We start from the raw sequence: 258,941 nt of genomic DNA on the forward strand, positions 1-258,941 counted from the left end.
AGTCTTCAGTTGAAACTTCCCCTTTTAATTATTACATTTCCTAAGTGTTGAACACAGTAGATGCTCAACTCATATTACTGAGTGATGTCACTGTTATTTGGAAAGCTCTTTCCAATTGATGGCCTTAATCACAGTAGAAGTCAGGAATATATCAAGCAAAGATCAGTCCAAAATCCACTTGTGCTGCTGAACAATGATATGCTTAGAATCAGTGGTCTCATTTACCAACTTTATTATATTGTACTTCCCAAGCATTTAATACAGTGCTCTGCACAAACGTTAAGTACCCAAAAAATGCCAGTGATTGGTAATGTGAACCTAAATGAGCCTCTGAAGGGTGACAATCTCATCTCCATTTTCCTTTTGTAAATTACACATTCAAGCGAAGCAGGGCAGGAGGGCTGTGGCCTGGAATCTCTACCAGAATGGTCAGGAAAGGTGATCCCTGGACATACCACGCCATAAAGGGCAAACCAGATCATTGCAGAGGCATAGTAAGAGAAATATTAGTTCCATGAAAAAAAAGTCTGCAGTGCCTTTCATTGTTGCCCCTTGGCCCTTCGTGTTTCCCTCCCGGCAGTGGTTCGCTTCTTCCTCTCTTGAGGGGTGGAATGGGGCCCCCTTCGCTGTGAGCTGAGTTCTGAGTCTTTGCATAGAACTGCCAACACCTGGCATGCATTCCAAGGAGCAGCGAGTGGCCGGCCCCTCCTGGCCTGCACCCGCTCAGAGCTGAACCTCATTTTAGGGATCCCCTAGGCCCTTTCAATCAATAATCCCCGGGTTTTTTTACGAGCACTGGATTATGAGGATTTGGAAAGGGAGCGATTAAGCAGGGCTTCAAAGAGGAGTTACAACCAGCACCTGCAACATTTATGGAGATCTATTAATAGCAAGAACACAATTTAGCAGTAATCCCTAATTCATAGAAAAATCAAGGATTTATGCTTCTTCCTCCAAAAGGACCAGGGTACTTTTCCTCAAGAGCTGCCTGGAAGGAGGGGGTGGCGTCCCCACAGAATGCTGAGTGATGACAGCTCACCACTCGGAAGTTGCAAGGGGACCCCAAATAATTGGCCAGTAAGTGCAGAGCAATTACATGGTTCTCTGCAACGTGCCTTGCCGTCTTGGATAAATGCTTGGCGCCAAGACACTTTAAGTGAGTGGGGGAGAGCGCCCAGCCAGACTGGGGTGGGGGGCAGTGTGAGGGAGTTTGAGGCATGGCTCTGCCACCAATTTGGCTTGGGCTCCTCAGAAAAATCGCTTTCCCTCTCTTGAAAGCCAACTTAGCCTCCTATAAAATTCAAGGCCTAGGATGTAAAAATGAAATTGAAGTGAATGAACTGTGGCATTTATTAAGCACTAACTAGGTGTTCAGTGCTGGGGTAGATGAAAAGTTATGAGATTGGATAGATCCCTACCCCACAGGTGTTTGAAAAAAAAATCCCCAGTTTACAGATGAGGAAACTGAGGCACAGAGAAGCCAAGTGACTTGCCCAAGGTCACATAGCAGGCAAGTGCTCTGCACACAATAAGCGCTCAAAAAATACCACTGACTGATGGAAGCCAAGGATGAGGCTGCATTGAACCAGAAGTAGATGGGAACTTACTTTGTAGGGTCACTGCCACCTGCTGTCACTCCCTGCCAGCAGCAACATCCCCTGCTGTGTTCACACTTAAAGAGGAAAGAAGAACAGGTATTTAATCTTCATTTTACAGATGATGAAACTGAAGCTCAGAGAGGTGAAGTGACTTGCTCAAGGTCACAGAGTAGGCAAGAGGCAGAGCTAGGATTAGACTCCAGGTCCTGTGCTCTTCCCACTACATCACGTTTAATGCCCATGCCAAGCATGTGGCCTGGGGTTCCATAAATATAGAGGCTCAGGGGGGCTTAGTTACCTCACAGAAGAGAAGCCCCTCCTACTGCAAAAGTGCTGCCTGTACAGAAATCCCTGAGCCACATCTGGAATGGTGAGAAGGTTGGGACGATTTAGGGAGGGGCAACCCTGTCTGGAACAGTAGGGGGCTGAGGAGAGGAGGATTAACTACTTTGAGGAGTGGGGAGACTGGTTACAGAATGACATTTTAGAAAAATGACCTAGGAACCAGAGTGAAGCATGGACTGAAGAGTCAAGAGGCTGGAGGCAGGGAAATAGTAATCTAGGATAGGACAAATTGGAGAGAAAGGTATATAATCTGGAAGACTGTAGAAGAAGAGCTGATGGAACTGTGAAAGACTGAATATGGGCACTGAAAGATACAGGGAGGAATCAATCAACTGAGCTCTGTGTGCCAAGTTCTGCACAAAGCAGATTCAAGCCCGAAATCTCACCATTCTACCAATACTAATCAGGCTAGTTCTTCCTGGAAAAGCCACCCATAGCACACTGATGATCTCATTTAGGGATTCTAGACGGCATTAAGCAGAAAGCACTTTTTAAATGGAGCAGCTTGAAAAATGTAGGGGAATCTTAGGTGAAGTTTTTTTGAGAAGGCCCAAGCTTGGCGACAGGATGTGGAGGACGTTTCCTAAGGGGATTATGTTGAAGCCAGGGAGCAGTGTTTTGTGCATTGATCTATAGAATTTCTCCTGTACCAGATCTGCAGGCTACTCCTAATGGCTTACCCAGTTCCCCTCCTGGGTTTGGAGGAGCCACGATAACTCAATTTCAGGCTGTTGGTTCCATAATTTATTGGCAGGATGTAGCCTCCAAAGAAGCAGTTGTGTGCCATTTGTTTGTTCAAACTCTAATGTATGAGATGTGTCCTGCGTCATTTGAACTCCGGTTTAATGGCAAAAGCAAGCTCATTTTAAGTTGCAGACCCATCTTCAAGCCATTAGCTGGTTTAAAACTCAACCCTGGGATCTACAGAACCCGTTTTTTATTTTTTCCCCAGAATTTGGCACATCTGGGGAGTTGCTAGGTGAGCCTTGCTTAGGCCAACGACCAGACTTACTCTGACACCAACAGGCACTTACGTAGTCCTGTTGGCCAATAAACCAGCAGCAAAGCAAAAAACCTGGAGGAAAAAGTGAAATCTTGTCTGACCTCTAGACTGCCACCAAATAAAAAGGGATCCATTGGAATCTCTTACACTTATGAACTTTACCCCCTTTTAGCACTCATGTATGTCTTTTCAATTATTTATTTTGACCACTGATTGTAAATACTTTCTCTTCTATAAATACCTCCCCCGCCAACCATTGGGGTGTAAACTCCTTTGGTGGCAGGGAATGTATCACTTATTCTGTATGTTCCAAATCCCAACTACTGTATACTGCGCTAAGTAGATTTTGAATAAATGTTGCTGCTCTTACTACTATGTTTCTTGAAGGTGATGACCTTGTCTTTCTTCTACAGGCAGTCCTCAAACTTAAGACTTTTTAGTAAGGATGAGTAGCACTTTCAAAGTTTCAGAATTTACACTGTTTCAACTATACAACACATTGGTTTTGACTTTCAATACTAGCCTCCTTTATGTCACTAGTTCTGGGGGGCACAGAGCATTGACTGGAAAATGGAGAAACAGGTTTTTTTAATAAAGTAATGATGGAAGAAAAGAAATAAGTTTAAAGTAGGGGAAACCGGAGTGGAGAAACCAAAAGGCTGTGGGGAAAAGAGGCTATTTGGTCACTCGGTGGAATCACCCATCAATGGTATTATACTAAGGATTCACTGTGTGCACAGCACGATTCTAAGCGCTTGGAGGAATATAATCGAATAGAGCTTATAGGTATGAACTCTGACCATAAGGAGCTTGCAGACTAGAGGGGAAAAGACATTGAAATAAATACAGATAGGTGAAAGGGCAGGGAAGGTCAATAAGTCTATTCTTCTTCTGAATAAAAGGCAGCTCCACTACCACAGAACCTTGCTGATTCACTACAAATATACTACTGATTTAAAATTGATTAGTGCATAATTCTGGGTAATTTGGTAAAACAGGATATCCAGCCTTAGTTTAGGGATCAGTTCTCCATTTATTCCACTTTTCCTATGGAAAAATTAGTTCTGACATGGGGTGCAGTTTTCAAAAACCCACTGTTTTGTAAATCTGGGTTTTGCCTGCACTTACTCTTTATGGCACTTGCTAACAATCTCACCACACACAGTAAACACTCAAGTATTTACAGATGTAATCAGCGAGGAAAAAAAAATCTGGCAAAATATTTTATTAGTACAAATTTGCATTCCTAATTGAGCATAACTACATTGTGTTTTTCAATCACCCTTTCAATATGTTGACAGTATATTGTTTCAGGCCACCTTTTTTTAAATCTTGAAAAAGTACAACTGCACCATTATTTCCTATACTTTGTTTAGGGTTCAGTTTGCTCTGTTCATGGAACCAGTGGACCAGGTAGTCTTAAGAACCAACAGAAAGTGCCTACAACTGTATATTTCAAACACTGTCCTGAGTTTATCGTGACATTGGATCATTTGGGACAGGGGAGTCAACCTCACTGACCGATACAACTTGCTAGACATCAACATAAAACATAGTTACCGGTAGTGGGTTGGGGGCCCTGAGAGAAGCAAAACAGGAGGGAGAACAATTGAATTTTCATACCCACCATATTGAGTCATCTAGCCTCTAAACTGGAAGCAGGCAGGGAATGTGTCTACCAACTCTGTTATATTATCCTCTCCCAAATACACTGCTCCGCACACAGTAAGCACTCAATACATTTGATTCAATAAAGCTATGGTGCTCAAGAGAGAGGACGTCCAAAAGTTGGTGGTTCTGGATTACACTTTCACATTCATTCAGTCTTTCCTTTCTTCAAGTGCCTCCATTACTGAAGCATTCAGCTTTCCTGATAATTGAAGCTCCTTGAGGGTAGAGATCAGATCTTACTGCTACTGCATGGGTGTAAGCGTTTAGTACAACACATAATAGTAGTAAAATTTCTTTAGCACCCACCACATGTGGTACATTGTACTGAGTACTTGGGAAGTATAAACTACTTGAATGTTTCTGGCCCACAAAGGGCTTACCGCTCTAAATCAGTGATATAATGGCCTTGAAAATTAGCTGGTCCACAGGCTTGGGGATCCCTTGCTGGGGCCTAGAGGCAACTTTTCTCTGGGAAAGAAAGATATATAATTAATATTGTGATCAACAAGTTGAGATCCATTCTTCAAATAACAATCAATGGCTGCCTGAAGCTGTTTAGAAATAGTGGAAGGGGCAACAGAAACATTGCAGGTGTCTAGGCCCACAAATGTTTTGAACCAATCTGCGAATGGCTACCATTGGAAGTCAGATGCTGAAAGTCTGGAGGCTGAGCCTAAGCAGTATGGAAATCCTCACTGCAGCCTTCTCTGGATGGAAACCCTTGCGGTTCCCCCTCCCCTAATTGCTCTGTGGGAAGAAGCATGAAGAGCAGCAAAACATTAAGTCCTTCCAATGGACTTTCAGGCTGTAGTCCCTAGCTAATTGCTGCTGGGTGACTGTGTGCTGTTTGCTATCCCTGGGAATTCAAAAGGAGAGCCCGGCTGACCCATGTAGTGTTAAGTTGTTATGTGCAGCAAGCTGGAGAAAGCTGTCAGCGGTGGGGAACCAGCCTGGGCCTAGCCAGTCGGCTGGGAAAACGTGTTGCCCCATCTGCAGCTGTTGGGAGATCGGATTTCAGAATCACCTGCTCTGACCCAGACTCCAGGAACTGGCCTGTCAGACAAAACCTGGTAATTACCCTGGGCTCATCTACACCTTCTCTGTCTATAGCCTAATTGAGGTTTAACTGCCTTTGTCATAGGGGGGTTCTGGCCTTTCTAGAATAGGATTCTTTCATCTGAGCATAAAGTTAATTAGTTTAGCATCTGGGCTAACTGACAGTAGTGGAGGACCAATGGAGCCGAATTCCCAGCCTGGGAAGGGTCTCCTTTAGTTTGGGGGGCTGTTCGAGCATTAGCTGGAGTTTAGCCTTGCATTTAGTAATGAGCATACACAAGAGGAAGGGTGTTATTCTTCCTGCAAGAGAGTCAAGTTGGGCATGGGGAAGAACCTCAAAAGAAAGTCAGATACTATGGGGGAAAATCGACCCTCCTTAGACTCTGCTTCTAGCCCCCTTTATGATGCATGCAGACCGAAACTCATGTTAAAGAGAATTTCCCTCTTAGGGAATGACCATAACTTATTCACTTTGCGGTATCAGGAAGCCAGAATGCAGTTTTCAGAGTCCAGATAGGTTAACTCCCAGGGAGAAAAATCACTGTGTTTACCAACTCGGTTGTATTCTACTCTCCCAATTGCTTAGTACAGTGCTCTGCACATAGTAAGCACTCAAATATTATTGATGAGAAAATGCTCAAAAAAAATCCCATCAGAACACAATCCCTTCCGAAGAGATAAACTGTGCATCTCTAACTTAATGTAGTACCCTGTAAGAGTTTAGAGGGGGGGATCCAGAAGGAGAACTTGAAAAATGGCACCACATTTCCTAAAAACTAGAAAGTAGGGTTAGGACTTTGGGGACAGGGGTGGGAGGGAACTGATGCCTTTGATGAGTGCCCTAGTTTACTTAGCTTTTTTAAAAAAAGAGTTCAGTCATTAAGAAAAGCCTTGTTAAATGTGTGTTGGATTTGACACTTCAGAAACTTAAATGATGGATCTGGCAGTTAAACTAACAGACAGTAATCACACCTAAGAGACACTCCCTTTATCTTTGGCCAACAATTGGTCAGCGTTTTGGCTTTCATTGGCTCTTGAGTTTCACCTCAGAGGAAGCTGCATTTCTGTGGTGCTTGGCAAAGAGCAGTTCTGAAAGGTCTAGGTAGGTAAATGTTAGATAGGACAGATTCTGTTTTGAGCTTTGCACATATAAACATACAGACTAGTGTTTTTAAAGAAAAACATAACACCCTCCCACACACACCTCCCCCTCCGGTAAAAGATTATCATTCTTTACATTCTTGTGTGGATTCCTAACTGTCCTTGGTGATCCTCAAACCACAAAACAACAACAAAAAAATCATAACCTCCAGAAACAGATTTGGCTGAGGGGATGCTAATTATGGAATTGTTTGCTTAAGTGCCTAAGTACTGAGTGTAGCGGTGTGAAAGGAGAGGAACTTAAGAAGGCTTTGAACAAGTGTTTAACATGCTGGTTCATAGTTTACATTTCACATCCACCTGCCTATTAATGTGAAGCAGCATGGCCTAGTGGATAGAGCACAGGCCTGGGAGTCAGAAGAACCTAAGTTCTAGTCCCGGCTCTGCCACTTGTCTGCTGTGTGACCTTGGGCAAGTCACTTAACTTCTCTTTGCCTCAGTTCCCTCATCTGTAAAGAATGGAGATTAAAACTGTGAGCCCCATAGGGTACATGGATTGTGTCCAACCTGATTACCTGGTATCTACCCCAGTGCTTAGAGCAGTACCTGGCACATAGTAAGCACTTAAATATAATAAGAAAATGCAACTCCTCCTAGAGAACACTGAGCTCTGGGGAGAAGGAAAACGAGTTACATACTTTGCAGACTTAAGTACACAAACCCAGACTAGGACAAGACTGCCTAGATTATTTGTTAATCCTTGAAGAACATTGCCTTAGGAATGTAAATTCGTTAAATATTGAAAGAGGCTGATTAGTGGATTGGAGACACTAATATTAGTGTTTGTCAACCTAATGTGGCCACCGGCAACACTCTCAAATACCAGAGAGGCAGTGTGACATTACACATGTAACACTGCCACACAAAAGGATGTGACACCACTGTACGTGTTATTTGGCAGTAATACATTTCTCCAAGGGGAAGTCCTGAATTCCTTATTTGCTCCAGAACACTGGTATTCCCCTCCCGGGTCCACACTAATGCTGGGACTATGGAACTCAACAGGGGGAGTCTTGGAACTGTATATTTTTTAAGTTGGACAAAAAATTGCACCTGATTCCATACTGATGCTGGTCAGGTGAGCTGAAAATTGGACTACATCGCTCAGTATAAAACCAGTCAGGTGACCACACTATCTACTGGTTCCCAGGACGCATACTGGGATAACAATGATAATTGTATTTTTAAGCACTTCCAACTTGAAACCTAGAGTCATTTCAGCCTGTAAGAAAAGGGACTGTTTATTCCATTTTTCAATAGGCTCAGTTCTTCCCCTGTAGTGCTCCCTCCTATACTTGAGGAAGACAAACTAGCTATTGAGGGTTGGATAGTATTTCTTCAAGGGACAGTTCTGGGAAGCAAAGTGCTAGGTGAACCAGGATAAATCTCCTAGAGAGAGGAGATTCTTGGAAGATCATTAATCCAGTCACTAGATTACTTAATCAAGTGAATGGCTTAATTAGGAGTGAAATGTACACCTTGTTCCAAGAACAATTCTTGGAATTCTAATTCCACTAATTCTGTTGTACTATATGTGCTTAGTACAGTCCTCTGCACACAGTACACATTCAAGAAATATTGACTGATTTAGCTTTGGATCAATTTAAAGCACCCAAGGTTTTTAAAATGAGCTGCTGCACATGACTAGAACATTTTATGCAGCTTGACATTCCTGTGAGCAAGTAGACATTTGATCATATTTTTTAAGCACTTATTTGCAGAGCACTCTTTAAACACATTTCATGCGCTTAAATTTATATTGAATTTATATTCTAGACTAATTCCTAAAGATGATATTCAGCAGGCTGTGATGCTTCTTAAGAGTACAATAACCTAGACAGCTAGCTCATTTTGGGCAGGGAATGTATCTACTTATTGTGGTACTATACTCTCCCAAGTGCTTAGTACGGTGCTTTGCAATCAGTAAGTGCTCAATAAATATGATTGAATGAATAATTTAGTGACCTAAATTTCAGGACTTCTGTTTTCCAAATTAAGAGATTAATTAGCACCTCCTGGACACTACTGTGTGTGGAGCACTCTACTAGGTCTTTGGGAGCATACAAGAAGAATAAAATAATGATATTCATTAAGTTTTCCACATGCTAAGTGTTAAGGTAGGCATGTAATACTCAGATCAGACACAGTCCCTGTAACACACAGGGCTCAGTCTCTAAGGAGAAAGAACAGGAATTGTCTTCCCATCACATAGATGAAAAAGCTGAGACACAGAGAGGTTGAGGGACTTGCCCACTGTCACAGAGCAGGCAGAGGTACAACTAGAACTCTGGTTTCCTTGGTCAGTCTCATCATCTTTCCACTAGTCCAACAACAACAACAAAAATAATAGAGGTGCATAACCCAAAAATGTTTGCATTCTAATGGAGGGGGGTGATAGAAAGATTCATGTTTCTTGTAAAATAACAGGTGGATGATTAATCTTTGACAATTTAATAGTACTAAAGAATGTCAAATCTGCAATTTAAGAACTCAAACCATAATTTAAGAACTAAGGTTTTTTTTCATGAGTGGTTAATATAAATATGGACAATTCTGAAAAAAATTACTCCAAGAGCATAAACCTATATTCAAACAATTTTACTGGGTCAAACACCTCAAGCTGACTACTAAACACAAATCAGGAAAAGAACAAAAAGGTTATGATAACCTGAATTTGATCTTAGAGTACCAAATAAAAAAGCACAACAATTCAAAGAGAATGGAAGTGACATGACATTACAAAAACTATAGTAGGAATCAACTATAATACCCTGCATTTGGAAAATGATGTTCTTGCTGCAGTGGGTGTAATCATTTAGCAAAAGTGATTTAGCAATCTCAAAGAATTATCATGAACAATCAATTCAAAATGACTGCATCTTGCACTAGCAACCTGCAGAAGAGAAGCAAGATGACAAATCAGGATGGACAGAGGGGGAAACTGTTAGAAAAAACTGGAAGCCAGCAAGACTAGAGTATATGCAACATGGCCTAGTGGATAGAACACTAACCTGGGAGTCAGAAAAATCTGGGTTATCATCCTGGCTCTGCCACTTGTCTGCTGGGGACCTTGAGTAAGTTGCTTTACTTCTCTGTGCCTCAGATACCTCATCTATAAAATGGGGATTAAGACTGTGAGCCCCATATGGGACAGGAACTGTGTACAACCCAATTTGCTTATATCCATTTAGTACAATGCCTGGCACAATGATTAACAAATACCACAGTAATTATTACTATTATCAAACTTACAGTCTATGGAAATGGAACAGTTATTGTTAGACAGGATGTCCAAGTAACTATTAAACTTCAACAGACATGCTTAGATTAAAAGAGAGTGTCACAGGAAGAGAGAGTGTATGCCTTTAAGACAGGCATCAAAGGAGAAGACAATCTGGGGCAAAATACTCAAACTACAGCGAGAAGGCAAGAGGCAATAAAAATGGAAAAATGTTTAAAGTTGTTAAACTACCTTACTTTTAGAATACATAATTTTTTAATACTTCTTTTATGAGGAAAGACATCCAGAAAGCAGACCTCCTGGAGGTTAAATTCCAGAAAGGAAAAGGAAGTGCTGGGGTAAGCCTACAGAAAACAGGAGAAAGACTAAGCTTTGTACATAGTGTCCAAAGTGAACATACTTGTGTTTAATAAACTTTGCACTGGTAGACTTTTTAAATGAACATACATAACATCCCTCCCACATCATCTCTCCTTCCTCCCAAGCCATTTCCAAATCAGATATTTCCTTAGTAATTATCTAGGTAGTTGCTGCAACCGGTTTTCAACATTCACAGCTTTAGGGAAAACGAAGAAGTTTCTTTACCTTAAACTAAATGCTGTTAATTCCCCTCCACCAGCGAACTGAAGAGATTCCTGCCGTTCCAGCCAATGTTACCTGTAAAAATCAACGAGTCCTTTCTCAGTTTCACGTGGTCTCAGCCCCAGGCCACACCCTTTTCTGGTGATGAGCAGCATGAGAAACACCTGGACCTATTCCTGCCACTCAGTGGCAGTAAATCAGTGCCTCCCACCTGATCTTGATTTAGAGTTCTTGGTTGTCCGAAAAATCCTGTCTGTAATTTATTTTACTTCAGAACTTGTCCCCCAGGCTAGATTGCATACTCCTCCAGGACAGGAATCATGTCAACTAATTCTATTAAACTCACCAAACTGCTTAAAATAGTGCTGTGAATGCAGTAGGGGTTCATTAAATACTAGGGGTTGATTGATTGACGGAGTCAACAATAATTTATTGAGGTTCCACTGTATGGAAAGCCCTGCACTGAGAAACCAAAATATGGGAATAAAATGCCACAATTTTTGAGTCTCCTAAATTATCTGGGCTAAAATATATTGAAAGTTATACCAATTTGAGGTCCGGTTTTTCATATTACCCTGTTAATTGATGACTCAACCAGGAAGGCACGTGGAGTGTTCAAATCTAAGTAGGAGAGTCTTCCTGATCATCTCCCTAAATTCACATGTACTGTGACCCCAATATATGAGGAAACCCTTCCTACGAGTTTATCGGAATCCACATCCCATGAAATGCATTCTTGTGTCTTTATGATGACAGACATATCTTGGCGAGTTAATTTTAACTGGCCATAAGCATAGTTCTACTTTACTAATGAGACATATGATATTCTGCTTAGTTCTTAATATTTTAGTAGACTGTAACTTGTTCTATTGCTATCTATGGACATAATTTGGAGTCCCCTAGGCAAATGGAAAGAATAACCCTATTGTTTAACAGATATTTCTTCTGATTTAAAAATGAGCTAGATCCGTTGTGATGTTGACTCTAACTTTTAAGGAGAAAATGTTAAGTTTGAAAGACAGGTCTGTGTCCGTAAGGAGTTTGCAATTTAATGGGAAAGAATGAAAACAGTCAAATCTCATAGTCATTACAAAGCAGAAAGTTCATTTTTTCCAACCTCACTGTACAAAATAATTGGGTAAAATGCCCTTTTGGAACTCTAGCCACTTCTTTCACTAGAGATTAATAGTGATTGAAAGAGCAACGTGGTGGTATTGAAACTACTGCAAGTGGGTAGGCTTGGCTTCAAACAAAACATTGAAATGTGTCAAGAAGTTAAATTCATTCATTATTAATGCAAATGAGGAAAAGAGCAAGATAGCCAAGTGTGGGTGAGGGTCCCAGGAGGGGTAGCCACAAACTCCCTGGATACCATAAAGGTCCTCTCTCCTCATTTCATTCCTTCCCAAGTATAGCAATTGAAGTAGGCAAACACCTGGTCCTTCAATCGGGGAAGCAGTGGGACTTAGTGGAAAACACAGATTGAGAGTCAGGAAAGCTGGGTTCTAAATCCAGCTCTGCCATTTTCTTGTTCTAAGACCTTGGCCACGTTGCTTAATGTGTCTGTGCCTCAGTTTCCCCATCTGTAAAATGAGGATTAAATACCTGTTCACTCTCCCTCTTAAACTGTGGGCAGGCACTGTATCTTATCTGCTTATTTCATCTCTATTCCAGCATGTAACACAGTGCTTGCCACATAGTAAGTACTTAACAAATACTATTATTATTATTCAAATGCAGAGCCACTGGGGTGGCAGGAGAGCTCTATGTCTGCTGGGCTCCCTAAAAATGAGCATAAGAATTTAAGAAATTCCTCAGTGGGTGTGACAAATAAGCTTATTTCTCAAGTTGCTGGAGATCAGCATAATTCTGTAAAAACACTGCATTCAAGCCTGTCTGGGATACCTTTGAAGACATTGTTTTGGAATGTTTGGGAACATAAAATTAATGTTAATAACGATGGTATTTGTTAAATGCTTACTCTGTGCCAAACACTGTACCAAGTCCTGTGGTAGATACAAGATAATCAGGTCAGACAGTCACTATCCCTCATGGGGCTCACAATCTAACAGGGGGGGCAAATAGGTAATGGATCTCCATTTTACAGATGAGTAAACTGAGGCACAGAGAAGTAAAGTGACTTATCCAAGTTCACACGGCAGGCAAGTGACAGAACCAGAATTAGAACTCTGGGTCCTCTGACTCCCAAGCCCATACTCTTTCCATTAGGCCATGCAGCTCCTCAGAATTGACGTGGCTTCTTCCATCAGCCCTCATTTCAGTGAATGCCAGGATGTTTCTTGTTCTATCAACACCATTCATTATTCTTCTTCTCCAAAAGTATCCAAAGAGGCACAACTCTTCTGGACAAATCAGAGACAGACTTCCCCACATAAAATATCATCCTCCCTGAACAGGACATCATATCCATGGCCTCACACTTCTCATCACTTTCCACTGCAACAGTTTTTTCTACAAAGGTCAAATTGGTTACCATGAGCGCACATTTTTCTTTGCTTTATTTCAAATGCACTATGCTAGTTGTTTCCAACATGTCCTGACATCTTTAATCATGTTCTCCTTTGGTAGGGGTCCAGATGATAATATCATCCATGTAGGTGATCACCTCAGTAATGGGCTCAACGATGTGTAAGATCATGTGTACGACTTTATGATACACATCAGGAGCTGATGCAATGCTGGAAAGTAGTCTTGGAAGCCTCTTCCTCCCAAATGAGGTATTAAATGTCTATGGCTTTGCTGCCAAAATCCTCAAGAGGCATCTGATTTGCTGAAAATTTTTCTGTTTGCAAATTGGGTCACGATTTCTTTTCATGTGCAGCGGTTTCAAATGTCCCTATTGATTGCCTTATGAGATCTCGAAGATCCAGACACATATGAAACTGACATCTGATTTCTCCCCACTGAGGAGTTCGTTCATTCCATAAGTTCCTCAATTTTCTTCCTCGTGGTTCTTCTAGTCTCACTAGGTCCGGTGTAAGGTCACCCCAAATAGCAAAGGTTTCAGTGTGAATAGCAGGAGGGATTTCCTTGTTTATCAAGATTGAGTGTTCCACCAGAAAATACCCTAAGCCATGAATTAAGCTCCGATAATCCCCAGTGAGGGCCTCACATCATAGGCCAGTGGGCTCTTGAAGGACAACCACTTATCTGAACAAATGTAATTTCTCACCCACTGGTGGACACAAGATTGGAATTGCTTGATTTAGTGGAGTACAGTGAAATGTAATTTGAACTTAGTGTTTTTGTCCCTTTTGCTAGCTCACAAATCTTCCTTTTATTAGCATTTTTGCTTCTGAGGTGCGAGATAAGCACTTTTATGCTGGTTGGACTCAATTTAGTTTCCATTTTCAGAATCTTGTGGTATTGTGTAGTAATTGTGGAATTTGGTATTGGATGAACACTGTACTAAGCCTCTGGTATAGATACGGGATAATCAGGTATCACATGGGGCTCACAGTCCAAGTAGAAGGAAGGAGAGGTATTGAATCCCCATTTTGCAGATGAGGGAACTGAGGCACAGAGAAGTTAAGTGACTTGACCAAGGTAACACAGCAGGTATGTGACTCCCAGGCACGTGTTCTTTCCACTAGGCCATGCTGCTTCTGTTTTAATCATTTTCTGAGCTCCAGTGTTCAGTTTAAATCAAGCCCTGCCTCCGGACGTCCCCCCTGCAAATCTGATCTCTCTTATTAGTTCCTCTCGAGTTCTATGCTCACACAGTTTTCATATTCCCCTAAAATCTCCCCTCTTTTGTCATCTCCGTAGTCAAAATGAGAAGTTAGTGCCTCTGTTCTAAACAATTACAAACACTTGCCCCATTACATCACCTTCTATGTCTCAGGCTTCCAGATCACAACCCCACCTTGATGTCAGTCTTCCATTTCTGTTGGAAGAAAAGAGATTTTTCTTTCCCTATAGAATTCTGGCTTAAATCATGGAAGTGTTTCCTATCGAGTCCCTAAATTTCAGATCTGAGACTGCCCGGACATCCTTTAAACATGAGACCCCTCTGTTCCTTAAACCCCTACAAAAAACTCTAGCCAACCCTGGACCACAGAATCCTCTTACTTTTTTTCAAAATGGGGAGGTGTAGATGTGGTTAAGTTTATAAATCCATAGGGAATCTTAGAAATGGCAGAAAAAAAGATCTGGGAATCTGGCCATCTGAATCCTCTATTATTGACTGCCTGACAGTTCTTCAAAACGTAGTGTCACCACCTCTAGGCAAGACTAAGTCAAATGTAGCTCTTCCTCATTGGCAGGGGAGGTAGTAGTGTGCCAATAGGTAATGAGCTTAAAAATTAAATGCACTGGTGGCAGGGAACATGTCTGTCAACTCTCTCACACTGAATTCACCCAAGCCCTTAGTACAGTGTTCTATTTTAACCTCTACAATGGTACAATACAAAAAACAATAAATGTAAATTATGCCAGTTTACTCAATCTTTATTGTAAGGTGTTCTTGTCTAAACCTTGGAAACCTGAAGAACTCAGTCGCATTTGCTCCATTAAAAATAGTCCTGGTGGAAAGAAATGGACAGAGCCAAAATTCTTCAAATGTTCGGTTACATCTTCTCAGTTCTCTTCCAGTTCCAGGGGAACCAGAGAAAATGTTAGTGGATTGTGTATACTGGCTTTGAACACCTTCCAAAAAGATGGTATGGGGGAGAAATATGCTCATTTTTTAAAAATTAAAGATCAGGCACCCTGTTAGAAGCATCAAAACTCCCCACATTCATCTTGAGGAATATTTTACTTCCAGTTCAGATCTTTCCCTGAAAGAAGAGGAGGAGGGAAGCTGAGGAGTTGGTGGGGAGGGTCGGTAGGAGGGGGTTTGGGGGAAACAAAGCTATTGCATTTTCCACTAAGGGCAAGATCCTGGGGGAGACAGTAAATTGAAATTAAGGCTGTTTCGGGCAGGCTACAGGATATGCCTGCAAATGTAGACATAACGAAATGGTGAAAAAGTCTGTTTGTGCCCATTCATATAAAGTGAATGCCTTGTAATGTTCTCCAGCCCCTGGGAGCAGGGGCTAGTTTGAGGAAAGAAGGCAGGAAGAATGGGATGGATTTGACATAAGTATATTTAAGTGCACTGGAGGCTCTCACTCTTCCCTGTGGTTTAATGGTGTTGTCCACTGGGACCAACAAGGAAGAAGCCAAGTGAATCCCCACAGCTTTTAGTTTGCAGGATCACAAATCTTAAAACAGGTGTGAACCCAGAAAGATCCTTTTACTTGTTGTTTTTAAGTTCTTTGCCACCAGACAGATCTCCGTGTATTATATTATCATTCCACTCAAGGGGGAATTTGGATTAAGAGAAAGGGGGGATGTGGATAAGAGAGTAGGCTGAATAAAGAAAAGTGGTTTCAAATGAATAATATTAATTAAGCTGGTCATGCTCTGTGGGACTGATTAATCTGGGGTTAGAAAGTGAATATATTAATCAAAGTCTAATGGGCCCAAATATATGGGAGGGGAGAAATTCCACACTGACCTTGCGACTAGAGACTTATTCGAAGAGAGAATAATGTGCTGAACCATTTTTATTTACACTCTCAGAGCTTCATAAACAAATGGCAGTCTCTTGGGAAGGGGCTGTATTCTGACTGGCCCAAATACAAACTGCCCCCTCTCCCATTCCAGACCCTCCTTAGGCAGGGAGTATATTATTGAAAGTCTCCATGTTTCCATGCTGCCACCTGGTGGTCAAAACACCTTCGGGGCTGTTGAATACGTGTTTTCCCCTTCATCGTGAATCCTCAATGAGACTACAAACCCCAACTTTATAAAAGAAAATATAAGAAGAATCTACATGCCTTTTCCAATACGAGCACTTAAATTTCCAAAGAGGAGGTATCCGAAAATGGAAGATTTTGGTGGATACACTGCATAATACATTGGCTCAAAGATTCTTAGACCACATCCGTGATGCTGCCTTTCTAAGTAGGGTAAGTCCCAGTGGCCAGTTCCATCCTAGCAAGTGGACTGGATAATTTAGACCATAAAATATCCTTTAATCTTAATAAATGTCACTTAGAGTAAAGAGCAAGGATATGGCAATCAGGAAACCTGGGCTCTGCCACCAGGCTTCTGTGTGACTTTGGGCTGTGCCTCAGTTTCTTCATTCCTAAAATGGGGATAATAATACATGCCTTTCTTCTCTTCACAAAGATGTTGTGCAGGGAAATGAGATAATAGAATATGACTGGTAGACTTCTCTTGGGCCTGGAGCAGCTTCATCAAATTATCTGCCTCAGTCAACTCTGAGCCGTTGCAAGGATGACACCCACCCATAATCACACAGGATGCCAGTGGAAGTACTGGGAAAAGAGAAGTTCTATAGGGAGGTACTGGGGACAATCAGGTGACTTTATAAGCACAATTCACTTGCCACTTGTGTTTGTGTGGAACAATGGTTGTGTCGGCTCTCTATATATCTTGAATCTACCCCAGCACTTAGCAGAGTGCTTGGCACATAGTGAGCCCTTAATACTACTACTATTATCATTATTCCCATTGACTTCTGCTGCAGTTCCTAAAATACATTTACCTGGAGGTGGAGGAAGCCAGAGCAGAGGGAAGAGGAGAGCAGAGAGACCAGTAGTCTCTTCCTTAGAGACAGTCTCTGCCAATGCCCAAGGAACTCCCTGCTTCATAGCCACAAGCTCAGCCAGCCAGTTCTGAGAGGGAGCAAACCACTCTTCCACACAAAGAACTTTTACGGTGCCAAGCTTCCACTGAACTTGAATGTGCCTAAATGTTCCTGGGCTGTTTTTGTGTTTGCCTGCCCTTCTAACTTGGGGTCTTGGGCTTGGCCTGGCAGAGGAAGAGCTAACTTTGTCGTAGAGGAGCTACAACTGAGACTCAAACAGCAGAGTCAAAAGTGCACAGGGTCAAAATAAAACAGTCTGGCCATGTCCCAAGCACAATTCAGCAGGATCCCTACAACGGTAGATCAAATAACCAGAGGAGGTGCTTAGTAGAAGGTTTGTCAGAGGGAAGGAATGAGTGAGAGAAAGGCATAAAACTTGAAACACACATTGCCATGGACTTCTCTCATTCAATCTGGATGCCCCTGTGTATTTCAAGGGGAATTTAATCTGTGTGTTTCTGATTCATTTACACTTAACTCACCCTCATGTTTGGTATGTATGGGCCATTCGCCATCCAAGAAACTTGGAGCCTTCTACATAGAGGGTTTGGAGAAGTTCTTTTCTTTTCCTTTTTTTCTGAGAACTGTAGTTAGGTTTGCCTAAATGGAAACCCATGCCAACTCAGTACCGATGTGGCTGAAGCAAGTCTAGACCTAGAAAAATTACTTCTCCCATTCTGAACGTGAGTCTCAATTACTGCAGGTCTGGCAGCTCTAAGAGCAAAGACAATCTTCATCATTTACATCTATCATATTTATTGAGTGTGCAGAGCACTGTACTAAGTGCTTAGGCGAACACTGTAGAATCAATTGTATTAATTGGACACTTTGTGCAAAGCACTGTAACAAGCACATAGTAAGTGCTTAATAAATATCATTAAGAAAAGCATATTGGAATACAATAGGGCAAGTAGACATAATCTCTGCCCATAATGAGTTTACAACTTAATGGAGAGACAGTCACTAAAATAAATTATAGGGGGAAGCAACAGAGTTTGAAGAGAGGTAGGTAAGTGCTGTTTGAATAGAGACAGTGGGGTGCTCATTGGGTAGTGAGGACTCAAGTGAATAGGTGATAAGGAAGTCCTGATTAAACCAAAGGCAAGGAAGAATTTGGACAGTATAGGATTCCAAAAATCCTTTCCTGATAAAACTGGTTTGTTCTCCTTTGATTAAAGTAGGTTTGGGATCAGAGAAGGTGTCATCAATCAGTCAATCATACATATTAAGGTCTTTGGTCAGAGTCCTGTACTCAAAGCTCAGAAGAGTACAATATAACAGAGTTGGTAGACATGTTCCCTGCCCACTAGGAGCTTACAGTCTAGAGGGGAAGACAGATATACATATAAATAAATAAATTATGGATATGTACATAAGTGCTGTGGGGCTGAGGGGAGCTGAAGAAGGGTGAAAAAAGGGTACAAGGTGTAAAAATGCTTCCCACTGCCCCACAAACATGAAATTCTGTCCACAAAGTTGAAACCTTTCCGGTTCTTAAATGTCACAAGAGTTTAATCCCACTTTACAGTTCTAATAGCTCTTCCCTCACTTAATACTACAGCCTACTAAAAGTACTTTGGCCGACTGCTAAAAAACCAGAGCAGGGAGACCACCAGGCTCATTTCCTGAGCCAGAACTGAGTGCAACAGCAGGAAACCAGTTATAGAAACCAATTTGACATTTATCCGATGCTAAGGCTTGTTTATTTCAGCAATAACTCTTTTTATTGGTTGATCTTGATGTTGTTGTTTATCTGCCCAATTACAGAGCAGACAGATCATTTACAATGCCTGCCTGTCCTCCCAAGCTCAAACATTCATTAAATTCCAAAGACTCAGTCCTGGGAGATTTTTTTCTTAACGTCCCAGATTCAGCCCTAAATTTCCCTCTCTCCTCAGTCTTTCTCAGTAGTTATCTCCCTTCTTGGCTACCCACATCATTTTCAGCCTGGCATATAGGTAGTAGGTGGTACACATATCTATAATGCCCCAACACCTTCAAAATGTTATTTTAATGACACTTTTATTGGAGCCATAAAATTTTTGCAACTTCCCTGCAGCACACTGTAATTTCACCAAGAGTTGTAAATTATATTTGGGCAAAATTGAGATGAATGAGTTCAAGCATTAATGCATTTCTCATTGTGTAATGGGAATTTTTCCTCTTTGGTTGCCAAGTACAGAGAAAAAGTAACTCTGTTCAACTATTTGTCAACTCCCATTAGAAACATTTAATACTAATAAAATTTATGGATTTAGTTTCTAAAGGATACTGCCAGAGGAGTTCATGATTACTCTATTAGTGCTTAAATAAAGCCATTGTTCACCCTATAAAAATCTATACGCTGCTGTCATATATAAAATGTAACCATGCTGAGTCAGCATCCAAGATCCTTTTTTTCTTTTTGGTTGAAGGAAAGTTCATCAAATAAAGGCACACATGTTTTTGAATCATTGAGGAAGGCTGAATCTCAGAAAATTCCCCAGATAAATTTGATGTTTTATTGTTTGTCTGTTGCCACTAGAGAAACCTGAGTTAGTTCTACAGATCCACAGTTAGGTCTATCAGCTTCTTATTCACCCACATATCCTTTTCATTTTCTTCCTCTTCTTTTCTTTAACTTATCCTGTGCCTATCTCTCATGTTAAGACTGCATGCTCCTTAAGAGCTGTGATAATGTCTTCTCTTGCTATTATACTGCCCCAAACATTAAACAGAGTGCTCTGCACTCGGAAGGCACTAAATACTATTCGATAAATACTGTGGATGCAGCTGATGACCATTCCATAATTTTACAATTTAGATGCAATGTTGACAAGTATCAATCAGCCAGTGGCATTTATTGAGCACCTATGAGTATGATGTGCTGTACTAAGTGCTTGGGACAGAACAACAGAAGCGAAATAATGTTCCCTGCTGATAAAAAGCTAATAAACTAATGGTGGGGACAGATCTACCAAGTTTTTGACATTCAGTGATGTTTATTTAGTGCTCACTTTGTGCAGAGCACTAAGCTCGGGGAGAACAATATAATACAGTTGGTAAATACAATCCCTGCCCACAAGGAGTGTACAGTGTAAAGGTGGTTACAGACATTAAAATAAATTATGGACAGAGGAAAGAGCTGAGTGTAAGGATACATACAATAATTGCTGGGGACTAAGGGTGGGCTGAATATCAACTACTTAAGGGGTTCAGACCCAAATGCATAGGCAACGCAGAGGGAAGGGTTGGTGGTTGGAAATGAGGGCTTAGATAGGGAAGGCCTCTTGGAGGAGAGGTGATTTTAGGAAGGTTTTGAAGGTAGGGAAAGTTTTGGACTGTCTGATATTAAGGGAGTTCCAGGCCAGGAGGAGGACTTGGGCCAAGGGCCAGCATTAAGATAGACAATAGTGAGGTATAGTGAGTAGACTGGCCTTAGAAAAGTGAAGTGTGTGGGCTAGGTTGTAGTAGGAGATCAGAGAGGTTAGATAGGAAGGGGAGAGTTGATTAATGTCTTCATGCCTGAAAGCTGATAGTAAAGTGTTTTTATTTGATACAGAGCTGGTGGACAATCACTGGAAGTTTTTGAGGTGGAGGGAGTTATGGACTGAACTTTTTTTAGAAAAATGATATGGGTAGCAGAGTTAAATATGAACTGGAGAGGGGAGAGGCAAGAGGCAGAGAGGTCAGTGAGGAAGCTGATGCAGCAGTGGAGGGGGGAATATGATAACTGGATTAGCAAGGTAGCCGTTTCTGGAGCTGTTGTGAAGGTGGAATTGCCAGGATTTAGTGACAGATTGAATACATGGAGCAGGAAGAAGAAAGACAAAATAAGTAACAGAGTAAACATGTCAGGAAAAAAATAACAGAATAAATCAGAATAAATTAATATATGATTGAATATGCATGCATTCACGAGGGCCGGTTGGTTCTGGTGCGCTGATTTGATTTGGAGTGTTAGAATCTAATTGAGGAAGGCTTGTTGGAGGAGATGGGATTTTAGCCATGCTTCAAACATGGGGAGAGATGTAGTCTATTGGTTTTTGGTGGAGAGGGAGTGTCAGCCTGAGAAATAATGTGAGTGAGGGGACAGAGGGGGTAGAAGCAAGAGTGAGGTCCAGTTAAAAGGAACGAAGAGAAAAAGTTGGAGTGTAGCAGGAAAGAGAGTTGATGTGTAAGAAGGGGAGGGTTGGTGGAATGCGTACACCAGGAGGGGTTTTTGCTTGATGTGGTGGGAAATGAGAAGCCATTGGAGGGTTTTGATGAGGGGGTAGATGTGTGGTGAAGACTTTGGGACTGATGTGGAGGAGATGGGCAGCCATTGCACAGCCACAGTCAATTGAAAGGCTGATGGCTGATGCCTTCCTCAGGGAGGAAAGGGTGTCTCGAACATTTCCTGAGGTCTTTCACGGAGCACTCTCACAAATGAGTGAATGGCTGAGGAAGGCCTCGTGGTGACAAGTCTATTAACTAGCAATGCATCAGGGATCGCAACCAGTTTTCTGGATAAAATTGCAATCAATCAAGAAGTTCCCAAGGGCTAGTGTAAAAAGAAAACCAGAAGGGCTAGAGTCTAATTGCCCTTGGCGTAAAGGTGATGAGGAAGGTTAAAAAATTGGGCAGGGGATAAGTTCCAATTCTTGAGAAGTAGACTGGTCTCGTGGAAAAGAGCACAAAGCTGGAGTCAAGAGACCTTGGTTCTGGTCCCATCTCTGCTACTTGTCTGTTATGTGACCTTGGGTGAGTCACTGAATTTTCCTATGCCTCAGTTCCCTCATCTGTAAAAAGGAAATTAAATACCTGTTTACCCTCCTCTTCAGACTGTAAGCTCTATGTGAGTACAGGGACTGTGTCTGATCTGTTTGTATTGTATCTATCCCAGCACTCAGCATAGTGTAAGTGTCCAAATATCACAATTTAGCATTATTATTATCATTGCCCTTCACATTATTTGAAAAGCAGAGGAGGCTGAAAGGGAAAGAGGAGACTTTTTTGGATGAAACTTTATTGTGAATGGGCTTTTTGAACAGGGGGTGGTAATGAAAACAAGCCTGATGATTCTACTGACACTCCAAATCTTTGGAGTCTTGGGGTTCCCAGTGAGATCTCACTCTGAAAGCCCAAATCAGTCCCATTCAAAATGCAAGTACAACTCTAGAGACCTGAGACAGAGGGCCTGCTGGCCAAATGGGGCAAACCTCAGGATTTTCATGGCTTTTTTTAAAAAAAAACTTGAACTTTCTTAATCAATCAGCGGTATTTACTGAGCACTTACTGGTGCAGAGCCTTGTACTAAGCACCCTCCATTTCCTTTCCACTGCCTCTTCTCCCCAGATCTCCCTAAAACAAGGTCTGAGATCTGATTAAATCTTCCTCCGTCTGAACTCTGGCAATCCTTGGAACAGGAAATACAACAGAATAGGTTGTATTTTCCAAGGAAAGAAGGGGTAAGGCTTTCCAAGCAGCACCTTTGAATACATTTACTCAGCTGGATCAAATCTTTTTTTTTTTTCCAGAGAATGGGGGACTGGGGAGGCCAAGTGGGGAATGAGAGTATGAAGAGGATAATTTTAGGTATCTGGAGAGAGAATTTTTTATGTAACACATACAGGAAAAAACAATTGACTACCATAAATTCCACAAAGTTTATGTAGAGCTCGAAAGGGAGAAAAAAAAGAAAAACACTCATGCATAGGTGAAAACTACTGCTTCAGTGAAAGGCAAAGCAGGGGCCACAGGCTTAGTTGTGAATGTGTTTCCACTTGTGAGTGCCAATATATTACTGACTTACTGTGACTCATAAATATGACAGTTTTCCTCATTTCACGGCAAGGGCAGGCTCGGTCCAAATAAGCCACCATCATTCTCTCCTTAGCCGGTGTTCTCAAATATGAACCATCCCAAATCTCTGTAACTGTGCATGCCTGTGGAGCAGGGGAGAGTTTGGGGAGGTGACAGGAGGCAAGCTGTGAACACAAGTAGACTTTTAAGCTGAATTCTTTTACATGATATATAGAACAGAAGATCGTCCATCATCGTTATTGAAACGGTGACCAGCAAAGCCATAAACCTGACGAGAAAAAGCAGAAAATATGACTTGTTAGATTGAAAAAAGACCAAAGAGGGAATTATAAAAAGCAAATTTCATGAAGAATTAGTTTGTATTTTTTGTTTTCATTTCTGACACATGGAAGGAAATGCTATATGTTTTTTTTAGGAAGTGCAAATTTCTCCACTTCATCCATTTTAAATCCTCACCCTTAGGCCTTTTGTACTGAAGCATAAAGCTTGGCAACCTCAAATGGTCATAACATTTCCCTGTAGGATTTTGCCTCAGAAACCCACTAACAATCCAGTAGGGCTGAAAGGAAAACCATTTTACAGCAATTTGGCAATGTCCATTTATAGGGTTCACATGGAGCATCGATTCATTCTCATGGTCTCTTTACCATATTTAAGGAAATAGAAGAGGCAATTGGAACAAGCAACTAAAGAAAAAAGGCCATAAACTTGTAAATGGGGCTGTAAAAACCCACACAGTACTCTATGTCAAATAGGTTACAGACTTTAAAAAAAACACCTTGCCCTTGCTCATATAATACAAATGCAATAGGCTTGAAAGATTCAGATGTTGATGGATAGTCCAATATTTTCATATGTGATTCCCTTCTGTTCAGGAAGACACCTCTGGATTAGTGCGACTCCCTTGCACTGGAACACCATATGAAAATGAAGACCAACTTTCAAATCAATAAATTCTCCAATAATCATACATTTAATTTTCCCTTAGATTCCTATTCCTTCTCCTGCCTGTTGTCTTGGTTATTTACAACACACCAGAGAGGCAAGGTCTGGAATCTGGGATTGGGTTCTGTATACTCCAATTCCTTCATATCATGCCTGTCATTTCCTTTCACCTTCACATTTAGTCAGGTCCTGAATCCTGCTGCTTCTTCTTCCTCAGTATTTCTGAGATCTGTCTCTGCCCCGTATCCAAACCGTTACTGCTCTGTTCCACCTCTTGTCATATCACAGTTAGGCAAATATATCAGCCTCCTCACTGATCTCCCTGCTTCCTACCTCTCCTCTTTTATTCATTCATTCAGTCGTATTTATTGAGCACTTACTGTGTGCAAAGCACTGGGTTAAGCTCTTGGGAAAGTACACTACAACAAAAAGACACATTCCCTGCCCTCAACGAGCTCAGTCTAGAGACGAGCTCACAGTCTTCACTCTTTACTACACTTGGATCAGTATAGACTGGAGATGGTACCAGCACCTCAAGCTCAGTATGTTTCAAAGTGAACCCCTTCCAGATCCGCTCTTCCACCCATCAGATTTGACAATAATATCATTCTCCCTGACTCTCAAGCCCATAACCTTGGCATTATCCTTGTCTACTCCTCTTTCTACCCCCATATTCAGCCTATCACTAAATTCCATTGGTGGTTCTTCCACTATTTAACCAGGGATCACCCCTTTCTTCATATCCAGTCACCAAGTTGGTCCGAGCACTTGGCATATCCTGACATCACTACATCAGCCTTCTCACTGATCTTCCTACCTCCAGTCTCTCCCTTCTCCAGTTCATACTCCACTCTAACTTCCTCAGCTTCCTCTCCCCAACCCCTCCTACCCATTCTCTAAGTTAAAAGGTTCTGGCCACGCTGTAATGAAGAAAATGAATGGTGCTTTCCTCCTGCCAATCAACATATTTTATCAATCAATCAGCTGCATTTATTGAGGACTCACTCTTTGCAGAGCACTGAAGTAAGCAATGCATTTTGCATGTTGTTGCTCAAAAAATATTTAATGATGAAAATGAAAAATAGGAAATAATGAATGGCTAAATTCCTCTCAAATATACATTCGGTAAATTACCATTCTTTTCAGTAGAACTTGTAATATCCCTGGGATTGCATGTGGCAATGTTTTCAAAATCTTAGAAGTAAGATCAGAATATTCCTCCTGAACCTAAAATCTGTTGACTGCAGGAAGTTTAAATTACTCGAATTTGTGTCCTTTGAAATTCACCCAGCAGTAGTAGCAGCTTCCAACTGAGGAGTTGAGCGCCCCTTAACTCTGGAATGAGGTAGTGCCAGACCCCTACCCTCTGAGACTAACTCTGCTGCTGCCTCAGATTCAGTTCCAGGCTTTCCCAATGAGACCCAAAAGCTTTAATTAATCTCGTTGACTCAGCCACTCTTGTGATACTTCCCATTTCGACTATGAAGAGCAATAATCCCTTGAAGGTCATAGGGGCTGTCTTGGCTGGGAGATCCCTTGAGCAGGCATAGAGTTTACCTTAATAATATTACTTATTATTATGATATTTGGGTTTCTTATGGTATTTGTTAAGTGCTTTACAGTGTACCAGGCTTGGTTCTAAACGGTGGGGTAGATTCAAGCTGATCAAGTTGAACACAGTTCATGTCCCTCACAAGACTCACAGTCTTAACCCCTACTTTAAGGATGAGGTAACTGAGGCTCAGAGAAGTTAAGTGATTTCCCCAAGGTCACACAGTCGACAAGTGGTGGAGCCGGGATTACAACTCAGATCCTTCTGACTCCCAGGCCCATGCTCTATCCACTAGGCCAAGCTGCGTTCTAAGCGCTGGGTAGATACAAGTTGATCAGGTTGAACACAGTCCCTTTCCCACACGGGGTTTACAGTCTAAGTAGGAGAGAAATCAGGTATTGAATCCCCATTTTACAGTTGAGGAAACTGGGGCACAGAGACGGTAAGTGACTTGCCCAAAATCAGACAGCAGGCATGGCTGAGTCAGTATTAGAACCCAAGTTCTCTGACTCCCAGGCCCATGTGTTTTACATTAGGCCACTTTGGTTCCCATACTTTGACCGGGGCACCTCAAGACACTTGAATGTTGCCCAGGTTTAGGCCTTGGGGACAGCAGCCAGGTTAGAGGGATCCATGGACTGCTAAAAGGTCAGCAAGGGTGAATTGAAGGCAGAAAACTTCCTCCCATTGTGCTTTCTAGCCCTGTATCACAGCTCCCTCTCTAGCTCTCCTAGATAATCTCTTTCCAAGCATTTAGTACAGTGCTCTGCACACAGTAAGTGCTCAATAAATATGATTGAATTGAATGAATCAATCAATAATGGTATTTATTGAGCACCCACCCATGTTCAGAACACTATACTAAGGGCTTGGGAGAATTCAGCAGAACTAGTAGATATGATCCTTGCTCTCTAAAAGCTACTAATCTAGTAGGGTAGACAGACCCTGCAGTATGGAACAGATAAGATGACATGAGAGTGCTCTGGGGAAAGTGTGTAGCCTATAAGTGCTAGAGGCTTCTTGGAGGGAAAGGGACCACTGACTTTCACTTGTTGACACAGCTCAGAAAGAGCACCCCAGTCCCCCTTTGCCAGTTCTCCAGGCTGTAAGATCCTCATAGACGGGGATCATGTTTAATAATGTTGGTATTTGTTAAGCGCTTACTATGTGCAGAGCACTGTTCTAAGCGCTGGGGTAAATATAGGGTAATCAGGTTGCCCCATGTGAGGCTCACAGTGAATCCCCTAACTGAGGCACAGAGAAGTGAAGTGACTTGCCCATAGTCACACAGCTGCCAAGTGGCAGAGTGGGGATTCGAACCCATGACCTCTGACTCCCAAGCCCGGGCTCTTTCCACTGAGCCACGCTGTTAACCAACTTTACTGAGTGGTACCCTGCCAGGTACTCAGTTCAGTGTTCTGCAGCCAGTAAGCACTCAATAAATATGATTGAATGAATGCCCACAGTAAGACCTCAGTGAAAACTATTGATTGTTTGGTTGTTTGACTGGTTGATTGACACAAGAGCCCTGGCAAAACAGCCCTGAGGGTGTGTATGCCCCATCCTGCCCCAAATAAGGCTGTTTGGAGAGCGGCGGCAGGTTGAGACAGGGTGGGCGACTCTTTCCAGAATAAGCCCCTGGCCCCATCTTCCTGAGGTTGTTCTGCAGGTGGTGGGGAAGAGAGAAATGGGGAAGAGAGAAACTGGGGAGCAGCCTCAGCGTCCTCAGGCCAACCCCAGGCTGGCAGTGCCTCAGGACATCATGATCATTGCAGTCTCAACTCGTACCCCTGGGCTGATCCTTGGGTCCCCAACTCTTCCCCTTTTCCCCTAGTATGTATAGTATCACCAGAACCTCCTCAGGGGCCCCTTAAAGGCAGACTCCAAAAGTCTGGGGGGTCACAGCCTGGGGCCTGGCACCAGGCCTGAGTGACTCTGATGCTCATGGATTGCTGCTGGCTCAGACACCCACCCCAAGGCCCTTCCTAAGCCCTCAAGCTCCCTTAGCTTCTCAGTTCTGCAGCTGGCGAGGGTGGGGATTGGGGGCAAGGCAGAGGAGGGCACACAGTCTGGTCAGAGCAAGCACTCTCAGGAGTGGAAAGTGCAGAGTCTGTGGCCCAACGGAGACACACTTCTTCTAGGACCTCTTAGGCCGCCTTTCTCTGCAGCACTTTGAGCCATGTTGAGCCTAACCATCTCTCCCAGCCCCCACTACCCCCACCCTCTGCCACTGCTCTTCCCACAACCTCTCTTCCCGCCACAGCCACTGTGGGATAAATAAAATGAGGAGAAAGCTGGAATAGAAAGGAAAGGGACTCCGGCCATAGCCACGGAGCCAAGATGCCATCTCATTTATTTTGGTTTGCAAAGGCAGTGCAATGCTTATTTGTGTGGTTGTTAGTGTTCCCACATAAATTATTCAATCCGGTTTGCTTGGGAACAATAATGAAGAATAAATAACTGCCATGACTGCCCTTCTCCCATCCCCACCATAGCAGGCCTGAGGGCAAAGACAGGAGTAAAGAGGAGACTCACCCGTCAGAGGCTGATTCCGTTTTCGCGTGTCTAAGGGGCAAAAACTAAGAGAAATGATATTTTTGTAGAGAGTGAGGCAGAAAAAAAAAAAGCCATCATTCTTTGTAAAATAGAGAAAAACAAAAGTCCCCGACACAGAGATTGCAAAGATGTGATTCTGAAGACATAAATAAACTCCAAAGCCTGTGCCTCCTATTGACTCTACCTGGGGGCACTTAGAAACCCAGCCCTGTTAGCAAATAAACACGAGGCTCTGTTTGTTTACATCACTGCCAGCATGCACATTAACCTAAATATAGAGCATGTCCAATTGGCAGTGTTTAAGCAGGCATAGCAACCAGTTTGATTGACAGCATCCTTTCTCCCAGGCTGTGGGATGAGGGCAAGAATGAACCAGGATTTACTCAGTGGCTTCCTGTGCCACAGGGTTAATAGGGGCATTAGCTACTACTGAAAATGGAGATAGCATGAAAATGGGCACACTGACCCGGCAGGGTCCTTGGATACTTCCACCATCTTTGCTAAACCTGTCAAAATGAAGATTATCACTTTTTAAAGGGTCTCTCCCTTCTGGATGGTCCCAGATTTCCCCTCAAGCCCCAGCTCTAGACTCACAATGGAAGAAGAATGAGATAATGAAATCCCCTACAAGTCCAAGGGTATCCAAAACTTCCCAAGATGAGTGACACTTGGGTAGCTTGCCACAGCCTGTATGCCAGCAGCAGGATGCATAAATGAGAGCGTATTCCTAGCTTTCTCCAATATGGTGTTGCCATTCTTCAGTTCCCAGAATTCATTGCTCCAGGCTGAGCTGAGCCCGTGGACATCATCTCCAGCAATACGGTGCCAAGCACAGTAGGCTCTCGATAAATACCATTACAATCGTCTCCAAGGCCAGAGGGCAAAAAAGTCATTGTGATCTCTGTGAGGTCTTGTAGGCTGTAAGCTCCTTGGGGACACGGATCGCATCTACCAAACTCTACTGCAGTGTACTTTCCCAAGTGCTTAGTACAATGATCTGTACATGGTAAGCTCTCAATAAACACCGTTGATTGATTGACTGGGGTGCATTCAAGCGTTAAAGCACTACTAAAAAGAAGCAGCATGCCTAGTGCAAAGAACAGTCCATTTTTTCCAAGCGCACAGATGATGCAGAAGGGAATCCAATGACCCCAAAAGGAACAAAACCTCCTTCTTTAAAGGTACCTTCAGAACACCCATCCTGGGTCCACCGTGAAATACCCGAGAGGAGAACAGTGGAAAACAGGCTGCACATGGTGGAAAATCAACATGCAGCCAGTCAGATTAGGAAAGAAAATAAATCAAGATTGGAAAGGAAATCTTAACTCTCTAACCTTGGCAGGGGCCTCTTTTTATTTCCCTTTTTTTTCCTTCTCTACAACTCTCTCATAAATGACTTGGGCTTAGTTCCATTTTTCAGTCTGCTTTCTGGGAGGAGGAGGCAAAGGAGGAAGAGGAGAAGGAGGAGGAAAAGGTAGAAGGGGAAGTGGAGTCTATAAATATCCCCACCTAAGTGCCCTCAAAGTGGAACCACCTGCTGGACTCATGAGTGTGAGGGGCAGATGAGGGATGTTGACTTCAGAAAACTTCCAAGGGGTCATTCACCAGAGGGGTCCCTCCACTAACATGGCCAGGGAGATATAAATCAACAAAACCACCTAAGACTATGGCTGTACCTACACATGAAAAGTGCAGGGGAGAACTGTCACTTTTGAATGCATAATTCTCACAAAAATAACATGTACCTGAAATACCCTAACTTAGGCCAAAACACATGTAGGTTTGGAGAAACTGAGGCCCAGAAAGGTAAAGGCCTTGTCCAGCATTCTAGGGAATCAGTGGCAAAGCCAGGAGCAGAAAGAGACTTATACCGCCCACCCTGTCTTTATCCACAAAACCCCAGGTATACATGCATCTCTTATGAACCCAGGGTTCTAAGAACTGAACTATGAAACAAAACCCTTTGCACTGTCAGTTACTGGACAGGCCCATAACCAGAAATGGGGTCACCGTACAGCCCTGAGGTCACTTCCTGAGAAGACCCATGCTAGCATACTCTGTTGCACTGAACTTTGTGGAGTGCAGAATTTCTCAGTTCCTTCTCAAACAACCAACCACAAGGAATTTTTATTTTCTCCTATCCCGTTCCTGAAATGGAAGCAGCTGCCAAATGAGCCATCCGACAGGAACTCCTACACAACAAGCTGATGGAGCTGTACGCTGCACTCCAGGAGGGTTTTAATTGGGAATCCAGATGGTTTTACCCTTCGCTTTTCGTCAGTGACCTTTCACTTGGAAGTCAATTTGTCAGTCTGCTCTCCGGGTCTGAAGAAATCATCAAAGCATCCATACCAAGGAGTTCCTGAGAGTTTGTTCCTGACACAACTGCAATGTTCCTACACTTGTTTCCTGAGGGGAAGAGCCGGGATCCTCTGGTCCTACCATGAAGACAGGAATAAATTCCATTTTTCAATCAGGGATCACATCATGGAAGTTATCCGCTTACTAATAGGAGTAAGGGTTCAGGTGTCTTTGGGGAGGAAGAGAAGAGTATAGGGTGTGAATGGCCCCAGAATTCTTGCTTTCCCATCTCATTCTTCCATTCTTTCTCCACAGAGCATTCCAAGTCCACAGACACAAACAACTGTCAGGTCACTGTGGATAGAGAACATGCCTACTAACTACCGTGTGGTATTGTACTCTCCCAAGCGCTGATTACAGTGCTTTGTGCACAGTATGCACTCAATAAATACAACTGTTAGAACATGGGTGATGGGGAGGGAATTCAAAGAGCATTAGTCCTGGTTGAGAACCAAGGTTCTGAATTTCTGGGATTTACCGATCAACGCTTCTGATGCTGAGCACAGGGATTTGGCAAAAAATTAACATTTCAGTTGAGTGAAGGGTTATGTGCAGTCCCATTAGAGCTCTAGGACAGGACAAGTTCCTCTTATCCTTCAGTGGTACTAATATTCTCTATCCTCCATAAAGTCCACCCAGATTAACCCCACTTGATTTGGGCCCAATCATACCAACTAGCCCACCTAGCACTTACAAATATCCAGACCTCAAAGCAGATGTTTAGATGTTCTAATACAGGACTGGGGAGAGAATGATGCGGGGCGGTTGATGGAAAAGTATGGGAGCACTTTATTGCCAATTCTCACTTCCCAGGAAAGGGGAAATTCCTTTTCCTCCATCACTCTCCATTTCCATCATTCTCTTTCCCAGAAGAGGTTATCTTTTTTTCTCTTCCACTCCCTCTGGGTAGCCTGCAGGGTTCTACTGAGTCTATTGGCAAGGAACTGCTAGAGAGAAAATAATAATAATAATGTTGGTATTTCTTAAGCGCTTACTAGGTGCAGAGCCCTGTTCTAAGCACTGGGGTAGATATAGGGTAATCAGGTTGTCCCACGTGAGGCTCACAGTTAATCCCCATTTTACAGATGAGGGAACTGAGGCACAGAGAAGTTAAATGACTTGCCCACAGTCACACAGCTGACAAGGGGCAGAGCCGGGATTCGAACCCATGACCTCTGACTCCCAAGCCCCGGCTCTTTCCACCGAGCCACGCTGCTTCTCTGAAAAGCAAAATGAACCTCAAGGAAGAAGTTTTAACAAAAGAGGAGACAAAAAAAAGAGGAGAAAAAACAGAAAAAGCACTTTCACATTGTAAAAGCTTGGCAAGTAACATTATCATTAGAAAGAGAGAGACTTGGAGAGAGAACTAAGGAGTGAAAAGATTAGGAAATGGAACAGAGAGGAAGGGAGGGAAAGGGACAGATGGAGAGGGAGTGTCACAGTAAGTTGGGAGAGAATGCAAATCAACCAAGAGAACAGAGGAGGAGAAAGACACCAAGCAGGATTAAGGATGATAAGAACAAGGCAAGGAAAGACTAATGAACACAGAGTTATTAACGAAGAGAATGAGTGAAAGGCACTTGGAGGAGACAAATGAGAAACTGGAGAGAGAGACAAATAAGTAGAGAAGTAGGAAAATGGGGATAGGACATGAAAATAATTGTGCTATTTGTTGAGTGCTTAGTGTGTGCCAAGCACCGTGGCTCAGTGGAAAGAGCACGGACTTTGGAGTCAGGGCTCATGAGTTCGAATCCCAGCTCTGCCACTTGTCGGCTGTGTGACTGTGGGTGAGTCACTTAACTTCTCTGTGCCTCAGTTCCCTCATCTGTAAAATGGGGATTAAGACTGTGAGCCCCACGTGGGACAACCTGATTCCCCTATGTCTACCCCAGCGCTTAGAACAGTGCTCGGCACATAGTAAGCGCTTAACAAATACCAACATTATTATTACTATGCACTGAGGTAGATACCAGATAACCAGGTCCCAATAGGGCTCCCAGTTTAAATAGAAGAGAGAACAGGTAGTGAATCCCCACTTTCCCCCCCATCCCCAGATGAGGGTACTGAGTTACAGAGAAGTTACACAACTTGCCCAAAGTCCCAGAGCAGGCAAATAGAAGAACCAGGATTAAAACCCCAGTTCTCTGAAACTCAGGACTGTGCTTTTTCCACTGGACAACTCTGTATCTCTGAGCCTCTTAGCAAGAACAAAGAGCAGACTCCTCTTTTGATTATTGTCTCAGCAGCCTCCTTTTACCCTCTGATCATATCACTGCCAGGTGGGCACTTGATATTTACACCATGCTCAGCCCCACAACACTTATGTAAATATCTGTACTTTATATTAATGTCTGTATCCCCTTCTAAACTGTAAGCCTGTTGAGAGTAGGGAATGTGTCTACCAATTCCGTAGTACTCTCCCAAATGCTTAGTAAAGTGCTCTGCACACCGTAAGGGTTCAGTAACTACCATTGATTGATCATCTGAAAAAAATGTTGGGAAGAAGAGGGGTGCACTGTGGATAGGAAAGAGGGTCATAATGTTACTGGACTCCCTCCTTTCATGACACCTCCTTTTCATATCACTCCTGCCTGTTGGGCAGATCTTAGGCTTGGATTCCTACGGTTCCACAGGTATTTAACTAGCGATAAACATCCCATGGACCCTCAGGAAAAGTTGTCATGGAGGTAGGTGATGATGATTCCATTTGTGTTGTTATTATGACAGTATTTATTGAGTGTTTACTAAGTGCCAAGCACTGAACTAAGCTCTGGGGTAATTACAGGGAAATTAATTCACACACAGTCCCTGGACCACAAGGGGCTCACAGTCTCGGGGGCGGGGGGGGGGGGGTGGCGGGGGGGAGAACAGCGCCTAGGGCAACAAGGATATGTTTTTATGAGTAGTTAAACTTCATTCCAGCAGAGGAAATTGAAATCAGCTGGCACACAGTTTGTTTTCAACCAGCCTTGCAGATAGTTTCCATATAATCCAGCAGGTCATAAGCTACCAGCCTGCTCCAGGTTCACCCGCTTTCCCTCCAAGGACCACCCTCACCATAGCAATGGAAAGCCAAATAATGGAGAGAGTGCTGTTCCAGGCTGTAGGTCAAATTTTATTTTTATTAAAATGGCTAACCACCTGCTGCCTCATTTCTCTTCATCTCAGTCTGATTTTCTTCAAAAACTGGCTCTGGCTAATTTGCATATTAAGCATTCAACTTTTCCACTCCTCTTCTGGACTCAAGCAAGCAATTTGGGAGGTTCAATCCTCACATGTGCTGTCATCACCGCCCAGTGGTGCCAAAACAAACAGCAGAGGTTGCCACATCTCATCCTTCCTGTTTGGTGGGTAGACATCTGGAGCTCTCAAAGACAAATGAGCTATAGGAAAAAAGTAGAATTTATATAAAATCCTAGGAAAATCATAGTCCCGCTGACCACAGTCTCCTGAAGTCAGAAATAGAGAATTCAGAGATGCCTCCTCAAGTTGGCCTTTTGACCCTAATTAACTTGCTAACCTGCTCCCTCCTTCTCCCCACTTCAGTCTCATGATGGGCTTATAAAAAGACACGGCTTCTATTCTGTCAAATACTACACATTCCACAGTCCTAGCTCATGCCACTTCCTTCCCTATGGAGCTACTGCCTGACTTTCCCAAAGCCGATATTAATATCACAGACCATTATAATATAGTTATTTTCATGGAAGGCTGGGAGGAAGTCACGTGGCATTAATTGGTCCCTGGAGATCCGGAAAGTCTCCATTTAGCTTGTTGTTTTAACTCACATAAGCAGCAATGAAGTGGAAAAGCTGAGGAAGTAGCCGTGATTGTCTTAAATGAGTATTTTTTTTAGTACCTGTTTGGTTAATGAGTCATTATTCCTCTTTTAATAGTATGAACACTTACACAAACTGAGTCAAAGGCCCACGTGCATGAACACACACACACACACACACACACAAATACACAGACAAGCACTCAAAGGAGCACACAAACACAACCAGCAAGTACTCCATTTGTTCTGTTTTAGCATCTGCAGTGATGTCAGATGATTTGAAAGTCTGAACTATAAAGTGGCTAACTTTTTCCAGATATTTATGGGGGAGGAATTCAGTACAGAACCCCAATGGTCCCTATGATTTATTTCAACTTGTATATTTTATTAGGGGGATTATATGTTTATAGCTACACTTACAAAGAATGATTACAAGAGAGGTGATAGCAGTAGTAAAGGTATTTATTGAGCATCCATTAGATGCATTGCGCTGTAGTAAGTGCTTGGGAAACTATAATGGAAGCTCTTACAGAAGCAGCATGGCATAATGAGAAGCAGCATGGCAGAGTGGATAGAGCATGGGCCTGGCTGTCAGGAGGTCCTGGGTTCTCTTTCCAGCTCTGCCACATGTCTGCTCTGTGACCTTGGGCAAGTCACTTCACTTTTCTGTGCCTCAGTCATCGTATCTGTAAAATGGGGATTGAGACTATGAGCCCCACTTGAGACAGGGAACGCGTCCAACTTGATTTGCTTGTACCCACCTCAGTGTTCAGTACGGTGCTTGGCACATAGTAAGCACTTAACAAACATCATCATTTTTTTTTTACTCTGTACACAGTACTGTTCTAAACCCCTGGGAAAGTACAACAGAGTAAGTAGACAAAGAGCTTACTGTCTAGTGGGGGCTAAGAAAATAGGAGCAGGGAACAAGTTGCCCATCACTTGACCTGTTTTTTGGGTAGGATAAGCCAAGATCCCTACCTCCACTACTGGAGAGTTGGCAGATTCAACCTCCTTCTGTAAGGATCCCCCACTTCAGCCTCCATCCTCCATGAATCTGGTTTTCTGGGAGCCACCCTGGAGATTCTCAACCTCCTCTAGTTAGGGGGCGCCAAGGGATAAGGTTACTAATTATAATTATTATCGTTATTATTGTTATTAATAATATCTGTTAAGCCCTCTAGACTGTAAGCTCGCTGTGGGCTTGTACTCTCCAGTATTTAGCAAAGTGCTCTGCACACAGTAAGCATTTAATAAATGCCACTGATTACTACATGCCAAGCACTGTTCTCAGTAGTGGGATAGATACAATATAATCAGGTTGGACACAGTCCCTGTCCCATGCATGGCTCACAGTCTAAGTAGGAGGGAGAACAGGCATTTATTCTGCATTTTGCACATAGAGACTTGCCCTAGGTCACACAGCAGACAAGCGATGAAGCCAGGATTAGGAACCAGGATTAGAACCCAGATTCTCTGACTTCCAAGCCTGTGCTCTTTCCACTAGACAGCACTGCTTCTCATCTCCACAAATGAGACAAGAAGTCCCATCCATGGTTCCAAGCATCAGCTTCACCTTTCCATCACAGTCCCTCCACCCAATACCACCTCTGAGTGGGGTGGAAGTGTGTTTTAACCATAAATACAAAGCTCACTCTCAATTCTGACAGAGAAATCCCCCAAATGTCCAAAGACATCAGGTAATGAGACACGGATATTGTGCAATAAGAGCTATGGGGTGGAGAGGAAAGGAGCTGTAAGCCCTGAGGAAAGCAATGAAAGGACAAGGAATATTGTTTTCACATGATGCCTAAGATGCTTAAAGTCTCCAACTTGGACTGGTTGCACCCTGCCTACACTGAGGCATCATTGTTCAATTTCCTAGAGAAAAAATAATCTGGCATAATAGTCCCCAAGTGGTTCTTTCTATTTCGCCCAAACCATTCCGGTATAAAGCATTCATCAGTCTGAAACGTCAGCCATTTTCCTGAAATTGGGGGATTTGAATTGAGATCCAGTCTGAAAATACACACGTCACCTCACACTCTGTTTATGAGCAACTGCATTAAGAGAAGAAGAAATTCTCTAAATTGGAGGAAAGACCCAAGTTTATTTCTACTAAGATTGAATTCTTTCAAAAACCCAAAGGAAAACTTTTGATAAATGCATTCTCAATATACAAATAAGAACATGTCTACTTTAATTTTCCTTTAGCATAGTTCCTTTTTCTTTCCTCTAAAGTATAAGTGTTTGCAGGGAAACCGAGTCCAGAGGCATGGGAGGTTTATGAAGTTTGATGCTCTAGAGTTAACTGAGGCCTGACTGCTTCATACCCTAAGCACTATAAGGCGAAAAGCCTTCAGGAAATGAAAGCAAGCCATTTTAAATGAAATCCTTAAATTCTTTAATAGATGCATCCATTTGATTCATTTTATTCCTTCTAACCTTTGCTAGTAGATCTGGCTGCCTTTCACACATAATGGAAGGCATCTCGGGCACAGTGGCTTTATCTGCATATTTTTTGAGGTGACGTTTCCTGAAGGAAATTACTTTTTTGGCCCAAATCTGCACAGGGCAAAGCGAACATTAATAGGGTTTGCACAGTGCACTCAAGACTGACCTTTTTTGGAGTCACATGCTATTAACTCCAACCCCGAGTTATGTTCACATGTCTGCCTGATTGACAGATAACATTTGGGACTTTTCTTTCCCCATAACCTCCAATCCTCATAAACCATCCTTAGAGACCTCAGATCATTATCTGGAGTCTAGGGAGGTGGTGGTGCAGTTAGTCATTCAATACTATTTATTGAGCACTTACTGTATGCAGAGCACTGTACTAAACACTCAGGAGAGTACAATACAATAGAGGTGGTAGACACGATCTCCCCCAACAAGGAGCTTATAGTTTAAAAGGAAAGACAGACATTGAAATAAATTTCAAATGGGGAAATGGCAGGGTATAGGGATATGTACATAAGTGCTGTGGGGCCCAGGGTTGGGGGGAATATCAAGTGCTTAAAGGGCACCAGATTCAAGGACATAGGTGATACAGAAGGGAAAGTCAACAGGGGAAATGAGGATTTAGTCGGGGAAGGCCTCTTGGAGATGTGATTAGTAGGATGTTAGATTAAGCAGTCTGATGGTCACCCAAACCAATTAGAAAGCAGGCTTGAGAAGGAAATCTCCATTGAAGAAAAACTCGTCTCCTCAGTCTTATATTGGGAGCCCCTTGAGGGACAGGCACCATGTCTAATTCCCATCTGTGTATTCTTTCATAGAACTCAGTACAGTGCTCTGTACAGAGTAGGTGCTTAATATATACTATTACTATTGAACAGTCTCAGCCTAACCCTTTCGATCCATCCACACTTAATTTCAACAGTAGATACCATTACGGAATCTCCTAAGGACCCAAGTAAATTTGGTCAATATTTAAATTTGGTACGAGTAGGTTCGCCTAATAGAAAGAATACTGATGTGCTCTAGGACTGTCTCTAACCCCTGACCAACCCCTGCTTCCCCACACTACTTTACCTCAAGATGAGATCAAATTGTAATGTCCCTCTTTTCTCCTCCTTCATTCTGCTGGGGGCTCTGGGTGAAGAATCGGAGCTCTAAATGATGATATTTTTATTGTCTACCCATTCCTTGGTTCAAGGTCTCCATGCTCCTTGCCCATCTTTCAAAGGAAAAGTGCATGAAACACAATGGTCTCCTGAAAAACTGAGGCTTCAGGAAAATCAGGTAGCTTTTACAGCTCTGCAGAAAGGGAACAGCTGGATTGAATTTAGGATGATTTATATTCAGATACCCAGTAAAAGCCCATAATCGGAATTATCTGCCAAATTTTGGAAACAAAGTATGATTGATTCCCTCTTATCATCGCTATCAAATTAAGAGGCTAGAGAGAAATACTTTATTCCTTCTGATACATTGGTTATGCCACATTGGTTATGGTTATTTCAGTAATTCAACCAATGTAGCAAACTGACATGTGAACTGCCTATGAGGGCAATTCACTTTAAAAGCATCAAGTCCTCATCAAGGGGCAATTTGTCACTGAACGTGCATAGTGGAACTGTTACCAAATCCTAAAATAAAACTCTAGCATTTGTGTGTGAGAAAGACAGGGAGAGAGCAAGAGGAAAAAGCAAACACCATGCTGTTTCTGTAGAAGGAAAGGTACTTTTATATAATGTAGAACACCTACTGGCCAATCTCTAAGAAAATCAAGAAAACCCAGGTGCATCATCATCAAAGAAAACATATGGTTCCAGAAATTTGATTTATTCCCCAACCCCTTTCCACATGGTTAAGGCTCCTATCCTAGGTCAGGAAGGTAAACCAAGGGTAGAGAAACATGGCTACTTGGAAGTGACTGAGAAGCAGCATGGCACAGTGGATAGAGCTTGGGCCTGGGAGTCAGAGGTTCATGAATTCTAATCCCGGCTCTGCCACTTGTCCGCTGTGTGGACTTCAGCAAGTCACTTCTCTCAGTTACCTCATCTGTAAAATGGGGATGGAGACTGTGAGCCCCATATGGGACAGGGACTGTGTCCAACCCAATTTGCTTGTAACCACCCTTGTGCTTAGTACAGTGCCTAGTGCTTAACACATACTACAATTATTATTAGAACATGGCAGTTTTCTTATATGGGGACATGCCAGTGTACTCTTGAGGTTTGGTGGATAACTCATGCCTAGTTAATTAATGCTTCATCATCCCTCAGTTAGGAGCCCTATATTTCAGCAAGTTCTTACTGTGTATAGTTCAATTTTATTATAAGTGTTATTATTGCTGTTGCTAATTATAATAATAATTGCAGTATTTGTTCAGCACTAACTATATGCCAAGCCCAGTACTAGGCACTAGGGTGGAAACAAGGTAGGTCGGATACAGTCTCTATCCTACATGGGACTTGCAGTCTAAGGGAGAGGGAGAACAGATATTTCTTAGAGAAGCAGTGTGGCTCAGTGGAAAGAGCACGGGCTTTGGAGTCAGAGATCATGGGTTCGAATCCCGGCTCGGCCACTTGTCAGCTGTGTGACTTTGGGCAAGTCACTTAACTTCTCGGTGCCTCGGTTACCTCATCTGTAAAATGAGGATTAAGACTGTGAGCCCCATGTGGGACAACCTGATTCCCCTGTGTTTACCCCAGCGCTTAGAACAGTGCTCGGCACATAGTAAGCGCTTAACAAATACCAACATTATTATTATTATATTTAATCCTTTTTTTACAGATAAAGAAACTGAGGCACAGAGAAATTAAGTGATTTACACAAGCTCACACAGCAGAGGCACAGCAGAGGGGATTAGGACTCAAGTTTTAGGGTGTTTATGGACCTAGGTTATGAACTCCTGATGTTATAGAACTTGTACACCCAGTCAGAACTGAGAAGCTGAAATCTTCCAAAAGAATATTGGCTTCAGAGTTCTAACCTGAAAATCAGGTAATTATCCAAGTTGAATCTGAATGGTGAAGTCATCTCCTGAAGGCCCCTCCAGGTACTGATCACGTCTTTCCTCCCAGAGTGCCAGAGACCTTCAAAGAACTTTATACCATTTCTGGGGGAAACTGAATCCAGTGAACCTCCAGGGAATCCAGAATTGGTTCTGGCAAGGGGGTGGAGTTCTCCCTCCAACCCTACACTCTGCTCACTCCTAGGTGAGATGGCTGCTAGCTACTTCAGATCCCTAGCAATAAAATTGATGAGCCTTCCCTGGGCTAGAGCTGCAATTTCTGAAAATCTTTTGAGCTCTACCCGCCGGTTGGTAGGAATAAAGTTAAATTACACAGCTAGGAAAACTGCTGAAGAGATAGACTGTTTGGCTCCTTGCCCCAGATCCAGAATGAACTGTGTGTTCTTTGGATTAGAGACAAGTCTCTGGCCAGTTCCAGATAAGGTATCCAATAACTCCACTCAGTGTCCCCACTCCTCTTGCCCTCGTTTCAGAGAAATTGGACCGCTGCCTCCTAAATAATTTTATTGTGAGGAAAGTTATTACGAAAATGTACTGCTCTCTTTTTCACTGACCTCTCCAACGTACTCCCTAATTAAGTGCAAATGGGAAACTGACTTGGAGCAGGCCGACTCTAATGTTGGACAAGAGAGAATTATTAAAGTTTATGAACTCGATATGCGAGCTGCTTCTGCCAAATGTAGAATTTCTTATTTCATTCTCCTGCCGCAGCAAGGTTATATAACACTCCTTAGAAAATTTGGAAAGCTGAAAATTCTTAAACCATCTGTCTGGTTTGAAAGTCAAAAAACACTCGCGGTTGTCCCACACAACAGAACGGGTATTGACGCGGTGTTTGTCCAGCGATGTTTCATTCTAAAGAATCTTTTTATTAAGATTGAACATAATCATAAAAGGTTACAGGGCCAACGGGGTTATGATCATAATCATGCTCTCGCAGCCTTTTTAGGAAGATCCCTAGATGCCCAGGATCTCCAAATCTGATGGCTAAGAAGTGAGAGATGAGGAAATGAAAGAGAATCACCTCCTTCCTTCTCCCCAGTAGGAGGCAGCAAGAGCAGGTCCAGTGGACTCTGAATGGGAAATCTCTTATTCTCTCTTGCTCTTTCCTCTGCTGGAATGAAGGTCCCAAGACCAGGAGAAAGATGGTCCCGGCAGAAACTACCCACTCATCAGCAGCCAGAAACAGGGACCCTAGATGGGCCCTGGTGATCTGATGGTGGCTTATGAGGTCATGTGACCCCTGAATTACAAAGTGGCCAAATGGATTATCAGGCAAGTCTTTCTTTCTCTATTCTCAGTCTTCTTGCAATGCCTGATCGAAGCAGGTGGCAGAGTTCAACAGAGTTGGGGGCTGCCCTCAAGCCTCTTAAAATCTAGTGGTCCTCTGCATATATCCCAACATACACGCTTATTGAAATATGAGGCTCGGTCAGAAATGTTGTCTTTTCCTTCCATGACTTGTTTCCACCCTACCTCTGCCCTTTACACACCTCCAGCTGGATCCAGAGAAGTCCTGTGTGTGGAAAGATAAACTTCACAGATCTTGGTGTGATCTGATTCCAGAAGAAAGGGTTGGAAAACTGGGGAAATTAGGATTGATCCAGACAATTTGGAGTCAAAGTGTCTATCCTTTTTCTGGGCTAAGCCCTTCCGGAGAGAAGCATGAAAGATGCAGAGTTACTCCAGCTATACAGATGGTCACTGACAGTCAGACAGATCAGTACAATCCCCAACATTGTTAGCTCCCCAAGAACAAGGGTGGGTTCTATTCCACTCTCCCACGTGCTTAGTACAGTGGTCTGCAGAGAGTCAGGGCTCAATAAATACTATTTGATCAATGGATTGAGTGACTGATTATGGAGAAAGATTTTTTTGGTTGATTGCCAAGGACCCAGCATCTGTCATACTTAAAGTCATCCTCACCACCTTGGTTTTCCTCTAAATCGCATACCCACGAATTATTAATTCTTCAACTCGACCTACAAAATCCATGCCATGGTAGATCTTTTTATGCAACAAAAGAGGAACACAAGTTGATGTGATTATCAGAGGTATTGGGGATGTCTTCTCTTTATCTGGACTGGCTTAGTCTGAAGTCACGGGGTAATTACACAACCCTCTTCTCCCCTTTGGTTGTGAAGATACAATCTGCAATGCCCATTAGGGGCAATTTTCCACCATTAGTATACAACCTTATGTTGTTAGGGACCAAAATACATCAGTGTAAAGGTTTTCCCTCTGTAGGTCTGTTGAAAAGATTATTTATGGTTAATAAACACTTTTTTCTTTTTAAACCACTTAAACCTTTTTTTATCCTTTTATTTCCTCTGCTTTCTTACCAAGGTTAAAATCCACCACAGAACTCACCAAATGTGTTTCCATTCTACCCTCCAACCTTTCTCTTTAATAGTAACTAGCCCAGCTTTGCAAATAAATACAAACGAGTTGCCAACCCACACACAGATTTTACCAACTACCCCCCCACCCCTAACACACACACACACACATACACACACAACAAGGTACACAGCAAAGTAAATTAAATTAGTATCCTTGGACTGTAAGCTTCTCTAGATCTCAAAGTCCTTGTGGGCAGAGATGCTCAAATTCTCTCACCCTCCGGATAAATTCATTTTGGCATTTAGTATAGTATTATATGTCTGTAGCTGCTCAGTGAATTTCCATTGATAATGATGTCTTTTTAAACTTACATTCCTATTGAAAACTGACAAACTTTCTGAGTCTGCAACCCGCGAGCTGAGAGTTGGGTAGACTGAACCCAGCTAAGCACATGAAAGTTGGGTCTGTCTCAGTAGACACACTGACCCCATGCACCACAATAAAGGAAGAAAGAAGCTCATTTCAGGTATCATCTCCAAGGGGATCATGAGACAGAGGCTAAAGTAGTAACTACATCAGCCCAGAAGGACTATCTCTGAGGGACAACAGTGGGTTCAGGTCTGGCAGTTTGGCATTGACCTTTCAGCCACATCTGTGCCTCACTGATGTGGCCTCAGTGCTGTCATCTTAGCCCAAAACATCTGTGTCTAGAAACAGAGTGGCCTAGTGTCAGAACACAGGACTGGGAGTCAGGAGACCCCCCATTCTAGTCTGGGATTCACCCCTTGCTGACTGGGTGACCTTGGGTAAGTCACTTAACTTTGCTGTACCTCCATTTCCTCACTGATGAAATAGGGATAAAATACCTGTTCTCCAGCCCTCTTGTACTGGGAGCCCTGGGCGGAACTGTGTCTGTCCTGATTATCTTTATTATTCTGAACGCCTTCACACATAGCCATTCATAAATACCATCATTAGAAACAGGCCTTAAAACCATTTCTTTTTATCAGATGATCAATAATGGTAAAGATCAGCAGTTGTAAATGAGCACACATTCTGCCTGGTGCTTTTCAGAATACAGAATTAGGTGGTCTGTGCCCAGAGCTGACTACAATCATTTGACCACTTACCAAGTCACTTACTAAGTGACTTGCCCAAGGTCACCACTTAACAGCAGGCAAGTGGCAGAGCTGGGATTAGAACCAGGTTTCCTGAATCCCAATCCCAAACGCTTTCAATTAGGCCATATTCCTTCCTTTGAGGTGTGCACTAAATCAAACATTCTTCTATCCAAAGCTAGTTTGGTTGACCCTGAAGCCTAGATTTAGTACCTAGTGAAACTTAAGATGCCAACCTTAATTACTTTTAATAGTAGGTCATTATCTTTATTGGTGCAATTGCAGATGTCATTCTGATAGTCTTTGAACCCTTCAGCTACTTTTTATGCTGTGCTAGCAAGTGCTGCCAACCACAATAGCCGGGATTTAAATCAGCCATCTCCCAAGAACTAAGGTCTGGATGGCTTTTTAGTGGGAGAAGGAGTGGAAGAAGCCTCTTCTCAGGAGCAGAATGAGCATCAAGGAGTCACCCCACTCCCCACTTCCTCCAAAACACCTAGCTCCATGAGGGCTTCCCCCACTACACATGTCAAGAGTCCATTCCCAAACTACAAACTGTAAGCTCCTTGTCTGCCAACTCCATTGTGTTGTACTTTCCCAAGCACTGAGTTCAGTAATCTGCACACATTAAATGCTCAATAAATACCATTGTTTGATTGGCTGACAGTACTATACCACTGCTTCTGCTTTTCTTAAAATTGTACCTGCTGGTTGTTTTTATCCCTCTGGGAATCGCCTCCCCAACTTCTTAAATTGTGAGCCCCACGGGGATCACAGAAGAAGTCCAAATAAACTCCTCCAGGTTCTCTTCCCTCTGCTTAGTACAGTGTTTCAAACACTGAAGCCGCTCTGAGCCAGATCCTTCGCTCTTTCTATGGGGACACAATGCTTCTCCTGAAATTGACACATTGAAGTTGCTCAGTGAACGTTAGTACTGATTATTGATTGGTTGGAGGTTGGAGAAATGTACCCTTGGCTGGTATGAAGGAGGGGGAGCTCCTTTAATAATGATAATAATAATGGTACTTAAAAAAGCATTTACTGTGTGCCAAAACACTGTGTTAAGTCCTAGGTTAGACATAAGATAATCAGACACAGTCCTTATCCCATCTAGGACTCACACTCAAAGAGATAGGGAGAGCAGACACCTAATCTCATTCCACAGATAAGCAAATCAAAGCACAGAGAGGTTAAATGATAGGTCCATGCTCTTTCCACTAGGCTCCACTGCCTTCCAGTCTTTGAAAGTCCTCCCAGAAAGTGATTGTATGGGAATTAACTCCTGGGAAATCTCACCCTGACCCAACTCCTGGGAGGCAAACCTGCCCCCAGTCTGACCAGGAAAGTCTATTAGTCCCCATGAAGTCTAGTACAGAAGTCAGTTCAGAGTCAATCCCTAGGTCAGAGGAGCTCTTTTTTTTCCTTTTTCCTTTTTTTGGTGTTTGTCAAGTGGTTATTATGTTCCAGGCATTGTACTAAGCACTGTGGTAGATAGGAGTTAATCACGTTGGACACAGTCCATATCCCATGTGGGACTCACGGTCTTAATCCCCATGTCACAGATAAGGAAACTGAGATACAGGGAAGCACAGGGAAGGGCACAGAAGAGGGCACAGACCTTCCCTGTGCTGTGAAGGAGAGGGCAGTTCTGCCAGCCCAACAAGGCTCTATAGAAGAGGAGGAGTAGAGGTTGAGCCCCCACTGGGTGCAATACACTGTACTAAACCTTGAGGAAATTCAACAGAATCACAAGATGCCTTCCCTGCCCATAGGGAGCTTACATTTTAAGAGAGGAGAGACTACTCTGAAGTTAACCTCAACGCTTCTCTGGACCACCTGGGCCCAGCCCCAGATCACTAACCTCTGTGGTGAGGGGGACAGAGTGGCATTGGCATGGGCTCTATGCTGGCCTGTGCTTTTTGCTGCTCCTGGAGTGTCACTGGTGCCCTCGCTTCTCCGCCCGCATCTTCGTCTCTTGAAATCTACTCACGCCTTTGCATTTTGGGAAGAATATTTCAACTTCCTCGAAGGCACATACAATGATTCACTGTAACCCATATGAATCTTTACCTCTACTGTTTTCTGACTACAACTCGGTGGGAGTTCTGTCACCAAAATTCCCAGTAATCCTCTTTGATATAATGTCCAAACTTAGGCCAGCTTGCTTTTTTCTCCATTTAATATTGAAGGATCTATACAACGGATAGGGCAGACACCTGCCTCAATATGCCAGGGCTTTTTCATTCCCTGGGGCGCTGTTAAAAGGGCCTGGGGAAGGGTTGATTTCACAGGGATGGCTTAGAAATCCCTCAATTTCCACTGGAAGCCACTCCCTTCCAGTGGGCCAAGGCTGTCAGCTGTCTCCAGAGCCACCGTGAAAACTGTTACCTAATAAACAAAGGGGTTTGAGACAGTCTCCACCTTGGACGTGTCACCTCATAAATATGTTCCTGTGGTGCTGCAGTTCCTTTTCACCAAATTTTCCACCAGTTCTGACGGGGTGGAATGAGCCTGGATATCCTGGGCCTGACCCTTCCTGAAACTGGGGAGTGAAGCGCTCCCCTGGAAAAGATGGATGAAGGTCTTCGGGCCACGAGAGCACCATTTGGCATTCTAGATGAACTTTTTTTCTAATGCTCCCCACGTGGTCTGGAAGAATTAATCTCCCCCCTAAAGAGGGAGGGGTTGTGGGGCCTCTCACTCAATCAACTTATGAACCCCCACCCTCTGTCGGGGGCGGGAGGGGGGGGCAGACTGTGAGACCCTGGGGGAGCTGAATAAAGAAAAAAGAACAGTCACGGTCCCTTGCCCTCCAGGAACTCACCCTCTAATGGGGTAGGCAGACCTATTTATTACAACTGTGGACCTGTATATAAGAAAAAGAGTCACAGGTCTAAGTGGAGCTGATCCAGAAAGGGTGTAGAGGTGACCAGAGATCTTTTCCTCCCCAGAACAACACCTCTTACCAACCATGTTGCCTGGGAAGGAGGAAATGGCCAAAGGCAAGAGGAGAGAATGAGGGAGGGTGGGGAAATTAACATACCCCAGTACAAAACAATCTACTCGTCTTTGTTACCCCCATCTCCTTTTGCTATAGTGTAAATATGAGCATTTCAATGAATAAAGCAGTACAGAATTGCTCCTTCCAATCAGGCTCTGTATCCTCCCTAAATCATCATAACTAAGATGCCCGATTTTTACTTATATTTAGAAATCCTACTAGCCTCTTCCCCTTTCTTTAATGAGTTCAAAGTTCTTTGGAGGCGGAAGTTCAAATTTTCCCCTGCATCTTGTATGGCGGGGATATTTATCATAGGTCAACTGAGGCTTCCTTGGAAATGTAGCCAACCTTTGGTTTTTAGGTTAGACAATCCAGTTGTTAGCTTGGTCTGTCCCCTTTCCAGGGCAGATTCGGCACTGGATACACTTTTGGCTGGTATTTTTATTTTAAATGCTCAGCCTCTTTCACCTCAGCTCTTGCTACTGAGTTTCATGGCTTGAAAAAGGTGCCCATTTTTATAGGGAGCTGGGAAGAAAATACAATTTTCTCTAGAGTAAAAAGTGGGATGGGAATGTCCTGTGGAAAGTTCTAGTTTTTATTTTTGCTTTTTTTAATGGTAGTTGTTAAGCACTTACTCTGTGCCGGGCACTGTACTAAGCTCTGGGGTAGATACAAGCCAGTCAGATTGGACCCAGTCCATGTCCCACATGGGGCTCACAGTCCTAATCCCCATTTCACAGATAAGGTAATTGAGGCACAGAGAAATTAAGTGACTTGCCTTGGGTCACACAGCAGACAAAGGGCAGAGCTGGGATCCAGGTCCTCCTGACTCCCAGCCCCATGCTTTATCCACTATGCCTCACTGCTTCCCCAATAGTTTAAGAAAAGGAGATGCTGGAGACAGTGGGTTTCACTGAGCTCCCCATACTTCCGGGACCCCCTCTGCTTTCTCTAACCCCTGAGTTGGGGGTTTCACAAGCATGGGAGCCTGGCTTGAGGGTTCCATTAAAATAACTCTTTCAGTGGGCCTGTTTAGAGGTGTCTTGGTTTGGGAGCTTTATGGCAATAGCAGGCTTAGCTGATAGAGCACAGGCTTGGGAGTCAGAAGGTCATGGATTCTAATCCCAGCTCTGCCACTTGACTGCTGTGTGACCTTGGGTAAATCACTTAACTTCTCTGTGTCTCAGTTACCTCATCTATAAATGGGGATTAAGAGTGTGAGTGTGAGTCAGGGACTGTGTCCACTCTGATCAACTTGTATCTACCCCAGCACTTGGGACAATGCTTGGCATATAGTAAGCACATAACAAGTACCATAATAATAATAATTATTATTAGCTTGCATTTCCATGTCACTTTCCTCAAGGAAATCAATTCAATCTTTTCTGGAACTTCAGGTCGGAGTTGGCATTCAGATATAAAGTTTTTTTTTGAAGCTGGGTGTGGCCCCTGCCTTTGGATCATGGCTTGCAACCACGCAGAAGGTTGGAATAGCTCCAGAGACCTACAGTTCTTAAATTGGCCCGTCCATTTGACAATAACTCCAGTGACTCATATCATTGTTCTTGAATGTGACTAAGAATTCCACTGGGTGATTAACAGTTCCTTCCAGATGAAACACTTGGAATTGTCCTTTGGGTTGCAGGTGGAACTGCCCCGTCTTGCTTTTCTTCCTGTAACAAGGAGATTCTCAAATGATTTACTTGAGGTCACGTCACAAGGTCATCTGGAAAGCCATGACATTAGAAACTAGATGCTCAGATCCTTCAGACCCAGATTTCTGACCTTGGAACTTGATGCCCTGCAGCAAACGAATGCCAATCACAAATATGAACATTTGAACTTCCTGGGTATCCAGATCAATAATTCTGATGAGTTGACATTTCCATACCTCTTCCAGGAATCCAGGATCAACTAAGATCATATACAAAAATATTTTTCACTAAGATAGGTTTCTTTATATCAAGGTACATATTATGTAATCGTCATTTATTATTACTTAAAAGTAAATTATCTAATGAGGAATTTAGAAAATATGGCGATTTCCTCAGTAAATATGCTCTATGAATCTCTGTCTTCTCAGAACAAATAGGAATAGGAAAACTGCACTTAAGATTTGTCCAATATCTCAGACATTTTTGGTTTGGTAAAACCTCAAACATATCAGGCCCCTGAGCATTTCACTCCATTTGAACTCTCTCAGGAACTAGCATTTATGTCCTTTTGAATCATTCACACATAACTTTAAAATGCTTTTTCTTTAAGTCTTGATGGTCAAGAAGTTTTTGGTTTGAGTTTTTAAATTAAGATTTTGAAGCTGTTTTAAAAATAGCATGTGGAGGATGGGGAGAGGAGGCAGTTATTTACATTCTGTTTCAGATAAGAGATTCAGACATCAAAAAGTTTGAATTAGGTCTGAGAAACCTAGAAACTCTGAATTTTAAGTGATGTTCATTCAGGTGTCAGTGAAGTTTTGATTTAGGACTGAAATAATCCCAACCAGGATTCGTCCAAGTCATCCTGAAACTGAGGCTTTCTGGATATACTAGTTCAGTTCTGGAAAGATTGTAGAAGAAGGTAGAGATTTCTGGGTCACTTCTCCATGAATGGTACTAGGATAGCAAAAAGTCCCACATCTAGTCAGATCCCTGATCACACTCTGACTCTGGGCAGGGTAAGGAGGAGATGACCCAGAATCAAATGGTTTATCCAGTCCAGAACCCCAGAAATACTAATGGAGTCCCAGGCTAGTGTGGTCTATGCCAACCCTACACTCTCTCTCAGGGTGAGAACTGGTTAGGTAGTAGCTTACTTCCCAGCGATGCCGCTGATTTTAACTGGATTCTGAAGTTACCTCCACTGAGTTCCTTCTACCTTCTGCCTTCATGAACTTTAAATGAGCAAGAAAGAACAATAGCAAAGAGGTCTGAAGCTGTTTGGAATTGATGAGCTCAGGGCAAGCAATGGTCTTCAGTAGAACCCAAAAACAAGTCGATTCCTTTCCCAACTCTCCTAGTCCTTTTTCTGAATCAGGGAGGAGAGAGAGAAGGTAAAGAGGCTGCAACTCTCATGCTGCAGAATCAAAGTACTCACTGTGTGCTTATTGTATACAGAGCATTGTATTAAGTGTGAGGTAAGGCCTCAACAACTAATAATAATTATTATTATTATGGTATATGTTAGTTGCTTACTATATGCCAAGCACTGTACTAAGAGCTGGGGCAGATACGAGATAATCAGGTCCCTCGTGGGGCTCACAGTCTAAGTAGGAGGGAGAATAGGCACTGAATCCTCTTTCCGCAAATGTGGGACTTGAGGCAAAGAAAAGTCAAGTGACTTGCTCAAGGTCACACAGCAGACAAATGACAGAGCTGGGATTAGAACCCATGTTCTTTGACTCCCAGGCCCATGCTCTTTCCACTAGGCAACACTGCTTCTCTAACTACCACTAAGAAAGCCTCAACAGGAGACTAACATCCCTGCCTGACTGACTGACCTTTCCCCAGGATTCTTGCACTCCCAACTCCTGACCTACTTCTCCCAAACCACTAATCCCTGACTAGCTCAAAACATAATGGAATATAGAAAGGGTTTTCTCCTGAGCCCAATAATGAAACTGAAATCCATCCAGTGCTGCTTGCTTGCTAATCCTGAAATTTTATGTTGTTTTTTTTTTTCAGCTGATTTTAGCACTGCTCCTTCCTTTTCAGCTTTTGGGCTGATGGATCTTGCATTGCGGCTTGGTTTTCCTAATTGAACTTCACAAGATGAATATGGGCTACTGTTAGTTAAAGTATAGAGTTGGGTGAGTGTCCTAAGCACCTGATTTGGAACACTGAGACTCGGTGGAACCACACTTTAAGTTCAGGCAGAGAAGCCTCCATCCTACCGATGTAGATAAATTTCAACTCAGGCAGTTCCTGACCGTAGGTCTTTTGAATACAACCTTAAAAAACAAGATTCTTCAAGGAGAGGAAAGGCAGCTACTCCCAGACCACTCTGCTTCTGACAGACCCCTGCTTGGGATAGAAATTTTTAGAAGATTGTAGAACTTTCCTGATTTGGAGGTGTGCCACTCTGCCCTGGGGTAGTTGGCTACTAGCAGCTTTACCATTTGGTCTTACAAGAGAGTAATTCAGTGTCACTGGGACTCAGCAGGCAGCAACGCCAACATACAGCCATCAGGAGATGGGGTGGGGCAGCCCTGGGAAGGTGTGGAGACCAAGAGACAGATGTGACACAATAAGCGCTCAATAAATATGATTGAATGAATGAAAACAGCAATGGAAGCTGCATGTAGCAAATACATCTGTGTCTAAGAACAGTCTTAATTTGCACAGAACTGAATGGTGTGTCTATGTGTGTGTGTGTGTGTAAATTATTCCAGCTTCTCCTACATATATAAGAATCTATCCATATATCAATCAAGTCAACTATTAATACAAAGATGGATCTACATGCAAGGGCAGGTCATATATCTCTATATGAACTACTTTTAACAAGTAGTAGTTAGCTAGTAGAAAGCTAGTCATTTTAGCTTAGGTATGAGAGACCACTCACCTTTTCTGCTCAACAACAGTGGCCTAGTGGCCTGAGCCCAGGCCTGGGACTCAGGAGAACCGAGTTCTAATCCTGACTTCATCGGGTGCCTGCTCTAGAACAGTGCTGGGCACATAGTAAGTGCTTAACAAATACCATAATTATTATTATAATTAACTATCATTATTATTACACTATTATTATTAGCACCCAAGTCTACTTATTTTCTCAGGCAACCTTTAGGATGGACTCGTGGCTCAGTGGAAAGAGCCCGGGCTTGGGAGTCAGAGGTCTTGGGTTTGAATCCTGGCTCTGCCACTTGTCAGCTGTGTGACTGTGGGCAAGTCACCTCACTTCTCTGTGCCTCAGTTATCTCATCTGTAAAATGGGGATTAAGACTGTGAGACTCATGTGGGACAACCTGATTACCCTGTATCCACCCCAGCACTTAGAACACTGCTCTGCACATAGTAAGCACTTAACAAATACCAACATTATTATTATTATTACTTAGTAGAACCCTAATAGTCTGTGCATTATATTCCATGAAAAAAAAGTCCATTGTTCAGCTGCACATCGACTTAGAGGAGGGGAAATGGACAAGAAGTCTCCTCTATTCACAGGCATTTCTTCAGGCTCTCTACATCTCACAGGATCTCCTGACCATGTTTTGTCTGGACACATTCCAACTATTTCTAGGTGACACCCCAGATTTCAAAAGTCAGTGTCATTTCACTTGAGGATGTTGCCACAAAGATCTTTACGAGAGATTGTGAAATGTGCAGTAGCATGTAGAAAGCGATTTGGTCTCAGCATTATCAACAAATATTCATCATCACCATCAGCATGGTCATTATCATCACTGTAATCATCATCATTCACCACCAACAAGTGTTTATTGAGTGTTACAGGATGTATAGTATTACCCTGGGGGCTTGGGGCATATGTGTTGGGGGTTGGGGGGAAAACCTGGAGCAGACCCTAATAATGTCTATTGTGTGCTCTGCACACAGAAAGCACTCAATAAATGCCATTGATTGATTGATCCTAAGTTTTAAACCTTCCCCTTGTACCTTTTATGGAATTGCAAAAAATTATAAATCTTTTATTTGTGAGAGTTGACAAAGGCCTTTTTTGCACAGTCACAGTGGGATTTTTGCAAAAATTCTGATTGACTTTTTGCAGCAAATTCACTCCCTTAGCTCGTATTAAAAAAGTAATAGATCATTCTGCCTATCTGGGGCCCTTTCTTTTTCTATAGATTATTAGGCCAGCGCTTAGAACAGTGCTTGGCACATAGTAAGTGCTTAACAAATACCAACATTATTATTATTATTAGGGCATCTGTTTTTTTGAAATCTTTTTTTCTGAATTCTCCTGCTCTAAGTGTTTTTGTCTTTTTTGGTCTATACATATGCTAGCTAAAAGAAGTGAAGAACTGAGCAGTTAGCTACTGAATTTAATCACTATATACAACCCATCTTCCTAACACTGAATCATATTTTAAAAAAACCAAACAAACCTCCTTGGAGCATGTTTCGATTTGGTGTGGAGTTTTTCACTAAAGTTCATGCACAGTTGCCTTAAGTATCCACTTGAATTTCAGATGCAATTCTGATGCCTACCCTCTTGTTTCTCACTTCGGAGTTAATCAGAAAGAAAACGGCAATTGTGGAAAGCAGCAGTGGATGTCCCCGGTGCTGGGAGCCTGCCGAGAAAATCAGGTATCCCCTTGCAGTCAAAGAGATAGAGCCAAATGGAAGTTGTACTTGTCCAAATTGTCATCGCCCCACAGTGTATGCATGAGACCTGCCCAGGCTGACGAGTGCCACCTTTTCCCATTGGCTGCCATTCCCTCCTAATAATGACAAGAATGATGGAATTCTTTAAACTCTATGTGCCAAGCAGTGGAGTAGATATAAAATAGCCAGATCAAACACAGTCCCCATTGCACTGGGCTCACTGGAAGGGTGAATAGGCATTTTGCCCCCATTTTACAGATGAGGAAACTGAGGCATGGAGCAGCTCAGTGACTTGTCCAAGGTCACACAGCAGACAAGTGGTGGAACACAGACTAGAAACTGGGTCTTCCCACTAGAACACACTCCCTCTCTGCTTTGGCACCATCTGCCTGCAGCAATTTCCCCAATGATCCACCCTCCCACCACACAACCACCCACACATAAAGTTCGGAGGTTAGAACAAAGAAGCAAAACAAATTCAGTTTTCCCTTTCATTTTGTTCAAGTCTGATCTGAGCTTGGTCCTGGATGTACAGACACATTCTGATCACCGTAGATGCCTTCACGCATTTTGACAGCAAAAATTGGAGGCAAAAAATTAGAACAGCAGCAATAGAAAAGGTCATGTGGCCAGCCTAGAATTAACACAGTCATCTCTGAAACCTGGTCCTCTCCTGGGAAGCACCACATGGACTGAAGTCTGAGGCAGTTTCCTTGGGCAAAGTCAAACTCAGGTTCACCCAGAGCCCAGCAGGGCAGTAAATAAAACAAGAAGTTCATTTCTAAGGAAACTAATTACGCTTCTTCTAATAGGCTCATGGCAGTTCCACCTGGACCAGAGTCACAGATAAACTTTTCTTTTTGGGTCCTGACAGCCAAAATGCTCTGAGCACATTAAAATCTAACAGGTGCACAGCCTGGCTTGTTTTTCTTCCTTGGCTCTGAAGGAAACCATAAACCAAATATATTGCTGGAGGACGGTTTCTGGGGTGCCCGCCGAGCACACGGAGAGGAGAAGTGGATCAACAACTGGCCAGTGGGAACAGTAAATCAGCAGACTTACGGGGAGATCGGAGGTACTTGAGGAGGTCCTGGAGCAGTAACATCAGGCGGGGCCTAATGTCAAAGCCAGCTGGTGCTGGGAGCTTGCAAGCTCTGAGGGAATGACTGAGCTGGTCTATCAGTCACCAGGGATCCACTAGCAGCAAATCTGAGGCAGAGTAAAGGGTGTGTCAGATCATATCGTACTGTTGGTTCCTTTCTATTTCCTTCATTTCATTTTTCTGTCTTGTGTGGTGCTGTTCTCTGCTTCTCAGGAACCAGCAAAAAGAGGGCTAGCTCCCCCACCTCAGAGATTCAGCCGTCTAGGGAGACCCTGGTGTTCGGGGAAACCGTGTTTCCTTCCAACAACTGGGAACCAAGATCTGGCCATGGAAAGGCTGATGGAAAGACTGCAGGAGGCCAGAAAGAGATTCTTCCAACTATTTGGTGGGATCTTAGAGAAGCAGCGTGGCTCAGTGGAAAGAGCATGAGCTTTGGAGCCAGAGGCCATGGGTTCGAATCCTGCCTCTGCCACCCTGTCAGCTGTGTGACTGTGGGCAAGTTACTTTATTTCTCTATGCCTCAGTTCCCTCATCTGTAAAATGGGGATGAAGACTGTGAGCCTCATGTGGGACAACCTGATTACCCTGTACCTACCCCAGCGCTTAGAACAGTGCTCTGCACATAGTAAGCGCTTAACAAATACCAACATTATTATTATTATCTCCAGGTATTCCATTGTGGAGACACACATAGAGAAAGCCAAAGTTCTGATTCAAGGGTTAGATTGTGGCCTGAATTCCTGAGAGCCAGGGAAGTCCCTTCGTCCTCTGTAAGTGACCTCTCCCAATCAATCAAAGGCATTTATTGACGGCTTACTGTTACAGAGCACTGGACTATTAACTTGGGAGAATACGATATAACAGAATAGGCATGTTCCCTGCCTTCAAGAAGCTTACAGTCCAGTTTACATCGCTGCCCTGCAAACAACAAGCACTAAGAGCAGGCAGGCAAAGCTCAGGCTTTTACCAAGCTATCTCTTAAATTGCCATCCAATGTACCCACCTCCTACAGCTAGCTTGCACCCATTAACCCTAGAACATCCAGCATGACACTTTTCCACCCCACTCCTTTTTTTGGTGGTAGCACTTATTCTGTTCTGAACATTATACTATTAATAATTAATAATAACTGTGGTATTTATTAAGTGCTTACTATATGCCAGGCACTGTACTAAGTGCTCCGGGGGATACAAGCAAATCAGTTGGATCCAGTTCCTGGAGGCTCACAGTCTCAATCCTCATTTTACAGATGAGGTAACCAAGGCACAGAGAAATAAGGTGACTTGCCCTAGGTCGCACAGCCAACAAGCGGCAGAGCCAGAATTAGAACGCGTGACCTTCTGACTCCCAGGCCCGTGCTCTAACCACTATGTTGTGCTACTAAGAAACCATATATGCAGTGTGCTCTCTCAAGTTCTTTGTACAGTGCTCTGCACAGAGTAAGAGCTCAGTGAATATCATGGATTAATTAATATATGCAGCAGGGACAAAGACCCTGTCCCACATGGGGCTCACAGCCTAAGCAGGAGGGAGGACAGGTGTTTTATTCCCAACTTACAGATGAAGACACAGAAATGGATACCTTAAATGACTTGCCCAAGGTCACATGGCAGACAGGTGGAAGAGCTGAAATTAGAACCGAGGTCTCCCGATTCCCAGGTCCATGCTCTTTCCAGTAGACCATGTTGCTTCTCTACATGATGGCTTCATCTACATAATGGTTTAACCTAAATCTTAATATTTACATGGATTTGGTGTTTTCTGCTTCCCTTATTAAAGTGTAAGCTCTTTCATTAATTCATTTGTTTTTATTGAGCCCTTACTGTGTGTAAAGCGGTGTACTAAGTGCTTGGGAGAGTACACTATAACAATAAACAGACACATTCTCTGCCCACAACAAGCTCAAGTCTAGAGTGGGGGAAAGCATGGTATCTGTTGCATGGTATCTTGTTATTTGGTCTGGGAGGCTTATGGGTGTCCTGGCAGTGTGCCACCTGAAAAGTCATCATCCGCCTACCATCAGTAGGGCTGGGCATATGACTCCCTGCAGTTTCTGCTGAGTGACATTGGTTGTTACTTCACTTCTCTGTGCCTCAGTTACCTCATCTGTAAAATGGGGATTAAGACTATGAGCCTCACGGGGGACAGGGACTGTGTCCAATGCAGTTTGCTTATATCTACCCCAGCACTTAGCAGAGTGCTAGGCACATAGTAAGTGTTTAATAAATACCACTATTATTATTATCATTATTATTATTAATGAAGCAATTTTACTTTAATCCAGAAATAGCAGCCCATTGGCCCCCAGGCAATGAATTGTCTCAGCCTCGCATCAGTCGTCTAAACTCTCATAGAGTGTACCTGATAGGGTAGGTCATATGTCTTGGGAACTTGTGTCCGACTGACCACTGTGAAAGGCAAGCAAGTTGTTTCTCAAAGGCGGAAGGCATAAGTGAGTTTGGAGAAGTCAATTCGGCTCTCTGTGCCTTAGTTTCTCTTTCTGTAAAAAAAAAAAAAAAAGGAAAACAATCTTGCCTCCTCCCTCCTCAGGGTTTAGCAGGTTAATAAGTCGATGCTTTTCAGGCAAGGAGCTCACTGTTTGCTTTCAGTTGTTGTGAAAAAATTCAAAGTAGAAGGCCAATGAAGCTAATTGGTTGAACACTTTTAAAAACTCAAGAGACAACAAAACTCAGTTTGGCTACCAGAAGTTTTTTGACAATTTAGTTCAGTTATTGGAACTTTTATTATTATTATTATTATCTGAACTGGCCGTGGATAGGAGGAAAAAATGGTTTGGCTACACAACTCTCTGCTATATTTTCAGCATGTCTAGTTTCAAGACCCTTTCTATTTTTATGTAATATAAAACAATTTTCACATGTAAAAACAAATAAACAGAGGACCAATGAAAACAGGAAGAGCCTTTTTTGGACATTTTCACTGAGGTTAATTTATTAGTGCAGATAGTGACAGGAGATTGAAAATTTCTCAGTTTGGAGAGGGATATAAAGAACAGTATTTGCTAATTTGGCAGAGTTTATGGTACCCTTTCTTTATATCCAAATCCTTGGAGGACTATGGAGTTTTCTTGACATTTGTGAAGTTCAACTGACAGCAAATTCTGCAGTGGGGAGGGAGTAGGACTGAGGTACCAGGGGATCTGGCTAAACCCCACCTCCCTTAGTCACTATTTTTGGCTTAACTCCACTTTGGAGAGCTGTTTTGGGGAGGTGTTTTCTAAGAACTGACGAAAATTTTTCATAAGCCTGAAGGGACTAGCCTCACCTGGGCCTCACTCCCTGTCATCCTTCGGGTGGAAGGGCTGAGGGAACATGATCACCAAGTGTGTGTCAACATGAAACCTAAAATTAAGAAAAAACAGGAAGTTCTGGTTTATGATCCAAGAAGTCAAATCTCATTTCAGTTGTATAAAGGGTACGTGCATGGGTTGAAACAGTTTCAAATAGATGTGCATGAAACAATGGAGAGAGCAAATTTTAAAGCAAGGGGATGGACTCCTATACTCTCCCAAGTGCTTAGTATAGTGTACTGCACTCAGTAAGTGCTCAATAAATATAATTGATTGATTGAGAGAAGAGTAAGAGGTGAGGAGACAGAACTCTGCTGCCTTCATCCCTCTCAAAGTGGGCCGCAAACAGAGAGAGACAGTGACTTGTGTTCTCTAGACTCACATGGGTGGTTACTGGGATGTAGAGGAATGGAGTCATTAGCCATGCTTGAGTCTGAAGAGCTGCTCTCTTTTAGACTGTGAGCCCGTTGTTGGGCAGGGATTGTCTCTCTCTGTTGCCGAATTGTACATTCCAAGTGTTTAGTACAGTGCTCTGCACACAGTAAGCACTCAATAAATAAGACTGAATGAATGAACAAACAGACCTCTGTTGCATTCGCTTTGTGTTCACTTGGAAAGTAGTCTCTAAACATTTTTGGTTTTAAGTTGCACGAGTTGGAGAAGTAAGTAAAGGGAGATACCATCTGTGTGTATGATGTGTGCAGCCCATGTGATAGGCAAATAGTGGGGACAACAGCAGGGAGGAGTAGGAGGAAACTGGATCCCAGGAGGCCGAGGAGCAAGGAGGAGCCGTTCACAAGCACTATTTAACCCTTGATCCAGTGGCATCAGTCAGGAACTTGCAAACAAGTCTCACAGCAGACAAGCGGCAAAGCAGGGATTAGAACCTAGGTCCTCTGACTCCCAGGCCCGTGCACTTTCCACTAGAGCATGTTGCTTTTTCACCTCCCACAATGCTTAATTTGGCTTAGGGATTTCAGGAGCTATCTCTAACACTTCTGGAACTGGAAGTTCATAACGATCGAAAATATAAAATTGCATAATCACAAGAGCCTCAACATTTCTTTCATGACAAAAATAAGCATTGATATGAACCCCTTAGAAAACAACCTGTTTCAAAATGACCCTGGTCAGTTGAGGGTGAAAAATTTACTAAAGGCTTTTCCCCACCAGCAGTGTGGCCTAGTGGAAAGAGCATGGGCCTGAGAGTCAAGGGACCTGCATTCTAAATCCAGCTCCACCGCTTATTGCTGTGTGACCTTAGGACAATTACTTAACTTCTCTGAGCTTCAGTTCCCTCATCTGCAACATAGGGATTCAATAGCTGTCCTCCCTCCTTAGTTACACTTTGAGCCCCATTTGGAACCTGATTGTCTCGAATATATCCCAGCGCTTAGTACCCTCCTTGGAATGTAGTGAGCAATTAATAAAAAGCATTGTCATTATTATTATTACTACTGTTATTCCCAGAACTATGGGAGAAAGAATCCTGTGGTGGTGGTGGTGGAATGACCTAATAGTTTGTTTTTTTTCCAATTCTTTCTGTAACTCTCTGTCAGCAATGAAGAAAATGCCCCAAAGAGTGAAAATAAATTTGCATAAATATACCAAAGACTGCACTTTCTTCCAGTCCTTCTAATGGATGGCTTCATTTCAAGTTCTTATTCTATAGGGCCATCACAGAGAAGGCCTGAACTTTCCTCAGATTTTTCCCAATTCTTCCTGAAGGGCAGTGGAATTCAGAGAGGTGGGGTGGATGGAAATGCTTCTTGGAGGCTTTCAGGGCAGTTCATCCTGAGTGACATGTTGGCAGTTATGGAGCCATTCTCTGGGCCCGTATAAGTCATGCTGATAGAGTAAAATATTTGTAAAATTTCATAACCCTGTATTTTGGTCAGCGGCAAGTCAAGTGCTTTGAGCCAAGCTTCTAATGAGACCAGTTCCAGCTTCATATTCACCATGACTAATGAAAATGCTCCTCCTGGGAAACAAAGCTATTTTGATTTCATTATTCTTGGTATTGGGCTGCATTCTTGGATGAGTGCAGCCTCATTTTAAGATGTTTTGTGTTTCTTCTTTAAGATTCAATTTTTGCAGATGCTTTTTATATAATAGTGCCACTTGGATTCAACTCAGGATCTTCCCCATACCCAGGTGGATGGGCACAAAGGGAAGGAAGGGAGAAACAGATCCTTGACTGCTCTAGAGAGAAGATAATCCAGAACTCCTCCATGTGGGCAAAGAGCAGGTCAAGTGGTCAGGGCAAAATTGAGGGCCTGGTAATGATAAAAAGGAATATGGACTGATTCCAGACTCTGAGCAACTCTCCCCTCCAGCTAGGCTTATTCCTCCTGCTATGAGGGGGGAATAGGGACCAGAGAATTCTAGTCACACTTCTCATAGCAGTATCCATTCAGGAATAATCTATCCTGGGCAAGGATGAGCTGCATACAAGTGCTGCTCATAGGATGGGCATATGAAGCAGCATGACCTAGTGGCACGAGCATGGGCTTGGGAGTCAGAGGACCTGGGTTCTAATCCTGGCTCTGTCACTTGTCTGCTGTGTGACCTTGGTCAAGTCATTTAACTTCTCTTTGCCTCAGTTCCCTCATCTGTAAAATGGGAATTAAAAATGTGAGCCCTACTAGGACTATGTCCAACCCAATTACCTTGTATCTACTCCAGCACTTAGAACAGTGCCTGGCACATAGTAAGTGCTTAACAAATACCACAATTATTATTATCATGTTCCCTAATTTCAGGCTTCCTTAAATGGATGTGAATGGGCTCACTGTACACACACTGTGCCCAAAAGGATGCAAGAGACTCCCTATCTTGCAACACAGAGCTCCCTGGTGCAGGCATACATATACATACACACACACATACATCCTTAGGTGAAGGACATAGTTGTGGAAGGACTGTCCTAGCTGGTCTTCAGAGACTATCAGCTGCTCATTTTCAAGTTGACTCGGCTCAGATTTTGAAAACCCAGGTGCTGATTAATTCTGAAATTACATGTTCATGGTCTCCATCTAAACAATGTTTCTCCATCAACACAAACCCATCCCACTGTTATGTTGTGGCTCCAAGCACATGTCACAAAAAGTGAGGTTGGTCCTGGATTTGGAGCAACTTCTCTATTTTTTATTGTCTCTTTGGGCTAAGAGCTTGTCTATTTCTGCAATTTCCAGTGCCTCTGGCCTTTTGCCCTGCTGCCTCAATTCCCTACATTCTCTTCTTTGAAGGTCCCACCATGGAAGTGGGGAGGGGGCTCACCTACACGGTGTTGAAATAGAAGAAGAGGATTCTGGGCCTTTTAAGCAACCTCCAAACCCCTTGACCAAAATTGGGATTTCAGAGTGATTAGCCAAGCTTTGAGAAACTTCTCAGAATGACTAAAGTGTGGAACCAAATAAAAAACCACAGAGATATTTGTATCTTAAATGTTCTTTAAGTAACTGCATTATTACCACAGCACCTCCAAGGCTTCCCTTTTTTGAAGATTGCACATTGTCACCACTTCCTAAATAGTTGTCCTTATTAAAACACTAGGGTTTTTATTTAACACCTCACATTCAGGGTACTGAGAGCATCTGGGTCTCTTCCTGCAAAATACCCCCTTTGATTACTCAAGAAAGGGAAAGAAAAGTTTAACAGCATCTTGGAATTTCTTTGAATGCTTTCTGAAAAGCTGCTTCAAGCGAACATTTTCTCCTAACATTACCATGTGTCAAAGAGTCCTACAAAGAGCTCAGAGTTCTAGACAAAGATCAAACTAGTTGCCTTGTCAGTAAATGGCTGTTCTCATTTTTGCTTAATGAACAATTACAGAAGGAGAAACTGAGGCCCAGAAATGTAAAATGACTTCTCCAAATCTAAATGTCTCTCCAATAGTTGAAGTAAAGGCACCCAGGCACAGGATTTGTGTCTGAGTGACTCAAGTTGGCATCAGCTGCCTAACTTTGAAATGATTTTACTCCAAATGATGTGATTTTACTCCAAATCAGAGTAATTAAAGCTGTTTTGAATGTTGGTCTTGCACTAGCAAGAGAGAATGTCCAAATGGACCAGTTGATGTTCAGTTTCCTGATAATCAATCAATTGTATTGAGTACTGACCATGTTCAGAGCACTTGGGAGAGCACAATAAAACGGAATAAGCGGATACATTCCCTGCCCATAACAAGCTTACAGTCTAGAGGCAGAGACAGATATTAATAGGAATAAGTAATTTACAATGGATAATTTAAAGATATGTACATAAGTGCTGTGGGGTTGGGGGTGAGGAGAATATCAAATGTCCAAAGATCACAGACTGAAGTGCATAAATGACGCAGAAGGGAGAGCAAGCTGGGGAAAAGAGGGCTTAATCAGGGAAGGCCTCAGGGAGAGGTTGCGACCTTAGTAATGTTTTGAAGGTGGAGAGAGTGGTGGTCTGGCATATATGGAAGGGGAGAGAGTTAGAACTAACTCTAACTCTAGGCTAGGGAGATGATGTAGAAAAGGGGTTGACAGCAAGATAGACAAGATCGAGGTCCAGATTAAGCTGGTGCTAGAGGATCGGAGTGTTTGGGTTGGGCTGTAGTAGGGTGAGGAATGGTGGGGTGAGCTGATCGAGTTTTTTTAAAGACAATGGAAAGTAGTTTCTCTTCGATGTGGAGGTGGATGGGCAGTCATTGGAGGTTCTTGAGGGCTGCGGAGACATGAACTTAATGCTTTTGGTGTTAAATGATTCGGGCAGCAGAGTGAAGTATGGATTGGAGTGGGGAGAGACAGGAGGCCAGGAAGTCAGAGAGGAGGCAGATTCAGTAGCTAGGGCTGGGTAGGATAAGTGCTTGGATCAGCGTGGTAGCCATCTGTATCAGCAGACAAGTAGGGATTGCTAAGATAGGGACAAACAAATGCTGAATTTAAGGCAAGTCACTTTCCACACTATTCATTAACAACCTTGGCGGCACCATTTTCAGATGGCTGCAGCAGAAAATGCAGCAGATTAGATGTTTATGACTCAATTCCTTTCTGTCTTTTGCAAAAAGGTAAATCCTCTATTCAGGGCCCCAGACCAAGACTCCAGGTCTAAAATGAGGCCCTGATTCCACACCCTGTGAATGAAAATTCTTATCATCGCTTGGTGGCCATTGTTCCCCAGGAATTCTGGAGCAGTTGCAAATCCTTCATTTCCTGCAATCCATCAAAGCTGTTTTCCAAATGGTTTTGACTTTCTTCAGAAATACCATCATACATCACAGCCAGGCATATCCCCTGCTCCCCTTTCCCTGCTCAACCAGTGTGACAATCCTGGGGCATTTATGTTCACTGGAGGGGTCGAAGCAAAAGTAACCTCCAGTGACAGACGACCGAGCTATGAGTATCATTGTGCAAAGCATAATTACAGTTCAGTCTGGTCATTAATGGGCTCATCTCTCTAAGAAACTAAGACATGTTGTAGGTGATTGGACTTGGCTCTGCCACCTATCCAATAGGAAAGTCAAGACAGCCACTGGCATTATCAACACAATCTATGCATACATGGCAAGTGAGGGAAAGAAATGTATTTTGTTTGTAAACTGGAGAAAAACAGAAGTAGAATGGGGAGGGTTTTGTGCAAGTTTATTTTTTGAAAATGTCTCTTCATTATTTCATTACAAACATTATACACTGAACAAAGTAAGACATTCAGACTAGAAAGAAAACTTAGAGAATTATTTATGTATGATGAAGGGGACTCCTGACAAAAACAAGAGAGGAGCCTCGGTCTTGACACTTAATAATGATGATATTCTTCATGTTTTTACTATCCAGCAGCACGGTCTAATGGAAAGAGCACAGGTCTGGGAATCAGAGGACCTGGGTTTTAGCCCTAGCTCTGCCACTTGTCTGCAGTATGACCTTGGACAATTTATTTAACGTCTCTGTATCTCAGTTGACTCATTTATAAAATGGGGGTTAAGACTGGAAGCCCTGTGTGAGACAGGGACTGTGTCCAACCCTTTCATCTTAAATATACCCCAGGGCCTAGTCCTGTGCCTGGCACAGAATAAGCACTTAAATACCAAAAGAAAAATAAATCAGTGGTATTTATTGAGCACTAATTATGTGCAGGGCTCTGTACTAAATACATAGGGAAGTACAATACAGTATGCCAAGCATTGTGCTGAGCATTGGTGGAGCTACAAGGTAATCAGATCAGAGACAGTTCCTGGCTCACACTGGCCTCACTGACGGAAAGGGAAGAACAGTTACGTTAGCCCCATTTTATAGATGAGGAAACTGAGCCACAGAGGAGTTGAATGATTTTCCCAAGGTCACACAACAGGGAAGTTGCTGAGCTGGGACTAAAATCCTGGTTCTCCTGACTCCAAGTCCCTTACCTTCAGGATCTGAGCAAAGGAATTCATTATAGGGAGAGTGCTCCCTCACACTTTCTCATCCTGGATGGGTGGAAGGAATCTCAAAACTGGATGAGTCCAGCTTCAGCTTGACCATAGCAGAAAGACTAGTGTCCAAATTTTCCAGTTTTGGAAAATGAAGTGCACCCATACCTGACATGCCAATCTCCATCACGCCTCAAACTAATGGTAGAAAGCACTGGAGACTCTCCATTCTCTCCACTCTCCAAAGAAAGTGGAAGTTCAAAGGGGAAATCAGTCTGGGCAGGACAGTATCTTAAGAAGGACATTGAAACTTTAATTTCTTTCTTTGAAACAGCCTGTCTGAAGCTGCATGGCCTAGTGGATGGAGCACGGACCTGGGAGTCTGAGGACCTGGGTTTTAATACCTGTTCTGTCACCTACCTGCTGGATGACCTTGGGCAAGTCACTAGTTCTTTGTGCTTCATTTTCCTCATCTATAAAACAGGGATTAAATAACTGTTCCCCTTCATACTTAGAATGTGAACTTCATATGGGACAGGGACTGTGTCCAACATGATTATCTTGCATATACCCCAGAGTTTAGCACAGGGCTTGGCACATAGTGAACATGACTAATACTATCATTAGTATTATTAGTCATTTTCTTTTGAACATTTCCTGTTTTCCTCCTTTCTCTACAGGACTTTGGTGAAATTCCTCCAGATGATTCATTTTATGGCAAAAATGGAAGTTTCTAATCAGGTGTCAAACATTTATGAAGTCCCCGAAGTATTGTATCAGACATTTAAATGGCATGTGGACATGGTCTCTGCCCTCCATCTAATAGGAAATGCAAGATAACTAAGATAGAGTCAACATAGCCTCCTCACACACAAGCAGTAACTTCTAAAATGAGTTGAGGGGAAGTGAATTATATATTTTGCTCATGAACTGGAAAAATTCAAGGTCAGAAAGGGGAGGATCTTGTGCAAATGTATTTTTATGAAATGCCATTTTCATGACTTCACCATTTTGTGTACATAATGCTATCTAATCTTCGGCCAAGACTTGCCATGAATCACACATCAACTCTACCACCCTCTGACTCCCTCCCTCCAACCACCCTCAGAATTGATCTGACCTTGGATGGAAAATGTCAGGCCGTGAATGAGTCCTGAACAGCAGCAATTTGCAAGCAGATAAATTATAAGGCTGAAGCTCTGACTTGTATATTCCTGGGTTGGGAAAGGGGAAGTTACACTTGATTAAAGCAGTTCTAAAAAAAGCAGTGCTATCTAATCTATATTACAGTGCTGCTTGGAGCTGGAAGCCCAGCTGGAGTACACACACACACCACACAGTCATGTTTCAGGAAATCACATCACATGTGGAATGAATGGATCTGTTTTTTAAAAAGCAAACAATGCAGGAATGAGTGTGAGAGGATTGAGGTTTAAAATCTACTGCGGATCTGTTTGCTATCTCCCATTAGACCAACAGGAGAGGTTTGGGAAGAGCAGATAGGTTAGCAAGGGCTACTCTTTGATTCCTCCTCACTGAGGCTCTTGGAATGTTTTACCTTCAAGTGGGGGTTTGCTCTTCCAGCCTGAGCTAGAATTTAGTCCACTGGGAAGAGAGTTTGTTCAGAGGAGAGTCTGTCATATCAACATCTCCACTTCCCGGCTAAGGAAACTGAAACACTGTCACACCAAGAGCAAGATGGCAGACACAAGAACTCAAATGTTCAGACAACCAGGTGTAGGTTCAATCCTTCCATAAAGGTGCTTGCCCATTTCTCCAGGCTGAGTAGAAATGAAAGGAGAGATACTTTTCAGAATTTTAGCAGCATTCACTAAATGTCTGTGGTCACTGCAAGAGATAGAATGTCCAATAGTTGAAATCAGGCAGCCATGGGTGAAAGATTGGTTTGGGGAGCCAGTTCCCCATTTCTGTCACTATATCTCCTCCGTGTTTCATTTATTCAGTAACTTAGTGAGCTATTCATTTTCACTGATTATTCATTCAGTGGTACAACAGGAGAAACCTGTATGTTCTGGGCTAGAATAAAAAATATCAACTTAATCTTATCATTTATTTTACTACCTGCATACCTCTTCTGGGAGGCTAGGCTAAGTATAACATTTCTGTGGATTGTCCAGTACATTTGCCAATCTATTTACAAGACTAGCTTAATATGCCAAGCCTCAGAAGCTCCATCATCTCCCCCTAGAGAGTTTTGAGTCATAGCTTCAGCCCCAACTAGGAGTGACACCCAAACAGGCTGCAAATGACAGCAGCTACCCCTTCTAAGTTTGCAAAAGGAAAGCTGCTAGGGCTGGTACCAGGGGCTAGCCTAGGTCCCTCAGAGTGGTGCCTGACTCGCTCTTTTAGAGCCTCTTGGAGATAGGTAGAAAAGTGGCAGATGCAAGTAGAGGAATTTCCACTCCTCAAGCTCTCCCCACTTGTACCTCCACTCCCTCGACCTCCTAAGAGTTAATGTTAGCATTTCCCGGGAATGATTTCCAAGTCAGTCTCACCTTGGATGTCCAGCACCTGTCTTACTGTTGTCTAAAAATCATATGTGTGGTATTTGTTTAGCGCTTATTATGTGCCAAGAACTGTATTTAGCGTTGGAGTAGATACGAGATCATCATATGAGGCTCACGCTGTAAGTAGAAGGGAGAACATGCACTGAATCCCCAATTTACAGATAAAAGAACTGAGGCCTAGAGAAGTTAAGTGACTTGACTAAGGTCACACAGCAGGCAAGTGGCAGAGCCAGGATTAGAACCCAGGTCCTCTGACTCCCAAGCCTGTGCTGTTTCCTCTAGGTCATACTGCTTCTCAACTAGTTTTCCTAGCCATGCCTTTGATTCCTGATCCAGCCTCTTGAAGTCATGAACAACAGATGGGCGCCCAGATTAACCCCCTTTGTAGGGTAGGGTAAACTAGGGAAGGGTAGCATCAGAGTAAGGTAGGGTAGGGTAGAGTGGGGTAAGGTAGGGCTAGGGTGGCGTAAGGGAAGATAAGGTAAGATAAAGTGGACTACAGGAGATAGTATAGGGTAGACTGGAGTATGATGGGTTGAGTCAGGTAGAATAGGTTAGAATGCTAGTCAAAAACCTTAAATTTTCAAACTTAAGAACACTATGAAGCAGGTTGAGATTTACAGGTCCAGGTCATGACCAACACCTAAAACACCTCGGAAGGGCTCTAAGAAATGGCATTGCTCCCTAGAGGAGACCAAACTGAATTACTTTTAACATAGATCAATGAGGAAATCCATTCTGGGATATGATTTTTCCATCTCCCTGCAACTTCAAAGGTAAACGAGCATCTTTTTTTATCATTTAATAGTCTGTTTGTTTGGTTTTCACTAAACTGGGGATTTATGTCCAGGAATGGCATGGGAGAGACTCACTGAACCCAAGGATCATTGGATGTTGTGGAAGGACACACGAGGATCAAACGTCCTTTGGGGTTGTGTGTTCAAAGCAGGACTTGGGATCCCCTGTAAATCCACTGACCAGCTTGCTTGCTTTTATGAAATAAAGCCTCAAAACAGCTTGGGCGGCCATGATCAAAAGAGAGACTAGCTGTCCCAAGCAAAGAGGAAGCAGGGTAGTCAAAGGCACCCGGACGCAAGCTGTGTATGATTGTCCAAATATTTCAAAGATTTATAGCAGCCATAGATGAGTTTCCAGAACCTCGATCACATTGTCTGAAGCACAGGCAAAAATGATAAGTAAATACAGAGCTGGTCAGTCGGGAGCTTTTTGAATTTCTGTATTTTCAATTATTTTAACTGAAATGAATCATTTGGGTTTTTTTTTTCTTTTGCAAAGAGTTTTAGTTCCCGTTTCCCCACTGGACACATAATTTTGATTTATAAACATGATGAGCCAGAGTAAAGGGAAGTTTCAAACACAGTCAATGCCCCTGCAGTGGGTTCTTTTTTTTTCCCCTGCAACATTTTCAGAAAATATTTTGACTAAGTGCCTCAAAGATGAAAATCCAGCTTGCAATCAGCAAGTCTTGCAAAATTCCAGTTCACCGAAGCCCCGGCCTATGGTTTCATCTTGCACAAGTCTCATCTTATAAATTCCTCAGGTACTTCCTTCCAGCGCAATGCATTTTCAACTGGGATAAATCTGTCTTCCAATATTATATCTTATAAATCTCTTTCTGTGGTGCTATTTACAATCCGGCTACTGCAAACTTACTTTATTGACTACGAATGAATAAATCCATTTTTCCATTCCACTCCGTTCCCCTTGCTGATGTTTGGATTTGGTATCTGTCCAAAAGTCTCTGATCATAGACACATGATTATAAAAACATCTTCTGACCTGAAAAGCATTTAAGAAACCAGCAGTGGGATTAGCATCTCCTCTTTTTGGCTATTTTCTTAAAATGGGCAAGTCCAGTTTGGAGCTGAGAAATGCATGAAAGTTGGTGGGTGACAGATACATTTTGGTATGTGAGATTCAGATTATGACAACCTCTGGTTGTTACAGTCTCATTTAGTCAGTCAGTCATCTCTGTGAGCAGAACACCATACTTGCTCCAGGAGAAATTACAGAATTGCAGGAAGCAGCATGGTGTAGTGGATAGACCACAGGCCTGGAAGTCAGAAGGTCATGGATTCTAATCCCAGCTCTGCCACCTGTCTGCTGTGAGACCTTGGTCAAGTCACTTAACTTCTCTGTGCCTCAGTTACCTCATCTGTAAAATGGGGGTTGAGACTGTGAGCCCCACATGGGACAGGGACTGTGTTCAACCTGATTTCCTTGTATCCACCCAGTGCTTAGTACAGTGCCTGGCACACTGTAAGTGCTTAGCAAATGCAATTGGTAATAGTAGTAGTAAAATAGGGAAAGAAGATACTGTCTCAGGCTGCAGCAGTTTACCATCTAGGCTTTTTGTTTTCATTTCCGGAAAATATTTTGGCAACCCCTACCTCCACAAAGATGAAATTCAGCTATAGTGAATATTCCAATATGTGTCTCAAGTACAGTAACGAGATGGGGTAAGGGTCAAAAAGCTTCTTAGAAGCTCAAAACTTACTTTGTGTCTGGTAATAGGGAAGAGTCTTTGAGATAAAAGTCTTTATTGCTCCTTAACTAACGTAATTGTTGTTTTGCTGTATAAGAAAAAAAATAAATTAAGGTCTAGGGCAAAGAATCAAAAAAGGGGAAGAAAATTGGAATTATTCTGGGGGCTAAACAACAGATTTGTCTTCCATTTTATACAGGGAAGCCCATCTTCCCTGAGCTTGCTGAGCTTGCTATTTAGAGAGCAGAAGTCATGCTGTCCAGGTTTAGATTACCTCCATTTAACAGATGGAGCAAATTCCCAGGGTTCCAGGCTACTAGGGGGGAGTAAAAGGGGGCTCTCAGAAGTGAGGTTTTTGCAAACTGATGATATCATGCATGACATCATTCCAAAGGGAGCATTTATGTGTCATGGGCTACTCACCCCTCTGTAAAAGTGCAAAAAAGGTAGTTTACAAGCCACCAGGCAAACGTTCAAGTCACTTCTGAGGTGATCCAACCCAATTACTACATACAGGTATCACTGTCTCTATATTTGATGATGATGAAATACATTAACAAATGAAATCAGAATATATATTAACAGAAATACTCCCTTAAAAAAACTAGTGTAACTTCCAATTCCATTACTTTCACCTACTTTTCTCACTTCTCTCCCAACCTGTTTCACCTTTCTTTTTTTCTCCCAATTCCCACTTACAAGTCATTTTCTTCCACACACTACCATTTCCCCCTCTATTTCCTTGTGTCTCTAGCTTTTCTCTGGGCCTCTCCATCTTTCTGTTTGTATCTAAGCCCCTTGGACTCTCTGTTTCCTTCTATGCTTCTTTCTGTCTCTGGATCTTTGGCTACTTCTTGGATGGTCAAAATGATTGTCTCTCCCACTATGACTATGTCTTTCTTCCTCTCCTGTCTCTTTCTCCTTTTATCATCATCATAATCAACATTAAAATATTTATCAAGCTTTTACTGGGTACAGAGAGAGGAGAGAGAGTAAGCACAGAAAGGTAGCTATACAAGACAATAGGGGAGCAATCACAAGAAATATGATGAGGCTTACCCTGAGGAAGCTTACATTGGGTCTGATTTGATGTACTGTGGAAGGGTAGATACGCATGCCAGGGTTCCTCTACTCTGATGCTTCTCCTGTTTTATAAGTCCAATCTGTCTACCTATACAGAGGAAGATCCTGCATGTTCTGATGTGTTGTTCTTTAGGTTTTCTGTTTATTTCTTCTTTTTCACTTTGCTCCCTAAAACACCACCTCCCAACCTGGTGGGACATACTTTTTTACTCTTAACCATTGGTTAAATCAATCAATCAATCAATCAATCAACGGTATTTATTGAGCACTTACTGCATGCAGAGCACAGTAGTGAACACTTGGGAGAGTTCAATACAATAGGGCTGATAGACCAACACGATAGATCAACACGATCAGGTCTGAGCTCCCCAAAGTCACCCCTCCGCCTCTCCCCTCCCCACCACCAACCCCCTCCCCTACTTTCCCATCCTTCCCTGCAGTATCCTCAGAGGAGATCTCCTCCCTCCTCGCAAGTGCCACCCCCTCCACCTGCGCCTCGGACCCCATTCCCTCTCACCTTCTTAAAACCATCGCCCCTGCCCTCCTCCCTTCCTTAACTTCTATTTTTAACCACTCAATCTCCAAGGGCTCCTTCCCCTCTGCCTTCAAACATGCCCACGTCTCCCCCATCCTAAAAAAACCCGCTCTTGACCCCACTTCCCCCTCCAGTTATCGTCCTATCTCCCTACTACCCTTCCTTTCCAAAATCCTAGAACGAGTCGTCTACAATCGATGCCTAGAATTCCTTAACTCCCATTCTCTCCTAGACCCCCTCCAATCTGGCTTCCGTCCCCTCCACTCTACCGAGACTGCTCTCTCTAAGGTCACCCATGACCTCCTTCTTGCCAAATCCAATGGCTCCTACTCCATTCTGATCCTCCTTGACCTCTCTGCTGCCTTTGACACTGTCGACCATCCCCTCCTCCTCCATACCTTATCTCACCTTGGCTTCACGGACTCTGTCCTCTCCTGGTTCTCCTCTTACCTCTCTGGCCGATCATTCTCGGTCTCCTACGCTGGAGCCTCCTCCCCCTCCCATCCTTTAACTGTTGGAGTTCCTCAAGGGTCAGTTCTTGGCCCTCTTCTGTTCTCCATTTACACTCACTCCCTCGGTGAACTCATCCGCTCTCACGGCTTTGACTACCATCTCTACGCAGATGACACGCAGATCTACATCTCCGCCCCTGTCCTCTCCCCCTCCCTTCAGGCTCGCATCTCCTCCTGCCTCCGGGACGTCTCCACCTGGATGTCAGCCCGCCACCTAAAACTCAACATGAGCAAGACTGAGCTCCTCATCTTCCCTCCCAAACCCGGTCCGCTCCCAGACTTCTCTATCACCGTGGATGGCACGACCATCCTTCCCGTCCCGCAGGCCCGCAATCTCGGTGTCATCCTTGACTCGTCCCTCTCGTTCACCCCACACATCCTATCCGTTACCAAGACCTGCCGGTTTCACCTCTACAATATCGCCAAGATCCGCCCTTTCCTCTCCACCCAAACGGCTACCTTACTATTACGGGCTCTCGTTATATCCCGGCTAGACTACTGTGTCAGCCTTCTCTCTGACCTCCCTTCCTCCTCTCTCGCCCCGCTCCGGTCTATTCTTCACTCCGCTGCCCGGCTCATCTTCCTGCAGAAACCATCTGGGCATGTCACTCCCCTTCTTAAACAACTCCAGTGGTTGCCTATCAACCTCCGCTCCAAACAAAAACTCCTCACTCTAGGCTTCAAGGCTCTCCATCACCTTGCCCCTTCCTACCTCTCCTCCCTTCTCTCTTTCTACCACCCACCCCGCACGCTCCGCTCCTCTGCCGCCCACCTCCTCACCGTCCCTCGGTCTCGCCTATCCCGCCGTCGACCCCTGGGTCACGTCCTCCCGCGGTCCTGGAACGCCCTCCCTCCTCACCTCCGCCAAACTGATTCTCTTTCCCTCTTCAAAACCTTACTTAAAAATCACCTCCTCCAGGAGGCCTTCCCAGACTGAGCTCCTCTTCCCCCTCTACTCCCTCTGCCATCCCCCCTTTACCTCTCCGCAGCTAAAGCCTCATTTTCCCCTTTTCCCTCTGCTCCTCCACCTCTCCCTTCCCATCCCCACAGCACTGTACTCGTCCGCTCAACTGTATATATTTTCGTTACCCTATTTATTTTGTTAATGAATTGTACATCACCTCGATTCTATTTAGTTGCCATTGTTTTTACGAGATGTTCTTCCCCTTGACGCTGTTTAGTGCCATTGTTCTTGTCTGTCCGTCTCCCCCGATTAGACTGTAAGCCCGTCAAACGGCAGGGACTGTCTCTATCTGTTGCCGACTTGTTCATCCCAAGCGCTTAGTACAGTGCTCTGCACATAGTAAGCGCTCAATAAATACTATTGAATGAATGAATGAATAGACCAGATCCCTGTACACAAGGATGTTTGGTGTCTGAGTATTGCTCACTTTATTGGCAAGGGACCAGAGAAGGCATGAAATTTATTTTCATGGACCCTGTGAACAAGGAGTTCTCTTTCAAAGACATTTGAACTAATAGATATAGTCAATCCATAGGCAGCATCATCTTTTAACAGCAGGACAACTTTAGAGTGCAGGTCTGCCTGTTCGTGCATCCTGGTAATGGATGTGAACAAGTACTCTTTGGGTGGTTGGTGCTGGGTGCCAATGTGTTCTTTTAGTGGTTCAGCCTGAATTTCTGCTCCTTTCAGAAACACATTTGACTGTTCCTTTAAATCACTGATCCAGTGTACAGTGGTACAATGGTCAAGTTCTGGGTAACATTAAGAACGGGATAAAATATAGTCATGGTTTAACCACTATATAAAACCAGAGTCTGCCTCTAGAATACTACAGCCGCTTTCCACAACCAGGGAAGAGCAAACTAGAGCTAAACACAGACCCAGAGAAAAAGATTATCAAGATGATCAGCAGAATGGAAGCTTTCTTTGACAGCTTCTTCCTATGGAAACTTTTTTATGTGTTGGGGGCAGGGGGCGGTGAGAGTGGAAGTCTACCAAATCATGAAGAGGTAGAGAAAGAATAGATCACCAAATCCCCTACCAGGACAAGAGACCACCAATGGAAGCTAAAAGGTGGTATGTATGAAAAAAAATGGAAACACTTCTTTATTTATAAGGTGGTAAACATATGGAATTTATCACAGGAAATTGTGTTGGTCTAAAGCACTGGAAGGTTCAAGAGGAGTTTGGATCATTTCGTGGAGTGAAGGAAATAATGTGATGGAAGTGAGGGATAGTAGATGGAAACCTTAAGATTGTTATCAGATTCAAGAAAAGTTTAAATTAATTGAAAGGTGTCAGAGGTGTGAATGAACATTCATGGGTAAAGTCAGAAGGATAGAAGGTACCTCTCTAAACATGATGGATGTCAAGGAAGACAGCCATCAAAATGTTTCCTAGGTGCATCCTGTTGCACTAGTAGAGAGAGAATATTGACTTGAATGAACCATTTGACTGAGCCAGAAATCAGCCAGTGAAACTTACTGAGAACTCTGTATGCAGAGCACTGTACTAAGCACTTGGGCAAGTACAATACAGTAGAGCTGGTAGACAGGATCCCGGCCCTCAAGGATCTTATAGAGGAGGAACTTACAGTTTAGTAGGCTGGGTGCCCTTTATTCTTATGTTTTCCCTTTGGTACTCCGAGCTTGTCTAGATCAACCAAATGAGATTTCTTTGAGATTATTAACTGAATGGTAGCTATGCGTATGGATGGCTGGATCTTCTTTCTCTTGAAGGTGTTGAGTTTGGTGTATCTTCCACTTCTTCTGAATAGGTTTTCTGCACAACCACACCCTGGTCTATTTTCCTTTATGGACTCACTCTCTTGGGACTTGTGGGAGATTGGGCTGGGGGGCAGTGTCCTGTTGGACCAAGAATGGTCTAAAAAATAGACAGGGAACTATGGGGTCCCAATAGCAATCTAGGCTAGCACTTAGTCGTTATTTAAACAATAGTTCCCTCTGTGGAAGACTCTACAAGGAGATAATTGACCATGACGTGAGTTATGTGTCCCAAGCCGAATGGCGTCAGGGTCAATTACTTCATTCTAGAGCCCTCAACAAAGGGGGGCATTGCAATGCTGAGATCACATCATTAAAAAACATTTAAGAATTTTTCATCTGTTAAGTTACTAAATATATTTTAATGTTGTTGGGCTAACACATCAAATAACCTGTTATAACAAATGAAAAAAAAAAAACAAGAAACCTATCCAAATTCTTGGCATGGCTCTAAGAACTCCATAGTATTCAAACCTGATTGACAGAAATGCCAAGTCAATTTTGATTAATGTAGAATTCTTGGACAGGTTTGGCCAGTATCTTACCTCCAACCTGACAAAGTCTTAGCCAAATTTTTCTCTCTTTCCTTGATGGAAAAAAATTGGAGTCAGTAGTTAAATGCAATGAAAAACTTTTTTTTTAATCCTTTGATGAACAGAGCAGAAGTGGTGGATAGAAGTTGTGCTGTGTCAGCCATTCAAATGAACTTGGACTGAGACTCTAAAAGAAATCAGTCTCTCAGTAGGTATAAATGTGAAGAAAAATGGAAAATGAAACCGACAGGCTGGATGTATGTAAACAGCATTCACTGCCATCAAGAGCTGAATCATACATTCAAAAAAATCCTTTGAGCCCATTAACATTTTACCAGGCTTTCTCCCCTGCTGCTCAGCAAAAGATCCTGCACAAAAGCAAATTTGGAAGTGGTCAAAAAGTAAGATTTGGGTTAAGGTGCCACTTAGGGAAAAGGGATAGAATTAGGCAAGTAGCATTAATATTCATAGTATTTGTTGAGTGCCCACTGGATGGGTTTGGCAATTATGCCCTAAACTACATAAGCTCCTTATAGGCAGAGAATGTGATTGCCAATTGGTTATATTGTACTCTCCCAATCACTTAGTACAGTGCTCTATTCACAGTAAGCATTCAATATATATGATTGAGTGATATTTTAAACTCTCTTGCTTCCCCCTATCTGTAATGTATTTTAGTGTCTACCTCTCCCTCTAGGATTGAGGGCAAAGCTCTCAATAAACACTAATGATTGACTGGGTTCATTGCACTCGATTAAGTGCTTAGGCAAACACAACACAGAGAAGTGACATATTCCTTGACCACAGGGTACTTTCACTCTAAAGGGAGAGAGTTAGGAAAACGGAATTAAGGATAAGGTCAAATTTGGGCCAGGAGAAGGAAGAGAGTTAGGAAAAGAGAGAAACATCAGACATTCTGAGGCTACTCCACCTCTTCTGTGGCTCTCCCAGTCCTTTGATATTTACTGTCCCACAGATATTGCATTCCCGTGCCTCTCAGTTTTCTACTTCCCTCATTTCTTCACACACACAGACACTTATTTGAATTACATTAACCAACTGGAAGCCTACAGGATAATAATAATGTGATGTTTCATTTGAAAAAAAAAAAGCTTCTTTTCTCTGCTGTTACTAACATTGATTCTCTCCTTCACAGCCAGGCAGATGCATAGAACTCGTCTTCCTTTTCCCCTCCCAGATGCTCTCTAGGAGTCAACAGCTTCCATGATTGTCAGCAATGTGGCTTCCTTATGTGGTTTCTAAGGCAGCCATAAGGAAGGGAATATAGGGGGGTGCATTGGCAGGGCCTACACATTACAAACATGGACCATGGCACTGTTCATTCATTTATATAATCATATTTATTGAGCACTTACTGTGTGCAGAGCACTGTACTAAGCGCTTTTGAAAGTACAATGCAACAATAAACAGTGAGATTCCCTGCCCACGACAAACTTAGGGAACCATAATTTAGCATCAGAATCACGATTCAGGCTCTGTTCATCATTCAACTCAATTTCCAATTGAAAAAAAAGAGCTTGGCCATATTTAACTTTCAGTTTGGTCACCCGACTGGCCCAAAGTGTAAATATACAGCTAGAACTCACTGTTACAACTGTAAATTATGGTCTAGAATGGCATTACAGTCTATTTGTGTAAATATGGCTCCAGCTAGAAGATCTGGGAGCCAACACTAATTCCCTGTCCAGGGCTTAACTAGAGAATGGCCAGCAAAGTCTGGAAGAAATCCTCCTGCTACACTCTACACTTTATTAGAGTTCCAGATCCAGCTAAGGTCACTTTTGAGAGGATAGGGAGAAAGTAGAAAGTGTCCAAAGAAGAGCAAAACCAACAATGATAGGATGGAAAAGGGGTTACATAAGGAAATGATAAACCCAGTTTAGTTATGGTTTTTACAGTGTATATATTGTCCAGAACTGTACTGAATACTGGAGTAGGTTGAAGATTATCAGAACAGACACAGCCCTTGTCCCACATGGGGCTCACAATCTAAGATTAAATCCTCAATTTACAAATACTGAGTGAGGTCAGAGAAGTTAAGTGACTTCTCCTGAGTGACTTCAAGAGTGGCTGGTTGCTGACCTCGTCAGAGTCTTGATGAGGAAGAAATGAAATTATATGAAGTAGAAGAGATTTCAGTTAAACCAAAATAAAAACTTCTTGACTATCAAGGGTCATTGTCAGTTTACAAGGGTAGTTGTGGATTCTCCTCTTGGAAATCTTAATGGATAATAGACAGCCAGCTGTCCAGTATAATCATTCACCTCCTGGAGGCTGAGGACTTTCCACTGTTTAAGCATGAATTTACATTTGCTTCCTGGGTATTTTCCAAGAGTGGCAGCTCTATGGGGAAAATCCCTAAGAAGAATCTTAAAATAAGTCCACAGAAGCAAAAGAAAACTAAAAAATCCTGAACAACACTCCTCTCCCAGCTCCATGTCCCATCAAACAAGGATAATAATCATGATATTTTAAGTACCTCATACATGTCAAACACTGTGATAAGTGCAGCGTAGATTCGAGTTCTTATTGTTATGGCACTGGAAATATTTTCAGAAGGATAGTCTGCCTTTAGCAATGTCTATTTGCTTAAAAAAATTGGCTAGGAATCAACAGGCTGAGAATAAATCACTCAGATATTTATTCAATGAGTTTTATCTAGTGAATTCTGATCTTGTTTTGCTTTTAAAATTGATACTTTCTTACAAATAAATGGAGGACAAGAGTAATTCCCACAGGAAAATTTGAGAAGCGTAGGAAGGAATATCATGTTAGGAGACTCCACCAACCATATCCGAGAGATGTCCTCCTGTTGTATATTTTCCATGCACTGCAGACTGCTGAAAAGTTACGAGCTCTTGTGGGGAGTCTGAATAAGATCTCATGAGAAATCCCATTGAGATGATTGAGAGGTCTCGCCCACCACTTTTCAACAGTCAGCACTATATAGGGAGTGAAAGTATTTTGATGCGTTACCTACATTCCTTAAAATATTTTAGCCTTTAGAATAGAGTTGCTAAATGTTTCCCACATGCCCTTTCCATATTGCATAAACCTTTTTTAAGATGCCAGAAGTCATGTCTATCCAAAACCATATCATATTTATATATAACATAGGATTTATCATGCTCCTCATAGCATTTTTATTGCCAAATCTGAAAATGCTTTAAAAACAATAATGGAGCATAAAATAATTTTATTGGAGGGAGATTGTTAAAAACTGGTGCCTGTTCGCTAGATTGAAGGACAATTTTATTAGTTAAAAACATATTCTCAGACTTGTATTTCCCAGGTTGATTTTCTTGGCTTTTCTTCCCAACAATTAAATTGGCATGATCTAGGAATGTACTTGTGCCTTAGGTGAGCTTTTTTTGCCTTTCCTAATAGCAGCACCCGGCATAACTGGAGTCTGTTTATGAAAGATCCCAGACTTCAGAAACCCAGATCCAATGTCCCTGAAACTGAATTGACTCTTATCACCTAGAAAGGGGAAATCCCAGAACACGGATTCTGGATTCAGAGGACCTGCGTTCTAATCCTGGCTCCACCATGTACCTGCTGTGTGACTTCGGACAAGTCATTTAACTTCTCTGTGCTTCACGAGACGGGGATTGAGACGGTGATTCCCACATGGGACAGGGTCTGTGTCCAACCTGATTTGCTTGTATCCACCCCAGTTCTTAGAACAGTGCCTGGCACATAGTAAGCACTTAACACATACCATAATTATTACTATTACCCCAGAGCTTAGTACTGTGCACATAGTAAGCACTAAAATACCATCATTACTATTATTATTATGCTGCCTTTTCCTCCTTTCATTCTCAGTAAATAATTGTAGCCTTTCTGTATCTCATCAAATTGTAAACTCCTTAAGGGCAAAGAACATATTGTCTTGCTATTGCTGTACTCTTCCAAGTGTCTAATTCAGTGCCTACCATTTAGTAGGTACTTTTATTCAGTGCCTACCATTTAGTAAGTACTTAATGAATACCAGTGATGGACTGTGCCAGAAAAGACAGTGTGATGTTTTGTTTCATTGGGTCTCAACTTCTGGATTGAAATCAGGGGAGCTATGAAAAGCTCCATTCAGAACAGAGAGATCTCATTTCAAGATGCCCACCTAAACTAGTTTTATCTTTACCAGGATATTCTGGATAGATGTCCATATACCTGTTAAATGAATGGGAGAATTACACCTTATTTAGTGGGGGCCCAAGAGAGATGATTAGATATTGAAAGGGAAAGTCACATCAAGCATATACTGGCTAATGAGGTCAATTCTTCATCTTCTAGAAACTTGCAATGCTCTTATGAACTTTCTAAGAGCAGAAACAGATACGCCCTGACTTAGATCTTCAGAATGGACATCATAAGGTCAAAGAGAATATTACATATCACTGCAGGGCAAGTGCTGAGATCAGGATCCAGTGAATATGAGGGAGAGTCACGTGCTAATTCCATCAGTTAAATAATGGTATCTATTGAGCACTTACCGTGTGCAGAGCACTCTATTAAGCCCTTGGGAGAGTAAAATCTTTTGAAAATCTTTTCTCCCCTTCCATACAAGCTCCCTATAGTAAGAGAAGATCAATAGTTGCATCTTTTTATTGTGTTTGCTCAGGAAAGGGGATTTGGTATTAAGGCAGAAGGTAGACTGGAAAGAGGTGGTAATGAGGCAGGAGGGAATGAGGAAAAAAGAATGAGGGAAAGGTGAGAAAGAGGAGAGCAGGAAAGGACTGGTGTTGACAAATGGTTTCTGCCCAACAAAACAGCTACCACAAGTACAGTAATGGAGATATCTTTAGAACACCCCCATGACACATTCAGGTATTGAGAGAGCCTCAGTTTAAGAAACACTGACCTCTCTTTCGACCCAGATCAGAGTCAATGCAGGTGGAGAAAGAGCTCTGACTGTAGCTGATGGGTGTTTTTTCCAGAGCTGGAATTGTCAATTTCCTTGGCCTGCCCAATTTTTGGAGAATGTTCTAAAAGGCCATTTTATGCCAGGCTACCATTTGAGTAAATACCTATGTCTATGATAAACACACTATTCCCCAGAATGCCAGAGAGTAAGCCCAATGTAGTAGTTTTCAGTACCTGAGGTTCTGCATTCACCATCAGAACAATTGCAGGTGGAGTTGGGGTGTTCTGGGGAGATGTATCCATGGCATAGCTATGGGTTGGAGACAACTCGAGACCATAAGACAAGCATAAGACAAGATACGACAAGAGGTACTGGGCCTAGTTCAGAGTAATGACCCAAAGGACCAAATATTTCAAGTACCATTGCTAGCTTAAAAAACACAATTTCCTTTCTCCTCTCCTCCTTTGGATTTTGAAAGGTGGAGTGACCAGATAAGGCAAACTGGATTGGACTTTTATTCTATTTAATATGATGGAGCCTGACACTAAATAAAGAATGAGAAAAGGGCTTCATGAACTGTCAGGGTTGGAGCACTGAAGAGAACAAAACCATTCTAGGAAGAGGAAGGCAAACTGCGCTCAAGAGACAGTGTTAAGGGAAGACAATATCATTTAACTGAGGTGAAGAATCGGCTTGGAAGAGGGCCAGGAAAAGAGACAAAACAAAGACAACGGTTTGAGGCCTGGACGTGCGATAAGAGACTTCATTATGCAGAACTGGAAAAGCCAAAGCGGAAGTAACAGACAAGACATTTGGCAAAACTTCTACCAAAACAAAACACATGATAAGAAGATAAATTAGAAGAATTAGCTATGAAAGCAAGGGGAAAAGAAAGAAAAGTGACTGTATACTCCAACACATGCATGGAAGATCCGGGGAAGGGAATGTGAAGGAATCAAGAACACAGCCTTTGGGATGATCCATAATCATTCCTAATAAAACAAAAGCAGCAGTAAATGTGAAGACAAATGGCAAAGCAGCAACAGCAGCAGATGTTTTCCCACTGGGATATTAATGAAAACAGGAATCTCTGACAAAGATTGTGCACAGAAGCATTTGCAAGGCTATTTCTCAGTTTAGCGGGGCCTAGCCTCTGTGTAGTGGAATTAATATTTAGTAATAGGAGTAGTCAATCAGCCAGTCATATTTACTGAGCACTTACTGTGTGCAGAGCACTGTACTAAGCACTTGGGAGAGTACAATATAACAATAAACACACACATTCCCTGCCCACAAGGAGCTTGCTGTCTAGAGGTGGAGACAGACATTAATATAAATTACAAATATGTACTAGCAGCAGCAGTAATAGTAGTAGTACTGCACCAGGAATAATAATAATAATGGCATTTTAAGTGCTTACTATGTGGCGAGCACTGTTCTAAGCACTGGGGTAGATACAAGGTAATCATGTTGGCCCACGGGAGGCTCACAGTCTTAATCCCCATTTTACAGATGAGGTAACCGAGGCACAGAGAAGTCAAGTGACTTCCCCAAAGTCACACAGCTGATCAGTGGTGGGGCCGGAATTAGAACCCACGACCTCTGACTCCCAAGCCCGTGCTCTTTCTACTATGGCATGCTGCTTCTCTAGTAGTTACAGCAGTAGTAAAAGTAACGTTTAACGGGCACCCATTATGCATTCTATAATGCATTCTGTATGCATTCTACTAAGAGCTTGGGAAGTATAAAATACAATGGCATTTCCTGGCCACAGGAAGCTTACACTCTAATGGGGAAGACAAACATAAAGCTATTTTTTTTATGGTATTTGGTAAGTGTTTTCTATGTGCCAGGCACTGTATTAAGCACTGGGTAGATACAAGCTAATCAAGCTGGACACAGATGAGGTAACTGAGGCACAGAGAAGTTAAATGACTTCCCCACAGTCACATAACAGACAAGTGGAGGAGCCAGGATTAGAAGCCAGGTCCTTCTCACTCCCAGGCCCGTGTTGTATCCACTAGGCCAAGCTTTTTCTCTAGAACTAGTGTTCAAAATGTATAAATTGAGCATACATGAGTGCTAAGGAGGGAGTAAAGTTACTTCAGTGCTTGAGTTGGCTGAAGGAATGAAGTGGCTCAGCATGGTGGGAATTAAATCAGGGAAAGTTTATTGGAGGAGGTGGGATTTTTAGGTAGGATCTGAATGTGGGAAAGGCTGTGGTCTGACTGATGTGGGGAGGGAGAGAGTTACAAGCTGGGGGAACAGACTGAGCAAAGGGATAGAGGTGCTTCCTTACTTGGGACTGTGTGGAATGGGAATTGGAAAATGATCCCTAATTTGACAACCTCCCTTGAAATAGTGTCCATTCTACATGCCAATTTCCATTCTAAAGTCAGGTTTTTTTCTCATTTGTCATGGTCCGAGATTACTGAACTCAAATTTTATTCCAGCTCAAGCCTCCTGTGACATCAAAAATAAAGAGCAAAAAGGAACACCACAAACACTATCACTTCTTCAGAAAACAGCAAAATAGGACAAAATTCAAATACGAATGATGAATACTGTCTTGTAATGCTGTGAGCTCACTGCTTACTCCAGTACAAATGTATAAAACAACAGCCATAAGTAATTTGGAGTTTCAGGTTCATCCACCAATTGTATTTATTGAGCACTTACTGTGTGTACTTACTGTACTAAGTGCTAGGGAGAGTTGGTAGACAAATTCCCTGACCGAGAGTCTAGAGGTTCATAACACAAAATCTCTTAGTTAAAAGCACCTTTATTTTAAACCAGAAAATTTTTAGTTGCTATTTTCCTCCTCATAAAAAAATGGCAGTAACAAAAGTACTTTTCTCTCCATGCTATTCAGTGTTGTTTGCTACATTTAAGATAGTGTGCCGACCACAAATGTAGCACTTTGTCTACATGCCCAGATGAAGACAAAAAAGCAGGTCAAGCTTAATGGAAGGCAGTCAGAGAGTCTAATAAAGATCAAGAAGGAGGCCTAAAAGAATTCCATATTCTCTCCTCCCCAAAGCTCTATGTGGTGGGGGATTTCCTGGTGTGAAATGCTTGTGTTCTTCAAGCCTAGAGCAGTATTTCCTCACTGGAGTGACCTAATTACCTTTCAGGGCTCTACTTGCAGTCCTGAAGGTGGCCATGTTGGATTGAATTGCATATGCATGATAGTAGTGTTTGTATGCAGGCTTCCCATGCTCAATGAGAGTATAAGGCCATAAGACATTTGAAAGCACCCTGAATCATGAGAAGTTAACTGTGAACACTTCTGGCCCATTCCTGAGTTCCCATGAGGATTTGATGGTGGGGGGTTAAGGAGGGTCATCCAAAGATCACTCCTCATGACAACAGTGTAGTCCCAAACCACATGACTTGAGGAACCCTAGCCGAAAAAGTACAGGAATAAGCCAGGTAATTGTAATAAAAATAATAATAATGGTATTTATTAAGCACTTACTATGTGCCAGGCACTGTACTGTGTGCTGGGGTGGATACAAGCAAATCTAGTTGGACACAGTTCCTGTCCCACACGGGGCTTACACTCTCAACCTCCATTGTACAGATGAGGTAACTGAGCCACATAGAAGTGAAATGGCTTGCCCAAGGATACACAGAAGACAAGTGGTGGAGCCTGAATTAGAGCCCAGGTCCTTCTGATTCCCAGGCCAGTACCCTATCCACTAGACCACATTGCTTCTCTTACAAATTTGCACACTAGGCCCATCAACACACAGTAATGCATATTTTCTGGCCTTTTGCCATTTGAGTGAGCAGTCTATGTCAGCCATCAGAGGAACAACAATGTTCTCAAAGCAAAAATATGAATGCTGGGGAAATCTGCAGGAATACCAGAGGTAAGTCAGTGCGCATTAACATACCCATGGGCATATGTTCTTCCGCAGGACATTTAGACTGAACTTTTTTGACCAAATTATGATTAGAAGTCCCTGTGCTGGTTCAATTTTTCTGGACTAACATTTTTAAATGGGTGGTGGTGCTGGTGGAGACAGAGAGGGTATGTGTATGAGTGTGTGTGTGTGTGTGTGTGTGTAAAACCAAGGTTTGACTAAACAGTTCAAATCTAATCCAAACGCAACCAAACATTTCATCCAAGCTGTCAGAAAAGACCATCTGTAACATGAAGAAGATAGGGTTTGGAGTCCGAATTTGGCAGACTGCTCAGGCACCTCTGAATAGCCCTTCCAGATGAGCAGCCCGTTCACAGAGTTCACTGAGGTGTTAAGTACAAAAGCATTCCTACAAAGAAAAGCTTTTTTTTTCTTTGCAGTGTGCTTTTGAAAATTATACTGCCCGAAAACCAAGGGGAGACTGACAAGAAAGACAATTGGCTGGGCTCCAATCAACCTTCCTGAACTCTGAGGGACAAACAGTATGGCAGGCAGATAGTCTTCCTGTAAGACTAATTCATAACTCCACTGGTGGAGGTGAAACTGAGATTTGGAAATGCCTTTACCACTTTTACGGATGGTTCAGAATCTTCTGGTCTGCGTAACAATTACTGGACATGTCAAGGGGATTCCTTAAAGAGCATGAGTTCTTTGGAAATCTCAGTCAAGCTCTGTTTCAGCCTAGTTGCTCTGTGCTCCTGACTGTGTAGGCCCCTTTAACACATTTGTGCAGGCTCCAATTTCCCCAAAAGTAAAATGTGGACAGCAGCAGCGACCACTGCCCCCAAACCCCCCGTCCCCGACATAGCTGGTTCTGCCATTTGAAGGACAACCGCATTAATCCTTCCCAAAATTTATCCAGCCACATCCTTTTAAAGAGCTCAGAGGGCTTCATTTCCCTTGTTTGCTAATCCCCACTAACACCTCTAGAAGGAAGATAGTGGTCAGGTAGTATAATCACTATTATATCAATAGGAAGCCAAAGCCACAGAGAAGTTAAACAACTAGCCTCCAGTGACATATTAAATCATTTTGTTCTGAAATAGAACTCGGGGTTTCTGTCTCTGAATCCTGAGCATTTTCTAGTCGATGACATTAGGTTTGCTAATGGCATTAATCTTTAAGAAAGTCTCATGTACAGAAAAAACCCAGAAAGTGGATTTTTCAATCTGTGGGATGCATAAATCTTCCCATTTAAAGAGGCCTGTATTGGACATTTCTTTTCAAAACAATGTCACTAATAAAAAGATAGTACTAAATAATCAATTAATAGCATTTATTTGGGGCTCACTGTGTGCAGAACACTTTATTAAGCCCTTGGGAGAATACAATAATAGCATTACTAGACCAGATCCCTGCCCTCAAGGAGCTTTCTATCTAACAGGGAAGATGCACACTAAAATAAATGACAGTTAGGAGGAGGTGATAGAGTATGAAGACCTGTGCATAAATGCTTTGGAGGCGTTAGGGATGAGTACCCAAATGTTGATTTATAAAAAAGAGGAAGAGATTCTATAATGTTAATGCTAAGAACTAATGCAGAATTGTCCAATGTGAATATTACTAGATAAGAAATCAAGACACTAGGGGATCTAGTCTGAGATAGGTCACGGACTTTCTGTAGGACTTTAGGTAAGTAACTTTACCTTTTTTGGTTTTAGCTTACCAATCTTAAAATGGATGTAACAATAAATTCCCCTCCCTACTTCAAAATAAGACTTGGGGGAAGACTTTGCAAATAAAAGTTCTGCCTTTTCAAATGTGTTATGAATAAAGGATACCTCATTATCACCACCCTAATGTCTACCCGACTCTGCCAGCAGTTTCAACTGCATCCCCCTCAAGCCCTACGCAACATCAACTGGAAAGGCAAGGTTTGGGATCATAGTCAGTTCACAAGCCCGAAGCAAGGCTCCTCTCATCATGGCCTTGCTGGGGGAGGATGGCTTTGCTGGAAGGTCAGATGAGGAGAGTGATGTACAGCAGGACCTCCAAGCAGCTGGTTTATAGAGAGTTAAAATGGGACCATTCAGAAGCAGGAAGGACAGAATGCTTTAAGGACATATTGAAGTATAGTACTAAGGAATACCTAATGCTTAAGAGTGACTGTTGGGAGACTACAGTTGTAAGCACACGTAAGGGGGATACAGCAAATAGGAAAGGAATCTCTCTGAACCAGAGATTTCAGGGACTACAAGTGCAAAACATATTTAGAAATTTAGTTATGGGCTTTTTGAGGGGGCTTACTGTGTGCCAAGCAAGGTTCTAAACACAGGGTAATAATCAGATAAGAGGATTCCTGAGCACACAAATAAAAAGATAGGGAGAGCAGGTATCCTAGCCACAGATGAGGAAACTGAGGCACAGAGAGGTTATGTGACTTACCCAAGGTCACACACAACAGGTCTATGTAAAATCTGGGACTAGTAACAGGCTTCGTCCTCTAGTCTACACTGCAGGCTTAGTAGATGGCAACAACTGCATGCACAAAGTGTGGTGAGAATTGTGGATTACTCCCAGTCTTTTCAGCTACAACCTCCCATGTGGATCTCACTTTCAGAAACATCATCTATGACTACAAAGGAGCACAACACACACAAACGCACACACACAAAAAAATAAAAACATCACTAAGGCCAATGAATCACTTACATGCTCCAAGTCTCCCAATCTGAATCATGAGGCTCCAGATCTTGTGAAAACAAGCATTAGACTAATGTTTTGACATTTCGTCACATAGCTCTGGCCCAAACCAGAAGCACAGAGGCAAGACAATATGGAAAATGTTTTCTGAATGTATTGAAATGTCAAATAATCAGTGTGAGTTTAACGATCAGAATGAAACTTCTATTGAAATCAAATCAGTTCTCCATTACCTAAATGGAGTTCCAGTTTCATTTCAAAGAGTGTTGGCTGAGAATATGCCCTTTGATCTCTACCAGGTTGGACGACCTGTTCATCATATTGCTGCCAAACTCTGTGATTTCTTGGAGGCTCATTTTCAGCGAGCCAGGCATAAAGCATTTACTTAGCATCCAGAATTTGTAGAGGGAGTTTCTGAAGAAACCTTTGCTAACCCTCACAGACAAAGATATTCATAAAGATGATTGTATCTGTGAGAAATAAGTGTGTAATATACATATACATGTGCATATACATACACACACTCATACATACATTCATGCTTATTGAACAGGAAAAACTATGTGTGTGTGTGTATGTGAATATAATAGAGGCACACACACAAGTATATCACATACCTATATTTTATGGGTGACATGATATCACACATGAAAAGGTCTACCAGACAGGCTGTTTTCCACATTTATACTTGGCTTCTGTGTAGGGCAGGGCTGCTGTTTCTACAGATTTTATCAGATTTGGGATTTTAATGACTCAAGACAGATTAGAGTACACTTGCCAATTTCATGAATCTTTGAAGATTTTTGCTGTCCCCCGCTAGACTGTAAGCTCCTTGAGGGCAGAGTTCATGTCTGCTTACTCTATTGTGCTCTCCCAAGCACTTGGTATGGTGCTCTGAACACTAAGTGTAGTAAGTCCGATCAGGTCCACACCTTTTCTATAATCAGTCATCAGTAGAATTTACTGAGCATCTACTTCATGCAGAACACATACTAAGCACTTGGAAGAGCACAGTAGAGAATGGAGTCATAATTCCTGCCCTCAAGGAGATTACAATCTCGATAACATGTTTGAGGATACAGTAAAGGATTACAAAGTGAAGTCCAATTATACTCCTGATCCACAGCCTTCCAGCTCACAGGGCTATGAGCTTCATCTAAAATCTAGGACACAGCGGTTCAGGAAGTATTATATGCAGATGACTGTACTCTGGAGGCCTATGCACAAGATGTGCAAATAATGATAGCAATAATAATGTGGTATTCATTAAGCACTTCTTACATGTCAAGTGCTGCACTGAGCACTGGGGTAGCTACGAGATAATCCCAAATGGGTTCACAGTCTTAGTAGGAAGGAGAACAGGAATTGAATCCCCATTTTGCAGATGAGGGAATTGAGACACAGAGAAGTTTAGTGATTTGCCTAAAGTCACACAGCAGACAAGTGGCAGAGCCTGGATTAGAACACAGGTCCTCTGACTCCCAGGCCCACACTCTCTGACAAGTCTAAAGAAAACAGAAATTAGATAGCCCAGAGAGATGAAGTGTAAGTAGAAGCTAAGTTAAATGGAGAGAAGAGTAGGGGAAGGAAAACAAAGAGTCCAAAGGGAGAAGTGACATACCAATGAAGACACAATACCCTCAATTACTTTGGAAAATTTTGTTCTGTGTTTCGTGCAAAGCCAGATTATTTATTCTAGGAGGTTTTTATGGATCTTTGGAAGCCTTAAGCTGGAGAAAAGAAATATTGATGACAGCCCTTGTTCCGGGCCTAAATTCCCCAAGTTGTTCTCTATAAAAACCACACTTCCTGAATTCCAACATCTACAGGATTCTCCAAAACCTCCTTCCACATTACAAGTCCCTTGCTATTGAATCACATCAGAATTGCTCTCAATTGCAATTTTAGAAAAAAATAATGACTTCGTAAGTATTTCATTAGACAAAACTATGCAAATCCACTGCAACATGGGGATTCCTATTCTCAGACCATCAATTTATACACTCTGTCAATATAATGCTCGCTCCCTTGGCCTTTGTTTTGTGAAAGATATACTCTCCAAGTACAGGTGCCACTTTTACATATAATACTCCCTCCATTTGAACATATGCAACTCAATTTCCATTCACTGCTTTCTTAAATCAACCAAGTACGTTAGACATCAAATTTAGACTATGAGAAAAAAGGACTGTTTCCATAATCAAGTGTGCACTAAAAATGAATCCTCCTCTCTCAGTGTTTATTTTCATTCTGACATAAATGAGTGAGTGCTTAAGCCAACCCCTGAATTGCGGAAGCCAAAACATCTCACAAAGTCCAAAATTAAATGCTCGCGCAATTAGTCCCTTACTTCTCTGGGCAAGAACCAAGATTCTTGCAACAACTAGCAGAATGTGCTTCCTTGACTGCTATGTGACCTTGTGCAAGCCACTCAACTTCTCCATGCCTCAGTTTCCTCATCTGCAGAGTGGGGATAAAGTATCAATTCTCCATATCTCTTAGGCTGCAAGCCCAATGTAGGGCTGGAACTTTGTCTAATCTGAGACTATTATAACAAACCCAGCACTTGACACAGTGCTTGGCACATGGTAGGCATGTAACACAAATACCACAATTAATGTTATCAATAATATTTGCTACATGCATACATCCCAAGCACACTGAAGATCAGGACCTCCCCCTTACGGGATCCACTCTAACCGAGAGATTCAGCTGGGAAATATATCATTGCCCTGTGTAGATGCTAGCTACATAGAGAGCAAGGGAGGTTTCACAACTACCACCGGTATGCTCTCATCCCTGACTGTGAGCAGCACTGAAAATTCAGTCTCTCCACACTCCATAACACAAAAGCCAGTAGAGCACATTTCCTAGTCCCTTACTCACATGTGCTGAGCTGATTATTCCTCAATAGCGATCTCTACTCTTGTGTTGGTAGGAACAGAGTGGAAAGTGATCTGACTATCAGCAGATCTTACACCTGATTTGCTTCGCCAGTAGTGATAATGAACTGACTAGCCATCTTCCATCCCCATGTGGCCAATCCCACACAGTGCTGGCAAGGCCAGTGGCCGTGGCACAGGAAATCCATTTAAGGCTATCTAAGCAGCAGATCCTGTTGGTCCTGACCTGGTTCATAGGCTATCATTGAGTCAAGCCCTCACATCAACTACACAAAGCATCAGAGTCTCCCACCATTTTGCTAATGTCACACTGTGCAAACAAGCATGTCCAGGGCTGGAACTGAAGATGCTTTTGAATTGTTTACTAGTGGAAGACCTTCATTTTCCTCCCTCCTGACTTCCCATTTTCCACGGTCTGCCTCTACATTAACAGAGTGCTGCTTTTGCACGGTGTTCATCTACTACTCATGGTTACATGTTCATCAGAGCTTGTGCTTGGACTTGCACCCTTTAATCACCCCTCCCTCTGTCCCACAAGCTATGTACATAGCTACAATTCATTTATATTAATATAATAATAATAATAATGTTGGTATTTGTTAAGCGCTCACTATGTGCCTAGCACTGTTCTAAGCGCTGGGGTAGACACAGGGGAATCAGGTTGTCCCACGTGGGGCTCACAATTAAACCCCATTTTACAGATGAGGTAACTGAGGCACCGAGAAGTTAAGTGACTTGCCCAAAGTCACACAGCTGACAAGTGGCAGAGCGGGGATCTATATCCCCCTCTAGACTATAAGCTTGTTGTGAGCAGTGACCATGTCTACCAACTCTCTTATATTGTACTCTCCCAAGTGCTTACTACAGTGCTCTGCACACAGTCAGTGCTCAATAAATGACTGATTCATTGATTTAGTGAGAAGACAAAAATGGGTAGATAATATCACCACCTTGGTTTCTGTATAATATTTTAATTCCCAAATCATTCTAACATTACCTATCTCATGTTTGCTTTTATAACCACCCTGGGAGTTGGTTCATTCATTTTCTCTACCTCTCTCTCTAATTTACATTCTCCCATGCCCATCAGAAAAGGCTGTCGACCTGAAATCCTGCAGGAGCTGCTCTGAATGTTTTTAAATTCACATTTACAAAGCCCCAGACCCAGGAACCATACCCTGAGAAGCCTCACCCATTGGCCAAGTATGATAGGAATTTGTCCAAACTGCTGAACAAAACTTGACCAATCCTGTTATGTCCCCCAGGTCCTTCTGCTCTTGAGTAGAAGAGTAGATGATCCCTTCAGTCTTACATCAAAATATATAAATTTCAGCCTCATTCCTTTTTTCACCATCCCCACAAACTATCTGATGGCCTTCTCCACCAGCACACCATCAGAGAAAGGACCACTGCTTACTCTCATCACCTTGGTTTCCCACTTTCTGGTCAGTCTAGCAATCCTCACTTCCCTCCTGTCAGAGCCGGGCGTGAGCCCAGTGATACAGTTATTTCCAGAGCTGAGATGATTTTTGTCCACCTTGTTTATTTCCATTGCCCCTATTTATTCTAAATTTACTCTAGAGCTAAGAACAGATGACCATTTGGAATAAGCTTTCTGAATTACAGCAACCCATTTTTTCACCCAGTGCATTTATTTTACTTTATTTATTAGATGTACACAAACATACCAATTACCCACAAGCCGTGGGCTCCAATTCAAAATAAAATACCACAATCAAATTAGATCCAGTGGCTAAAGAATAAAATTTCACAGAAGAGAAGGGTGGAGAGGAAGAGAAAGGATCCTATGCAGGGAGAGCAAATGCCAAACCAAGAAAGGTCCATCTTTTGCCACACCCTGGAGGTCACAAGACCTTTGGAGTTCTTTGCCTGACTCAGGGAATTCACTCAAACCCCTTCAAAGTCTGAGGTTGGATTTAAATTTAGAACACTTTAGTGATTTAAGTGGGAAATAAATTTGGCAAAAAAAAATGTCTTTTCCTTCCTGGCCCACGTACTCTTATTCATGGAAGGTTAACTGGGAGGGAGAACCACCTTGTTTGATAAGTTACAGATGGCTCTGCTTTTTGCTCCACACCATATAAACTGACCACTTTCAGGGGCACCAGCTTGGAATGGATAAAAGCATCAGAGCAGAAATCAAGAGATGTACCTGGGCTGTTGATTTGGTGAGTGGCCTGGGACAAGCCACCCGATTCTCTGAATCCGACCCTCTCCATATGTTGAAAGGTTTTTCAGCAAATTCTCCTAAAATGCTTTGAACTCCTTAGAAGACTGGCACCCTTGAAGATATGCTATATTAATGGTGGACCTAGGCAATGATCTGGACAATTCAGGTCCAAACTTGAATTATCCAGATTGGCCAATCAAAATTGAATGAATTGACAGACTAATACTTCCTTTTTCCTCTCCCGTTGGGAGAGAGCCACAGTCTGAAAACAGTTCAAGGTAAGCAATGCAGGTATTCAGTGCAAACCATTCATTTGCCTCTCAGAAATGTGCTTTACATCTTAATGCTGCTACAGCCTTCTGCTTGGCTTCTTAAATATTATCATAGCCCAGGCTGCAAGCCAAACAAACACTTCAGAGAAATGCAGTGATCGACTACAGAACTGTGCCTCTAGCTGACATTCCATGGTATGTATATGAGCATCATGACGGCAAAACAGGGCCTAACTTCAATTCAGTCCCTGGTGGATCTCCCCTGGGTTGGCTTTGGTGGAGTCATTTTTTCCAGTCTTATACTGTAAAGGTCAAAAAGGTCACCCACTTCTTCCCTCGGGTCTGTAATTGCCTTGCTGCTTTGGATATTGCTGTGGTCTCATTCCTCTGAACAGTAAACAGCGATGTATCTTTCCAGAGCTCTCATATCCTCTTACTTCAGACTCTCCCCAAACAGATATGTGAGGGCAGTCTATATGTATGCATAAGGCTAATGACAATAAGCACGGCTGATTATGCGTGGATCCATTGTAAGTGTTTTTTTTTCCTTTATGCTTTCCCTTCATTTGTCATTTATTGTTCACATTCTTCCACCTGCCTGCTGTGCAACCTTGGGCAAGTCATTTAACTTCTCTGTGCCTCAGTTAAAGCATATGTACAATGGAGATTAAGATTGTGAACCCCACGTGAGACATAGACTGTGTCCAACTTGATTAGCTCTATCTACCCCAACACTTTATACGTGCCTGGCACATAGTAAGTGCTCAATAGATACTATTTAAAAAAAAAACAAACCCAAAGCTCAAGTGTAAAATAGAGTGCTCAAGTTGATGGAGAGGGAATGGGTTTTAAATCCAGAAAAGAAAAAGAGTAGAGTTGAGGTGAGATGAAGGGAGAGAGAGAAAAGGCTGTTGAATAGGAATGGAAAATGCGAGACCTGTCTAGTAGAGGAAGTCTTGCTGTTGCTCCAGTAGAAAGAGCACCATTCTGGGAGTCAGGAGACTTGGATTATAGTCCTGGTTCTGCCTGTACCTAACATGGGAGAAGACCGTGCAACTTGGCAATGAACTACATCTCTGTCATCCTCTTGCTTGCTACCCTCAATGCACCAGAGGAAAAAATGCCAGGCAGGGATGAATGCCAGAGGTCCTGCTCAAACCACTACCACTAAAATCAGCTCTTGTCTCAGGGTCTCTATCCTGAAGTCTCAGGACTGAGATTTATCTGTAATTCTTGATGAGAGAGTCTATTTTGAGGGATAGATTCATTCAATCGTATTTACTGAGGGCTTACTATGTACAGAGCATCAATTTCCGGTGCCTGATCCAAATAAAGCCAGGTAGTGAAGAAGAGGAGAGAATAACAAGATTGCAGTATATAATTTGCAGGAAAATCCAAAAAAAGGTTTTGTTTTCTGACCTTTTAACAGTGTTGGTCATATGGCTAGGCAGCATTTGCTTATGGGACCACCTGAGGAGGGACGTGAGAGGAGAGAGAGATTTTCTAAGAGCCCAAGGATTCTCTGCAGGAAAGTGCCCCTCCAACTGTAAGGTATTTTTTCCTTCCAGAGCAACTCTCACCATATGAATCCTTTTCTTAACAAAAGTCATCTTGAGTTATTAAAAATGGGATAAACACCCCATATAGTATGGACCAGACTTTTTTGAGCCTGGCATGAATGTTTGTGTGTGGTGGGCGGGGAGGAGGTAGGGTCCAATATGTAACCAAAATGCATCAATGTTTTCCGATTTTCTCCCTTCCCCCACATTTTTCCACCTTATTCTCCACCCCTTCAAGTAATCATGATGTGCCTTTTTTTCTAATAATTCAAATTTTCAAAATAACTAAAAAATTTCAAATATTTGTTTTCAAATCCATCAACGTTAATATGCCAATCAGCATTCCAAATGGTCATCCAACCAGCAATCCTCTTCTCTGGTTTCCTAAAGGTGAATAGCAGCTGCCCCAACAGACCATCTCAATTACTGTTTCTATTTCAAATTCCTTTAGCCATCCAAAAACTTCTGCAAGCTCTTTCTTAGGTTCTCATTTTCCTCCAGTTCATTACTAACCAAATGAAGGCCCAAGTCCTTGTACTGCTTCCCACTTAGAACATTTCCTTGCTTTGACCATTTCCTTCTCTAGGTCCCTCAGAAAACACTGAGCGGGGATTTTGCTCTATTTTTAGACTGCTAACCACATACCCGTGGTGTGGCTGCCCTATAACTGCTTTTTCTCTGGTGAACCGAAGAAAAATCCCCAGACTAATTTTGTCAGCTAAGAAGCTGGCTAGGAGAAACTAGCAGGCCTTAGGAATGAAACAGGTGTCATTTTTGCTCTTTCTACTTTGGGTCTTGGCAAAAAGGGAGCCTGAGATATTAATTACCCGAGCAGGAGAAATGTAGGTTGGGACAGATGTATCTGAGAGGGGTGCACGGGGGGAACACCTCAGGGATTACTGTGCCTGAATTCACCCCACCGGGCTCCTCCAAAGTAATGCTCCTCAGTTAAATTGACATCAACTTTCATTTCTTTGAAACTGAAATTGTCTTGTACAAATTCCAGAGCAAGAATGTCTGGGATTTTTTTAAATCTAGGTGTGGACTTCTCTGAACTTCAGGACAATGTTTTCTCTATGGAATTTCATGTAGACTCCATGTCTTACTAAACGGAGGGGAGAGAACTGGCATTGGGAAAAGGGAGAGGGGAAAGAGTCATGAGACATTTTAATGCTGGGAAATTTCTTAGTCCAACTATTTGTTTCTCAGGAGTCAGCTTACTAGGCAGTCGCTTTATTCATGTGGGATAATGTTATTCCACTCTACCCTGGTAATCTTACTTCCCCCAAGAGAATTTGACTCATAATATAATTATATGCTACGCTGATTCCCGCTGAGAATTACCCTTTACTGTCATCGCGCCAGCCCCACAACATAATGGAAGAGCCGCGCCTTACAGACTCTGGAGGCTCTCTTTTTTTTTTTTAAATCCATGAACGTGTGTGGTTCCTTTAAGTGGTTGTAAATTGTTTCCCTTTTACAGAGAAGGAAATTGAGTTCCAGAAAAAGGTGACTGAATCAAAAAATGGAGAATCCCCAAGCCCAGAAACAACCCTCAGTCCACTAAACTCTTCCACTTAAGTTGCCCAGTGGTTGTGAAATGGTCAGGCAGACGGCATCCATCCTGAGTATGCCCGCAGCTCTCAGGATGGATGGTTTACCCTTTACCGTTTCTGCCCATTTGGAATGAATTAGGATCCATGTGTGTCAGAGAGGATGCTGTATGTTGATCAGTCACAGTGTCTTCAGCTAAGTCTACCTTAGGATAGCATGCCCAGATGGCATGGTATTATTTAGCCCCAAATTCTGGAAGTCAAGTTCCCAGAGATCTGGGAGTCTAGGCTGTCACATCTGCAACTAGTGAAAGAAAGACTTCCACAGAGAAGGCTGAGTGCATTTTGCAAGCAGACCAGCTGGGAGTAAAGAACGGGACACAGAATTCAAACATGGCAATTTTTCAAGCACAGTCCAGGCACCAGAACAGTCATTGTACTAGTTTGTTTGCTAAAATGAACAATAAAACATGAATAAGTACATAAGGTTTCCCTCTTACAGCAGGCCGTTGAAAGCCAAAGAAAAGATCCTGGGTCCCTGAAAAAATCCATCTTCCTGAAAAAGGTCTTTTTAGACAAATATTACTTGGCTCTTTGGCCCAACCAGTGGCCTCTGAACACAGTACATGTGATATGCCATTCCATGGTAATGGAAGTCATGGGTTCATATTTTTAGAAGGCATCATGTATGAGTTGTTCCTTACTGAGCTGTTTTGATTAACATTTCATCCCAGTTTGGTCAGACATCCTCCGGCCAGTTGTTTGTTCTCAGGTTAGGTATTGGGTCTCTTCTTGCTGTCCAGGAGACCATTACACGGACCATGCTCTCAGGATATTAATTAAATCATGAACTTGACATCATAACATGAGAGATGGCATTGCTGGGTCAAACCAATGGTCCATCCAGCCCAATATTCTCTCCTCCAAGATACCTGGAGTTCCTACGTGATTCCCCTCACCCCCCCGCCACCACTCAATACCCATCCTAAAAGCATTCTTCTCTCACTCCATTATGTCGTTACCTTAGAGTAATTACTTGGGGAGCTGCTGTCATCAATTTTCTTCATATGTCCCATCCAGGTAGGAGTGGACTGTTCCCTCTAGACTGTAACCTCCTTGTGGAGAGGGAACATTTCCCATAACTCTGTTATATTGTACTTCCCCAAGTGCTTAGTACAGTGCTCTGCATAAAGAAAGTGTTCAATAAATACGATTGGTTGTGTAGAATACTATAGAGTTGGAAGATGTGATCCCTGCCTATGAGCTTACAGTCTAAAGGGGGAGAAAAACATTAAAATAGATTATGGATAGGGGAAATAGGAAAGCATAAATATATTTGCAAATGTACTGTAGGCAGAGGTGAGTATCAGAGTACATGAGAGATAGAAATCCAAGTTTATAGTTGATGCAGAGTGGCAGATAGGGGAAAAGAAGTTGGTCTGGGAAGCCTCTTGGAAATGTTATTTTAGAAGGATTTTGAAGGTGGGTAGAGTCTATCCAGCCTACCATCTTCATTGGTGGGAGTGAGCCAAGGACTTTAGATGGTACACTAGTTTGTTCAATTAGAAAAGTTTTCCAAAAGATTGTAATCATAATCTATCACAAACTTTCAGATTCTTTGTTGCATCCTCAAGCAACAAAGGTGTTGTTGGGTTAGGTTAAACAAAACTGCACCTAATTAATGCACATCCTCAGATGGTGACAGAGAAAGGATTTGACAACATGGTTGAATTCCTGCATTTACAACTTTGCAGTTCATTTGTGCTGTGAATCTGTGTCTGCGTGTGTAGATGAAAAAACCATTGAAAGACAGTATGGCCTCATGGAAAGAATATGTGACAGAGATAGGAGATTCAAAGTCTAGTCTCAGCTTTGAGCCCTTTTAGCTTAATTCCCTGCTTTGGAAAGAGAAGGGTGGTGGGGGGAGAGAGAAAGAATGAGAGGGAGAAAGAGAGAGAAATCTAATATTGAGAAAATAGATCAGATGATCTCAGGCAAGCCACTTAACCTCTCTGCACTTCAACTTCCTCATCTGTAAAATGGGGATAAGAGACCAGGTGTCCCTATCTCCTCAGTTATTAGTCCCAAGTGAGAAAGGACCTGTTTCTGATTTAATATTCTCATAGCTACTGCAGTGCTTAACATGGTGCATGGCATCTACTAAGCACTTAGTTCGTGCAAGAATTACCATAATTAATCGAGGATCATTCCCCACTGGGCATAGTGCAGCCTTTATTATGCACCATTTGCTGTTTCTCATCTGTAAAATTGGGATTAAGGCAGTAAGCCCCATGTGGGACATGGACTGTGTCCAACCTGATTAACTTGTATTTAACCCAGCACTTTGTACCTGTGTTTGGCACATAGTAAGTGCTTAACAAATGCCACTAAAAAATTAAAGGTTTGGTGCTGTTGTTGACCCTGCCTAATGTCTCATCATCTGCCTGAAGTCTCTGCAAAGAATAGAAAGCTGACCCCTGATGTAGGTATTCTCCAGTTTGTATACAATATGGGGTCAACTTGTCACTCCTCAACCTCATCTGGCTCTCTTTGGGTCTAACATTGGTCTTTGCTCCATTACTCCTCAAAACCTTAATCCCTAGAGCCCCTCTTCCCATGGCATGGGGAGGAGGTTTGAGCTAACAGCTCTGCTTCAGAAGGGTGGGGCAGTTCTAGAGACCAAGCCTAACATTCTCTAGAACTGCAGAGTACAGGAGACTTTGCCAGTCAGCTAAGGATTGAACTTCTTTTCCCCAGCCAAGCCTCCAGGGCCCACACACAAAATCTCCAGGCTTCAACACCCACGCAACCTTATTCTGGTTTCTTTTCCTTTTTTCTTTTTTTTTTTTAAGACACTGAATCAAACCTCACAGAATTGACCCAAAATCATAACATTAGTCATTTTTGACTATATAAAAAATACAGTAGCCCTTTGATCTTAATTGTCTGTTGTGGCCCAATTTCTTAAAAGAAAGAGAGGCAAAAAAGAGAAAGCTTGGCTGGGGGGGAAACTCAATATCCAAGAAATAGATCAACCGCAATGACATTCTTGGACTAGGGGGCTTAGCTGGCGAAGCTGAAAAGATGGGAATTGGAGTGTTGCAGATGTCCTTTACTGTTTGGGCTGTTAGTAAAGTCTTAGTAACAGACAACCTCAGTCATAAATTCGGGATGAATGTCTTAATGTTGTTGTGGTTAGTTGTCACTGAATGGAGTGCTGCTAACCTCAAGCAGGAATCACCTTCCATCCAACTGGCAGGAAGGCTGTTTGGGCTGTGATTGTCCTCCCATTTTCCCACATGGCTCTTTCTCCCAACTAGAGTGACTCCCAGGAGGAGAGCAGGGCTCCTCTGAGTCCTTAGCAGGAGGAAGAGTTGAATGGATCCCAGAACCAAACCACCTGAGAGCCTGACAGAAAACGTCCCCCACTGCTCAGAGAAACAAAATGGCAGAAAACAAAAACAGGGATGATCTCTTAGTTGAATCCAGTTTTATAACTTAAGAAATAAAGACCTCTTTTTTTTTACTTTATTCTTTCATTCCTGTAGGGTTTGAGATTATAACATAAGGTAGTGGGCTATCCATCTGTCATAAAAGGCTTAACAGATGATGATATGAATGGTAAGGAAATGACCTATGACTACATTTGTTAGCCACAGAAAAAGTCCCAATTCTTCAAGTATCTTACTACCAAAGAAGTTTTCTGAAATGCAAGGAAGAGTTAAAAGTCAGGGGGGAAAAATCTTCCCTTGGTTTCCAACCCCCAATCTCTTCCGAGCTCAATTCTGCATACAAATCTATATTTGTAAGACACCCTCATCTACCAGTTAATCAAAGCCCTGGAAATTCAAGGAAACCTGTGTTTATGGAAATCTGGCATTTCTGTGAAGTTTTGAATGAGAGCTAAATAGAGCAGTTCATCTCATCTCAAAACCCCTGGCTCCTGCCAAGTGGTTTTCCAGCATTAGGTCTTCTGGCACAGTCAGCATTTAGGAATTCATTTATGAGCTGGGTTAGCTTGAGACTCTGGAATTCAAATTTATGTCTACGACTTAGTGGTTTGGTCCTGATAGGTCTCTGAAAAGAAATTGTAATCAATTTACCAACCCTAGACTGAAGGATATGTCAGTGTACCCAATAGACATTTTACCCATTTGACTTTCCTTTCCCTACCCCAACCCACCACTCCCCTCACCCCCATCGTCTCTCCCCACTCCACCCCCTTTTAAATACTATTGAAACATGATTTTCCCTGTTTAATTCTCTGGGGTGTTTTCCATACCTCCATCCTTGCATTCAGAAAAATATCACCTTGCACTATGGAGTTAACCTTCTTGAATGAGCTCTCTGATGCTACTAAAAAGGATAGAATATACATCTAGATTATCACATCAGTTGTTTTATTTCTGTCAGTCTGTGCCAACTAATTATTCATACAACTTGTTTGGAAGATTGACATGTCAGGAATTTTGCCAGTAGGCTAGCGTATGGACTGCCGTTCTGAGTCATGATAAACTGGACATTAGTTTTTTAGTAAGCAAAGAACAAGAATTGTTCTGTGCTTTTTGTGTAACTATAAACGTGTTCCTTTAAAAAAAAACTCCTTTGAAGAAGTCATCAAATAAATTAGCCACCCTGGAAATGTGCCTACAGTTTTTGTTGGCTTTGGGTTTTAGGGAGTTACTTAATAAACAAAAGTCAGTGAATTCAAACAGTAACAAAGTAATTTAAATGATTAATCAAGTGTTAAAACTAGTTTAACCTCTCCTGTTTTACAAACTCTATATCACCCTGACTAAACTAATAGAGGAATAAGACACCCATCTGGAAATCTCATCTGAAATATTAGATTGAGAATCTAAAACTCAGCCAAACAGTGTGGCTTGTAGGGATATCCTGTCGGATAATAAATTGCATTAATCTTACTTAAATTTTCCATCTAAATCATGTCCTGAGGCTATATTACACTAAAGAGAATGTGCCTAGCTTTGGATACAATGTGCTACTGAAAACGTTATTAAAAGGACAAAAAAGGGATAATGACTTTTCTTGTGAGTGAATTTTCTTAATGTGGAAGAATCCATGCTAAGTATTTTGGCCCACAGTGGAGAAAGACGAACTTCTTGCAGCTGTATTTACAGATTCAAATAGAAGATAAGAAAATGCATCAGTTCTGAAATCCTTAGGTAACTTTTGTTTGCTTTATTTACAATCTTCTCTCTTATATGTGCCAATGGGGAGGAGAGGAGGAAGTGGCTGCAGACCTGTTCAGCGTTCATGTATGAAACTACAATGCACATTTGACCAGAGATACTGGCTTTGCATTTTCTTTCTCATTTTTGAGGGAGAATGAGTTCTAAAGATTTGAATGCTTCAACCACACACACACACAAAAAAAAATGACTGGGGGGGAAAAATCTTTTAAGGTTTTCCTAGAGGTGTAAGAAAGGATTATGGTATCAAAGCTCTTTCACACCTCTCCCCCGCTGTCTGCCACCTACTGTATGCTGTAAATATTAAGTGCATTAAGAGGTGTTAAAATAATGTTGAGACTGACTTAAACACTTCTACCCTTGGAAACTCTGACTTGGGCTGCCTCTCTTTCTCTGCATCAACTTTGCTGGCCAAAGGAGCAAGAGGGCAGAGGTAAATGACTTTGTTGGGCTAGGTTACTGCAGCTTCTATGGTACTCTCTCCATGTCCTGCAGATGTGAATAGGGCATAATATGAAGTGAATCAAACTAACAGCTAAACAAAGAAATGAAGTCAAGATGCTTCCGGTCCTATGATTCATTGATTTTATTTCAATGTTTCATATGCTTAGAAAGGGTCTTTCAAGGGAGTCTTACATAATTTTTTGGTATTTATTTTCCTTAGGAGGATAGAAACTAGACTCCAACTGCTCAGAGGATAATAGTGAATGCAGTACATGACAAGCCAGCCGCCAAGCAGCTGCTTTTAAAGTCCCGAATTGCACAATAAATGAAAACCCCTGCAACAAGTGTTGTGTGTGATTCTGGTGGGCTACTCCAGATGGCTAATGATGATGATAGTAATAATAATAACTGAAGCATTCATTTAGCACTTACTATGTGCCAAACACTGAACTAAGCCCTGGGATAGATACAATAAAATCAGATCAGATGCAGTCTCTAGCCCACAAGGGACTCACAGTCGGAGGGGAAGGGAGAACAGATATTTTATAGTTGAGGAAACAGACACAGATAAATTAAGTGACTTGCCCAATGTCAGAAAGCAGGGAAGTGGTAGAATCAGGTTTGGAACCCAGGTCCTCTCCCTCCTAGACCCTTGCTCTTTCCACTAGGCCATGTTCTTCCCTTGCTGAGCCCAGCTATTAGTCATCCTTTTCTCCAGGCTCCACTTCAGCTTGCCTAAAATCACTTCTTGTCAGAGTGACCACCTCTCAGCAGCAGAATATACCACACTGAACTCTAGGCCTGTTGGCTTGCCATCCAAGTTGGACTGTGAAACCAAGCTGGAAGACTAAAGAGTCTCTCTTTAGTGGGGGAAAGGGAACATTGTTATAAACACCCCTTGTTCTTTCTGTTACCTATTGAGCTTCTATTGGGTATCTTTCACTGTCTCCATTGGTAGAGAAAAGGGAATGCTCTTCCCTCCTTCAATTAATAGATATGAACCCCATGTGGGACCTAATTTTCTTGTATCTGCCCCAGCATTTAGTACAGAGCTTGGCACAGAAGCATTTAAAAAATACCACAATTATTAGTATATATTGAACACCTGAGTGCAGAGCACTGTATTAAATGCTGGGGATATTACAATAGGGTTAGGTCCCCTGCCCTCAAGGAGTTTACAATCTAGATGGGGACATAGACACAGAAATCATTTTCTGATAGGAGGCAGAAGGAAAAGTGGCTATGTGAAATGAGTTAGTGCAGCAGACCACAAAAAGCACAGAAAGGAACATATTGCTCAACTATGTTTACTTCCCAGAAGACAGGCAAGTCTATTCTCTTCCAGTGCAGGAAGCAAAATTTGAGCCCCTTGGATGCATCTCCCACCCCTCAACACTGCCCCCATAATGATGATTTAAATTAGGTTAGGCAGCGAGGGATGAAAAAGGAGGCAATATCCACCCACTAATCAACCATGCCCAGGGGCATACACAGCAACTCTAAGCAAAGCAGACCCCCACTTGCCCACAATGGCTTGTGACATGAGTTCATTTGGGGACAGGGACAGAGAGGCCATCAGAAGTGGGAGAATGGGCCAGATGGTCCCCTCCTTTTCTCACTTGTAAGCCTTTATGATTCCTGGAATCCTTAAGCCCTGTCAGCCTCAGAGGTTACAACCCGGCAGGACTGAGGGACTCCAGGCTTCAGGAAATACTTCCAGGAAGTGCGATGGAAGAGAACCCTTCTACCCCTCAGAGGTCCTGCTAGATCAGTCGGTGATATTTATTGAGAACTCACTGTGTGCAGAACACTGTACTAAGCACTCAGAAGAGTACCATTCATGTGTGTACTCTACTCAAGTGCAGGAACAGGGAGAGCTCCAGCCAGGCCACGGTCTTCTCCAACCTCTGTGGTGTGTGGACCTGCACCCTGGAGAGAATCAAGCTCATTATTCTTACTCTCCTGCCACTACATCGTCTCAGCAGTTTCCTCTAGCAATACTCTTCACTATTCTTTGAGGGTGATAGTCCCTCTGAAATGAGCAAACACAAGGTTTATGGTAATAGGCGTGGTGGACTGAAAAACCGTAGTGTCACTATTGTTGAAACTGCCCACAAAAGATGTTTATTATCACACCCGGACGCAGCCACAACCTTATAACTCATCATTAATATGACTAGTTCGTTTCCACACAATATTGCGCAATATTATGCAATCCAATAAAGAGCTGAGAAATGTCAGTAATTCAGACCAAAGGCACTAGTTAACAAAACCTACAGATTTCATCAGTTCCGTGAGTCACTGCTGCAGGAATTTGCTCCTTTGATGAATTTGGGTATTTTTTTTCCCAGCACTTGAGCGAGTTTGCTCTGTCATAGAAGTGTCCCTCTCTACTTCAGTGGTGGAAGACAAATTAGATTAGAGTTTCACTATTCCTGAGGACATTCGGGTATGTGCACAATGGCCTGCCAGATACCTGCATTTTTTCCATGGGTGAAAGGAGAGTAGCTGTGGCCAGAAGCTGAACTGTGCTCCCACCTAGATGTGAATCCCACCACTGGTACTATCCCATGGGCTAGGACTAATCCCCAAAAACCCAACCCAGTGGACTGGAATCATGGGAATTTGCTCAACTTGCTAAAAAGAGCTAGGCAACTCTAACAGATGACTTCAAGGCCTATTTCAGACCTATAACTAGAAATGCTCAAATAAGATAGAAATAGAAATAAGAAATAGAATAATAAGAATAAGAAAATAGAATGCCAAATCATTCCAGCCAAAGCCAAGTGAAGAATTGAGGCAATGTTCTAGGTAACTGTGGAAAAAAGGAAGTCTATGTTCCTGCCTAAATTACCCAGAGAATTGCCTCATATTTCTGCTTCTCTACGGACATCCAAACAAGGAAAAATGAGAAAGGCTCCCTCCTCAATGAAAAGACAATTAATCAAAATTGAAGTAATCAGAACATGGGGGTACAACACAAATACAAAGAAAGTTATTTCCAAATTTCATCAACCCCAAACTTTTGTTTTCTTCAGACTTATTTTCAGCCTGTTGTGCTGAAAATATTTATATTTATAGAGCACTGACTGTGTGCCAAGCACTGTCCTAGGTGCGTGGGAGGGAACAGTAGAGTGGAATTGGTAGAAATGTTCCCTTCCCACAAGGAGCTCATAGTTTAGAGGAGGAGACAAAGTAAATTACTGATGGGGAATCAGAGATTATAGGGATATGGTCTTAAATGCTGTGGGTGGAGTGAGTATCAAGTTCTTAAGGGATACATATCCAAGTGCCTCAAATCATGGTCTCTTGGGTATGTGTCTCAAATTCATGGTAACTTGCACACAGCAGACCATGGACTGCTGTCTCAGACGCGATGATGCTCAAGGCCTGTTGAACTGGAAGAGTTTCCTAATGGCTTTGAAGCATATTCTGACTCCAGCTTCTAGATCCCTTATTGCAGCCCCAAGCCTACTGTTGATTGGCTGGCCTCCTGGCTGATCTGTTTAACTGGAGATGTATGGAATATAATCACTTTTGGTTCTCAATCACTGCAATTCTATTAATTGCACTCCTCAGTAACCCAAGGTACTGTGAAAGAGAAGACTCACGCATGAGTGGATAGCCCATGCATATTAAATCTGCCATTTTTAGGAGAAAAGAAAATGTGTGAAAATGTGCCCAGAATACAATATTTTCCAGGTAGGAAAGTCACAGTCAGATTAAGATATTCCTGAACTAGAGACACGTGGTTTCTTAGGGATTTCAGCCAAACAAATGTATAAAACCAATCTGACCTTGAATATCAATGTCTACAAAAGGCAAATTTGTCTTGTAAAGTTGCTAGAGATAACACCAGCTGCTCATAGTCTCATGGATAGATGTGTAAACAGATAATTAGTCTGTGTATATCTGGGCAAACTTCTATGTCTTTTTCCCCTAGGAAACCAGACAAAAATTGTGGCTATTCATCACCCCATCTAAAGCTTGTAGGAATATAAAAACTTATTCCAGAGAAAGCTATAGTAACTTGGCCTTTTGTAAAAGAGTAAATCACTGCCACATGATGGATACAGTCTCCAGATAATTTGATGGATAATCCCAGTGCAATTGCAATATACAACTGGCCTCGCTCTTTTTCATATAATGGATGGTTAATGGTAATAATTGACAGTGAGCCATATTTTAATAAAATATCAGTACAAATCAGCAATTATCAATCATTATCCATAATCTGACATCAGACTCTCGGATAGTGCTCTTTTTTTCCCCAAAAAAAGACAGACAAATCAGTTATATGAGTAAGACATTTCCAAGCAGATAGAGCAGTTCTGCAAAGAAGCAAAGCATTATGTGACAGTTTTGTTAAGAAACCCTAATGTCTGAGGTTCAGAGAAAGTCATTCCTCATTTTTTTTTCCCTTAGGGCAGAGAGGCATGTTTATTAACTACTTAGTTCATGCTTGTATTTTAAGGGCTGTGTTCAGGTTGCCTGGGAATAAATATATTTCTGATCAAAATAATGGCCTATTTAAAAAGTGTTTGCTCCCTGGGGGGTCTTTACGATCTGCACGTTAGCTTAGCCACAAACCCACGGTTTACCTAAGAGAGGTTAGGACACGCCTAGCTAACTCTGAAGTAGCACTAAAGTGTGTTCAGTCTTTAGCAACAATAAAATCTCCATTTACGTCCCAAGCGCGGAACCCTCACTGCTTTTGATGGTGACTGAGATGGAGAGAATCCAGCTGGATTTTAAGCTTCTCAGTAGAGTATACCACAGCAGTAGTGAGAAAAAGTCATGTTTTGACTTGAAACCAGGAAAATTGGATATGGAATTCATTAGGGAAACAGTAACCAGGGACTCCTTTACAGTCATCAACTTTGCAGTCACTTTGCAGAGCAAAACTGCAGCTTAATAAAACTAACAGAGGATAACATCTATTTACTTTTACTCCTTTGAATACAACAGTTTAATAGCTCCAATCATTTCTGATAGAATTATTGCCCTAATAAATGTCTTAGTCCAAATTTTTGGAAACCTAAAAGCAACACTGGGTCACTGCAGTGAAAACAACAATAAATGCAATGCAGTGAATTATGCAAAACTAAGTAGACTGTACCCTCATTTGACTTCTCTTAGAAAGAGGTCAAGTCCCACTCCCATGAGCCCAGAGTGTCACCAGGGCCTCTTGAGAATACCAATAAACTGCTTATTCTGATGTCCATAGTCATCTTCCATTAGCAAACAAAATAAATATGCAAAGTATTTTATGTGATTTGCTCAGGATAATGAAATGAGTCATGAATTAAACCTAATTTCTAGTTCTAGCAAGATTTTCCTAAATAAAATGGGTTTAATCTTTTCAGTAGTATAATCCTCAAGGGCAGGGATCATGTCTTCTAACTCTAGTGAACTCTCCCAAGCACTTGGTACTGGGTATTCTGCACTTGGGAGGCACTCAAATACTACTGACTGGTCACTTATTACCTAATTTTATATTTCATCTTCAGTGCCTCTCTTATGATTGACTCCCTTCAAACTGAACCTCGGTGCTGCTTTGGACATTTCAATCTTTGCTATTCCAGTGCTCCAGCGTCTACACCGCCATGTGATTTGCCTGCATTGTTTCCACACGTACTGCATGACAAGACTGAATGACAGTCAGTTTCTCCATGACCCTACGTTTGGCTATTCCCTTCCCTGTGTGGATGTGGTGATTCAGATATGGAGAAGGTGAATGACTTGCCTAGGGTCACGCAGCCGACTTTTGGCAGAGCTGGAATTGAAGCCTAGAAGAGGTAACTTTGGTGTCATTCCATTTGGTATGAAAGGGGCTGCTAACTGCTTAGTCAAATAGAATACATAATGAACAGCACGAGGAGACAAAAATCTTCCTTTTTCTTTATTAATGAATGACCTTCAAGTTCTAAAATGAGGTCGTTGCAAGGGTGATATTTTGGGCCCTCAGAAGTGTCTGAGAGACCAATGCCTAGTAGAAAGGGTAATAATAATAATAATAATAATAATAATAATTGTGGCATTTGATAATCACTTATTGTGTGCCAGGTACTGTACTAAATGCAGGGGTGGATACAAGCAAATTGGGTTGGACACAGGCCTTGTCCCAGATGGGGCTCACAGGCTCAATCCTCATTTTACAGATGAGGTCACTGGGGAAATAGAATAGAACTATTGCCCTAATAAATGTCTTAGTCCAAATTATTGGAAACCTAAAAGCAACTAAAAACAACAGAGAAGTGAAGTGACTTACCCAAGGTCACACAGCATACACGTGGTGGAGCTGGAGTAGGAAGCTGGGAATAGGACTTGGGATCTACTTTCAGCTCTGCCACCAACTCATGGAGCCTTACCATTTCTGGGCTTCAGAATCACAATCTGAAAAATAAGGATACTATCTGCCCCTCCCTAATACACGGGAGCTTTTCAAGGATTAAATGACAGCACTTTGGAAATAGAAGTGCTTTGGTTATAAAAGGGTCAAGAAATAAGTACAGAGAAACAGTTAATCAATATTCTTTGATAAAAGAGGTAAACTTCCAAACCAATAGTACTTCACCCATCTCTCATAAACCCTGGTTCGCCCTCTCTCCCTCCAGAGGAACTGTGCTTTCAAATGCTAATTTCGCAGACCTTTGCCTCCAGTCCCTGTTGGGCAAAAGAGCTTGAAACCAGCTTCTGCCCATCGTGCGGTGTTGATGTTTCCTCTGCTAGCCAAGGACTCCTTGGGGACCCTTGAGGAGACACAGACTCCAGTTCCAGTTCCACCATCCGTAGTATCGGATTAAAAAGAAACTAAACACTATCTGAATTTGCGGCTCACAAAAGCAAAGGGCTAATTAGCCTGACTGTAAAAGGACCTGGAACAGACAGAGGGTCTGCAACTTTCTCCCCACACCTCATCTCTAACCGGCAACACACAGTCTGTTCCAGGCTTAGGCCTGCCCTGAGAAGGGCCCCAAAATGGTGCCTAGGTGAGCAGTGGTTTGGAGAAGCAATGAGACCACCAGGTTGTCTTTCCATTGAGGATCTCAGCTGGGCTCCCCCATTAGGACCTCCAGAGGAGGAGCCTGGCCAACTAGCCACAGTGCCACCTACAAGAGCTCCGGTGGGGTTTATTTCCATAAACTACTGAGTTCAGTGGCTCGAGACGGAGTTTAAGGAAAATGGTGCTCGAGCACCTTAGAATGATTACTAAATCAAGCTGGAGGTGCACCCATGGAATCCAGTTGTAATTTAGGAGAGCAGCAGTCGGAAATCAAATGGAGTCATTGGTCTCTGAACAGACAGGGAGGATTGAAAGAAAAGGAGGTCTTGAATGTGGATGGGGGGTGGAGAGGGGAAAGACCCAAGAAATAGCATTTCTTCTGCCCCAAAATAAGAGACACAAGACTTTTTTTTTCTCTGAAATCATCTTATCTAAACACATCTCTCCAAGATTCCCACTCACCCCATCACTCTGCAAAACTTGGCTTGTCCCTTCTTAAACTCCTATTTAACTTTTGCCTCTGGCGTCTATTCTGTCATCTGAGCATGCCCAACTGTGAGACTGTAAACATCCAGAGGGCAGTGACCATTGCTAATCCATGTGTCCAGGGTCATCCCAGCTCTGGGTATTCATAGGAGTTTAATTAGTGCTTTGAATGATGACAGTGTCATCTTCCTCCAGCCAGCTGGCAGCCCTAAAGCAGCTAATCCTTAAATGGTACTATTCAACTGGAGACAAGTTTTGCTTCTCAGTCTTCAAAGGCATTTAGGCTAGAGACCCTCTACATGCCTGATCTCTTTCGTAAGGTCCTGGTCCAGCTCCAGTGGCCCAGTGGGTGCTCACTAAATATTTTAATGGTTTAAAATATGTGTTTATGGAACTGAAAATAGAATCAGGCCCATTCTCTTGCAATGCTTCAAAGTATGCACATCCTCCCTTCCCACCCTCGGGCAAAGATCAGGTGCCTCAAAAGTATGTACAAATCTTAATGTTTGTCAAATTAAATCCTTATTTCTTTAACCCTGCTGTCCTTTGGGTAGAAATATTCACAGTCCCTGTGAGGGCAGGTAAAGTCACCTCCTGGATATTAGGAGTAGGGCCTAGTGGAAAGAACACAGGGGCTGGAAGTTAGGAGACCTAGTTTTAATCTCAGATTTACCACTGACCTGCTGTGGGATCTTGGCTAAGTCAGTGAATTTTTTGTTTGTTTGGCTTTGTTTTTATGCTACCTATTAAACACTTACTATGTATCAAGCATTGTTCTAAGAGCTGGGCTAGATACAAATCACTCAGGTCAGATACAGTTCCTGTCCCACATGGGAACAATTTAAAGAATAGAACTTCTGCCTTGTTCACACCATTTTCTCACCTCTGATCCCTGACATACTATTCCCTCTGTTTGGAACTCCTGTCTCTTTATATTTGCCACGCCACAGCTCTCCCCCTCTTCAAAGCCCTCTTTAAAATATGCTAGCTCTTCTAAAATCCCTTTCCTAATTAATTCCCGCTTGTCCAAGTCATGATGATCCAATAGCCATCCCTAGCACTTATGTGTAGAATTTATGCTCATTCTCACTATTTACATTATGTAAACACAACACTTATGTACATATCTTCAAATTATATTCTGTAAAACATTGATATTAATATCTGTCTCATCTCTAGACTAAGTTCATTATGGGTAGGAATTGTGTCCACTAATTCTGTTGTATTGTATTCTTCCAAGCTCTTAGTAGAATGCTCAGCACATAGTAAGCATTCAATACTATTCATCAATTGATTGATTGATTAGACTGTGAGTCCCATGAGGGACAGGGACTCTGTCCAACCTTGTACCTACCCAAACCTTAGTACAGTGGTTGGTACACAGTAAGTGCTTAACAAGTACCACAGAATGTATGTCTTGGCTAAAAGGTGGGAGTGGACTGAGTGCAGAGGGGCTGTGGATAGTGTGGGAGAAATGGAGGCAGAGGTACAGAAACAAAAGGAGCAGCAAAACTCCCAGAATTCATAGACATGGAAATTGGAACTGAAACCCGGGATGTGCAAAGCAGGTCCAATGAGGCAACTACCTTCAGAGAGGTCCAGATTGTTAGATTTAAGACATTATGGCTGACTACCTGCTGAGGGAGGAGCAAAACAGACCAAACACAACTTCACCATTGCAAAGCAAAACCATTTCTAGGCCTCTTGAGGAGGGAAGTCTCCTTTCTGAATGCCAAGTGTTTTCCCAGCAGCATTAGGTGGAGGAAACTCTGTTGCAACAGTTTGAGGTGAGGTACAGTGCCTGTAAAGGTGAACACCTCCCCTGACCCTCTAGGAGGGTGTATACAGTGGAGAGTGACCCAAACCAAAGAGAATTGATGTGTGCTTTCTGGTGCCGGGAAAATGTCAGGGAGGTTTACCGTTTTTCCACCTAAGATCCCGCCATCTCATTCCTGGAAGGAGGAGAGTATAGGATGCGAACTCCCCCAGAAGTCCACTCTGGATTTCATGTTCCAGCCCCCCACACTCACACTCAGCCCTTCCAAAGATCTGATTTGGAAAGAGGTAAGGAAACCAAGCCCTGGGCAAACCTCAAAATGACTTGGTTCTTTTATTTTTCAGGGGTCAGTTCTTCTGCCAGAGCAGTTCCAGTTTCACAAGGCTCGCCCTCATCTAACCAAGAATGAATTTGAAAAATGTCTCTCTTCATGAAAAGAAGGTTTTTTTTTGTTTTCTTAAGCCCACAAAAATTTTTTTGAAGGTCTTTAGTCTTTCTTTTTTTTTTTTTTAAACTTCCTCAAGTCTGAAAGGGTTGCTCAGTTTGGGGTTGGGGATGGCATCAGAGAAACTCTTGGGTCCTATCTGGTGGCTATTGGATGGAGGAGAAGCCAAGCACTTTCCCTCCAAGGCAAGCCAGGTGCCTATGCTCCCACAGTCCTACCTTGATTGACACTTAAGAGTACCTGGGTGGTATCTCCATAACAACCCAAGTAACCGTTAGACCTAAAGAATGTCTCATTCACCTCTAGATTTGGTTTTCTCGTCCAGAGCTCAACCACACTGGCAGCTCATTAAGAAAAGCTTAAACTGCTGCTGCTCAACCAACCCCATCTTCCAGGCTTAGTTCTCTGATTCCCAGATCTGTCAATCTAACGCTAGAGCAATCCACTTTAAACTCAGTAAAGTTTTCTTCCTTTAAACTCTAATGCTGTACTTGAAGATTTTCTTGCAAACACTGGTTTTTTTTAATGGTATTTGTTAAGCACTTACTATGTGACAAACACTGTTCTAAGTGCTGGGGTAGATACAAGATAATCAAGTTTGACACAGTCCTTCTTCCACATGGGGCTCAGAGTCTCAATCCCCATTTTACAGATGAGGTAACTGAGGCACAGAGAAGTTAAGTGACTTGCCGAAGATCACACAGCAGATAAGTGGCGGACAAGTGGCAGACACAGCAGACAAGTTTAGTAATATTACTACAAATACTCATACATTTGGACTGTTGCAATGGAAGAAGGTCAGACGTCTGGTCTACATTCCCGTTTTCTGAGGACAAGCACACACGAGGAAAGTAGAGAGCCGAGTCAGCAGTGAATTTGGGCAAGGTAGGACTGAGAATGACATCTGATTCCCCATTTCAGGATCTGCTGTCCCCTCACTGCCTAAGGTTTTGGATTGTTACACAACTCCTACCCCCTTCCCTCCACCTCCCCAACGAAGGTCTTGTCAATACAGCATTTGGAAATCAATCAGTGGCATTTATTGAGCCCTTACTGGGTGCAGAGCACCAGACAAGATTTCCATATGATTAAAAAATAGCTTAAGAAAGAGGTCCTGTGACTAGAAAAAGAAAATAAGGGGAAATATTCTTCAATAGAGGAGGTGCAAGAGGGCTCATTAAATTCCACCCAGAGTGCATTGCAAGCACAATTTTTAATGGTTTTCAGTGTAAGGAACCATGCAGGATTCTTAGAAGGCAAACTGCAGTCACTGCTAAAAAGGAATCTGATGAGTTCTCAGAATTATGGATCATTACTAGAAGGCCAACCTCCCTACAGCACTGGGCAATGCGCTGCCTCAAGAGGCAAGGGAGAATCCACTGTGATCAGGATGCGGAAGATCAGACTGCCAACAATCACTTTCTCCTCCAAAAACACTCCTAAAGAGAAAATGGGATTTATGTACCATGCCCAAGGCCCATCCCGGGCTTCATCATCAGTTTTTATTGAATGCCCACTATGAGCAGAGGACTTTGCTAGACATTTGGGAGCACTCCAGAAAAGTCCCTGCCCTCAAAACATTTAGAATACAGCTGTGGTTCCTCACAAATTAGTCATGTTCCAGCTATCCAGTTTGCTTTCTGGCTCCCTTTCACCCACTCTGCAAATACCTGAGTCACCCTTTGGGGGGGGTCTGAATCAGGACCAAAGTGATCCTAAGGGCGCCCCCACCACCCCATCAACACTGAGGCAGAATCCAAGATCCTCTGAAGGCTCAGACCTCCTAAATCCCATTGGAACTCCCCAGAGAAGTGCAGAAACTCCCTCTCCTGCAGATTTTCCATATGGGGAGCAGAGCCATCTGGAGTGGACCCCCCAAATGACTCCAGACTCCTGGCCATTATTAGGACCAGCCAAAGGGCAGTCTCACCCTTTTACCCACTGTGAACCTGGCCCTATTGAAGAAGATAACCAAACTCTAGGAGCACTTGACTCTCCCTCCCACCCCAGATTCCTCTGCTTCTCATGACACAGGGAAAACTCATCAGGGCTGGGGGAGTGTAGCCACCAATGAAAATCAGTGAACTGATGCATCTCAAGCTTGTCGTGGACAGGGAACGTGTCTGTCTATTGTACTGTACTCTCCCAAGCACTGAGTACAGTGTTCTGCACACAATAAGCGCTCAATAAATATAAATGAATCTCAAACAGAGCCCTCCAGCTAATGGCAGCCCAGTTGAGCCTTAGAAATAAGTAAATTCATGGGACAAGAAAAACCCTCAACACTCTCACCCTCTTTTTTAGAAATATAGATCTTTCAAATGTTGTTCTTCTGGTGGTTAAACCAATATTACCCCAAAAGCAGAAGGCAAAGAAACCCAGGAAAGTCCCTGGACAGGTAGTGTGCAAGGGGAAGATTGCAGAACGTGCAGTGTTTGAGGGGAAGGAACCTCAGCAGCCCACCCTACTGGGTTGAAATAAACTCCTTTGGTTTCACACGCAGGCAGGTCACAGTTCCATCCCACAGTTCCCTGATTTACCTACAGGTGGGCTTCTGTCCTTACAAGGGCATGCTGGGAGACCTGTAATGGCACAGTTGGATGCTTGCCTTTCCTAGGAAAATGACTCCTTGGAAATTTACTAGGATGAAGAATAAGGCATTACAGGGCTCTGACTGGGGCTGAAAGTAGCCAAACATTTCTAATGAACACCAGCAGGCCTCACAGCCCCAGTGGGTTTTCAATTCAATAGTATTTATTGAGCGCTTACTATGTGCAGAGCACTGTTTTCAGAGGAAAGGGGAGCAGGGGGGCTCTGGGTGGAGAGTGAGTGGGCTTTCCAAGGGAAGGGGCAGCCAGCCCAGGACCTCGGAGTGGAGAAGTGCAGCTGCAGTTGCTGGTGGCCAATGAGGCAGTAGATGGCCGGGCCTGGGGTGGGGAAGTCCCTCCCCATTCTACTCCACAAAGGAGAGGACATCTCCACTTCCCATCACTTCCCTAACTCCTGCTTGCTGCTCCTCCAGTGATATCTGCCTCATTTCCAGCACTCTGATTCCTTGCTTATCTTGAAAGAGCACATCCATTCATCCCTCAGTCAATAATATCTACTGAGAGCTAACGGTGCACTGCACTAAGTGTTTGGGAGAATGCTATAAAGTCAGCACAAAAAATTACTGACCTCAAGGAACTGTCAGTGTGGTGGGTTGAATATGATGCATGAGCCCCAAAATGGAATTGAGAGCTTACTATAGGCAGAGACTGTTCTAAGCACTTGGGATAGTACAATAAAATAGAGTTGTTAGGCACATTCCCTGAACACAAAAGCTTAAATTCTAAAGGGGAAGTTGCTCATCAGATGTAAACATGGAGAACTCATTAGAATGTAACCTCCTCATGGCCAGGAAGCATGTCCTGCTTCTGTTGTCCTGCCCCAACTGCTTAGGTCAGTTCTCTGCACCCAATGGCCACTCAAATACTATTACCATTATAATTAACTGTGGTATCTGTTAAGCATTTACTATGTGCCAAGCACTGTACAAAACCCTGGGGTAGATACAAGATAATCAGGTCCCACATGGGGCTCACATTCTAAGAAGGAGGGATAAGAGGCACTGAACCTCTATTTGGCAGTTGAGGGAACTGAGGCACAGGGAATTTAAGTGACTTAACCAAGGTCACACACTCCAGGTAAGTGGTAGATAGGGGATTAGAACTCAGTCTTCTGACTTCAGACTGTGCTCTTTCCACTAGTCCACACTGCTTCTCACTACTACCCAGAGAAGGAGGACTCATTTGCTCTCTCACCAGCAGTACTACATAAAAGTTTATTTACATTCTGGTTAAAATGTGTTCTGCAGGGCGAGGTGGGATGGCTGGACCCTATAGCTCTATTAGCACCGGGAGTGAGGATGAGGATCATGTTTTGTGTCCCCCTTCCTCCCACCCCACCACCACCCCCAGCCTCTTCCTCTTAGTGTTTCATTCTTGGGGCTGGGAAAGGAGAATGGAAAAACCGGGACAAGGATCTGGGCCTTCCCGGTTGTCCCTCTCCTTGGGTCTGTCCCAGGAGTAGGGGAATAGAGATATTGTCCGAGGGGTTTGGCTTCACTGGACCTTCTTTCCTGTCTCACGAGGACTCTACTGACAGGAGATATGTGCGGGCAGCAGCAGCTTTCAGTGGGGAAGCAAGAGATTCTCACAAGCGTCGGCTTTTTGGCTACATTTCCCATCCTCCCTTCAGTGGCTTCACAACTCTGCTAAGAAGAACTTTTGTCACAACCCCTTTCCTTTCTGGCAGAATTGCAAAAATATTGATAAACAGTCAGCGGTTATGGAACTCTTTATTCAGAGTTTTGGCTTGACTCCTTTTGAAGCATGGAGCAAAAAGACCTGTTCTCTGGTTTGTCTCTACCCATCTACTCTGCCCTTTTCCAGAGAGACAACCATGGATGGGAGAACCAAAAATGAATGGGACAAGGAAGGAAGGACCTTATATAAAAGATGTAACTGGTCCTTGTTTGGAAATCATGACAGTTTTAAGCTGGAAGTAGATCAAATTGAGATCCACTTAACAGCTTGTATGCATTTTATAAATAGACTTGCCTATGAAGCACAGTGATATTTATCATTTTTAAAAATTTGGTGAGACCCCACTGGGGTAATGGGATTAAAACAGGCCCAAATCACGAGCACTGCTTTAATATGGCATTTTTCATTTCTGATTGCATCTCTTAGGTGTGTCTATATGGTCGGTCTGGACCCTAAAGCCAAAATGGTGACATAGCAAATGTGTCAATAATAAAAATAATAACTGTGGTAGTTGTAAAGTGATTAGTGTGTGTCTACCATATAATCAGATCAGACACGGTCTAAGCCCCACACAGGGTAACAATCTAAGCTTATCCTAATTTTACAGATGAGGTAACTGAGCCACTGAGAAGTGAAGCGACTTGCTCAAGGTCACAGAGCAGACAAGTGGCTGAGCTGGGATTAGAACCCAAGACCTTCTGAATCCCAGGCCCATGTTCTATCCATTACGCCATGCTGCTTCAATATCTCTATTCCCCTACTCCTGGGCCATACCCAAGGAGAGGGACAACAGCAAAGGCCCAGGTCCTCTTCCATGTTTTTCCATTCTCCTCTCCCAGCCCCAAGAATGAAACACTAAGAGGAAGAGGCTGCGGGGAAAGGAGGACACAAAACATGATCTTCATCCGCACACTCTCCCACACCTCACCCCCAGTGCAAATAGAGCTGTAGGGTACAGCCAGCCGAGTCCTGCAAAACACATTTTAACCAGAATGTAAATAAGCTTTTATATGGAGATATGGAGATTTGGGTTCACTGGAGAGTCGTGAGCTTAGAAAAATGAATAAATGAAACCTCCAGGACCCTAGTGTGGAGTAAGCTCTGTCTCAAGACGTTGTTATTTCAACATTAAAGCTCTCTGCGCAGCTCCCGTACCATTTATGATCTATAGACATATTTACAAGTTCCAACTGCTTCAGGAGCTAATTATATTCTGGAAGCGAATCAATATTTGGATGCCAGAAAGAGTCATTATTCTTCTAAATTGGTGTTTGGTAGCTTTCTCAAGAACTAATTTCACGAACTCCAGTTTAAACAAATGAACACATGTTCCTCTTTTTATTTCCTCTTTTGAACGATTTTACGAAAAAAAAAAGGCCTAGCACCACAATGGAAAATACCTCATTTTTCCATTAAAATGTACTCTCTTTTTTCAGCAGCTATCCACTTCCCTCTCCTGCTATAAAAGAAGTCATTCTTACAGGGCTGTTATGATTCAGTGGGGAGGCCAAGGAGGTGAGAACAGAAGTTTGTAACTATTAAGCCTCATAATAAAGAGTTGAAAAATATCCTGCTTGCAGCTGATCATTGTCTGAGAGTGTTCTGATTGCCTCTAGTTCCTTTTAATCCAGTTTTTCCATTGCACTGTGGGGTAACATCCCCAGTCCAAGTCATGAAAGAAACCTGAAGGAGATACATTAGACTCCACCCACAAATCCCATCTCTAGGAGCAGAGATTTTGATGTTTAAATAATTGGCTCTTTCCCCCATCCTCCTGCCTTAAACTGAGAGAGTCTTGTCTGAAGCCCCAGAAACAACAGTCTTCTCCAAATCAGATGTGAGTCCCATATGAGACAGGGACTGTGCCTGACCCAATTAATATGCATCGACCCCAGTGCTAGAACAGTGCTTGACACATAGTAAGCATGTAAATTTAATTTTAAAAAAATCAGATGTGCTGCACTCCTAGTACTGATCCCTGCTTAGAACATTCAGGGGGTTGCAGTCTAAGGAAACACAATGAATAAACTGAAGTAGGTCCCGGAGCTCCAAGTGGCACAGGAAGAAAAATCAAACAAAGGAAACAGAAGGAAAAAAAGGAGAGAGTGAGTGTGAGAGAGAGGAAGAGGAGACAGAAAGAGATTCACAGAAAGGGTGATTGAGGGACCCACACACCTTTGGGCCCACACTCACAGAAATGTAACCCTCTCAACACAGAACATCAGGGGCAGATAAAAGAGGCAGCAGCTGGGGCAGTCCTCATCATCGCCACCATGGCTGCCCAGAGTTTCCACATCAGCTGCCCTTTCCAGGTCTGAAGGAACTGACAGAGGTAGAAGACTTGGAGAGAGTTGAAGCTGCTAGTTTGGCACTCTCAGTGGGTACTTCATGGGCTGGACTTCCCACCCCTGCTGCCACCTTCGCCACTGGCTTCTGGGAGTCCCACTGGATGTCTTCTGGGTGCCTGGGTTAGGGGCCAAATTCCTGACCATCCTGGGCACATTGGCGATGCCCAATATACAATCAGCTCTAAATTATCTATATTAATGGGGGCTAGGAGAAACTCAGAAGACCGGAATCCTCCTATAAACCCCCAAAGCCATGTCATCTTATATTAGTTCTCTCCTCACCAATTTTGATCAATTATATAGAAAAAACTGACTGATAGAAATCCCACCCACCCTCTTAGCAAAGAAGCCAGTAAGCAGAGAAATGCCCTAAAGATAAACATTAGAAGGAAAGTAAAGCAAAGAGCCTGAAAAATTTAGAGTTGAACAGTTGAAAGTTGACTGCAATCCTTTTCCTTTGCTTTCTCTTTTTTAAAGATACACAAGGCTTATGACAGTAATTTTTAAATAGAAATCTTCTGTGTTAAAATATTTAACTTGAGATGAAGTCATATGTAAAATGATATTTGCAGTAAAGATGAGAACTGAATATCAAGGACACCAAAGTCAGTTATTTTGGCTAGGCCATGCTCTACTTGTCCTGGCTAAACACAAGTAGGGATGGGAAAGAAGACTCCAGAAAGCTGAATACTCAAGAAACTGACTTGTGAGGGTATCTAAATTTAAGGGGGTAACTTGCATTCTGATTTTTTTTCTAATTTAAATCCTCTAGAGAGGCCTAGTGAGGTTCCCTATAAATACTGGGTTAAGAGACAACCTCTTTAAATATGGGGGGTTCACAGTCTACGAGGGAGGAAGAGCAAGTAGCAGCATTTTACAGATGACAGAACTGAGGCTCAGAGAGGTTATGTGACCTGCCCAGGGTCACACATCAGGTGCATGGTAGATCTGGGAATAGAACCTGGGTCTCTGACTCCTAGACCTATGTACTTTCCATTAGGCCTTACAGCCTCTACTAGACAATTTTACCTCTGGCAAAAGAGGAGAAGTCCATGGGGAAGGGTGGAGAGCCGTCAACATGTCTCCCAAACTGTTTTTAAAGCTTAGCAGAGATTAAAAGGGACTAGGGTTTCATCTGTGACGTTTTAAAGCTGATTGGGAAGTCTCTCTCCCAGGCCCAGGTCAGTTCTCCAACCTTCCAAAAGGAAAGGCAACACTTTATCTTCTTTGCTGAGGAGCAACTGAATATTTAGAGTGGGACATACAGTAGAAAGAGCACAGTACTGGGAGTCAGGTAATCAGAGTTCTAATCCTAGCTCTACTCGCAAGTCACTTGGGAAAGTCCCTTAGCTTCTCTGTGCCTCAGTTTTCTCATCTCTAAAATGGGGGTCAAATACCTGTTCTCCCACTCTCAGACCATATGCCCATTGTGAGAAAATGACTGATTCTGATTTAAGCAGCATGGCCTAGTGGATAGAGCACGGGCCTGGGAATCACAAGGCCATGGGTCTAATCCTGGCTCCGCCACCTGTCAGCTGTGTGACTTAAGGCAAGTCACTTCACTTCTCTGTGCCTCAGTTCCCTCATCTGTAAAATGGGGATTAAGACTGTGAGCCCTATATGGGACAGAGACTGTATTCAACCCGATTATCTTGTAGCTATCTTAGCGCTTAGAACAATGCCTGGCACATAGTAAGCATTTAACAAATACCATCATTATTATTTTACCTACCCCAATGCTGAGCACCGTGTTTGGCACACTATAAACTCTTAAAAAACCACAATTGAGATTACAGCAGGGAAGTCCCCTGATTGAACCAGAATGCCTTCAGATTGCAAAGGGGCCTAAATCTACAGAGAGATTTTTCTCTCACTCATACCCATATCTTCCCCAGAAGATGCCTCCTTCCTTGTATTGTACTTTCCCAAGTGCTCAGTACAGTGCTCTGCACACAATAAGCATTCAGTAAATACCACTGATTGATTACTCTGAAGGGTGGGAACATGGTAGAGTAGGTAAAGGTGGAACCAGAACCCATGTTGACTCAAACTTTCAACTTTATGCCTCTTTTTACTCCCACCATTGCATCTTTGCTTTTATGGAGCTCCAACGTAAATGAAGGACCCTCTTCACCACCATGATCTCACTTTAGCCACCTTTTGGCATTGCTAAATACACTGGGAATCCCATCCTAGGTGTAAGACCATAGGGTTTCAGGGGGTCTTTAACTTCTGAATGAATAGCCCTTAGGGCTTCAGGAAGAACTGTTAGGGAACTCAGCAACAGCTTACAGGTAGAACTCTCGTAATGAGCTGCAGCAGAGCAAGAGGAAATGAGCTTATCTCGCAGCAGGGGAAGCAGAAATGTGAGCTGGGTGGCCACGGTGGCTCTTGCCACAGACGTTTTCCTGGGAGGGTGTAGCCACAGAGCTGCCCATATAACTGCTGAGGGAGACAGCAGCATGAGTGGATACGGTGAAAAGGGAGAGATAGTAGTGTCCAATGCCTCCAGAACTTCCAACTAGACAATCAAGCATACTTATTGAACACTCTATTTAGACCACTACACTAAGCCCTGGGGAGAGGACAATAGATTTAGTAGACAAGATCCCTGTAGTCAAGGAGTTTACAATCTAGCAGGTGAGACAGACACTCAAATAAGTTATAGGTTGGGGAAGCAACCAAGTATAAAAATCTATAGAAACTAGAAGGACTCATCTGCCCTGAGCTGGGAATGGGTGTCCCTGTCCAGTGCCTTATAAGATATTTCAAATCATATCTTCTAGCTTTATTTCATCCAAACAGAATTTTATTTCTTCCTGTCATTTACTGAAGAGCTTGCCCCAACTTTGATGCTTAGAGGAAATTTACCATCTTGGAGATTGTAGAACTCTTGTAGTAAGCTCCTTGAGGGCAGGGATCATGTCTACGTACTACACTGTACTCTCTCAAGGGCTTAGTACAGTTTCTGCACAAAGTACCTGATGCCACCGATGGATTGTAGAAATACTTTCAAGTAAACTCAAAATAGTCCTAAGAAAATAACCTGGCTATTGATTTGTGATTGCGGAGCTGAAAACAGGCCTGCACTTTTTAAATTGAGAACCAATGAAATTTGGATTTGAGACAGGGACCCCGCTTACGAATAGGGCACAAACACTCTATATCCTTTGGGGAGAGTGTGGGAAGTTTTAAAACTCAAAAAGAACTTCAAATTCGTTATGGCAACAAGGGCTAATTCTATAATCCTACCTTGCTAGGAAGATACAAGTCTTGAATAGTTACCTTCCATGCTTTGTCCTTTAGAGTGTACGCTTCATGTGAGCAGGAGTTGTGAGCACCCTGCTGTCTTCATTGGCATCACTTCAGAGAGATACCATGGTGAGAAGAACAAGAGAGCCTCCTTAATTAGGAAGCCAAAAGGTGAAGCATTTCAGACTAAAGGGGACTGAATTATTGAATATCTTCTAGCATCAGGCATACAGGCTGGCCTCCCCTCAAAAAAAAAAAATTGTGAATGGCCTTCTTTGCCTGTCATTAGTTGGAAGGTCATGAAAAGGTTCCTTGTTTATAATTTCCCTCTCCCACTTCTCTGATTGACAAATGATCAAGGCGGCTCATAAATCTTATTTCCCTACTCAGTGATTCACATGGAACACTTCCATTGAATTAGCCACGCCATTAGGAAGGCCAACCTCTGAAGACCAAGCTTCATATTAATCATATTTCCCATCACCCGTAGAACTTTACTGGGGAAATTCTATTGAGATGGCTGATGACTGTACTTGCCTTAAATTCAGTATTATTTTGAATTAACCTTCACGTCAAAGGGGCTGAGGACCTCTTTTAAGGGACTCCTAAGCAGAGTCCCAGAGCCTAAAGCTAACCCTGTTTCAGGAAGAAAATGTAATGGCAGGAGGAGTTGAGAGAAGCCCAGCAATACTGCAAGGTCTGTTGAGAGGGGCCAGCAGAAGTGGTGGTGTCATCTAACGGGTGGTGCACACAGTGCTAAACTGAAGGTGGGTGCATCTGGTACCTTTTGTGAACCATGTCCTTCTGTCACCTCCTGAAGGCCACAGTGAGGCTTTTTATGTAGGTTACAGAAGACAAGGAGCCCAAAACTATAGATCCCAGATCCAAACCCAGACAGGAGAGGAGAAATGTGTAGATTAAATTCTTCAACAGTATTGGCTGGCTGCAAAAACTTAGATGGAAAGCACTCCAAACAGCGGATTGATGGTATAAAAATCTATAGAAACTAGAAGGACCCACCTGCCCCGAGCAGGGAATGGGTGCCCCTGTCAAGTGCCTTACCTCTTTCTCCTTATCTGCTGCTAAAACATTGTTTGATTGCCTTAGTGAGATTAACACTGGCTTGGTATTCTTCCACATCGATTATGTAAACTCCTAATAGAGTGTAATCTCCTAAAAGGGAGGGAAGCTGGGTTTTGTTTCTCCAAGCACTTAGTAGAGTGTGCTGCCCTCAACTGATACTCAGTAAACACCAGTGATGGCTTGATTTCACTTTTCCATAAACAGATCCTTTCATTAAGCCTGGGGTCTCTCTTCAGAAAAGAACCCTGCTTCCTCAGTTCTGCTTAATAATTATGATGGTCATCATCAGAATTATCTTCATTATTATTGTACTAAGCACCTACTATATGTCAAGCACGATTCTAAGCTCTGGGTTAAATACAAGTTAATTACGTCAATCTTTGCCCCACATGGGGCTCACACATTGTAAATAGGAGAGAAAACTGGTATTGAATCCCCATTTTACAGATGAAACAGACACAGAGAAGTTTAGTGACTTGCCCAAGTTCACATAGCAGTCAAGTGGTAGAGTGGGGCTTAGAACCCAGGTCCTCTGATTACCAAACTGGGCTCTTTCAACCAGGCAACTTTACTCCACTCTTAGGCCACTTTTTTCCCCCCGACTCTCTCTCCCTTCTGTGTCATCTATGTACTCAGATCTGCACCCTTTAGGCACTTGGTATTCACCCCACCCTCAGCCCCACAGCATTTACATATATATCTGTAATTTATTTATATTAATGCCTGTCTCCACCTCTAAACCATAAGCTTTTAGTGGGAAGGGAGTGTGTCTACCAACTTAGTTGCATTACATTCTCCCAAGCACTTATCACAGTGCTCTGCACACAGTATGATTGATCTGCTACCTCCTGGAGGAAGAAGAGGAGAAGTGATTTGGTAGGTCCATTGGTGGGAATGGGGCTAGACCACTTTACAGCACTTCCCCAGGTCTGGGACTCAGGATCCAAATTCCCATTCTGACCTTATCTAAGTCACTGACCCCGCCTGGGCAATGCTTGCTTCATCTTTACAGAGGGGAGAACTGTAGATATTGACCCACCCCACAGGAGTTCAAAAAGTAGACTAGGATTGTGATTGTTTCTTGCGCTGTAATGGGAGCACCTAAAAAGATAGGCATTTTGCAAGAGGAAGTCTGGCCACTTTTCTGCTAGAGTGGCAGCTTTTTTTCTCATACTCTTTCACGAAGTCCAGTAATTCACTTTTTTCTTATAAGACGATAATGATGGGGAACAAGTTTGAATCCATTTACAAAGACTTTTCAGTTCCTGAAAGAAAAGAGTGAATAGAAAATGTCATGTGTGATCTGAGTCATGTTCTGGGGACTCTGCACACAGAAAAATCCCAAGAAGCTCAGAAGTGTGCTTTATTCTTATGAAAATCTGAGTTACAATCTCCTTCTTCAAATCCCTCTTGCTCTGGGACACTGTGGCCATTTTTAAGAGCCTCATCAGTGTCCAGTGTCTTGTCTTCTTATAGAGTGTTTTTATTTTGGGGCCAGGAGCTCACAAGCATATTTTTCTTGAAGAATGCTATTGGAAAGTGGGTGAACAAAAACACTCTTTCCTGGCCTTTAGAATAGTAGTTTAATTACTCTGAAAAGTAATGGTCCCTGGATTCCCACATCACTTCCTGAGTCCGAACAAATATCCAACCTTCTGGAATTTCAACTACTTGCTTGAACTGGAATGTGGAAGCAGAAATGAGGCTTTAAGATATTTTGTGAGAGTCGAGAAGAAGAAAGGAAGATGGCAGAGTAACTGATTTTCTAATGCAGCCCAGTCCTCCTAAGCATCACATTCAGAGTCAGCTGCTTTTCCTCAGTTTCCCCATCCCTCACCACTAGAGGCCCCATTCTGGAAGTCAAGCCCTGCATCAAGGGAGAATTGAAGGTCAGCACTCCTCAAAAGCACTCCTCAACTGTATATATTTCCATTGCCCTATTTATTTTGTTAATGAATTGTACATCGCCTTGATTCTATTTAGTTGCCATTGTTTTTACGAGATGTTCTTCCCCTTGACTCTATTGATTGCCATTGTTCTTGTCTGTCCATCTCCCCCGATTAGACTGTAAGCCTGTCAAATGGCAGGGACTGTCTCTATCTGTTGCCAACTTGTTCATCCCAAGCGCTTAGTACAGTGCTCTGCACATAGTAAGCGCTCAGTAAATACTATTGAATGAATGAATGAAAAAGCCTGCAGGAGAAATCCTCCCACCAGAGAACACATGGGGTAGTCTTCCACTCTGAAAATCCCTCTGGCTGGTACAAACCACTCTCAAAAAGAGGTGCTTGAAATCCCCTCTCCTAAAACTCTCCAACTAGGAGAAGAGCTTACGGAAGACAAGGCCAGCATTAGCTGAGATATGCCCTACCTAGGGGATGCCCCAGCCTCAACCCCAATTAAGTTTGATCAGTACCCTTTGGTGCTAGCTGGATTAATACCCAAATTGACTCCAGTGAAAATGAAATCCTTCAGGCTCTAGCCCCAGGTCAGCTTATCCACTCAGAATTATTCTTCCCCCGACCAAAACCGATTTAACTGGGTAAAGGGGACATCTGTGTGGTTCAGGACCCCAAGTCGCTGCCTACCCCAGGACAATCGGGAGATCACCTTTGCCATCCCAACAGCTCGATCCTCCCTCCCCTCCAAACTCTGTCAAACAGCTGTGGCAGGGCTGGGAAGAGGAGCAGTGTGTGCAGAGGCAGGGACCTGAATCCACCTCAGGCAGCATGGAAAGTGGACCTTAGTGTGAAGAGGAGGCAAGGAGTAACTTCATCCCACCTACGGAAACCCCATTTCTGGTCACTTTAAGTAGCGGTGTGACCTGGTGAAAAGAGTAACTTCTGGAAATCAGGAGGCCTGCACTCTCCTGTGTGAGAGTTTGGGCAAAATCACTTACTATCTCTGGGCCTTGGTTTCTTCATCTGGAAAATGGCAATTCGTTACTTGCTCACCCTCCCCCTTAGACTGTGAGCCCTATCTGGAACGGGGACTGTGTCTGATCTGATTGCACTGTTATTTACCAAGTTTGGCATTGGTAAGCACTTAAATACCACCATTATTCTTTTCATTGTTTACTTCCATAAGACAAATAATCAAAAAGTCAAGCAGAAAGTTCCCAAGTGATAGTAGTCACTTCAAAATCCAGAACATGTTACCTGGCAGAAATGTTTTCAGTAGTTGGGTAATTTGAAAATCTTTTGCGGGGAAGAGGAAACATGATGCAGGCAAGAGAACAAAAGGGGAAAGGAGAAATGGGGAAAGGGAAGGAGGAACACAATCTTGAATTTAACCAAGCATTTAATACAGTACTTTTCATAAAGTATGCACTCAATATATAAATAGAATAATTATAATAGTAGGGAGAGAGGGAACAGAGACAGGAAAAGGAGAGAGGGGAAGAGAGAACCTCTGTTTGTATTTGAAAGCTGGTGGTATCTAGGCACTTTGGACCCAAACTTTCTTTCACTTCCTTATCACTAGTTTCATGAGGGGAATGATTAGATTTCTTAGCCACCACAAAGTGGTGTCTCATGGAACATTGAGCATTTCTTTGCCACAGGAGAATTGTGGTTATTCAAGTTTCTGAATTATGTTATGTGAAAGAAGCCTTGAACAAAAGAAAACAGAAGAAAATAGTAAAATCAAAAAGGGTTTAGATATTGTAGGAATAGTTGGTCCACCATGGGTTATTCAAGGTAAAACTTAGGAATGCTATAAGGCTCAAGAAAGGTTTATCTAGAGTCACAAATGATTAATCCATGGTGGATTATTAGGGGAAAACGTTATGACTATTAGAAGAGAAACACCTATCAGGGAGGATAGATTCATGGACAGCAAATACCATTTGATTCCTCCCAAATATCTGTTAGTGCTCCATCTAGATGGACTGGATGGACCATTAGAAGATGTTACCCTCGATGGCATCCTTAGGATCTTGAAGCCAACACTGCCTGTCTGAGGTTATTCCTTCTACCCAGTAGGGCTACATTATCAATGGTTTGGGAGGCTAGAGTTAAAATGGATAAAGTCCACAAATATTATAGACAGGATAAATCCACATATACATATATATGCACACAGTAAATTACCTTCATATTCAAAAATACCCAAAGGTGACTTTCTCCTTCCATGGTGAGTGTGACTGAAAAGGCCAATGGACCTTCAGTCCCAGCCATATTGTGCACACAAGAAGCTGCCCCTTCTTGTCCTGTTATATTTGATATTTGCAATGCCTGGAACTATTTTCTCTTTTGCCTTCTTGGGATAAATCTGCAGAACCACAATCCATAGACTGGATAAAAGAAATCCAAAATGTGAGTAGAATAGATAAATCCACAGAGCCACATTCCTTGGAATGGACCGATAAATGCATGACAAATAACATCAGCTCTAACAGTAAATGTTATCATTGATATTGATACTCTGGTAATCCCCAGCCCTCATTTTAACCAATAGTGTTAACATCTTTCCCCACCATACACTTTATATTGCCTAATTTAAGTTTCATTTCCCTTCGCCTCCTTTCCCAACTTCTGGCAGGGGTACACAGGAGGGCAGAGAGAGAAATGGAGAAAAAAAAAATCAAGAGGCCTAAAGCCAGTAATTATGGAACTCAGGCTTTACAATGCAGCAATCACTGTGCTAAGGGCTGAGGGAAATACATGGCCATCAAGTCAGTCCCAGTCTTTCAAGGAGTTCACAATTTAAGACCTCCAACTAGAAATGGATAACCTATTAATTGGATCATCAGAGCCCAAACGTTCAAAGATTAACTACATGTATGAGTTGAGGATGGACAAGGGAACAGAAGCAGAAACTCACTCACACACATATATGCCCCTGAATAATCCTCAGTGAACTAGAACTCATCTGAGATACCTTGAAACAGATCCCATTTTTTAGAAAATATCATGGATATCAAACCCAGCCAAAACAAACCATTAGGTTTTGATAACTTTTGAATCAACTTTTCTGTTCCCAAATCCAATCTGTCCTATTTGCCTTGAATAAGAGAGAACCTGCTAGGCCTACAAAGTAGGAAAACCTACTCTGTTTGCTGTACTCCAGGAAATATTGTAAAACCCTTCCAACCTTCCAAGTTGTTCCCACTTCAGACATTTGCCAGTTCCACCTTCACTTTGGAGTTGCAAACCTTTCCAAGGGTGTTTGGATTTGGCCTCACCATCATTTCCTCCCTCCCTTCTTCCCTCACTTCAACTCCAGGCCTTAGCCCCATCCCCCAACTATTCTGGTGATAGGATGTGTTCTTTTTTCTTAGCAAAGACACTCTTTATACCTCTAACTTAACACTGCGTCCAAGAACATAACCCCGGGGAGCGAGAGAAGCCCCAAAAGGAAGATGAGCTACATTTTTTTAAAAAAACAAGAATTATGATTTATGGAGAACAGCTGAATAGGTTATGTGAGGATTTAAATAGATTTGGAGGTCCCAGTTGATTTAATGCTGCTTTAGGTACATCTCATACATCACCTCCCAAGGTATTCTTTGTCACTCTGCTCCCATGCTCCTCACCAATGCTCTTTCCTCATAAAAATCCAACTACCAAGATATACACTCCTTAGTGCTCTTTCCACTAAGCCATGCTAATTCTCATAGAGGCACAGTGAGGTTTCAAAGTAGTCAACATGGCAATGGACTGGTGAGCGTTTAATCATTTGAGCACTTCATTTGCAAAGCACTGTACTAAGTGCTTGAGAGAGTACAACAGCTTTGGTAGACAAAGTCCCTGTCCATAAGGAATACTAACAGAAAAAACAGGTTTGCAGCAAGAGCAGAGGCTTGCTCTCTTTAATCAAAGGCTTCTGAATATCTGAGCACGATCTGGCTATCATCTGTCTCAGTGCTTAGTTCAATGTACAACATAGTGCTTAAAAAAATAACTTTTAAAAAAGGTATCACATAGATCAGGCGATGCAGAGGCAGTCTTGAAAACAGGGACAAGCTTGAGTGGGCCAACAGATTAACATTGCCACAATATCTTTCTCCCCATCTCACTAGGAAAAGGGTAGAGTCTATACACCAGGGTTGTTGCTGGAGGGAAAAGGGGTCCATTGCGGAGAGGAGGGCAGGGAAATGTTGAGGGTTTTCTGTGTGCTGAGTTTTTCTAAGATTCATGCCCTAGGAACATTCTAGACTGCAAGCTACTTATGGACAGGGATTGTGTTTACCAACTGTTACATTGTACTCTCCCAAGTGTTTAGTACAGTGCTCTACACACAGTAAGAGCTCAATAAATGCCACTGACTGAACATGGGAGATATTGAGGCAGACAGGCAAAACCGGGCCCAACAGACATCTGTGCCTCTGCAGACCATAGCAAAGGCCCTTCCAAATCAAACAAACCAAGTGACTAGCACACATAAGAGACCCTGCCACATGCTATCAAATTAATCAGCTATTTCAGGCCCCAAAATAACACTTTTGACCAAGATATCTACCTCATAAAAGAAAACGGGCCTACTTTTGCCTGAATTACTTGGACAATAGGGAAGTCTAAACCTGAAACCAAAATTTCCCCACCAATCCAGATTCACATTAAGACAAATAGAAAGGCAATAGGAGGAAGGTTTATACATTTTAGTTCTCCGATTTTCATTAGGCCTTGGGTCAGTTTTCTATTTGATCCATTGCCTGATGCGTGATTTTCATTAGCGCCACCCTGATTTCTTTTTCCATGTCCTGCATGGGCTGATTTTCCAGGCTGGCTTAAATCAGTGGCAGCTTTCAGACTGTCAGCTCTGGCACCTTCTTTTGGTGTATATGAAGGAAGGAGAGAAACCAAAAACACCATCTCCAGTGCAACTTTTCTAAAACAGGTCCAACTACCACATTAGAATGTAAGCTTCTTATAGGTAAGCAATATGTGTTATTTGTATTATTTGTTCACTATTCAATAGTTCTAGAAAACTATTTTAAGAAGCAGCCTAGTGGAAAAAGAATGGGCTTGGGAGTCAGAGGACCTGAGTTCTAATCCCAGCTCCACCACTTGTCTACTCTGTGAACTTGGTTGAGTCACTTTCTCTGTGCATCAGTTACCTCATATGTAAAGTGGCGATTACGACTGTGAGCCCTACAAGGGTCATGGACTGTTTCCAATATAATTAGCTTGTATCTACCCCCCTGTGCTTAGTACAGTACCTGGCACATTGTAAGCACTTAACTAATACCAAATAAAAAAACCAAAACACTAAGGTAGCAGGCTTCCCACTCCCCACTTACTGAAGGCAGCTCAATCAACCAATATTTGAGCGCTTCCTGCACTTTGCAGTTAACAGTGCAAACCTGTCTTCAGCTTTGCCTGCTCACATGGATCAAATTCAACTACTGTAGTGGCATCTTCAAACACAAAGGGCACCTCTAACTTTCCCTAATGTGTGTTTAGTTGACATATTTGTTCCTTTATATACATCCAGTAGCCATAATCAGTTTGATTATATTTTAAGGGGCCAGTAAGTGCTAGGGATAACAGGAAAGCACCAGATACAGGGTTCCCAGGGCAGCTGTTGAGTAAATGTATCCATGATACTCCCACAGGTCGCAACCACCAACTCCTGGGAATTGAGGCATTTCCACGGAAGTCATCATCTTCTACTTATCTCAACTCCTCCCAACTATTTAGTGTCGGGGCATACCACATACTCCAAAAAGAGTCATTAGAATGTAAGCCCCTTTTGGGGAGTGAACTTGTCACTTCTTTGTCCTGTACTTTCCAAACGTTTAGCAAATTGCACTGCATCAAAGCGTATGCAATAAATGTTACTACAACTTCTTAACCATATTCCTTAATTTCGTTCCTATTTTCAGTATTATCCCTACCTTGCTGGGAAACACTTAATATTATCATTACTAACAAGAATGATAATATTAGTAATAGTTAAGTATTTACTGTGTGTCAAAGACTGTCCTAAGCACCAGGGTAGACTGAAGATAATCAGGTACCACATGGGACTCAATCTAAATAGAAGGGAGAACAAGAATTGAATCCCCATTTTGCACATGAGGGAACTGAGGCATAGACAAGTTAAGAGACTTGACTAAGGTCATACAGCAAGTCAAGCTAGGATTAGAACCCAGGTCCTCTGGCTCTCCAGCCCATGCTCTTTCCATTGGACCACACCACCCTTCTGGAAAAAGTCTTTGGGCCTTCAACCTCCAAACTCATTAGAAACAGTATTTATTGATTATCCATGGGGAGGTGCAAAACAGAGAAGTAGCAGTTTCCTACTCACAAGGAGCTGACACTCTAATGAGTTTATATTCTAGCACAATAGGTCATTTGAGTAAGAAGATAATGTTGGCATTTGTTAAGCACTTACTACGTGCCGAGCACTGTTCTAAGCGCTGGGGTAGATACAGGGTAATCAGGTTGTCCCACGTGAGGCTCACAGTTAATCCCCATTTTACAGATGAGGTAATTGAGGCACAGAGAAGTTAAGTGACTTGCCCACAGTCACACAGCTGACAAGTGGCAAAGCCGGGAGTCGAACCCATGACCTCTGACTCCGAAGCCCAGGCTCTTTCCACTAAGCCACGCTGCTTCCCCTAGATGAGAGGTATCATCTGAATGTCAAAATGTGAAACCCTTACAATTTTACCTGGAGGCCTCCCTTCGTGGAGAACTTCTGGGATGGGGAGAGCACTAACACCACCAATCTGGTTTTAGAGACTAATTTATCACCAGTAGGAAGTAAGCCCTGAGATTATCAGGGGTGACAGAATCAAAACGTATCTACCAGAATCTGTGTTTTATGATACTACCGAGACAAGCAGCTCATTTATATTGGATTTCCTGGAGCTTATTTTATATTTCTTAATAAAAGAGGAATCACATATCTATGAGTCATCATGATCATTATAGATTTGGTGGGACATATTATTTGGACTGCGTGGGTGCCTATAAGTATGGGAATTTTAAAGTATAAGCTCTCATCTTGCCTGGGACTGAATAGAAACAGGATGCATTGGGTTTTTTTTTTTCCTTTTTAAATGTTTCTTGAAATAGCTTTGACTGCTTCCAGTAGGCACATATCTCTGTTTAATAGTCACATATGAAAATTAATAAATAGGGGGGAAATGCACAATGGGAATAGGCTGTAATAAAGACAAATGGAATCCATATTTTAAAAGTTGGCAATAGCTAACAGATCTGCTTTTTTTTTTTATTTGAGTCATAAAATGTTCTGGAGTCACAGACATACTCTTTCCTTGTTATTTCTCTTGTCTTGAGTAGAAGCCATAAACGCTTCACCAAACAAAATGTAGGTTGAATGTTAAATCAGTACTGCTGCAGTTCTTTTTATGAAGTATTGCTTCATGCTAAATGCTTTTTGGAAACTTCTTATACAGTTATTCCTGGGTAATGCATCACCATTAAATAAGCATTATTTGCCATCTGAACAAAAAATAAAATTCCATTCTTTTAAAAAGTTCCATGCTAAGGAGAAAAGACCAATAGACAATATTCTTGTTTTTAACTCATCTTTGTCTTCTCTTTTTTCTTTGAATAAGGTGGGGTGGGTAATATTCTGATATCATTGTAACCACATAGCAGGAGTATATGGAATGGGAGTGGAGAAATGGGGAGATATCTGGTCTATTTTTCAGGAGAGGGATACTCACCAGTGGAAATAATAGTAATGATAACAGTAACAAGAAGTGTGTTGTTTGTTAAGCACATACTATGTGCTAAATGCTGTGCTAAGACCTGAGTAGTTATACTAACAGATCAAATAGTTCCTGTCCCACACAGCACTTACAGCCTAAAGGGAAGAGAGACTGTAGATGGAAAGCACATTATGGGCAGGGAATGTGACTGTTACATTGTATTCTCCCAAGCACTTAGTACAGTGTTCTGCACACAAAAAAAACGCTCAATAAATATGATTGAGTAAATATTTCATGACCATTTTACAGATGAGGAAACTGAGGCTCAATGAATTAAATGATTTGCCCAAGGTCTCACAGCAGACAAGGGGCAGAGCCAGTATTAAGAGTCCAAAGCCTCCTGACTTCCAGACCCATGCTGTTTCCACTAGGCCTTGGCAAAAAACAATTTGCTCATCGAAGATTTAGATCCCATCAGAACCACCACATCCAGGCAAGTTTAAAATCATTTTGGGGCTCCTGAAGAGAAAGCTCAAATTCCCTTTCCCTACCTCCATTTGATTTCTCCTCTCCATCCTACAGTCCCTTTTAAGCATGTCTACACTCTTCTCCAACTTAATGGTTACATCTTTTCTTGTTGAGTAAAGAAAGTGACTTCAGCTTTTGAGAAAGAACAGATCTTGGAAAGAGAACTGAACACAGCAGATCTGCTAGGCAGATACTCAAACTGGAAGAACCACAATAGGGAAAGAAAACTGCAGTCCAAAATGGCACTGAAAGGGCGTTACTATGGGAAAAATCAAGGAGGGTAGCTTGATATGTCTATCAACTCTTATATTGTACTCCCCCAAGGGCTTAATACACTGCTCTGCACATAGAAAGTGCTCAATATATATAATTGATTAATTGATGCCTCTATATTATGGGTGTTGAGCAGAGATGGAGGTGGAAGCAATTTACTCTGGGAATCCTGCCTTTCTATAACAAGGGACTTTCCTGGAGACAGGGGGCTTGATCAAGTGACTTTTGAAGGTCCTCTTCCAGGACTGCACTCTTCAACCAAGTCATGCACTCACTCTTCAATTATTCACATCCTGGTGGGACTGAGAGGTCCTAGAACTGTCTCCCTCTCTCCTCCCATCTACCAACTGGATTCACAAGTGAACATTGACTTCCTTATGGAGACAGCCCAGGACATTGATCACAATCACTGCCAGTAGCAGCCCTCCTTGGCAGCACCGGCGTATCTGAGGAAGCCCAGAGAGAATCACACCGATCACAGAGAAAGGAGAAGGGGCTAGGAAAGATGCTCAGTGAATTTCCTGCCTCTACCCCATTCAAGTCTACTAGGAAACCACATCTAATACAGCCCCAACCCTTGCATAGAAACATCAACTCAGCAGCAGTGTAAACCACGTGGGGATCCCCATTAGGTTGGAAGCTCCTAGAGGGCAGTGATTTGGGGGCTTGCTTCTACAGTAGCCACCCAAACATACAGTACAGGGTTTCACACCAAGTAGGTTCTCAATAAAAACTCTGTTAATGACCAGTGGTCAAAGGCAACCCTATCTATACCTCTCATCCTCAGTGCAGGCAAACATTTCCACAGCACTGCCCATGGGTTCAAAGTAAACACCAGGTCATAGGAACACATTTGAATAGACTCCTATACACACCATGTAGATAAAACCCGTGTTACACTGATAGTCAAGTGTGTAATGCACTAGAGTGTACAATACACAAATACTCCTGCCACAGGCCAAATGAGTGCAATTAGCCTCAGCCATAACTTTGAATTATTAATGTTCCCTAATAGAAGGGATAAAGTGTCTCTAGAGCAGTGCAGTTTGGAGTTCTGGTAAAGCTCATGCCGATTTTAATTTAGAAGTTCATCTTGAAGAGAGACAATGCTGGCATTGTGTTACATTGATTTAAAACAAGTCTGTCTTGAGGATTTTCCTTCAACCTTATCTTCAGTAATAGAATACGAGAGAGGAAAAAAAATCAAGTGCTGGAAAATCTCTCTCTCAGAAACCATAGCAGACAGGTCATAGCATTTTTAAACAATGATAGTAACATTTATTGTATCAAAGCCATTTTATGTTTTATTTGGAGCTCTGGCGCCTTTTTTTTTTAAAAGTTCTCATAACATGACAGTAATTATAGCCATCAAGATGTTCCATAGAAGATAGCAGGCCAAAGTCCAGATGCTGCCTTTTTTCCCCCTCTCTCCTTCTCTCTCTCTCAAAGTGTGCACATTACATCATGGTGTAGTTTATTTTAAAAGTGCCTCAAGAATGTAATGATAGTAATTGTAGACAGGGAAAATTAATGGGGAGCACCACTGGACTGCAAATTCCATTTATAAAACACTCCCGCTGCTCAGAGGAGAGAGCCTTCTTGTTAACAGAGGCTTCAAAATACAATTTGGAGGATGTATTAAATAAACTCTGAGTTAAAGTCCTTTTAATTTCAGCGTTGTGTATACACATTTTTCCACACTCTCTAACCGGCCACAGACAACCCCTCCTTCCCCTACATGGAAATGACAAGATCCTCCTGAGCAATTGGAGGAGGAGGAGGTTCTCACTCAAGTTAACAGCTTGGGGGTTCAGCAGACAACACCTGTGTCATAATGAGTTCTGAGGTTGGGTAAGGACCAGTCAGCCCATGCCCAGTATGGAAGTTGAGAAGAAAACTGATGAAGCTGGGGTCTGTGCCAGTCCGTCCGTGTGTGTCTGTCTGTCTCTCTCTCTCTCTCTCACACACACACACACACCCTACTTAAAACCGGCAGGGTGTCATCCATCTTGTTACTAGGGTTTTGGTTTTTTTTGCTGTTGTTCAGACAATAATTCCAGAAAAACAGTACTCAAGCTAATAAAGCCTTCCTTCCTGTGGATTGATGTCAGAGCCTTGCCTGATTTAGTTAGTGGCATTTGACCAAGATTTTCCTTGTATCTTGAACTTTATTAGCCACAACAAATACTAAACAACATATCAAATTTCCACTGCTTCAAGGTTAAATCTCAAACCCAGGCCACACTGGAAACAGCTGTTCAAGAAGGCAGCAAGTTTGCCCTGTAAAGTTGCCAAGGAAATGCCAGCTGCTTCTGACATCAAGGGGGAGAAGAGACTAAGCAGAGATTATAAGACTTTAGTCTTTTGGAAGGTGGTCTTGAAAAGGGGTGCAAATAAATTCATCTCTCTCAAACTTCTTTGGCCCAGTTGAACACCCATGGCCTCTCAATATGTGTTTAAATACTGCAAGGCATTCAGGGGACTAACCACTGTCCCTTCACCTCTACCAATCACACAGCAAGAAGTCTGAAATGATGGGGGGAATGAGGGAGGGTGGAAGAGAAGGAGAAGGGGCTAAATTTTTAAACTGTGTCTTCCTCAAATGAATTGCTCCAAAAGTCCCAGTCTCTGCCTTAGCAGTTTCCGAGGAAATACAAGAAACATACAAGGTTCTCTAGCAGCTGTCTTCTTCCTATCTTCTCCCTTTTTCCACTTTACCTTGCTCACAATTCTCCCAACTCCAACCCCTCCCTTTGGCCAACATGCCCCTCTCCAACTTCAGAGCTCTTCTTCAAAATGGAATCCAATCCATCAGTAAATGGTGTCTATTGAGTGTTTACTATGTGCAGAACACTGGGTGAATAAAATACCAGATAATACAATCCCTACCCTCAGGCAGCTTACAGTTTTACTCCAAGAATCATTACCCTTATTACCCCCCCTTCTTGAACATATCATACACCTAAGCACTCAGGTTTATTCCTGAACATTAAAAATAAATGGGTGGCTCATTTTTGTCTATCATTTAATAAATATCTTTCCTCTTCATTTTCTATCTATTCTACATGTGGCCACTTTTGTTTATGTGTGATCCCAAGCAGATCGTAAACTCCTTGGGAGTAGGTGCTGGGTCTTTCATTACTATTGGATGTTCCCAAGCACCTAGGACAATGCCTTGCACACAGAAAGCATTCAAATGCTGTGCTTGATGATGATACTTGAGAAAGGAAAGGTGAATCTTGGTGAAGGGTGGGGTGTACCCTGATTCTAAACTTGCAGGCTGTGTCCCCCCCAGTGGGTAACCGATGAAAGTGAAAAGCTCAGTGGGTGACCCTCTGGGCATCCTAGAGTGGCATAAGCCAACCATGAAGAACCATGGGCCAAAAGTATAATAATAATAATAGTATTTGTTAGGTACTGTACTAACCACTGGGGTGGATACAAGCAAATCAGGTTGGACACAGTCCCTGTCCCACATAGGGTTCAAGGTCTAGATCCCCATTTTACAGATGAGGTAACTGAGGCACAGAGAAGTGAAATGTCTGCTGTGTGACCTCGGGCAAGTCAAGTGGCAGACCTTGGATTAAAAACATGACCTTCTGACACCCAGGCCCACGCCTTAACCGGTACGCTGCTTCTGATATCTATATCAGAGGTCAGCACAAGATACCTATGGCCACAGATCAAGAAATGCTAGCACAGCTTTGTGAGGCAAGACTGGTGAGAGGGGAAGGGCACATGTTCCCTAGATAGGGGGAATGGGGAGGCCAAGCTAGAACCAGCTCTGGTTGGGTCTGGAGTAAGGGTAGGTTGCCTCCTACCTCCTCCAGCATACAAGAACCAGTCATTGCCACCATCATAAAAATAACCAAAAGCATACTGGTGGCCCGAGCCAAGAAGAATATTTTCCCCTAGCTTTTTTCCGGGGGGTGCACCATCAGTTTCTTCAGTATCAACATCATCCAAAGTGTTTACTCAGAGTCTTCTGGGGAAAGGGAAGCCACATGTGGCTCGCTTGGCTAGGCTGGACTCTGCCAATAAGACTAAGTCTTTCCAACTAAAACCAACAGATGTTAATACTCGATGTGTAGTCTGTATATATAGTATTTATTGGGCATTTATTAAGTGTTTTGCTCTTTCCACTAGGCTATGTTGCTTCCCAGTGACCCAAGGCAAGACTTGGCTGATGCCTAAAAGCAGTAGCCAAGTTGAAGTTTCACTTTCCCACTAAGTTAAGTGATTTGCCCAAGGTCACACAGCAAACGTGCGACTCTCAGGCTCGGGTTCTATCCACTAGCAGCATGGCTCAGTGGAAAGAGCACGGGCTTTGGAGTCAGGGCTCATGAGTTCGAATCCCAGCTCTGCCACTTGTCGGCTGTGTGACTGTGGGCAAGTCACTTAACTTCTCTGTGCCTCAGTTCCCTCATCTGTAAAATGGGGATTAAGACTGTGAACCCCACGTGGGACAACCTGATTCCCCTGTGTCTACCCCAGCGCTTAGAACAGTGCTCGGCACATAGTAAGCGCTTAACAAATACCAACATTATTACATTATTAGGGCTGTGCTGCTTTTCTGTTATGTTGTGGGCTAGGGGTGTAGTGAATTACTAGTGCTTTTGGGGTTCAGATCCAAGTGTACAGTTGATTCAGAAGGGAAGGCAAATAGGAAAAGTGAGGGTGGAGTCAGGGAAGACCTCTTGGATAATTAAGGGGAAAGGGAGCTGATTGAGTGTCTTGAATCCAATAGTGCGGAGTTTCTGCTTGAGTCCTTCCTCTTGAATAAATTTTGATCCTTACCTGGGCTTTTTCCAGATATATGGCTCAGTGGATAGAACACTGGGAGTCAGAAGAGCCTGGGTTCTAATCCCAGCTTTGCCACATGCCTGCTGCGTGACCTTGGGCAAGTCACTTTATTTTTCTAGGCCTCAGTTACCTCATCTTTGAAATGGACATTAAGAGTGTGAGTCCCATGTGTGACAGGGACTGTGCCCAACCTGATTAACATATCTACCCAGTCATTAGGACAGTGCTTGGCACATAGTAAGCACTTAACAAGTACCATAGTTATTATTAGAACCACAAGACTGATCAAAGCTTTCTTGAGGCAACTTATCAGATCTAGTCTTTCACATCTTGCACATAATCTGACAACCCATTGCACCCTACCTACAGCTGAGGCCTAGCACTGATTACCTAACTCACTTAATCCCATTTGATCAGGTATCATTTCTTCCCATCCCTCTTCTCTTTTTATCTTTTCAAAAATCATTCAGTGGTATTGAGTACTCTTTTGCAGAGCACTGTACTAAGCCCTTGGGAGAGTACAATGCAATAGAGTTGGTAGACATGTTCTCTGCCCACAATGAACTTACAGTTGAGAGGAGACAGATATTAAGATAAATAAAACAAATAAAGACGTTCTAGAGTTAAGATGACCTGGATCTCAGTAATGATAATGGTGGTAGTTATTAAGCTCTTACTATGTATCAAACACTTTACTAAGTGCTGGGATAGAAACAAGATACCAGACAATCCAGTCAAGGCACCATTTCCAGGGGCTCAAAAACAAACCTAGGAAGTCTCAAGAGAGTGCAATACCTAAATACAGATGTCACCTGGACTCTGAAATCAGAGGGGTGATTGTTAAGAATGTGAAGATACTTGAATTTGTTTCATTGTTTAGGAGATAAAAAATCAACATTGGTTGAGGAATGAAGGGGCTTACAAACATTCTGAACAAATACATTGCTGTAATATTTGCTAATGATTTCAAGCCCTTGTTTCCAATAACAAAGACAAATGCAGTGATGACCAGATCTCAATGTATGCTTGGCTTTCAATTCCAGCCCTAACTTGGGCTGGTCCCTAGTGAATCTTGAATTTGCCATCTAATTTCAAATAAGTTAGGGAACTTCCACCACATCTTGAGTGTCAGTTCCCCAATCCAATCAGAAATTTGACTTCAGCAATTCTAAATTTATGCTAATCTCATGACTCCTAGCTAATACACTTGGGCTAATTTAAACTTTCCCCTTTCTGTCCCAAGATTTGATCAGTCAGCAGTATTTCTTGAGTATCCAAGTTTGTGTTCAGAGAACTGACTTGATGTACTGGAGGATTCCAAAGGAAGAAGACCCCTTCATATGCTTGGACTCTTAAGATTTCTCCACATTTCAGCTTCCAGTAGACCAAGCTATACCTGGCTTTCTTCTGTAAAAAGTGCTTCATGTCTCTGCAGGGTTGGATTCTTTTTGATCATTATTTCAGAAAACCCCTCAATTCAGACCTTGATGGGTGTGGTGTGCCAAAAGGAGTGAGGATTTCTGACTGAAGAACCACCAAGGGTGTTCAGGAAGGTAGGCTGGCCCAGCACAAATTCTGAAAAATAGCTAGCTCATGTAGGCTGCAAAATTGCTGGGACTACCAACATATCCACCTGCATATTCCTGTCTGTATAGTACTGGGGCAGCAATGTCTAGGCTCTGTCCCTTCGGCCTTAAATAGGTCCAGCTCATAAAAACTTTCACCTGCTCTTTACAATTCGTTGCACCCCTGCCACTGACTCTCTAGGTGCCCCAGGTGGAACCTGTCTGGAAGAGTTTAGAGAGGACAAGTGTCCCATGCATGCCACTAGCACTATAATCAGATACTTGGCTCTAAAGTCCCAAAACAAAGGCTCATCCATCATTCCCGACTGGAGACTCCATTATCACATGGCCTAGTGGAAAGAATTTGGGTCTGAGTCAAAGGACCTGGGTTCTACTCTCAGCTCTGCCCCTTTCTTGCTGTGTGGCCTTAGGCACATCACTTAACTTCTCTGTGCTTCAGTTTCCTCAAGTGTAAAATGGGGATTAAATGCCTGTTCTCCCTCTTAGACTGTGAGCCCCATGTGGGGCAGGGACTGTGTCCAATCTGATTAACTTGTATCTATTCCAGTGCTTAGGGCAGTGTTTGACACAAAATAAGCATTTAACACTATAAAAATAATGTGTGTGTGCATGCATATACAGATATATAAATAATTGTCCTTCATGTTTAAAGATGATGCCACTGATGGTGAAGTTTAGCTATGAATGACATTTTGGGTGATAACTTTGGTATCCAGTCTCAATCACACAATTTCTTTCCTGGGATATGTAGGATCAGGAAGGGAGCCTAGGGGAAAAAGCATGGGCCTGGGAGATAGGAGATCCAGAACTTAGTCCCTAGTCCACCATTATCCTGCTGTGTGATTTTTGGGCAAATCACCTCTGTGCCTCTGTTTCCTCATCTATAGAATGGGATAAATGCCTGTTCTTCCCCTGCCTTAGACTGTGAGCCCCATGTGGAACAGGAAGCACTTAATACAGCTGAATAAATACGATTGAATGAATATATACCCCTGAGCTTAGAACAGGGCTTGACACAGAGTAAACGTTTAGCTAAAACAATAATAATAATAATAATAATACATCCCCGATCCAAGCCTACAGACTTGCCAGAGCCTGATGTGCAAAAAATTCCATCAAGATCATCAGTATTTCTGAAGTGACTGAGTGCCAAGCATGGTACTAAATGTTTGTACTGGTACAACAGAAGCAACACCTGATAGCTATTCTCCTTTTCAGGCTCTCATGGAATCACCAAGCTTTCCTCACCCACATCCCATACATACTTCCCTGTTTTCACCCTCCATTTCCTTGAGATTTTCCACTTTCTCTGCACCTGGACAGGACTAACTCTTCTATCCTGTTAAATCTTACTCTTTCCTCCCTCCTATTCCTGCTGGACTCTACAGAAGGCCTATTTCTAAGCACTCTGAGAAGTTGCCCTCCTCTCAGCATTAAAGTCCAGATGAAGCTCCCCAAATGAAATGATAAAGGTCAAACACCACCCAAGCATAAAACAGGAACATCCTAGGAATGTGCATTTATGGTGTTCCACTCCACCCTCCAATAGGGAACAGGACCATTTCCATGTACTTAATCCGAACACACTTTAAATCACACCATATACTCTACTTGGAGGGAATATGTGATGGCCAAAGTATATAAAATATGATGATGTTAAGACGTTGCAGCTGAACCAACACTATTCCTCTCAAAGAGAGACATAAAATAAATCTTGGCTGCTTTCTGATAGCCAATTAAAGTTCCTTAAGAGCCCAGTTACGTTGGCCTACATTCTTCAATCGTAACCCTTTAAACAAGTTTTCGTAATCATAATATTGCGATAAAACACCAAAGAATTAGCAATTAAATGTGTCTTTTGTAAGGAATAACCATCTTCCTGGAACTTTCTCCTGAGGGAAGCACAGAGTTATTGAAAAGACAAGACTAGATGAAACAAAGTTTATATTTTGCATCCATTTCTGAAAACTCAGTAATTGTTTCTTGGGCCATAGGGTGTTGCTACTGTTAAAGCAACACAGTTATTCCTACTGGAAAAATGAACTCCACTCTTTTGCAAAACAGGTAGTTTCACAGCAACCAGTATTGCAATCTTTTTCACCAGAGACCTGCAAAGCAAAAAACAAAGAGTGATCTGTCTCTCCTGACCTGTCAAACACTGGGGTTGGAGGTGAGGAAAAGGGATTATCAGGAGTAAAATTTAGACAACTACTGAAGTGGAAAGGATGGTAAACAAGTGTGAGTATTTAAAATTCAGTGATTTTTTTTCATATGGTAAACCATCTACAGGGAACTCCATCACCTCTATATTTAATATTTTGAAATTAGGTAGGTAGATTGGGCAATTAGAATAACCAATCCAAAAATTGTGTGATGGTCAACCACATGTTGGGTTAAATTTTCTTTTTCCCCCTCATCATCAATTTTCAACAGCATTCATTTTGACATTTCTTGATGGTCTGGAACCAGTGAAAATTGCTGCAGAAGAGATGTTTCTAGCAATAATGAGCCTTATCCTACAGTACTTCTCATAGAAAGTAGTCAGAGCATTTTAACTACTAATGAATTAGCCTTCCTCAAATCACAGAGAAGCAGATAAACACTACTGTGCCTACATTTATAGATGGCCAAACTGAATGTGACTTGCCTAGGCTCAGGCAAACCACAGGCCATGAAAGCCAGAGTCTAAAATTTGAGTAAGCTCCCCATACTGGCCATTGGCCACTGAGTTACACTGCCACAGATGTTGACTTTCCATTCAAGCAAGAGGGCAAGCCCTTGCAGATGGCTTTCAGGGTATCCCCTGGCCTGTCTGTGCTCTCCCCTTCCAGTGGGTTTAGAGAGAGAGGTGAGGAGTGTTGTGCTCAAGGTAGAGATAGAAACCTTCAGAATTTTGACTCTCTCCAGCTCTGAGAACATAACGGGGAAAGTGAGGAGGTCCTCGAGAGGGCCCATGAGATGCTTCTGGGCGATCAGGTACCTGAGAAAAAGGCATATGAAGTGACAGTCCCATCCCATGAACAGATATCTGAAAACGCATTTGCTTTTTCTCTTCTTTAAACTTAGTTCCTGGCCCGTCCCTCCATGCTGATACACCCCATCATCACGTTCCTCCCGTTATCGCAAAGGCAATTCCATTTGCAGTTTGCTCTCTGTTCAAGTTCCCCCAATGATTTCTGTAGAAAAAGCAGAGTAGATATCCTGAAAGGACACTGTCATCACCTTGAAAGGCTTGTGGACTGGAGAAGCAGTAACTTCCCGTTTGCTCAGCTCACTGCACTCCTGGGTGGATAAAACATGGGCCGTTTCCAGTAAAGAACCAGGAATAACTCTACCCGGATTTTTTTGAGAAATGGAGCAAGCAGTCAGGGCCTGGGAGTCGGGGTCTGACTTCCCACCATGCCTGGCAGATTTAGCGGGGAGAAGCCGGAGGGAGGGCAGAGAAAAACTCATCTGGTCCCACCAACCTGACTTGCTTGTATCTACCCCAGTGCTTGGTACTGTGCCTGGTAATAAAGTAAGCACCTAGCAAATACCATTAACAAAAAGCATGAGAAGTCAAAGAGGCAGAGGAGATGGAGGTGGAGAAGACAGACAAAACAAAGAAGCTTCATGCTTTTGCCCCTCTCCCCATTCCCTTTACTTTCCCCTTTTCTCCCTTCCCCATTGCCCTCTCTCACAGGTCACCCCTGATGGCCCTAAAGAATTCCAGACACTCCTTCAACCTCCCCAATATTTTTAATAAATTTTTTTAAAAAATAATATAAATCAGGGTGCATTTACTGGATATGACTAGCCTATTCATCAAGGGAAGGGTCTCTCATGAAGTGCTGAGAACAGTAATTGTTCATTTACAACTAATAATTAAAAAGCCCCAAAGAACCTATCCCTGTCCAAAATGGGTTTTATATCTCCCCCAGAAAGTCATTTCCAGCTCCTGCAGGAAAGAGACAGCTGAATATCCCTGGGAAGTGCTGAGACCAAAATGAGTAGGATTGGAGCAGATGCCTGCAGTCTTTGGGGATGCACAAGCAATCTACCTGAGCAGGGATGAAACAATGCTCTGTATTCACTGGGAACTCATGAACTCCAATATTGTGTTGGGGGAGAAGAAAAAAAAAAAACGGAGAGACATGCACTGAGGATCAAGTGGTCTTCAAGTGGCATTGCTTAATTTACTGCAGGCTTTAACTTTGGAAGGAATTGCCAAGGTGCTCATAAAAGGAGAAATGATGAACATTCAGGATGTCTTTTGAATCCATTAGCCACTGAGGATGAGGTCTCCATCTGGAGTGCTTCAATTCTTTCCTCGGGCTGGTAGAGAGAATGCCAAGATGACCATCAGAAGGAAAAACAGATCTTTTGATTGCCACAGAGGAGGTAGCTTGAAAGAAAAGGCTAAATCCAGGGAATTTAAAATGATACGGGCTCAAAGCAATGAAGGGCTGCTGTCAGGCTGAGGCAGAGAGGAGGGTAGATGGAGCAGTTGGGCATCCAAATAGACAGAGCTTCATTTGGGTCTAGCCACTAATCTACATAATTTATTTCAGTCCATTCCCCTGCCTCCAAGAAGCATTGTCTGTAGGCCCAGGATGATCAGTGGTTGTCTGTCTTTTCTGTAAAGATTTCTTGTGCATAGAAGAAGAAAAGGGCAGCTTCTGAAGAGAGAATATATTAAGACGTGATTGCAAAATGCTGCAAAAAGTCAGGAGGCTTGTGGGCTAGTGGACAATTGTATTTACATGATATGGATAAATGGCTGGATAGTCCTTCTAGGGAACGGATCACCAAAGCACTCTTCCGCCAAGAAGTCCCAAGCGTTCTCAATGTAATAACATCAGATGCACTGTGTTTGCAGAAGCCCAGAATGTTCCAAAGAGGACTCCAACCCCAAACTTACACCAGAATTCTAGCAGTTCTTTCCCAGATTCCTTGTAACACAGGCACTGCTTTTGAGCCAAGGAACTCAGCAGCAGGAGTTGAGACAGCAGTTTACAATAAACCCACTGGATACAAAAGTGTATGGTAGCAAATCCATACTGGACACTTTGCACTTTGATAGGCACCTGCCCCCTCAGCCCCACACCACTTTAAGGTATTTGGTAAGTGTTGACTATATGCCAGACACTGTACTAAGTGCTTACCATGTACCAGGCACTTATGTCCACATCCCCTGTAATGTTTCCTCCTCTAGTCTGTGAGCTCCTTGGGGGAAAAAATCATCTATACCTACCCTTTCGTGTTGCATTCCCCCAAGAAATTAGTATGGTGCTCTGCATACAGTACGTATTCAATAAATGTCACTGATGGATTGACAGAACACCAGGCAGTCCCATAGAAAACTGGATAAATGGCCATTCTTAGAATTCCTTGCCAAACTTGGGGCAGCTGAACCTCAGGCTGTGGAACTGTTTACTCGTTGTGGGCAGGGAACTGTCTACCAACTCAGTTATATTGTACTCTCCCAAGGGCTTAGTACAGTGCTCTGCACACAGTATGCCCTCAAATACAATCAACTGATTGTTGGAGGGGAAAGCTTCATCTTTCAATCCAGCCTTCCCTCATAAGTTGGCCCCCGGCACTGACCAGGTTGGTTTTAATGGCTACTACTGTTCCTTAATTTTCACCTTCAATTTATGCCCTGAAGCAAACGGATTGAGAAGTGAGCGATGTTATTGATCCCAAAATAAACAAGTGGCCCTGGAACACATTTCTTCTAACACACTACAACCCAACTCACTCCAGGGAGTGCTCTATCGGCCAGTCAACTCAGAAGCTGGAGTGGAAGAGAGAGGGCATTTGAAAGAGGTTTGCTAGAAGCTAGCCTAGGGGGCATTTCTGCAAGGGATGGTCAATGTCAGCTCAACCGAAGCTGGGATGTGGATCTTTTCGAAGGAGCAGAAACCACATAGTCAACACGACATAAATGGGAAATCCACATCTGTAATTCAAATCTCCATCTCCTCCTCTCTTCCCCACGTCAAACCACCAGCCTCAAGCAAGCTCCTACTTCTGCAGAATTGCACAAAAACCAATCGTTAACTGGAGTGGAAGAGGCCAGGAGCCTCAAAGACATGGAGTGGCTTATTAGTATTATTTATGAATCGACTCTTTGGATGGACTCTGTGAGGGAGGGCTGGTGAAATGACTATTTACTGAAGCGTTGAGTTACTAGAAAGCAGTCTTTAAGGAGCAGTCAGCACTGATGTGGTTTAAAAATACAGTCCTGTCATCACGCAGGGAAAAGGTCAAAGACTCTGCCATGGAAACCTTAAAATGCAGGTTTGCCTGAGAGAGACCCTCGCTGCCTGGTTTGTGGGTACTGAGCTGGGAAGCCCAAGTTGTGTTCTTTACAATTAAATTTTAATGTAGAAATAAGGTGAAGAGAACAGTGATCTGTTCCCTACATCCTGCCCAGGGCCCCTTCCCAAGACATAGATTTTGCAGGGCACCCACTCTTGGGAAACCAGCCTTTGGCTAGGGTAGCCATTGATGGCCCAAAGTAATTCCTGACGCCCCTCTATCCTCCCTACAAGTAAGGGCATCCAGCATAAGGGTCTACATGAATAGGTTCTTGGTGGGAATTCAGAGACTAACAAGTTGCTGAGCCCAAATCCCGCTATGGTTCCAAAATAATGGATGATAAGAATAACAACAACAAGAACTAAACACTAAAATAGATACTAGATTATCAGGTCAGGCACAGTCTCTGTCCCTCATAGGGCATACAGTTTAAAGGAGGGAGGATGGATATTAATCCACATTTTACAGCTGAAGAAACTGAGGCCCAAAGAAGTGACTTGTCTAAGATCACACAGCAGGTAAGTGGCAGAGCTGGGATTAGAACCTGACCCCATGCTTTTTCCACTAAGCCATGGAGTTCCCCTCCCACACCCCTCTGCACCCAAGCCAGGATATATAAAGATGCCAGCTGCCATGTCAACACCAGACAGGAGACAGGCCTACAGAGAAGTGAATTTTGGCACAACCTGCTCTAAGCCCTCAATAGGTGAGGCAATGAGCCCTTCTCCAAGCAGGGAGTCTATGAGGAGCTCAAATTCATTAATTCAATTGTATTTAATAATCATAAGTGCAGCATTTGTTAAGTGCTTACTATATGCCAGGCACTGTACTAAGTGCAGGGGGGTGGGGAGGGAATACAAAAAAAAAATTGGTTGGACACAGTCCCTGTCCCACATTGGACTCAGAGTCTTAATCCCCATTTTGCAGATGAGGTAACAGGCACAGAGAAGCAAAGTGATTTGCCCAAGTTTACACAGCAGAGAAGTGGCAGAGTGCTTACTGTGTACAAAGCACTGTACTAAGCATTTGGGAGAGTACAATATAACAACAGATATTCCCTGGCCACAACGAGCTCACAATCTAGAGCTCAAATCTTCACTTCCCACCCATACCCTGCTAACCAAATGAGATCTGCCTGAATCTTCTCTTGAGAGTTTAAAAGAATCCTGTTTTTTTCCCTGTCTTCCTTTTTATTTTCAACCTTGCATTCCCCTTCTTCCCCTGTCCTTTCCCTCTTCAAGTGGGAAACAAACAAGAAAAAAGCCCATATGGAAGAAGAAAGCTCTTCTTTGCATGTGTCTCCATTAAGCAAAAGCCAAGAGGCTCTTCAATTTGTTTTCTTTAGTTTCACCTTAGATTTCAGTCCAACTTCACAGCCAGCCTATGAACCTAACACCCAACAAACCCCACAAAACTGAATTTTCCTCTTTGATCAGAATGCTTTCAGGTTCACTTTTGGCTTATAGTCATATAATAACAATAGCAATTATTAAACTCTAAACTTATGTGCTAAACCCTAGAGATAATGCAAGATCACTGGATCAGATAATCTTTGGCCCAAACAAGGTTCACAGTCTAGACTAAGAAGAAGGGGGAACCAATAACTGGTCCCCATTTTACTGATGGGGAATTTAGGCACAGAAAGGTTAAGTGATTTGCCCAAGATAACACAGCAAGCCAGGGAGCTGTGAGACTAGAACCCAAGGCAGAGCTGAGAGTAGAATCCAGGTCTCCTGACTCCTAGACCATCACCCTTTCCTCTAGGCCCTGTCACTCTCAAAAAATTTTTCACCCATCGTGAAAGACTTTAAAATGACTCAGGAGCTGGCCCTGCCCACGTCAGACTCCATTGGTGGAAAAGGTTTCTATATGGAAAATATACATTTACATTGCTAATCAGATTATGCATAAAGTAGTTCTAATTGTTAGGGAGGATTGCCCCACGTAAGCCAAACTAAAGTGGCTGGAGGCATGATCCTCTAGTCCTGACACAGAGGACAACAAGCCATCCACTTTATATAGGGCAATTCAGGATGTTCCAGGCCCCTGCCTTATCCCGTGACTTCTCCCTCTTTGTGGGGCTTCAGGACAACCTCTGCAGCTAAAGCAGCAAGAGTGGCACCCAATTCCTGGCCCACCCAGACAAGAGATGCCAATCACATGGCTGCCCAATAAAGCAGGAGCCAGATCCAAGCACACCAATTCCCAGCTCAAAGTGCCAGGCCGAACCCAGCAGTTTCTGCCCAACCCCAAAATAGCCCGACAAACTTACTATTTGCAAATCTCTCTTGGGTTGGATTGAAAATGAAACTGAAAATAGTTTTGCCATGAAGAAGCATGTGGGTTCAGAATCCTTTCTGATCTCCCATCCTCCTGTCTCTCCCTCTTCAGTCTATACTTCAATCTGCTGCCCGGATTAGTTTTCTGTGAAAACACTCTGGGCATGTCACACCCCTCCTCAAAAATCTCCAGGGGTTGCCTATCAACCTTTGCATCAAGCAAAAACTCCTCCCTATTGGCTTCAAAGTTCTCCATCACTTTGCCCCCTCCTACCTCATCTCCCTTCTCTCCTCCTTCAGCCCACCCTGCACATTCCACTCCCCTGCCACTTACCTTCTCACTGTGCCTCGTTCTCACCCGTCCCGCCGTCAACCCCGGCTCACATTCTGCCTCTGGCCTGGAATGCCCTCCCTCCTCACATCCGCCAAAACTAAGTTCTCTTCCCCCATTCAAAGCCCTACTGAGATCTCACCTCCTCCAGGTGGCCTTCCCAGACTGAGCCCCCCTTTTCATCTGCTCCTCCTCCCCTCTCTATTGCCCCTATTCCCTCCCTCTGCCCCTTCCCTACTCCACAGCACTTGTGTATATTTGTACATATTTATTCTATTTTACTAATGGTGTATATATCTATAATTCTATTTACCTATTTTGATGCTATTGATGCCTCTCTACTTGTTTTGTTGTCTGTCTCCCCCTTCTAGACTGTGAGCTCATTGTTGGGTAGAGATTGTCTCTACCTGTTGCCGAATTCTACTTTCCAAGCGCTTAGTACAGTGCTTTGCACACAGTAAGTGTTCAATAAATACTATTGAATGAATGAATGAATGAATTTTGGAGGTGGTGGGATATGTGGTGGGGTGGGAAGGTTGCCCCAGGCTGCCTTACCCAGAAAGTGTAATTCTCCTGCCTCTAGGCTCCAATTTCCCACACACCTCAAAAAAAAAAAACAAAAAACTGTTCGCAACCACAGGAGTAATGCAGAACTGCAGTGCAGAAAGAGAATATAGTTCCTCCTTAATATCTCCCAATTAGCAGATGAGGAAACTGAGACCGAGAAAGACAAATGTGCCTTGTCTGTGGCAGCACCAGGATTCCCAAATTCCTGTTTCCAGGTTTCTGCTACTCAGGCCTCCCCACTAATGGGTCTGGCCACTGGAGAGCACACCCTCTCTCGTGGGTCCCAAATGAAAAGAGAAAGCAATTTAACCTTAACTTGATTTGAAGTTTGACTCTAATGGTTTCAAAACCCCATATAAATTAGACAGAAACTTAAGCCAGCAAAAAAAACAAAAAACAAAACCCAAACCATATTGTGGATTCTTGCTTTTGAGCCCTCCTAAAAATGGAAGCAAAATGACTCTGTTTCAATTCCTTCTCAAGCCTCAGTTGATGGCTCAATCTAGCTTACTGCTCTAAATAGCCCTGTTCCGACACAAGGGAAATAGCAGAAAAAGCTGAAAATCCAACAGCCACGGCTGCATGTGCTTTCAATAGGGTTCGGGAAATCTCTGGTTAGGGGCAGGACACAAGGATTGAAAATAACGTGTTTATGGGCCAATCGAGTTTCTTAAACATGTCGCTTGGCTTTATACAAAAAGCACTGGGGAGCCAAGAACACCAGAAGAGGAATTAAAGACAAGCACACACAATAACTTTAAGTAATGGCTGAGGGAGATTTAAATAGCACACATCAGCAGAAAAGAATGGGGAAGCCTACGGAGCAGTGACTTCATTGATACCCCATTTATCAGCAATTACTGACTCCATTAAAGGCAGAGTTTACAACAGACGAAGAAACAGAGCCTAAAATATGTCCCAACAGATGGACAGAGAGTGTCAGTGATGCTGTATTTCAAAGGCATCTGCAACTTTGTTATCATTGTACATGGAGTCAGAAAGACAGCGAAAACACAGAGCATAAGGGCCAGCAAATGATTTACTTGACCCTGGATGGGTAGAACTGACAGCAAAAAACCTCATTAATTCCTCAGGTCACTCTGGAAGACATTAATTTGGTTTGGACTCGGGACGAGGGGAGATTTTCCAGACATACACTTGGAGTTATGAAATCTCTATGGCCAGGGGAAAGTATGTCCAAATCACTTTTTGCATAAATCAAGCTGACTTTCTGAAGAAGGATAATACGCTTAATCAAGGGAGTTATGGAACTTCTTGTACTTATTAGACAGAAAATAAAACAGTATTTTATTTGGTTATCAGTTCAGGGAGGCGTATTTTCTTTCCCCCCTCAACCACCATCTTTCTTTGCAAGCACCTAAGGGATCATCTTCAGGACTGAAGAGAGTTGGGTGGGAATGGAGTAAATAATTAATTCACATTGGGAGAGTCACAAGATTTTTTTTCTTTTCTTCAAATGTGCTGGATGTCTTGTGGTCATTTCTCCCAAGACCTGCACAACTGCCAGCTAACATTTCCCTTCTCTTTATCTATAGTCCTCCCTAGGCTGAAATCATTTCTATAAATAACCACACCACTGACGGCTGGCTTGATTCTGTATATTTTTGTTTCCTGGGCCCAAATGAAGAAGTCTGGGATTAGGGCCACTCAGGATTGAAATCTTGAACACATCACCCAAACCAGTAAAAATCATCTACATTCTCCCAACAAATGCATGCACCTCTCTTCTTCAGCCTTTATCCTGGCACACCAAGCACCATGCTATGCTCTTCTTGGTAGTGGAATGTACCCTTGTTCACACACAGACAAGACTTCTAAAAAAGTTTCCTTTTGCCAATCACTGTTTAAAGATTCTATTCTTCTGTCACTCAAGTCATTAACTCAATCCCCTGCCACTGCTTATGAGCGTAACCTAGTGGAAAGAGCATAGGCCTGGGAGTCAGAGGACTTGAGTTCTAATTCCGGTTCTACCACTCATGCTCTGTGTGACCGTGGGCAAGTCATTTAACTTCCCTGTGCCTCAGCTTCCTCATCTTTTAACTCTTACACCCTCCTACTTAGACTGGAGCCCCATGTGGAACGGGGACTGTGTCTAACCTGATTATCTTATATCTACTCCAGCACTTAGTAGAGTGCTTGGCATAGTGAGAGTTTAACAAGTACCATAATTACAGTTATTAGTCAAATACTGGATTTAATCCCATTTAACAAGCAGAAAGAAAATAAACGAAATGCATAAAAACAGATCCCCACCAGTTCCCTCTGATTCGAAGCCATAACCCAATGAGGGGGACCATATCTCTCCTTGTAAAAGTCACATTCATCATGTTTTGAGAGAGGTTATCTCTGCCTGAGTAGGACATCCATTAGTACTTTTTACTCATTCAACACTGGACACTCCCTATCAACAACAGTCTGCCTTAAGGAGAGGTGGCGGGGAGGGGAGAGCGAGACTGGGAGAAAAAGCAAATTAATCATGAGATGAGACAGTATAAAGGGAGTTAGACTATAAAATGGAGTTCATTAGCAGACCATAAAGTATTTCTGTTTAACTACTCATATCTCCCCTCCCCCCTTTCGTCCATCATTATCCCCTCCATTGGAGCTGTCCTGAAATCTTTACCAGGCTATGCACCCTTTGCTGCTAGCTAGGGAAAAAATGATCCCCAGAATTGGGGGATCCCACCTCAGGCAGAATCTGTGGCCATGGGGACCGATTTCTGGATAGGCCTTGGAAGCTGTAGATGGAGCCTCCCCTCTCCCGCCCAAGTTTCCTCCATCTGGGATCTGAAATTAAGGATTGTACCCCAGCTCAGTTCAACCATTTTACCCACATTAGCCAAAGACAAAACCCAGAACTGCCAAGATGAAGAAGATTGAGTATACAGACAAATTCCATTTGATGGGTAGGGTCTAGCTGTTGATGTGGAGCAAGGGAACAGGCAGGGGAGTGGGACCAACCATAGGCCTATAGGAGAGCAGCTTTCAGGAGGAAAGTCTTGCAGTCACAGGAAGTAAGAGTCCAACAATCTTGATCCAAAATCATCCACTGAGGCCCTGAATTGGAGGGCAGACAGCCAATGGAAGCGAGACAGAGTAAAAAGTGGCAGACACAGAAATAGACCCTAGTGGAAAAATCACAGGCCTTGGAGTCAAAAGACCTGAGTTCTAATTCTAGTACTGCCCTGTCTGCTGTGTGATTTTGGGCAAGTCACTTAACTTCTCTGTGCTGCAGCTTCCTCTTCTGTAAAATGACAAATTAAATATCTGTTCTCTCTCCTAGACTCAAAAAACTACCTGGGACCACAGCTGGGTCCAGTCTGATTAAGCTGTTTCTACCCCAAGTTAGTACAGTGCTTGGCACATAGTAAATGCTTAACACTATAAATACTATGATACACCTACATATGCAAAAGCAAGGAAGACAAATAGACATATTTCCCAGAATCAGTTAGAGGAGCTGAGAACTCATTAGCTACCATCACCAGCTGCCCAGAACTCCCATAGCTACTGTCTGGAAAGGAAATGATGCTGCCAGGGGCAGCGAACAGCACTGGGAACTCTGTTTGTAACGAACTGCTCTAACTTCTCTCTTCCCTTCAGGTTACTTGGGCCCACACTACCACCTCCTCAGAGTTTTCACTGCCCAGCTGACTTGACTGAAGTCATCATAGTCAAAACCAGGGTGCTTGTCACCCTGTCTGCCTGGTGGTATCCTAAAGGTCAAACACCTCATTAAAATGTGTGATCAGGCCACTAAGGACATTATGACACCATCACACCCCTTCTCTCTCTCACATATGGTGAAGACTTCCATTTTGAAAATGTCCTTGTGAGCAGAGGATAATAATAATAATAATGGTATTTGTTAAGCACTTATGTGCAAAGCACTTTTCTAAGTGCTGGGGCATATACAAGGTAATTAGGTTGTCCCACAGGGGGCCCATGGTCTTAATCCCCATTTTATGGATGAGGCAACTGCGGCACAGAGAAGTTAAGTGACTTGCCCAAAGTCACACAGCTGACAAGCGGCGGAGCCAGGATTAGAACCCATGACCTCTGACTCCCAACCCAGGCTCTTTAGTACTTTCCCAAGCGCTTGATATAGTGTTCTGAACATAATAACTGCTCAATAAATATGGTTGGTTAATAGAAAATGACCCATCTGCCAACTCGGGCCAGCCTATCCTAATAAAGAAAGGTCTCAGACCTTCTACTTCCTATTGATGACCTGATCTTACCACGTACCAAACCATGAATGCCACATTTGCCAAAGCCATTTCATCTGTGTATTCCAGAGGGCAAAGTTTCCCATTCTCCACTAGAGTTAAGGATGGGGTCCACAGTCTCTCTGGGCCCTCTTTCTTCCAATCTCATTAGGCCAAGCGAGAAGCGGCTTGACCTAGTGGAAAGAGCATGGGCCTGGGAGTCAGAAGACCAGGGTTCTAATCTCAGCTCTGCCAATTACCTGCTGTGTGACCTTGAACAAGTCACTTTACTTCGCTGGCCCTCAGTTTCCTTATCTGTAAAATGGGGATTCAGTACCCATCCTCCCACCTAGACTGAGAGCCCAGTGTTGGATAGGGGACTGTGTCCAATTTGATTAATTTCTACCTACCCCAGCACTTAGAACAGTGCTAGACACATGTTAAGTGCTTAACCAATATCATTATTATTAATCATAAACTGGGAATGGTGCTATCTAATCCCTGCCACTGCTTAAGAAAGCATGTTGAGGGTTTGCCAGATGCTTGAGTCTCCTCCTGTGCAGCAGTTCCTAGGAAGATTACCACTGTGCTGAGCACAACATCATTCTTTAATTCTACATCTCCTTAGTTAATGGATTTTGAAGACACACCTAATAACGGTTAATCTCTCCCTCCTCCCAGTCCCCACATTCGTCCCTCATGTCTGGGTTTGGAAGAGTCAGGGGGGTACAACACTGGAGCATTCAGGTAACCTTTGAGTTACTTTTTCTTTGGCTGAAGTCCTTGCTTGAAAACAGCAGTGATCTCAGAACACTCAAGAATGTGCATGGGTCACATTTGGCTCTGAAAGCTTTGCCTTCCCTCCTGACTTTCTCTAAGAACAGAGGAGAGAATTAACAGGCAGGGTTACCCCAGCACAACAGAGAATTTGGGCTGAGTCAGGGCACCAAAAGTCAAACAAGAATATTCAGAGACTAGCATACCTAAGTGAAATGGGCTGAAAAACCTCTGACTTTCATCCAGAGGCAACGATGGCTTGTCTCAGCCAGCTTTTCTATGAGAAGGATGAATGGGATACGAAACTTACAGGTGACCAAGGAAGTCCGCTGAGAATATATTATAAACTTCAAATTATTATTGGTAAACATTTGGGAGTTCACCCAACTGATAATTGGGATAATTTATTTTAATGATGTTACTTGTTAAGCACTTACTATGAGCCAAGCACTGTTCTAAGCACAGGGCAGATGCTAGGCTATCAGTTTGGACACAGTACCTGTCCCACAAGAGACTCACAGTCTAACCTGGAAGGAAGCATGATGAGGCAGAGACCAGGATCTGAGAAGTCCATACTCCCTCCTCCCTAACCAAAAGTAGGGACTCCAGCCTCCTAATTACAATTGCATTTTTGCTCAAGTGAAAAATAATATCTACCAAGTAAGAAGATCCAGGAATCTGTAGGCTGTTAAAGGAAGTTGAACAACTGCAATTAGGAATGCTTTATTCAGGGTGGGATCGAGATGCAGAATTATTTATCCATATGGCATCAGTATGTGTTTATTAATGGAAAATATTAACTAAAAGACATTATTACTGAACAGTGATCTCAGGTTAAGTTTGCTAGAGCGGACAGGCAGATTTTTCTATCAGACTTCGTTCTCTGCATAACTTTAGTGACTGTTCTTAAAAAGTTCTGTCTTCATTTCTCCCCCAGGAATGACTGTTTTTGTAATGTGAATCCTGGTGGGATGACTCATTGGGGCTATATTAACTTTTATCTTCATCTGTTTTTACAGTAATTACACCAGGGCAATTTTTGTGGCTATACGTGAGTTGAATTTGAACTCGCTCAGTGCTTTGGAAACTCAGGTCCCTATCAGCTGGCCTCCATAAACTGTATCGATCAAATAAACTTAGAGCTTTGTAACTCAACTTATCTGGTCAAGTAATTATGGATGGGTTGATTTTTTTTTAAGTGTTGAGATCAAGCAACAGCCTGACTCCAACTTGGATTTCAGTTTCATTTTGGGACTATAGACCTTACCCGGCAGATTATTAAATGCTAAAAAACAGTTTTTCACAAATGCTTTCCTCTGCTTTTATGTCCAACAGCGGTTTCCAATGTTCATTTGGAAGAAGAGTAGGGCTTGAGTGAACTTTGCCTTTCGAAGGCAGGAAGGATATGTAAACTATTAATTTTTTAATTATTGTAATCTGGTGGGACATCTACTGATTCCAAATTGTCCTTCCTTGGGGTGGTCACACCCTCATTTTTGGCACAGTATTCTCCATATTTCCCTCTCTTGCCCTAGTCCTTCACCAAAGGCCTTGGAAGCCCGTTCCCTCCAACCCCCATCTTTCTCATCCGGAAAAATTCACAGTGATGACTTTCAAATGTTGCCTTCCACAGCTCGCTCTCTTCAGTTTTCAATCCACCTCTTGGTGTTTGAAGGGAACGGTGCAGTGGTCAGTTTGGAACAGGATGCCAATACCCACTCTGGATCTGAAATCCCTGATCTCCAGATGCTCCCTGCTCAGCCCACCTCAGAGAGGTCACAGGCAAACAGGTTCACTTCACTGCCAACACCAGGACTTGTCTCCGTGGCCTCAGGGAGAAGAGAAGCTAGCCAATAAAGAGGCCCAGAGTCTGGCATTGCAAAAGAAATTGGTAAATACAATCAAATGGAGGGAAAACGAATTCTGCAGGGAGTGAAATGCTGTTTACAAATTCCTAAAGAGGGTGTGGATGTGGGCTGTAGAAAATACAAATAATTAATAAGGACAAAAACCAGGACTCTTATCACATAGATTGTGAGATTGCTAAGCACCAGTTCTGGGCCAACAGGTCATCTCTGGTTCTGCCCAAAGTCTATCTCCACCCATTCTCCACTCAGTCCTCTTTGCCTGGAACAGATCCCTCACTCACCCACCAGCCCCTAAAATACTCCTCACCCATTCTTTTGAATAACTCCTCCAAACCCACATCTAACTCATTCCACCACTGATTGTCTTTGAAGGTTTCTATCCCTCAGCACTGATTTCTGCCACAGTGTGCATTTTAACTACTCATTTTAGCTAGGAAAAAACCTGTTTGAATCTAGGGTCCCCAGGGGCGGGAAGAAACCTTGGCAGTGTAAGTGAGTCATACTGCAACATTTCATTAGTCCCTGCATTATAGGAGAACATTGTGCATAATGTCAATAATAAATGAATAACTGTGGTATTTATTAAGGGTTTACTAGATGCTAAAATGCTGCATTAGACACTAAGAGGTCAGAAAAGGCAATAAAAATCCAGGGGTTCTTACCTGGCTCCCACAAGATTTGGAACCTGATATTTTCATTTCTTATTCAGGAGTTAAGCCTTCTGACCACCACAGAGTTCCTGCTAAAGCCAGCTGCTATCAACCAAATAGCTACATTACTAGGTTAGACTAGTGTTTGCCTCCTCTATTTGAGTGAAGTACTGATAACTCGGAGAAGCAGCGTGGCTCAGTGGAAAGAGCCCAGGCTTGGGAGTCAGAGGTCATGGGTTCTAATCCAGGCTTCGCCGCCGGTCAGCTGTGTGACTTTGGGCAGGCCACTTCACTTCTCTGTGCCTCAGTTCCCTCATCTGGAAAATGGGGATGAAGACTGTGAGCCCCACGTGGAATGCCCTGATCACCTTGTATCTCCACCACGCTTAGAACAGTGCTTGGTACATGGTAAGTGTTTAACAAATGCCATTATAACATTTATTAAATTCTTACTACATGCAAACCTGGGAAAATTATATGGGTGGGAAATACCTGTTCCACTCAGAGGTTCACAATCACAAAAGGGACTCACAACCTAAGACTGTAAGCTTCTTATGAGCAGGGAGTATGTCACTGTACTCAGTAACTACTCAATAAATGCTGTTACTATACTGGTCTGTGAAATATCTACAATATTTCAAATACACCTATTTTCTACTCCCCATCGCTGTCACTAATAACCAAATCGATTAATCAGTGTAAGCTCATTGTAGGCAGGCAACATTGCTACCAACTTTTATACTGTACTCTCCCAAGCACTTAGAATGGTGCTCTGCACACAGTAAGCATTCAAACCTGATTAAAAGGTATTTACCGGGAGCTTATTGTGTACAGAACACTTGGGAAAGTACGATGAAAAAGAAAAAGAAGACTTTTTAGTGGGGAGAAATTAAGACTGGTCAAATTTCAGTGGAGCCCAGGTTTAGGTTTGATTCAGAAGAATATTCAACAGATAAGTGATAATCCAGAACTCAAGCTGATTTTCTGGAAACCCTGGAGACTGAATATCTAATAAACTGAGGCTGTCCTATTCCCGGCTGAAATTACCATGAAGTGCGTGATTGTCTTATACGAATGTAATCACATTTATTTTCCATACCTGCATTCCAATACTTTAAGTACAGAAGTCTGATTCTTAAAAATGCAAAAAAAGAAAATTGAGGCCGATCCTAAAAACTACTTATTGATTGGGGTGGGAAAATTCATTCAATCCTAGGTTGAAATGAAAAAATGCTATTGAGAAACCAGATAGAGAAAGTTTCATCCCCTTGGGGCTGTCAGTATTCCTGGGGTAGTTTAAAATTTAAAAAAACGGTATTTGAGAAAGCATTAGGATTTTGGAAAGTCGCTAAATAAATCAAAAGTCAAGGGTTTGAATACTCCTGGGTTCCATTTTAGCTCATTGTCCACCATTAAGGTATGCTCTTTCCTCCCTGAATCTGTCCTCTTTATGGGGCAAGGAGAATGGAATTGAGTTTGGTTTCATCACACTTGCCTTTCTCCAGGCTTAGGTTCATAAGTCTGAACCAGATCTCTGAAACCCTCTCCTTCGTGGTCTTGTTTATTGGAAACCTCACCTCGGCTCTCTGAGGTATATCTTTCCACATTTAAGCAAAAAGACCCCCTTCTCCGTACCCAAGTTGTGTTTATGTCAGGTCTGGCTGGACCAGCCTCTGTGTGAGCTAACAGAGAGCTGGGGCTGTGAAAATTAGGATCTGGAGTGTTCCCAGCCTGCTCCTGTCAAAAGAGGAATGACTTTTCTTGCTCCATTTTAGCTGTCCCTGAGGTCCTATCTAGGCCTCACACAGAGCAGAAGATAGCCACCACGCTCTCCCTAGCAGGCTTGGGGCATGAAGGATGGGTGAGCCAGGTCCTCCTGTGATTAAGATAAATGCTCCAGGCCCCATCAGCCACGCTATCAGGCTGGTCCATCACTTACCACTTGATTAGTTATAACCAGCTCAATGTAAATCACTGTGGAGGAGTTGCCCGTTTCATTTATTGGACCAGTCAAGCCTGAAGATCACAGCAGATGAGGAGATCCTAGGAGAGAGGGGCATCCCCAGTTCATGACAGGAGATAGAAGTCGCGGTTAATTAGCCGACTGCCTTAGGTTGGCCTGCCGTCCCTATAAATGAGTAGTGAGAGACCTCATGGTCCTTACAATAACAACCCAGGAAATGGGGAGAAAGGCCAGAGCCTTAGGAGAAAGGGTACAAAGCAGGAAAACTGACAAAATCTTGGGAGGTCTGAGGCAGGTTTGTGAGAAGTAGGTCAGGTTTGTGGCAAGTTAGTGAGGGGACAACTCTTGATAGCTTTATAGCTCTCTCTTCATATGTTTCCAAAGTTTGTTTCTCATCCATTTCTTTTTTCTCTGGAATTAGCAGTCCCTGATGCAGAGTTTAGCCTCTCAGATTATTATTATCATCTTCATCAAGTGCCGGAGTCATTTCCAATTCATAGCTACTCTATGGATATATCTTCTCCAGAATGTCCTGTCTTCTGCCATAATCCATAACCTAACAGTCCTTCTGTTATCATTTTTATGGTCTCTAGCCAGCTAGCTGTTGGTCTGCCTCTTCCACATTTTCCCTGGACTCTTCCTAGTATTAGGGTCTTCTCAGATACATAGAGAAAATGAGATACAAACAAAATGAGTTTTGTCCTGAGCTTTTTAAAACAGCTTGGTCTCCCAGACAGGATTCCCCTTCCCATGGGAATCTTCTTCCCTTCCATTCCACCGGCACACCCAGGGTTGCTTGTATACTCCTCTGTGCCAGGCTGGGGTGCTTCAGAAGAAAGAGTGGGGGTAATCAGGGGGCCGCTGGCAACATATCCAGACACAGAAGCAGCAGCATGGACTAGTGAATGCAGCACAGGCCTAGGAGTCAGAGGACTAATCTGACTAATTCTAATCCCAGCTCCACTACTTGTCTACTGTGTGACCTTGGGCAAGTCACTTATCTTCTCTGTCTCAAATACCTCATCTGTAAAATGGGGATAAAGGCTGTGAGCCCATGTGGGACAGGGACCAAGTCCAACCTGATTATCTTGTATCTACCCCAGAGCTTAGTACAGTACCTGGCACATAGCAAGCACTGAACAAATACCATAAAAAAAAAAAACTGGACAACCCTTTGCCAACCCAAAGTAACAGACATACGCTACGTTGATTATGCTAGGGACAGTCATCACATGATAGAGGACCTTCTATGTGGTATATGTTAAGTGCTACAAGCAAATCAGGTTAGACATAGTCCCTGTCCCATGTGGGGCTCACAATCTCAATCCCCATTTTATAAATGAGGTAAATGGGGTCCAGAGAAATGAAGTGACTTGCCTAAGGTCACACAGCTGACAAGTGGCAGAGCCAGGATTAGAGTCCATGATCTTCTGACTCCCAGGCCCATGCTCTATCCACTATGCTACTCTGCTTACACAGAAATCCACAGAACCTGGGGTGGTTCCAGGGAGTCTTGTGACCCTCCCTATGACTCCAGAGCCATTGTATTCCTCTCCCAGGCCCCTGTGAACACAGGCACCACTTCTAAGCCATGGGACTCTGCAGCAGGAGCCAAATTGGAGGAAGGCTTGGAGTATAAAATTTAAATTTCTGGCAAAGACATCCAGTACCATGAGTACCGGATGGGGGACAGACCAGATGAAAAACCGATACATGTAGAATAAAGAACGTATATGCAAATTCATAAATAAAAATCTTCCAACAGTTTGCATGGCAGATGTGAGTGCCACACAATGACAGCATAAAAAGTGGATGAGGAAACAGAAGTATCTGCTACTTCCCAGGGCACACAGATGTTCTGTCCCAAGACCACATGCAACACCCCTAACCCTGAATGGTTGTCTTGAAATGTCTACCACTGGTAAAGGGGGACAGAGAGAAATTGTGAATGGAGCTACACAATCCACCTCCATTAATAGAAAATCAACTCAAGAGCAGTCCTGCTGACACTAGGCTATACCCCTTTCTCTACTCTTGGAAGCAGTGTGGCCTAGTGGAAAGAGGATGGGACTTGGAGCCAAAAGACCCAGGTCCTAATTCCAGCTCCGCCACCTGCCTCCTGTGAGACCTTGGTCAAATCACTTGGCTTTTCTCTGCTTTAGTTTCCTCATCTGTAAAATGGGGATTCAATACTTGCTTTTCTTTCTAGTTAAGATGTGGGACAGGGATTGGCTTGATTATAGCTTATCTACAATCCAGCTCTTAAGGCAAGTGCTTGACATATACCTTAAAATGCCACAATTAATATTACTACTACTCCTAAAAACTCTTTGCAAGTAGGTAACTTAGGATATTAGTTGATTAAATAATACTTCTACCAATCAGCTTCCATATTCAGACCTATCTCCACATTATTACTTTTCCATGCTTTATTGCTTCTCCCCCCATCAGGTGAAAAATTTATCCAGATGTCTTGGAAGTTAAATCCAAAATAAGTTATGGAAAAAAACCCCAAACCAATCATGCAAATTAGCCTAGGACACCAGGCCAAGCCAGGGAAAAGGAAATCACACATTTGGCTCTAAGGATCAGAATGGAAGTCATTTTATTCAACTTCCTTCGGTGCCCTTCACCTACAAAGGAATTTCAACTTCATTTTGACTAAGCAATGTTTCTGTCATGAATCACGGACAAAAGAATGTTAATGACTGTGTGAAGCATTGTACCAAGCACTGGGAAGATACATGGACATTGATCAGACAGTCTCTGGCCACAATCTAGGGGATGGAGGCTTGCACACACACAGGATGAAAGGAAAATATGGTTAATCAAATTAAGTGACATCAACAGCAAAAACAACGGGGCATTCCCATTCGTTTCTGCTCCTCATTACTTTCTGTAGGGTCACACTGCCCCAACCTTCCCATTATTCCAAGTGGTGCTCAGGAATTTCTGCCTGGTATCCGCTCCTATTGAGGGCAGGTTTTCAGTCCCACAGTGGCTGGGAGGAGCTTCTGCCACTAGTCAATGATCACATGAGAACACAGATTCGGGTCTCATTTATTAATTCATTCAATCGTATTTACTGAGCTCTTACTGTGTGCAGAGCACTGTACTAAGTGCTTAGAAAGTACAATTCAGCAATAGAGACAATCCTTGCCCACAATTAATGTTAATGTTGGCATTTGTTAAGCGCTTACTATGTGCAGAGCACTGTTCTAAGTGCTGGGGGAGATACAGGATCATCAGGTTGTCCCACGTGAGGCTCACAGTTAATCCCCATTTTACAGATGAGGTAACTGAGGCCCAGAGAAGTTAAGTGACTTGCCCACAGTCACACAGCTGACAAGTGGCAGAGCCGGGAGTCGAATCCATGACCTCTGACTCCGAAGCCCAAGCTCTTTCCACTGAGCCACTGGGCTTAGAGTCTAGAAGGGGGGAGACAGACATCAAAACAAGTAAACAGACAATAATAGCATCAAAATAAATAGAATTATAGATGTATGCACATCAAAACAAGTAAACAGGCATTAATATAAAATCCAGTCAAGCTTAATGCTGTAGATACATCCTATTTATGACATAATTGGAATTTCAAAGGCCACTAAAATATGCCAGCTGGTTAGCGAAGCAGCATGGCCTATTGGAAAGAGCATGGACCTGGGAGTCAGAGGACCTGGGCTCTAATTTCAACTCTGCCACTTGTCTGTTGTGTGACCTTAGGCAAGTCACTTCACTGTGACTCAGTTTCCTAAGCAGCGTAGCTCAGTGGAAAGAGCCCGGGCTTTGGAGTCAGAGGTCATAGGTTCGAAACGCAGCTCTGCCACTTGTCAGCTGTGTGACTGTGGGCAAGTCACTTAACTTCTCTGTGCCTCAGTTACCTCATCTGTAAAATGGGGATTAAGACTGTTAGCCCCACGTGGGACAACCTGATTCCCCTATGTCTACCCCAGTGCTTAGAACAGTGCTCTGCACATAGTAAGCGCTTAACAAATACCATTATCTGTAAAATGGAGATTAAGACTGTGAGCCCCATGTGGGACAGGGACTGTGTCCAACTCATTTATCTTGTCCTATCCCAGCACTTAGTACAGTGTCTGGCAAATAGGCACTTAAATACCCAATTAATAATGATGGTATTTGTTAAGTGTTTACTATGTACAAAGCACTATTCTAAACGCTGGGGGTATACAAGGTGATCACATGGGGCTCACAGTCTTAATCCCCATTTTACAGAGGAGGTAACTGAGGCACAAGAGAATTATTATTAGCAGTATAGGGATTTCAAACCTTTGACCAGATTTCAATTTTCTGTGACCAAGAGGAAAAGTGGACTAGGAAAAGACAGTTAAAACCCACAGGTGGAAGCACTGCAACCTAGTAGAAAGGTCACAGGCCTGGAGTCAAAAGACCTGGGTTCTAAGAACAGCTTTGCCACTTGTGTTCTGTGCGTGACCTCAGGCAAGTCATTTAACTTCTCTGTGCCTCACTTACCTCATCTGTAAAATGGGGATTAAGGCTGTGGGCCTTATGTGGGGCAGGGACAGTGTCCAACCTGATCTTTTATCTAAACCCACTGCTTAATACAGTGCCTGGCACACAGTTAGCATTTAAAACCTAGTTCAAGATTCTTCCCTTATTTTAGTTGCAACCTTTTTCCCAACCAAATCAGCTCACAGGGGCCAAACAAACTGGTTTGAATGTCCTTTTTCATTTATCCTTAGTCTCCAATGAAATGTCAATGGGGAGTGAAGTGGGCAAAAAGGAAATATCCAGAGGAGTTATGTGATGGAGGTAAGTCCCAACAAAATGGCAGACTCCCTTACCTCATCCAGGGGCACTTAAGCAGGTTGCTGTTTTCAATTTCATCATTCACTGCAGCACTGAGTCTGTTTTTTGCCAGTCAGCACAATGAGTCTGTCATGGTCTCCCCCAACCACCCACACCCTGGATCCTGGGGCAGACTCTGAACCACCTGAGAGACTCTCAGACAAGCAGACACTGAGCTGATCTGGGGCTCCAGTCCCTGCAACACTACAACCTTGTGCTGAATACACAGATTCCTTATTTACAGATAGAATAGCAGTTCTCCCCTATTTGACCATCTGCAGCTGAGGCATAGGAAAAACTGACCATAAAGTAAATTTCCTTAGAGGGACATAGGAAGTTTTTGGATTTTTCCACTTAGTTGAGTGGAGAAATTCTCAGGTATTTTCAGGATCATCACAACTGGGAGAATTCCAGATTTGTATTAACTCTTTTCCAGGAGTCAGAAAACACAGTTTGTACTGTTTTCCCACTCTCTTCCTATCCCCACATCCCTGTCTTCATGGAAAACCTTTCCTCTCCCTGTTCAAAGACCTCTGAAACACCAACTTCCTCCATGAAGCCTTCCTTGACTAAGTGATATGATTTTCTTTCCCCCTTTCACAGTATCTTAGACAGACATTACCATCCATAATCCCCAAACAATAAAAATTAAACCTTGCAAATAGAATATTTGATTATTTGGGGTTCTGACTTTAGGAATTACTATATTACTTATTATAAGACAGTTCTTTTATTCTTTCATTCTCCTACATGTTCTGATATTTAAAATAGTAAACTTCTTGAGGACAAGAGCAATAAACTTCCTTTGACTTTGCTTAGGATGGCACCATGTATATGGGAGGGGGTGACGGAGAAGGAGAGAACACAACTGATGCTGCCTAGGGATTTTAAGATAACTACTGAAAGTAAAGTTTTATTCATGAATGTATTTGTACTTAAAAAGAATTAGCATTAGTCAATCTCTTCTTCATTGTTCACACATAAATACCATCCTGCACTATCTTATTTGCTTAAGGCTAGTTCATTCAAGACTCCCCTCCTCCAGAACGTTTTCCTTGATTCCCTGCACCTAACTCCAACCTATCAGCACAACTTACGACCCTCCCCTCAACTCATTCTGGTAACTACCGCAATGACATGTACATTTTTACAATGACTGCACACCTGTCTGGTTATGATTTCCTTTTGGGCAGGCATTGTATCACCTTTAATTGGAGCTCCAAGCGTTCTGCCCTCAGTGCTTGTCGAGAATAATGATGTTCTAACCAACCCTCAGAAGGGTTCAGTGAAGAGCAGTGGCAGCCAGGGTAGCTGTCAGGTACTGAAGATCCAGGAGGTGCTGTTAATTTAAGATGACACCCCCAGGGCCATTCTGGCCTGCTAAAATTCCAATGCCTGTAAAAGCATTAGCGGGGCCACCCTGCCTGGAATCATCTTCAAGCTTTCTGACAAACAAAAAAGTGTTTTTTTTTTCTGCAGAGCAATAGGCTTGGCCAGCACTATTTCAACAGGCCCAACTACCACTGAGTAAATAAATGTGTGCAACAGATACAATAAACATTTTCTCCTGTTCTGAAATCAGATCTGCAGCCCCCAAGCCCCTCAGTCCTGGGTAGACTGTAATTACAGGATATGTTAAATTTTCTTTATAGCTCATCCTGATGGTTGTTAAGTGACCCCACCGGCCTGAACACCACCTCTCTCTGGTCTGCTACCATTTGTAATGAAAACCAGATGTATGTTAAAGTTAATAATCAATACGGCACTCATCCCAAGTCAAGTAGGGCTAAACATTTGCTTAGAGAAGCCATGTAAAGTTGTGATAAGCCCAGTTGCTGGCAGCCTGATGCAGGGGCTCCAGCTCCAGATATAAACCATTTGAATTCCATGGGGAAGACTGGGAAGTAGGAAAGGATGTTTGGCAGAGGGCTGAGAAGTCACCAAAGCTACAAGATCAGCATCTCAGGTCCCCTAACCTTTTCTGAAATGTAATTCCCTGGCCTGGGAGGCCAGTAGGGTTTTTATTTGATTTGGGAACTCTTCCTGGGAACAGAATGCTCCTCTCCCTCCTCCCCTTGTCCCTGTCATACCAGGCTCTGCTTGCCATGTGGAGGTGTCTCTGCTCAAGAAAGACAGGGTTGATCCCTCAGGTCAGAGGGTCCAGAAGGGCCTTCATTTCAGGTCAACCTGGAAAAAATAAAAGAATTTCTTATGGCCCACTCCTGTTGGCCAGAATATTAGAGGCCATCTGCCTCGTGAGGGATTCAAAGCAAACTCCTCAGTATGTCTCTGGTCCAGCAAGGGAAGCTTTTCTGACCAATAACCAAGTCGGTCAATCGTATTTTTTGAACATTGTGTGCTCTGCACTGTACTAAGCGTGTGGAAGAGTACCACATAAATACATTCTTTGCCCACAGTGAGTTTACAGTCTAGAGGAGGAGACAGACATTAATATAAATATATTACAGATATGTACATAAGTGCTGTGGGGCTGGGGGGGAGGCAGATGAATAAGGGAGAAAGTCAGGGCGACATAGAAGGTAGAGGGAGAAGAGGAAAGGAGGGCTTAGACAGGGAAGGCCTCTTAATCATATTTATTGAGTGCTTACTATAGAAGGAGCACTGTATTAAGTGCTTGAGAGAGTACAACAATAAACAGATACATTCCCTGCCCACAACAAGTTTATAATCTAGAGGGGGAGACAAGACATTAATAGAAATAAATCAATTACAAATAAGTACATAAGTGCTGAGGTGCTAGAAAGAGCGATGAATAAAGGGAGCAAGTCAGGGTGATGCAGAATAGAGTAAGAGAAGAGCAAGAGAGCTTAGTCAGGGAAGGCCTCTTGGAGATGCGCCTTCAATAAGGCTTTGAACCGGGAGAGAGTAATTGTTTGTCAAATATGAGATGGGAGGGCATTCCAGGTTAGAGGCAGGAGGTCAGCCATAAGATAGACAAGATCAAGGTATAGTGAAAAGGTAAGCATTAGAGGAGCAAAGTGTACAGGTTGGGTTGTAGTAGGAGAATAGCGAGGGGAGGTAGGAGGAGGCAAGGTGATTTAGTGCTTTAAAATCAATGGTGAGGACTTTGATGAAAAGGTGGTTGAGCAACCACTGATTTCTGAGGAGAGGAGAAACTTGTCCTGAACTTTTTTGTAGAAAAATGATCCAGGCAGCAGAGTGAAGAAAGGGCTGGAGTGGAGAGAGTCAGGAGGCTGGGCAGTCAGCACGGAGGCTGGGCAGTCAGCACGGAGGCTGGGCAGTCAGCACGGAGGCTGGGCAGTCAGCACGGAGGCTGGGCAGTCAGCACGGAGGCTGGGCAGTCAGCACGGAGGCTGGGCAGTCAGCACGGAGGCTGGGCAGTCAGCACGGAGGCTGGGCAGTCAGCACGGAGGCTGATACCGTAATCAAGCCAGAATAGGATGATTGTGAATTGACACCCCACTAACTTCTAGGAGATCTTTACTTGGCCTGCAGCTAGTCTGTGGCCCTAGGATTCACCTCACAGGAACAGGGTCACTGCAATCTCAGAGCAAGGTCTGCCACTGCAGTCTCTGAAGCAAGGCTGGAGCACAGCCCCCATTCTTTCCATGATCTACCTCAAAGACATCCAAGCTTGCCCCACGCCTCCCCTATTGGAAGATGAAGAAACTTGCAAGTCACGCCCTGGATACTGTCTCGCCCTGGATACTGTCTGTCCACTCCTCAGTTTGTGCTGCCCCTCTGGACTGCAAGCTCATTGTGGACCGAAAACATGTCTGCAAACTGTTATACTGTACTCTCCCAAGCACTTAGTACAGTGAACTGCACACAGTAAATGCAATTGATTATGCCAACACAATCTCAGAGGAGAAAGGGTAGGAAAGGATTACGTTTCTCTCCACTCTAGCAAGGTCACTCAAATCCTACCATAGAATAGGAAGCCAGGAGTTTTATTCCCCTAACCTTCCAGGATTTTCATTGGGACTCTGGACTATGCCTCCATGGCCAGTGAAAAGCAAATGCCTATAAAAAGTTCTTTCAGGTCCTTTCCTAGATGCTTACCTAAGAAGATGAATGATTTATTACACTGGCACCATCATAATCCTCCCCTATTTTACAAAGTGGAAGGAGTGGGGAATTAGAGCATAGTGGTCATTTCTGAAACTGTCACCCCTTTCATCTGTCATAGCTAAGCTTCTATATCCATTAGCATACAGAAGAATTAAGTTTAATGCCATATCCACATAGGGCAATCCTAACATTTCAGAAGTCACATTTGTACCAATGTCCCTAATGACTTAGAATTTTTTATGGCATTTATTAAGCACTATGGGCCAGACACTATACTAAGTTCTCATATAGATACAAGTTAATCAGCCTGGACACAGTCCATGTCCCATGAGACTCACAGTCTTTTGACTCATTTTACAGATAAGGTAACTGAGACCTAGAGAAGTTAAATGACTTGTCCAAGGTCATACAGCAGAAAAGTGGCAGAGTCAGGATTAGAACCAAGGTCATTCCGACTTCCAGGTCTATGTTCCCTTGGTTTAAATTTTTTGCCCATGAGATTTGATGGGAAATTCAACCCAGAAAGACTGGAAAGCATTAAGTGGAGTTTGTGCATGAAGACAGGATTTTTTTTCCTATAATTGTTTCCTCACACATGTTTCTTAATTACACCAGAAATCCAGACCAGCCAACTCATAGCAACTGATCAGGAGTTTGGGGGAACTCTGGTCTCCCCAACAAATACAGAGGAACTGGGACTCCCTGAACAAACTTGCAGAAGGAACAAGTTTCAAGACTCCCAAACTTTAGTCTTGTCCTTACAGGGCAGCTCCTATAATGCCTCACTTGTTGCTGAAGGCTAGGCTTTGCCTGTCCCAGGCAAATTTAGGATCAAAAGGAATTCTTTCAAGAAATACACTTACCTTGGGCTTGTTACTTATCCAATGGTGGTAAGGAAACCATACAGCAGGGAGGTGGATCTTCTAGCCTGCAGAAACTTTATTGAAAAACCCCACTCTCCTGCACTGAATAGGAGGCAGAGGTTAGGAGGAGAAAGCAGGAAATATTGTACCAGGGGATCTCTGATATTTGATTGCTCCCCTCCCCAGGAAATACCCTGAACTCTCACTACCCACAACTACCTACTGCCCACACTCAACAGCTCCCCTGAACTCCCACAGTGAGCCCTGATTAGCCCCAAGTAGGGCAGTGTGAGAGGGAGGAGGAGGGCTCTGTGAGAGTGGGAATTGAAGACACCTGGGCACAGGTTGAGCAGGCAGAGTGGGACGGTTCTGCATTGAGAAGCAGACCAGCTGAGGCAAGTTTTAAAATAGCCTACTTATTGAGCAGAGGACTAGTTTCAGGTGATGTTGTGTCAAACTGCTTGTTTTGCTGCTCTGGTCCCTCCTTTTACTATCTTTTACCAATTAGCTACCTTTTACCAATTAGAGGGAGCTATTGTGAGAGGGAGAAATGGAATGAGACTGAGGACTGAGAGAAAAGGGTTGGGGTTGTCCCTTTAGACTCACTGTAGCCAGGGAACTTGTCTACCAACTCTGTTATACTGTCAAGCACTTAGTACAGTGCTCTGCACATAGTAAGCCCTTAATAAATATGACTGATTGGATCAAGGGAAGGATGAGACCTATATAAAAGGGCTCCAACTCAGCATTCACTCTTTTACCCTCATTAGGAGTCCCAGCCCCAGACTATTATAATTTTAGTCTACCAGAAATGTCTTGATAAAATATATCTCTTCAGTCAATTTTACTACTGAAAAGATTTCATTCCTATCCCAAAGAGCTAATATTTTATAAGAAAACATTGATAAAAGCCTGTATATAGTTAGATATCATGAAATATCAAAACAACAACTGGAATTTACATTTTATTTTAACGGAACTGTTTAGGTGTCTAGGGGAGACCTGAAAAACCCCTTTGTACAAGACTCATGGTGTGGGGAAAAAGCAAAGACAGATCTTACAGCCTAAAGGAAAGAGCACAGGACTGAGAGTCAGAGGACCTGGGTTCTAATCCTGATTCTGCCACTTGTATGCTGTATAACCTTGGGCAAGTCACCTCACTTAACTCTTCTCTGTGCCTCCATTCCCTCATCTGTAAAAATGGGGTTCAATACCTGTTCTCCCTCCTACTTAGACTGTGAGTCTCACGTGGGACAAGGACTATGTCTGACCTGATCGTCTTGTATCTTGCCCAGAACTTAGTACGATGCTTGGCATATAGTAAATGCCTTATCAATACCACAGTACGTGTTATTTGTTGGTCATTTTGCTGGAAACCATTTTTCCCCAGGTACCTACCAATATACTACTTGTCTTGGGGAACTCCCTCCCCCTTCATATCTGACAGACTATCATTGTCTCCACCTCCAGAGCCTTATTAAGAGAACATCTCCTCAAAGAAGCCGTCCCTGACTAAGCCTTCTTTTTCTCTACTCTCTCTCCCTTCTGAGTCCCCCCTGCACTTAGATTTGCACCCTTTATTCAACCACCCTCAGCCCCCACAGCACTTATATACACTTCCATAATTTATTTATTTTGTATCAATATCTGTCTCCCTTTATAGACTCTAAGCTTCTTATGGGCAGAGCACATATCTATTAACTCTGTTATATTGTCAACTCTCCCAAGCACTTGGTACAGTGCTCTGCCCAAAGAAAGGACTCAATAAATATGATTGATTGTAGATAGCAAGAATAGAAAGATGTAGAATTCATTTCCCAAAGAAAGGACTCAATAATTATGATTGATTGTAGATAGCAAGAATAAAAAGATGTAAAATTCATTTCCCAAATTTGGACTAATGCTTTCAACTCTCTATATAATGAAAGCTGTTAGTTTTGTAAATTTGCACATTAACAGTATTGGAAGTCTGGGTATTACATCCCTGGCCTTAATTCAGAAGCAAAACAAGAGACTCTTTCATTAAACTTGAGTTGGGAGGAATTAAATCTCCCAGAACCAAGTCTGAAAGAGTTTAGCTGATCTAGAGGTGGCTATGAATGTGCCCATCCCAGACTTGCTGGTGCTTCTGAAGGAAGTGGAGGATTTGAAGTACAGGAAGCAGTTCTTTCCCTGTTCTGGGGTAAGCTGCCAATTGTACAGAAAACAGTTCTTTCGCTGTTCAGGGGTGAGCTGCCATTCTGGCTCATCCCTTGAAAAATAGGGGAAGAATCCAAGGTGAAGAGGCAGGAAGTCAACATCACTGGTCCAGCTGGCCTGTGTCCAACCTGATCATCTTGTAATAATAATAATAATCAACTTTAGTGTTCACTATGTGCCAAGCACTGTTCTAAGCTCTGAGGTAGGTACAAGTTAATCAAGGTAGACACAGTCCCCGTCAAGAATAGAGCTCACATTCTTAATCCCCATTCTACAGATGAGGTAACTGAGACACAGAAAAGTTAAGTGACAAGTGGTGGAGGTGGGATTAAAACCCAGGTCTTTCTGACTCCCGGGCCCATGCTCTATCCACTGGGCCACGCTGCTTCAACTTGAACATACTGGCTACCATTCCCAACTATTTAAGCACTTAGTCACCTACATAGTTGTTTTCTTCTATATGAAAATCACTTTATGTCTACCCTCCCACTCAATCAATCAGTCATATTTACTAAGCCCTTACTGTACTAAGTGCTCGGGAGAGTACAACATAAAAGAACTGGTAGACAATGTTCCCTTACAGTCTAGAGGGGGGATACAAACATTAATATAAATAAATGAATTATGTACATAAGTAAGGTAGAGATCATATCTTCTATTGTCCTCACCCAGTCCCTTAGTAAAGTACTTTGCATACCTTAGGCATTCAGTAAAGATGCCTGATTTTTGAGTGCCGTGGTCGCTGGCAAGTAGAGAGGCTTCATATCTTGGGTGTTTGCGGCTTATGGGCTACTCGTTATTATGCTTTCTTGGGATAGCTAAAGCAAAGTGTCACCCAGGGAGCAAAAATTTAAACTCTGTGGACTCAGGGAACTTGGAAGCAGAGGGGAAGAGAGTGTGGCTTTCTGTGTATTTTTTCTAATTTTAAAGTTTCTTCTCAGAGATTTTCCCCCTGGAGTGACTGCTCCACAGGGAAAATACCCAAGAAGAAACTTTAAATTTAGAACTGGGGACACAGAGTGCAGGTCAACACTTGGTCAGTGGTTTGTCCAGTAGGACAGATTTGAGCCCTGTAGTAGATGCTTGGGAATGTAAAACCTAAGTAGAAGGCACAGTCCCTGCCCTCAAGCCATGGCTTCATCTGGCTAGGATTCGTCCCAGGAACCCTCCCCTTACAAAGATACTATGTTTTGTATTTTTCTAATTACCAGATCTGAGATCCTGTGAGCTCCTACTTGATTTAAAGCCCTATATTTGTCTGAATAACTCAACTCTATCCTTTCCCTATCAACCTTCTTCCTTCCCTCTCCCACACTCTCAGGTCCCTCCTTTCAAATCAGAAATGAGTTATCTGGGCTTGTAAACTCCCTGGCATCAATATCTAAGTTTCCATAGCTGCATTTTATTCTTCAAATATGAGTCCTTTTAACAAGATAAACATGCCCAAATTGTTTGTATTTAACAACTAGAAGCACAGGAATCAAGCAAAGGTATTGTGTCTCAACTAACTCAATCTATCAATCAATCCATCAACAAATAGAATTCATTGAGAAACAACTATGTGAAGAGCACAGTAATAAGTTCTTAGGAGGGTGAATTAGAATTAGTAGATATGATTCCTGCCCTCAAGGAATTTACAATCTGACCGGGGAGACAAACACTAAAATAAATTGCAGATAGGAGGAAGAGGGTAAAAGGGATATATATATATATATATATATATATATATATATATATATATATATATATGAGTTAGTGCGTAAGTAATGGGGCATGAAAAGTATGTACATAAGTGCTATGGGAGGTTGAGAATTCTTAACTTATGTGGTGTGAAAGAGATGAAGTGGCAGTTGAAAAGGTATAAAGTGGGAAAATTAGAAATGAATCAAGGAAGACTTCTTGGGGGAGGTGAGATTTCTGAAGGGCTTTGATGACACAGAGACATGTGGTCAGCTGAATGTAGATAGGGAGGGAGTTCTGGACAGAGGATGAGTAAGAGGCCAGGAACGGGAGAGATTAGAACAAGGCACAGCATATATGTTAATTTGGGAGGAACAAAAACTGCAAGGTTAGGGGTATTGGAAGAAGAGAATGGCTAAGTGGGGGGGAGGGGGGGCCATGAGAGACAGAAACCATGTCAAATTCGCACTTGTGTGTTCTCTTCCGGAGCTTAAGACAGTGCCCTGCACAGTAGGCTATTGATAAGTGTTATTACTACTGATGGGGGAGAACTACATAGGAGAATAAGTCAGCAGGCGTGATTGAAAAAGCTCAGTTGAATCCTTACATGCCAGAAATGTCACTGAGGACTGAGTAACTACTTCTTGATGATGATGATCCAAATGTATAGACAAACAACCCACTCTGTCCTGCCAAGTTTCCTCCCTAAGATTAAATATATTGGGTAACATGAAGTCATGATTACAGTGCATTTATTTTAGCAAAGTCAGACTCTTTTCAAGCCCCCAGAAACATAGCACGCCTGCCTCCAAACCAATGCCTACTGACTCAAAGTTCTCGCTTTTTTTTGGAAAAAGGGAAGAGTTCCAGAAACCCTTTGTTCTTTTAAGTACCCTCTTTTCCCCAGTCTAATGACTCACCCGCATTCAAACCGAATGATTTCTTTTTAGTCCATCAATCCAATGGTAGTTACTGAGCGCTTACTTTGTGCTGATGACTGTACTAAGTGCTTGAGAGAGTACGGTACAGTTGGTAGGCTTGAGTCCTGCCTTCAAGGAACTTACAATAGAGCAGGGGAGACAGTCCTAGTGGCAGAGGTACTCAGAGCGAAGTGTTCTGTCCACCACCTTCTAGCCAATGTGGGCCAAAAGGTAAAATGTGTTGGGTTTTATGGAAGAGGCCAGTTGGGGTGGCTGGACCTGTTCTTTATTGCTTATTTCCCCTGTAGTCCTATTCATTCCAATCATCACACTGTGGCGTTCTTCTTTGAAGATCTGCTTCATATTAGCTTTAAGCCTTAAAAACTTGCCTTTATGTTCCAAAGTTAACAGAACATTGCCACACAGAGTCCAGTTAATAGTTTTAGTGGTATTTTTTTTTGCTCTCTGAACTAAATTTGCATCTTTACCTTGTCTATTTTGTACTTTTCCACTTGCAAACGTTAATCTATTTTCTGTGTGTTGAAGAGCCCTAAATTACCCTACTTTTCACTTCTCTAGCACTTCTAGAATCAGGATTTTAACGCAGTTTATAAAAATTAATTAAGCCTTCCAACACCACCATGAAGTAAGTCTTTTTGCAGACCTTTAGCTGTGGCCCTAAGGTGTTAGAGTCAATAGCAGAATGAGGGAAGAGAGAATCCCTGATTTCCAGATTTTGGGGCCCCTGATGAGAACCACATTTCCATTCCCGTGATGGCAGCTGCAACTACTCCAGCTTCTAGAAAGTCGCTTCAGCTTCCAGAGCCTCCATAAGACTGGACAATCAATTTTGTTCCTTTCATTAGGCTCACCATTAATTAATTAATCAATCAATCGTATTTATTGAGTGCTTACTTTTTATGGTATTTGATAAGCACGTACTATGCGCCAAACACTGGGGTTGATAAAAGCTAATCAAGTTGGACACAGTCACTGTTCCATATGGGGCTCACAGTCTTAATCCCCATTTTACTGAGGCACAGAGAAGTTAAGTGATTTGCCCAAGGTCACATAGCAGACAAGAGATAGATCTGGAAATAGAACCCGGTTCCTTCTGACTCCCAGGACTGTGTTCTTTCTACTAGGTCACACTGCTTACTGTCTGCAGAACACTATACTAAGCACTTGGGAGAGTACAATATAACAAAGTTGGTAAACACATTCCCTACCCACAGTGAGTTTACAGTCTAGAGACATCGTCACTTGTTCTCTTCTCTCTTGGGCTGAAAATGTTTCATACCATTACTTATTTAATCTTTGGGGAGCAAGTAAGAAGTAGGTACTCTCATCCCATTTCAGAGATGGGGAGATTGAGGTAGAAAATAGCTAAGTGACTTCTCAAAGAGTCCTGAGTGACTTAACTAGACAGTGAACTTTGGCCTCTTCTCATTGTAGTAATAGTAATGGTGTTTATTAATCACCTGTGTGCAAAACACTGAACTAAGCACTAGGAAAGATTACATAGGTGGAAATTAGGCACAGTCCCTGACCCCCACAAGGCTCATAATGTAAAGACATGCTGCTTAGGAGAAGCTGTTAGCCAAGCATGCACTCGAGCCTCCAGATACAGATCTGCTGCGGAGCAAAATAAATATGAATACCTATAAAATGAACGCGGCCAGTATTTCTTCTTGTGTGGTAGGAAAGGTTTAGAGCCAAGCCTGCCAAATTTGAAGACAGGCTTGGGAGGTAAACGCTTTGTGAAGTGGAATAAAAAAGGGCCTAGAAACCCCAGGAATAGTCTGCGGTTGAGCATTTGCTCCTGCAATACCCCATTTGAGTTAAACACAAGAGTTTGGAAATGTAGCAGCCAACTTCCACACTCTACTGAACCTTGCCCTCAGTATTGTGATTACTGAAAGGTGGCAAAGTAACATCCCAGCACACATAAAGAAGCAGGGAGGCCTAGTAGATAGAGCACGGGGCTGGGAGCCAGAAGGAACTGGGTTCTAATCCCTCTCCATCACTTGCCTGCTGTGTGACCCTGGGCGAATCACTTAAATTATCTGTGCCTCAGATACCTCATCCTTTAAAATGGGAATTAAGACTGTGTGCCCTTTGTAGGATATGGACAGTGTACGACTGAAATATGATTGAATGAACCTGATTAGCTTTTATCTATCCCAGTAATAATGGTAATAATAATGTTGGCATTTGTTAAGCGCTTATTATGTGCAGAGCACTGTTCTAAGCACTGGGAGAGATACAGGGTAATCAGGTTGTCCCACATGAGGCTCGCAGTTAATCCCCATTTTACAGATGAGGTAACTGAGGCACAGAGAAGTGAAGTGACTTTCCCACAGTCACACAGCTGACAAGTGGCAGAGCCAGGATTCGAACCCATGACCTCTGACTCCGAAGCCCAGGCTCTTTCGACTGAGCCACGCTGCTTCCCCTTAATACAGTGCCTGGCATATAACAAGCACTTAACAAATACCATTTAAAAATTGGGACTATTTAGCCTAGGAAAGAGAAGATTGAGAGTTCAGATCATGAAAGTCTTCCTATATGGGAAAAGTTACCAGTCAATCAATTAACAGTATCTTTGAGCTCTTCTTCTGTGCAGGCAACTATATTAAGTGCTTAGGAAAGTCTTGTTTTATGCTGTCGAGTCATCTCCGACCCATAGCGACTCCATCTCTCCCAGTATGGCCCAACTCCATCTGCAATCGTTCGGGTAGTGTATCCATAGAGTTTAAGTACAATAGAGATAATAGACGTGGCCCTCTATCTCGAATATATAACAGTCTAGTGGGGGAGACAAACACTAAAATAAATTACAGGTAGGGGAAAACAGAGCATACTGCTGCGGGTATTAAGCACTTACTATGTGCTAGGCACTGTTCCAAGTAATGGAGTAGATACAGTTAATCAGTTTGGACACAGTCCATGTCCCATGTGGGGCTCACAGTATTAATCCCCATTTTACAGATGAGGTAACTGAGACGCAGAGAAGTTAAGTGACTTCTGAGCTGAGCCCCTCTGGGTTAATTGTGGTTGCAGAAGCACTTAGTTGAGGAGAACTTCCTTTCTTCTGGGGCCTGTGCAATGTGGCTGCACCTGGTTTGCCTTTATGAAAGAGGTAGAGCTCTGCGCACAATTTTCCATGGCTTCTTGACCTTCAGAGCAACACTCACATCCTAGCAAGGCATCATGGAGACCCATTACCCAGATTTGTGTGAAAAAGCTTAATTACCTTCACCTAGAATAGCAAACTATCCCCTTAACCAGTGGGGAGAGCATAGACCAAAAGCAGCCCCCATTCTAAATCAGCTGAGTTGTCCAGAAGGCTTAGGCTCCCACCGCCTGCCTTCTAGTTTACTGGCTTTTCTCAGCTACTGCAACCCTAAAAAAGGAAGGACGAAAGAACCAGGATAAGTACTTGGTCTTCTCAAGTTGCAGAAAGCACAAACAACTGCCCAGCAGGAATGAAGAGATTTTAATTCTTCAGATGTATATAATTTGGAAAACAAAATCGTAGAAAATACTGAAAAGACGTCAAAGGGAAAGAAATATGGTGACCAGATGCTAGTCCTTGTTTTTCTTCTCTGCTTTATCTTTGAAAAATGCATAAGACCAAAATATTAACCAAGAAATTTCATCTTTGGCTAAGTTCATAAAGAGATTTGGCCTATTTTTTTCCTCTGCTCCTTTTGATGAAGTTTTTGGTCTGAGAGTGGATGGAAGGTTTCTCATTCTAAAAACAGTGCTTGACACATAATAAGAGCTTAACAAATATCATTATTACTTCAGTGGCGATGGTGGGGTGTCCAGCCGGAATTGATTATTGTGATAATGGTTTAGGCAGAGTCACTTGTGCTCACTGGTCCCCGCCAGTTATTTTCCACTGTGGCATGGGAAGCCATGAGTGATTAGGCGGGCAGGGGTGTAGCATATTGTGAAGTGCACACAAAAAGATCAAGTAGGTTAACCCTTCTCGTGGGGTCTTCAACTTCTAATACAGCCTTTTCCTACCATCTCAACCTTCCTGGACCACCTTCTCATTTACAAACCCAGAAGTGAGCTTCTTGAAGAGAGGGCCCAGTGTCTTCTCAACTTCTTTGAGCATTTGGAAACTGAATCAACACCAATGACTTAGGTATCAATGGGTCTGACTTAGGCTATGCCTAATGTACTTTCACAGTGCCTCTTCAGTTGCCTCTCTTTCTCCTACTACTTACTGTGGAGCTCTGTTCAGTAGTATTAAACTACAAAGCCTTTCGGGACACAAATGCCCCTATCATAATAACATTACTGTTGCTCTGCCACTTGTCAGCTGTGTGACTTTGGGCAAGTCACTTAACTTCTCTGTGCCTCAGTTACCTCAGTTACCAGTAAAAGTGGGGATTAAGTGGGGATTAAGTGGGGATTAAGACTGTGAGCCCCACGTGGGACAACCTGATAATCTTGTATCTACCCCAGCGTTTAGAACAGTGCTTGGCATATAGTAAGTGCTTAACAAATGCCATCATTATTCTAAATAATAAAGCCTTCTTTACTACTTCATGGTGTCATCGAGTATATCTATAATAAGCAAAGTTTGTACCTTCTAGCTGTTTGAATTTGAATGGAAATGCATCAACCCTCCCCTATGCAAAATGTTTGCCTTTTCTCCTTACCCACAAACAAGGACTACTACCCAAAGGCAAGGAAATTGGTACAAAAAATTACTAGTCTTTATCATTTGCCCAACATACATTTTTCAGGGCCTACCTCTGCAGTTACCTATAGGGTCGCAAAAGGATTTTACATGCTACTCATCATGAGATCTGGAAGGTCCTGAAACCCACTAGAAATGTTCCCTCTATTGTCTTACTCGATTGTTCCTGTTCCCTTTAGTTTGATTTAAAACAGAAGTAATAGTGTATCATTCAGTGTTTGACTGTCAGGTGAATTATTTTTGAGGAAAACCAGATCTAAAATAGAATTTGATGTTGATCCCAAAAGGCTCTTGGAGGAACAGTGTGATAATCGCCCTTCTTGGCATCCATCCTCATAGTCAGGCATATACTTATAAATAGTCTTACATTTTCCTACTCTCAACCCCTCATGGAGCTATCATCCAGGAAAACGAACAAAAAAAATCAAACAAAACAAAAACTTGAATTCTAGAGTTAGGAGAGTTGGGAAAGACCTGAAGTGGTCATTTAGTGATCCAATCTCCTGCCTTCAGAAAGCATCATTCCTCTCATAATTATAATTATGCAGTTATTGGCATTATTAAAACAAAGCACTTCTACCTTCTCATAGTTAAAGAGACTCTGGGAGGGAGAGGGGTGCACAAATAGAGTCCTTGGCAAAGAGATGGCCTCAGAAGAAAAATTGGCTCTAGATAAACAATCGTTAACCACTCCCAGGGTCATCATTAGCAGCAAAGCAAATCCCCCTCCAAAAATGCCAGCTGAAAGTCCTCTAATACAGCTCTGATGGGAAAGTAAACCCGCCACAGGAGGAATAATTAGGAAAAATAGGGCCGGATTTAATGTCATATGACTAGTTTACATTTTATCATAATTTCAACAGCCATGATGGTCTTTTGTTTCTGCCTTCTCAGTCCTCACAGTTTTTCTAATTTACGCCTCCTCTATGGTTGCTCAGTCTGCAGCCTTCTCTCTGAGCTTAGGATTTGCTTTACCCTGTGGAATTTCCTGGGCATGATTTGAAATCAATTAATTCCAGTAGTGGCAGTCTGCTCACCAGTTGACTTTATTACTGCAGAGGGTCTTGCTCAGAGTATTTATCCTAAACACTTGGTAGAACTTTAACTGTTACTAATAGATCCGTCTCTATAGCCTTGTACTCTCCCATGCACCTAGTACAGTGCTCTGTATAAGGTAAGCACTCAATAAACTCAATAAACAGGAGAAGCAGCAAGGTTTAGTGGAAAGAACATGGGCTTGGGAGTCAGAAGATGTGGATTCTAATCCTGGCTCCATCACTTGTCTGCTGTGAGACCTCGGGCAAGTCACTTCACTTCTCTGTGCCTCAGTTACCTCATCTTTGAAATGGGGATTAAGACTCTGAGCCCCATTGGGACAACCTGATTACCTTGTATCTACCCCAGAATTTAAAACAGTGCCTGGCACGTAGTAAGCACTTAACAAAAATCATCATCATTATCATCAATAAATACCACTGATTGATTTAGAGCAGCCGCCCAACTAGATCAAGGGAAAGTTATGGCCATTCAACTCTGCTTCAGAGCAAAAAGATGAAAAGATGATCCAATTACTGGCAAACATACCGAAGATACACTTCTGGCCTGAAATAGAGATAATTAAATGCAATTATTTGTAAGATTTCACTACCCTCAAGGCCCACTGCTCTGAGGCAAGAAAGGCTATGTGATGGGGCAAAGCAAACTAGTCTTGAAAGCAGGAAGAATTCAATGCTGCCTAAATTATTCTTTCCAAACCATTTCAGTGTGCTTCATCCATAATTTAACATGACATCTCCATTGCATTGTCTTGCTTGCTGGATTTATTGCAGGATTATGGTTTTATTTCCATAATTTCTTTCCTGACCTTCCAGCCACTCTTTCCCCGTCTCCCATTTTAAGGAGCAGTTTCAGAAAAAAAAAAATTAAGTGGTTTCATACCAAATTCCATTCAGAAAACCCTAGCAACTTCAGACGTTGGGGGTTGGAGGTGGGTGGAAATCATCCTGATGGAGGCATTAAATAATGTAACAATAGCTGAACGGCACAGCTACTGGCTGGGGCCAAGAATGATAGCGATGAAAGACTTGTCCCCAGAGCAGCCCCCCGACACATTTCTCTTCAGAAACAGCCTTGAGGACTAGATTTCCTCTTTGGGTCCCTTTGAGAATCCAGAAACATAGTGGGAGAAATCATTCCGCTGTCAATAGAAAGGAGGGCTCTGTTTGTCAGCCATCCATTGGAGACAAATTGCTGAGGTTGAAGAAGATGAGGCTAAGAGGTAAAGGCCCTAATTAGAGACAGGGTCCCCAGATGTAATTGGTGTGGTCATTGTCAATCTCACTTATTTTGTATTTACTCCAGGGCTCAGTACAATGCTCAGTACATAGTGGGCACTCAATGCCATAAACGTTACTACTGCTATTCCTAATGGGAATTCAAAGACTTACACCACTCCTTTATGAAGGGAAGGTGTTCCCTCGGCAGACAGACATCCTTACCAGGAACTTCCAAAGCTTGTCAAGACTTTTTCTGATTAACATTAGCATCCAGCGCTATAGGGAGCCTCTGAAGAAATTCTGCAGAGGATTAAGCAGTTTCCCAGCAATCCAGTTGCATAGTAACTGCCCGGCTGAAGAATAGCTTGCATCTAGAAAGTTTGGCAATGAATCATTTCAATCTGAAGGGGTTTCCCCACCCTGCCGCATTTGGCAAAGCTCTTTAACTGAGCTTCTCGTAGCAGTGACCAAGCGGGGATGACGGGAACTAAAAGATTGGGTTTCTTTTCCCTAGGAGTATCATTTTTAGCCATTTTTACCCAGTATTCTGAATTGCCACTACGAATGGGGGACTTTCAATGAATGGAGTTGAGGGTCTGAAATCCTAGAGGAGCTGAAGGCTCTTTTACTCTGTTCAGTGTGCTAAGTGACAACCACTACAGACCATAGACCACGCTGACTTCTAGAAATTGTTCACTTTGACATTTGGGGACCCACTCAGATTAGCTTCAAATAGGATGGCCCTTAACAACCCTCACCAATACCAGGTGATCTATGTGAGAGCCATGTGACATCACCTGCATTATGCCAGACACAGATCACTGTATTCCTGAAGAATATGGACTTCAATCAATGGACTATATTGAGCACTTATTGTGTGCAGAGGGCTGTACTAAGCGCTTGGGAGAGTACAATACAGCCGAGTTGGTAGCCACATTCCCTGCCCACATCTAGCTTACGGTCTAGAGGGAGAGACAGGCATTAATATAAATAAGTTATGGATATGTACATAAGTGTTTTGGGCATGAGAATGGGGTGAATACCAAGTGCCCAAAGAGACATCTCAGCATTTCTCTGGAGGAACTCCTTAATTCTCTCAACTTGGTTTTAATGTTCTCCTCCCTGGTCACTGTGAAGTCTGGCAGCATAGCCCAGTGACTAGAACATGGGCCTGGGAGTCAGAAGGCCCTGGGTTCTGGTCCCGGCTCTGCTCCTTGTCTCCTCTGTGACCTTGGGCAAGTCATTTAACTTCTCTGTTCCTCAATTACCTCATCTGTAAAATGGAGATTAAGACTGTGAGCCCCATGTGGGATAAGGACTGTGTCGAAACTGATTAGCTTGTGTCTACCCCAGCACTCAGAAGAGTGCTTCACACATAGTAAGGACTTAACAAATACCGCAATTATTATTATCATTATTGTAATCATTATTTCTCAGAATTTGAGGGCAGGAGCTGCGGCAGAGGGAAGTGGGCACCAAAGATGAAAAACTACTTGGATCTGTCTTAGTCTTGAAAGTACATCAGGGCAGCTGCCCAGCATAAAATCAGATAACTGGCCAACCTCACTTCAAACCGGACAGGCCCAGGATGAGGAGACCCCCACGCCCACTGGGAAGAGCAAAACCAGAAAGCTCCCTGGGCTACTGCTGGTTTTTATTGGTTCATCGAGATGTCATCATTTAAGACTCCAGTTTTGCAATGTAGCAAGAACAAGAACCATGCAATAAATCCCCGGTTGGGAGACTTCCTCTTGCCCATTAACAACAGGGTTAGTTCAGGAAGTTTTGAAATGAGGTTGATTTTTTTTTTTAGGTACATATCTACCCGAAGTGAAATTTCCCAGGAATCTTCAAAGAAGGAAAGTAAACTAAAGCAGAGGAAAAAAAGGGACTCTTGGGCCATTCAATCAGATTTTCTTAATTAGCAGCTTTCTGTTTTGGAAAACCAAAAATTTCTTTCCCGCCTCCAGTGTTCACCCTATAAATATTGTTGGCTGAATACCTAGCATCAAGCCACTGACATTTCTAATAGAAAAAAATATATATTTTTTCACTTGTCAGAGACAGCACTGCTTAGAGGACAGCCCCTGACTGTGAGCAGGATGGCCAACTAGGCATATAGAATTGTTTCCCTACTGAATAGACATATAGTGTGTCTTCATGGCTGTGGCCACTGTTGACTGTTGGCTGTTACAGTGCACAATTTCAGAGATTGCCTGAAATCTTGTTCCACTTGAGTCCCCAATATGTGACCCCTGCACATCCAGTTGTTCTAAGAAGCAGCATGGCCCGGTGGAAAGAGTGAGGGCCTCGGAGTCAGAGGACCTGGATTCTAATCCTAGCTCTACCACTTGCCTGCTCTGTGACCTTGGGTATAACACTTAACTTCTCTGTGCTTCAGTTTCCTCATCTTCAGAATGGGGATTCAGTGCCAGTTCTCCCTGCTACTTAGACTGTGAGCCTCATATGGGACCTGATTACCTTGTATCTACCCCAGTGCTTAGTACAGTGCTTGGCACATAGTAAGTTCTTAACAACTACCACTATTAATGTTATTACTATTATCATTACTATTATTATTATGGCTATCACTTACCAGTGAGCAGGGTTTAAAGTTGTATTTCAACACTTTTCAACCCGGCCTGTTTCTCTTGTCCCCATTTCAACTCATTCTAATGGTGGTATTTGCAAAGTGTTGACTCTGTGCTATGCACAATCCCACAGCATTTGGCAGTGCTATTAGGTAAGCATCCACTGTCTGTGATACGATGTACTGACTGCTTGAGTATGTACAACAGAGGCATGAATCTGTTCCCTTTCCACAATGTGCTTACACTCTGAAAGATAAAAGACATCAAAATATTTACAAAAGGGTGGAAGCACTACAAGTTGAACACACAAATGCAAAGTTTTGTGAAGTTGTAAATGGGTTGACTGTGAGCTTCAAAACTTTGTGGTTCATCTTTTCCTATTATTTGCATATTTGTTTATTTATATTAACACCTGCCTTCCCCTCTAGATCCTAAGCTCGTGGGCAGGGAATGTGTCCACTAACTCTTGTATCGTACTCTCCAAATGTTCGGTGCAGAACCCTGCAAACAGTAAGGACTCAATAAATACCATTGATTGATTGGTTTTTAAGAACAAGTCATGGGCTGATGAAGCTGGTTCAGAAGTTAGCTGTAAGATCCATGGCCTGGACAGGTTTTATGTCATCTGTGATATTTGGTGTTAGCTATCTCTTTGCATTTTGCATCTTGATCAATACAACTCAATCTTGAAATGCAATGGTTAAAAATGACCCATCTCAGCAAATTGTGCAATAAAGATTGGGTACATTTTCCTCCCATTGGCAATTTCTTCTGAGTCCTTATATAATAAACGTGGTATTTGTAAACTGCTTACTATGTGCCAGGCACTGTACTAAGCCCTGGGGTGGATACAAGCAAGTTGGTTTGGACACAGTCCCTGTCCCACAGGAGGCTCACAGTCTTAATCCCTATTTTAGGATGAGGTAACTGAGACACAGAGAAGTGAAGTGACTTGCCCAAGGTCACACATCAGACTAGTGGAATCGGACAAGATCTCAGCTTGATCGTCTTTCTTTGGGAAAACGTCAGTGAAATACCTAACTAGCTGACCTCGTGGCAAGGAAGACTGCTAATCTTTATATGTCCGTTAAAATCTGGTCACTTACCAAGAAGGTTGATATTTTCTGAACCCTCAATTTAAGGCCCATAAAGTGAAGGAAACTGCCTTACCGTGTTTTCCTGATGTGAATTTTAGAAAAATCTGTCTTCTGAGTAGCATGATCCTAATAGTCCATTGTCACCAGAAAACCACTGGACAAAGCAGGAATAAGCCCCCGTGAGTGCAGAACCAAATGCCAAAGCAGAGGAAATGCTGTCCCCATGAATATAACCAGCTGGGCGTCTGGACGCTTCATAAAATTTTATTGTGAAATGCACAGATGATGAACCCAGCTGCAAAACATCAGGAGTGTTTATCATGATCTCCCGGAGAGTTCTGGGTGCGTTCCCCTTTGACACTATTTATGAAGGCTTAACCTAAGCTGATTTAGATGTAAGCATCAAATTGTTTCAAGGTGCAGCCCCATCATTGAAGAAACTATCTGATGCACCTAAGTTTCTTCTCTTTACCACAGTCATTGCCCAAGAGTCTAAAGACAGTCATCCGGGAGTTGCTATATGCAACTTAGAAGCACATGTAAATGACATACTAGTGATCATAAATTACTTTGCAGAATCACTCCCGGGCTATAGACTGATGAAAAGGCAAAAGAAAACCAAATAATTGAATGAATTTGCAGTTGGGAAACACAGCATCCAACCAAGGTCTTCGTCAGCAAATGGAACTGAAAGCTGTCATGGAATTATGTTACCTAGGCGAAGTGTCTAATATCTAAAGATACAATGTCTAATGTCAGGGAAGCAGCATGGTGTAACGAATAGAGCACGGGTCTGGAAGTCAGAAGGTTGTGGGTTCTAATCCCAGCTATGCTACTTCTCTGCTATATGACCTTGGGCTCTCCCAAGTGCCTAGTGCTGTGCACACAGGAAGCACTCAACAAATACAACTGATTGATTCCATCAGCATCACCTATGTACCTTATCAATATCCAGTGGTAAGACATGATCACAAATAGTGAAGCCTTAGCAAGATCTCAGTCCAGATAAAGTGAACAAGCCTCATCTCAATTCATCTCCAGTGAATGTGACACATGGGGAGAATGGCAGAGAATAAGCTACCCAAGTATACTTGATAATGAGCTGAAATATGCTAAACAAGAGCAAAGAACATGGAGGAAGAACTTTTAGGATATGGTCTCATTGTGGCATTCCAGATGAATGCTGAGAAACAACTACTGCAGGTAGTGTGCTGCAATCAGGAATGGAGTAGCTCTTTCATGTGCATGTACATTATGGTTGGAACTAGGAATTCTTCGTCGGCCTTCTCAACTACACACTCCTCCAGAAGTAAACTCTGCCATCAGGGAAGCAGCACAACCTAGTAGAAAGAGCATGGGCTTGAGAGTCAGAGGGTCTGAGTTCTAAACCAGAATTTTCCACTTGCCTGCTCTGTGTCCTTGGGCGAATCATTTAACTTTTCTATGTCTCAGTTTCTTCATATGTAAAATGAGGATTCAATACCTCATCTCCCTCCTTCTTAGGTCATGCACCTCATATGGGATAGGGACTGCGACTGACCAGATTATCTTGGATGTACCCCAGTGTTCAGCACAGTGCATGGCACATAGAAAGCACTTAAATACCACAATTATTGCTATCTTTGTTGACAACTGACTATATATATACTAGCCACAGGAAGCATTCTCCACTCCACGCATATCAAGGCAATGGGAAATAAATGACAAAATCAACAGGAAGAAGGTATGAACCATAGCTCAGACATTTTGCCATTCTCCTACATGCCAAACCTGAGGCACCCACATGAAAACCCTTGCTGACCCTCAGCATTGTGGTGGTCTCCAAAATAACACCATTAAGGTAATGTAAAACTGACTTGAACCTTCACTTCCATTTTCAACTCGAACCTAGCTGTGCCATTAGAGAACCAATTGCAAGTTAAATGCAGTGCATCCTGGTTTTAGAGAGAAGCAACTTTGCAGAAATTCAGTGGAGAAAGTTACTGAAAAAGTGAAGAAAACTCACCCTGGGAATAGCTGCTGAAAGAATTTCCTCTAAAGCTCAGTTAATCCCACATCTTGTGAAAGAGAGAGTGAAAGAGAGAGAGGGGAGACAGAGAGAGAGCAGAGTGTGATTTTCTGTTACCAAACCCTACAGCCAGGAGGCAGTGTGAGGGAAGCAATAATGGATCTCTGGGGAGCAGGAAGGCTAAGAGGTAAGTGGGGTAATTCATTCCCAGGAGTTGGCCCTTTCATTGGCCAGGCCAAGGCTTGGAGCATTCATGGAGAAAACAGGCATGAAGAGGTTTGGGGGAACAGTCACAGGGCTTGGAAAACAGATCTGACAAGAAACATGATCACCTAGGAGCTGGCTTATAACAATTTATGAACTCATAAGCTACAGTTGTCGCTCAGGGGAAAGTGCATGGTACCACATATTTTAGAAGTGTTACATCATGTTGGTAAAGATTTATTAAATGGAAAAATCAGTTGTGGGTATTTGGGTGGAGGAGAGGGAAGAAATGAAATTTAGTGACAAGGAAAGGAATCAGGGGAGAGGAGTTTGGGGAATGGTGTGGTGGGTGGGGGAGGTCATACCTGTTTTCTATCCACAAAATAGTCAACAACTCCTGTTTCCTCATGTGTCGAGTCAGTATACTTTAGCCTGTCCTCAGGGAGTTGTCAACTTCCAAGAGGCTCAGTCAGGGAGGAAAATGGGGGAAATCCATGTGGTTGTGCCTGTGAGTTTGGCCATGGGGTATGTGGCAATAGCTATGCTGGAGCCTACAGGTTAGGCTCAGCCTGGATACAGCCCACTTTGAGCCCCACCCAAGTCATTAGTCCAATAGCCAAGTCCAGCCCATCTAGATCCTTTTTTCAGCTTTGCTGTAATTCATCAAAATTCCAGTCATCAACATGGTGGTGCTGCAATGCATCCTGGAACATGAAGTTCTTCCTGGCATCCTTCCACTCCTTCCCTAATGACTTGTCTTGGGAAAGAATTAATATCCACTCTTGAGAACTGGAATCTGGCCCAAAGTTTGAATTAGGGATTGTTTGGGGTGCTACCCAAGCCTGGCCTCAACCCAGTATAGCTTATATGTGGCCTAAATACCTGGGCCCATGGGTTGGTCAGATTCAAACAATGAGTGTGATCCAAATCCATGCAGATCTCCAAGAGGCAACCAGAAATAGAGATAAGGAGAAGTATGGAATAGGGATGCTAGGGTGGCCAGTGATGTCACTTATGAATGCCGGATACCCAGATGTATGCGTCGTCCCAGACACACGTGTTATCCCATACTACTCACCAAGCACGCAGCATAATGTATTGAAGTCACACAGACATTTTGCAGAAGTCTGGCCAAGTCTATCCAAATTCAGACCATTGTCTCCAGGGGAACCCCTGAATCCTCCACTGATCTCAGGCCTTTGCGTTCCCCTTCTAGGTCCCTCTGAACAAAGGCATCTCTGCCAAGCCATGGAACTGAGGCAGAGGGTGGTCGGTTGCTTAAAATAAAAATGTTATGCAGAAAGTTGGTTGAAAGTCTTGAATCCCAGATTTGATGTGAGAAGAGTGGGAATCTACTAGGGATTTGAGAAAGGGAATGATATTTTCTAAATGGAACTGCTGTTGCGATAGTTGAGCTAGGGGGTGGCATCGGTTGTTCTCAAATGATATCACCATCCCCTAGTGATGTCATTCGGATCGTTTCTACTCCCTGGAAGTTCCACTCGGTGGCCTTGGATCTTGATAATTTTCCCAAATTACCGGAAAGAGATAGCCTGGCTATCACTGAGTCCACCATTTCACATGGCAAGAACTGCCAAACAGGCATCGTTAGCTATGTGATGGAGACCTAATGGACTGTATCGAGAGACCCAGAGGAAATATCATTCCATTACCAATCTCCCACTGGCACATCCAGGTCCCATTATTATTATTATTATGATAATAATAATTGTGGTGTCTGTTAAGCATTTACTATGTGCCAGGCGCTGTAGTAAGCACTATGTTGGATGCAAGCAAATCAGGTTGGATACAGTCCCTGTCCTACATGGGGCTCACAGTCTTAATCCCCATTTGACAGTGTAGCAACAGAGATACAGAGAAGTGAAGTGACTTGCCCAAGGTCACACAGCAGACAGTGGTGGAGCCGGAATTAGAACCCAGATCCTTCTGACTCCCAGGCCCATGCACTATCCACTAGACCATGCCGCTGCCAGCCCAGCCTTTGTCTATGTTAGCCTTTTGTCTTTTAGGAGAATCATAAGTAGCAAGAGGACAGGTCTCTCCAAAACTTCCTGCAGATAAGATGTTTTGCTCTATGCTAAGACCTCAGAATGAATAAGGTGCATGAGTGACCAAATTGCTTTAGCTCTCTTCACCACCCAACGCTCTTCCCAAAGTTTCTCACTTCAATCCTGATATCTGCAGATTACCGAGGGTCAGAGACTGTGCTCTGAAAAATGAGTCATTTGGATCCTAACCTGACATTTATATAGGAGCAGCAGGCGTTAAGTGTCCCTCCAGTTTCCCATAAACCCGTTCTAACAAGGAAGATGGTGTTTAAAGGAAAATTGCAATGGAATAAACTTTGCATCCAATCATTCCAGTGCTCAGACCATCATTTTGACAGACTGATGACTTAGTGTGAGGCCCAGGAAGGGCCTAAGAGGAGGCAGGAAGCTTTCAAGGACGTCATAAATTTAGGGATGTAATAGTGGGGCACAGCATTATGTACAATAAGCCTCTATTTAAATTGCACCCCTTTTCCAAGCAATTAATTCTAACCCCAGAAGCTGAAGAAGCCATCTGTTTTTTTTGTGCTCTTTTCTATTCAAATTCCTTACCCAAGCCTTTAACCACTGCAATTGATTGGGCTTCCTGCTAGGGAGAATTAGTGGGTTGCAACCCGACATGACAACACTGGCATTCTTCACTGCTGTCTTGAAAATATATAGCATGCTACATACATGTCAAAATATTTACAGTACTTATATGCTAAAGTGAATAGAAGTCAGAACCCAAGACTACTCTTTCATTGCCCCAAGAAAAGGGATCCCAACTCTGATTAAAGTACCAGTGGGAATTCAACAATTTGTGATGGACAAGACTTGAAAAGATTTAACTTGTTGATTTCATGACTTTAAGAAGGATTGTGGCTTTTAATATCAATCAATCGTATTTATTGAGCACTTACTATATGCAGAGAGCACTGTAGTAAGCACTTAGGAGAGTACACTATAGCGGAATTAGCAGACATATTTCCTGTCCATAACAAACTTACAGTCTGGAGGGGAGCAGACATTAATATGAATAAATAAGTAATTTATAATATATACTTTAAAGATATGTACATAAGTGCTGAGGGGTTGGGGCAAATATCTATATATAATCGAAATATGTGCATATATATAAATCAGTATATTAGCTTTGCCTCTCAAGAGCTTGATGTTATTTAGCTACTCTCATTATCTGGAAGTAATGTTATTGGTTATCTCCCTGAAAAACCAAGGCATATGCTTTTGAAAATGGTATGAAAGGGAATAGTAGACAAGATATCCCAGGAGACTACAATTACAAGAGTAATGTTTTTATAACAACCTTAAGCTAAATTTTGGCTAAATATTCATTGACCTGCCTGCACTGGCCAGGAAAAACAAGCTTGGTGGTCTTAACTGGGACCCTAAAGCAGGTTTACTGAGACCATAAAACCTTAGCAGTTAGGTACCATGATTTGCTCGAAAGAGGGTGCATGTACAGGGCTAGAATTGCAAAGTAGAATTACCCTCAAAGACGAAAGCTCTTTGACAGAGTAGAGTGGGGCAGCTGGAAACAGAGCAGAATGTTCTACTCTAGTTCGTATATATCTTCAGGGCACTATTAATTTGCCTGTAAATAAAAACCAAAAAAAAAAACCCCAAGTTCTTCTAATTCATTCATTCAGGCATATTTATTGAGCCCTTCTGTGTGCATAGCACTGTACTAAGCACTTGGGAGAAAACAATATAACACTAAGCAGACACATTCCCTGCCCACAATGAGCTAATGCTGAAAGGATGTCGTGGGGTTGGAAAGTGTGAGCTAAACAAGCTTCCTTAACACTGGAGGGATGCGAGTGTTTTGGAGATTTTTTTCTGTGACTAATACTAAGACTAGATAGTGGAATCTGCCTGCTCTGCCCTGTAATCCTCTCCGTGATTGGCCCCAATCAAGTACTGTTTGTATTCCTCCATCACCTTTATTTGTTTAAGAGGCTGGACAAGGCAAACATTTGTGATGCCTTGTTTATGTTGTGGCTTTCACTGGAGCTTATTAAACTCATCGTTACTTCATATAAGCTGTAGATATGTAGTCTCGGCCAGTTAGTGTTGACAGTAAGTAACAGACACCCTGCCACAAGGTAACATGTTTATATACGAAGTTGAATGCCTGGGGGATTTTGTCCCTGTAAAACCATCACAGATAACAAAGCTACTATCAGATAAGTGACTATAATAAATGACCACAATTAGTGCCCTGGCTGATCAGACTACTTGGTGGTCTCTCCAGTCTTTTTTGGACAATCTCCAGGCTCAATTTACTTACAGAAAAGAAAAAAACTTAAAGGGAGAAAGAATTTAAAATAAAATCAAAATGAGGATTAGGGCAGTAAGGGGCATTTTCCAAATGGCCAAAAAACTGGATAGAGAAGCCTCTCCAAAATCAAACTCCCATAGAACGAGGTTTAAAGTCCTAGAACCACTCTCCAAGTCACCTATTTCACCATTTCCACCTGTATTTCCCAAATTCTAGAGTCAGAGACCCTAACAGAAAAGTGACTCTTTCTGCATAAGTGGAGAAAAGTGGCTCTTACGACCCGTTTGGGATCGCCCTATTGTCCTTTGGATGAGTCCATCTGGACTTGGAATGGAGGCTTATTCAAACAGAACCTACTTTCTCAAACTGGGCCATTCCATCATCACTCCCAGGGAGAGAGAGCCTGGAGACGGCAGATCCCAATGATCTGCACCTCTCTTCCTCGAATGAATCGAGTCTGATTTTAAAGAGTTGACTGGTGGTTCCCAAAGTGTTACCATAATCACTTTTTAGAAGGGTTTCTGTTTACACCAGTCTGGGTCTCATTACATGACCAAGAAATAAGAGCATATAATTTAAGCTCTCTGCTGAAAAGGTCTTTAAAAGGCATTTATTTCTTGCACGGTAGAGTCATTTATGGGATGACATAGATTTACAGTGGGCTTTTTTTTATAATGTAAGAATGTGCTGAAAGGGAGCTCATATGGCCTTTTAGAGACCCTAAAAAAATGATAGTAGAAAAGCTAAAAATGACTGGTAGTAAAACATGCCCTGGGATCTTGCTGAATTCTTTTTTGTCTGTAACAAGCTTTTTGTTTATGTCATGTCATGCTGGCCTGCCTTAGCCTCCCTGAAGAAGCACCTGATTGCTATGTTCCACCCCACCCCATCTTAAAAGAGGTTTTCCCAAATTTGCTCTAGGGGAAATACCTGTACACGAAGCATATGTTTCCCTTTGAGGTCTCCATTTTCATTAGATTGAATATTCCCTAATAATAATGTCAGGAGACTCTACACCCCATTGGTGGTGTGATTTTCCCCCCAGGAATTAATGCTTTGTGCCTCATGGTGATTGATGGAGCTTCTTGGCTTTGCTGTTTTCAGAAGATCTCATAAACTCAAAAAAGCTGGCTGGGTACACTGTGTTTACTTTTTTGTGAGTTTAAAGGTGATTTATTTGACCTTTGAAAATTCGGATCATACTTCTCGCTAAAAACAGGACATACCAGCATCAGTGGAAACCGTCAAGAAATTGAAGTTCCAGGAATTGCCCTTCCTTTATCCCCTTTGTACCTGTGCTAATGTGATTGGGGAATGAATCCTACTAAATTCTAAATAAACATGACAATCTCTATTTGAAGACTAATCTGTAATTAGAGATAAGTGAAGGCCTCTGTGTTAGATGGCCAAACAAACACAACTATTAAAAACATTTTAAAGTGCTATAAATATCAAATCAACACCCTTTATCATTCTAATAAATTCTCTGCAAATGGTGGTATAAATACTTAGTATAACGCTCAATAACAATAACTTAAGTCATTGGTCTTCTGACAAAAAAGCAGTAGCCATTGTTTTCTCATGTCTTTGAAGTTCTGCTTTGTAGTTGATAGTGTAGGCATTGTTCCCCACCCAAGAGAGTTCTAAAAAGTTGAGTGAGCTGCAATTGCCAATGCCTAAAGTTAACAATAATAATAATGATAGCAATAGTATTTGTTAAGCAGTGGGGAAGATTACAAGATAATCACATGGAACAAAATCCTTCCCACATAGGGTTCACAGTATCATTGGGAGGAAGAACAGACATTTAATCCCCATTTTACAGATGCGGTACAGAAAAGTAAAGTGGCTTGCCCAAAGTAATGCAGCAGGCATTCCCTAGTATCTGAATTAGGCTTCTCGGGAATCACATCAACCCTCTCAAGCTACTAGGAGCTATTTAATGCATTGTTAAGTGTATGTGCAATGTCAGCAGCAGTTAATTGAAGGAACCCCCCAGCGGTTTGAAAGCATTACTTCTTCTCCCAAAGTACCTAACTTATAGCCAGGGAGTAATTTTAACTACTGGAACAGACAAGCTCTTACAGGAAATTTTCAGGTGATGAGAGGGACTCTAAAGCCCAAGCCCAAATCTCCATAGAGTTGGACCAGATCTTCATGCCCCTTACTCTTCCATGAGGGTGAAGAGGCCTATCATTCCACATTGCACTGATGTTGCCAATCCACCCACCTAACTACAAAACTGAGTATCTAGATATCTTTATTGGTTCAGCAACCATCTAATAATTAACAGCATGCTCCCTAGAACTCTGTTTAAGCATGAGATCTCTAGGGTTGAAAAAAGTGTAGAATCAAAGCCATGAAAATCTGATTATTTTCCAAAGCTTGATCTTTTTAGCACCAAAGTAAGTTCCGGTCCAGACCTTGAGTCATCCTTGAATGAGAAAGAGAGAAAGAGAGAGAGTCTGAGGCAGGGACAGTAACTGACACAGAGACAAAAAGAGAACACAGAGGTTGTGCTAATGTTGTTTTGCCTAAATACAATAAAACCTCATTATTTGGAATTAACCATGGGGGTGGGGGGCAGTATGAATTAGTGAAAAACTTGACTTTAGAGATATATATTTTATTGCAGCTTCACTACAGTACCAGATGTTTGAATATCTCCTTGTGTATCTGGGTATCCTTTAAGTTTAGGCTTAGCTTTCTGGAGTCTGTAATGGCCTGCCTCACCTCTCTAACTGCTTAACATAGCTGGAGATTCCAATGGTCTGGTTACCTCCTGCCTCTGGCATACTTCCTGCCACTTGTAATTTAACTGAGATTTTGTTTATCTCCATGTAAATTAAACCCTTCCTTCTTTAAATCAAAAAAAACCTTCCCGAGACAGTAGAAGGCAAAAGAGGAATAAAACTACACTTGGTTAGTGGGAATTAAATCGACGCAATGTATGCATATAAAGAAAACGAGAAGCAGTGTGACCTAGTGGAAGGAGCTTGGGTTCTAATCCCAGCTCCACCACTTATCTACTGTGTGACTTTCAATAAGTCACTTAACTTCTCTGTACCTCAGTTACCTCCTCTGTAAAATGGGGATTGTATCCTCCTCCTTCCTACTTAGCCAGTAAGCCTCCTGCGAGACAGGGACTGTATTCTGACCTGTTTACATTGTATCTACTCCAGCATATAGTAAGTGCTTAACAAATACCATTAAAAAAAAAATCAAATCAATGTCCAAAACACTGAACATAGCTAATTAAAATTGTCATACCCATAAAGTGCTTGGGTGCGGTAACAGTTTCTAGGCCTCTGGGAAAATTGCTTTCAACTTAATACAGTGTTCTGCATTCCATAAGAACTCAATAAATGTCACTGATGATGATGATAATGGCAGAAAGGCAGAGAGGAAGGGAAATGGACATTGGTAAATGGGAAAAGGGTCGATCTAGATTTTACAGGTTGAATGGCATTTTTCTGGCCTAATAATCCAATAGACACTATTTATAAGGCTATTATAGGATATGTTGGTGCTTGGGAAGAGGCCCGGACTGTTAATTATTCCAGACCAGATCTATAGCTTTCAGTTCTGGACTGTTAATTATTTCAGGTATGGCCTGAAAGTCATAGGCTGTGCCCCTCCCCAAACTGCTCAACTCAAAGTAATAGTAATGGTATTTACCAACTGCTTACTGAGTGCAAAGCACTCTATTGGGCACTTCAGGAAAAAAAACAAACTAAGAGCAAGACATGTTCCTGCTCACAAGAAACTTACTCCTAAATCCATAATAATGTGAGCAAATTGATAAAATGACATATTCCTTTTTAGGACAATGAGATTACATGTTTGTGAAGGGAAGACATTCATTAATCTTCTCCCGGACAGCAAAGAAACTGTCACTAATTTAATGTAACTAGTTGGGTGATGTATTTATAAAATAAAAGATGAGGAAAATGACAAGATTAACTGCACATAATTCATTTACCAAGTTACATCAATAAATGAAAGGGCTTCAACAAGGTTCAACAGGGTTTGTATAGGGAATTTCAGAGAGATGTGGCCAATGGCAACCCTCCATACTTTCAGAGAGAAAGAAAAGGACTTTTGTGGTTAGAAGAGGAACTCAGACTAGAACAAGCTTAGCACACAGACTGGAGTTTAAAAGGTCAGAGTAGGCTCTAAAATATCTCCCTCGCCCACAGAAAGGAAATAGTTCAGTTTAATCACCAAGCTTTCCCCCATTTTCCCTTCGGACCAAGAGGCTGTTGAAGGACAGCTCTAATCTCTAGAGGATTTTTGACCTGTTAACATCTCTGGCATAACCCTCAGATATAGGTCTTGTCTTTCTACCTTGGCACAAGATGTCTCTTTTTCTCCCTCACCACACTAACAAGAGGCACATCTGGCCTCTTGAGCAGTCTCACCAAGATCCATATTCAATTTTGAATGACAGAACAAGATTACTTATAAGTCATCTTATAAATAAGAGCTCAGGTAAGTATACAGCAACCTCCTCACATTTTTCCAAGTTTTGGCCTTGTTCCCCAGAGAAGCAGTGTAGCCTAATAGAAAGAGCATGGTCCTGGGAGTCAGAGAACTTGGATTCTAATCCTGGCTCTGCCACTTACCTACTGTATGACCTTGGGCAAATCATGTAATTTCTCTGTGCCTCTGTTTGCTCATCAATAAAAGGGGGATTTAATACTTGTTCTCCCTCTTACTTAGATTGTGAGCCCCATGAGGGAGAGGGACTGTGTCCGACCTGATTATCTTTAAGAAGTGGCCTGGCCTAGTGGAACAGCATGGACCTGGGAATCAGAATACTTGAGTTCTAATCCTAGCTCTGCCTCTTGTCTGCTTTGTCACCTTGGGCAAATCACTTAACTTCTCTGTCCTTTAGTACCCTTATCTGCAAAATGGGGATTTAACGCCTGTTCTCTTACTTAGACTGTGAGCCCCATCAATCACTCACATTTATTGAGCAGTTAACTTTGTGCAGGCCACTGTACTAAGTGCTTAGGAGAGTAGAAGATAACAATATAACAGCCACATTCCCTGCCCACAGTTAGCTTACTTGTGGAACCTGATTAACTTGTTTCTACTCCAGTGCTTAGTATAATGCTTGAAACATAGTAAATACTTAACAAAAACCACAGTTATTTTCATTATTATTATTTTCATTTAGAACATAAGTACCTTTTGCCCACAGTAGTTCGTTTATTCATTTAATCGTATTTATTGAGCACTCACTGTCTGCAGAGCACTGTACTAAGCACTTGGGAAGTACAATTCAGCAACAAATAGCGACTATCCCTTCCCACAATGGACTCATGCCAGCATTAAGCATTGAGACTGCCCCTGGGTAAGTGCTGTGGTTAATGTCAGGCGCCCAGGGAGCATGAAGGAATAAAATGAAGGGAAATCCCCACTCTCCTTGTGGAGACAATATGATCCTTTAGAGTGTAAACTCCTTAGCCTTTTCTTTTGTATTCTCTCTAAATATATAGAGCAATACAATTCTTCCTGGTTATGATAGGGGAAAGAGAGTGGATGACAAAGGAATATGCATGTATATAAAGGTGTATGTGTGTGCTCATAGAAATGGAAAGTCCCACTACCAAGAAGTGGCATTGTCAAAACCAGAAGATATTGACACTGACATTGAGAAATCAGAAGGAGGATTTAGAGGAAGCTTTTCAAATCCATCTCCTCGCTTTGGCAAATGCATGAGCTTTTCTTCTCCTCAGGTGGTAGGGTTTTCCTTATACAATGCAGAATTGATCTCAGGTGGCTGGAAATCTTTTATCATCCCTAGATCAATCAATCATCCATATGTGTGTGTATGTATATATATATGCACACAGATATATAAATATATATATATTATAGTTGTCCCATGCAGCACCAAAAAATGCCTATAGACACAATACTTTTGTTTTTTCCTAAGCATTTTCCATATGTCATGCACTATTTTAAGTACTGGGGTAGATACAAAATAATCAGGGTATTTACAGTCCTTGTTCCACATGGCACTCACAGTTTAAGCAGGAGGGGGGACAGGTATTGAGTCCCCACTTTACAGGTGAGAAAACTGAGGCACAGGGAAGTTAAGTGACTTGCCAAAGATCACAGACCAGGCAAGTGACAGAGCTGGATTTATAACCCAGGTCTCCTGAGTCTCAGTCCTGTGCTTTTTTTCACTAGGCCTCACAGCTTCTTGCAAAGAAACCAACGAATTAGTCTGTGTGAGAACTCAAAAGTGATCCAATTTAAACCTCTTAGTAGCCATTTGCAAGGTAGCATAATTGAATCAGGATCACCAAAATGATCAGGAGAGTGGAGAAGCTTCCAAATGAGTATCGACTGAAAGGGCAAAGATTTTAATAATTATGGAATTAATAATTCCCTCACCAGTCTTGCAGGAGACTAATGGAAAGCAATATATGCCATAAGTATATGCCATAAGTGCCATAATATGCCATAATATATGCCATAAGTACCAGGAAGATCTGGCCCAACCTTGCCCCACAAAAAACTTGTCACCAGCCACCCCTCCATGTTCCTTTCCATTAGTGTTCTTCGAACCCTGGGCCACCTTGCAGAAGATTATGGTGACCAAGGTGGATCTACTTTGAGTCCTCTCCATCCTATTGTTTGCCAATCTTACTGGGCTACTTCCTGAGAGTGCATAGCACACCCCAATCCCCTTTATGAGTTTGGCAGATTCCCTCTCTGCCCAGGCTTCCTTTCCCACATCAGATTTTTCTATTTCAGGATCAGGGTCTGTTCACTGAGAGATGGAGACTGGAATAGACATATGACTATCAGCCTTGTGAACGCCAACAGTGACGCAGATGGGTTTGGGCTGGGTTCTTGATACCAAAGGAGGCTGTTAGAGTCTCCAGAGATTTTTAAGAAAAGGGCAAGCAGCTATCTTTCTAGGGTATTTTGAATATAATCCTTCCAAGAGGCAAGGAGATAACCTTTTACAGGTCTCATGAGTCCCTAATGGCTCCGGGGTTATTTGGTGTCTGCCATTTACTAGGGAAAGGTGCAAAAGGCTGGGGAAACCTGTTTGTATTGGTTAATTCCCTGCATTTTCTGCGCTAGAACCTGGCTATGCTGCTGCAGTCATTGTTTACACTCAAGCAAGCCCAAAGATCAATCAATAATCCATCAATGTTTTGTTGGGGGAGAGGGGGTTTTAAGATATGTGTTAAGTGCTTATCTTGTACCAGGCACTGAACTAAGCACTGGGGTAGATACAAGCTAATGAAGTTGGATACAGCCCATGACCCACATGGGACTCATAGTCTTAATCCCCATTTTACAGATTGGGTAACTAAGGCACAGAAAAGCTAAGTGACTTACCAAGATCACGCAGCAGACAGGCGGTGGACCCGGAATTAGAACCTGGGTCCTTCTGGCTCCCAGGGCCATGTTCTACCCACTAGGCCATGCTGCTTCTTCTATCTGAGCACTTACTGTGTGCAGAGCCCTGTACTAAGTGCTTGGGAGAGCACAATATAACAGAATTGGTAGATACATCCCCAGCCCACAACAAGCTTGAAGTGCGAAAGGGGAGACAGACATTAATATCCAGAAGCCGGGACTTGTGAGAGACTAAGACCCCAAGCAGCTCTCACTGCCATGCCAATCAAGCATGGATATCCCAGCCCCTTTTTCCTGAACTCTAGAGATCTCGCCCCAGGATTTGAAGTCCCCTCAGACTCCTTTTTAATTTCTGTCAGAATGGATAGGTCTGAGGTGCAGGACCTCTTAGAATGCCATTTCTATACTGAAAGTAAAATCTAATCATAATAACCATATTCGTTCAATGCTTACTATGTTCAGAGATTCTACTAAACTCTGGAGTAGACACGAGTTGATCAGTCCCCACATGGGGCTCACATTCTAAGTAGGAGAGAGGACGGGTTTTGCAGTTGAGGGAATTGAGGCACAGAGGGGTTAAGTGACTTGCCCAAGATCACACAGCAGGTAAGGGGCAGAGTCAGGAGTAAAACTCAGGTCCTCTGACTCCCAGCCCATGCTCTTTTGCCTACACCAAGCTGCTTCCTATGTGCTCCTACAGACGTACTTGTTATGCCCCCAGTATTGTTGCCATTGAGTGCAGAATGACAATAAAACCACTGTGCAAAGTCATTACCAACTGAACTTATAAAATTCCAAGCCCTGGCTTCAACTAAGTATTGCATCAGCCCCTTCCCACTTTCAGCCCTGGAAGAGGCCAGCAAAGCTTATGATTCAAAGATGGTTTCATGCTATCCAACCAAGAATTCCAAGGCCATTCAATAATCAGGAAAACCTCAAAACTGTTCTGATGTGGGGATTTTCCCCCCCAGGTTCCAGATGCCACTGACAAAGTTACTGCTGCTGATGAAACCCTGGAAATGCACTCTCCTTGGTGGGAAGAGAAAATTCTTCCTCCATCACCTCTTGGATTGTTCCCATCTGACAAGGGAGTGGGGAAAAAAATCAGAGCACAATTCCACCCTCAGAAAGAGCAAAGAAACTAAATTGCTATTAAACAAGCCTTACTTCTACCTGACCGGGCCTTGAGCCGCCCCCTCTCTAAGATCCTGACAGAGACAGAATGCACAGGTGTCACAGCATCATCATCATAATAATGATGGTATTTGTTAAGCACTTACTATGTGCCAGGTCATGTACTAAGCGCTGGTGTGGATACCAGCAAATAGGGTTGGACACGATCCCTGTCCCACGTGGGGCTCACAGTCTCAATCTCTATTTTACAGATGAAGTAACTGAGGCACAGAGAAGTGAAGTGCCTTCCCCAATGTCACACAGCAGACAAGTGAAGCCAGAATTAGAACCCATGACCTTTTGACTCTCAGGCTGTATCCACTCTGCCATGCTGCTTCTTACACTGTCTTACTGCATCTCTCTCCTTCCTTCAATCAAGACCCATACAAGGACACCCTGATAATGACTGTGTTATTTAAGTGCTTCCTATGTGCCAAACACTGTACTTAGCACTGGGGTAGATGCAAGATAATCAGATCCAACAGAGAGTGTCTCACAACCTAAGACAAACTGATCAGGCAGGATACAATACATGCCAACAAAAGTGACATCAAGTTTAAGGAGTATAACTTGTATGGAAACAGGCAGGGATCATTTGCCCGGAGGAAAAGTGCCTGGCCTAACAGTACTTTAAATGTATGTGTTGAAGAGCAGTCTGGCCCGGTGGAAAGAGCACGGGCCTAGTAGTAAGAGGACAGGGGTTCTAATCTCTGCTCTGCCAATTGCCTCCTGTTTGACCTTGGGCAAGTCACTTAGATACTGCTTCTTAGTTTCCTCATCTGAAAATGGGGATTCAATGCTTCCTCTCACTCTTACTTAGACTGTGAGCCCGATGTGGGAGAGGAACTCTGTCAAACTGATTAACTTGTATCTATCCCAGTGTTTAACAGGGATTAACATACAGTAAACATTTAATACAATATAAAAATAATAATAATAAAGGAGAGAGTGTGTATATAGTTAACTTAAAAGTTTACAAGGGGACAGAGAACAGAGGTGTTAGTGTTCTATGTGATGAGTGTGATATGATGTGAGAAAAACCAGGGAAACCAGACCAATTGCGCAAAGCAGGGAACTGAATGAAAGGTGGGGAAAAAACGAAGAAACAAAAAATCCAAAAAAAAACTATAGTTAAGCAGTGTGTCTTCCTCAAATTGCAATGAACCTTTATGACAGCTGGTTTTCATCAACATGTTCAGTCACCATATTTTTTATATTTATCTGTGTGCCTGGATATTGGATACTCTAAATTACTTTCCTATTATTCAGGCTTGTTATTAAATAACTCAAATCGACTTGGGGCTTTCTCCTCATAACGGCTTCTCTCACTGACTTCACCTTTTCCCTCTGTTCAACGTTCTATATGACTGATGCGTTCTTCCTGCCGGCAATTCTTTTGTGCAGTTCCATCAATGCTGTTATATCATTTACTCTTTGGAGGATGCTCTATTTCCAGAGAGATCATTACGTAATTCTGGTGGTGTTTGTTTCCAGATATCCATATGGAATTCTTTGGACCGTTGCGTTAAATGGTTTTGGCAAAAGCCAGCGGCCACAGCAGCCTCAGAGATCAGTCCCCTGGAGCCCCCCGAGGGGGCTGGATGCTTATTACAGTCTTGAGCCCTCCGTATCTGCTGGTTGTAGCATCCTCTAGCATTAATGATGATGTCATCACGCCAGCTCCGGTGAAGCTCTCCTCCTCCACAAGGTGGTTGGCGATCTGTGGCATCCTCTCAGCGATTTGGGCCTCTGCCATATGTCAGCAGGGTGGCTAATTCCCTAGTCCTGGATTAGCACGAGAGGCATTTCATCAAGACATTTGACACCTTCCTTTGAAGAGTGACAGATAGGGCTTGCTAATGCCCCTGGCTAACATCTAAGGGCCCAGATTGAAGCGGAAATCTGCCTGTGTGGAAAAAAATAAAGCCTTCAGCTATTTCAATTTTTTTAAGTCTAATAATAATAATAATAATGATTATGGTACTTAAGTGCTCACTTTGTGCCAAGCACTGTTCTAAGCACTGGGGATGTTACAAGTTAATCAGGTTGGACACAGTCCCTGTCCCACCTGGGGCTCGCACTCTCATCCCCATTTTACAGATGAGGTAACTGAAGCATAGAGAAGTTAAGTGACTTTCCCAAGGTCACACAGCAGACATGAGGCAGAGCCGGGATTAGAACCCAGGTCCTTCTCACTCCCAGGCCTGTGCTCTATCCACTAAGCCACACTGCCCTCTGACCACTTGCTTATCCCGCTACCGCTTTCATTCGCTTAACGGCAATTCTTCATTTTCCACTTCGTGGCATTCCATTCATTCAATCGTATTTATTGAGTGCTTACTGTGTATTCCAGGCAAAACTGAGGCCCCCACACCTCCTCTGCCCCTTGAAGAGGTGCTGGACTCCTCGAGAGGTATAATCCCCCAACTGTCGTCTCTTCCAGTGATACTTGGAACAGCTGTTATTCCTTCCTCAGTCCCAAGGAGGCTGGCAGAAGGCCTGAGGGGCCCACAACTAATTTCCATACTTGGATCTAAATCTGGATGTGCATCATATTTTCTTGAAACAGTAGTAGCGCAGAGAGTCCCTCCACCTTTTGAATCAATGTGATTTAATGTCTTCCTCAGGAGCGGTGAGCTCATCTAAGGTCATTTTCAGCTTGAAAGGGCTGACACTCTGGTTAATTGGAATCCACTTGCTCTGTAGTTTACTGCAAGGCCTCAGATCACCTCCTAGTGAGTAGTTGTTGCTTTCCAAACCACGAAGACACACACTGGGGAAAGGAGTCAAGCATTTCAAAACTGAAAGAGTAGTGATCTTCCTTAGAAGGCTAACAAGACAGAGGATGAAAGTCCTACTCACTGGCTGTAATTAATAAGGATTACAAAGGAATCTTACGAAGATTTTTCAGGTTAGGTGTATAAAATGTAATTAATGTGGCAGTGACATTTCTTTAGCATAAATGATCCCATACAGTGTATTTGTTTTTAACTACAGCTTTTAAATGCCCCTAATGTTCGACCGAGCCATGCTTTCAAAGCCAATTAAATCATAGGATTGTTGATAGTTTGTCCCTTCTTGGAAGGAAAAAGGCTCTTAGACAGAATACTGCAGTTAGCAGTTGTTCTCGTTGGCTGTATTGCACACTCACTGATGACAAACTCCAAGATATGGCTCTGCTGTTTTCTTTGGTTTATGCGGGGGTGAGGGGTTATATTGGGGATTCTTTTGTGTTGTGTCTGTGTGTGTATGTGTGTCTTCAAAGAGGCAGCTGGTTTTGTCTTTAGTTTCAAATGTCAATAAAAAAATCCACGTGATTGCCAGAACATGCCCATGTGTAATGGATTTGAATCCCCAAACCACCTGATGATAGCCCTGTGCAGCTTGAGCTATGAGGGTTTCTTAGTATCAGTTGCACTTTGGGGTTATGGTTTTGGAAGTGAAGTTGGATTTTTTTTTCTAACATGATGACAGTCATAATCGTGACCGTCTGAGATCTGCTGGGGTTAAACGTTGGGGATGCAGAGCCAATAAAAGACCTTGCCCAGAAGCCCAACATCCAGACCAGTGACTCCATCCCAGTGAGTCCAACAACAATTGTGAAATGTGTTGAAAAGCTCACTGTTTGCTAAGCACTGAGATAAATACAAGATAATTAGATCATGCACAGCTCCAATCCACATGAGACTCACTGTCTAATGAATAGGCAGAACAGGTATTTAGTACGCATTTTGCAGATGAGAAAACTGAGGCACGGAGATGTGACTTGCCCCAGATCACCCAGCAGACAAGTGGTAGAGTTAGATTAGAACCCAGGTTTCCTGGCCCTGAGGTGCCTGACCTGATTACCTTGCATTTACCCCAGTGCTTGGAACATAGGAAGCATTTAAATACCAGAGTTCTTATTCTTATTGTTTCCACTAGGTAATGCTCCCTCTCACCATAAAACAGACCAGCCAGGCCTCAGCCTCTGACAGATTTGGTGGGGATGGTTTGGAATATCGGCCCAGTGAGAGCATCTGAACCTTGAGGTATCAGGGTTTCCCGCCAAGATTAGAGGCCACCATGTAACCCAGAAATCAAACTCCAGACTCAAATAACCTTTCAGAGGGAGAGTGGGCAACAGATTAGCAGACTTTTCGTGAATGTTGGACCTCACATGAAGGTCTGACAATTTTTACCTGCTCACCTGCTCTACACTCAGAAAGTCTTCTCTATTCAGATCTTTCCTGCCACTTAATCACTGAAGTAAACAGGTATGTGCCTGAAATATGGCCTGCTGATGGAAAAATAATATAATAATAATACTAGTAACTATGGTACTTGTTAAGCACTATGCACCAAGCACTGTTCTAAGCTCTGGGGTCGATACAAGTTAATCAGGTTAGACACAGTCCTTGTTTTACATGGGGCTCACAGTTTCAATCCCTATTGTATAGAAGAAGTAACTGAACCACAGAAAAGTGAAGTGACTTGCCCAAGGTCACACAGCAGACAAGTGTCTGCTGATAAGAACCCATGACCTTCTGACTCCCAGGACCATGCTGTATCCACTCTGCCATTCTGCTTCTGAATCTGTGTCCAACTGGGTCCTGTCCCTTAAGAAAGAGATAAATGTCTCAGGGCTTGGTAGATAGAGGCCTTGGGTGAGAAGGAGGGGCATGGGAGAAAGGTAGGTAGAGTGCGAGAACTGGATGTATATGAGTGAGTGTGTATGTGGGTAACCACATAGTCAATCGATGGTATTTACTGAATGCTTCCTTTCATTTCATTCAATAGTATTTATTGAGCGCTTACTATGTGCAGAGCACTGTACTAAGCGCTTGGGATGAACAAGTCGGCAACAGATAGAGACAGTCCCTGCCGTTTGACGGGCTTACGGTCCAATCGGGGGAGACGGACAGACAAGAACAATGGCAATAAATAGAGTCAAGGGGAAGAACATCTCGTAAAAACAATGGCAACTGAATAGAATCGAGGCGATGTACAATTCATTAACAAAATAAATAGGGTAACGAAAATATATACAGTTGAGCGGACGAGTACAGTGCTGTGGGGATGGGAAGGGAGAGGTGGAGGAGCAGAGGGAAAAGGGGAAAAAGAGGGTTAAGCTGCGGAGAGGTAAAGGGGGGACGGCAGAGGGAGTAGAGGGAGAAGAGGAGCTCAGTCTGGGAACGCCTCTTGGAGGAGGTGAGTTTTAAGTAGGGTTTTGAAGAGGGAAAGAGAATCAGTTTGGCGGAGGTGAGGAGGGAGGGCGTTCCAGGACCGCGGGAGGACGTGACCCAGGGGTCGACGGCGGGATAGGCGAGACCGAGGGACGGTGAGGAGGTGGGCGGCAGAGGAGCGGAGCGTGCGGGGTGGGTGGTAGAAAGAGAGAAGGGAGGAGAGGTAGGAAGGGGCAAGGTGATGGAGAGCCTTGAAGCCTAGAGTGAGGAGCACTGTACTAAGCACTTGGGAGAGGAAAACATACCACAGAGTTGGTAAACACATTCCCTGCCCACGTATATATGTGTGTTTTCCAGAGTGAAAGCAGTGAGAGAGAAAAGAGTATATCAAAAGGATCTGGGTAATACAAGAGGTGTGAGTATGACTCGGTATGTACCAGTAATGGGATGTGAGTGACAAAGAATGAAAGTTGAAATGAGTGTGTGTATGTGTGTGTGTGTGTTGAGTAAAGGGAGGAGAGACAGGGTTACCTTCCTGCATTATACCCAGGGACCTGGGCACAGAAAATAAGATTCCAGGCAAATCTCAGCCCATCCCGATTTCCATTTCTGTCTCCTAACCTGAGACAGGAACTCTCCTATCCATCTGGCATGCAGCTCATTTTCAACTATCCAGTCTCCTCAAATTTGGACAAGATGATGTGGGATGTTCTCCTTTTCCAGCTTCTTTGCAAACGTTCCTCGGAATACTTCCTCCCCTGTTAATGGAAGGAACCGACCCTAGCTCAGCCTTACCATTCATTTATCAGCCCTTCCAGTGAAAACGGGAACTTGGTGAGCAACAGAGGAGCAATCTAGGATAGTGCTGAGTCTAGAACCAATGCTCGATTAGCTTGATTAGGATCTATCTGATGCCACAAGGGGTCAGATACTCTCCTCTAATGAGGATGAAGCCCTCAAATATTAATGCCAACTCTAAACCAAGTAACACCAGGGCAAAGGTCCTTTTTCACTATTGCTGTCAACTGAAAACTTAACGCTTAGACCAGCGGTGGAAAGACCCAAGAAGCTGAGCAACAAGAGCAACAAGAGTGCTAGATGAGGGATGGAAACTTTGAAGAAGGCAGCATATCAAAGCCATTGCCATATAAAAGTCCTAAGGCCACTCCACCCTAGGCAGCAGCTTTCTGAGGCATGAGAGAAGATAGATTTGGGTCCTCTAAATGGGGGAGACAGGGCACAACCTTATCATCCTGTCTCCCCCGTTACAAAAAGGACTGAGAAAAGGAACCATGTCTTCTACTTGAAATGTACTCTCCCAAGTACCTAGTATAGTGTTCTGTCCACATTAACCACTCAGTAAGTACTCAGACTGAATTATTAATTTAAAGTTCATCTTGAGGTTAAACTAGGCTAACCCTTACCAAGTATTTGGTTATTTCTGTGGTTATATTATTTAAGGTAGATTTCTTCATTCCCTATCCTTTTAACAAGGACATTCCTTTACTAGACTATTTCCGATGAGTTGAGGCATCTAATAGCTAAACCACACAGATCTTTCCGAGGATGGGACTTTATCTACACTGCTATTTTCTCTGATAAATTCCTGCCAAAAATTGCATTTGAAATCATATGAAGTCAAACCCAGCCAGTACCCACTAATTGATTTTCACATCCAAAGTCAGATAACAATAATTATTATTACCAGATAATTATTATTATTATTGATAAGTGCTTACTATGTGCCAAGCGCTGAATTACATGCTGGGGTGGACACAAGATAATCAGGTCAGAAACAAGTCCTTCTCCCACATGGGGCTGACTGTCTAAGTGGAAGGGAGACGAGGTACCAAATCCCCATTTTACAGATGAGAAAACTGAGGCACAGAGGAGTTAAGTGACTTGCCCTAAGTCCCACAGCATGCAAGTGACAGAGCCAGGATTAAAACCCTGGTCCTCTGGCTCCCAGGCTCGTATTCTGTCCTAGCCGTGCTGCTTCCCATTGTCGTGTTCTCACTTCTTTTTCGTGTTTTCTGGTAAAACTATGGTATTTATGAAGCGTTTAGTAGGTATTAAGCACCGTCCCGGGAGCTGGGCGCATCGTTTGGAACACGGTCCCTGACGTATATGATGCTCACAATCTAAGAGGTAAGGATTGCAATTCAGCTTCAGCACAACCATGCCTGGAAAAGCGAGGGACGTGGTGAAGAGGAAGTGTCATAGGGAGAAGAAGGCAGGGAAGGCGGCCAGGTTCGCGCCTGGACTGTCTGCAGCCGGTGGGTCGTGTCTCTCCACCCCCTCCCCATTTCTACACATCCCCCTCCCCAACCCCCCGACTCCCCCGGGCCCTGAGGCCAAGGAGAAACGAACTCAGCAGGTAGGAAGAAAATGCAAAGTGAAATCCAAGATGCTCTCAAAGGCGAGGTCTCCGGAGGTCTCTCCGCTTCTCCCCTTCTTCCGGGAGACAGGAAAGCGCAGGCCGCTGGCGAGGGAGGAGAAAGGACTCGGGGGTCTTCGGGGAAAATTCAATCAAAGGAAGTATTTTCCCACAGACTAGGCCAAACAGATCTTAATGGCTCTTTCCTCATTGAAGAATAAATCACCTATTGATTTATGACCCGGAACGGGGTCCCGGTCCCAAATTGAGTTCAAAATTTTACCAAAAGAAAAAAGAAAAAAAAGGGAAAATGCTGATTGCTTCATTTCTTCTCTCTCATCTCCGTTCTTCTTCCTCTTCCTCCCCCTTCCGCACTTCCCTCCGCCCTTCTTCATTTTCCTCCCTTCTTCCTCTTCAGTTCTCCCACCGATGAACCCTCCCCGGGGCGCAAATCTCTGCCCAACGCTTAAAACAGTGCTTGGCACATAGTAAGCGCTTAACAAATGCCGTCATTATTATTATTATTTAAAAAAACAGGTGGGAGGAAGGAAAAGGGGAAGTGGAGAGGAAGAGGGGGAATAACAAGAAAAATTAGTTTGTGTTAAGCGCTTAGTGTATGCCAGGCACTGTACTAAACGCTTGGATGGTTAGAGAAGCAGCGTGACAGGGGAAAGAGCCCGGGTTTGGGAGTCAGAGGACGTGGGTTCTAATCCCGATCCACCGCTTGTCTGCTGTGTGACCTTGGGCAAGACATTTAACTTCTCTGTGCCTCAGTTATCCCATCTGTAAAATGGGGATTAAGACTGTAAGCCCCACGTGGGACAACCTGATTACCTTGTATCTTCCCCAGTGCTTAGAACAGTGCCTGGCACATAGTAAACGCTTAACAAATACCATTATTATTATTACTTTGTATCTACCCCAGCTCTTAGAACAGTGCTTGGCACATAGTAAGCGCTCAGCAAATACCATAATTATTATATGAGATAATCAGCTCAGTCACCAGCCCCTGTCTCACACAGGGCTCACGGAAAGGGGGATGGGGGCGGGGGAAGGCTGATTTAAGGAAACACGGGAATCCGGTTCTCATTTTTGAGGGGAGGAGAGTCGTTCCTCGGGTGCTACGCTGGGCTCCGGAAAACGCCAGGGTCCTCTCCTCTTGTCTGAAATGGTGGGGAGGGTCCACTATGGTGGAACAAAAACCGTAAAAATCGTCTCATTCCTGGACGCCCCTGGGTGTCCAGGGCCCTCCCTCATGCTGATGCTGGGCGGGGAGCCGCAGGGACTGGCTTAGTGGTCTAGTGGCCTGGGAGTCAGAAGGCCATGGATTCTAATTCCCGACTCCGCCACTTGTCTGCTGTGTGACCGTGGGCAAGTCACTTCACTTCTCTGCACCTCAGTTACCTCGTCTGTAAAATGGGGATTGAGACTATGAGCCCCACATGGGACAGGGACTGCGTCCAACTCGATTTGCTAGTTTCCACCCCAACGCTTAGTACAGTGCCTGGCACAAAGTAAGCCCTTAACAAATGGCATCATTATCATTATTATTATTAGCTCAGGACTCTCGTACCTCATCTGAGCCTAAACTCCGTGGGTGCGCGATAGTTTCTGTTGATAAAACAAACAGACTTAAAGTATTATGGGACGGAATCATAGCAAATGCACCTTTATGGCGTGGATAAATGGATTCATCGTAACCTAGGTAAACCCAGATTCACCTATAAATAAATCAATCAATCAATGATATTTATTGAGCGCTTACAGCGTGCAGCCCTTTACTAAGGGCTTGGGAGAGTGCAATACAATAATTCACTCAATCATTCATTAAATCGTATTTATTAAGCGCTTACTGTGTGCAGAGCACTGTCCTAAGCGCTTGGGAGAGTACGATACGATCCCGTTTTGAACAATAACACCTTGACTGACTAGAAAGATGGGAGCGACTTGACACTCAGCACGTTTAAAAGCAAGGGGAAATGGGCTTCCCAAGTCTCATCTTCGGAATCATTCACGTTTCCCCTTTAATAGAGCCCGTTGAAGGACACACAGTTATGGGCCTGGAGTCTTCCCAAAGGAAACGAGTTTGCGCTTGTTTGGGTCACGTCGATCCTTCAACTTGGAAAGACCTGCCAGGGAATGAAATGGGGAGTCCAGGAAACCATCCTATAGTTTAATTCAAGAGGAAAATACTTTTGAGGCAAAGGGAGAAAGGTTAAACCTTAAATGACCCGGTTGGATTTTGATGAAATTCCTCGGACAATTGAGGAACAGCCAAAGTTCAATTTGTCGGTGTAGACCACGCCCCTGGAAAACTTTCATATGCGCCTTTGGGCATTTATCCCATTCCGTGGAGCTTGCCCAGACCATCGGGAGCCTGCCTTATTGAAATGGCTTGTCTTCATCTATACTTTGAGGAAAATCTATGTTGTCTGTGATTTACGATCTGGAAAATAGAAACTAGTTTCCGTTATTAGTGGTTACGCCATATTTGGCAAAACGCTCTGTTTATCCCTCTATAGCGTATATATAATATAAATAGATGATTAAATTGAATGCTTTGAATCAATTCATTTATTAACCATTTCTATGCGTTCCGGGCACAACTGAATGGAAGGAAAGTTAGAAACAAAAGAACCGGCGACGGGAGGAAGGGTAGAGGTCGGAGAGAGACGCAGAGAGTGTTTAATTAATTTCCGTTCCGATCCTGCTACAAAATCAGCCTCCAGCAGATGAAACTCCCGCGGCTGGCTAAACGCTTGTGACCATTCTACCTCTGCTCGGGGGCCTGCGTGTTCGCTTGGCCCCTGGCTATTTTTCTGTCTGGTTAATCAATCCATCAGTCAATCAATCACTGCTATTTATTGAGCACTGACTGGCCTAAACCCTTGCGAGGATACCATAGAGTTAGAAGACGCGACTCCTGCCTCAAGAAAGATAATGATGAGGAGGATGGCTTTTTCTTAAGCGCTTACTATATGCCAAGCACTGTTCTGAGCGCTGCGGTAGAGAGAACGTAATCGGGTTGGACAAATCCCTGTCCCACATGGAGCTCACGGTCTCAATCCCCATTTTACAGGTAAGGTAACGGAGGCACGAGAAGTTAAGTGACTTGCCCCACCTTTGGCTCACGGTCTCAATCCCCATTTTACAGGTGAGGTAACTGAGGCACGGTAGTTAAGTGACTTGCCCAAGGTCACACAGCAGACAAGTGGCAAGGACGCGATTAGAACCCACGACCTCTGAATCCCAAGGCCGGGCCCTTGCCACTAGGCCATGCTGCTTCTCTATAGCCCGCCTCCCAAACGGAACCGAACCTCTGCTAAACTTTACTGTGAGCAAACTGGACTCCCCAAAACACCACCGGCGCCTTTCTCACCCCCAAACACACAGGCGCGCACGCGCGCACACACACACACACACACACACACACACACACACAGTGCATAGGTCAACCCTGACTGACCCTCCTCCTTCACCGATTCAGCATCGCCCAAGACTTTGCTTGTGGCCCGGGGATGAAAACCAATAAATCGCTTTGCAAGCTTTTCCTTTGCTCCTGGAAGACTAACGCCGAGGTTTCCAGCTAGGATCTGACCAGTGGAGCACAATGGCTCGCAGAAGGGCCGCTGGACAGTCCCGGGGGGCTCCAGGACCCCCTTTCTCAAGCCGACCCCCTCCCACTCCACCTCCCCGCCCCCACCCGCTCTCCCGTCCCGGCCTCCCAAGCCCTTCTCCGGAGCATCAGCCGAGCCGGGCCAAGGTCTCACCGAGAGCTCTGAATATGCGCTGCACAAAGACAGGTGGAAAGGGTGTAGGACTCCGCGATCTGTAACAAGCGGTAAAATTGAATTTTTATAAAATCGTGCCAAGTGCGGACGGGGCGAACAAGGAATCGTTCGCCAAATCTCGCACCACCAGAACGAGAGAGCACCCTTCGAAGTTTAAAGGTAGTGTATTAGGAAGACCCACTTCTTCACCCCGAGGATTGAATCGTACTCTCCCAAGCACTTAGTACAGTGCTGTGCACATAATTAGGGCTCAATAAATACTACCGGTGATGATTGTAAGGCTGGGGGATTCGTTGTCAGGGGAGATTGGGTAGGCAGAAAATACTTGGAGGATATAAAAGAGTTTGAATAAATTCATGGTCCGAGGTCCAGAAAGGGTTACTAAGAGGGAGAGTTGGTGATGTAGAGGGAAAGGAGAACCCTCCTGTACTCCTTAGTACAGTGCTCTGCACATAATAAGCGCTCAATAAATACTACTGAATGAATGAGCCCTCGAACGTGTGTCTTACTTCTAAATGTGCTCGCCCAAGCGCATAGAACAATGTTTTGGACTCGGGAGAAGCTTAATATCAATAATGGCATTTGTTAAGCGCTTACTACACCCCGAGCACTGTACTAAACCCTAAATCTTCTAGACTGTAAGCTTTTGGTGAGGAAACGTGTCTTTTAACTCTTGCATTGTACTCTCCCGAGCACTTAGTACAATGCTCTGCACATTGTAAGCGCTCAGGAAGTACCACTGATTGATAGGATACATGCTAATCAGGTTAGACACAGTTCCTGTCCCTCATGGGGATCTCCGTCTAGTGGGAGGGAGAACAGGTATTGAACCCCCATTTTACTGATGAGGAAACTAAGGCACAGAGGAATTAACGGACTTTCCCATAGGAGGCAAGTGCCGGAATCGGGATTGGAACCCAGGTCTTCTAACTCCCAGACCCGCGTTCTTTCGGCCATGCTGCTTCCTAATAAATTTCTGCTCAATAAATCAGATTGGTCCATTGATTCTCCGAGGGACCTGTTGCCACTGTCGGAGATGGAGCCCATCACTGTGGGCAGGAATGCTATTTCGCAGGTTCTTCCGTTCATTCTCTCCGGTTCCTGTTCCCGGGGTTCCCCGGGGTGAATAGCCCGGGGACACCCCACCCAAAACTGCTGGATTAGAAGTAGCGTGGTTTAGTGGAAAGAGCTGGGGCTTGGGAGTCCGAGGACGTGGGTTCTAATTCCGCCTCCGCCTCCTAAACTGCTTGATTAGAAGCAGCGTGACTTAGTGGAAAGACCAGGGGCTTGGGAGTCCGAGGACGTGGGTTCTAATTCCGCCTCCGCCCTTTGCCTGCTGTATCACCTTGGGCAAGCCACTCTGTGCCTCAGTTCCCTCATCTGGAAAATGGGGATTAAGACTGTGAGCTCCAAGTGGGACAACCTGATGACCTTGTATCTACCCCAGCCCTTAGAACGGGGTTTGGCTCATAGTAAGCGCTTAACAAATGCCATCCTTATTATTATCATTCTGAATAAACTCAAGGAGCCAGCGGGGAGACGGCCGCTCCAAGGTACCAGGTAGCTCGGGACGCCTTGAGCCGGGAAGTTTATTGCCTGGTGCGGGGATTACGGGAGAGACGAGAGTGCACCATACATGGCCGGGGCTTTTCGGGCCTCACTCGGATTCGTAAAATAGCCCATCCATCCATTACTGGGCCCATATCTGGAGCCAGAAAGTGTACACAGACAATAAATCTCTCGGGCCTCTCGCTGCGCCCGCGCCCCGCATTCTTCGCGGAGGAGGGGGGTGGGGAGGGGGCTGGGCCGGTGGGGAGGGGAGGGGGCCGAGGATGAAGGAGCACAGCCAGGAGAAGCCCTCCCGGTCGTTCATCAAACTCCTTATAACTCCGCCGGCCGGAGAATGGCTTGAAGGAGAGGGGGCCGCGCTTAGCAAGGAGGCGTCGTTCTCCTGTTCGCAAGATGCATAATATTAGAATTAAGGCTCAGGTCATCGCCTGCCTTTAAAATCATCATCGCTCCCTGCCAGGGAGAGGGCGAGGGGAGGGTCCGGGCCGTTCCGGCCTGCTATGGGGAGATGCCATCCAAGGGAGATGCCCGCTCCCTGGCCTCCGGCCTGGCCCCTCTTTGGCCTCTCCCACCTCCAGCCGCGCGCTCAACATCTCTCTGAATCCTTTTCGGAACTCATCACTCAAAAGTCCTCTTCTGTCCCGTGTGTCCCCAAAACTCCTGACCCTGCGCTCCAAGGGACCCGTTGGGCTCCCTCTCTCGTCCTCGACGACCCCCTTGAGCTCCGGCCGCATCCCTGCGTGGCTCAGTAGAAAGAGCACGGGCTTGGGAGTTTGAGGTCTTGGGTTCTGATCCCCGCTCCGCCGCTTGTCAGCTGTGTGACTTTGGGCAAGTCACTTAACTTCTCTGTGCCTCAGTTACCTCCTTTGTAAAATGGGGATTAAGACTGTGAACCCCACGTGGGACAACCTGATCACCTTGGATCCACCCCAGCGCTTAGAACGGTGCTTGGCACATAGTAAGCGCTTAACAAATGCCATTATCATTATTATTATTATCCTAGCCCCTCCCTAACAGACCCTCTCTCTTCGCCACTCGCCACGCTCGCCTCTGACCCACTATTCACACCTTCCCTTAGTCTAGATCGTCCCTCGCTCCGTTTAGCCAAACCGCTGCCCTCCCTTTCTTGGAAGCCTCTTCAAAGCCACCTCCTCCAGGAGGTAATCCTCGATTCTCCCATCTTCCCGATCGGGACCTCCTCCTCACCCACCCACGCCAGCCACCTCGGCCTCCTCAGCATTCCCGAGCTCTGATAGGAGGTTTCTTATTCTTCCCTACTCTCTCGTTGTATTTGCATTTCGGCTCCTTATAGCTCCTTGCCTTTACCAAATTATAAACGCGCTCAAGTAGACGCTTAATAAATGTCAGCTGTGTGACTTTGGGCGAGTCGCTTAACTTCTCTGGGACTCAGTTACCTCATCTGTAAAATGGGGATTAGGACTGTGAGCCCCACGTAAGAAAACCTGATAACTTTGGATCTACCCCAGCGCTATGAACAATACTTGCCATATGGTAAGCGCTTAACAAATACCTTCATTATTATTATTATTATTAGTGATGAGGGCGAGAAGACGATGACGACGACGATGATGTAAGAATGTCTAAGATTGGAAGGTGACAACGGGGTAAATATCTAAGTCAACCAGATCTAGCTTCTTCTACAGAGTCAGCTACGCGTATGTGCTCTTACCTTGAACACTGTGTGCGATTGCTGGTGTGTGTGTTGGGTGGGAGAGTACAAAGAGAGATAAAAGTGCTCACATTTACGGATGTAATTTCACCGACTGCAACGAGATCTTCTAGCTAAGGACCACGCTACGCCTCTGTGTGTTCAGAGCCGCTTAGATTCTGATCGCTTCCAGCCAGGAATGCAATAACAATAACAACAACAATAAAAGTAGTAATAATAATAGAACTTGTTAAGGGCTTCCTATGTGCTGAGCACTGTTCTAAGCGCTGGAGTAGATACAAGTTAATGAGGTTGGATACAGTCCCTGTCCCATATAGGACTCACCAGGCTAAGTAGGAGGGAGAACAGGTATCGAACAGATAGGGTAATCGAGGCACAGAGAAGTTAACTGACTTGTCCAGTAGACACGTGGCAAAGGGAGAATTAGAACCCAGGTCCTCTGTCTCCCAGGCCCGAGATCTTTCTACTAGGTCACACTGCTTATCATTACTAATCGGGATGGAAGTGTTTACCCAAGATCACATAAGCGTCCGAACCCCTTTGTCATGAGAAAGTGGTTGGAACTAGGAAAGAATCGGAGTGCGGAGGAGCGGCACTGCTGCATCTGCGTCGGCCTTACTCATCTTCTTCCTGCCTTTCTATTTGTTTGTTGTTGTTGTTTTAAAAAAATGGCATTTGTTAAGCGCTTACTATGTGTCAAGCATCGTTCAATGCCCGGGAGTAGAAGTTAATCAGTTAATCAGGCCGGATATAATCCCCGTGCTCTGCGTAAAGTAAACTCTCAATAATTACGATTGATGGATTATAACGTCTATATTACTGAGAGTTTGGTGGGTTATTTGCCTCTGGGTTCAAGTTTTATCATGTTATTATAAATGTCCCAGTTACAACTAAAGACAATCTGTCCATGTGCACAGTATGGTCACGCATTTTCTGATCATCCTGGACAAGATAAAACAAAGCCTTAGACAAAACTGTAAGCTCTTTGAGGGCAGGGAACGTGTCTACCAACTCTGTTGTGTTGTAATCTCTCAAATTCTTACTACAGTGTTCTGCACATAGTAAGCTCTCAATAAATCCCATTCATTGATTGATTAATTGACAAGTCTGCATCTGAGCTGAAAACTGGGAGTCAATTGATAAGGACATTTGGTATGGCGCACTGCTATCAAAAATGGAGTGGCTGTCTCAGCAAAAGTTTCATTTGGAAAGAGACAGAAGGTTAAAGAGAAATCAGCTCCAAGAACTACACACATTTAGGAAGACCAAAAAGAAAAAAGGGCGGCGGGGGGAGTTGTACACAATGTTTTTGTGTGTCCAGTGTGGACGGGACTATGGAAAATGCGTTGGCCTTTTCAGCCATACTCACGCTTAAAAGTAAACTTCGCCGTCAGTGCGGTCTTCTTTGAATACGAAGGACAAGTATTTATGTCCATCTTTAGGATCGTTTTCGAAAAGAAAAGATGAACGGAAGGATGGATGGATTGATAGATGGTCAGACTTAAACAATGTATTTGTTTAGTGCCATCTCCAAAGACCGCCAAAATTAGTGACGACGACGACGGTGATGATGTGGCTCTGTGGCTTCAGTGAGGTTCTCTTGAACTGTCGTGAGATTCTCACGACATAGGCCGGATCCTGGGACCCCGCTGTTTGGCAGAATGAGAGGAGAGGGCTCGGGGATTCCCCTCGCATCCGTGTCAATTCCATGGGAACGATGGAGAGCTTCGGGCCCACGGGTGTCCAGCTATGGATGAGTTATCACCCACGTTTTTCTAGGCGGGGCTTCCTGCCTCGTTTTACCCAGGTCTCCGGTAACACCTCAGAGTTTCCGAGCCGTCTAGAGAAGGTCTGGGAGTTTCCGAGTGAAGCTGAAAAGTCTCAACATTGTGTATGCCCAACTACAGCTACAAGTGTATGCCCCAGCGGTTGTGTTTTTGTGGGTGTGAATGTGTGAGGGTGGGTCTAAGTGTGTATGTGTCCAGTAGTGTCGATGTTTAAGATAGACTCGTGTGTATGTGTGTGTGTGTGTGTCTGTGAATAGGGGAAGGCGATTAAGAATCGTGCGTGTAAAGTGCTCTGCACAGAGTAAGAGCTCAATATATAGCACTGATTGATAAGGAGCTTCACACCTCACTCCCCAGGCTGCCCAACTCAAATAAACTTAGTTTAGTGGAAAGAGAGCTCGGGCTGGGGAGTCAGAGGTCTTGGGTTCTAATCCCGCTCCTCCACTTGTCTGCCGTGTGACCTTGGGCAAGCCGCTTAACTTCTCTGTGCCTCAGTGACCTCATCTGAAAATAGGGATTAAGACTGTGAGCCCCACGTGGGACAACCTGATGACCTCGTATCTACCCCAGTGATTGGCACATAGTAAGCGCTTCACAAATACCGTAATTATTGTGAGGGGATGTGGAGGAGAAGAGGATGGAGAGGGGATGGGGGCGGCGCCGGCATGCCCCAGATACCCAAACTTCGGGAAGAGGGAAAGCCCCGAGAGAAGGAAGTTTCTGCTGAAAGCTCACCTCCTCCAGGAGGCCTTCCCAGACTGAGCCCCCCTTTCCCACTGCTCCTCCTTTCCTCCCCATCGCCCCTACTCCCTCCCTCTGTTCTACCCGCCCCCCGCGGTCCCAGAGCACTTATGTATTTATGTACATATTTATTATTCTATTTATTTTATCAATGATGCGTACATATCTATAATTCTATTTATTTATATTGATACTGCTGATGCCTCTTCACTTGTTTAGTTTTGTTGTCTGCCGCCACCCTTCTAGACTGTGAGCCCGTTGTTGGATAGGGATGCTCTCTGTTGCCGAATTGTACTTTCCAAGAGCTCAGTACAGTGCTCTGCACACAGTGGGCGCTCAATAAATACGATTAAATGGATGGGTGGCCCTGGGCTTGCCACTCTCCGAAGACGCTCTGGACTCCACTTTTCGAAAGAAATGCGTTGACACACGCCACCCGCATTGGGCGGATCGTGGCCTCGAAGCTCCTCCCTGCTAGCGGGAGGCGGGAGAGGGGGAGACAGTCGGTCTCTCCTGGGACCACATTGGAAGGGAGGGATTCCGGGGGGTGAGAGCAGTAGGAAGGAAGGGAAAGAGGCGCGGGTGGGGTAGAAGGGGGATGAATCGCGAAATCCCTCTTCATCCCGGCGGAGTTTCGAGGCTGGAGTGAAATTTGCTACCAGGGATAATAATAATAATAATGATAATAATGGTATTTGTTAAGTATGTGCCAAGCACTGTTCTAAGCGCTGGGGTAGATACAAAGTCATCAGGTTGTCCCATGTGGGGCTCACAGTCTTAATCCCCAATTTGCAGATGAGATCACTGAGGCACAGCGAAGTTGAAAGACTTGCCCCCAGTCACCCAACAGATAAGTGGCGGAGCCGGGATTGGAACCCACGACCTCTGATTCCCAAGCCCGGGCTCTTTCCACTAAACCACGCTGGGATGCGAGTTGACCCCCAGCTTTCCAGACGCAGGGAGAGCCCTCCTTCCTTATCCCACTAACGACGAAGAAATCCGGAGAGAAGGGCTGTGGCTAGCCAGGAGCAGAGCTCCTGCTCCTGGGGAAGAGGAGGTAGGGGAAGGGGAAAAAAGGAGGCATTTCGGAGCTTCTTTCTCCAAGTCCAAAAGAAACTCTGCAGTCCTTCCCGCGGGCGAGAATCCCCACGGCCGAAGCTGAGCCAGAAGCGGGGCTGAGGCCGGGCTTTATTGGAAGCCGGAGCTGTTTATCTAAGAAAGTGAATAAAGGTTTTGTGTAAACAGCCATTATTTCTGATGAACGTTCAGCGGCAATAAGGAGGGGGAGAGTTGGACTCTTTTTTTATGCGTGTGTATAAGGAGAGACTGTGGCCAAAGTTGACGTTTTGGAGATTGCAATTTGTCTTGTGGACGCCAGCCAGTCCGGGGGCATAACCTCGAAGGTGGGGGTTGAGGGGGAAGATGTGCGTACCCCGCGTGCAGGCGTGTGTACACGAAGGTGCCCCGAGCGTGGAGCGGTGGGTGCGGGCGTCCCCGCGCGCGCAAATCCAACGGCAGAGAGCTCCATCGAAATCCCGCTCCCTTATTCGCATTTAAAACTGATCTTCAAAACCGATGGGTCCTCATCGGGCTTTATCAGTCCCTGGGGATTTGGGGATCGTCCGCTGTGGGCCAAGCGTGCGTCCGCACGACTCAATGATCCGAATAATTCAACCAAATAGAGTCGGAGAGCTATAGGGAGCGGAAAAGGTTCTTTCTGGCCGCAAACGTGCGAATGAATGTAGCTTTCGGCTCCGGGTGATTCGGCTGAATTTCCGAGGGAAACTCAACTCGACGTCTTCCTATTATTTCTCAGATGCGGATCTCAGAAAGCCGGGCCCCCAGCGCGCCCAAGCTTGCGGTCCCATTCCCCCGCCACCTCCCTAACAAACAAACACATCCTCTCCATCAAATTAATTTGACTGGGTGGGGGAGGGGAGGAGGGGGTCCCGTCTGGGAAGGTGGATTAACCCATTGGGCTCTTGGGTCTGTTGGCGGGCGGCTGGGGCTGGGCTGGGTTTAAATTTTCTTTCCAGAACGCAATTCGCCCCGGCTGAATCGCCGGCCTGTTCGTTCCCTGGGTTTCATGGTAAATGCCAGATCCTCCCGGGGGCTGGAGATTCGATGTCACCCTCCATGATCGTCCCCTCCAGCCCACTCCGGGCTGGGACCCCAACAGGGAGAGTGGCAGGAGAGAGGGGGGCGGGGAGAGAAGGGATCAGGCAAGCGCTTCGTCGGATAAATCAGTGTCTCTCGTTTTCCGCTCTCTCCCTGTCTGACTCCCTGGTCATCCTTGCTGAACGCCTTCCTCCTCCACCAGCCCGGAGACTCCAAGGAGGAGTTACCAGTTGAGAGAGACCAGGAGCTAACACTCTAGACTCAGGAGGGATAATGAACCGGGAAAAAGGTATGGAGAGAGAGGAGGAGGAGGACCATCTCCCGCAGTGAAGGGGGAAGAGGAGAGACGCCAAACTTGGAGAAAAGGGTTGGATCCTTTCCTATCGGACTGGATTTATCTTCCCCTCCCACCCCCATCACCCCTCCTCTACCGCGTGCCCCCAAATCAGTGTCGGACTTCATTTCTGGGTTCCGAAGGCGCCCCGGGCCGGAGTAATAACATCGATCTGTCATCGGGCGAAATTCCCCACGTCCCCTGTTCCCATTGCCTCTAACGCTCCTGGAATCTGACACACGAAAACAACAGAAAGGCCACGTGGCTTTAGTCATAATAGTGCCCACCTGAGACTGGGCGTTATCAGCCCCTTCCATCCTCCCTCCTGTAGACAGGGGGACTACCCCAGATGGCCCCTAGAAACCCCGATTTCTGTACCTGGTGAAAACCAAATAATGAATCCAGCAGCAGCAGCAGAGGCGATGGTCAGCAGAAAGAATGGTGAGCCGGGGCATGGGGAGACGTGCATTTTCCTTACAGGTATTTGTTTGGGAAGAATCCTGTTTCACTTACGGGATAGATCGGGAGCAAAAATAGGAAAAATAAACAAACAAGTTCCTTCCTCAGTAACAGAAGTTTAGTTGGGGAGGGCGGGGGCGGGGGGGGGGAACGGACCGCTTCTTTTATCTGGGAAAAAAAGGCAGCAATTGTTTCCATTTTCTTTTTCTCTGGCCAGGGGAAGTGAGGGCTCACGGTTGTGGAGGCGCTGGCACCAATTAAAGGTGGTCCGAAGCGGAGAAGTGGTCGCCGCGGGAAGGCGAAGGATGGTTTGCGATTCGAGGAGCCAGCGTCGCCCTCTGACTCCGGTCCACGCCGCCTTCGCTTCTGGCCTCAACCGCCGCAGCAGCGGGATCCTGGAGCCGGGAACCTGGAGTCATCCCACCCCGCCTCGGCCTCTTTGATTTCTTTGCCTTAGAATTAAGCGGGGCCGGGGGATCCCCCACATGCCTTCAGGACTGCTGCAGTGACCAAGCTGAATACCTTGTGTTTTAAGCACAGCGCTTAGCGTACTGCTTGGCCCATAGTGAATGCTTAATAAATACCAGTGTTAATAATCTGCGTTCGCTTCTTTACGCGATTTGGTCAGGGGCAACCGGCGGGAGTGACCTGAAATTAACGCCGTTTACCACCGCCGCCTCGTTCCCCTCTCCTTCCCTGGTGGTGATTTTTCTCTATGGTATTTGTTAAGCGCTCACTAGATGGTAGGCACTGTTCTAAACGCTGGGTGGATACAAGGTAATCAGGTAGGACACAGTCCATGTCCCACAGGGGCTCACACTCTTGATCCCCATTTTATAGATGAGGTACCTGAAGGACAGAGAAGTTAAGTGACTTGTCCAAGGTCACACAGCAGACAAGGGGCGGACTGGGAATTAGAACCCAGCTCCTTCTGACTCCCAGGCCCGTGCTCTATCCACGAGGCCACTCTGCTTCTGAATTCGTATCCCACCCATAAGGATGCCCCAGGGTTTTCCGAGGTGTTAGCGTATCTCCAGGATCCAATCCCCCCTTTCAAGCCCGTCTCAATTCCGAATGGAAAAGAGAGGAAATGTGACGGGAGTACATAAATCCTGTCTGTCCCTGCGTTACTGGCCATCTCTCCCTCTTCTCCTTTCCCCAGCTGGTTTGGTCAATCGAGGACCCTCGTCTTCTCCCCCAAACGCGCCTTCTTAGCCTTCTCCATCCCTTCTCCAAGCGTTAACCCGAGCCTCGCGTTTTCGGCAGGATCCGCCCAAAAACAAGAACGGCAAAAGCTGAAAGGATCGTGGCTGTGTTCGTCCTCCTTCAGAAGGCCGGAGCTCCCAGCCCTAGTGGAGACAGTCCTGGATCGCCTGGCTCCCTTAGAGGTCGGCTCGGTCCCTGTGCTCTAAACCCCACATGTTGGCCTTAATTTAGAAAATAAATTTCTGTCTCCAAAACGCAATTATTTTCTTCGGGTTTTTTTTTTTTTTTTGGACCAGAGGTTGTTCTCAGATGAAAATAACTAGAAATAAAATCAGACAACGAAGTTGCCTTTTCACTGCATCTAAGGACAGACCCCCGAAGGGCGCATGTTTCCCCCTCCCAGGCATCTACCTTCCCGACACATGCACGGGAGCCCCAGAGATTGCTGGAGTGCCGGTCGGGAGATTGTCGGAAACCGGAGGACAAATTGCAAGAGTCTGAGCGGGGCCGGTGAATTTATATGGCTTCTTGATAGAGAAAAGCAGAAGTCGCCTTGCTACGGGATATTTTTTGAATTGTTCTTACTAACATTCCGTCTCAATTTTCTGAGATCGTTTCGTTGTTTTAACCATCTCCTTTCCCATCCTCTCTTTCCTGGGGGCTGGTCTTGAAAATGAATTCTTTTAAAGTGATTTCACGGGCAGCGGCACGGAGCTCAGCCCAGAACCCAGATCCTAGAGCACAGCCAAGAGCCCCATAGCTCTGTTTTCCTTCGGAGGCACTGTCTCCGACAAGTATTCTCAGCCGAGCTGGAAAGAAGTGTAAAATAGAGAAGCAGCGTGGCGTGATGGATAGAGCACGGGCCTGGGAGTCAAAGTACTTGGGATCTAATCCCAGCTCAGGCACTTGTCTGCTGTGTGACTTCGGGCAAGTCACTTCACTTCTCTGGGCCTCAGTTACCTCATAAGCAAAATGGGAATTAATGTGAGCCCCTGTGGGACATAGGCTGTGTCCAACCTAATTACCTTGTATCTTAAACCCAGCGCTTAGATCAGTGCCTGACACATGCTAAGCGCTTAACAAATACCATTAAAATATACATTAAAAAAATAAATCTCCTGGAGCCTCAGGTTCCAGGGAACGAGGGGGAGGAAGATCCGAACCGGAGGGTGGGAGTTGAGGAGCAGGGGGAAGAGAAAAAAATCCCCCAGGCTCCAAAGGGGCCTTCCTGCTCTACGGTTTTGCCTGGGATTGGCTCTGCCTTTCCTCAGTTTCCCCTGTAACTCGCTCTTCCTCTTCCCCGCTCCCAGGAATCTAAGAAGCGGTACCGTCCCCCGGCCCAAGACTTAAGCGGACCAAGCTTGTTTCTCTGCCCCTCGCCCCTCCTCGATCCCTACTTCTCTCCCTCCCTCCTTCCTTCTCTCCCTTCCCCCTGCTTGTCTGCTTCCCTTCTCCCTTCCCGCTCTCAAGAACTCCGGTCACCTTCCTTCCCCTTCGTCCCCCCTGCTGGACGCGTGGGTGGGGTGAGGGGAAGCCCGGAGTGAAGTCAAGACCACCTATTAAAAGCAATTTAGAATTGAAATGCCCCCCCCCACCCCCGCCCCTGAGCGTTTTTATTAGAAGAGATTCCAGGTGCTCTTCTCCCTTTGCGCTCTGGTGAGCTTGGACGGGTGGGGTCGTCGGGCAAAACTAAGGTGGGTTGGGGTGTCCGCTCTCCCAAGGGGTTTCGGGGATGGAGGCAGGGGACCCGGGGCGGTGTTTCGTGCTCAGGGAACCCCTTCGATATTTCCCCACTGACCCAGGACGCTCGGCGACTTCTGCCGGAGCACGAAGGGTTAGCCATGGCACGTTAATTAATTCATTAACGTGTCTAACTTTCACCAACCACCTAAAGCATGTGCAGCCAGTGATTGCTCAACTCATTTCATGAGAGCACGTCTTCAGGGCTTAACGGTGGGCGGACAGGGTTACACGTTCCAAACCCCCTCCTCAGTCTGCTCACCTCATTTTACAGTGCTCTTCGAGTACTATCGGCCCCCTGCCTCCTCATGCCTCCTGCCTCCAGCCTCCTCACTCCACCCTCCTCTCCAGCCTCTATCCTTCTGTGTCCTCTCCAGCTTCCAGCCTTCTCCCTCCATCTTGCAACTTCCTCCCTTCAGCTTCCAACCTCCTTTCTCCAGCCTCTTGCATCCTCTCTTCAGCTTCTAACCTCCTCTCCAGCCTCCTGCATCACCTTTCCAGCCTCCTGCATCCTCTCTCCAGCTTCCAACCTCCTCTCTCCAGCCTCCTCCCTCCCGCCTTCTGCCGAGTCCCTCCACCCCTTTTTCTTGCTGTCTAGATGATTCTAGGGCTCCTCTCGGTATTCGAGGTTGTTCTACTTCAGGTTCTTTTTGCCAGTGAACCTTCTTCTCTCCCCAACCCCATTCCTTTGGCGAAAGGGTCCTCCTGCCCCTCCCGAGCCCCTCCCCGGACCCTCTCCCGACCGCGACGGTGACCGTGATTCCCGACCCGCACCGTGCCGGTCCCGGGCCCGGCCCCCGGGCCCACCAGGCGCAGGCGGGGTTTACAAACCGTAATAAACATTTTATTTACAGGGATTTGGTTTTCCTCAGTGCAGCAACGTGTTGGCCGGAGTTTAGAAAGCGACGCCAGCGGTCGGGCGCCGGGGCAGTTCACAGTGAGAGTTGTTGCGGAAAGGTTTGGTTTAGAGGGGGGCGGGGAGCCAGCATCTGCCTGGGGGTCTCCCCCATCCCCCCTCCGGAGCCCCTGGGCCCGGCCCCGCGGCGGAGGAGACGGAGGGAGAGGGTCTATGTACAAAAGAGATCCCGCGGACCCGGGACTCTCCGGCCCACGACGGCCCGGAGGCCCGCCGGGCTGCGGGCTGAAGTCCAGGGAGCCGGTCCGTCCGAGATATAAATTAGCAAGAGTCCGGGCTGGCGGGGGCCGGGGGCCGGGGGCCGGGCTGTGGGCGGCCAGCTCGGCCCCTTCCTTCCCCTCTGTGGCCCGGCCCGTCCGTTGACCGGTCCTGCCCGCGGCCCGCCTGTGGCCGGTCCCGCCCGAGGCCCGGTCCTGCCCGGGTCCGGTCCTGCCCGGGTCCCCGTCCTGCCCGGGTCCGGTCCTGCCCGGGTCCGGTCCGGTCCCGTCCCGTCCGGGCTCCCTACAAGGCGGGCGTTTGGGGCGGGGGCGGCTGCGGGGTCTCGGTTTGGGCTGCGGGCGGGGTTGGGGTCCGGCCGAGCTCCGGGCCGCAGCTGGGGGGGCCGGGGGTGCAGGCCGGCCCGGACGACGAGGACGAGGACGAAGAGGAGGGCGAGGAGGACGAAGAGGAGGAGGAGGACGAGGACGAGGAGGACTTGATGACGCTGGTCTGGTGCAAGGGCGGCTCGGGCCCCTCAGTCCTTTCCGAGTCGCTGGGCGCCAGGTCGAGGGACTCGGGGTCGCTGGTGTCGCTGTCGCCGTCGGACCGGCCGGGGCTCCGCTCCTCCCGCTCGCCGCCCGCCGTCGGGCCCCCGCCGCCCGGCTTTTCCGCCGGCTCCTTGTCCTTGTCCTTCTGCGCCTGGGCTTCCTTCGAGTGCCGCCACTTCATCCGCCGGTTCTGGAACCAGACCTTCACCTGCCGATCGAACCATCCGCTCGGGGTCACCCGGGGCCCGGCAGGGGAGGCCGCCGACGGACCCCCGCCCAACCCGGACCCGCAGAGAGCGGCCAGGACCTGGGCCTGGGTCGGGTCACACCCATTCACACCCACCCACCCACCCACCCACACCCACTCACACACTCCCACGCCCTCCCTCAGGCACGGAGCCCGCAAAGGGACCTGGCCTTGGATCGGGTGGGTGGGTGGGTCACCCCATCCCTCCGCCCGAGAAATCGGGAACCCCGTACCCCTCCTCCGCACAGAGGATAGGACCTTCACCCCTCCGCCCCAAAGACATGGGGACCCCCCTACATCTCCCCCACACTGAGATAGGGGCTCCCACCGTTCTGCCCACAGGGATCAGGGACTCCATCCCTCTGCCCCCAAGAGATCGGGTCCTCTCCCCCCTCGTCCCCCACATACACACCTCCGCCCCATATTCATCTCCCCCCACCCCATACTTCCCCACCCTCTCCCCCTTTAGGGTTGAGGCTTTGGTCCTTATTGGAGGAGGACTCAGGGGTCCGTTTCACCTCCGGGGCCACTGTCGTTACTCGTTAGGACGAGGAGCTACATCACCATCGTCTCTGGAGTGGCCCTTGGCCAGTGGCCCGTGGCGAGGCTCTGCAGGACTCGTTCCCTCCCCTGGCCCCGGCCGGGACCCCTGCACTTAGGGACCCCACCCCCCCTCGGGACTCCCTTCCCCCCCTGCAGGGCACGGGAGAGGGGAGGTGGCCTTAGCGACCGAGATTCCGGTTGATGCCAGGCCTCGGAGTGACAGCCAGGGACAGGGAGGGGGAGGAGAGAGGGGCGAGAAGCCGCCCACAAGGGTCAGAAACTTAAGAGAACTTGGTGGAAAGGACTCAGAGGAAAGCCACTGCCTGGTCCCCATCGGCCCCGCCGCCGTCCAGCTCCCGTCAGCTCCGTCTAATACGCTGCGGGGCCTTCTCGGCCTCGGGACATTCCCTCCTCCTGGCAGGGCCAACAGGCTGGTGAGGGTCCGGCCAGGCTCCCGGCGGCCCGCTGTGTTTGGAGATAAACTAATCCCTCTGGGGGATCGGGAAACGCTGGAATTAAAAAATTCCCAAAGGAGGGAGCGTATATAAATATATAAATGATCCCCCCCCCCCCGTAGGACATCCTGCATTCACACGAGCTCTAGCTTCCCTTTTAAAAATAACATCCGCAGCTGGTGGAAAACGGACTCGGTCGATCAGTGAGACGGAGGGAGAGGGAGGAGAGAGGAGAGGGGAGAAAAAGAGGGACAGAGACCGAGAGAAAGACAGCGACAGAGGCCTAGAGAGAGACGGAGACGAAGGAAGGGTTTAAGATCTAAAATGCAAAGCGAGGAGATGGAGAGAACTTTCCTTCTGCTTCTCGAAGCCATGCAACAAGGGATTTTTTTTCTCGTTTAGATTTAAAGCCCAATATGTTAAAATCTGGTTTTGCTTGTAATACTTCACAATAAAACTGTAAGAAAAATGTCCTTTTGGTTTTGTAGGGATTTTTTTTGTTTGTTTTTGTTTGTTGTTGTTTGTTTTTTTTTTTGAGGGGCTGGGGCGGCGGAGAGCCTGGTGAACGGCCACTGCGTATTTTAAGAAAAGCATGAACCAGTTTTTTTTTCTTCTTCTTCTTCAGGAAACTGGGTGTTGCTTCAGAGACCACAGCGTTAGAGAATCGGGCGGGCTGCGGCACATCTCCCCGCGGAATACTCGCAGAAAAGGGGTGAATAATATGCCGTTTGAAGCGATGTTTTCACTTCCTCCCAGTTAGGGATTTCACAATCCAGCACCAAGCAGAAGCAGAAAAGGGGGAGGAGGAAAAGGAGAAGGAAGAAGAGGAGGAGGAGGAGAGGAGGAGGAGGAGGAGGTAGAGGAGGAGGTAGAGGAGGAGAAGGAGAAAGAGGAGGAGAAACAGCTCATGTTTTATTGGTTTTTATCTTTGAAATGCAACTGCCTCCTACGGCGAGTTGCAGGGCCCGTCAATTCCGCGGCCTCTTCGTTTTCTTGGTGGTACTTTTCACTCTGCCGAAACTAACACCCAGAGTATATTGGCATAATTGCCCAGGGGGGTCGCTAGACCTTTTACCTTCTTTACTTTCCTCTCTCCCCTCCTCCCCGTGGCCCCAATTTTCGCAACAAGAAGCACGAAATCCAAGATTTGTTGTTTCAACAGGGAGGAGATGCTTAATGTGTTTTCGCCGTCAGCAGCCAGTGTGAGCTAACGGAGGGGCCGAGTCAGGGGGACAGGCTTTGTGGGCGCCGGACTCTTGAGACCCCTCTCAAAATTGTCTGCCCCCGCGGTCCGCGAGAGGTCCTTACTTGAGCGTCTGTAAGACCCAGCATCGCGGCCAGCTGTTTTCTGTCCGGCTTGGTGACATATTTCTGAATTTCGAATCTTTTCTCCAAACCTTTCCTCTGCAGGTTAGAAAAAACAGCCCGGGACCAGGAGCGCTTCCTTTTATACGTCTGAGGCATTGTGTCTTTAGTTAGAACGGCGTAAGGACCTGTGGGTTTGGAGAAAGGGCGGGGGAGAGGGAAGGGGAAATAAGCGGAGGGGAAGAGAGCGGAGAGGCCTAGTTATTAATAAACACACGGGAGCGGAGGCGCGCGGGCAATCAGAGACGCTTAAATAAATATAAAAGCGGCAGATGGACCCAGCTCGATAGAGAAGGCCCACTGCCGGGACTCTCGGTTCTCTTGTCAAGAAGTGACCTTGCAATTTGGCAACTTGGCCTGATTGAGGCGATTATTCAGAAGTTGCTAAATATACAGCTTTTCCAGAGTCGTGGCAAAAGAAAACCCAACCCCAACCAACTACACTCGGTAGTATTCTTTTGGCTTTCGACTAATGGGCCGCCTAACTCGACTACTGTCTCTGGGGCCTCCCCATCAGCGCCCACTCCGGTCCCCACTCGGACTTCCAGCCACTCTGGTCCTCAGTAACGACCCTCTGTACTGGGTCACTGGGGAAAATCTTTCACTTTCTAGCATCTTCCCTCAGCCCGATAGCCCCCCACCTCCCACCCACGGAGGGCGGTGGGGAGGGGGAAAAGAGGGAGGGAGGGAAAGAGCGCTTGGACTCTGGCCTCTCTGACAGTCCATCTGCCCGACTGCCTTCTGCCCCCCCCCCTGGTCCCCCGCCGGACCTGAGCTCGGGCAGAAATGATCCCGGGGGTGATGGCAGTGGAGGAAAGAGAGGGCGGCGTTCGGTACCTGGAAAAGTGTCTTGAAACTGGTGCTGCACTGAACTTCTCGGGGTTGTGTTTAAGGGACCCAGGAGAGCAGAGGCCTCGTTAATGGGATCTAGAGACGCGAAGAACTGGCCGGCGGCGGGTTGCAGGGCAGGGAGGTGAACCCCGGTTTGTCGGCTGGTGGTTAGTAAGGAAGTGAGATCTGGGAGCACAGGAACAAGGAGATCCGGGTTACACGCAAGCAAATCCACACACCCCGAGCAAGACTACTTTTTTTTTTCCTTTTCTTTCCCCTCGTTTCCTCTAGTTTGTCTGTCCGGAGAAGCGGCTGAATGGACGAGTTTACCTGAGTTTTATGTGACCCTTTCTCTCCTTCCTCTCGCCTCCCTATAATTTTATTATAATTATCAGCATACCATCCAAGTCCTTTGAATGAACTAACCGCTTCCACCAACACACACGCACTTTCCTAAACACAATCCCCCTCCGTCTACAAAATCAGAGGCCTTTGAATGGCTAGCCGGTCAGGGAGTGTCGGGAAATTATATTACAACATCCCCATACCCGCATCAAAAAGAAAAAGAATTCAATAGTTTTAAAAACGGGATCTCCTTTTGTATACTACGTATCTATAGGGAACTGGGCTTGACACGGAGTCACGTATACAAGCCAAATTATACGTATCGGTAAAAAGTGTTCTTGTACAGAGACTTCAGATTTCTTTCGGCCACGTAACGCTGACACGGTGAGAGCTTGTTAATTAGAGGAGAAATTCATGCATTCCGTCATTCGATCGAATTGACTGGGCGCTTACCCTGCGCAGATCACTGTACTAAGCGCTTGGAAAGTACAGTACGGCCATAAAGAGAGAAAATCCCCGCCCACAACGAGCTCACGAACCCGACGAGTTAAAAAACGAATTCTTAGAAAATCTCGAGAAGGTATTCTTCGGCCTCTGCCTCTCTTTCTCTCCCCCCAACCGCACCCCCGCACCCGTCAAGGCTTCAAGGTCAACGAAGCGGTTAGGAAATGGCGGAAAAAAATGATGGTATTTGTTAAGCCCTTACTATGTGCCAAGCACTGTTCTAGGCGCTGAAATATGGTATCTGTTAAGAGCTTATTATGTGCCAAACACCGTTCTAAGCGCTGAAATACACTATCTGTTAAGCGCCGCCTCTGTGCCAAGCCCTGTTTTAAGCGCTGAAATATGGTACCTCCTAAGCACCGACTCTGTGCCAAGCACTGTTCTAGGCGCTGAAATATGGTATCTGTTAAGAGCTTATTATGTGCCAAACACTATTCTAAGCGCTGAAATACACTCTAAGCGCCGCCTCTGTGCCAAGCCCTGTTTTAAGCGCTGCAATATGGCATCTCCTAAGCGCCGACTCTGTGCCAAGCATTGCTCTAGGCGCTGAGACACAGTATCTGTTCAACTCCGAGTCTGGGCCCAGCACTGTTCTAGGCGCTGAGACAGAGTATCTCTTAAGCTCCGAGTCTGGGCCCAGCACTGCTCTAGGCGCTGAGACACAGTATCTGTTAAGCGCCGAGTCTGTGCCCAGCCCTGTTCTAGGCGCTGAGACGCAGTATCTCTTAAGCTCCGAGTCTGGGCCCAGCACTGCTCTAGGCGCTGAGACGCAGTATCTCTTAAGCTCCGAGTCTGTGCCCAGCCCTGTTCTAGGCGCTGAGACACAGTATCTCTTAAGCTCCGAGTTTGTGCCCAGCCCTGTTCTAGGCGCTGAAACACAGTATCTCTTAAGCGCCGAGTCTGTGCCCAGCCCTGTTCTAGGCGCTGAGACTTGGTATCTCTTAAGCTCCGAGTCTGGGCCCAGCACTGCTCTAGGCGCTGAGACGCAGTATGTCTTAAACTCCGACAGTTGGGCCCAGCCCTGTTCTAAGCGCTGAAGTGCTGTATTATCCGCTCAGCGCCGCCTCGGTGCCCAGCCCTGTTCTAAGCGCTGAGACACAGTATCTGTGAAGCTCCGACTCTGTGCCCAGCCCTGTTCTAAGCGCTGGGGTAAAGGCCGGGGAGGGAGGGGGGGGTCTTCCCCCTTGGGGCTCACGGTCTCCGCCGCCGGTTTCCAGAGCAGCGAAGCGACTTGGCGGCGGGGCCCAACTGTCATTCGCTCCTCCGACCGAATTTCCCGAGCTCTCACGGAGCTCTCACGCGCTCGGGAATGCGGCTCCGCGCACGGAAAAGACCCTAAGACCGGGGGACGGCGCGGGGCCCGGCCGGGCGCGCCGGTCCTGGGTGCGAGGCCTTCCCCCGTCCCCGTCCCCGTCCCCGTCCCCCCGCTCCGGCGCCTTACCTCTCAGGGTGTTGCCCTCCTTGACCTTGGGGTCGAATTCGGCGGAGAGGATGCGGTCGATGCCGAATTTGAGGTCCTTGCTGGCGGGGGCGGGGGGCTGTCCGGGGGCCGGGGCGTTGGGCCGGGGCTGCGGGGGCGGCGGGCGAGGGGGCGGATGGTGGGGCCGGTGCGGGGGCGGGTGGGGATGGTGGTGGTGGGGATGGTGATAGGCGGCGGCGGCGGCCAGCGGGGAGAGGCGGGCGGGGAAGGCGGCGGCGGGGGCGTCGGCGGGGGCGACGAGCGGGGTGGGGCGCAGCGGGGAGGAGGAGGAGGAGGAGGAGGAGGCGGCGGCGGCGGCGGCGGGGGCGTGCGGGAAGGCGGCGCGGGGCGGCGCGGGGAGCCCCTCGCCCGGCGGCCCGGCCTCCCCGCCGCCCGCCTGCAGGAGGTCGGCGATGCAGAAGGACGGCTTCTTGGCGGCGCCGGGCTCCGGGCCGAAGGAGCCGCAGGGCGCGGGCGCGGGCGCGGGCGCGGGCGGGGGCGCGCCGGGCGGGGCCGCGCCGGCCGGGGAGCAGTACGCCGCCGACCAGAGGCTGAAGTTGGAGGCGTAGAAGGGAGCGAGCCCCGCCGTGTACATCCCGCCCGGCCCGGCTCACGCCGGCGGCCGCTTTCGCTTCCCCGCGGGGCCGCGGATGGGGAGGCCGAGGGGGGGGGGGGGGCGGGGGACAGACGCCGCGGGCGCGCGCGCGGCGGGGACGCGCCTCCGGGCCGGTCCTCCTCCGTCCGCGCCCCCGCGCCGCCCGAGCGGGGGACAGAAAGCGCCGGGCCCCGGCACCCCCGGCCGGTCCCGCCAAAGAGTTGAAAACCACCGCGACGAGGACCGCGGGGCGGAAAAAAAGGGAAGGGGGGGGGAGGAAAAAAAAAAATCTCCTCTCCCCCAAAAGTCCCCAAGTTTTGTCAGCGGGCGCCTCGGCGGCTCCGGGGTAGGACCCCGAGCGGGCCGCTCATTGGTCGGCGCCGCAGCCAATGGGAGCGGCGGGAGGAGGCTGGAGGGGGGGGGGAGGGGGCGCGCGACGCCGACGCTGACGTCACCCGCCCCGCCCCGGGCACGCGCGGGACCCGCCCCGGGCACGCGGACGGACCCGCCCCCTCCCCCCCCCCGCCCTCGCGACGCCCCGGGCACGCGGACCCATCTTTCCTCCCCCCCTCCCCCGACGCTTGAGGGGCGCTGGGAGAGATCCAGGCTCATAATTCATTCAAGAGTCTTGATTGAGCGCTTACTCTGTGCAGGGCACTGGACGAAGCGCTTGGAATGAACAAGTCGGCCACAGAGGGAGACAGTCCCTGCCCTTTGACGGGCGCACGGTCTGATCGGGGGAGGCGGACGGACGAGAACAATAATGGCGCTATTTGTTCAGCGCTCCCTAGGTGCAGAGCACTGCTCTAAGCGCTGGGAGAGATGCAGGGTCATAATGATAAGGGTGCTATTTGTTCAGCGCTGGGGGAGATATAGGGTCATAATGATAATGGTGCTATTTGTTCAGCGCTTCCTAGGTGCAGAGCACTGCTCTAAGCGCTGCGAGAGATGCAGGGTCATAATGATAAGGGTGCTATTTGTTCAGCGCTGGGGGAGATACAGGGTCATAATGATAATGGTGCTATTTGTTCAGCGCTTCCTAGGTGCAGAGCACTGCTCTAAGCGCTGCGAGAGATGCAGGGTCATAATGATAAGGGTGCTATTTGTTCAGCGCTTCCTAGGTGCAGAGCACTGCTCTAAGCGCTGGGAGAGATGCAGGGTCATAATGATAATGGTGATATTCGTTAAGCGCTGGGGGAGATACAGGGTCATAATGATAATGGTGCTACTTGTTCAGCGCTCCCTAGGTGCAGAGCACTGTTCTAAGCGCTGGGGGAGATACAGGGTCATAATCATAATGTTAACAATAGCTTAGTACAGTGCTCTGCACATAGTAAGCTCTCAATAAATACTATTGAATGAACGAATGAAAAGATAATAGCCATAATATTCATTTAATGCTATTTATTGAGCGCTTACTATGTGCAGAGCACGATACTAAGCGCTTCGAATGGGCCACACATAGAGACCATCCCTGCCCAACAAGCGCTCAGTACAGTGCTCTGCACATAATAAGCGCTCAATACCTCGAAATGAACAACGGGCTCACCGTCTAAAAGGTCTCAAAACAAGTAGTCAATACCATCAAGGTAATAGTGATAATGTTCATTCACTAGTATTTATTGAGGGCTTACTATGTGCAGAGCACGGTACTAAGCGCTTGGAATGGACAATTCGGCAATAGAGAGAGACAATCCTTGCCCAATGACGGGCTCACAGTCTAATCATGATGATATTTGTTAAGTGCTTACTATGTGCCAAGCACTGTTCTAATCGCTGGGGAGGGGTGATACAAGGTGATCAGGGGGTCACACGGGGGGGCTCACAGTTTTCAATCCCCATTTTACAGATGTGGTAACTGAGGCACAGAGAAGTTAAGTGACTTGCCCAAAGTCACACAGCTGGCAAGCGGCGGAGCCGGCATTAGAACCCATGACCTCTGACTCTCAAGCCCGGGCTCTTTCCACTTAGAGCCATCCTGCTTCTCTAGAATCACAGATATCTACACGTCATTAATGAAATAGCGTAATAAATAATAGATGCAAATAGGCCCAAGTGCTGTGGGGAGGAGACGGGAGTAGAGCAGAGGGAGGGAGTAGGGGGAATGGGGAGGGGAGGAGGAGCGGAGGGAAAGGGAGGGCTCAGTCTGGGAAGGCCTCCTGGAGGTGGTGAGCTCCCAGTAGGGCTCGGAAGAGGGGAAGAGAGTTAGTTTGATGGATGTGAGGAGGTAGGGCATTCCAGGTCAGTGGTAGGACGTGGGGCCGGGCTTTCACCCGGGCTCCCTCAAAGGATAATAATCATCACGGTATTTGTTGAGCGCTTACTGTGTGCCAGGCACTGTACTAAGCGCTGGGGTGCATACAGGCAAAACAGGTTGGACCCAATCAGAGGATCTGCTGAGAGTCCCCGCGGATCCGGAGATGTCGCGGGAGAGAAGTGCGTTCATTCACCCAGCCGCTCAGTCGTATCTATTGAGCGCTTACTGTGTGCACAGCACTGTACTAAGCGCTTGAGCGAGCACACTCTAACGATAAACAGACGCTCGGTACAGTGCTCTGCACACAGTAAGCGCTCATTAAATGCGACTGAACGAATAAACAGGCACGTTCCCCGCCCAGACCGAGCTCACAGTCTAAAGGGGGAGACAGATATTAATAGAAATAAATGAATTAGAGATAAAGGTACATAAGTACTGCGGGGCTGGGGAGTGTTTGTGCGTGGGTGGGGTGTGTTTGTGTGTAAGGGTGTACGAGGGCAAATTCTGCAACCTTTCCCCTTCGCCCCGTGGTGGGAACGAAGAACGTTTTATGTGGCTCGGGGGCTGTGGACGCTTCTGCCTCTTTTCTCTCCCCGGCAAGGACTCTTTCGACCCATGAGCTCCCGAGAGGAGAAGGAGAAGAGGAGGAGGAGGAGGAGGAGGAGGAGGAGGAGGAGGAGGAGGAGGAGGAGAAGAGGAGGAGGAGGAGAAAGAGAAGAGGAGGAGGGGGAGGAGGAGGAAGAGAGGAAGAAGAGGGAGGAGGAGGAGGGGAGGAGGAGGAGGAGGAGAAGGAGGAAGGAGGCGGAGGAGGAGGAGAGGAGAAGAGGAGGAGGAGAAGGAGGAGAGGGGGAGGAGAAAAGGAGGAGGAGGAGGGAGAAGAGGAAGAGAAAGGGGAGAAGAGGAGGAGGAGGAGGGAGAGAGGAGGAGAAGGGGGAGGAGAGGAGGAGGAGGAGCGGAGGAGGAGAGGAGGAGGAGAAGGAGGAGGAGAAGGAGAGGAGGAGGAGCAGAAGGAGGAGGAGAGGAGGAGAAGGAGGCGAGGAGGAGGAGGAGGAGAGGAGGAGAAGGAGGCGAGGAGGAGGAGGAGGAGAGGAGGAGAAGGAGGAGAGGAGGAGGAAGAGGAGGAGGAGCAGGAGGAGCAGGAGGAGGAGAAGGAGGGGCGCCCGCAAATTGGGCTTGATTCAGAGCTGTCAAGCGGTGACAACTTGAACGAGTGAGATGTCAAACAAAGTAAGATGGATGTCTCCGACTCCAGAGTCTCCACGACAAGCAGCCAAGCTCTTCACAGGCCACTGCGCTCTGCAACCCGCCTCTGCAATCCACACGACGCCAAGGATGCTCCCTCTCTGCGGCCGCGGATCCGAGGGGAAAGATTAGAGACGCCCCCAATCCTCGCCCCTTCGCTGTACATCCCTGGGCAACCCCCTGCAGCAGAAACCAGAGACCTGTGCAGGATGGATGCCTTAGGGCCGGCACACTGACCGCGGCCCTACGAAAAAAAAAAAAAGGTCTAACGAATGGGTCGGCGGTACCTGAGCAGATCACACACCTACCTTACGGCTGTGGTTTGTGTCTTCCACGGGCTCTTTAGCACTTAGGATACAGAGTGGGATGAAGCCTCAGTTTTCTCCATGCCGTTTTGTCCTCGTTGCACGAGTTTCGTGCCTTTTAAAAGTCAGCGAGAATAGACTTTTGAATAAACAAAAAGCAGGCTACTTAGTAAAAGCCCATGCATTTTCAGGACGAGATCGGAATTATTATTGATGATCATTATTAATAATATTTCAATCAGTCGATGGAATGCGGAAGCTGTCCTTTGTTTTCGTTTTACTCGCTACCGTCTAATATAGTCTGAAAGGTAGTCACCGACGATTTCTTCTCCCATCGGGAGTCAAGGGGTTTAACAAACCTCTTACGAGAGCGCAGAACTCTTCTACTCTAGGGTCACCGGGAGGGCGGCTTGGGGTTTGAGTTCACCATATTCGTTTCAAGGGCTCAATCTCTCTTGCAGTAGGTGTGAGCTTCAATGTTTTCCTTTCTCATGGGCGTGGGATCAGTTTTGAACAATTAATTTGCAACCATTTAGGGCTAGCGTTTCTCTCTCTCTGCCTGACTCCATCTCTGCCTCTTTCTCCCCGCTCCCTCCCTCTCTTTTTCTGTCTCTCTCCTTTCTCTTCCTCCTTCAGTCTCTGTCAATTCCCTCCTGTTCCTCCTCCCTCTCCCCCACGACAGAGGTACACCAAGCCGGTTATCTCTGCCCGTCTCTCTCTCTGTCTCCCTTTGGCTCTCTGTTTCTCCCTCCCCTTTTCCGAGAAAGGGGGTGATGGGTGATGGGCAGCTGACCCGAACATCTTTGGTGGCTGAGATACAAGGACTGGATCCCTTTGGGGGAAGAGGGAAATGGAAAGTACCGCCACTTGCCAGGTGCGAGGCAAAGTCGGCGCCGAAAAACGGAGGTTTGCAAATAATAATAATAATGATGGCATTTGTTAAGCGCTTACTATGTGTCAAGCACTGTTCTAAGCGCTGGGGGGGGGGGGGTACAAGGTAATCAGGTTGTCCCACATGGGGCTCACAGTCTTCATCCCCAAATTACAGATGAGGTCACTGAGGCACAGAGAAGTGATTTGCCCAAAGTCACACAACTGACAAGTGGTGGAGCCGGGATTAGAACCTATGACCTCTGACTCCCAAGCCCGTGCTCTTGAAGGAAAAGGCGAGCAGCACAACGAAGCTCTGTCCCCCCACCACTGACCGCCCCCTTGGAAACAACGCTGGGGTCAAACAGACACCCTCGGGGCAGGTGATGGTGGCGGGAGACGGGCTCTCTCTGGGTTCAGAGGACAACGCCGTCCGGGACGAAATCTTGGTCGTTTGGGGGTGGACAGAACAAAGGGACGAAAAGCAGGGTCGTTTGGGGGCTCCGGGGCTGGAACGGGGGCCGTGCGTGGGGAGGGGAGAGGCTGGTTTTTTCTCTTTCATTTCTCATCACAGCAGGGTTGTTCTTTGACTTCCTCTGCGGTTGGACGCCTAGTAGCCATCGAGCCTGCCGCCCCGCCGGACTCCAGCCCCGGGACCAGCCCCTGAGCGAAAGCCCTGTGCTACAAACGGGGGGACAACCGAGCAGCTCCAGAACCAGGGCGGGGAACCGAGCATCTCCAATAACCGGGAGGGAACCGAGCATTTCCAGAACCTGGAGGGAACCGAGCATCCCCAGAACCAGGGAGGGAACCGAGCATCTCCAGAACCAGAGAGGGAACCAAGCATCTCCAAAAGCCGAGAGGGAACCGAACATCTCCAGAACCAGGGAGGGAACTGAGCATCTCCAGAATCAGGGAGGGAACCGAGCATCTCTAGAATCAGGGAGGGAATCGAACATCTCCAGAAGCCGGGTGGGAACCGAGCATCTCCAGAACCAGGGAGGGAACCGAGCGTCTCCAAAATCAGGGAGGGAACCAAGCATCTTCAGAACGGCTCTGCAGTAACCTTTGAGGCCGAACCTCCAAGCACGGCTTGTCCCTTGGGATACAGGAAAAGCCAATCGCTTTGTACCGAACCAGGAAGCTCGGGGGTGAAATAAACTCCTCTGGGGGTACGGGTGCCCCCTTCTTGGGGAGTGGGAGGGATAGGAGATTCACCATCCGCCGCTCCCCACTCCAGCTGAGGCTGATGCCGAGAGCCAGGAACTCAACCCGGGGGCATTAGGTGAACGGATCCTTCGATGGGAACGGAGCGTGTCGGGGAGGAGCGGGGAGGGCAGGGTCAGGGCAGGGAGGGGTTTCGGCGGGCTTTCCTGCCCGTGGCCCCAATTTCCCGCCTGCCACCCTCTCTCCCTGCAGAAGTCACTTGTGCCGGGCTTAATCGGAAGTGAACCAGGTGGCAGGGCTCAAGCGGGTACCTGGTTTTACATTTTCAATTGGCAATGACTTTGAATGTGAGGCCGTCTTATTGTCATTTTCCCAGTGGCACTGGGGGATTTCCACTGCCCCATCCACAGATCCCGGGGCCTTGCACTGACAGATCCACTAATGTCAGGGCTCCGCGCTGCTCTGTCCACAGTTGCCAGGGATCTGCACCGCCCTGTCCACAGTTGCCAGGGCAACACACTGCCCGGGCCACAGATGTCAGGGCTCTGCACTGCCCGGTCCACAAGTTGCCAGGGCTCCGCACTGCCCGGGTCCACAGTTGCCGGGCCTTTCAATGCTCTGTCAAGTCATGGCGCAAATGAAACCCTGACGATAACCCACTTCCCGGGTCCCATTGAAAGGTCGATCTTAAATAAGAACTAGAAATGGCAGCTCTGATTTGGAGCATTATGAACCCCAGGGAAAGGGCTCAAGATTGGGGGCTAGGAGAAGGAGGAGTAAGGCCTAGCCCTTTCTTCTCCATCCCATCTTTCCTTCACCCCGCCCCCCAACTCCCCAACAGGGAAAGTGTCTCCACGGAGCCAGGCTCAGTGCTACCCCTCCCTCTCCGGTACTACTCACCCCCAGCCCCCTCTCCCCAACCTCCCCCCATCCCTTCCTCCTCCCCCATCTCCTCTTCTTCCTCACCCGGTCCCCGGCAGAGAAGCAGGAACGGTCCTGCAGGAAGCGCGGGACTCGCCGAAGTTCAGATCATCTCCTGTTTTTGATGGGCTCCAACTCGGACTAAATGAGCGGATATGCCTGCGAGATTGGGCCGAAAATAGAAGCGGCTTTAGTATTTTAGGATACAGCAGAAATCCTTATTTCTTCCGGAGAAAAACTTTATAATGACTCCTAGCACTTCCCCTTTCAATATTTGTGCAACTTTATCTCCCCCAGCAAGTTGCTCGGGTGACGCAAATCCGCCCCTGTGTGTTACAACTACCAAAATAAATGCGCGGAAATCAATTCCCTTCTAGCAATGAAAACATAAATATACAGCTGTGACTTTCGCCTTTAATCTCGCCTTTCCGAGCGGAGGACAGATGAACTGACGGGGAGTTTTTCAGCCGGGCGAAGGTGGCGGGCGGGGAGACGAGGCCGGGAACAATGGTGGGGGAGGAGCGGGTGGCCTAACCCCGGGCCCGGGGCCTCCCTCTAGCCCCGATGGCCTTTGCTTACCTACCTATCGGTCAGTCAATCAATCCCATTTGAGAAACAGCGTGACCCAGTGGAAAGAGCGCGGGTCTGGGAATCAGGGGCCTTGGGTCCAAATCCCCCCTCCAGAACTTGCCCGCGGTGAGTGACCTTGGGCCAGTCACTTAACTTCCCTGGGCCTCAGTTTCCTCACCTGTAAAATGGAGATTCGACACCAGTTCTCCCTCCTATTTGGACGGTGAGTCCCCTGTGGGACAGAGACTGTGATTAACCTGATTAGGCGGTATCTACCCCACAGCTCGGTCAGCTGTTTAGCACACAGTAAGCACCTAACACGTAGCACGATCATCATTACTGTTATCAAAACGAAACGAGGCCATTTGATTGTACAGTAAATTCATGCTCTATACCCCTTCCCGACTCCCAACCTCCCCAACTAACTTTGCCGGGATTTTCAAAGTCTGCGTCTACATAAGTAAAAATGAAGTGGGAGTGGAGGTCAACATCTTACCAAAAAGCTGGGTTTCTTTTTTTCCTGACTCATCAATCGATCAGTGGTATTTATTGAGTGCTTACTGTGTGCAGAGTCCTGTTCTAAGAGTTTGGGAGAGTACAATTTAACAGAGTTGGTAGTCACGTTCCCTGCCCTGCCCTTACAGCCCAGCTGACAAGCGGCGGAGCAGAAATTAGAACCCACGACCTCTGACTCCCAAACCCGTGCTCTTTCCCACTAAGCCACGCTGCTTCTCCAGCCAAGCTGCTTGTAACATACTCTCCCAAGCGCTTAGTACAGTGATATGACCACAGTAAAAGCTTAATAAAATTCGACTGATTGATTAGTACAGTGCTCAGCAGTAGCCACTCAATAAAGTACTCTCGATTGCTTGGTGAATTGATTGAAGGTGAGGAGAGGTGGCCATGGGGATAAGGTTGTGGGACAAAAAGGGAAACTGAGGAAAATGTTGAAAGTGGGAGTCTGAAACGCAGTCGGAAAGTAGGAGCAGGCCGGTTGGAATGAGGTTGGCTTGCACCGTCGTTAAATTACCATTAGGGGGCGGCTTATCCAATTCAGCAAGAGCGAGGAGCCCCAAGCCGGGAAAGTTTGTTCTCTGGCGACACCTACTGGATCATTTCTAAAACAGCAGCAGGCGACGACGTACCATGCCAGGAATTCGATGTGATGTAAGTAGCGCTTCCTTTTACTCAAACGCAGGGTTTCCTAAAATTGGCTTTGACCAGCAGCTGTTTCCTCAGCGGACAACATGGAAAGAGCCTTTTTTTACGGGCTTAAAGAGACCAGACAGAGCAAGTCGGTTTCCATGTCTCTCCCTGGAAGGCCAGACGCCCACAGTCACCTGTCAGAAGAGGACTCTCCCCAGTCCGGTTGGAATGTGCATCAAGGCGAGGGCTGCAGAGCTGAGCTCCTTCCCCCTACTCCAGCTCCTCACCCTCTCTTTCTCTGCTAAGGGAGAAAGATGCTCGCTCTCTCCCGTCCCTTACAAACTCCTAAACGGGGTAGCCAGAATGGTCCATGCCACTGCGTGGGATTGACCAGTCTAAAGGCCGCACATGGAGCCTGGAGAGGGGGCCGAGTGGAGGGGCTTGAGGACCGCCCTAACTGGGAGTGAAGATAAAAGGACCTGGAAGGAGGGAGGAAAAAAGGAAGAGAGGGAAGGGGGGAAGGAAAGAGGAATAGGATGGATGGAAGGGAGGGAGGAAAGGAAGAGAGGGAGGGAAGGGGGCAGATGGACTCTGATAACTGCTGCATCCTCCACCGGCAGCACTTGTAAACAGGAACCCAGGAAATAGAGAGAAATAGGCCCATCTCTTTTCTAGTTGAAACTTTTCGATCAGAAAAAACATCTTCCACCCATCATCACGTTCACCTCTGCCACCACCAACATCATCATCATTATCATTATCATCAATCACAGTCATTGAGCACCTACTGTGGGCAGAACGCTGTACTAAGTGCTCGGGAGAGTACAGATTCTTGCGCTGAAGGAATTTACAGTTTGCGCAGGAGACAGACACTTAAATGGCTCCCACACACATCCACAGCGTGAGGCCTCCACCAAACCCCGGAAAGACTAGTGGCTCTGGTTGTGCACTGACCTCTGAGCCCTGAAAAGTCTGAAATTCTGCTCCTCCTAGCCACAGACCACTAGTGATTTTGTTTTTATTCCGTGTATTTGTCTGTGTTGTGTTTCAATGTTTCATCATTCTTGTTGTGCATGTCTTCAGACCCTTCTCCTTATCACTTTCTCCCCACTTATACTCTTAAATTATGAATCCCCTGAGGGATTCCACCTGTGTATTTTCTCCAAACACTTATTCTGCACATAATAAGCACTTAACACCTACATACTAGTACTATTAGATTACAGATAAGGGGAGTAATAGGATATATTTGGTATGCACATAAACGCGTTTAGGTGGCAGGGTCCTGTCACTGACTTAAAAAATGTCTTTGAGCATGTATATTGCCATATAACCTTGCTCTTCTCCCACACCCAAAATATGAACGCTTGTAAGACCTCTGGCATCTAGAAGGGATTTTAACCTCAAAACTCATCTACACTTCAAAAAGTCACTTATTCCCTCTCCTTCTCTCTCCCTCCTCCTTCCCTCCCTCCTCCTCCATTAGACAGGACTCGGTTTTATTCCCTGGGTGTTCTCTAGGGATGTTCACATTCAAGGGAAATAGTTTGTGTCACCGACCTTTTAAAAATTAAGTTTGGAATAATTAACATCACATCTTATTTAGTTTCCATTAGCAGATTGCTCCCCTCCCTAGCTGGGAAAGAAGTGAATTTCACTTCACTCTCAAAATATCCCTCTCCGTGATCAGAAATCCTTGCTCTCCCTTTCTACCTCCATCCCACAGGGCCTTCTACACCCACTCACCAGACCGATCAGCTTGAAAAAAAAAATGGTGTGGTCCACTGGGAAGAGCACAAGAGTTCAAGTCAGGAGGTTCCTCCGCTTGTCTGCCGTGTGACCTTAGGTAGGTCACATAACTACTCTGTGCCTTAATTTCCTTCATCTGTAAAATGGAGATTAAACCTTCCCCTTTAACACTGTGAGCCCTATGAGGGACCGGGATTGTGCCTGAGTTGATTGTATTGTAGCTACTTCAGTGTTTAGTATATGATTAAGTGCTTAACAAATACCACAGTTAGCTCTGAAAGATAGGACAAAACCTGGGAGCAGGGGTGGGCCCCCCTGAGGTGGGACTTTGGTGCTGGGGCTTCTTCAGGGTTCTAATGTCTCCACTACGATTACTTAAAGATAGGCTGCTGATCTCGACAGCAAAGTCATAGCCACCCCTCCCTGTCTGCTCCCTACCTCTCTCTTCCAGTTTGTTTGAAGAGCTTTAGGCCAGAGAGGCCAGTGCCAATTCCCTCCTTTCTCAATCAGCATAATATTAATGATAACAATAATAATTGTGGAATTTGTTAAGCGCTTACTATGTGCCAGGCACTATACTAAACGCTGAGGTGGATACGACACGGTTTCTCTCCCACGTGGGGCTCATAGTCTCAATCCCTATTTTACAGATGAGGTCACTGGGGCCCAGAGAAGTGAAGTTAGTTGTCGAAGCTCACGCAGTAGACAAGAGGTGGAGACGGGATTAGAAGCCCAGGTTTTGACTCCCAGGCCTGTGCTTTATCCACTACACCATGTTGTTTCTCTATCTGATGGCGTGTGAACACACACACACCCTAACACTTGCAAGGAGGTGAGTAAGAGAAGCCGGGAGCCCTTCAAGCATCTCACCCGTATCCAAGGACAATACTGCACCTATCCCTGGGCCCAGACGCCAAAATCTGAGTGGTCCTCTGGCTTCCGAGCAACTGGGGAGATCTTCTGCACACTTTGACCTTGGGTAGCCCCGGGACGACTTCAGGACCAACTGGTAGCAGGGAAGTTTTATGATCTAATAAATAAACCCTGCAGATTGCGTAACTTTCTCCGGGGTGATCCCCCGGTGCAGTTGAGCTCAGATTAAGCTCAGCGCAGCCATTTGCCACCTCGTTCTCAGTTCCACGGGCTGCACTTCACATTTCCTTTTAGAAAAGCCCAAGGGTCCATTTAACAATAGCCCACTTCCCGGCAAAATAATAAATGCGGGACCCTTTCTCCCCACGTCAGTTTGCTCTGTTTAAACCCCTTCCACTCCTGGGTAAACTGTGGTCGGCTTCTGGGGTCCAAGTCAGAGGCGCATCTGGTGCCTCCGAGTGCCCGAAGAAACATGCTGCACCTCTGGCATCCAAACGCTCCCTGACCATGGGTAGGTGGATCTGGCCAGAGGCTGGGCCCTGAGGGGGTCCCGTAGAATGGAGGAGATTTTTGGCCACACCAGCATTTTTGGCCCCTGCAGCTGAGGATGCTGAGAGGCTATGTCTGCCCTGGGACTGGAAGGGCAGGAGACAGTGGTGGATTGCGAGGAGGTTCGACTGTTTCTTGTTGTTGTTGTTGTTGTTGAACTATTGTACTCTCCCAAGCACTCAGTACAGTGCTTTGCACAAGGTAAGCACTCAATAAATGTGACTGAATGAATGAATGATCAACCGGACCACCTTTGATGCAAGTCCTGGATGGACAAGCTGCACAAAGTGACTTCAGACTCACTTGAATTGAACCTGGTGGTTTTTGGCTCGCGGCAAATCCCTGGGGGTAACTCCTGGGGTGGCGAGGTGGGAAGGAAGATATCTTAGGACTTCTCAACCAGATGGGGTGGGGCCAGTGGGTCTCGGAACTGTGGGATCCTCTGGGGTCCTCACTAATTGTGTGGCCTAAAGGATCACTGGTTAAGGGGCTAGGTGGGAGACTAGGATGAAGATGGTGATGATGTAATCCCATCTGTGTTGACAATAAGGATGCTGGCAATCCGGTGGTACTGTCAGCACCAGCATTTAAATCATGCTGTCAGTTCTCCGTTGACTCACCTGGGCCTTGGGCACTGGGTCAGATGATGGGCATCTATTGTCCAGGTACATACTTAGCCTGGTGAGCATCACAGCTAAGGAAAAAATTGAGGTTCTCTCGGAACCCCAGCCATCAAAAGAAGCCCCACCACCAAGATGGAAACCTCCCCCAGGCCCCCCACCCCCACCAAGACAAATCTTCAAATCCTCACAGTCTGCTCCTCTTCTCTCAAGGCACGAGGCAAGAATCTACCTTTGGAGGGGGGTGGCCTACAGGCCCTCACTGTTCCATGATTGGCCACACCAGCTCTATACGGCCAAATAAGGCTCTATTATGCTGCTCTTCTCTGGCTAGAGAGACTTTTGGTTTGTTACGAAAGGGCTCTCATTGGACCTTGGCTACTGATTACCTCTGGATACTCCAAGGGCACCTTACCCTTGCAACTCCTAACTAAATAGATGATAGCACTTGGGGCTTGAGGCCTAGGTCACATGATCGAATCCTAAGGGGGCCACCATCTTGCTTCCCTTGGTGATCCATCTGTAAAGCAGTTGAGGGAGTTGAGGGAGTGGTTTACCAGAGACAGACAAGTCCCCTTTTGAATTTCACCTCCAAGGAATCAAACCTCATCTTTCTTCCGATATAGACTATTCACCTTTTCATTTTAAAATGTCAAGGGAAATTTTAGGGTCAGCAGCCTGAGCCCCCACCAGCACAACTATATTAGCAGAAGGGATTCAGGGCAGAACAAGATATTGCCCATGGACTAAGAAGTCAACTTTTCATTATGAGGGTGGGCAATGGGGCTTTAAGGCGGGGAGAGCCTGCAGGAAGGGGCTTGGGAGCTGCAACAAGGCTTCAAGAAGCTAATGGGTCCAGAAAACCTGCTTTGGGGTCTTCTCAATTCCATTTCAGTCAATCAGTGGTATGCATTCTTTGAGTGCTTCCTCTGTGCAGGACACTGTGCTAAGCACAGAGCTCCTAGTGGACACCAGCCCTGCTCAAATAGTGTAAGAGAAGTGGAGTGAGCCAAGCGGGGAGTCCAACCCAGAACGCTGTGGGTGAAAACAACAACTCCTGCCACAGAGCTAGCCACCCTGGGTCAAGGGTCCCTGCTGGCCCTGCAGAACTGGCTGCCCTGGAACAAGCATTCATGCTGGTCCCATAGAGCTGGCCCCCAAACCCCTGGATCATCTCCCAACCCCGCCCAGAGCCCAGGACCTCAGACTCATCCAGAGAGTCTCCTGAGTTGGGGCAACGCCTGCAACTCAATCTGCTCCCGTTCTCGAGCTGACCCTGATGAATTGGCCAAACTAGCGTTTCTCCTCTGGGTGCCCCCAGCCATTTGATTCTTATTTCTCATCCTGTTTCAAGAGCTCTGGAACAATGCCCACAGGCAGAAAAATGCCCCCAGCATCGGCACTTGGGTGTTCCCAGAGTTTGGGCCCTTTTTATAAATCACATCTTCACTAATCTCCTTAAATGGAGCATTATTTCCTGTCCGCGGCTCCTGGCGCAGAGCATTTGAGAAACTGCTCCCCAATGCTAATGGGAATGACACCAAAGCATGATTGATATCAATAGGACACAGGCGGTTGCTTAATATACTGGGGCCCAGATGGAGCGGTTCGCTCTCCTCTCTCCAGTTCAGCTACCCTTCAAGCCGAGAAACGAACCAGCCCTTCTCCACGGGCCTCCACATGAAGAATTGGGCGGTTCTGTCCACCGCTCAGAGGCCTATTTTTACACCTTCTGTTTGTCCCCAGTCTGACGTGGTTAATCACAGCCCTCCAAAGCCCCCATTGTTCAGGTCCTCCAGAAGAATGTTGTTATATTGACTGTTTGTGCGTCAGCCGAGCTCTCTCTGGAGTTGTTCGTGGATGAAATTAGATCATTTCCATTAGGAGACGCTGCATTATTACTCCCCCGTGCCAAATTGAAAAGTGAGCCAAGATGACTATTTCTGGCCATCCTCACCTCAGGAAGGAAAACCTTCTCAGCTTTAATGGGATCTTGCTATTGTTGGTTCCCTTCTGTTTGACACTGGGCCAGCCCGGGGTCGAAAATTGTTTAGAAAGCTGCATGAAATATAATAGAGTTCCAGCCATTTGCTGTAGCACATTCCAGCGCTGTGTTTATTTTGAAGAAAAAAAAAATATATTGTCCTTGGCAGAAAATAATGAAAAAAACAGTAACCCGAATCTCCAAACATATGCTTCTTGTTGCCGCTGTGTTTAAAAACTCCCTGCCAGTGTCAGAGAATTACATGCAGAAGTGATAAATCTCATGTAATATTTATAATGATCTTCATTCCGTGAACAGGCAGATTTTCAGCGGGGAGAAGTCTAGGACAGCTGAGAGACAGGCTATAGGGAAAGGTTCGGGAAGGAGAGAGTTGAGCTGAAAGGAAGGTGGCGGCTGAAGATGGTCCTCTCCCCTCCTCTAGATGTAAATCATCTGATCCCAGAAATAAAATTAACAATAATAATAATGAGGATTACATTTTTGAAGTGCTTACTACGTGTCAAACATTGTACTGAGCAATGGGGAAGATGCAAGATGATCAGGTCAGACCCAATCCCTGGCCCACATGAGGCTCAGAGTCAAGCGGAAGGGAGAACAGGTGTTTGATCCCCATTTAACAGAGGAGGCAACTAAGGCACAGTGACGTGATCTCCCCAAGGTCACACAGCAGGCAAGGGACAGAGCCAGAATTAGGAGTCAGGTCTGCTGACTCACAATCCTGTACTATTTCACTAGGGCTTGCTGTTCGTAAATCTGAGGCAGGCCTGCATTTCAGCAAACTCTCCACTCTCACCTCTCTGACACATAAAACCCCACCACACCAAGGCTAGAAGCATCTGCCTGTCCCTACCCTGCTATGACATCTAGTTATCACTCAATCAATCAATGATTTTCAACTGTTTGCTCTCTAGCGGTTTCTTCCCTACTGTTTTCCAAAATGCTCCTGTCTCCACTGTCCTAAAAAACCTCTCCCTTGACTCCACGGATCCTTCCAGCTATTGCCCCATCTCCCTCCTACCATTCCTCTCCAGACCTCTTGAGCGAGTTGTCTATACCCACTGTCTCCAGTTCCTCACCTCTAATTCTCTCCTTGACTCCCTCCAATCTGGCTTCCATCCCCTTCACTCCACAGAAGCCACCTTCTCAAAGGTCACAAATGATCTCCTTCTTGCCAAATCCAATGGCCTCTTCTCCATCTTAATCCTCCTCGACTTTTCAGCTGCCTTCAAAACTAGTGACCACCCTCTTTTCCAGGAAACCTTATCCAACCTTGGCTTCACTGACCTTGTCTTCTCCCGGTTCTCCTCCTATCTCTCTGACCACTCATTTGCAGTATCTTTCACAAGCTCCTCCTCTGCCTCCCCCCCCCCCACAACTGTGGGGGTCCCTCAAGGTTTAATTCTGGGTCCCCTTCTATTCTCCATCTACACCCACTCCCTTAGAGAACTCATTTGCTTACAAGGTTTCAACCAGCATGCCTATGCAGTTGATTCCCAAATCTACATCTTCAGCTCTGAGATCCTCTGCAGTCTCGCAGTTCCTCTTGCCTTCAAGACATCCCTACTTGGTTGTCCTACCATCACCTCAAAGTTAACATGTCCAAAACAGGACTCCTTATCTTTCCACCCAAGTCCTATCCTCCTCCTGACTTTCCCATCACTACAGACAGCACCCCCATCCTTCCTGTCTCACAAGCAGGGAACCTCAGCATTATCCTCGACTCCTGTATCTCATTCAACCCTTATATTCAATCTGTCACTAAATCCTGTCAGTTCAACCTTCAAAACATCGCTAAAATCCATCCTTTCCTGTTCATCCCAACAGTACCATGTTAATCCAAGCACTTATCCTATCCTGTCTTGATTACTGTATCAGCCTCCTTGCTGACCTCCCTGCCTCATCTCTCCCCATTGCAGTCCATACTTCACTCTGCTGCTCAGATCCTTTTTCTACAAAAGCACTCAGGCCATGTTTCCCCACTCCCCAAGAACCTCCGGTCGTTGCCCATCCACTTTCTCATCAAACAGAAATTCCTTACCATCAGCTTTAAAGCAATCAATTACCTTGCCCCCTCCTACCTCACCTCACCTATTGTAACCCAGCGCACATACTTTGCTCCTCTAATACCAACCAGCGCACATACTTTGCTCTTCTAATACCAGCCTACCCACTGGTATCTTGATCTCAACTACCTCACTGCCAACCTCTCACCTACAACCCGCTATTGGCCTGGCACGCCCTCCCTCTTCATAGTCAACAGACAATTACTCTCTCCACCTTCCAAGTCTTATTGAAGGCATATCAGTCAATTGTATTCATCAGTCAGTTGTATTTATTGAGCACTTACTGTGTGCAGAACACTGTATTAAGCATTTGGGAGAGTACAATATAACAATAAACAGACATTCCCTGCCCACAACAAACTTACAGTCTAGAGGAGGAGCTTACAGTCTAGAGGAGGAGCTTACATCTCCTCCAAGAGGTCTTCTCTGATTTAAGCCCTCCCTCCTCAAGTCTTCCAGTGGGGTCTGGGCCTCCTTTGTATTGTATCTCTGCCCTGGCACCTCATTCCCTTAGCTCTGCATCCAGAAGCAGCAGCACTGGACACCATAAGCTCTTGGCGGGCAGGGCCCGGGCCTACTGACTCAACCGGGACTTCTGACTGCTATGTCCAGTGCTTTGCACAAAGCATAGGTGCTCAGTAAATACTACTGTTTGATTGGAGAGAGCATCTTCCAACCTACAGAGCATACCTCCAACCCCAAACACACTTCCTGGCAATGTCTAGCCTTCAAGCTTTCCTGGTTCCTCCATGCCCGTGGTGGCCCTGTGCCCAGTGGAGTAGGGGCAGCTTGTCCTTTCCCCAGGACCAATTCCCACTTGGGCTGAGCCACACACTAAATGAGTAGCATAGCTGTCTAACTTCTAGACTGTAAGCTTGTTGAGGGCAGAGAACGTGTCAACTAATCCTGCTATATTGTACTCTCCCAAGCACATAGTACAGTACTCTGCCCAGAGTGCTCAATAAATACAGTTGATTAATTGATTAACCTGCATTTCACCTCCTGCCCCATCCCCACCCCCAATAAGAGAAACCAATAAGTAGTGAAAGGGCCAAAATGCAGGGACCAGGAAGGAGAGAGGTTAGTGCTCCCAATAAGCTAAAAACTACAAAAATCAGGCTCTGAATAACAAAGACTTAAGGTTTTGAGGGTTGGTTTATAATAACAATATTAATTATGGCATTTGTTAAGCACTCACTATGTGCCAGGCACAGTACTTAATGCTGGGGTAGATACAAGCATCGGTTTTCTAGTCCTGGCACTGCTGCTAGTCTGCTGTGGGATCCTGGGCAAGTCACTTCACTTCTCTGTGCCTCAGTGACCTCATCTGTAAAATGGAGATTGAGACTGTGAGCCCACTGTGGGACAGGGGACTGTGTCCAACCACATTTGCTTTGTATCTAATCCAGTGCTTAGTACAGTGCCTAGCACATAGTAAGTGCTTAGCAAATGGAGCCTGATTTTTGTAGCGGACAAGCTTACATCTCCTCCAAGAGGTCTTCCCGGATTAAGCCCTCCCTCCTCAAATCTTCCAGCAGGTTCTGGGCCTCATTTGTATCGTACCTCTGCCCTGGAACCTGAGGGGTAAGGGAAGGAGCCCCCAGTCCTGATCCAGGAAGGAGACGTTAGCATTAAAAAAGCCTTTTGTGGGATATTCACAGAATCCTTGGGCCATTTTACCTAGCTCCCTGCATCCAGAAAGGGCCACGGCCCCACCCCAACACCATTTCTCCCACGTTTAAACACCTCCTCAGAGAGAGCACCGGCCCCTGCCCTGTGATGTCCAATAAGCCTTCCTGGAGGGAAAACTGTCCTCCAAAGAGCTAACCTAAATCCCGCAAGATGCAGGGCAAACCCATTTCCTTCCTAGGAGGAAATGGGGACCAGCTGGCCACCCTTCTCCCCAACAAACTCTTTCCACATTTGAACTCTGTTATTAAGGCCCCTCTCAGCCTTCACCTGATTTAGGTCCTGTCGGTAAAACACTGAGGAGGGGTAATTACACCACCGGGGCCTTCCAGGGTGGCCCTGAGAAATAACTCATAAAAACGACTGCAAAGTGCTATGTGAATGCCGGCAGAACAATGGCAAGCTGCTTTCATCAGCACCACATTTATTTTCAAGGAAAAGCAGCCTGGAGCTGAACTATAAAAAGAATCCTGAAGACACAATGTGTCTATCTCTCTATCTCTATCTATTTTCCTTATCACTACACTGCCCGTTTGTCATTTGCTCTTTTCTTCATGCTGTGTCATTTTCATTGTCTCGAGCTAAGAAGCGTTTTGATAAAAATCTGGCTTCTACTGGCATGAGGAAAATCGGCTGCTTGAGAAAGGAACCTGCCATTGTGATTTACTCACTTCAAAGCGCTCACAATATCTTTTTTCATTATTATTATTCTTTCAAAAGTCCTAACAATGTGTTTTTCGTCTGAGCCTTGTCTGTGGGAAAATTTATTTCTCATCACAGTGGGATGTGGCACGCTTGAACCCAAACAAAGAGAAGTGGTAAATATGTGGAAAGATTTTGTTTTCAATTCGGTATCCTCTAACAGCGACGTCTCTGGTCCTCTGGTGACCACAATGAGCTGCAGACTTCAGTTGGGAAAGAGACTCAAAATCCCATCTTTGAAAAAACTAGGGCCTTCCCGGACCAAAAAGGATGAGAAGCATTTTTTTTTCAGCGGTATTTGTAAAACACTTACTGTGTATCAAGCACTGCTCTAAGAGCTGGGGTAGAGATACGTTAATCAGCTCTAACATAGTCCTTGCCTACATAGGGCTGCCAGTCCAAGTACTGAATCCCTCTTTACAATTGAGGAAACAGACACAGAGAAGTTTAGTCACTAATCCAAGGGCACACAACAGGCAAGTAGTAGAGCTGGGGTTAGAACCCAGGTCCTCTGACTCCAAGGCCCATGATTTTCCCACTAGGCTGCTTCTGTCAATGGCAATGGCGGATGGAGTCAGGAAACCTGGGTTCTAGTCCCAGCACAGGCTCACTGACTGGGAAATCCCAGGAAAGACATTTAACATCTTTGGGTCTCCTCTGTAAATCAGGGAACCGAATCCCATCCCTCCTTCTCAGGGACACCGACAAGATGGACACATGCTATTCTCTGCGAAACTGCTCTAACCTCTTGGGAAGAAAGGAGATACGTAAATACAAGTGATTACTTAAACTGTGAGCCCCATGTGGGACAGGGACTGTGTCCAACCTGATTATCTTGTCTCTACTCCAGTACTTAGTCCGGGACTTGGCACAGAGAAAGCCCTTAACAAATACCACTATTATTATTATGCTCCACTAAACCAGAAAATTTTTTCCACACGGACACTTTTTTCTTCAAATCTGAGTCACTGGAATAGTGTAAACATTCCCAAATTGTTTGTGTATAGCAATCAGTGGCCCTGGGATTGGGAGAGAGAGGGTACAAGCCAAACAAGACAATAGGTGTGGGTACAGGTTTGGGGCCTGAAATGATTACCAGAGATGACTGAAGAACCCCATGAATATTCGTTCTCCAGAACTGAGCTGCATTTGGTCCCATCCCTAGGTCTGGTGGTGTGTTACCATACCGAGGCTGATTAGGCAGTGCTTTCGCTGGCTAAGGAACTGGAGCAGACTGATTGGATGGGACAGTGGGAGTTGGGGGTGAAGAGAGGGAAGCTCCCCAGTGGAACCATATTGCTTGGAATTATAGTCCTGCAGCCACTCTCCCTAAATTGTGTTCTTGGGTAGGTGCCTCACTTACAATTATTATTATTGTTATGGCTACTTTGATTATTTTATATTATTAATAATGGTATTTACTAAGTGTAATCAGAACCAGACATGATCCCTGTCCTGCACAGGACATAAAATATGAGGGAGGGAGAACAGGCATTTTACCTCCTCTTTTCAGATGAAGAAATGGAGACACAGAAAAGTTAAGTGACTTACTCAAGGACACACAGCGGGCTAGTGATAGAGCTGGAACCTGGGACTCCTGACTCAACCTGGTCCTAGGCTCTTTCTATTGGGCCATACTGTCTGAAGCTGGCCTCGCATAAATGGATGTAAAATTTTCCTACTTCAGTATATACTGCAAATGGAGTGCTATACAGGTCACCTACTGAAAACAGAAAGAGTCTGTTCATCACATCTCACCTTCCTCAGATACAATAGGTGAGGAGAATGGATGATGGCAGCCTACTCAAACATCTGCTACATGATGAGCTGAGATCTATGAGGGTAATGGCATTTGTTAAGCACTTACAATGTGTCAAGCACTGTACTACGCACTGGGGGTATGTACAAGTTTATTAGGTTGATCACAGTCCCTCGTCCCTCACGGAGCTCACAACACTGGGAGAACAGGTATTGAATCCCCATTTTACAGATGAGAAAACTGAGGCAAAGAGAAATGAAGTGACTTGGCCAACGTCACAAAGCAGGCTAAGGACAGAGCCAGGATTAGAACCCAGTTCCTCTGACTCTCAGGCCCTGGCTCTTTCCATTAGGCCACACTGTTTCTCTGTTGATAAGGTAACTGTAACAGGGTGGGCAAAAGAAATACTTTCAAGAAGCAAAACTTCAAATGTGTGGCAGAGCAGTGGATAGCAGGGAGACTGCAGAAGAAGATGTAATACATCATACCTGGGACCCTATTAGGGTCACAACTACCTAAAAGAGACTCACCTCCCATTACCTAGGTGGCATTTAAGACCAAAAGAGAATTCCTCAAAAAGTTTCCAGTTCCCTCCACCTTACCTTGTGGGTCTTGTTCAAGATATCCATATTCCAGGTCCTTGGCTGGTATTGTGCTCTATAACCCCCGCTGGTCATCCAGCAAAACACTGTCAAATTCAGGCATGTCTATGGAAGACTTGTTTTTGGAATTTTTTCCCCTGCAACAAAGCAAAAAGCTTTATGATTGATTTCAAGTAACTCCGCCAACTCTTCCAAACTTTTATCATCCTGTCATATTCATACTTGTTATATCCTTGTTCTTCCTCCTGCTCCCACTGTAAATCTTGTGTCTGCCTCCCCTCTAAGCTCCACGAAGGCAGAGAATGCACATTTTGCTTCTGTCATACTCTCCTAAATACTTAGCTCAAGGGGATACCACTGGCAAGAGACTGAGCTGGATCTAGAATCCAGGTCCTCTGATGCTCAGGCCCCTGCTCTTTTTCCTCTTGCATTTCCCTTGAGTTGCAGGGCTCCACACAGCCTCTTATTCCCTCATCATTTCTAAAATATCAAACAATAAGCTCCATCTGCTCCCCTCCAGGATCTTGCCACTCCCGAGTGGAGTGCAGCTCCACACCATGAAGCCCATGAAGGGAATCTTGTCAGCACAGGGTTTCCTGAGCCGTAGTTCACTTACAGAGTCTGACAGGCGCCAGTTGTGATTGACTGGAAAAAATAAGCATTAGGGATCTTGTATGATTGACAAAAAGGTTTTCATCTTGTCTGAAAGAGTACCACCAAGCTCCCACCCAAAATTTGCTGCTCTAGGTTCGGGCCTTTAAGGTCCAAGGAAATGCACCACTCAGGGTTTTTTTCTTGAGCTTGGCTGAAAGGGGAATTTTATGGTTCGTGGCTCAGAAAACATTCATCTTGTTTGCATAGCAGAGTTCTCACTAACATTAGGTTAGTGCTTAATGGGAGGTTTGGCCCATGTAGATTTAAATGAAAAGTCATATTTCTGACAGAAAATTTCCTTTCAAAACTGTACCTTGACTGTTTAGAGACAATGACTCTCTTCACATTTTCTCCTAGGCAGGACTCAGGCACCTCCCCAGAACTGGTGTCCCAGCTTAGGTGGGCACAGGCAGGCCAGACCATTCATTCATTCAATCAATCATATTCATAGAGCTCTTCTGTGTGCGAAGCGCTGTACTAAGCGCTTGGGAGAATACTATATAAAAACAGACACATTTCTGCCCACAATGAGTCTAGAGGGGACCAGAGCAATGGGAGTCCTAGAATTCACAAAGATGTCCTCTTAGTATGAGGAAGAATTGGATTGCAACTGTCCAGCCGAGGTTGGTCCAATTCTCATGATGTTATGTAGCCTCACCTCTCAAATTCAGATGGCTGGGGATTGGGGAAATCCCACGTCAGATGCCCAGGGAACATATCTACCATCTCTGTTATAGTGTACTCTACCAAGTGCTTTAGTACAGTGCTTTGCACAAAGTGCCCAGTAAATATCATTGTTTGATTGATAGGGAAGAAGGTTTGGGCTAAGCAGGAGTGGATTTCATGGGTAGCTGTCACTACCTTCCCAGTCTCTCTCCCCAAGAAAGGATGGGCAACCTTGAGGTGGGAAGGGAGGGTGGAGAAGAACTGCGGCTTTTCAAAGAAAAGGAAAGGTCAAAGTCAGAAGGGATGACATAGATTAAAAAACCCTCATAGTGCAAAACACTGAAATCTCCCAGGCCGGGATCCACTCAGGGAACAGGGACAGGATCCTGTCTGATCATTTTGCACCGTCTTCAGTACTTGGCCCAGAACAAGTACTTAATAAAGACCATCATCAGCAAGAGGGAGCTTTTGTGAGAGAATGGGGGATATGTGGAGAAGGAGATTGAGGCCATCTTAGTCACAGCAATGCTGGGCTCTTAAACTTCAGACTCTTCTATTTGAAAATCAGAGGTGTCCTGTAAAGAGTAGAGTGTTTTTTAGCTCTTTTTCCATAGCTGGTGGGAAAAAAAGGCTTCCCTGTCCCTAAGGAATAAACTAGGAAAACCTCTACTGGTTTCTAATACTTAAAAAAATGTCTGAGTCATGCAGACTGTAATAAACCCAGGGAACTGTGGTTACTTCAGGATTTTTCTTTCACTCGTGAAGGGAAGGGAGAGGGAAGGGGAGTTTATATGGGCTGCTACAGTCTCACTGCCATCTTCAGAAAAAACACCCCCCAAAATGGTTCAGAGGCAGAGTGGGCCACTAATAGAGACTCCTTGTTTGAGAGGAATCTTTCTGAGGAAACCACAGGCAAACCTGCTTGTTTCCACCTCTCCAGTTCCCGCTGCATCCAGTGAGGTCATCGGTCCTTCTCTTCAAATGGTTGCCTATGTTAGAGGAATGTCTCTGAATAGGTGATGACATTTATAGTGTTATTTCTTTTTCCTGAATTTTATGGGTGATTTCAAAATGACTTTTCAGGCTCTGGGGGAAGGGGACCTTGCCAGGCCATCCAATCTTTATCCTCCTGCGGTTCCCCAGAATAGAAAAACTCAGAGGAGTGGTCTCCCCTGTCCCCACTTCAGGGTTCATTTGCACAAAGTGGAGGAATAAAAATGAATTTCAGTCAAACTGCAGCTTCAAACAATTCTGAGTCTATTTGGACTAAACAGGGTCAGAATCCAGGGTGGGAGGTCGAACCAAGAAGGGAGAGAGGAGCATCAGGAGGCAAGCAATTCTGTATGGAGGATCACTAGAGTAAAACCGTCCCTTCTCCTCTCTCCCCCATCACCCCCGCCATCAACATCTCAGACTCCCTCTGTCTCCTAGGATGCTCTGCTTTTTTCTCCCAGCATGCACTCTCCACTCCCAATAACTTGGTGTTGCTTTTGTGATACTGGATGTTTGCTCCGAAACAGTTGAATCTGAGCTCTTAATCAATCAATCATATTCACTGAGTGCATACTATGTGCAGAGCACTGTACTAAGTCCTTGGGAGACTACGATATAACAGAGTTGGTAGACACATCCCTTGCCCACAACAAGATTACAGTCTAGAAGGGAAGAATCAAAATCATGGTGATTCCTTTCCCTTTACTATGACCCAGTCATCAAGCATTAGGAAAATCCCAGTTCTAGCCCTCAGCTTTGGAGCAAATCTGAAAAGAGCCAGCTCAGGCTAAAGGAGGTGGCCAGACCCTTGGCTTACCCTGTCTGTGGGTGGCTGGAGTGGAGGCAGGGAGGAGGGAGGGAGGAGGAAGGGAAAGCCTTCAAAAGAAGCATTTTGGCCATTGGAAGAAGCAATTTTTGAGAAGCCTGGGGTCAGAGATACCAAGCAAAAAGGCAATAAGGGGGAAGTGAAATGAAGCTCTTTAGTTTCCAATTTCCTCCACTCCATTTCCTGACAGCTCTCTGGCTAGTAACCTCCCTGGCCTGCATCCTCCCTATCCCTTGTTGTGACTGCTGAGAGGCGGAGTCTAGGGGGTCCTCACTGGTTGTTACTCTCCCGCTCCAGGCCTGTGTAAATGAGGGAAGGTTTCCAACATCTCTCTGGCCCCCAAACAGTCTTCCCTGTGGGAGACATATATCTCAAGGTCTTCACTGATCAACTTACTGCCTCTCTGAGAGAGCCTCCTGAAAAGGAGGAGCTTGTGGATTTAAGGTGCTTGGAGTAGCAGTAGTGAACACCTACTGAGTGCAATGCACTGTACTAAACTCCTAGGAAAGTACAATGCAAGTGTAAAACACACTCCCTGCCCACAAGAAGCTCACACTCTAAAGCTCTGTGCTGGCCTGGAGCTGGCTATCTGAATGTGAGTGTGTCCATTGACAAATGTGAGGAAGACCAGAAAATGTGCTTCTATCCAGAAACTCCTATCTAGAATCTCCAGGGAAGGTGCAAAGAACTATTGAGCTGGGTGGAGAAAATCATAAAATTGTAGAATAAAAAGGAGTGAAAGGAACCCCTAGGGGTCATTGACTGCAATCCCATGTGTTGGTCTGGCATACATCTAAACCATCCTGGCCAATCCAGGGAAGGAGAATTCAGGAGATCCCTTGGCAACTCATTCTAAGCTCACACTGCTCCTCACTCACGTTTGGGATCAAGACGTCCATGGGTTCTCAGCTCACCTAAGTGTCCTTATGAAACTGGACACTGATGAGGGTGGGTAAGACTTTGATTTTTAGAGAGGCCTCTTTGACCATGGACTGGACATCTGTTTTGCTTGAAAACTGTCACTCACTAACTCCTTTAAGGTGTATCCACTCATCCACTCTGAGTGGTTCTGGAGTAATTGTTCTCTCTGGGAAGAGAGTTGGGGTGGGCAGAATGCCAAGCTCAGAGGAAAAAGTGAGCTGAGATAAACAAGATTGTTCTGTGGTAAAAGGGACAGTGGAAAGGAGCAGGGACCTCCAGGAAGGCAGACAATCTAGATCTCAGGGAGTTTTTGGCAAATAATTTCTTACAAAAGCAAAAAGAGAAAGTCCCACAACTTTCCTAGCAGTCTCCTTCCTCCCCCTTCTCTTCCCATCTCTTTCATAGCTGGCCCCCAACACAGAGAAAAGAGATGAACTTTCCTTCTCTGGAGGTCTTTATGGTTGGACAACATCTTAGCTGTAGGGTTGAGAGGGAGGGTCCTGATGGAAAGCAGGAGGATGGATTAAGTAACCCCTCAGGATTCCTTATGATTTCAAACCTTCCTTCCTCATAAACCATAGACCTGACTCCAGATTCACTAACTATTCTTGCACCACCTCTTCCTCCTCCTCCTCATTGATAGTATTTTTTGAACACTTACTATGTGCAGAGCACTGTACTAAGCAATTGGGAGAGTACAGTTCTAGTGCTTAGAACAGTGCTTGGCATATAGTAAGCGCTTAACAAATACCACCATTATTATCACAACAGAGTTGGTAGACACATTCCTTGCCCACAACAAACTTACAGTCTCGAGGGAAAGACAGACATTAATATTAACATAAATCTCCTCCAGTGAAACACCTATTGACTTGCCTCTCTGGCAGGTAGGAAGATTTCACCCACGGACTTGTAAATCACTCAGAAAATGCAAAATGAAATTCTGATTCACTTCCATCTATGTTTGAAGTGAAACAAATCTCTCACCAAGACGTATTGGAATCCAAGAGTGTAAAAGCATGCTCTTCTTAGATCCCCAGAAACTTCATGCCAGGATGCCCCGAGTTGTAAAAAAAAAAAAAAGTGCCATTTAAAATGTTTATAACAACATCTGATTTAATATTATACAGTTTCTTCAGTCATAAACTAGAACAAATACTAAAAGATTTATTACATCCTTCCATTCATGGGCTTAAGTAATCAGACTTAATAACAGAGCTGTTAAGCAGTCCAGAAAAGAAGCTTCTAACTCTTCTGGCCCCAAGATTCCTAAGGAGATTGTTTTCAAAGAGGTTTTAAGTTTTTAATGAGCCTTGAAATGTATCCTTGCCCTTCAAATAAAACGATTACCTTCCGAAATTTGGCCGTGAGGTTGAGGTTGAGGTAGGTCTGCTCACAGGACAAAACAACTAGCCAAGTAGAGTTGGTAGCATGAAGTCAATAGGTCTGGTGTTAACTGGTCCATGCATTCCATGGTCTCCCCCATGGCTCAGGGGGCACACTGCTCAGACCCTAATGCTTTTGTAAATATGTAAATTTTTTTATGTTTATCTCTCCCATTAGAGTGTAAGGTCCTTGTGGGCAGGGAATCTGTCACTGTTTCTTCTATACTTCCCAAGAAGATGCCCATCGCCCCAAGAAGATGCCCAATAAGTGCTGTTATTACTTGTCCAGACAAAAGGGCCTGGATCCAAAAGAGCCAGAACAGATTCAGGGGGAACAGATGTTACCATACACTCCTGCTTCACTTCCTATTCTGGCCTCTGCAGGAAATTGGCAGAACAGGGATTAGAACACAGGTCCTTTGACTCCCGGGCCCAGGCTTTTTCCAGTAGGCTAAAGCTGCTTCCCTTGTTTTTCAAGACATACTCCATAAGGCATAAAGGATCTTAAATTTCCTGCAATATTTGATTTTGCTGATCTCTCTCTCTCTCACACACATACACACGCAAACACATACACACCCACTCTCACCCTCTTTGCTCCCAGATGCAGAGCCAGGCAATGGAGGGCTCAGGAGGACAAAGTGAAAAAGAAGGGCCTATTCTTTGTGGAAGGCTGGGCTGGGCTACCCAGTCCCGAGGATGTCCAGTTTGAATGGCTGGATGGCAGAAACCTATCCGGTGCAAAAGAACCATCAATTTGTTCCTTCCCCTCAAGCCTGCAAGAAGCCAAAACAACTCCAGAGTTTGAGTGCTGATGGGGCTAATGTTGCTTGGAGGACACTGTTGCCCAGAAAGAGCTGACCTTTGGCAGGGTTTTTTGGAAACCCCATTCACATCTCTGTGCAGATCCACCCACTGTGAACACGGCTAGGCCAGCAGCGGGCAAGATTTTCCCAAGAGCCCTCTCTGCCCCCACCCCAAAGGGCTTCTAAACAGACGTGCAGAAACCCTTTTGTGACTGTTTGCCCCGAGATAGTCCTAACCGTCCTCTCCAAGCCAAAGGGGAAAAAAATGTTCATTTTTCTCAGCCATTTGATAACGAGCATGCAGGACCTCTCAGCTCCACAAAAAGCTCGGACTATATTACCCAGGACTTCAATTGATTTGAAATATAGACTTGCATTTGTCTTGGCTGCATTAATGAGATCTGTTTTACCAATACATTTATATTTATGACGACTAAGGGCAGATTATAGTTGTTAAAGTTTGTCCTCGGGACATGAAAACACTCCTCTGTCATTAATACATTTTGTAACATAAACTTTGATGTCAGGTCAATGTAAAGGGTAAAAACTTTCCTAAAGTATGCACACATAATTTTTTAGAGCAATTGAGCCTAATGGAATAACAAAGGTCAGCATAACAAACCATTACAGCTTTGGTCTTGGCAACTGTGGACACAGAAGAACCTCCAAGAAACCATCATCATTTTTCCAATGTTATGGCATCCAGACGACAAGGCTGGCTCACAAATGAGTCACGTGGGCCTAGCACCGCAGTAGCGATGGGAAAGACGAACGATCAGTTATTCGTTTGTTTACGGAGAGCTTTCCCCGTTGATGTTAACCAGAACTTCTTGAAAAGAAGAGCTCTCCAGCTGTCTTGGGCTGTCCTGGTCTCACAGACTAACAAGCTTACTTAATTGCTGGCTAAGTAATCTGGTACAGCGGCCATGGAAATAAACAGCCCCCACCCCACCCTCTTTTCCTCCTCCATGGCCCAATTAACTAGTCTCCTCCAGAAGACTTTATCAGGTGTAAAAGTACACATCACAATTCAGAATATGCTGTTTTCTGCTGACCTTGGGGCTTTCGTTTCCAAGGACAATAGAGTAGTAGTTTTAATAATGTTGGTATTTGTTAAGCGCTTACTATGTGCAGAGCACTGTTCTAAGCGCTGGGGTAAACACAGGGGAATCAGGTTGTCCCATGTGGGGCTCACAGTCTTAATCCCCATTTTACAGATGAGGGAACTGAGGCACCGAGAAGTTAAGTGACTTGCCCACAGTCACACAGCTGACAAGTGGCAGAGCTGGGATTTGAACTCATGAGCCCTGACTCCAAAGCCCGTGCTCTTTCCACTGCGCCACGCTGCTTCTCTTTAGGGAGAAGCTTTAGGCTTTTAGGGAGTAGAATTCTGGTATTTTTGGAGCAACTACTGCGTTCTACCCACTATTGTATTCTATTGTACTGTAGAAGCAGCGTGGCTCAATGGAAAGAGCCTGGGCTTGGGAGTCAGAGGTCGTGGGTTCGAATCCCTGCTCTGCCACTTGGCAGCTGTGTGACTGTGGACAAGTCACTTAACTTCTCTGTGCCTCAGTTACCTCATCTGTAAAATGGGGATTAACTGTGAGCCTCATGTAGGGCAACCCGATTACCCTGTACCTACCCCAGCGCTTAGAACAGTGCTCTGCACATAGTAAGCGCTTAACAAATATCAACACTTATTGTATTCTCCCAAACACTTAGCACAGTGCTCTGTACAGAAGCAGCACTCAATAAGTACTATTGGTTGATTAACTGCTCGCGTTGCTCTGTACTGAGCCCTAGGGAAATACAACAGAAGTATAAAGCATGCCCCCTGCCCACAAAAGAGCCTATCTGGATGTCCTGAAGGTACTGTGGCTAACTGGAGAAAAAACACAGGCCTGGGAGTCAGGGGACCTGAGTGCTAATCCTGACTCTGCCATTTGCTGGCTGGGCAAGTCACTTCGCTTTCCCGAGCCCCGGTTTCCTCACCTGTAAAATGTGAATTCAATACTTGCTCTTCCTCCCTCATAGACTGTGAGCCCTATGTGGAAAAGGGACTGTGTCCATCCTGATAATCTTGTATCTACCTCAGTGCTTAGTACAGTGTTTGGGAAATGGTAAGCGCTTAGCAAATACTATCAGTATTATTATTATTATCTGAAGCCAAAGCCATTTCCAGGGTGGGAGACTATGCAAACTGGGTGTGGGGGTCGGACAGGAAAAGGAGGAGCAGGAGGCCTATATCACCAAGTGTGTCTGAGCTGTGCAGTCCCAATAACTCTGATTGGAAACAGATGGTCTTCCTGGGGGTCCTGGGGCGCTTTGGGTCAAGTGACTGGCAGAAGTTAGTTACCCCCTGGGGTTTGTATTGCCAGTAGTAGATCTGCTCCACTGTGCAGCCTTGGCGCAAGTCGCATCACCTTTCTCCGATGATCCTGGCCTCGGTCGCCATCACTGCTGTGCCGTAGAGCCATGACCTAACTGGAAGGCAATTGCTTTGGTCGTTGTTGTGGTCTTCTCTGCCCCGATGACCAGCTGTTTTTCGGAATCCCTGCTGGGTCTGGCCACCTCAGAGAATGCCCAACACACATGACAACAGACAGAGGGATGTGATCATAAGAGGGGTAATGGGCCACTGAAATCAAGCCATGTTTAATCAGGGAACGCTTCATAGAGGAGAGGAGTTTAAGTAGTTCCAGAAAATGGAAGCTCCCAATGGTCTGAAAGAATTTCTGCAACTCCAAAAGGGGCCTAAAGGATTAGCTGAAAGGAGCTTAGGAGAATCAGGGAGAATCTGGTTTATATCAACTGTCACCAAATCTTACTGTCTGGAGTTCTGGGAGGAAAGAACAGGTTGTGGCAAATTCTCCTTTTCACCACTACTACTATCACTACCCCACCCCAGTGGAAGGTCAGAATTGTATGTGATTTGGGTTAAATTACAATAATTGGGTTGTCGGTCTATTCCTTCCGGAAACTAGCCCAGACTTGGCTCTGCTACAGGAAATTCACAAAACTCGGAGGATATTTTTTTGGTTAAGTGACCCAAGGCGAAAGGTCCCCGACTCCTGGCCCCAGTCCTCTCTCTTGGCCGTCACACCTCCCTGCTGCCTGAGTTTGTCTCTGGAGACCAAAAATCCCAGACCAACTTGGAACATAGTGCGGAATGGATTTTCCATCTCCACCTGGGAATTTGCTAATATTCGTGGCAACTGTGCCAATGAAGCTACAAAACATTCTCTCTAGGTCAGCCTCTACCTCCCCACCTTCTCTTCATCCTCAGTGGTATTCATTTAGCAGTTACTGGGTGTAGAGCACTGTATTAAGTCCTTAGGGAGAGTATATTACAACAGAGTTGGTACTCACGTTCCCTGCCCATATGGAGCTTACAGTCTCTTCATGGTCTCAATTCTACTAGGCTGAAAACAGCAAGTTGATGGGTGGAAGCTTGGGTTGAGGAAGAAACACAGTTGCCCCCTTCCAGGCATTGGTGACTAGGAAAAGCAGGAAACTGTATTAGATTGCAAGCTCCTTGAGGGAAGCAATTGGGACTACTTACTCTAGTGAACACTTCCAATTTTTTATGGTATTTGTTAAGTGCTTACTATGTTTCAAACACTGTTCTAAGCACTGGGGTTAATTAGGTCAGACACAGTCCCTGTCCCTCTTGGGACTCACAGCCTAGGCACATTCAAGCATTCAGAGTACCACTGATTGATTGAGCAGGAGGGAGAAGAGAAGAGTATCGGGAGCCAGAACGGCCTGGCCCTGCCATAGCAGGAATGCTGAAACAAGACAGTGTTATGCACCCTGAGGAATCCACAGTTGTCCTTCTTCACATCTGAGGAAGACACCAGTGATGATGAAATATACCCTTGGAAGTGTTCGTGTGAATGAAAAGGACAGTACAAGATTCTCAGCTCCAACCATACTACCCACACACTCAGAGGCTATTCTTTGTTGTTCCATTGTCAGGTTTGTTGCTTGTAGCTCTTGGTACTGTCTTGACTTTAGCTGCTCTATGTCACTCTGAGCTGGTGGCTATTTGCAAGGCTCTTTTTCTAGCTCACCTTGTGTCCTCACTGTTCATGAGAACAGTGAAAATGGTCAGAGTTGTTTCTCGGGAGCTTTTTACATGGACATGGAGTCCCCATTCACAATGACTAGTTGGTTGAGAGGAAGCTGGGCTGTGGCAACCCCCATTCTCACTTTCATCCTGCTGTACCTGTCACAAGCTGCCATAGAAGAGAAGCATTAAATTGGCTAGCCACAAATTTCAAGGATGGTGCCAGCAGGAAGGAAGAGAATGGCACACGATGGCATGGAGAGCAGCGGTGGCGTAGGGGGACAGCTCAATAAGGACCACTCTCATCCGGTTCTGACTGAAAAGCCTGTGAATTCCAGT

At 44.5% G+C, this 258,941-nt stretch overlaps 1 protein-coding gene and 2 long non-coding RNA genes across 4 annotated transcripts; all 3 read right to left on the reverse strand.

Moving 5' to 3' along the window:
* Nucleotides 1–33,628: 33,628 nt before the first annotated feature.
* On the reverse strand, nucleotides 33,629–165,882 carry LOC114805719. Of its 2 annotated transcripts, XR_003753742.1 has the most exons (6): nucleotides 165,604–165,882; nucleotides 162,778–162,874; nucleotides 56,928–57,004; nucleotides 56,004–56,142; nucleotides 53,603–53,749; nucleotides 33,629–33,917 (listed from the first exon to the last, which is right to left on the reverse strand). It is a non-coding gene; the product is annotated as an uncharacterized LOC114805719 (long non-coding RNA). The 2 variants fall into 2 exon arrangements; XR_003753743.1 differs by lacking the exon at nucleotides 56,928–57,004.
* A 54,127-nt stretch (nucleotides 165,883–220,009) lies between these two features.
* Nucleotides 220,010–227,235, reverse strand: HLX (H2.0 like homeobox). Its single transcript, XM_029047715.1, has 4 exons — nucleotides 226,581–227,235; nucleotides 224,297–224,476; nucleotides 223,403–223,587; nucleotides 220,010–221,057 (listed from the first exon to the last, which is right to left on the reverse strand). The coding sequence occupies exons 1-4, from the start codon at nucleotides 227,191–227,193 to the stop codon at nucleotides 220,605–220,607; spliced, it is 1,431 nt and encodes a 476-aa protein (XP_028903548.1). The 5' UTR covers nucleotides 227,194–227,235; the 3' UTR covers nucleotides 220,010–220,604.
* Nucleotides 227,236–231,025: 3,790 nt separating this feature from the next.
* LOC114805758 lies at nucleotides 231,026–248,415 on the reverse strand. Its single transcript, XR_003753781.2, has 3 exons — nucleotides 248,283–248,415; nucleotides 234,001–234,114; nucleotides 231,026–231,112 (listed from the first exon to the last, which is right to left on the reverse strand). It is a non-coding gene; the product is annotated as an uncharacterized LOC114805758 (long non-coding RNA).
* Nucleotides 248,416–258,941: the final 10,526 nt, after the last annotated feature.

This window comes from Ornithorhynchus anatinus, chromosome 19, assembly GCF_004115215.2.
Source record: "Ornithorhynchus anatinus isolate Pmale09 chromosome 19, mOrnAna1.pri.v4, whole genome shotgun sequence".
Lineage (NCBI taxonomy): Eukaryota > Metazoa > Chordata > Mammalia > Monotremata > Ornithorhynchidae > Ornithorhynchus > Ornithorhynchus anatinus.

Bases quoted from the DNA above. Each gene is read 5' to 3' on its own strand.
- HLX (XM_029047715.1), bottom strand. From the start codon at position 227,193: ATGTACACGGCGGGGCTCGCTCCCTTCTACGCCTCCAACTTCAGCCTC. The intron at 223,588-224,296 runs GTACCGAACGCC...CCAAACCCACAG, and splicing joins GTTTCAAGACACTTTTCCAG to GTCCTTACGCCGTTCTAACT. The intron at 221,058-223,402 runs GTAAGGACCTCT...TTCGATCGGCAG, and splicing joins TGGGTCTTACAGACGCTCAA to GTGAAGGTCTGGTTCCAGAA.